We start from the raw sequence: 245,265 nt of genomic DNA, 5'->3' as shown, positions 1-245,265 counted from the left end.
TAGAAAATGCTTTTGTGATCTGCCTTAGGCAGCGCAGCAGGTGAGATTACCTCAAAATCACTATTCATGCCTGCTCAACCTGATGCAAATTCTGGAAAGTACAAAAAGAATCAGGTGGCACTGTGTAATGTGCTATGAAGGTAACAATTAATTACCCTAAAGCCTTAGGAATTTTTTCTCTCCATCCCCATTTCTCTACCATAGAAAAAGCATTGCACAATTTGTAGCCCTCCTGAGGAAGTTTCCCAGCTTCTGTTGAGAAGTTCCAATAATGGAACCATAGATGGCAACTACGTTTTGCACTGCTACACAGTGTCATATGCAAGATTGTTTTCCCGCTCTGCTGCACTGAAGTTCATGGGAGCAAGCACTAGTGCTGCCCACGCATGCAGAGTGACCTGAACTCAGACACCAGGTTTAATGCTGGGAGCTGAAGACTCTGCATCAGAAAAGACCCCAGACACTCAAATTGCACTCAGTGCCACAAAGACTGCTCTTCAGATTTGCTTTCAGATTTTTAGAATCACCGTGAAGAAAGGTACTTTTTTAAGAGATGTTTGTTTGGATGGCCAAGAAGGCCAACAGCATCCTGGCTTGTATAAGAAGCAGTGTGACCAGCAGGGCTAGGGAGGTGATCGTCCCCCTGTACTCGGCTCTGGTGAGGCCGCACCTCGAGTACTGTGTTCAGTTTTGGGCCCCTCGCTACAAGAAGGACATCGAGGTGCTTGAGCGGGTGCAGAGAAGGGCGACGAAGCTGGTGAGGGGCCTGGAGAACAAGTCCTACGAGGAGCGGCTGAGGGAGCTGGGCTTGTTCAGCCTGGAGAAAAGGAGGCTCAGGGGCGACCTTATCGCTCTCTACAGGTACCTCAAGGGAGGCTGTAGCGAGGTGGGGGTTGGTCTGTTCTCCCACGTGCCTGGTGACAGGACAAGGGGGAATGGGCTTAAGTTGAGCCAGGGGAGTTTTAGGTTGGATGTTAGGAAGAACTTCTTTACTGAAAGGGTTGTGAGGCATTGGAACAGGCTGCCCAGGGAAGTGGTGGAGTCACCATCCCTGGAGGTCTTTAAAAGACGTTTAGATGTAGAGCTTAGGGATATGGTTTAGTGGGGACTGTTAGTGTTAGGTCAGAGGATGGACTCGATGATCTTGAGGTCTCTTCCAACCTAGAAATTCTGTGATTCTGTGGATTTTTGCTTTTGGTTGGGATTTTTTTGGTAGTATTGGACAAAGGTAATACTGCAACTGAAGACTGTACCTTCCCAGGTGTTTTATGACTAAGCAAACAGTACAAAGTCAGGTAAACCTGAGCAGGAATGTGCCTTCTGGCAACAGCAACAGGACCCTGGTGTGCTCATAGCTGGTTCCTTGCAGTTTTCCGCTGAGGTTTGGTGAGCGCTGGCTGAGAGGCGGATGTGTGTGGGTGTCCATCTGGGCGCTCTCTGAAATGCTCAGCTATCTGTCATGTCCTTTTTTATCCAAGGATAGTGCTTAAATGAGTAATGAGGAATTTAGTAATCATGTAACACTGATAACAGACTTGCTCTTATATAAAGACAAACAGGAGCAGGGGGGCTGGAGCAAGCTGCATTTCCTGCAGTTATCAGTGTCGCAGCTCTGTTTGCTCGGCTTCCCCTGGAGGCTGCAGTGACACCATGCGTGCAGGCAGTTTGTATTTATAGGGAGAGCTAACATGCATCCATGCTAAATTTAAACCAACTTTGTGTTTTTGTGTGTTGTGTGCCTATGTAGCAGGCTATGCATTTCTTGCAAAGGCATAAAGCAGTGCTAAATATAGGCATTCTAAACTGGTGGGGGGTTTGTACATTTAAAAATAAAAAACAGAAAAAGAAAACACCTGCAGTAAAAGTTCTGTTGGGTGGCATCTTACATGGAAAAAAAAATAGACAAAAGGCATTTAAAGCACGGAGATTCTTATAATGCATTTTAAGCGAGGGAAGTACACATCTTCAGATGGTGGTAGAGGAACAGAGCAAATTGGCAGGAAAAAAAGCAATAAGAAATGTCCCCGAGTCATAGCTTCCTTTCAGATTTGCTATGACAACGTAACGCCAAATTACAGATAACCAACCACTAAAGGTGGAGGTGGGAGATAGTGTGGGTACGATCTTGGTGGTTCCTTGGGTAGCCTCTGCATGCTGAGGAGCTACTGGGAGAGGTTCAAATTGTTGCTGGAGTTATTCTCTCCAAACATGTGCTTGTGAATTTCCCTACAAAAATCCACTTCCAAGCTGCAATGCAGGAAGGAATGTTCCCTACACACTATCACAGGGACACCACCTGCCCAATGCTGCTAAAGCACGATTATTTCCAACTTCCTTGAAGCTGACTGCAGTTTTGTGGTGCTGCTGCTGAAACTTGGTTCACATGGAGGGTGGTTGTGCAGAGCTGGAGCTTTAGACTATTTTGGGATCAGCCAAGATTTGTCTTTGCATCCCTCCTGCTGCAGGACTGTATTGGCAGCCAGAGACAGGCAGGCGATGCCGCATCTGCTTTGCTGCCAGCACTTTGTGGGACAACAGCCATCAGAGGCTGTTTTAATCTGGAGTTGTTTGCCTGATGGGCTTCTCGTGACTTCCCATGGGCTTGTCCTTGCAAGCAGTGCTGGGCAGGCCAGCAAGTGCCACGGGACACACCTTGGGGCTCCTTGGCTGTATCTCCCCTTTCAGAAAGCTTGGGCACTGTGCCTGCCCTTTGGGTACGCTGGGTTCCCGATGGCTCGTAGCAGCTCTGCCCATAACTCAGATCCCTTTGGTGCAGCTCCCTTGTAGGGCCTTGCAGAGGCTGGCATCACCCCATCGCAGAAGGGATGGTTGTGCCACAGGGACCGCCTGGTTTGGAGCAAGGCAGTGTTGCTGCAACTGGTTACACCGGGCTAGGTAATGCAGTGTGGTGCTCTAGAAGAAGGGCAACTTGTCTTTAACTTCCCCAGGAGGTATTTCCTGGGGCAGACCCTCCAGAGCTGGAGCAGGAGAACAGTGACAGCCTCATCACTGGCTCCCCTCCTGCACAGTGGGACATGTTGGCAACCCTACCTCTGCCCTCTGCCAACCCATCCAGCTCTCAGCTCCCTGTCTTCAACCCACACCCCTCCTTTGACCCTTCTGAAATGAGGGAAGTGGCCTGCAGCTGGCAAAGGTGCCTGGGCTTGGCCTTTGACACCACCACCAAGGTGCCTGTAGAAGATAAAGCAGTGGGAATGACCCAGTAGGTGGGAAAATCCACTTCTCTCGACTGAAGGGGCGCAGTGACTCTCACTCATGCAAAGTGAGCTCCAGGGCTTCCCAAAGCTCCCTGCACCCAGGCTGCTGGTCTGGGGGCTTTCCTGCCACCCCACAGCACTTGGCTGCTTTCTGCCCGCAGCAGCCAGGCATGTCAAGGAGTAAGCGAGCAGGTGAGCTCAGTGCACCTCAGCACCAATTAACGCTGCTGCTGCTATTTATACAGGGGAAAAAAACATCCACCATATACTCTGTGTTCTGACAGAAACGCAGAGCTCTGGTGGGCAGGCTGCCAGGTGCAAAAAGCATGTAGCAGCTTTGTGCTGGCTCCTGTGAGCACTGTTTGCTCCGTGCTGTCTCGCCACTGCCTCTGCAGCTGTTGCGGAGGGATGCTGGAGGTGCCTGGCGTCAGCTGCCTGCTCCCTCCCCTAAATGCTGCTGCCCCTCACTGTGGTGGCACCTGCCAAAGTGCCTGGTCCCTGCAGTAACACGTGACAGGGGCTGCTCACAGTTTTTTTCTTGTAGGGTATTTGGGGGCTCAGGGCTGTAGCCACTCTAACCAAGGGAGGTCTGGGTTCCTAACTGTGTGCCACGAGGCAGTTCCCATAGCCTGAGAAAACACACAGGCTTCAGCCTCTTGGAAGTATACACATTACACATCAACACCCTTGCAAAGGGGCAAAATGCTGCTTCCTCGTGCTTTCCTGGCAGCATGGGGCTGGGCAGCAAGCTGGGCCAGCACCTGAAGCTCCCAGACATTGGGTCAACCAGGAACTGAAGCCATGAGCAAGGAACACAGGCTCCTTGTGGGCTTCATGCAAGGCTATAGGCTCAGTTTCACCAGTGCTTAAAGGAGCTTTGTTCTCTGTGCTGGTTAGAGGCCAATTTCCCAGTATCTTAAACAGAAATCTTGTTTTTAGCCTCAAGAAAAAGCTTTTTAATTTACAAAGGCATGGCATTTTTCTTTCTTCCTCCTCCCCCTCCCTGCCATTGCTAATATTCCTTGGACAATGCTGCTCTTTGCTGGCTTCTGTTCTCAAGCTTGTGTTTCTGTAGTGCTGCTGAAATCAGAACTTTCCACAGCCAGTTCTTCGCTTCCCGCACCACCACTGCACTGGTGGGCTGCCAAGTGCTACACTGCACCTCCGTGGGGAGCCCCCAGCCCCAGGCATGCCTTGGGACACAGATCTCAGGCTCCTCATAACAAGTGGGCTGCAGCATTGTGGGATCTTTTTCTTGACAGTGTCCCCTTCTGCCACTCTGGTTTAGGGCCAGTCCTTTCAGCACTTTCAACTTCCAGGTTCCCCAGCCTCCATTAGCGGGGTTGGAGGCGTTTGTGCACCTCTGCTGGGGTAGGCAGGGACCTCACACCTCGGTAAGGTGCTCCAGTTGCATCCCAGAAAGGTTGGTTTAAGGTGCTGCAGTCTCCCCAGGCAGCAGGAGAGAGGGCTGAGATGAGGACCAGCACTGGCTAAGGCCATCCCACGGCCCATGGATCCATCCCTGCCTGAGCCAAGGTGCAGGGCAGCATCCCAGTCCCTGAGCCCCTTTCCTGGTGCCATCGTCCTCATCGGGGGGCTGCTGGAAGGCAGGAAGCCCCTCACTGGTGGGAAGGACGGGGAGGCCAGTCTCGCAGGACACAGAGGCCTAGGCGGGCTGGCTGCAGTCTTTCGGGCTTCCCTGAGCAACCCGCACCCCTGCTGGCAGCAGCCGAGCCCCGGGCCCCGCGCACCTGCACGGGCCCCGCGGCCTCGCTCAGCCCCTCTGCGTGCATCCGGGCCGTGCAAATTGCGAGGCTGAGGCTTAAGGCTGCGGGCGGGGGCGCTGCGGATGCGGGGCCTCCCGGTGCCCGCACGGAAACGGCGGCGCCGAACCGAGCCCAACGGCCCCGCGGCCCCCGCCGCTCCAACGGGGCCGGGGCCGGGGCCGGGGCCCGAGCCGGGCCCCGCAGCGCCCCCCGCGGAGCCCCGCCCGCTCTCCCCCTCCCCAAAACCCGCGCGCGCCAAGGGCGCGTGAGCCGGTGGCGGACGGCGATTGGCTGCCGGCAGCACCCCGGGGGCCGCCGGGCCGCGGCCGCCCGCCGAGCGCCATTCACGGCGCTGCCCGCCTGCACGCGCCGAGGCTCATTCATAAAAAAAAAAAAAAACTTCATTCATAAAAGCCGCGGCGGCTCCGCGCTGCGGAGCTGCTGCCTCGGGCGGGCCGGGCCGGGCCAGGACAGCACGGGCCAGGACAGGACAGGACAGCGATGGTCCCGGCGCCGGTCCCTGCGCTCCGGATTCCGGCGCTGAAGGGCTTTGGAGCAAGAATTAACGAGGGCGATGCTGAGAAGCGCTGCCGCTGCTCACACCAGTGCCTCCCTTGAAATACACCCGGCTTGGTGCTTGCCTGCCGGGCAGGAGCGATGCAGCACACGGATGCTTGCTTTTTTTTTTTTTTTTTTTTTTTTTTTTTTTTTTCATTGGGGCAGCCGAAGTTGAAGATGCCAAGAACTGGGTACCTTCTGGGGTTCTTGCTGGTCTGAAAATGTGTCTGAGCTTGTAGCCTTGCCCTGCTTTGTGTGGAATATGCTTGGGCTTTTTCTGCAGCCAGGACTCCGCGATCAATGATGCTACAACTGTGAGTCTCCAGAGCTGGCTGTGTTTTAGTGTCCGGCTTGAGGTGGGAACGAAGGCAGGTTGGGGTAGCAGCACTTTGGCCTAAGCAGCTGTACCACCGATGTGCTTTCCTGTACACTGCTTTTATTCCTGCTTACAGAATACCAGATGTCCGTGCAATTTTAAGCCTCACGCATTGAGGAAAATAAGCCACTCAGAACAGAGTCAGCAAAAATATCCAATAGGTTTCTGTTTTTAAAATCGGTTGACTTGTCTAATTTTCATATAATTTATCTACAAGAGCAATTTATGCCAAAGTATCCAGTTACAGAACTGTCAAGGCTATGAGAGAACGCAGCCAGCAGAGCCTCAGTGGACACGTCCTGTATGTAGGGTTGTTCAGACATCCAGGAATGCTGCACAGGGCTAAGTACAGCCGATTCAGGAATGATTCAATAACATCTCTAGATGAAGGTCCACAAAATACATCTTTAAACATCAAAGGTTCTTCCTCCTCTTCCCATTCCTCATCACCTAACTTGCTGGCAGAAGATGGCCCTCTGGGGCCGCAGGACACCTGCACCACCCTGTGCACGCTGATCCCCCGCATGGCGAACATTAAACTCGCCAACCCCTCCAGCCTGCCTGTGCTGAAAAGCTTCTGCTTGGGAATGAAAGAGGTGCCAAGGATTAAGCTCACGGAGTGCGTTACCATCCCCAGCAGCCCCACCTCACCTGAGATCAGCTGCCTCTCAGCATCGTACCCACAGCCTGACCTGGACAAGCTGCACCCGAACCCAAAGCCTGTGGGGGACTGTGCCGGGCGGGGAGCGGAGGAGGCCACTCCTGCGGGCAGGCAGGATGGGGCCCTCGTGCGCAGCAGTGAGAGCGCGGGGGAGCCAGGTGCGATGTATGGCGTGCGGGTGAGTACTTGGCATGAGGTTGCTATTCTCTGGGGCAAACGGGGCAGGAGGCTGCGCTGTGACCTCTGTGTTCCCACATCTGCAGCCCCAAGCCACTGCCCCATCCCTTGTATCTCCTGTTTCCTGATGGATGTAGGGCTGTGTATTTGACCTGAGGGAGTTAAAAGGAGCGGCCACCCCCAGAGCTAACACAGCATCCATTTCCAAAAGAATATCCGCAGACTCTTTGAGGAACACAGCCAAGCTGCAGCTCGAACAGGGGTTGTTCTGTCATAAAATGCATGTTGGAGTGGAAAGGACCACAGCGAGGGCTTCCCAGCCCTCCCAGCAGCCCCGAGGCATCAGATCGGTGCTGGCGGGCAGCACTGAAATGTTTGTCAGGGTGGGTTCGAGGACCTGTGCTGCTCCCTGCAGCACCTTCCCAGGGTGCAGGGTGCCCCAGCTGCCCGTCTCCTTTGGTGCTGTAGGGCTGTGTGTGATTCTCCAGGTATGGAAAACCCTGCCTGTTCCTTCATGAGACACCCTGGAATAGACTTCTGGGTATTTCTCACACTGTGTGCTGGCACTGGTATGTGCCACCTTCTGAGCAGCAGTGGCTGGCCGAGAGGGGACCAGGTGGCCTGAATGAGTGCCTGGGCTCAGGGTTTCACTCCCTCTGCCTGTGCCGCACTCAGGAGCTTTCTTGTTTTCTTCTCACTGGGCTTTATGTTTCTGCATTCAGAACTGGCCATTTGGAAAACCACTGCCCATACTCTGTGTTCGGAACTTCTGACCCTGCACACCTCGGTGCTTGTGTCTCATCTGACAAAGGCACTGCCAGGTGAAAACTGCCCGCTGCTCACATGGGGGAACCAGAGCCAGTGCAGCGCAGAGAGTGTAGTCTGAAGACTACAGTGTAATGGCTGGGCAGGCCAAAGGCTCCTGTCACTCTGGCTTGCGTTAGTTGTGAGACTGGCACCAGCAGAAAACCAGCCATGGGAAATGGCAACAAGTGCTGTTTGCATTTGTCTTCTTGTTAAAGACAGAAGTAGGAGAGGGCCTGCGCTTGGGGGGAGTCTCTCACAAACTGAACTATCATTGTGGTTGTCCTCTTGTGTTTATTTTTCTTTAAAGTCCAGTACTTGACTTGATAGCATAAGTGCCAAATGTGGCTCCTGGTGCTGGGCTTTTGCTCAGCTGACTGAAGTGGTGACACGGTGTCGTGTCATGGTGTCTCGGTGTCACGATGCACAGGCTTGTGGCACCTGCCTGTTCGTGGTACGGATATTACAGCGCCCACATCTGAGGCTTTGAAGTAGCTGCAGGGATTCAGATGATGAGGTGCTACTGGCACAGGCGCACCTACAGAAGGAGGTTTCTGGCACAGGGAGGAGAAGGTAATGTGCAGGGGGATTTCCCAGGTCTCTGTGGTGGCCCAGACCCGAGAGCAGAGGTAGCGAAGTGTTACCCTCCAGAGACCATGCAAACAATCGCAGAAGGAGAAGCAAAACCAGAGCCCAGCTTGACAGGAAGGTCAAGAGATGTGGGGAAGGGGTCGTCCCCTCCTGCTGCTCCCCAGGCTGCAGGTCCAGTATGTTTTTCTGCTGGTCTTTCCGGGGTCACGATGTTTCATGGGGAAATCTCTCTGAAAGGGTTTTGCTGGCAGGGACCTCCCAGGACAGCAGGGAAATGTTTTCCTGCTACTCTGCTGCACCTTGCTGCTGCTGCTGCTGGCGGGGTGGTGCGGGGCTGCATGAGCCAGCCCAGGAGAGCTGCGGGAGCGCTGCTAATGTGAGTCAAAATGCATAGTGGCAAAACACTGTGGTTTTTAAAACAGCCCCTTTAATGACAAGCAGGTAGGTAAGGAAGAAGCTTGGGGGCTTCAGAGCCTTATCATCACAGCAAGGGATACTAAACTCCTTTCCCCAAGCTTCCTTTCTCCAGAGATCTTTGGCTTTACAATCTTGAGTGGAGTCTGAAGAGGATTTGATGCTTACATGGAGAGCATCTGTAGGTATCTTGGAAAAACAATGATCTGCTGAATAAAAAGATCAAAAGCTGTCACCTACAGACTAGAGCAAGGCAGAAATCATCTTTCTGGGGCTGGTTTTGAGGAGTGGCATCTCCAGGTGGAGATGGCCACTGGTGTCTTGGCCCCTTGTCTCTCAGCCACGTCACCTGGGCTCTGTCAAGGATGTCGAGACCCCTGACTGTGCCTGCTCCCCTGAACCGCTTGTGTGAATAATAAAGAGCCCAAATATCGGTATTTTAACAGAGCCAGTGCAGTTATCCCCGTGCAGTTATCTTTAAAAACAGATCTTGGACTTGTGGTTGTGCTCCTCTTGAAGGAAGGAGATCAGCTCTGGTGGCTCATGGCTTCAGGGCAGCAGCCATGAATCATGAACCATAGGCTTGGGGTGCTGGGATGGCAATGCTGGGCTAGGCTGGGGGCTCAGGGGTGCAGCACTTGCTGGGGCACCCCTTGTCCCACAGCCATAATGGCTTCCGAGACCGATGCTCTTCTCTGGGTAATCATCCCTTAACACCAAACAGCACCTTCATGGCCCACACTCATTTGCTGGGTCAGGTTCCTTTTGAGCCATGTCTGCCACAGCCTGGCCCCAGTGCAGGAAGTGCTTTAGTGCTTTTTCAGCACAAAACTAAAAAGAAAGGGAAAATGTATGTGTGTATATATTAAAAAAAAAAAAGTGTGTGCATACATTTAAAATGTGTATATATGTATATATGTGCACACTCACACACATACATACACTCATTAAAATTCCCCTGTTTTTTTCTCAACATTTATTTAAAAATTGAAAACCCTTGAATGGAAGGGTCAAATTCTCCAGCAAATTTTCTGTTTAGCAAAAGCCACTCTTTGATACAAAAGCTGCAGCTTGCTGCCCCTGAAGAAGGAGTGCCACATGGCCAGGAGGAGTGGGACAGACCTGTCTGTCCATGTGCTGCTAGCAGGAAGAAGATGAGCACAGGACAGGCACGCAAGGAGGGCCTTCAGCACTCACCAGCCCCAGAAACTTCTGCAGTGCAGAAGCTTAAGCCAACACTGACAAACCGGTTGTGGCTTTTGATATGTTTAATGGGCTTTTATGAGCTTTTTTCTCCTGTGACATTGTCCAGGCTGTTAGCCATCTCTTTCTGCTAGAGTTTTTGTGCTCTCTGGTCCAGAGGGTACCAATGCCCTGCTGTGCATGGCTGCTGCCCTGGGCTGCCTTTGCCTCTCTGCTGGTTTCAGGAGGGATGGAAGAGCAGAGTTTGCTCCCAGCGTGGGGAGGGGCTGCTGCCTGCTGGGGGAAGGCAGCATGCTTGATGCTGAGGAGCGAGGTGCTTGTCTGCAGCAATTTGTGTTGCTCCCTGGCTGGTAGCTGGCCCCTCCACGACCTGGGGCACCCTATCAGAAAGAAAGGAAAGGGAGCCAGAAATGTGGTGGGATTCGCACCAGCAGCAAGTGCTAAAGCGAACCAAGCATGCCACACTCTTACTGTTAGAGGCATGGGCTGTTTCTCCTTGGTGTGAGAGGTAGAGGCCAGTCTCAATTCCAGCACCACGCTCCTGCCATGTGCTGCTGGCTGCTGCTCATTTATGCCCAGTTTCCCTTCCTGCCGGATCCATCACAAGCTCGGTGAGTTGCCCAAAACCATCACAGCAGAACACAGCCCCAGCCCTGAGAAGCAGAGAGCCCCTGCCCAGGGGCACACCCAGGTGCTCCCCACCTGGCAGCCCTCACCCTGCAAGGGAAAAGGGGGGTAGGTGGCTCAGAAATCCTGTCCCATTACTTCAGAAATGCCTTGTTAAAGCAGTGCTGGGAAAATAAATGTCTGGATGGGAGCAGTATTCCCGCCATGCTCATTTGCACACAATGCTGCTGCTCGAGATGGGTTTCTGCCCTGGCATCTGTACTGTTTTTAGGGAATTTGAGTGCAGCCTAACCTACATTTGGGCAGAGGCTGTTTAGCAGCAGTGTGTTACCTCGTTGCCTCTGCTAGCCAAACTTGTCACCTGGATTCCTCATTAGATGGCTCTAGGGTCTGTAGTACTTGCTCTAGGCATTACTTATGAATTAGCGCCTGCTAACTAGTAAGTCCAATTGCACGGCTACAGCCGCGTTGTTTAATCAGGAGCTCCATCAGCTGCTGCTGGTATTGTTGGTGCCGGTGAATCACTGGCTGACATTTAGGCTGGAGCTGGAGCCACTGTGTTATGGAAAGGAATGAAACGAGACATGGGGCTCTATTAGAGGGCGCCTCAAAAGCTTATTCATGCAAGCCCTGCCCGGTGCATTCACATCTCCTCCCACACAGCCATCATCCTGCCTGCAGTCGTTCTCCATCATTTCTTGCAAAGAGATGTGAGAAGATGTGCATCTCCAGGAACCACCCTGCTTTCCCCCCAACGCTGCAGCATGATGAAACAGAAACATACCCAGATCATCATCCCCTTCAAACCCTGAGAGATGAAGCTCCCCCAGTGCAGATGCTCTCTTCAGCCCCAGCAGGGAGATGGGGAACAGAGCTTGGCACATGTTGCCATTAGAGGAGCTGTTCCCTTGCCAGCAGGGACCAGTGAGTGTCTCCTCTCTCTCCTGAGAGCCATTGCTCATCCTGGCAAGACCTCTTGATCCCACTGCTGTCAGATCTGTGGGCTTTGGAAGGCAAAATGCCTTGCTTGGACACCACACCTCATGTGCTCAGGAGCCCAGGCACAAGTCGCCTTTCCCTCCCCTCTCAAACCATGGTTGAACCCTCGATACCACTGTCCCTATGTTACAAAAACGCCTTGCAGGTAGCTGTAGCCCCTTATGGGGCGGACGGCTCTCGTGCGGCTGAGTGCTGCTGCAGCTGCCTGCCACACTCTGGTACGTTGGTTGTGTTGCTGGTCTCTGCAGGGTCTTCTGTGGCGGGGTTAATCTTGTCCATCTGTGTTTTTTAATTCTTGTTTCTTCCTCAGAGATGTCTTTTGTTTTCTTTAATAGGCTTCCAGTATCCCATTGTCTTTTCTAAGCACTCCCCAGGCTTCTCCCCAGCTCTGTGAGCCTGTTTTCCCCCTGCCCAGGGCTCTGTGGTTCTGCTGTACTCCTTCTGCTGGGATGGGGAGGTTTGGCTGTTACTGGCTGTGCTGGTTTAGATAGTCAGTGGCAACAAAAACAAATGAGAGATGCAGTGACGTGCCATGGTAATGCACTCCCCTGCTTAGGCTTTTAAGGGGAAAAAAAAGGTCTTTTGTGAATCATTGATAAGTTCAGCTTCACTCAGGGTCACTTATGCAAAAAACCAATATTGATTTTACATCTTTGCTTAGAGTAGCTTCCCACGCATCTGCTCAGGATGCAGTGGGGACTCACTTATCAGCATATGACTCACCTAATCCTCTAAATATTTCTGTTCTCAATGAGCACCCAAACAGCTTACAGGATGCTTGACCTTATCCTATAGGATCAGAGGTCTCTGCCATGCTATAAGCTGAGGCTCTAGACATATTTTCTGTGTTTGCTTTGTTCCCGTTAAGCAGGAATACCTTTAACAAGTAAGATAGCTCTCCGAGTCCTTTACAAAGTCATTTAATGTTCATTAGGGAAGCAGTTCTGCAAACCCTTCAGATTCTTATCGATGTCCTTCCAGGGCTCTGACCTAATTCTGGAGTTCTCCCAAGGGTTGCATTGCTATTTGGAAAGAAACCAAAACAGGGATAATACCATTGTTGTGGAATCCCTGCTTGACTGCAGACATACGTTCTCTTTTTAACACAGTCATTTCTGAAAATCTACAAAGCTGAAACAGATACCTAAATCCAACCCCGCCTGAACGTCCCAGCAGAAGAATCAATTCACGGGCAGCCTGGTGCAGAGGAGGTAAATACAGGGCCTTTCTATGGGCAGACAGTGCTTCCTCTGTCCATTCAGAACAAGAGGACAGAGTGTGCACGTCTGCTTGGGATTTCCAGTCTCTCCGATGTATCCCAGAAGCTTTGACTCTCTGCAGGAGAGGTCTGCAGGGGTGGGCTGTTGCTGCAGCCCATGGTCAGATTGGGATGCTCCCAAAAGCTCCATTCCCAGGCAAATATTTCATAATGGAGCAGGGGATGCCAACTGGGAAGCACAGACCTATGCCGACCCTGTGGAATGGAGATATCTGAGCACTTTAATAACAGAGATGGCTATCAACAAAAATGCTGAAGGAACTAGTAAGCTGTGTTTTAGTAGAGGTAAACTCAGCAGATAGATTTAGCCTGGTGCACTTCATTGAGATGAAAATGTTCCACAGGTTTGTGCATAATGTCAAAGGAGTCTGTGGGCTCACACACCGTCACAATGTTTCTGAAAATTTGTCCTATGCAAATCCCAAATGAGTACAGAAAGAGCCCCCAGCTGTGCCCCATGCAAGAGAAGTGTGAGACTCAACCTCTAATTCAAAGCAGGTTGGTTTATAGTGCAGGCTCTTAAGAGCTGTTGCTATGATCTTGAATTGCAACCCTACCTCCTTCATCTTCTGCAGAGGTTATTTGTCATCAGACCTGCAGCAGCATGGAGCCAGTGGTTTTCCTCATGCCTAGTAATGCCTCTCACTGCCCAAGGGGATGTTCAGCTCTTCTGCACAGGGGCTGAGTGCAGTGATCCTGCAGACACCCAGACATCCTCTGCTCGTGGGAGAATTTCACTCCAGTATTCCTCCCAGCTCAATGACTCAGGCTAATCAGTGAGAATAACCTGAATTAGGAAAAAGGAAGGATTGAATTTTGTGTCTCCAGAGTGCTTTACTTCTTTTTTGTGCTCTGTTGTGGAAGTTCTGTTCTGTACACTTTTCAGTAAAACTAGATACATTATGAAGTTGCTTTAGAATGGCTGATTTGATTTTCTGTTTAGACTCTGATTCTGCATATATTCAGTGGACTGAAATCACATTTGCTTTCTTCTGTGACCCTTCCTCTTGCCTGTTTTGCAGATATAAACACAGTCATCATTTCTCTCTGTCTCTTTGTTTTCCCTAGTACATGGGCTGCATTGAAGTGCTGCAGTCAATGAGGTCCCTGGACTTTGGCACACGAACGCAAGTCACCAGGTAGGCACTGTCAAACTGAAATTCAGCACAAGAATTAAAAGCCTGAGTGCTGATTTCTGTATAAAGCCACAGGCTCATGCCAAGCTCATAGACTCTTTTGAATAGGAGTTTGCATGCTTTATTTTTCTTTTCCCCAAGTGATGACTTGAAATATTTGATCATTACAATAGGCTATTTGCACTGGGGACTGAATTGTTTCAGCCACAGACCTCATTTCTCTCCCAGTTCTTGCTTTGGATATGGAGAGAATGCCCCTGCAGTCGCAGCATGGTACAGACATACCCAGCAACTTGGGTTCTGGCAGCAGCCAGGCCGTGAGTGTGGGCTCAGCACTGCCACTTGGCTCACCCGGGGTGCAGGGTGAATTTGTGGGTGCTGCCACAGCCTGGTGCTGCTGCGGGTGGCCAAGACACCGAGCCTGGGTGCTCACAGGCATCTCTGCTGCTGCCTTCTCTCTGCTTCACACCTGATGCAGAGTGGCTAATGATTTTTTGTCAGATATGACATTGCTTGGCCCTGTTTGCACCAAGGCCAGATTCAGTTGGAAGTGGAGACACAGGGAAAACATGCTGAAATGCAGTAATTTCCAGAAGTACTTTGAGCCTAAGCTTCCAGGCTGCAAATCAGAAAAAGATGAATATTTTGGTCTCAGATACACTGGAAATTAGTTTAAACATGAAATATTTTGGTGGTCTTTCAAGAAGCTTGCAACTTCTGCAGCTTGCATCGCTGCCAGTCACTGGGTATAGACTATCAAGGTATGTATGTGTGGGGTTCTTGAAATGTCCTGTCAGGAACAGAGCAGCCCAGCTTTATTTTTACTCATATAGTCCCTGTGTCCGTAAGTGCATGCAGGAGTACTTTTCCAAATAAACACCTTTTTCCCAGCTCAGAGCTGCATGCCACTGGGGTGCACTCATGGTCCTGCAGTATGACTCCCAGCACCCTGGCCCCTGTGCCTCCAAATGCTTCTTGGAGGGCTGGCTGCATGCAGAGTATTTTTGCACTGCCTTGTACATGTTCCCTCCTCCCCTCAGCCATTCTTCTGGCATGGCTCATGCTGAGGATGCCAGAAGTGTGGTTTAGGCTTCCTGTGTCTGCCCAGCTCTTCCTTCCTGCTGGCAGATGATTTACAGATGCCCTTTTGCTTCCTGAAGTGTTCATATCAAACGGTCTGGAGACAGGAAAGGAGCATGAAGAACTATGTGTTAAACTTCTACCTATTGGCTCCCAGAGTTATCAGCTAAAAGGAAGAAACTGAAAAACTGGAGTCCTTAAATGCCTATATATTGCACTCAATCAGCAGTTGTTGACAATTACAATCAGCACAAGCACACACTGACCCAGTTCCTGCACATGTGTATGAAGAAGTGCCTGAGATACAAATATAGTTCCCTCACCCTAATTGTTTACTGACCAAAACCAGAAATGTGGTAGTTTTTTGCCCAGAGTAATCAGGCTGGCATGTTCAGACCCACTCATATTCATCAACAGCATAAGCCAGAAAGTGAGGTTATCTCCTGTTTGTAAGATATGGACTGTGTGTATTGCTACACTTAGAAAACAGAGATTTGGACGATTTGTCTGGAAAATAATGAATATGAATTACTGCCTAAAGAGAAGTTGCCAACTTAAATTTGGCCCAAATAGTAAGGTTTTGTTAAACAGGGCTATGTGAAAACTTAACAATGGAAATATTTCCATCACCTACAAAAAATGCCACTGCTGACCTTAAGAGGCTCTTTTGTGTATGAGAAATTCAAAATTAAACTGTTTGCAAACCGAATGTTGAAGTGCTGAGCTCATGCATGTGAACTTTAAAGTTTGATCGATTACAAACTAAGTGACAATAGCATTGATTATTCTATTGTTCTCCCAGGCGAGTAACTTTATAGATGGCCTGCTCAATACAACAACCAAAGTCTTACTGGAAATGGTTCAATTTTAATAATTTGTGTTATTTGTACTGGTAAAACCGTATTTTTCTCTGATGGCATTTCAGTAAACAAAGGGCCATGCTCTGTTTTAAAGTAATGCAGACAAGGTCTCTAATTATGTCTCTTCCCTGCCTTGCTGCATGTCTATTTGCATTCTTAGTCTCCTGATCTCTAAAATTAAAGCTATTTTTTACCTACCTAACACGCATGTTGGAAAAATCAACAAACTGATGTTTGTTGAAGTGCTGTGAGGAGTCAAAGGAGTTGAACGTGAAGGATTTACTTTCCAGTTTATTGCCATACTTGCACTTTCAGAGTCACTTACCAGAGATGGTAAGAACTGGGACTTCCAAAATACGTTCTGTCTGGGCACATAAGTGTGATGTTTCTGGGCAGCATGCAGACCTACCTTCGGACCTGGCACAGGGCGAGGGAAGGTGAAAGTGGCCTCCCCAGTGATGTGAATGACTAGTGAGACCGTGGGGGCCTTCAGGCTGAATGACTGCAGTGCAGCAAGGGAAGAGCCAGGCACTGGGATGCTCTTTACCCTTGGCCCTGGCAGCTGTGTGGTGAGGAGCTTGGCAGAGGAGGTTTCGCTGCAGCAGTTTTCTCTTCTAGCTTTCTGACAGTCTGCAACCCAAATTAGCAGGCTAATGCAGTACTGAGATGCTGCCCTCACCCATGGTGAGAGCTGCAGTCTGGGCTGGTGACTTCTAGCAGAAAAGGCTGGTCCAAGCACTGGGGTGACAACATCCTGAAGTCCTGCAGCTAAAGCTCACAGAACTCACCCGCCAGTGCTGCAAGACGTAATGACAAGGGTGGGTGGCTCTGAATCATCTCACTGTGATTTATACCTCACTGTTGTCCATTGTGGGAAAATATACTCCAGATTTAGATGAATTTAAGAAAATCCTTGTTCCCTTCCACACCAGTTGGATCAGCTGGTTTTAAATCCAGTCTGTAGTAAACTCAGGGTCATTTGCATTCAGCTGAAGCCTTGCTGGGATGGGCTAGACCCACATGTAGCACTGCTGAGTGCTGTGCAGGGAGACGCCATGTCAAACCCAGCCACGAGTTGTGTGCCTGGCTCCCAGGGCTACAATGTGAGGCTGATGCTGTCAATTTTCCAGGTCAGCCCTGCCCAGGCGGTTTCGCTGTGCCACACATCTTTGTTTAACTGAGGGTGGGAGACTCATCATAGCATTCTCTTGCTCTTATTACGTCCCTTCTGTTTCTCAAAAACGTGCGAACCCAAGTTACATGGAGATGACAAGAGCAGTGCCAACAAATAACAATAAGGGTAGCAGGCTCCTCTGCTCGAGAGGCTTTTTATTTTTAAGGGTGGTCACTGTGAGCACGCCGTGCTTTCTGCTGACAGCACAAGGCACTGGGGCTGGAGCCCCTGTGCTGTGGAGGTGGCAGCTCTGCCTGTCCCACACCTAAGCCGGACCCTGACTTGCCCTCCCCTTGTCCAGCTTTTTTCCTTTAATGCATCTTCCAGTTCTGTTAAATCAAGCTTGGTATCTGGACATTTATGGGAAAGGGGATTCTGTATCCCAGGTCAGGGCACTGACTTGCAATCTTGGAAGTAGTCAGGCAGTGAGGCTGGGGTGAGGGGTGGCTGAAACAGGCTGGTGGGGCAACCGGTCAAAGAAGGCTGACTTTGTTTGGGAGATTAATTTCAACTTTGTTGAGACACACAATCCCTTTCTGTTAGATAGTGTAGGCAGAGCCCTTGATGCTTAAAAGCAAATCTTAAGCAGCATGCTTACTTGCTTACATCAGCCCTTCACTCTTCTTTTGCTCTCATTTGGGGAAATAATCAACAAAGCGGCTCTCTGTCAGCACTGTGCTTCCCCTCCTGCACGCACGCTCGAAGGAGCGTCTGTGGTGGGGCTTACTCCAGAGGTGCAGCCCCAGAGTAGAAGTCTGGATTTGACTGTACAGCTGAGCTGATTTAAAGGTTACGAGTGCCAAAAATGGGAGTGACAAGGGCTGCAGAGCCCTTGGGCCTGGGTGAGCAACCACAAGTCCACTCTGTCCCCGGCTTCTGCAGCGCCCACTGGCTGTAAGGGGTTGTGGTGCTGGCCCAGCTCGGCCCCGGAGCTGTGGAGCTGACCATGGTTGCTCGCTCAGGAGCTGACCCAAATCTCTCCCTTTCATTATGAAAAGCAAAAACTTTCTGTGCAAATTACCAGTGGTTGATTTATTGTTTTTGCATGGGCACCACAAGACTGACAGACAGTGATGCCACTCCACATGGCAAGAGATGCCCAAGTTGTCGAGGAGCAAGGTTTTCTTTGCCTTAGCCTAGAAGAACGATTTAAATTCCTCACAGCTCTCCTGATTTCATTCTGTGGTTCCCGGGTCAAGAGGAATTGCCACAGAGTATGTCAGTGGAGTTATCACATTCAGTGTGATTTAAAAGAAAAACAAACGCAAAGTGCTTTGCTTTGGGATGAGTGACAAGGAGGAGAGAAAGGAAAAGCAGCAACATGACTGGAATAACAAGGCCACATCTGCTGCTGCTGTCTCCGATTTGGCAAGTGTAAAATGGACAAGCAAATGCCTGAACGCATGAAGCTGCACATTCGTCTGAGAACAACTACAAGGCCTACACAGGTGTATGCCATCTGGCAGATCTAAAAGGAGAGACTTGCCCAAGCAAGTGACTGAAAACAAACAGCTGTATGAAGGAATTAATAGCAGGTTTCCAGGAAGAAGGCACAGAAAATCCTATTTCAGTTTATCACGGTTATTTCCAGAATTTCTTTTCTTCCTAGTGTGCAGTGTCCAGGTCAGGCCTGCCTGCCCCATGGGAGTGACTGAAATGGAGAGGTATTCAGTTATAGCAGCAAGGTGTGTCGTGGTTTAACCTGGCCGGCAGCTAAACACGACAGCCGTTCGCTCACCCTCCCCCCTCCCTCTCTGGGACGGGGGAGAGAAATGGAAAGTGAAGCCCGTGAGTTGAGATAAAGACAGTTTAATAAGACAGGAAAATAATAATAACAATAATAATAATAACAACAATGATAATAACAATAATAATAATAATGCAATGATGATAATAATACAATGATGATAATAGTACCACTACTACTAATGTGTACAAACAAGTGGTGCACAATGCAATTGCTCACCACCTGCTGACCGATGCCCAGCCTAACCCCGAGCAGTCCGGCCCCCCCTCCCCTGGCTAGCCACCCCTATATATTGTTTAGCCTGACGTCAGATGCTATGGAATACCCCTTTGGCTAGTTTGGGTCACCTGTCCTGGGTCTGTCCCCTCCCAGCTCTTGCTGCACCCCCAGCCTGCCTGTTGGCAGGACAGAGCAAGAAGCTGAGATGTCCTTGGCTCAGTATAAGCACTGCTCTGCAACAATTAAAACATTGGGGTGTTATCAGCACTCTTCTCATCCTAAGCCAAAACATAGCATTCTACCAGCTACTAGGAAGAAAATTAACTCTGTTCTAACTGAAACCAGGACAAGGTGTTATCAAATGGCCGCTTCTCACATCTTTAAAATAATATTTGAGGTTTGTTAGATCATCTGGAAAACCATCCACAGATAAACAGCAAGGAATAGCTGTGAGAGGATGACTTCCTCTACTGTGATTCTGTAAAGAGAGAAAATAGAAACTATTAAGTAGAAATGATTTGCCTACATTTTTGTTCCTGTTTTCTGGACAATTGCTTCAGAGCAGGGTGAAGTGGGCAGTGACAAGATGTTCTTGTAGCAGAATGGGATCAGCTGTGGACAGCTTTGCCTGCAACTCCTTATTCTGCACAGGCTGCTTGAAGCATGCAGGAACTCATTTGTCACCAAAATAGAAGACTTCCCTGTTTTTCCAATTTGTTCAGTATCTGGTTTTCTTTCTAGGTGGAGCTAGACTTGAAGGCTCCAATGCCTTAATGTCTTGGCTCTGATTTTAATTTCCTTTAATATTGAATGAGAAGATGAGCTCTCATTTTCCAAACGGATCATTGGAATCTGCAAGATCATCCTGCAGGATGCTGTTCCCATTTTGTTTAGCTTTGGCCTTTCTATGGGTAACACTGAAATAAAAAAGGAACAAAATGAGAGGGATGCCAGGATTTCACTTCAAAAGCATATTTTTGGTTGTGTAGGGGGAAATGCTTTGCTTTAAAAGGGTAAAAAAAAAAGTCTGTGTTTGTAAACTGAATCTGAAACATCTTGTGTAGCCCACTACAATGCTCATCTTTGCTGCTGGTTTCACTCAGAACATATTCACTACATTTTTGTTACTTTGCCCTTGGTGAAGTCTGCAGGTTCTCAGGACTTCATCTGACGGGAAGACTCCATTTAATATCAGCAATCTCCAGTGCTTTATGCTCACATAATTCAGCTACATCTGTGGGGCGCCGTGCTGGGGCCAGCAGAGATGCCAGGGGTCAGCGGCACCATGCTGGGTGCTTGCGGCCCACCCCTGCTCCTCAGGCCCAGCACAGGCCTCAGGCTGACTGTGCTGCTTGGGATGTACCTGGCAATTTTTAGCCTTTCTGAAAGGAAGCTTTCTCTGGAAAAGCCCAGCAGCATGTTCCACCCATGCACCCGCCAGTATCTGAAAATAGATGGACTTTCTTAACTAGCTTGTTTCCTAATTAGCTTGTTGGGTAATAACGCAGTAAAATAAACAAAAAAAAATTAAACAAACTAATTCCTTTCCCCTCAAGCATGAAATGAAATCCAAACCTGTGAAAGCCCAAGTTTGAACTCGGGCCAAGGCAGCCCATACAGGAGGTACAGTGTGAAGCGCTGGCTGCAGGACGGGGCTGTGGGATGCCCTCCACAACCTTGGCACAGGTTCTGGGTGGCCAGAAGGGTCACGGGCTGCAGGTCAGACCCATCAAGGTGGCTTTGTGCTGTTAGCAGTGTCTTTGGCTCCCCAGACATTGTCCAAGGCTGACACATGGAAAATTTGCACCAGTAACACCTGCGATTCCTGGATTATCAAGATAAGGCTATTGGGTTGGATCCTGGAATTTGTGGCATGCTGCAGCAGACCCAGCCTTTCCTTGTCTCCAGGATGTCCAGGAAAGTTAAGGAAATCTGCTAAGCACATCCCAACCCAGTCAGTCACCATTTTTCCATTGGCTTCAAAACAATAAGTGTCAGTCCAGGAAAAGTCTATGGCTGCCAATAAAAGATTTTTTCCCCAGCTGCCATGCTAACCTCCATCAGGACTGTCAAGTGTTCTATATGTGGAAGCCAGTCGCCTGATTGATTGTGTATCAGAACTTGCTTTCATGAAACATGGGAAATAGATGCAGCACAACACTTAGATATATTGAGTAATTTAGCTGTCTCTGGTACAGACCACTGGTACTTTATGCCTTACGCTTATGCTTCCTAAGAAGCACCACAGAGATGACTGTGTGTCTGGGAAAGGACATCTGATTTGGGAAATACCTGCTAGAGATGGAAAGATATGAAACTGAGACCTCAGATTTGGAACAGAAGTTGCAAAGCTGATTACAGCACCAAATTTCTCCCCCTGAACCATGACTTTTCAAAACACTATCATAAAACCCCTTGCCTTGGAGAAGTGGCCTTGAAATCTAGCTTCAGCTGAGCAAACCATGCACCTGCACCTTAAAAAGGGAAAGATTTATGCAGTATTCCCCAAGAAAAGTCTTCTGCGTGGAGGGATATAGAACTGTTGACAGCAACACTCAAAGACACTCTTATTTTTGGTGTGCATGTATATATCTAACCAGTGGTTTGGCCAAGAATGTCACAGTTTGACAAAGAGATGTGTTATCAGCAGCCCAGGTACCAAATCCTGGAATGACTGTCACACCTAGCAAGGGCAGTGCTGGGAAATGTTCATGCATAACTCCCAAACAGGGTAGGCTGGGAAGCAAGAATGTTCCTGTGAGAGAAAAGTGTGGGAAATTGGCTGAAGTGCAGATGAAATATTTCTTTTTTTTTTTAAAGAGAAACCCCAAACACCAGGAAGCCCATAAGAGCACCCAGCTGGGCTCACTCAGCACACCCGTGGTGCTCTAAATCAAATGGATTAAGGCAGGCAGGAGCCCTCCCTGACAATAAGAGCTCTGCCTTACTGAGAAAACCTTACTGAGAAAAAGGACTTGAAGGCATGAGGTCCTTGGAGTTTCATTGTGGTTAGCTGTTTTTTGTTGTTGTTGTTTTTTTTTTTTTAACAAAGAATTTTCATTAGGTGACACTGGTACATTTTGTGAAGAAAAAGAATCAACCCAAAGCAGGCTGTTGAATTACTGTGTTTCATTAAATACTGTAATACTTTTTTTTTTTTTTTTTTAACCCTGGGGTAAAGAAGGAAAAACAACTGTGAAAGGCTTTCCGGAAGATTTAAGTGTTTCTAAGTGGAATTATAACAATAAATCACAAGGTTGCTGGCCCTGTTACAGCTGATGCATGTTAAATGATCCAACAGTTTATGCTGCATTTTTCTATTTGTAGGGAAGCAATAAGTCGACTGTGTGAAGCCGTATCAGGTACAAATGGAGCGATAAAGAAGCGGAAGGTAAATACAGTTTTAGCTGAATGATTACTTTTCTGTATCTGCTTCTGATAAGCCTGATACATGATACCCCAACAAGATTCAGCCCATGGTGGAGTGCATGTTAATTCATGTGAGCTTGGTATAACATGGAAGTGTTTGTAGCAGGATGCTTAGCCTGCTTTTTCTGGGTGCTGAGGTTGTGCTGGACCTCTTCTCACCAGGGTTAGTGCTCTGCCTGGAGCTCCTGCTTCTACCAGCCTTTGCAGGGCTCAGTGCTTAGCAAATCCTAGGCTCTGGCAGGTAAAATGTAGGAGCTCTTTTGGACAGTGAAAGGGAGCTCCTTCACTAGAGGATTACCCGATTTTTATTTATATTGAAAAAATAAGCACAATGAGAAAGGCAGTGTTTAATGGGCCTGTCATTTATTTAATAGCTAGCATGCAGGGGGAGTCAGTGCAAGTGGCTGCTGTGGGGCAGTGTTCACGGGAGGTTATTGGTTTCCTCCTGTAACCGTGGAGCTAAGGGTGAACCAACATGTTCCTGAAAAATGAATGCATGAGAGAATTTCTTGATTTACTCCGAAACACTTCATCCTCAGGAAATGAGGCTGAGTTTGGTGGGAAAATTACACATTCTGAACTCCTGAGCCAGCTATAACATTTAGCTCCCTGTTTTTTTGTTTCTTTAAAACTTTTCCCGATTATTGACATAATAAACATGTACACGAGTCATACTCAAAGCTGATATTTGTTAGAAAGTCTACTTGTGTTTGACCATGACATTATCCCTGTTCCCTTTAAATTCTCAATAAAATGCTGTAAAATCTACTTGACTCAGATATACTTCTGTCCCGACAAACCCAGTTGACAGTCTCTTTCTTTTGTTTGTATTCAAAGCCTCCAGTTAAGTTTCTGTCTTCTGTACTTGGCAAAAGTAATCTTCAGTTTTCTGGCGTGAATATAAAGCTGACCATTTCAACAAACAGCCTCACATTGATTAATGTTGACACACAGCAGGTAGGATACATGTAAATCAGTGTCCTTCTCTCTGTGCTACTATATTCTCCTCTTTTTGTGATGTCTGTAAGAAGGGCTGGGTGCTTGAGTGGAAAGCAGCACCCTCTAGTCTTCCCATGCATGCCTGATGAAGCTGAACCGTGTGATTCCTCTGAATTTAAAAATGAGAGTATTTTGGGGGAATTCAAGATATGGCACATGCTCTTTTTGTTTGTGTTAGTGTCCTTTGTGTCCAGGGATCTCTAAGCACTTGGCAAACTGTTTCTCTCAATGTGTCACTGTCTGTACTGTGCCTAATAAACAAGGCACTAGTCCTTCCTGGAATTTCTGACAAATCCTAGGGGAAAGAAAAAATTGACATAAATAATGAGTCAGAGCTTGGCTTTGCAGTCGTTCAAAGCTATTTTACAGCTGGGCAATATATGTGCATAATCAGTTTTGCTATACAGATTCCCTGGGCTCCATTGAGGCATGGTCCTGAGAGACTGGGTCTGCCCTGGGACTGTGGGACTGGGGCGTGCACCCCCCGTGGCAGATGCAGCTGGGAGCTTTGTCTTGCCCACCTAATTCCTCCTTCAGTTGCTGGCTTCAGCTCCCAGCATGATCTCACCCAGGGCCAGCAGCGGGTTTTCTTCCAAGTTGGAGCAGGGGAGCATCGGGGAGGTAGTTTTGATTCACTGACTCTAAGGACCTGTTGTACTGCCCTGAGGCCAGGCTGAGCACTTGGGGCTCTCCTGTGCTAGGAGGAGCAAGGGTCCGTGGCCTGAGGCTTCCCCTCCTTTCAGCTACAGCAGCAAAGGGCTTCCCTATGCCAGACGAAGCACTGGGGTTTGGCAGCTAAAGTATGGCCCTCTAAGCTGTTCCTGTTTGATACAGGACTAAGCCGGACAGACAGATCTCTTTGCAAAGGCACTCATGTGCCCTGTTACCACAGATGTGGGTGTTCGGGGGACTGTCTTGGAGCTCTTTCTGGATCTTCTCTTGCTATGCCTTTGCAAATTGGAAATCCTGTTTATTCCATTCCTGTGCTGCTGCCACACTTCACTGTGTTCCCACTTGTGTAATCTTGTGCACTTGATTTTATAATAAATTGCGGTTTGTCTCCAGAGATGAGGTAGTGTTTGAAATGTAGAAAAGTTGATGCATGATCTGGCCACCAACATTTCTACCAGATAACAGCTTGGTACCAGTGCCGAGAGACAACGTGATCAGAGTATCAGTGTTTGTACTGTTACTGTTCGTAAAAATGCAACTGTTATATACTCCATGCATTTAAACAAAATTTTTGGTCATTTTAAACTAAATTAATTTCTCAAGAATTTGTACAAGCATCCAGTGTTTCCAGTTTTCTCCTGTAAGAGACTCATGTAGCTTTATACAGACCAGGTTAGAAGCTGTTGGCTGAATTCATTCTGAAAACGCTTTAAGGAAGTTTGATCAGACGTTTCCAAGCGTGAACAGGATGTCTCTAAAAATACTCCTATTTTTAGTTTCTTCATTCACAAATAATGTGTCCATGTATTAATAGACTGGGTTGTGATGAACTTTTTTGCTTGCTCTGCTGTTTTCCAAATGTGTGGCACATGAGCATGTTTAACTACTTTGTCATGCTTTTCAGATTATTGCCAACCATCACATGCAGTCCATCTCATTTGCTTCTGGAGGTGACCCAGTAAGTATTGATTTATAAGATATATTTCCACAGGTATAATGAAATTATTATGAGAACAGAAGTACCTGCAAATACTTTATTTCATCCTGTCCTATCCACAAGCACTAACAGTATGCCATGCTTCTGCATCATGACCAGGATAACAATAAAACAGTGGGCCTGAGATGGAAAAGGACACATGGAATAGAGATTCAGTGGTTGTTTGATAGCTAGGTAGAGTTGCTTCTTTCACTGTCCATCAGTGAGCCTCAGTTCACTCAGAAGTCCCCAGACTTGGGGCCCTAAATGTAAGAACACACAAACATAGGAATTATATCAGTTCTATGTTGAGTCACAAAAGTGGTCAGCACCAGTGCCTGTAAATTTTAAACAAATTTCAAGTCAGTCAAAACTCCTACAAGACAAACGTGGCATTATTTTGCTTGCAGACATGCGGTTTTCTCCTAGTATTATAGTCATGAACTCATTGATGTTGTCACACGAGAAGTTTTCTATCCTCTTCCAAATCCTTTATTGGAAATGATTGTAAGTGAAGAATTTGTCATCCATAAACATGACCTGTTCCTTCCTCCAATGTCAGCAAGTTCCTAGCTCTGCCAGTGTTCTGAATTTCACACTCCATGCTCTGTGAAAACAGTATTTTTTTAATCAGTTTTGAATTTTCTGCCCTTCAGTTTTGTTAAATGTCTCCTTGTTCTTGTGTTATGAAACAGGGAAAATAGAAGGCTCTGGGTCATGTTCTTGATAACGTGGGGGCTGAAGCCAGGTCTAGCTTTGACTGGAAAATACCAAATCTGCCCCTCTGGATTTGGGACCAAGCAAGGGAAAATAGCTGGGAACCAGCCCTGTGTGATTGATGGATCTTCTCTGGAGGGCCATCGTGGTGATGTAAGGAGCCCTCTGAGAGGTTTTGCCCAAAGTTGCCTGAAAACAGGAGCTTTCTGGAGCTGGGGTGGGAAGTGAGGAGGGAGCATGTGTGTAGTCACTTAATCTGTCTTGCCTCTGAAGTATGTACTATGTCCTAGATGCTGGCTGTCTAAATAGATTGTCTTTATATACCATCTCCACTTTGGAAAATTCAGGGATACATTTTCAGACTTATGCTTAGTGACTTACGTGCAGTGGGCTGGATGGGTAATTCTACAGGGCTTGTTTACCTTTTTATAGTGGTGGTGTTTTTATTACTATTATTGTTATCATTATCCTGCACTGGTCCTACATAGTGATCCCATCAGATCTCACAGGATACACAAGGGCTGGGTCAGCGCTTAAGTGGTAGGACCTCCAAGGAATGTGCTATCACAGCAATGTGCTACAGGCTCTTGGTGGTGCAGCTGAGAGAATGTGTAAAACAGAGGTCTTGGTATGGGAGGGAACTATGTGTGGCACTTCGCACAGGGCAATTCTGGTGGCTTGTTGAGCTTTTTTCAGAAACTCCCCTTATATGTGCTAGCTATGGTTTCCATAGGACATGTCTCTCCACCCGTCTCCACATTCACGGCCTGAACACAGCTCACTGTTGCTCTTCACTGTTAAGGAATGGCAGTATTCTGCTCTAGAGGGGGCTTTATTTTAAAGCAAAGCCATCCATGCAAGTACTTAAACATTGTAAAGATAATAAAATAGCAGGTACTGCTGTAGTTGCTTTAGTTTTTGAGTTGCTCTCAAGATCTAATTTATTTTGAGAGTGTATGCTAAAATATTTATGAGCCTTAAGAAAACCCTGAGAGGAAAAGGAAGGAAATTGTGTTCAATAAATGCATGAGAAATATTTAGCTTTCTTTGCTTTAATGATATTAAGTTTGGAGATTTTTTTTTTTTTTTTTTTTTTGCTTTTAATGATCTAGGGCAAGATCTGCTGACCCTGAGATCTGCCTCCTGTGTCATTCATTGTGAATTATTAAATGATTGTTCTTGTGCATATTGCAAATGGGGGCCTTTGTTTCCTGCCAGCTGATTGCATCTTCCCTCAAGAGAGCCATGCCTTTAAGCTTCGAATTGCACTTTCCCCATTCGGCCTTAAAGATCCAAAATAACAAAATGCATCTTTAATTATTAAAAGAATGTTATTCATTACCTCACCATTTTTACTATAACACTAAATCATCAAGTGACTCTTTGCTTTTGCAATATGACCAGAAATTTTAATTTTTCCATGCCAGTTCCCTTTTCAGTTTCACAAGAAAAAGTGATTATTATTTCAGTGCTGACTGGAAAAAGAAATCTGAAACAGACAACTGATTATACTGAGGTTGTCTGATCTCAGCGGCAGCCTTGAGGTCCAGGGTAATTTAACCTGATGTTAGCCAGCCTAAAATCTAAAATCAGGCAGCAGTGATTGAGATCAGATCTGCATCGTGTTCTGCAATTTTTTAAAGATCAACTTTTTCTCTAAGATGCCTTTGAAAGTCAATCTTCAGGCTACAAATTGGGAAAATTCTAACTTGCCCTTTGCAGTATTTTTGCACTTTTTAATATTCCACAGATATTGATAAGGATTGTCCCAGCTAAAAGATGTGACTGGGGGTCACGCAGCTCTGATGCTTTCCACAGAAGAGGCTTTGAGCTTTGTGGGAGCAGCAGAAGAGAGCAGTGTTGTCTGCTGATGAGGCACCAGCTGAGTTTCTTCTGTTGCAGAGTTTGGAACTAAAAGCACAGTTTATTGGAAACCCAAAGAATGCAAAATGGTCTACTGCATTTATTACAAGAAAAACATTCCTGCACAATGACTGTGTGATCCACCAGTGTATCACTAATCCTTAGCCCCCTTTGCTAGAACCTCTAGTTTTTCCTGAATGAAGTATTTTTTGAAAGCTGAAAATCTCTCCGTGTATACTCAGTTGCTTTGTTATGGTGGTAGCTGAACAATCCTTACTGTCCATGATGATAATTTTAAAGTACTTGTGTTCTTCTTTCCTAAAGGATACGACAGACTATGTTGCATATGTAGCAAAAGATCCCGTTAATCAGAGAGGTATGGAAACAATTTCCAGATTATCATGCATGTTTTTGCAATTGCTTTATCTGTACCAAGGAATTCCTTGAGTTTCAAAATCAGAACTACTGAATAGCCCAATAGTCTATACAATTTCCATCTTCCATGTATGGATGGGAGTGATGGTATGCAGACTGTGGCTTTAGATGTCATATTCTTTGTGCAATTAAGTGAGGATCCATGGGTTGGACTACACCTGTGCCAGGTGCTGACCCTGTGCTGGGGCAGGATTCTTCCCCAGGCAGCCAAAGATCAGGGCTCTGCCTTGCTTGGGGAGGAAGGTGCAGGAGCACTCCATGAAGAAACCATAAATGGAGAGTTTCTTTTATTGAAGTGTAAGTTGGTATTATGATTAAGATACCCCCAGTGCAACTTCCTAAGTGCATAATGTCCTAAAGTTATCCAGATGCATCATTTCATGCTCAGCTTTTCTGCTGTAGGCATTACAGCTTGGCTCTATTTTCTGGTATAAAGTGCGTTTACCTAGTTAAAGCAAGGTGTCTCTTTGCAGCATGCCACATACTGGAATGTCCCAATGGGATGGCGCAGGAAGTAATAAACACCATAGGGCAGGCTTTTGAGCTCCGGTTTAAGCAGTACCTGAAGAATCCCTCCAGCCTGGTTACATCTAATGAAAGGTCAGCATATTCTCAGTCACTTCACTGGCAGTTTTCTTCTCTTACTACTTTTCAAGAAAACAGTACACTCCATATATAAGATGCTTTGGATATGCATTCTGGACATACGCTAATTGTAAGATATGCTGCATGTACAGAGTATAATAGATGAAAATTAGCTTATTCCAGTAAATGTCACTGATTCCACTGACATTTGTACAGGTGCATAACAAGACAGAATTCAGCTGTATTGTTTCTTAGCTGGAACAGCCTTATTTCAAATGATGCAAGTAAACTGAGCAAATGTTCAAATTATTCTGCCCAAGCAAGGGCAGAGTAAATGAAGTGGAGAAGTTCTGCTCTATAAATATGATGCACACACACTGAGCTCAGTCCCAAGCCATGCCAAGTTTAAGCTCACTGCAGCTGTGGAAAGTATGTGGTGGGGGGAAAAAAGCAGTTGTAGTTCACCATTGTGCTGTTCTGCTTGTGTCCTGGCAGGGGCCTACAGTTCCACCTGGTATGACTTGAATCAGCATCATATACTGAAATAAGCCCAGCTACTACTTGGCATTTTAAAGTATGCAGTTCTGTCCTCTGCACATTGTTCAAATTACAGGACCCAGATTAAATTTCAGACTGCAATTCCCCATTTCAGCTACCCTTTTCCCATTGCACTGGACACACAATTCTTGCTTTGACTTATGGCTCTCCTCACAGGTTAGCCACGTCTATTTTTCTCAGGCTTTTCTTTAGTGAATTGGATCCCTTGCTACCTCCTGCAAACAGGTAAACCTGTAAAACTGCTTAGCTGCTTCCTGAAACCCTGGAGTTAGTGTGCAGGTGATGTCACTGCTACAGTACCTAACACTGCAACAAAACTGGTTTTATTCCATGACAGCAGTACCACCTCCAGGTTATATTTATCTCGTTATATAGTGTTTCTAGCCATTCAACTGCTAATACTAGTCTGTTTACCCTGGAGACAATAGCCAGAGGAAGAGTCTGTGCTATGAAACTCTGCTAGGTTATGCCACAAGTAAATTGCAGAAAGGAGAAATGGAAGATGCTAATTAAATTCCCTCCTTGAGCCAAAACCACAGCCATTCTTCGAGAATGGTCCTCAGACAGAGAACTCAGATATTGCTGTGCGAATGAGTCACCCACCTCCAAACTACTATGAATCACATAATCAAATACTTGCACTGCATATCACATAATCAACTACTTGAACTTTATCTCTTTCCTGCTCAAGGCCTTTTATCCAATTATGTTCTTGTTAAACAGAGAAGTAAGATTTGAGATGAGCTTTTTATTTCAGGACCGGAGACAATACAGGAAGCGCCTAGTTATTTTGCAGTGTATCAGCTGTACATTTAAGCTATCATCATTCTATTTTAGCTCAAGAAAAACTTCGGCCACCATCCTTCATGTCATTCAGTGTTTTCTTCAAGCAGAAACAGAATAGTTGTATGGATTCTGATTATTAAAATCAGAGTGCATTCCACCTGGGAAAACGACTTTTTTTTTTTTTTTGTAGCAATGTTTGGTTTTCTAAAACAGTGTCAGCCTTGTCTGCCTAAATGCATGAGGTTTTAATTTTCTTTTGCAAGTCATGTCTCTCTCCCGTCCCCCGCCCCAAAGTCCCTAGATTTATACAGGTGAGATAAGAAGCCAGAGGAATCAATTTTATGGTCAACAATTTGGATACCTTAACGAACAACACATTGGCATCTCAGGGATCTGGGCTGTCTGGTGCTAAGATCATCTCCTGGCAGCCTGATCTATGGTGACTCCATTTTTAATCTGGAGAGACGTACCTGGAAAAATAAACAACTCTAAAAGTTTAGACCCAAACCCCTTTATAGACTGTATGGCTAATGTGTGTATTGTGTGATGCACAAACACTTGGGACGTTTGCCTGCATTAGAAAGCAGATGGTAACAGTAGTAGTTTCTTTTTTTTTTTTTCCATATTTTTGCAGTGAGGCAGCAAATACTAATGGATCAGCTGGGAATTTACAGGAGAGGGAGGACCATGAATATTACAATGAAATTCCAGGGAAAGAGCCTCCCACTGGTGGAACATTAGACATGCGAATGAAAGTGCAAACAGGCCAAAGGGCTTGCTGTCTTATACAGTGCAGAAAGCAGCCTTGCTCAGTAAGTACATCATCTTCTGGAATAACTATTCACTACATATTATGGGAATGAATAATAAGGTGTTATTGTGGTATAAAGCATGGTGTTAACATCAGAACCAGGTCCTGATTATCCTGGGAAAGTTCTTTTTAGGCAAGATTTAATGATGCTTAGTACATAATTAAATCCCAAAGCACTTTCTGAAGATTAACTAGTTTGTCTTTAGAGTTCTTTTAGGAGACCATGTAATATTCCCTTGTTCACTTTTTAGTTGTGAGAAGGAAATAGATACAGACTTGAATAGCTTGTCTAACAGAACATTTATAAAATCTGGGACTTCCTGGCTCCAAATTCTGTGATCTGATAAGTATTCCATCTTGTCCATTATGTTCTACAATCTATACATACAGCATTAACTGATTGCAATGTATATGCAACATCAATTACATTTGGAATGTTTGAAGAGATTCTGTCAAATCAGCCTCAGCTTTCAAGGGCAGCAATAATGCAAATATCCATGGTTTTTGCCTGGGATAGTCACAAATTAAAAAATAAATAAATCAGGAAACACCGTCATTTCCTCATTCAGGGAAGCAGGCAGGCACTATCACTTTGCTAAGAGGGTGCATACTTGGCCATGCCTGCTGGCAGCAAGTTAGTGCCGCTTCAGAAGTTGCTGCTCCCAGTGGTGGTTTGTCTCTGGCAGCAACCGCTCCATCAATTTTCCAGTATGTTAACTTAAACCATAGTCCACATGTCCGCTGTGGGCCTGATAGACTCCATCCCTGGCCCCCAAACAATTCTCTAAATGGTATGTGTCTCTATCCTGAGTTTGCATTCAAAGCTCTCCAGGGTTGCAAGGAATTACCCTGCAACATGTAATTGCAATTGCCTTCTTTCCATGGGGTGTTAATTTTTTCTTCTCAGTTCCCTTCAGTTCTTTCAGTGCTGCTTAGACAACTTGGTGACTGTTTCACTCACTCCAGGTTGTCTGTAGTTTTTCTTCCTTGTTTTTTTTTTTTTTTATTGCAAGGAACAGTTATAGGGAAATAGGAACTTTACCTAGGAGTTAATCTGTTCCTGCTGCATGTTCTTTATACGTCACCATCATATTTCAGTTTATGACTTCAAAACTATCTCCCTTGAAACTGTTACTTTTGTGACTTTGATTAAAAAAAAGTTCCTCCAGCTCAATCAGACCTGGTATCAGAGCAAGTCAGAGTTCACCCTCATGATAACATCTGTAGAAATGACAGTGAAAAAAGTAGTTATCCATCAAAGAAGAATTAGGACTCAGTTCAGCTGCTGAAACCTACACCTGGTGCATCTGCACAGGACCGACAGTTAGGGCATAGGATTTAGGTACATTAAGCCTTAGGTACATTACTGGGCAGTTAACAGTCTCAGTGGGGGTTGGAGTATGTCCAGATGTGATATCCTGGAGAAAGTATCATCATGAAATATTGAGGAGATAGGATTTTTTTTGTGAAGATTTGTTAAGTTACCTGGATCACAGTTAACTAGTGCATGGGTGTTATAGTTATCGGAGGTTTCCAAGGGACTATTGTATGTGACTCTTTTTATGATTTCTGTGCAGACAGGCAGCCCGACATTCATCAATTTATATGAAAATTGCCCAGAAGGAAACAAAACTGTGGGTATGTACTCTTTTTTGATTTTCCTTCACTTCTGTATGCATAAAATAACCAAGGCAATCTGACTGGAAGGGCTGTGCCTTTGCTTTCCATACAATGGTGAAAAGTGTCCTGCTTAGTGGGTCATTTTTGATTCCCTAGATGAAGGGCAGACAACAAAGCCTTACAGCTTTTCAAAAGGGCACTAATCTGTCTTCATGTCTTTTGGCAGACTTATTCATTTTACTTGTCATGATACTGTACAGTAGCTCTTTGTTGTTTTATTCTTTCCTACTCTTTGAAGAAGAAAGATATTTCTCTGCTTTAACAGTCTCTGAAAATACCCCTACACCCTACAAATACATTAGGAGACCCAGCTGTCAACATTGGGTTGCTGTTCCAGTGGAGTCTATGGCCTTGATTCCAGTGTCAGTAGTTTCTGCGTTTAACTGTGTCCTTCCCTTCCCTTGGGGAGCTTTGTGCCCCCAATCCTGCTTTAGCAAAATCTGCTCTCTGGGTCCCCAAGGGATTACCACCCTACATCCCTTTCTGGACTTTGCCTGCCACAGCTGATGCCCTAAGGACGTTTCCTCAGCTCATCTCTTTCACTGAAAAATGACATCCTTTTTGAATTCCCACTTCCACTATTATAAGGAGATCAATTACTGTCTACAGGGGATACTGCAATTTCTTATGTTATTTCTGATTTAAGGAAAGGAAAAATCAAATGGTTTCTACAAAGAGAGGGTGAAAAAATAATGAATGAATGAATAGATCTATGACTAAAATGTTTGCTAAAGAGCAAAAGTATGTGTGTATTTGGCTAGCTGAAGCGGCATTATTTTCATACCCTGCAGGGGATATTCTGTTAGCCTCTTCCTAGGCTTGGATCCTAACCTGACAGATGTGGTTCTGGCTCTGTAGACAGAGCCACAAAGCACCAAACTCCTCCATCTCCATGCTCCACCAGAACAGCAAGGGAGAGAATTGTTCAGCTTCCCACAAAGCTTGTGGTGCAGAGGAGAAGGAAGGGGTTTTGCAACAAACAATGCATACAGCTTGTGTTTCTGTAGAGTCATATGTAGTAATTTATTTTCAATCAGTGGGGGTTTTACTGCTGACATTAAATGAAGCAGGACTGAACCAGTGTGGCACATTTTTGAAAACATTTTAACTGATTCTGAATAGTGTACCTTGTGCCTTGTAGCCATAAGGGGGGAAAAAAGGAAAGAAAAAAAGTTCATCCGCCAATTTCTGTTTTCCTTCTGAGTGATTTTAATAGGATATACAAGAACAACAATATTTGTATTTTAGCTTTTGCAGTTATTTTAACTTGAGTTTTTTTCTTTAAACAAAAATAAAAATAATGATCTATGCATACTGTTTATTAATTGCAGGCCATTGTGGTGAAAGATCACAGAAGACAAAGAGAGATGTGACATTATTGAAGCCTGCCTACAAAACAGATCTTTTTGATGATCCATGTTACATCAACACACAGGCCCTGCAGTCTGCAGCCTGTACAGCCCGTGCTACAGCAGCAGCACAGGGTCACGGCAGCCCACTGCATCATGCAAGTAGGTGCTTGTTGCTATATGGTATCTTCCTATGCTTTGAAAAGAGGGGACTTCTCAGCCATGGGCAAAGAGAAAGCTTTTGGTTTCCCCATAAGAAATACAGAGTTTGTGTGTGTTTTCAAATTCAAGAACGATTTTCAAATTCAAGACAAAGATGAAAAGTGCTGACAGTGAGTGTGAGCACATAGAGTAACCTTTCATCTTCTGTAGTTGCTTGATGACAACAAATAGTGTCCCGTATTCCACAGGTGGTAATAAGCAAGTATTTAAGATATTATGGAAGCTTAGGACTGCACTTTGCTTTAAGGAAGAGGGCTCTCCTCTGTGCTTATCTCACTTGTAAGCTAGAAATGACCTCAGATTCTTTTGTTTCCCAGGCAATAGCATGCAAGGTCAACATGGGATCGTTATGAACACTTTCTCATTTCTTGCATAAGTGACCATTGAATCTCAACCAATAACTTCTAAATCAAATTGTTTGATCAATGGTATCTATTAAATATATGTCCAATTAAGTCTTGATTAAAAGACTCCAAGTGGTGGATATCCATGACTATACAGTTGCTACTGATTTTTCTTATTACTGAAAACACTTTATGAAAGAGCTTTACCTTTTATAGTTTCCCACTGAGTGTTTTCTCTGTCAGAGTTGGCTCCATACAAAACAGTGGGCTAAGGACTGGATAGATCTTTCTACAGCAAAGGAAATCTGTGACCATTGAGGCATTTCCAACCCAGGGCTGTATTATGCTCTAAAAGGAACTGGCTATATCCTGAGGAGCCTTATGTTGCACAATTTCATTGAAGAAGTGGTATCCTCTTATTTTTCTTAGAAAAATCCTGCCTGTGAATCATTTGCAGTCTGACTGGCTATATCCCAAACCACCCAGTTGCTAGTACATTCAGTAATTGTTTGTTTTTTCACAGCAGATGCATCATGCTGTAATCCTTCCCTTCTGGCTACACTGGCCATGTTGTCTTACATTCCTGCACATAGCTGGAGCCACTCAACACGACTCTCCCAACAAGACGTGACAATCTCTTCAGAGCTTGTTAAGGAAAAAGGAAAAACTAGATCTTAGAGGCTAAAAACAACAGCAGTCTTTTTTTCTTTTCTTTTTTTTTTTTTAATGGGGAAGATTTGACTTTTTAATTAAACCAAAGAAATACAAAACAAAAGCATGAGAGCATCAGAAAAAAAAATCCAGTTTCCAATCCCTGTTGCCTAGCAACACAAGGTTTACCCATATAAGGTACGGGAGGAGATCTCATGATAACATTACCTAATGCTCTGGAGGGTTATGAGCATTCATGTATGCATGTTATTACAGGCTGTAAGGTTAGCCTGATCATAGCCTCAAGACTGAATTATTTGAATTTTTAAAAGCCATAGAACGACCCTCTTACTTCCTTTTAGAGTGAAGTTCTAGGTGAAGTATCCAGTATGTTCCCTTTCATTTCAGAGTTACCAGAAGCTGTTCAGCAGAGTGCCACAAGCAACACAGCTGGTGTCTGTGTTCTGCCACAAATAAAAAAACAGCTAAAGAATGAAGATTGTTACCATGGCAAATTAAACAGGAAAGCAGCAGAGAGTCTCTTAGTCAACGATGGGGATTTTTTGGTGCGAGAGAGTGCAACATCACCTGGGCAGTACGTCCTCAGTGGGCTTCAGGGAGGGCAAGCAAAGCATCTTCTCTTGGTGGATCCTGAGGGCAAGGTATGAACATTTCATACATGGAAATTTCAAGGCTGCTCAGGTATTTCAGTCAGAATGCACGGATGCATTCCTGGACGTGGAAATGATCTGATTCCCTTCAGGTTAATTTAAATTGAGCCAGTGACTAAAGTAGGTTTAAAAGTTCAGTTCAGGAACTTACAAGCACCTAAACACCATGGAAATAGAAGTGAGGTGCTTAAATATAATTGTTAGTCCAGGTGCTGATAATTAGTGTACAAACTTAATACATCCTTTGATTCATTATTAAATTTCTGGAAAAATAGCCCTAATGCTAAATAATGAAGTTGATTTACTAACATGCTTCTGGATACAGAAAAGGTAGAGGTGGTTTGATGTCGGTTCTATTCTACCTGCTTCTGCTCAGGACTAGAAGAGTGCTCTGAAGTGACATTTCTCAGAGGAGACACTAAATCAGAAAGCAAAATTCTTAGTAGGATTTAGGAAAAAATATCTCTCTTCTGTGGAGGAAGAAAAAAAAAAGATTTTGTTTCCTTTAACTCAGTCCTCCAATTTTCACGTCAGTTAATGGTAAGTCAAAGGATAAATCTGAATTCCTGCTATAGCCTAATGATCCTGCTCCATTGAATTCAGTAGCTTAAATGTTTTTTTGACTTCAGTGGGCTAGGGTCATGTTTAACCACTTACAAGCACAATATAATCTTAAATTCTTTTGCTTCTTTCATTAGGTGAGAACCAAAGACCATATATTTGATAGTGTGAGTCATCTTATTCAGTATCACATGGAAAATAATTTGCCAATCATCTCTTCTGGAAGTGAAGTGAGCTTGAAACAGCCTGTAAGGAAAGAGAATAACGTGGGACACATGCAATATCACATATGATCCCCTTGGATTTCACAAATCCCAAGACAATTTGTATCTGAAAATTGCATTGACTATTATAAAACTTTATATTATGAAGCCAATTCAAAAAGTATAGACTGCACTTTTTGCTGCTGTTCCAGAAGATATTCTTTTGTGTATGTATGTATGAATATATGTATATGTGTATATCTATGTAGATCTATAGAGATCAATAAGCATAGTTATGTAGATATATATAATCTTAGCAAAATTACACCTTCAGAGTGTGAGATTCATTTGTGAGAAGGTTTTTTAGACATGCACAAATGTCACTTTCAAGGTCATACTGAATCAGTAACGTTTTAAAAGCACAATTAAACCTCTACATGCAAAAGCTCACTTGAATGAACTACTGGAACATTAGTATGTGCCTTTTCGCATAGAATTATTGGAAACCAATATTATTTATACTGAATTAATTTTAGGTGGTTAAACAAACATGTCAAAGCTTTTAACTGTTTGCCAAAACAAATACAATTTGAATATTACTAAAATGTCATCTGCTTTCAATAGACACTAACAATTTCACTTTGCTTGTAACAGCACTTTACTAGCAAGTAATATTTGAAATGAATGGCATTCACAATACAGAAAGGTTTGTCTGGTTTCTTAATTGTTTTTTTTATCACTGTCTGACTACTCAAAAAATTGAGATTATGCAACATTTACAAAGTTGAAATTAATATATGTAATATAATTTTGGAATAGAACTTGTTACAAGGACAGGCATGCTAGATCCTAATATTTTTGTCTCGCATATGATTTTAGTATTACTACTAATCAATACTGGAGACATCCCTTTTTAAAGGTAGGCTAAAATATATTTTCATTGCTTAAATAGTTGTTTACAAACTAGAAAAGCTGAACAAAACTAATGATACATTTTGAGAGAGAGCTATTTAAAGGACTGTTTGAATTTTGCATGTGCCCTTATTCAGTGTTCTTTCCAAAACAATATATGATTTTACTTGTAATCATGTGGAGTCCATTTGTTCCCAAAAAGCCTTTTAAAGGAAACATATGAATTGTTTGGTCACAATAAATACTCTCAATATGAACAATCCTATATTCAGAGTTAACAGAGGTTTCTTGGGTTTCCTGTTGAAGAAACAGTGATTTAGTAAGCAGCTTAAGAAAGGGAAGGAGAATCTAGAGAATGAGACTGGTAGCCTGGGTGATACCCTGAGAAAGTTATCGCAATAAATGATGTCTTCTGGCACCAGCGGGGACATTCTCTCTGTCTCCCAGCCCACCAACTTAGTTCACAGAATCACAGAATCACAGAATATCTAGGTTGGAAGAGACCTCAAGATCATCGAGTCCAACCTCTGACCTAACGCTAACAGTCCCCACTAAACCATATCCCTAAGCTCTACATCTAAACGTCTTTTGAAGACTTCCAGGGATGGTGACTCCACCACTTCCCTGGAGAGCCTGTTCCAATGCCTCACAACCCTTTCAGTAAAGAAGTTCTTCCTAAGATCCAACCTAAAACTCCCCTGGTGCAACTTAAGCCCATTCCCCCTCGTCCTGTCACCAGGCACGTGGGAGAACAGACCAACCCCCACCTCGCTACAGCCTCCCTTGAAATAAGGCAGACAATAAGGCAGACAATTGTGTCTGCCATAAGGCAGACAATTGTGGATAGTCACCAATTGCTGGAAGAAAAGATTTGACTATAAAAGAATAAATTCTGTTATTTTGCCTGTGTTCATGTTATATGGGATAGTATAGTAAGAGCTCTTTCCTCTGGAAAACAAAAGGGGTCATACAGATAAAATAAAATAATTTAAGACACACTTTCTTAGAGGGGAGAATATGATGTAAAGAGCCACATTTAGAGCAGTCTAAAACCAGCTTTATTCCATTCCTCAGCTAGTAGGCACAAAATATATTTCATTCTTTGATAACAATGTGATTAAAAAAAATTATTTGCATATACTGAAGTGGTGAGAAGCTTTAAAATGTTGGTAACTCATTTCTTTGATAATAGTCTGGCATTACTGATATTTCAAGGCTTTAGAACATATCAAGTTTATGCCTGTTCCATCATGTCCAAGGTTCCCACCTGCAAAAAAGGCCCCTATAGCAATTCATGTTCAAATTTTGTGCCACAGCAAGGACAGGTGGCAAGAAACTGTGAGTGGGATACAGAGTTAAACTGTGAGTGGGATACAGAGTTCCTGCATAGTATACATTTTCATACATCTTACCAAACTAGTGTACAATGCTTGACATGACTTCATTGAGCAAACTACAAAACAAAGATAGCTATTTCTGTGGCATGTCATGAGAAGAGAATGACTTGCGTAAGGTAATTTTGATATTTTTCATCAAAGCTGAATTTTATGACAGGTCATAGAAAGCAAATGTGTGAAGCTCCATCTCTATTTTTAGTATAAATCAAAGCTACTGACAACTAGAAAAATAGTGTTTGCATTTCACCATTTTCAGTTTACCAATGGGCAAAAACAGCCACAGCGATTATATGATGTTTGGATCACAGTACAATACAGTCCAAGTCTCTCTCTTTGAATATCACTAACTTTAACAGAAGCAAGACAGGAATCTTTGTTTTGTTCCCAATTCTTTTGTATGTGAAATAAAACTCTGAAGGAAAAAGGGAAGAAAAATTAATTAACTGGGTGCTAATGTAATAATGTGGTGATTTAACTGATAGGCAGCTAAACACCATCTTGCTGCTCTCTCACTCCTCCTCAACAGAATGAGGGAAAAATCAACGGAAAAAAAAGCTCATGGATTGAGATAAGGAGAGGGAAATTGCTCACCAATTATTGTCATGGGCAAAACAGACTCAACATAAGGGAGATTAATGTAATTTATTGCCTGTTTATAACAGGCTACAGCAGTGAGAACTAAAAGCAAACTAAAAATGCCTTCCTTCCATCTGCCCTTTCCTACATCCCTGACTGATGTTGGGAAATGGTGGTTACAGTCAGTCCATAACACTTTGTCTGTGCTGCTCCTTTGTGGTCACTCTTGGCACCTGTTCCAGCATGAACTTCCTCCCATGGGATGCTGTCCTTCATGAACTAATCCTACGGAGGCTTCCCACAGGCAGCAGCTCTTCAAGAGCTGCTCCCACATGGGTCCACACCACAGGGTCCATCCTTCGGGAGCAAACTGCTCCGGCATGACTCCCCCATGGACTGCAACTCCCCCCAGCTTCCCTGCCTGTGTGTGGGCTCTTCTCCACGGGCTGCAGCTATGACCTGGGGCCTGCTCCTACAGAGGCTCTGCATGGGCCGCAACCTCCTCCAGGCCACATCCACCTGCTACACCGGGGGCTCCTCCACAGGCTGCAGCATGGAGATCTGCTTCATGTGAGACCCATGGGCTGCAGGGGGACTTCTGCTTCAACATCTGCAGCACCTCCTGCCCTCCTTGGTGACTGCAGGGTTGTTTCTCTACAGTTTCTGACTCCTCTCTCCTAGCTGCTGTTGCACAGTGCCATTTCCCTTTCTTAAATCTGCTCTCACAGAGGCGTAAACAGCAATGCTCATAGGCTCAACTTTGGCTAGTGGTGGGGTCCCTTTTGGAGCCGGCTGTAGCTGGCTCTGATCTGACATGGGGCAGCTTCTGGACTCTTCTCACGGAGGCAACCTGTGCAGCCTCCTGCTACCAGAACCTTACCACATAAACCCAATACAAATAAACAAGTAACTCAAAATCTCTTGATGCAAAACAGAGAAAACAAAAAATCAAAACAAATACAGGCATTCTCCTAGAATGAATTCCATCCATATTTTTTTTTCTGGAATGGAACTAGAAACTTGATTCAGAGTTCCTAACTTTTATGTGCCTTTGATTTGCTGAAGAACTCTACAACTCAAAGCAAATGAGTTATAAAGTAGATATGTGGTTTGTTTCAGCGCTGGGTACATGCGGGATAGCTCCCAAAGACACGCACACCCTAACGCGGCAACTTGCGTTGGTTACATGCAGTAAAGAGTTACATATCCATGAAGTTTCCCAATACGCCTATACATATGCATAACCTATCCCTGCTTTGTATTAAAATTAGCTCCAACAAGTAATTTCCATAAAGTCCTCCCATCTGCGCTTGGTGGTGGTCGTCAGAGGGTTGTGGGAATGAAGGCTGATAATGCTTCTTCATCACCACTAGCTGACCCCCTGCCAGACTCAACTGCTCCTAGCTCTTGTCCAAACTACAAGGTCGATCTCAGCTGATTTTGAGACAGTTTCCCCATTTTTGTCAGGAAACATCCTCTGTGAGGAGCCCTGTGACTCCTTGTTTTGGTTAATTTGCACAGTAGTAAGCAAAGACACTCAGCAACATCTATTTTAATGTGATTAAGCAAGCCCCCATTCTTCCACTCCTGGCTTTCATAATAACAATTCTCTTATTTATAAATCATTAATGTGGTTAAACAAGCCCCCATTCTTCTATTGCTGGCTTCACCTTTACTCAGCTTCTTCTCCATGGACCAGACATCTCATGTAAACTACACTATCTCCCATGTAGAAGTCTTAGAATTAATTATGCTATATTAAAATAATTTGATTTCTGGAAAGTTTAAAAAAGTATTGGTTTTGAAAAGGTTAATATAACCTCCAGGCACATGCAGTCTTCTTTTAAAAACAACTTAATTTAAACTTCATTTAAAAATGCTTGTGAAGATGTTGAGGAAATAGTAAGAACTGGTTAATCTCTGTTGTAATGGTTACTAGTACACCCTGAGAATAATAACTAGTTTCACAGAATCACAAAATCATCTAGGTTGGAAGAGACCTTCGAGATCACCTAGTCCAACCTCTGACCTAACTCTAACCAGTCCTCCACTAAACCGTATCACTAAGCTCTACATCTAAACATCTTTTAAAGACCTCCAGGGATGGTGACTCCACCACTTCCCTGGGCAGCCCGTTCCAATGTCTAACAACCCTTTCAGTAAAGAAGTTCTTCCTAATATCCAACCTAAAACTCCCCTGGCGCAACTTTAGCTCATTCCCCCTCATCCTGTCACCAGGCACGTGGGAGAACAGAACAACCTCCACCTCGCTACAGCCTCCTTTAAGGTACCTGTAGAGAGCGATAAGGTCACCCCTGAGCCTCCTTTTCTCCAGGCTGAACAATCCCAGCTCCCTCAGCCGCTCCTCGTAGGACTTGTTCTCCAGACCCCTCACCAGCTTTGTTGCCCTTCTCTATTCTCTCTCAAGCACTTCCATGTCCTTCTTGTAGCGAGGGGCCCAAAACTGAACACAGTACTTGAGGTGCGGCCTCACCAGAGCCGAGTACAGGGGGACGATCACTTCCCTAGCCCTGCTGGCCACACTGCTTCTTATACAAGCCAGGGTGCTGTTGGCTTTCTTGGCCACCTGAGCACACTGCTGGCTCATATTCAGCCGACTATCAACCAATACTCCCAGGTCCTTCTCTGCCTGGCAGCTTTCCAACCACTCATCTCCCAGCCTGTAGCTCTGCTTGGGGTTGTTGTGCCCCAGGGGCAGGACCCAGCACTTGGCCTTGTTGAACCTCATACAGTTGGCCTCAGCCCATCGGTGCAGCCTATCCAGATCCTCCTGCAGAGCCTTCCTACCCTTGAGCAGATCGACACACGCACCTAACTTGGTGTCATCTGCAAACTTACTGAGGGTGCACTTGATGCCCTCACCCATATTGTTGATAAAGATGTTAACGAGGACTGGCCCCAGTACTGAGCCCTGGGGGACTCCACTAGTGACTGGCCTCCAACTGGATTTGACTCCATTCACCACAACTCTTTGGGCCCAGCTACCCAGCCAGTTTCTAACCCAACAAAGTGCACACCAGTCCATGCCAAGAGCAGCCAGTTTCTTGAGGAGAATGCTGTGGGAAAATTTGCCTTAGCATATTAATTCTTTTACAAGGGGTCTATACATTTCACTGAAACACATTAACATACATATCTGTTTGCTCCCATTAATAAAAACATTATAACAAATGATTCAATCACTAGGGCAGGAAGCACTTTTGCAGCTGAGGGTGTCACCAGATGGAGATGTTATATATCTTCTTAATCATTGAACACTCATTGAGAAACCTTCCTGATTTTTTTTTTTTTTTGGAACGTTTGCTACAGGCTATTCTGTGGAAGGAGTTTGGGAGTCCAGAAGCTTTACTTTTATTATTATTATTATTTATTTTTATTGTATTTAAGCAGATTACAATACTGGGAGACCTGGGAGCCCACACAGGCCCTCCCGGCTGGAGCTTGGCGGGGCAGAGGCTACCTCCCCCTGCCCGGCGCCGCCGCCATCTTGTGCCAGCCGCGCTCTGTGGGCGCGGGCACGGCCAGCGGACGAGGGGCGGCGGCTTTGGCACACCCGTCGGAGGAGCGGGACGACGACAGGCCCTCCAGATCCCCCCTTAGGGCTGCGCTGCCAGCTGCCGTCACGACATAAGTCGCGACAGCGAGCCGCCGCCCCGTTGGGCCTGCCTGGAAGCCCCGGGAGCTGCGCTCCGGCGACGCCATGGCGCGTTGCCTGGCAACCGCCCCGGCTTGCTGCGAGATGGCGCCCGGCCCCCTCCCGCCAAGCTCCGCACCGCGCGCGTGCGCAGTGCAGAATCCCCGCCCCCTCCGCAAACCGCACACGAGCCATTGGCCGACTGCTTAGCCAATCGGCGCGCCGTCCTCCTTCCCGCCTCCTTCCGCGCCTGCTTTCGAACGGGCGGGACGGGAGCTCTGCGGCGCAGCCCAACTCTACTGGGGGCGGGAGCGCGTGCCCGTCATCCCGCCTCCTTCCCGCGCAGCCCGGCGGTGATTGGCCCTCTCGCCTGTCAGTCGAGGCGGCGGGCGCAGGGTCGGTTGTCACACGGAAAAGCGGCGGTGCCGGCGGAGGCTGCGGCTGCGGGGCCCGGCGGGTATCGGCGGCGGGGCCGCGCTGAGGGCACGGGCTTGAGGCTGCCGCCGCCCCGCGCTGCTCCCGGTGCCGTGAGGAGGGCGCTGCCGGCGAGTCCCCGGGCGGCCGAGGCTCGTCGTCACGCAGCTCGGTGGGGAGCCGGCCCGGCGGCTGTGTGCTCACAGCTCCGTGCGGGGCGGGGCGGGGCAGGGCGGGAAGGGGCCGTGGTCGTCACCGCAGGGCTTCTGTAGCGCAGCGTCAGGGCACCGAGCGAGGCACCGCGCCGCACGCGGTTTGGGGTCGTTTCATGGCGTCACCTAGGAGGTGCTCAGAAACGAAAAATACCCCTCTCACCTAGAAACAAAAAGCCACTCAAGCGAGCCACGCAGATAACTTGCAGTGTTTGTGCCAAAAATATTTGTGTTTGGATCCTTAATTTAGGAGGGGAGTGTGGTACTTTTCAGTATATAACTTTTTCCTCCCTACTTTTTTTACTCGTGTATGATATTGTTTTGTCTTGTGATAGGCTTTGCTGGATACCCAAAGACACTGCTAGACCACGATGTCCCTTGACTTTGATAGTGGAGCTCTACAAACTCAACATGATGATGAAGACTATGACCAAGAGGACTACGCAAGAGAACAAGAGGTTTCAAAAAAAAGTTTATGTGATGGTTTTCATAACGAGCCGTTTTGGTTTAGATTTATATTCTCTTTGATATGAGCAAAATACAGGGTACAGACTTTTGCAAAAGGGGCATATAAAGTATGAGATAACGAGATGGTGCATCTTAAGCAATGGCATATGTGGAGACTGGAAGGCTGTAATCTGTTGCTGAGGCAGTAGATAGAGCGCTAAAAGGTGCAGTTGTTCTACTTTTTCTGGTCTCTTTTTTTTTTTTTTCCACAGATTTTATGCTTACTGTAATTACTTATGAAAGAAAAGTGTTGCTCTCTGTGAAAATCTACTTAGCCCAGAAAAAAACGAGTAACCACTTTTATAAGCTACTGATTATAAATTAGATCCTCCAATACCTAGAAAAATATATTCTTTTTTTTTATTTAGTGGAAATATTTTAGGTGTTTCTATTCTGTTTGTTTCATAAAGGAAATTAGCAAAAATATGCATTTGATATGAATGTGAAGTGGTTTTGTATGGGTTGGTAAACCATGTTCACATGAGGTAGCTTCCCTGAGATGGTGTCCCGTTCTTTAGCATAGGTAATGTAAAGACAAATTCACAAAAACATGTACAAGAACAATAGATGCATGACTTCTAAAGATGTTACTGCAAACATGGTAGAGAACCTTACTTCAGACCCAAAACTTTCTACTCTGATAAAGAATATTGTTCAGGGAGTTGAGAGAAGCAGCTCTCCTACAAGGAAATGCTGGGAGCAGAGTCTGTTCAGCCTGGAGAGGAGAAAGTTTGGGGGTGATCTTATTGTACATAAATATCTGAAGGGAAGGTGTAAAGAAGACATAGCTGCGCTCTTAGTGCTGCCCAGAGATAGAACAAGAGGCAATGAGCACAAACTGAAACATAGGAGTTTCTAAGAGTAAGGAAACACTTTTTTACACATGTATTTCTCTCAGTAAGAGCAGGTTTTGAATGTCTAGTACCTCTTACCCGGCGTAAAGGGAGGAGATATCTCAGCATGATCACTAACAGATTATCCTAGGACACATCTCTCTGGTAGCCTCTCCCTTAACTGTTCTGGGTGTGATTCTTTTTGTCACAGGACTTTGCCAGAAAAATTTCTAGGTTGGTAACTGTAGTCTCTTAAGCATTGTGTGGTGCAAATCTCTGTGAATTCCAGTGTTGTCAAAGAATGATGTCCTTTTCAATGGAGGAAGAAAGTCAGGGTTTTGTGCAAGTGGCCTCTTTCATCTGTGTATGCCTGTCTTTTCATGAAGTCGTATATGATCTTTTGAAATGCATATGGTTTGTTCTGCTTCAGCTGCAACAACTCTTGACAGACCTTCCCCATGATATGCTGGAGGACAGTGGAGACCAGCTCTCCAGCTATTCAGACAGTAGCACTCATGAGAGTGAGGAGCAGTAAGTCCCTTTGTACTTGATTTTTGTTATTCTTAAGTTGTGCTTTTAAGAGCAGAACCAAGTCTCAGCTGATGGGGTAAATGAGAGCACTGCACGTAAAAGGAGTGCTGTAGTGCAGTATGGCAGGGGCTCTTTGAGAAATAAAGTAGATGCCATTTACTTTAATGAAGTAGTTTTTTGTTTGTTTGTTTTGCTTCATTGAGGTTGTGAGTACCCTAGGTAAGTGTCTTGTCTTTCTCTAGGTCAGTTGAGCCTCAGAAGCCTGATGGACGGTGGAATGATCATCCATTGGTCGTTGATCCTCAAAATGTAAGTTTGTCTAAGCAGAGATGTAATGAGTAGGAACTGCTTGTTAGTAGTAACACACTAAATATTCTCTAAATTCACTAGAGGAGTTCTTCTTGTGTTGGTGGCTTACTTTGCTATTTATCTGAAGTATTTTGACCTTGAGGGCTGGTAACTCCACAAAGAAAAATCTGAGTTTTCAGAGAGCAAATTCTAAACCTCTTATCCATTTATAGAATTATGAGGAAGGACAAAATCTGTATCCTGAAAAATATCTGTGTGACCAGCAAGATGATCATGCTGAAAAACATGCCAAGAATTGGAATGGCCTACATAATGAAGAGAAAAAATGTTTATATGATGCTAAAGAAGATTACTGTAACCAGAACATTCAAGAGGATCCAGATAATGTCTTTCTTGGTAGAGATGGATTTAATGGTCCAAGGTGCTACCAACAGAACAATTTGTATCATCTTCCTGAAAACTTTAGACCATATACAAATGGCCATATACCAGAGTTTAACTGTCAACAAAGTAAAATAATAAACTTCCCAGATGCTTCAAAGGAACATCTTAAGGTATTTCAGAATCTTACGTATTTTTCTGTCCTTGTGAAAATTTTCATAGGTCTTTAGCTGCTGGTAAGTAATATTTCCAAATGTTTTCAGTCTGTTATTACCAGGTAGAACAGCAATGGGAGGCTTCTGTGATCAGTTTTGTGTATGAAAACAAGAAAGCATTAGATATCTAGATTTTTGCATGTGTGTGTTATTTATTTCTTGCTCTTTTAGGCTAGCTAAAAGTCCATGAGGTAGAATGAATGTGATGCACATAAACGTGTGATGACTTTGAAGTTGATGCCTCACCAATCTGCTAAAGCAGAAACCTTCATTGAAATTTCCATCTCAGTTAAATGATGTGTGCTGAATTTCCTTTCTGTAAAGCAGAAAGGAAAAATATTTTAATTGATGGAAAACTACAGTTGTAGCTTTCATTTATTTGTTCTTATATATTGTCAAAACAGCAGTTTGTTGCATCTGAAGTTGTTAGTGGCCAGTCAGTGGAAACTTACAAAGTGACATATAAACCATACCAAAATGGAGTTCACCAAAAAATTCCAGTAACCCCAGAAGGAATGAGAAGAAATGAAATGTTTGAAGATTTGCAGAATGAATTCTTGGGCAATGATGAAAGTAAGTGCTTCTTATTTAGACTTGAAATAAGATTGTGTGAAAAGTCCATTGGAAATCATCAACAGAAAACCTATTGGTTTCAGTAAGTTTTAGAGAACAGTTAACAGTATTTTGAGATATGTGTGTATATATGATCTTTTATTTTGTTCTGAACTTATATTGGGATAGCCTATTTTTATTTGATTTTTTTCTCTTTATTTAGAAATCAGCTTTTCTTTGGGGTATTTGAATTTCAGACTACTTAAATGTAGTATTGACTGGTGAGACTGAACAACAAGAACAAAAAAACCCCAACACATTTTATCCTTCTGATGGCTTGATCTCAAGTTGTGCTGGTGCTCTATGTCTCGATAATACTGGAAAATAATAAGGTGTTGTACTGGATGAGTCATGCGCTGATCGATGCCAGATTGAGGCTTTTCTGTTAAGTCCACTTAAAATGACAGAACTGCTTTGCTCGTTGGCCATCTTGAAAATTTACAGTTGCCACTAAACTGGGCCTGAATTCACGTCATGCAAATATTTCTCTGGGTTTGTTATTATTGATGGCTGGAGAATTGAGGTGCTAACAATGAAATTCAAACCTAACAGAGCAATTCAGGTGATGTGAATCAAACATGGATAAAACATCATATACTGCTGTGGATTAATATTGAATTTGGCACTATGTGGAAGAAATGCCTTGGGGCAGTAATTACTTACGAGCCAACCAAGTTGTGACCATTGACTGTGCTGACTTGTCAGAATACTGTATTTGAAATTTGGCAGATTCTTCAGAGAATATTCAGATTCTTCAGCTTCAAGCTCTAAATAAAGCAAGAGAAAGACAACTGGAAGAATTTAATGAAAAGCTAGAAAAGAGTGCGCAGCAGATTAGGTATCTGAGTCATCAGCTTTCAATTGTCAAAGGTAAAATATTATACTGATCTCTGATTTTTAGATTTTATCCATATCTAGCAACTTTTTTATAGCAAACTTATTTATAATATCTAGCAACTATGATTTATGTAGTGTCTCTGCAAGTATCGATCATGTTTACAAGCTCAACTCAGGATTATGGAGATCTAACCCTCTCTCACAACACTATTTTAAAGAAAATTCCCTTCATTAGTGCTTGGCTGCATAACTGTCTGAACTTACAATGCGTTGTTTCTCAAGACTACCATTGTATTTCAGGGTTCCCATGTGTTTGGCATCAGAAATGCTCAGAAAAATGAGAAGTTTTCAAAAGTAGTGTGCTTAAAGTACAAACAACAAAGAACAGGAGAAATGTGCCTTCCAAAGTGATCAGAGCTGTAGTGGAGATTAGTGGTTGTCTTGTTTTCTTACAGAAACATGCTAAGAACTTACAGAATTAAGAATGTAATTTTTAGAGTGTTGGAGAGAGAAGACTTTGTCAACCACTTTGTCTTGACTGTTTCTGTGGGGGAATTACTTTATTTCTCCCTTAAGAAGTGTTAAGGGATGATGATAGTTCTGAGTGCTAACAGGATGGTTTCCACCTGACTTCTGAGGGTACAACATAGAGTGCTTCCAGCTGTCAGAGGAAGAAAGTGTTTGCCAGATGGAGACTAACTGAACTTCTTTGTTCTGAATTCTGCTTGTTACCTGTAGTGTCAGATGGAGGGCTCACAGAATAGTTCTGTAGAGCTAGGGTACTGAACAGCCACATTCCGTGTTGTGGCTGCGCTTCTCATGCAATTACTATGTTTCTCTCTTCAGATGAAAAGGATGGTTTGGCTGTTAGCCTTCATGAATCTCAAAAACTCTATCAGAATGGAAAAGAACGGGAAGTGCATCTTGAAGGTCAAATAAAGGCACTTGAAACTCAAATTCAGACTCTTACTGCCAAGGAAGAGCAGGTACTATAAATATTTTTAAACTGTTTATTGTAGAAGATCTATACAGGATATTTGTAGTGCATTTGCATTAAATACATATATAATTGCTGATCTCACAGCACGCTGTTCATAATCCTTGCAGAAGCATGAATATATGGTGAATGAATGGAATGTATTGGTGGAAAAATAACTTGTATTAAAATCTAGGCAATATCTGAGGATTTTCAGCAACTCTTGCATGAAAAACTGATTTGACATACAGAATATTGGAGCAAAAGTAAAATAAATGTAATTGGGAGCTACTCTAATACTCTTCCTACAGATAGTGAAGCAATCCAAAGTGGCAGAGGTAGCCATGGAAAGCATGCAGAAGCAGCTGCTAGAACTTCAGCGGTCAGATGCCCTTCAACGAGCCAGAGAACAGCATGATGCTATTATTTCAGCACTCAAGCAGAAGCATGAAAATCAAGTATTGTCCTTAGAGCAGAACCTTGATGCTACAAAATCTGCACTCCGAGAGCAGGTGAGAAATTATTATAGGATGCTGAGTGCTTTGCGGCAGAAGCTGCAGAACTCCACATCTCCAAAACCGCACTTCTTGGCCTATAATCCAAACATCTCCTTATGGAAGGTGTTTGCTGAATGGGAAGAAGATTCTGTGTAAGTCTCAATATTATGAAGCCTGTGTGGTATGTGTTTGTAAACATTTCCAGGCAGTTGTAATTTGAAACTGTTAGTAGCAGATGCAGAAGAGGCTCTGTTTTACTGGGGGAAGCAAGAATTCAGTCTCTTAGTGTCCCTCTTGAGCTTTCATTCTGTGAGCAATCTTTTCTTAAATTGACTACCTAGGAATCTATCCGGGAAAGAAAAGAATTAACCTTGTGTCACATAGTTATACAACTTACTCTACCTCTTATGTCATAAGAGTCCATCATGCTATTTAATATATTCAAACAATGTACTGTGAGCAGACCTTGATAAATTGTCATCTTCTTTCCCATGAAAGAAGGCCTTTCTTTCCCCTTAGGACTGATATTTTTTTCCAATGTCTTTTATGTGTTACCTCTTTTTTTTTCTGTATCTGGAGCTGTCCTGGATTGGTAGATGTTTAACATGAATAAAAATAATATTTTTTCCTAGAAAGAACTCTGCAAAAATCTAGGAGAGCATGTTAACCAACTGGAGAAAATACTTGAAGAAACCAAATGTGAAAAAACTGAAATAATAAATAGATTGACAAGAAGTCTAGAAGAAAGTCAAAAGCAGTGTGCAAACTTACTGCAAACAGGTCAGCCTTGTACTCATACCTTATCTTTTCTTGCAGATACGACTCAAATTTTCTGAAGTATGAAACTGCAAATCTGCGTTCCTATTGAAATGGAATCAACAACTTAAATACAGCAGTAGCAGAATTAAAGCTCCTAATTTTGAGAAGTTTCAGTATAAACAGACAAAGTGGTTTTCAACAGATAAGTCTTTGAGAAGCAAAGATTTGCTGTTTTCTTGTACAGTAAAAGAACAACCCTGAATTGCCATTCAAAATTCAAATCTGAGAGATTTTAATTTGAAAATAATTGTTTTTGTAGTTGGAGGCTGGTTCTTGAGAATTTCTATTAGTAGCAATAGTGTGTGGGATTTTTTGCTGATTTTGTGTGTGACTTGTGCCTACCTTTAGACACTGAAGTCTTCTAATAATTAGGTATGTCCTTTCTTAGGATCCAAACATCTTAAGTAAATAAAATGTCTTTCTTAATGGATTACCACAGAATCATAGAGTATCCTGAGTTGGAAGGGACCCACAAGGATCACTGAGCCCAACTCCTGGCTCCACACAGGACCACCCAAAAAAGAAATCCTATGTCTGAAAGTACTGTCCAAATATTTAATAAACTCCAGCATGTTCTGCTTGAGAACTGTGTTAGTCTAGAAGAAAAGTCTCTAGAGAGAGCCTGGTAGTGAGGATGGAGGGGAAAAAACATATTAGATCTGTACTATGTAGCATAAGTAATACATATGATAATTGGCCAGTCACCATGACTTTTCTCCATGCTATGTTTATCAAATGCCTTAGACCAATAATAAATTTGCAAGCTCATAAAGCTAAACTCCTTGCCTGTGGAGGAGGTGAAAGAGGCCTGTTTTCTAAGATGGTCCTGTTTTTGCTAACTTCTGGCACAGCAAATATTTGGCAAATCTTGTTCCTGATGTCATTAATTTTAAAGTGACTATAAAATTTTTGAAAAAAACAGTCACCATAGTTCCCAAAGTTTAAAACAAATTGCTATTTAAATTGGAGAACTGTAGTAATGCAAGTTCACCTGTTTGATATAGTGAGAGGTATTCTTGCCTTTGTTCTTTGTGTTTTGTATTAGCAAGCTCAGGGAAAGAGAAAGAGTAACACTTATTACCAGAGTCAACATGGCTATTTTTAACAGTGATCTTTTTTCAGATTGCATGATCTTTCTTGCAAGTTTTTGATTTACCTTTTCTCTCCTTTTTTTTTTTTTTTTTTTTTCCCCCCCTTGCAATAGGCTCAATACAGGAGACAAATCAGTTACGGTTTCAGTTGCAACAAGCTCAGTCTGCACATATGATGAGCAATAAAATGAACAAGGCTTTGCAGGTTAATTTATTTTATAAAATATCTAATGTTTAGTTTGATTTTAATTTGGTTTGGATTTTAAAGGGAAGGGCATTATAGCTAACAGGTTGGTGGTTGAAATTCTTACTCATTTGTTGGGGAAGCTAGCACTCCCTACTACTACTTTATCTTCCAGTATTGTGTCTGGAACTTTATTTTTTATTTTTGTAATTAAAACCATGGTGGGGGAGTATAACAGCACAAATCATATCATACATCTGTCTAACTTGCTTCTGAAAAAAGAATGTAAATTCAGTGCCCTGATATAGGGGGCCTATAAGGATGTTTGGAGGTATTATCTTCTGAAACTTACCTTTTGCCAACAAGAGGGAATGCTAAGGAGTCCTCTAAAATATCAATGCAAATCTGTTTTTCCAGTTCAGCTCAGGTATTTGACATCTCTAAACCTATCATCTTGAAGTAATGAATCCTAGTAGGTGCTAGAGTAATACATGTAAGCTTAATAGTCTTAATGTTTACTTGTAGTTTCTTTGAGTATTATTTTTTCTGTCTCTTACTTTAAGGAAGAATTAATGGAACTGAAAGAAGAAATAACTTTGTATGAATCTGCTGCCAAATTTGGAGTATTCTTGAATGATGCAGATGGAGAGCAGCATACAAACCTCAGTGATTCCTATGTAGATTTGGGAATTAAAAAAATCACCCAGAAAAACTCAGGGTTCTGCAGGTATTAAATGATTCTTACTGAAAGAAAAATCTAAAATCCCCAAGAAATTATACAAGTAACGTGAAATTCTGTGTTTTTGGTACTGTTAGTTGTTCTTCTGCTAGCACTACCTTTCAGGTAAGTGTGTTTTGTCTTTTAAATGCTGATCTGGTTATGTCTTCCCTAACAGTATAATACAGACCAGAGGCATGGATGAAGAACTCTCTAAAGATGAAATTATTGTAAAATTAAAAGCTGAATTGGAACGCTTATTGAGCAGTAATAAAATGAAGAGAAACCAGATTACTCAATTACAAAATGATCTTAAGGATTGCCAGAAGACATTAGAGGAACTCAAACAGTTGTTGAAAGCAGAAAAAGCATCAAAAGAGTCAGAGGTTTGTTCTTTTTACATGTTTTTAAGTCCTTGTAAAGATGTACTGGGTTTTAGCAAGCCAAATCATTTAAACTTACTATGAAAACAGGTCAAAGAATTTAATGAGAGTTATGGTCACAGCAATTAAGCAAATCTGTCTTTGATCTTAAGGAAAATAGTCATTTTCATGATTACTTCTTTTGTATCTTTGAAAAAGAAACGAATTGAATAGCAGAACTTCAGCAGAATATATCTTATTAGGTCAGTTCTGATATGATGGATTACTTGCTTGGTAACACTTAATAACCACTTTGCTTTTCGAGAAGAACTTTATTTCACTGGAGAAAGTAGGTTTTCTTTATCTCAAAAGACTTGTAAATTCTGTGAGAAAGCTGATGGTATCGTTGATGAGACATTAAATAGATTGCCTTCTCATTGCATTCACTCTGTAATTTGATCAGTCGTATTCTGGGCTGCATAAAAAGTGTGGCTAGCAGGTCCCAGGAGGTGATTCTTCCCCTCTGTTCCACTACTGTATGAAGTACTGCATCCAGCTTTGGGGCCCGCAGCATGAGAAAGATGCAAACCTGTTAGAATGGGCCACAAAAATGCTCAGAGGGCTGGAGCACTTCTCCTATGAAGAAGGGCTGAGAAAGCTGGCGATTCCTAGCCCAGAGCAGAGAAGGCTCCAGGGAAGCCTTACTGGAGCCTTCCAAATATGTAAAAGGGAGCTCATAAGAAAGATAGAGAGACTTTTTACAAGGGTATGTAGTGATAAGACAAGGGGTAACTGTTTTGAATTGGAAAGAGGGTCGATTGAGGTTAGATGTAATGAAGAAATTCTCTGTTTATGAAGGTGTAGAGGTACGGGAACAGCTTGCCCCAGAAAGTTGTGGATGTCTCATCCTTGCAAGTCATAGAATCATAGAATATCCTGAGTTGGAAGGGACCCACAAGGATCATGAAATCCAACTCTGAACAAGTCCATCCCAAAATCAAACTATATGTCTGAGAGTGCTGTGATTTGAGCAGCCTGGTCTAATGGAAGATGTCCCTGCTTGTGGCAGCGGGTTGGACTAGATGATTTTAAAGGTCCCTTCTAATGCAAACCATTCTGTGATCCGTGAAAAATCACTGATACTATGCCTCTCTTGACTGCTTAATTAACTTCCAACTATATGATTGGATTTATAATTTCTGCTTTTGTAATCTGTACATTGTGACCGGGATGTGGGACAGGAATATAGTATGTATGCTTCATAAGCATACTCTCTTGATCGGATAGTAACACTTGTTAAACTCAATGTTGAGTACATGCTTTTTAAAAAATTTGTACTGCTCTTTCTCAAGGATAACAGTGATATTGCAGTGATGCACTGCAATAATTTACTTCGGGCTTTTTGTTTTTTAGTTTCTATAAGTAAAATATTCAACATATTCAACAGCTGTAACTGTTTTTAAAGTATCGGTTTTCATAGCATATAAATCTTGAAAGTTATCATAAATTATTATTTTCTTTTTATTTGTAGGCAGTGAAGAATATAAATGATCCTTTGGTGGCCAATCTGTTAGTTCCTGATAATCTTAAAGAAGAAGTTCGGAGACTCAGAAAGGAAAATGAAACTTTGCTGCAAGAAGTTCAGGTGAGACAAAAATGTTGTGTATTTCATTTAAATAAAAAAAAAGTGCCAAAGCCTGCATTATAAAAGGTTCCTTAAAACTGGCCTGTTACTTGACTTCTCTTTGTCCAGAAACATACTTTGACTATTGAAGAACTGAAAGAAAATGAGGAAAAACTGAAAAACTCAAACCAGGATCTCTGCTGTCAGATGAGAAAGATGGTTCAAGATTTTGATGAGGATAAGCAAGAAGCGCTTGACAGGTAGGTCTGTTAACTCTGTCTTGTTTTTTTTTGTGATATTTTTATCCTGCATGTGTGTACCAGCTGTTTGTGTGGAGGGGTCTGCACTGGAAATCTATTTTCTTAAAGAAGAAACCTTTCTTCTGCTTTCTTAAAGAAGAGCAGAACTCCATTTACAAGGGGGACTAAAGAGTGTTTTCCTTTCCTTTCCTGGAACTGTAGGTGTGAAAGAACTTATCAGCGACATCATGAGGATATGAAAGCCCAGTTTGAGAAAGAGTTGACCGAGAAGTATGCTGCAGAAAAACAGCAGCTTCTACGAAGTCACGAAGAGAGGGTCTCGCAGCTGAAGTAAGGCTTTTCTTTCCCCTCTTCTTTATTGTCATTGTTCCCGAAGCATTCCCACTCCTGTCTGGCCCTTGGTGATAGTTAAACTTCTTATAAAACAGACTGAGTGTCCTGTGAGTGTAAAGACTGTTTGCTAATGAGTAATCTGTGCTGTGAAGGGCTACCATAGAGGAGCTGAACAGAGAGATGACTGCGGTGAAGGAATGTTACATAGCAGTCTGTGGTGAGAAGGACACCTTGGAAGCTACTTTAAGGCAGAAATTTGAGCAAGAGCAGCAGCTGAAAGAAGAGAAGGTACTACTGGACATACCTACACACCACTCTCAGTTCATCCTGTTTTAAAAATGTAATGTGCAGGAGTGGCTTGAACTTTGTTTGGAGCGGAGCCTTGGAAGAGATGCAGCCATATCAGCAAGATAAGCAGTGTGACCTATTGGTTGTTAAGTTAGCCTACTGCTGTGTTGTGTGGTTTAACATACAGTGGCAGTAACCCTTTCCAGTGGCAATGCCTTTTCCCGCAGGTGTCCTTCTTATAAAGTGGACTCCTGGACACCATTCAGCCAGCAGCGTGAGCTACTGCAATCTCGAGCTTGTTTCCAAAAGACCTTAGTGACAGTGCAAGTTTTCTTCTCTGTGTAGAAACGTGATGTGCAAATGCTGTGGGTTTTTCTTTCTTTGTAAGTAATAGCGAATGGAGTCTGCAGCATTGGTTAAGAGTGTTGCTTTCCTGAAGCTATGAGTGCAGAATGACTGAAGGGAGGCCAGCTGTCTTGCTTGTCCAGCATAGCAAAGAGATGCAGCTGAAGAAGTGCTGAAAGATGCAGATGCTAGATAAGAGAATATTGCTTTAGAGCAATAGCCTGTAGTAACCTCTGATCTTGTGCCTTACTATACCTCTTTCTGAGAGCTGCCAGATCTCCTGTCCTAGGGGTTGTTGCTAAAGTCAGGCTCTAGAGAGTGTATAGTGCATCTCATGCATTCTCATTGCCTTGTACCAGAGCAATTTGGCAATTTGCTATATGTTGGAGAATGCTTCATCTGTGGTGTGTTTTTATTATTTATTGCCTTTTTTTTTTTTTTTTGGCCAAGCTCAAGAAACATCTTCTAGAAGAAAAAGAAGAGTCTCTTAGCCTTCTGAGAAGCAAGCTTGAAGAGAAATACAGTGATTCTATGAGAGCAGCAAAGCAGCAGTGGCTGAAAGAAAAAGGAGAGCAGGTTGAAAAGGAGGTTGCGTTAGCCAAAGCCCACTGGGAGAAGGAAGAAAAAAAGGTGTGGAGCTTTTACCTGGGGATTTCAAATGAACCAAATGAAGCAACCAATTTATTTTGAGAAGGAGGACTTGTATGTATGTACGCTAGACTTACTCATTGTGCTTCTGCCATTTGAGGTGGGTGTTAAGGGTCTGCTGTTTCAGGTGCTTCTGATGAAGTCAGTAGGTATGATGTATGCTTTGCAGAATTAGACCTTGTAAAGCAGCACGCAGACCATAATCACAACTATAACATGCTGGAGTTTTCCACACTAATTGGGTGATGAATGTTTATGCTTTGTATTCTGTTTGATTTGGTTATCCTGAGAAAGTGCTTTTTTGTCTCCTTCCCCACAGAATAAAGCTGGGAGGAGGAAGAAAAATCATCTCCTTTACCAAACAGATAGTGGGAAGTGTGTATTTGGAGGGCACAGGGGAGTGGGAGAGCGTGATGGGACCCACTGACTAAGAAGCACCACAAAGCGTTAGGTTTTGATGCTTTTCAGATTTTTCAGAAATATAGAGACATGGCTTGGAAGAACCTCGGTGCTCTCAGAGCATGGTTTTGGTGTTCCACTGTCAGGGAAGCTTACTAGTGTAAGCTGACTGTTGCTTGTTAAATGCCAGTGTAGGTGTGTTTATATTTGAATAATGGGCAGATTGTCTTAAAAATATGTTTTGTTTTCTTTGTTTTTTTCCTTAGATTATAGAACAAGTCATTGGAGAGATAGAAGGAAAATGGCAAAATAAGCTGGAAGAAGTGAGAAGAACTGTAGCTGACTGCAATGATTGTGGCAGTCAAACTGACAGAGTGACAGTAGTGGATGATGCTTCATTTAAAGAGTTAGCAAGGATCATTGCAGATCAGAAGCTGCAGATCAAGAAGGTTCTGAAAGAAAATATGTCCTCTGAAGAGCCCTTAAGAGAACTTGAAATAGAATTGGAAAATAAATACTGTAAACACCTTGCCATCCAGGTAACAAAAAAATAATAATTAAATTTGCCTGGATCCTTTGTAACTGCCATGCACAACTTTCACTGCTGTGTGCAAGTAATAATAAAAACGTTCCTGGAGTGGTGACTGAAGCAGGCTCTTTACCCGCTTACAGGTAGAGGAAGCTTTAACCCAAGCTCATGACAAGTGGCTGCAAGTATTAAGAGACCTCAGAGAGTACAAAGTAAATCTGAAGACAGAACAAGAAAAGTGTGAAAAGGAACACAAAGGGACTGCAGCAAAGCAGGTAGCTGAAAACACTTTCACATGGGTGATGATATTCAGCTATTCCTTTACTTGAGGTACACTTAATAATTTACTCAGTTATGCTTTGATATGAATGCTGTGCTTGTTGATTGGGTCTGTTTTATGTGTTGATCAGTTAGCCCTGATTCTCTCAGCTGCCGAAGAGAAGTGGAAGAAAGAACACGAGAATACAGAGAGATCTGGAGCAAGAATGAAAGAACTGGAGGAAAAGGTGGTTTCTCTCAGGAAGGAGCTGGAGCTAAAGAAAGAAGAAATGCCTGTGGCTATCAAAGCAGAACTAGCCAGAGCCCGTGCTCAGTGGAACAAAGAAAAGCAAGAAGAAATCTTGCAGATACAAGAGCAGAATGAGAGAGACTATCGTTTGTTCTTGGATGACCACAGAAACAAGATTAAAGAGGTACTTGCCACTGCAAAGGAGGATCTTGCAAAGCAGAAGAACAATCTCTCCGCTCAGAAAGAGGCGGAAATTAAGATGATACTGGACAAGAAGCAGCGGGAGTGGGAAGCTCAGGAAACAAAGAGACTTCAGGATGAGCTCAGTCGTTGTGAGGAGAAGATTCTGATTGAGCTTGAGCACTTATTGCAAGAAGTCCATGAAGAGCTAGTTGAGTGCGCAGCTAGTAAGTGTTCCTGGGAGGACAGGTGTTCTGATGCTCCTGATCAATTAAATAATCAGTGCAAAGGCAAACTGAAGGCATGCTTACAGAAGGCCTACAGAAGAACAGTTCACACAATTCTGGAAAAGGACAAGCGAGAATGGAAAGAGGTAATTTTTCTGTAAGTGAGAAGTGCCACCCAGAAGAGGGTTTTGAGAAGTCAGATGACTTGTACCTACGTTTACTGGTAGGAAGAGTCCCTTAGACCTGTGAGGGAGGGCTAAGGCATGGCTAGCAAGTGAAAAGGAAGAGGCTAAGCATATCTGTTAACACTCTCAATGTTTGAAGAAGAGGAATAGTAGGTTAGGAGCATTCCTTTTTAGTACTGAGACAGATAAATTAAGGAGGTGCACGTGCCATCTTAAGTCTGGGAGCCTGTTCAAAACTCATGTCCTGATCTGAGCTGCTGTCTTCAGTTCTTCTGCAGGGCTAAAGCATCAAGGATGCAATTATTTGGTCTACTGGTCTCCTTTGGATTGCTTGCTTTTATTCCTGTTAAGTTAAAGCAATTAAGCAGTATGCTGTAGCACACCTTTAGTTCTTCTTTGTGTGGCTCTGTGCTGGGTTTTCAAAGAGTGTTTTTCAATTGCAGAAACATGGAGAGCTACTGAGTAATGTCAGTAAAAATGCATACCCTAGCATGCCCCGAGGCACAGGAGAAACTGGAGACCTGGTGACACCTCCTTTGTATGGCATTGGTCAGCAAGCAGAAACGCAAAGAAAGCTGAGAAGATGTCTGCCCCTGCAGAGGACTGGAACAGATGGAGGTATTGGGCTTGTTTTCGCTCTGGCAGACTATGCCATCCAACTAAGCGTGTTAGTAGCAGTCTTGGCTGGTGAGCCACTGGCTGGTAGAGGGAATGGTAGCTGTTCTGACTAACATTATAGATGGAGGAATGCGACTACCTTTGGTGTGTGACAGTTCTGTAAGCAAGCAGGTGTTGAGCCTGCTGAGCAGGGTATGGTCTAGATGCTGTTTTGAAATGAGTAAGTACTCAGCAAGAGCTTTGAAGACCAAATCGTACTTCTTGATGCTGCTGCTGTTAGACAAGACAGGGAATTCTGCTGTCATGTCAAGGACATGGTTGTATTGGGAATGGTACTTCACCTGGCCTGGTAGTTTTTCCATGTGTTTTGATGAAGAGTTTAGTTGAGGAAATGTGACTCCCCTGGGCAATGCTTCTCCCTTTCACCTTCTCCTGTTCCCTCCTCTTTTGTAATCTGTGCATGGTTGAGCGTTGTAGCTGTTCCCAAAGCTGTCACATGTGCTACGGCTAAGCCAGAGAGTGTGTAGCTGTGGCAAAACTTCATGGGAGGCATGCAAATCTCTCTTGGGCTTTCTGCTTAGCTTGAGTTCTTGTGCAACCAAAAAGCATAGAGTGAGAAAGCCCGAGAGCCTTTGGCTTTATGCCTGTAATGTGGCTTGAAATTCCTTCAACACCAAAATAACAAACCATCTATTAAACACCAAACAATGCAAGCAGTGCAGCCCTTCTGTCTCTTGAGCTCCCTGTCCTGGCTATGGAAAGCAGCCGTTGCTCTCCTGGAAGAGGCCCAGTCTTTGTGAGTTTCTTAACTTAAGTCAGCCGCATGTGAGTCTTCCCAGCTGGGAGAGTTTCCTCCAGCTGACTCCAGAAGCCCCTGTTTGGATGTTGGTTTGGAAAATAAATAAATAAGTGAACAGTTGAGAATTCAGCCTAGGAGTCTCCTGCTGCTGCCTGTTTGGAGACCTCTGTGAAGACTCAGATGATCATGGACAGGAGTTTGCTGAGACTGCGAGGGCTCAGTGACTCGATCGGTGCTGCCACCCCATTCTGTAATGGGGTTCCAGCCTCATGTGTTTATTTTAATTAGCCGAAGACAGTGCGTGCATGCTTTCTCATCAAAAGGAGATTGCAGTAGAGCTCTGGAAGTAGCCGGGTTGGGTTAGATTCATTTTGGGCACGTTTAGGAATTGCTGTTGAAGATCAGCACGGTGCAAAGGTTCGCACTGGGAGTCAGCTAAGGGAAGTTCAGAACGGCTTGGCAATGCTGGCTGTGTGCTGAGGGCCAGTGACAATTAGTCTGAGATGATTTTTGTATTGAGGCTTTACTAAAATGTGTGATGTTTGATTTCTGCATGGTAGTTACTGCCACAGCTGAATGTTGTCTGGTGAAGCTTTGTGACCTGGAGCTCTTCTACCAGAGGCAGCAGTTTTTGTGATGTCTGATGTTGAACTTGACTGGAGTGTAGGCAAGTACAGTGTTTTATGGTTTGTTACTTGCTTTTTTAGGAAACGAGAAGTTTCTTGAAGCTCTGACTGCCGAAAACTGTGAGGTGAAGGCTAAACTGAGAGACCTGGGAACACCGCCAAGGTCTTTAAAAAAAGATCTTTTTAGAAGATTTAATAGCTGATGTTCACCAGGTCTAAGCTACTTTTTGAATGCTGTGTGACTTGTATGCTTTTCAGGTCACTGTCAGATGGAGGTGTCTCAAAACCCTGTACGTCCTGCTGCTCTGTGAAAGGGCTGGAAGAAATGCGTGCTCTGTACATTACAACTGTGAGCAAGATTAAGAGTAAGTCCTGGAGTCTTACTTAACTAAAATGGTAGGAGAGCAAAATAACTCCCTCAGTTGCCTCCTTGTCCTTGAGCCAGCTTGCACAGGAGTCTGACAGCCAAGTCACCTAAGAACTACTGTCTGCTTTCTTGTTGGAGTGAATGTAAGAAATGAAGTTGTTGGCATGATGCTGGGCAAGCTTCATTTTGAGGGGCAAAGCCTCGTTATGCCTTCATTTCTTTGCACTACATTATGTCTTGTTAAATGGTAAAGGCAATTTGGAGTGCTGATCTTTTTTCTCTCGCAAAGCAGCTGCCAGCCCAGCAACTTGTTGTGAGGGGGCATCTGCTTTTCTCTGGTTCTGTGTCCTGCTTTCTGGCCCTTCTGGCTTAGTCAGCAGGCATCTGGCTGAGGAGAGGGTTCAAGTGCAGCCCCAAGCCTTACTGGAGGACAATGGGTCCCTGAGTGCCAGCTGTACCTCTGTGGAAGAATACCTGGTGCTGGATATGCCAGCCAACATTCTTCTCTGGTCCCTGCCCCTTCTGCTGGCGAAATTGTGCTGAAGATGCAGAGCGAGCCAATTTAATTTCTGTGTCTGATATTTGGTACTGGTTGGCTTTGGGTCTTCCAGTGGCATAGAGCCAATCAATGGCAGTAGGTGCAGAGACTTGGGAAGAAGGTTGGCAGGTAAATGTGGGCCATTGCTGCCTTGCTCCAAGTGTGCTCGAAAATCCTTCTGTTTGCTTTTTGTTCTCCTCCCCATCCCAGTTAAAACTAGCGCTAATCAAGTATGTTTGTGTAGGTGATATGCTTAATTATATCCGTGGAAGTAAGGAGAGGGCTGCTGCTATGATTAGAGCAGAGGTTTTAAGAGAGCGCCAAGAGACGGCACGGAAAATGCGGAAATACTATTTGACATGTCTTCAGCAACTTCTTACTGATAACGGAAACTATGAAAGGTAAGCTCAAGCATGCTTGGAAATTTATATTTGAAAGAGCTACGTAAATTTTAGCTTAGCATTGTTTGTCTGCTGGCAGTTCAGGCTGTGTTGGAGCAACAGTGGTGCAGCCTGAAGTGCTGCCAGTCTGATAAGGCTGTCACGGGGTCACTGCCGAGCTTGATGCCTGAGTATTGCTGAGCAGTCAGACATTGTCTTCTCAGTGTTTGTTGGCTCTTGCTAGCAATACTTTCAAGTACAATCTGAAAGGAATTGTTTTTTAATTTTTTCTCATGTTCTGTGGTTCTTGTCAGAGCTGAGAAGAAAATAATGAATGCTGCCATCAAGCTTGTTACAATGGCTAAAGGGCTTGAAACCCCTCTTCGACACACGTCCCAGTGCAAAACTACCCACTCAGGTTAGTTGTGTTTTATAGCTGTTTTCTTCTTAGCAATACAGATTTAATGGATGCAGTAATGAAAAGGCAGGCGTATGGTGATGTACTAGTTCTTGATAAGTTCTGAACAGATATGTAAATATACGCTGCTCATTCTGACAGTGCTAATATTGACAAATTTTTATTTAAAAAGGCATACAAACAAATAACCCCCTGCCCTTTTCTTCTTCCAGTGTTAACATTTCCTTCTATTAATCTGTTTCCTTCCCTGGCCTTGTAGCTTTGCTGCTAAATTCTGATCTGCCAACCGGAGGAGAGTACTCAAAAAGTGATGGCCTATCTCAAAGTCGGCTAAACTACATGGAAAGCAAATCTTGTGGCGAAAGTATTACTGAAAAAGTTAATGATAGAGTTGTTCATAAGTGTGTTCCACGTGACTTGAGACAGCAATTTGATGCAACGCAGACTGAAACACAACATATGCTTCCTGAAACAGATGCTTCAAATATTCAGAATGGGAATAATACCAAAAATCTGGTTGACTTTACTAGAGATCATCTGTTAGAATTCTATCCAAATGAAGATGGAAGAAGAGAAAAATACAGCCCTATCATAAATGTGAATAAACCACTCCTGTGTGCAACTAGTAATTTGGGACATCAGAATGCCTCTCCATCTGCCTTTTGTGTCAAGTTAGATAATATGCATGCACTCAGCCTTACAGATGGCCTTGGTGTCTCAGAGCCATCTCATCAAGTGCTGAAGAATCAAAATGAAAGATTAGTTTTGAAAGAAGATGAATGTATACCACTGTGTGGAAACTGGAAAACTACAACTGGAAGAACAAAAAACTCAGATTTTCACAAAATCCCTAGAAGGGATGAAAGTAGCTGCAGTGAATGGAATTCTGTGAATGGAAGTCAGTGTCTGGGTAGTAGTAATATGCCTGTGGTGCATCCTGAACAAAAACCCAATGCAAACATCCAGGCAAAGTTTGTATCCTGTGAAGAATCTTTTTCCACTGCCGATGAAAGTGTTGGTGGTACTTGGAGAGAACTCACCACTGGCCATGTCAAGAATCTCAAAGTGAAAAACAGTAGTAAGTTTTACAGTAGAGGCCAGATGAAAACAAATCCAGAGTGTACTTCATTCCTCAGATCTGACAAATCAAACTCTGCTGTCACACAGCTCAGTGCGTTGCCAAACTCAAATGCACAAAAATGCTGCGAGAAAGACTTGGAAAAGAATGTCATGGGATCCCCAGTCTCTTCAGTAAGATAGTGGTTTTGATTTTTTTTTTTTTTTAACTTGAACCAATAACAATGATTCCTCATTTGAAGGAAAAAATATATATGTAAGTGTGAGGAGAGGGGAAAAAAACTGTTTCGTGATCAATGTTACAGAATTTGTGTTGCATGAACTAATTCTATGTAATTGCTTGAAATACAAATGCAGACTTCTGTTTACTCTTGGAATAACACTTTCACAGCTGTTTATAGTGTATTATGTATGTTTATTAAATAGAATTTATTTTTTATATTAAGTGTGCAGTGTTTATTTAAAACAAAGCTACTTTAACTTGTGGTAAACTTTTTAAATGCTTGTGAAAATTCCTTCAGAGCTCAATGAGAAATGTTTGAAACAAGTTTTTCAATTGAGCTGAATGAAATTGAAATGAAATTTCTATTTCATTTTAGAGAACCCCCCCTTATTTCCTCTGTATGTGTCTTCATAATAAAAGTGTAAATACTTACCTTAATTATTAAAACAAATCAACCATCAAGTCAACTATCATGTAATCTTCTCTTGGATACAACAAAAACAAAGCTTCTACTGGATGAAAGAAAGTATAGGTTAAATTAACCACAAGCAGGTGTTTCTTAAATAGCTATCACTTTAAACTGAAAATGTAGTAATTTTTCTTTTGATGGTTTCAAAACTTCCCTTTAAAAGCCTGTTCATAGTTGAAAGAAATATATGTTTTAGATGTTTCGCCTGTGTCTAATACTATTTTAATATTTTTCTTGGAGTGGGATTTCATTTCTAGGGATACAGTAATGAAAACAAACATTTTTCTGCTTTCTTTATTGACTCCATCTGTGTTGCGTGTGCAAGGTGTGGTTAATGCTTGTTGCAATTAATTAGATGATTATGGCTCAGCAACTCATATTGCTGGTAATAAAAAAACACAGACAAAAAAACAAAAACACAAAACAACATCCTGCTATTTTGGCCTGTTATGCTTGTGTGTTATTAGAAGAAACAAAACCAAGGTTAAATATTCTCCTCTATGGTACATAAGCATTTTATGTGCGACAACACTCATCTCTTACAAGGCTGGTCTGTCGCAGTCAAACAGCAACACTTAATCAGAGAATCTCCTCAGTGTTTAAGAGGAAAACAGAACAAGACTGAGGAGAGATCATATGGAGAAAAACGTATTTAACTTCCTTTACCAAACTGCCTTGCCTATTTATATTTCAGGCCAGCTGGCAAGGCAGAATGTGTTACAGCTCTTGGTCTTCAAGACTGGTTTGTGTCTGGAGACTGAGGTGATCAAGTGAGAAAGCTCTGCATTTCTTGGTGGCCTTTAATGTTGCCCATAAATGCAACCCCACTTCCTCTTTAGTGAAGGTTTGGGGTTTGTCATTGTCAGTGGAAGCAAAACAAGGCCACGAGAGACTGCTCGTGCCTAAAGAAACACGAGCAGTGGTTAAGTTCAAGGGCCTTATTCCTAGCTCTAAACTGAGGAAATAGCTGTGGCCTTGTGTGCAGGGGAAAGCTTTTGCTGGTTGTCCTCTAATCCCTGAGTGGAGGCTTCTTTTTCCAACGTGGAGTGGCTTTTCTGGTTTGCTCAAGCATTTTCCTGAGTAAGGAAAAGAGATGTATTTATTGCTGTTTGAGGTGCTTGAACAGGTGCTTGAACCAACTGATCAGACAGACTCATTCCTTGGCCTTGTCCAGAAACCTTTGCCGGGTGAAGAAAGCTTACAGAAGAAACCATGCAGCCATCCTGTCGGACATCACCGATGGCTCAGATAGAGCAGCTGAGGCCCCCAGATCTCTCAAGTGTGTACAGAGCACACTTTTCCATGTAATCTTTCATTCCGGACAGGTTCTGTAGCTTCTCTGTAGCTGCTCTGCAGTGCTGGGTCCTCCACCTGGGATGGGGCAACCCTGGCTTTATGTACAGACTGGGTGACGAGACACTGGAGAGCAGCCCCGCAGAGAGGGATCTGGGGGTTGTGGTTGGCAGCAAGTTGAATATGAGCCAGCAGTGTGCCCTGGCAGCCAGGAGGGTCAACCACATCCTGGGGTGCATCAAGCACGGCATCGCTTGTTGGTCGAGGGAGGTGATTGTCCCGCTCTACTCTGCGCTGGTGCAGCCTCACCTTGAGGACTGTGTGCAGTTCTGGGCACCACAAGTACAAGGACATTGACCTGTTGGAGAGTGTCCAGAGGAGGGTGACAAAGATGGTGAAGAGCCTAGACGGGAAGACACATGAGCAGCGTCTGAGGTCACTTGGCCCGTTCAGCCTGGAAAAGAGGAGGCTGAGGGGAGACCTCATTGCAGTCTACAACTTCCTCGCGAGGCGGAGTGGAGAGGCAGGTGACCTGTTCTCCTTAATCACCAGTGATAGGACCCGAGGGAATGGTGTCAAGCTGAGGCAGGGGAGGTTTAGGCTGGACATCAGGAATACGTTCTTCACCGAGAGGGTGATCACACACTGGAACAGGCTCCCCAGTGAAGTAGTCACTGCACCAAGCCTGTCTGAATTTAAGAAGCGATGGGACTCTTACTTAGTCACATGGTCTAAACTTTTGGGTAGACCTGTGCGGTACCAGGAGTTGGACTTGATGATCCTTATGGGTCCCTTCCAACTTGGGATATTCTATGATTCCATGATTCTGTGCTCCGAAATGTGCCGAGCTTTGTGCCTATACATGAACTGCTCTTAAAATTTTTCTGGAATGTAACCTTTTACGGCACGTTTTCCTTCATATGTTTTCCTTCTGTTGTGTTGCTCAGCGTTCTTTGTAAGTGTAACTTTATTTTGTTGTTTCTCTGTAGCTTTTAAAAAACTTGCTGGGTTTGCACTCCCTTTCTCTCCTGTGGGACAGGTAGAAGATGTTAAACAGACAGGTGAAGGAGGGAGGAGGGGTGGAGTCTTTCCAATCCCACCTAGTAAAAGGGATAATATTTAAATCTAGACACTTGCTGTTTTATTTGTATCACAACACAGTACCAGACAACATCAGTGACCAGTGCTTCAATGCATGTGAGAATGTGAATGTAGATTGCAAAAAACAGTTAAATCCTTGCTCACCTAATATTTATTGTGTGTCTGTGGAGAGCTCTGAAGTTGCAGAGGGAATTTCAAAATGAAAATCATCTCCAGATGCCTGATGGGAAGATCCATACCCAAATTTTGTCAGTCTTTCTCTGGTGAGTTAAGTTTTAGCTACTTAGCCCAAGAATCAACAACTTGGTCAACAGCATTTCTCAACCCTCCTTCTTCTAACATCAGCAGGAGAGAATGGAGCTAGGACAAGGTAGCATAAAGGGTGGCAACTCCTGAAATCGGAGAGCTGACATTAGGAATGGGGGATGTGTACTGTCACAATCTATGTGGTTGGACTTGTGTAGTTGACCCAGGACTGTAACATAGCCACTAAATAAATTTTTTAAAATAAATTTGCCATTTATTTTCACAAACTCAGTCATACTCTAAAAGAACTTACCTGTTTTGTTCAAGAATTCATCACATACTATTATGACTTTTTCATTCAGATGGTTCCTTGTTTTAATATTGTATTTATGCTGCATTAGCTTGAATTCTGTTTTTATTCTAATGATGTTGCAGTTTAATACCATTTTACTCAAGTTTTAACACCCCCATACGTGCACAACTGAAACCTTGTCTCCTACCACAGCAAGTTTCTGTGTACAAGAGTAGTTATGAGTAGGACCTGAGGCCAGGAGAAATTAGTTAGCTTGTTCAGAAAGTTAGGAAGCCTGAACAGGGAATTAAAAACAGGTATTTTAAATTGTAGGTTAGTGCTTTAACCACTAAATTACCTTCATTTTTTAATTTCTTCAACACTTTACTATGCTTTTATATTTCTTTGATTCATATTCTATTCTATTTGAGTTTATCTTCTTTACTTTTTATTAATTCTTAGACTTTAATTCTGCCGTTTTTATTTAGCTCTTTTTCTTACCCTCATTTTTTTTTTTTTCCTAGTTTTAATCTTAGCCTGTGTTCGGCTTTGTATGGACTCTTTTTTTTTTTTTTTTTAAGTTTGCTTGAACGTCGTATAATTTCTGAAATTCCTTGCCCCCTGCTTCTCCTCCCCTGACCCCCTCCTCATCCCCTTGTTCCACCTTCTGTTGTGGGAAATACATTTATCATTATAAACTTCTTCACCAGAGTGATAGATACCATTTTTTCTTGTCTTAAATGATTCGTGATTTGTCATATTCATGAATTACTGTTACATATCACAGATTTCTACCTTTAGCATTCTGAAAGAGTTGTCCAGTCCTTTTTCCTGCCACAATACTTAATCAGCTGTTATTATGTTGGTCCTAATGGATGTTTGTCCAATATGGTGTTCTAGTTTTCCAGTAACGGAGACTCTACAACTGCCCTGACAAATGCTTTTCAGTATCTTGTTTTCCTTAATGCTGGAAGGCTGCCTCTGCTTCCCCTTTCCCTTTGTGTCTTACCTGAGCTCTTACACTGCAGTTTAAGCCTGTTACTACTTCTGCAATGTACCAAGTACGTGGAATAGGGATTTCTTTTATCTGTCAGTATGTCATGTGTTTAAAAACTGCTGTTACTCTCCTCAGTTTTCTTTCACTTAAGTAACACCAATCTTTCTTGCATAAGTCAGCTTTTAAGATGTATTATAGGTCTATTGTTGCATGCAAATGTGGAAAGAGTCCAAATGACAGCAAATAGTAGATGGAAAAAAAATAGACCCAACAGTATTGATCCAGCCATGATTGATAATTTTCAGACTGGTTCAACTGATGGTCAGTTCTTCTGCAGAATTACTACAATGTTAGAAAAACAACCATCTGTGATGATGAAAGTCTTTCAAGATTGCTATGATTAAATCAAGGTTCAGTAAGTATTATCTGTGGGTATGTGACTAAGGAGAACTCCAGCTTGCATTTACAGGCTTTTCTTTGCACCTTTGGAATTTTGTATCTCATTGCCCCCTCATCTCTTATTTTACCTTTTTATTGATAAGTTGGTACTTTCCAGTGAAGTTTGGAGATCTACTTACTGCCATATAGCATCTCTTTTCCCATAAAAATCTCAAGCTGGGTATACTTCCCAGCAGTAGTAAGATACACAGTCACATATATATATATTTCAGTCATTCATGCTTAAAATTTGCTGTCAAAGCCATTCTTCTGCTTTTGGAACTCTGTTCTCATGTTTCACTTTGTTCTGTGGCAGTTGCTAAGATTTCTCATTGACATTTATTTTAAACATTTGCTCTTTTGTGCAGATTCACTGCACAGTCTTTTCTCCCATGGTGTAGATGGGTTACAATGGAGACAGACTATGGTAACCTGGCAGTGATACAGGAGCACATTACTTGCAGCTGCAGTGAGATTTCATCCAGCATTCTGATGCAGAATACTTCACACTTCAAAATTAATCATGCTTCTCTCTCTGTTCCTTTTGCTCGGGCAAATATTTCAGTGTTGTGTAGATTTGGGGCAGTGATCAATGTGAGAACCAAGGTTCTTGTTTTCCTGCCTCTTGTACATGCTTACCTACCAAGACAGCTTTTAAGCCCAGTGCCTTTTTAACACTTGATAAATATGAGTCTGTTTCCATCATGTAATGATGCTCCTTTGTAAATCTGAATACAAATAAAGAAATTCATGTCTACTGCCAAATGTTCTGGCTCAATGCCATCCCTGGTGTTTTGGCTTCATCCAGATGATGAATGTTCCCTGTCAGCCCGCAGCCTAGTGAGAAGGGACAAAGGTACAGAAATACTGTATTTATCTAATCAACTTTGCTTTAAAATGTTAAGCAAATGCAATTCTTTAATACCCTGGTTTTACTATAGCTGTTAATTAACATGCAAATGCAGTTTATACAACAAAACCGAGTAGAGGAAATACTCACTTTTAAGTTACTTTACTCCCCTCTAGTGGTCTTTTGCCATATGTACTTTTATATAACACATCACAATAGATTTAAGGATGGTGGTAATAATCTGTTAAGGAAAAAAAAAAAAAGTCTTCTGGTAACTTCTTCCTTCTACTCATCTTCTCTTCCAATAGAGAAACCAGTTCATAGTGACTGGATTTCTTGCCACTGTAAATCACTGTTCTTTATATGTTGACTTTAGTTAAAGGCCAAACTATACCCACAGCCTTTTTTTCTGTGCCCTGAAACCTGGTCCAAAGGAGTGTTCGTGTCCATGTTAGTTACTCAAACTGCAGCCAAGGATTTACATCAGCTGAAACTAATCGCATGTGTAGTGCTATATGGTTGTTCTGAGGGACATGACAGTTCTGTGGTGCACTCAATACTGTTTGGGCCTATGCAAGTTGTGGGACATATAGAGGCTGTTGAAGGAGTGGGATCTGCCTTCACAGAATCACAGAATCGTCTAGGTTGGAAGAGACCTTAAAGATCACCTAGTCCAACCTCTGACCTAACTCTAACCAATTCTCCACTAAACCATATCACTAAGCTCTACATCTAAACATCTTTTAAAGACCTCCAGGGATGGTGACTCAACCACTTCCCTGGGCAGCCCATTCCAATGCCTAACAACCCTTTCAGTAAAGATCTTCCTAATATCCAACCTAAAACTCCCCTGGCGCAACTTAAGCCCATTCCCCCTTGTCCTGTCACCAGGCATGTGGGAGAACAGACCAACCTCCACCTCGCTACAGCCTCCTTTAAGGTACCTGTAGAGAGCAATAAGGTCACCCCTGAGCCTCCTTTTCTCCAGGCTGAACAATCCCAGCTCCCTCAGCCGCTCCTCGTAGGACTTGTTCTCCAGGCCCCTCACCAGCTTTGTTGCCCTTCTCTATTCTCTCTCAAGCACTTCCATGTCCTTCTTGTAGTGAGGGGCACAAAACTGAACACAGTACTTGAGGTGCGGCCTCACCAGAGCCGAGTACAGGGGGACGATCACTTCCCTAGCCCTGCTGGTCACACTGCTTCTTATACAAGCCAGGATGCTGTTGGCTTTCTTGACCACCTGAGCACACTGCTGGCTCATATTCAGCCGACTATCAACCAATACTCCCAGGTCCTTCTCTGCATGGCAGCTTTCCAACCACTCATCTCCCAGCCTGTAGCTCTGCTTGGGGTTGTTGTGCCCCAGGTGCAGGCCCCAGCACTTGGCCTTGTTGAACCTCATACAGTTGGCCTCAGCCCATCGGTCCAGCCTGTCCAGATCCTCCTGCAGAGCCTTCTTACCCTTGAGCAGATCGACACACGCACCTAACTTGGTGTCATCTGCAAACTTACTGAGGGTGCACTTGATGCCCTCACCCATATTGTTGATAAAGATGTTAACGAGGACTGGCCCCAGTACTGAGCCCTGGGGGACTCCACTAGTGACTGGCCTCCAACTGGATTTGACTCCATTCACCATGACTCATGGTGGATCTGGCTATCCAGCCAGTTTTTAACCCAATGAAGCGTACACCAAATGAAGCGCCGGTATAGGCGGGAGTAACTGACTCTCTTCATGTAGCCAAATGCCTCGTCATCTAATTAGTGATGTGCATGAATGGATGAACAAGATTCCCACTGTCCCTACCTACCATCCAGGAAAACCACAGCCAAGGGAATGGGCTTGGCAGAATCAGTGGGGAAAGATCACCCTGTTGAGTTTATCTCTAGTCTGGCGTTGTGAAGAAACATGAGAGGTGTAGGATAAGTGGGAGGCTCTGTGCTCACATGACTGCACCGCGGCTCTGGCTGGCAGTGAAATACCACTACTCTGATCATGTTTTCACTTACCTGGTGAGGTGGGGGGGTGAGCCCCGAGGGGCTCTCGCTTCTGGCGCCAAGTGTCCAGCACATGCCGGGCACAACCCGCTCCGGGGACAGCATCATGTGGGGAGTTTGACTGGGGTGGTACACCTGTCAGAGTGTAACGTAGGTGTCCTAAGGTGAGCTCAGGTAGGCCAGAAACCTCTCGTGGAGCAGAAGGGCAAAAGCTCGCTTGATCTTGATTTTCAGTATGAATACAGACTGTGAAAGCGGGGCCTCGTGATCCTTCTGACTTTTGGGGTTTTAAGCAGGAGCTGTCAGAAAAGTTACCACAGGGATAACTGGCTTGTGGTGGCCACATGTTCATAGCGACATCGCTTTTTGATCCTTCAATGTCAGCTCTTTCTATCATTGTGAAGCAGAATTCACCAAGCATTGAATTGTTCACCCATTAATAGGGAACATGAGCTGGGATTAGACTGTCCGTCGTGAGACAGGTTAGTTTTTATCTGCCTTTAAGCTAGCCAATAGCCATTTTCATGTAGGATGTCGCTTCTACTAGCTAGGAAACAGCTGAGATCAGAATGGAAACTGCTGCTCTTTGTTCAAGTTGTTGAGGTTGTAATCAACACAATGGAGTTGTTCAGCACAGACTTAATTAAGCAATAGTTAATGGTTAAGTGCTTTGCATTCTAGGGTCTGTTTTTAAAGGCTTTGAAATGGCTTGCTATTACAGGATAGGTTATATCATTAAACATTTGTCTCTTTTCTCCTTTTTCTGATCAGGAATATACTAAAAATGTATGTAGAGGATTTGGTTTTCAGAAGCTAGCTGCTCTTTTCAAACTATTCGGAACTTTTTTCAAACATTTGGAACTTTTCCATTTTTTTTTTTTTCTAGAATGTCTTGAACTATTTGGAAGAAAATATGGGGGAATTAAAAGGGCATTGTGTCAATAAAGAAAATGTTGTCAATTTACTAATAGAAAATACAGTTCTCTTAAAATACTTCACAAAATTGTTTGTCTTCATATTTAGTTATGGAAAAAATAGAAACATTCCAAGTATCAAAACATTTTAACGTGATCTGAGTGAAACCTTTTGTTTTAAAATGAGTCGCAACTTGTAAACCTTTGCAAATTTAAAAAAGTAAAAATTGAAATGAGTCAGTTTAAGAGACCCACAGCCGTCTTCTTTTCCTTCATGATTTTTCTTTTGTGGAAAACTTAAATACCTCAGTTTCCTTCCAAGCTGGAAGGAAATCAAATGTAGAAAGTAAAATTCGTCATAAAACATAACTTCTGTCTTCCTGCCCTGCTCTTGCAAGAGATGTTTTGCCTATCAGTGATGTATGTTATAATGACCAATAGCTGGTGAAGCTATTTCCTACATTTCTCAACATTGTTGCCTTTAGGTCATTAGCAGATAGTACTCATAAACATCAGCTTAGCCAGTAAAGGCTTTGACTCTATTTATTATTGTGGATGCCTGAGCAGTCTCTGGGGGAAGTTGTGACCAATTCATCAGCCAGGGACTTTAACTTGTTCTCAACTCTTCTTCAAACAAAACAAAAATCATTCACGTTTGCAAGTGGAAAGGAGGTAAGATATTCCTAGAGCTTCTGGAATATGAACAACCCTATAAATTAAATCTCCACATTGCCTGCTAAATGTTTTCTTGCGGAAGTGCTGGCAACTGTGGAATGTATTTTGCTGATCACCTGAAGAACAGCAATTTACACACCTGGCAACTGTTTTTCTTGAAACAAGGCTATTTGCTGATGGCTTAGCGGTAGGGTTGAACAAAGCAGACTCAACAGGTTTATAGCTGGGATTTGCAGATTAACACATTGTTGCACTTCCTAGCATCTTCCTGGGCTAAATCTCACATGTACATGTATTTGTGTGTCGATTTGCTTGAGGGTACGAAACCTCTGCAGGAGGATCTGGATAGGCTGCACCGATGGGCTGAGGTCAACTGCATGAAGTTTAACAAGGCCAAGTGCCGGGTCCTGCACCTGGGGTGCAATAACCCCAAGCAGAGCTACAGGCTGGGAGATGAGTGGTTGGAGAGCTGCCAGGCAGAGAAGGACCTGGGAGTGATGGTTGATAGTCGGCTGGATATGAGCCAGCAGTGTGCTCAGGTGGCCAAGAAGGCCAACAGCATCCTGGCTTGTATAAGAAGCAGTGTGACCAGCAGGGCTAGGGAAGTGATCGTCCCCCTGTACTCGGCTCTGGTGAGGCTGCACCTCGAGTACTGTGTTCAGTTTTGGGCCCCTCGCTACAAGAAGGACATTGAGGTGCTTGAGCGGGTGCAGAGAAGGGCGACGAAGCTGGTGAGGGGCCTGGAGAACAAGTCCTACGAGGAGCGGCTGAGGGAGCTGGGCTTGTTCAGCCTGGAGAAAAGGAGGCTCAGGGGCGACCTTATTGCTCTCTACAGGTACCTTAAAGGAGGCTGTAGCGAGGTGGGGGTTGTTCTGTTCTCCCACGTGCCTGGTGACAGGACGAGGGGGAATGGGCTTAAGTTGCGCCAGGGGAGTTTTAGGTTGGATATTAGGAAGATCTTTACTGAAAGGGTTGTTAGGCATTGGAATGGGCTGCCCAGGGAAGTGGTGGAGTCACCATCCCTGGAAGTCTTTAAAAGATGTTTAGATGATAGGGATATGGTTTATTGGGGACTGTTAGTGTCAGGTCAGAGGTTGGACTCAATGATCTTGAGGTCTCTTCCAACCTAGAAATTCTGTGATTCTGTGATTTGTTGCTATTTTGCTATTAGTGACAAAAAGTCAGGTAGGTAAAGAGTCTCATCTGTAGACCAAAGAATGTAGAAAAGGAAGAAAGATTTTGTAGCCAATTGTGTGAAGGGAATTTTTTCCAGTTCTCCATAATGCATCAGAATCCATGTAATGCTGTTTTCAGAAACTTCACTGCTGTATTTTAGCTTAACTGGATGGAATGGCATTCACCACACTGAAGTCAGAGCATGCTCTGTAGACCACTGAAATAAATGGAGGGAAAAAAATGATCTCAGGCTTTGGACTAGGTTTATACTGTCAACGGAAGTTTCTCCAGATCATTGCAGTGCAGGGAAACTGTTTTCCCAATAGTTTATCATAAAATGCGTCCAGACTGGAGCCTCTGAAAGATTTTCTTATCTTGAAAAGGCAGCACGAATCTCTTTATTTACATCACCTACTGTTTCATCCATAAAATTAGACTTCCTTCCTCTTACTGATGAACGGGAGTGGGAAAAGTCAGCCTTACTATATATCCATATATCTCTAGATAGATAGATATAGATACCATTTTTTCCTAACCATCTCCTGGCTATGAGTATTTTTCCTTGTCTCTCCCTTATGGGTGTCAGATGACATTTCCTCTACTTGACTGTGTGCCTGTTCAACCTCTGTTCTTATTTGTCCGTAGCTGTGTGGATTTTTTTTTTGTGTGTGTGTGTGGAAAGGAGTTCACACAGCTAAAAATGGTTTTCAACATTTTTATTTAAAATTTGTAGTGTCAAAAGCTTGTATCTTATTAAAAAAAAAAAAAAAAGTAGCAAAGCAATCTTTTCTGAACTCCACCCCATTCACCACAGTAACAACAATTTTGGGTGGACTGGTGTTGATAACTTGCAAACAAACAAAAGAAGCTTTAAAGATTTTTTTTTTTTTAATATTAGAATTTCTTCCCCCTTTTAAACTGTAGTCTATTGTAATTGATACTAGAAACACAAGTAAACATTCACATTTCAAGTGTTGTAAATAATGAATTTTAAGCTATCCTTCTATCTTAATCCTCCTTGTAGGGAAGAAAAAAATTATTTCAAAAACATATAGAGCTTTCCTCCTGTCCCTTCTTGTTTCCAATTTGAGCTGCAGTATTTGGAATTTATTGCAATTTCCTACTCAAATGGCTTCCTTAACTTCTTTGGTTACTTGTAAAATGGTTTTGGGTTAACTGAAATTATTATTTCCTGTGTTTCCTTACAAAGAAAGGCAACTAGATTATTTGTATTATTTAAGTGCTTTATAGCTGCTTGCTTAGGACATGATCAGCTTGTTGCCCACTGAGTCAGTACATAAATGAGAAGGGGCTTATAATGAAACAATTTAAAAGGTAATAGGACATTTCCTATTGACTTTTGTGAGCTGAATATACCCAAGTAATAGTGCTGGAACTGTGGCATGCAGTATATTAAAGAAGTATACACTAATAAATGGATTGTGTTCTATACAGTGTGGTGTATAAAAGACTTTACAGCTGATGGGCATTTTGAAGCAATGAAGACTGGCTGCTGATAGTAGTGAGCCTGATAAAGCAGCCCCCTCAGTGATTCTCAGTAAGTAAATCTTAGTACTTTGAACAGACGGGGTGGAAAAAAAAGGAATTCCTGAATGATATTATACCCTGTAAGGAGTCACAGACTCCAGATGAGGTTGTCTCATTTAGTTTACTGGTATCTAGAAAACCTGAGGAAATGAAGTCAGCCTTTTGGAAAGTTATTGAATAAAGGAAAGTGCAGAGCAGAGCTGTACTGAACTTTTCACTGGCTGGAGTCACTCATACATGAGTCAGCAGTGTGCCCTTGCAGTGAAGAAGGCCAACTGCAGACAGGGCTGTGTTAGTGCGAACATAACCAGGTGGTGGAGAGAATTGATTCTTCCACTCCTTTGGCTTTTGGGAAACCGTATCTGCAGTAGTGCACTCAGTGCTGGGCACCCCAATAGTACAAAACAAAGCAACAGCATTGGCACCTGAAGTGAGCCTTGCAGAGGGCCACCAGGATGTTTAGGAGCTAAAGCAAGGACCTCTTAGGGGAGGGCCCATTCAATATTAAGAAGCGAAGGTTAAAAAGGATCTTAGTGACGCCTTTAGAGGAGACAGAGCCTGACTGCTGGGTGATTGTGAGCAGTGATAGAATGAGAGGCAACAGGCACAAGTTATAATGAGGGAAATTCATCACGATAAGAGCTGTCAAACACTGTAATAGGTTCTGCCAGAGGGGCTGTGGAGTCTCCATCCTTGGAAATGCTCAGAACTTGGCTGGATTGGGCCTGAATGGCCTGCTCTTTGCAGGGATCTGGACCAGGTAACCTCCACAAGTCACTACCATCTAAATTCATATTTGGTTCTACGAGAAGTCCATAAGTGATGCTACGATAGTGTTATTTCTCAATGGAAGGGCTTTGTAAATGGAATGTGGTGGGTTAAGTCTAATCCCTGGTCTCTTATTACCTATTTTATTATTTCAACTGCATCATGGGGGAACTCCCTATCAACTGAGACATCTCATAGCTAGAGGAACACTGGGATGGAAAACAGAGGCAGAGCCACCCAATCCCTTGCTGACACAATGTCTGAAGGAATGTAGGGCCTGATTCAGCTGTCTTTGTTCAAGTCAGTAGGGAGTTGTGCATAAATGAGAACTACAAGAAGAGGCTCCTAGTTACTGATTTCCACCCACTTGGAATGTACTAATTCTCATAAAAAGTTGTATCCGTTTTGCTTAATGTCTTGGCCCCAGAATACACCCAGCAGTTGGCATTTCATGCTAAACCATGAAATTTCTTCCACTTTGCTTCTGAGTTTACAGGTGGGATTTAAAAGGTCATTAGGGACAAACGTAAGATTGAAGAAACTAGTCTTGCAATCATTACTCTCTGGCAGAATTCCCATTAAATTTGACAGGATTATAGCTGACAGAACAAGAATGTGTATTTCCTTTTCTTGCAGAGTTGGATTTTTTTTTTTTTGGTTTTTAATATTTAAATCAAAGAAAAAATGCTATTTTAAACTGAAAAATTTCGAGCTGTATGTATAGAATTAAATATAAGTCATGTATGTATTGTATTACGCTGGTATTTTTATTTTATTAAAAATTTCCATTCCATTTTAATTTAGTTGTATTGCTATTCAGCACTAGTCTTACAAAAATAAGTTGTGCTTCCCCTTCCTGGAGGACAGAATAGAAGCCACAGGTTTTCTTATAGTTAACTTAGCTGTTTGTATGTGTCCTAAAGAAAAGATACATGTTAATATTATCTCATATACTTTTAGCAAATGGAGATATAGTGTAAAAGGGTCACTCATATGAGATATTAAGATTGATTTAAAATAAAATACAGTTCTAGAAAAGAAAAGAGCTATGAGTATGGTACAGAACTATCCTTAAGTTAGTACTAAGAAAGGGGTGTCTGAGTTAGGGCATCTCTACGGATTCCTTGTGATTTCTTTGTCACTAATACTTAAAAATCTAGGTGTTTTAGAGAATTAAGAACATTCCTTTCATTCAGACCTCATGGAGGACAAATCCAGTTATTGTTTGAATCATTCTCCAAACTAGTGGGGTTATACCAAAATTTTGCTTTATTCTTATAGATTACAGGAATTGTCTTGTTTAAGGTGACAAATTCTGTACTAAAACTGTTCTATGCTTGCATAAATCGGAGAGAGATGTACCGAATATATATGAAATGAGTAGCTTTCTGGTCATCTAGGATGCAACTGCGATAAAATGCTGGAATTTCCCCAGGAGCACATAGGCCCCTAGTGGCTGAGCCAAAAGAGTCTTTCATTTAATTCTTATTGTATTACAGAAATATTACCCCAACACTGCACACAGTCTCACAAATTATGGATTTACATTCTAATGTAGATTAGATTTCTTCCTCCTCCCTTACATGTATAAACTCAGTTTACAGAGTAAATATATTTCATTTATAAAAATAAAATAAAAGTCTTAAGTGAAATTTGTCCCCCAAAATCTATCATTAATAGATTTTGTAGCTAGCTATCACAGCTTATCTGACCAAACAGCATTTAAAAAAAAAAAAAAAAAGTGATAGTTTGTTTTGTTACTTTTTTTTTTTTTTTTTTTAAATATATTTAAACCAGCTAATTGGTCTCAGCTTTTGTCTGGATGCAATTACTGTTTGTGCTTGTAAGGTACTTAAAAAAATACGCACGCCAAAATTTTCCCACACTATTTCTTTTCATTGGCATAATTAAGACTTTATTAAGAAAAATGTAAGATGGGCATATTTTTTCCTCACGTGGGTTGGAGTAAATTTACAGATCTAAAAATTACAATTACTGCAAAAGTTCATATAATTGAAATAAACTCTAATTGAAATAAACTCCCAGCTCTATCTTAGTACTTCATTATGGTAAGATATTTTGTTTGCAAAAGTTCAAAACAATTTAAATGTCTAATGAATATGAAAATTCTGATCAGCATCCTACAGAACAAGAGGGAGGAGTATTTGCCTAACAGAAAAAGGATCAGGTTGGTAAAAGCCAGGAAAAGGTAAGAACCGTCATATCACTGCTACTGAACATAGAGCATCAGCATTGAAAACTTCAGTTCTGTGGTTTTATGAAAATCAAACAGCAGGATAAACAGGTATTCCTCTGAAAATCAATTAAATTGTAATAATTCCCATATTGTATACAATTAACTAACATATTTGTCTTTAATGTTGATAAGCACAGGGCGGTGCTCTATGGCATGGCTAGCTATACAAGCCTGCTTTCTGGACTTGTCTTTTATTAGAGGAATGTACCTGATTTGTTTTAAAGGGTATGTGCACCTATGGAAAATCTTAGGATCATTGCTTCCAAGTTGATACCCAACTGCAAAAAGTGGTCTGTCTATGTTTGCTAATGTAATTCATTGAACTGTAATTAGCTTCCACTGATTTTGGGCCTTGCCACCCTGCCATACCATTCATATCTTCCAAGATATGCCATACCATACATATCTTCTTACTCTTCAAATAAAATCCTCTGGGACTCTCACTGAAAACAGTTGCTTTTATGTTATGTCAAACTCCTCTAGGCACATAAATGAAGAATATAACATTATTGCTTCAGTATCTTTTATTTCTGGATTTGATTCCCGATATTTGACCAAGGAGCTATAATATCACTGAACTTCTGATTCTCAGTTAATCCAAGAGTTCAGCTTTTTCTCATTAGAAATGGTTATCAACAGGATGAAAAGAATTACTCTTTTGTCTTCTTGAATGAAACTTCTGAATGGCTGACCAATCTTTTGGAGGCCATATAGGAATCTGTTTGTCCAGATGTTTTTCAGAGTCCAAACATTTGAAAACACTCGAGTGCCTGTGGGAACTTTTGTGGATGACCCTTAGTAGTAGTTCTGTTTAGCAGCAGAGAGCAGAAGTTTTAAATCCTTTGCTTGTGACAGTATATTTTTAGTGGTTTGAGAACCCAGGTGGGCATATTTTAAAGATGTGAACAATTTAAATACTTCTAGTATATAAACATGTTCTTTAGAATGACACACCAGAAGTCGATGAAGTGCTGCATAGTTCACTAGATTAATTAGTGGACAGCCCACATATGATGTAGCATTACTTCACATAGTGTAATCCATATTTCTGCAACCATGCAAGATACCAAATAATACATCATAAAATGTCCTAGAAGATATGAGAAAATCACCCTATTAACCTGTTACATAGAGTGGATATTTTTTTCTGGTACTTTATCTAGAAAATTCAAGCAATTGAAAAAGAAAATGTTGAAAACAAAAGAATGTTTAAATAAATAGTAGACGAGAATTCCCTTCATAACTTACACTTACTTACAGGTAAATTCTATAATTCTATTTTGCATGCAAAATCACAGAATCAACTTTAATTCCATTGTTTCCTTTTGTACAAGCTACAAAACAGGGGTATAAGTTTTGGGTTGCTACTGGCTTGGGCCTTGTTCACATGAACTGAAGAGCCACACTCTGAATCCCATTACTTATTTCTTTTGTCAATATCCCATATTATTTCACTGTGTATCTACATTTTACCTGTATTGTCACATTAAAATGTTAAGTGGTGACACTGGAATGGCCAAAATCAAATAACCATTTTACAATTTACAGCATCTGCCAATTTTCTTGATGATAAAAATCAGCCTAAATACTCAGAATGGGTCGAGTGTCGGGTTGTCTGGGTCGAGTATACACGTTGCATTTCCTGTGCTAGCTTAAATACTATGTACATTTATATAGATAGATAGATAGATATGCGTTATCCTTTTAAAACAAAAAATTGCTAAAAAAAGAGATTTAAACTACTTATTTCAAATAGCATCAAAATCTGGCACACTGTATATACTCTCCATTTCCCTTTGGCAAGTGCTTTGGCAGCTGCTGTGGGTGAATGGTCAGCTACCCTGTAAATCATACAGCTAAGCTTTTGCAACATCGGCTCACTAATACAGAACCATTCACAATCAATACCTACCTGAAATTAACAAAAGCTGAAAATACATGTAAGTTAAGAAATCCAGCATTTCTGCCAAAATACTTCTAAGTGAAGAGTAGCTGAATGCATAAATATAATTTACTGTCAGCCCACAATGCTTGCTTTCCTTGTTTTGTATTTTCTGTATACATTGAAATAGGATAATTCTCATATGTGTCTACCCGTAGGTAGACTACTACCCGTGTAGGTAGTCTGGGATTGAATTCTATTAACCACTCACTAATTTCAATATTACAGTTTTTTGTTTCCAGGGTCATAGTGGGGTTTGTTCTTCAGAATTTCAAAAAACACCACAAAAGTACAAGTAAAAACTGCATGATGTTTTTCTTTTCTTTTCTTTTCTTTTCTTTTCTTTTCTTTTCTTTTCTTTTCTTTTCTTTTCTTTTCTTTTCTTTTCTTTTCTTTTCTTTTCTTTTCTTTTCTTTTCTTTTCTTTTCTTTTCTTTTCTTTTCTTTTCTTTTTCGTTTCTTTTCTCTTTCCTTTCCTTTCCTTTCCTTTCCTTTCCTTTCCTTTCCTTTCCTTTCCTTTCCTTTCCTTTCCTTTCCTTTCCTTTCCTTTCCTTTCCTTTCCTTTCCTTTCCTTTCCTTTCCTTTCCTTTCCTTTCCTTTCCTTTCCTTTCCTTTCAGGATGAGACATGCAGTTGTTCTGGAACTGGCTGCATAGAATTAGGTGCATGTACAGGCTCTCCATGAGAATGCTACCAATCTGTTATTTATTAAGGCTGGATTATGGCTCAAGCTTCCTTAGTCCTGTAAGAATTGATCTGAAGTCCAGTGAGTTTGAGGAGAGTTTTTCATTGACTTAAGTAAGTTTTGGTCTAGAAGATGATGTTAGCAACAGGCAAGTTATTAGCTATGTTATCATGAATTTTGTGTACTTTTGTAGTTTTGAAAGCAGAAAAGCACCTCCTGCTGAAATCTGGAAGTTGATTCCTGGAGCTTCCTTGTACCCCTACCATCTAGCAGGTATTTTAGTTTCAACTGGGTATTCCTTGGTGTAGATCTTGTCGTTCCACTGGATTTCCGCTAACAGTTTGGACTTATTTGTGTTGATTCTAGAAGTATCCCCATTTACTGTTTTTGTTTTTCTGTAATGAAGGATGAGCTGTTATCCTAGTGACTGAATTTCCCTTGCAAGGGGTGGAGTGCATAACTTCCACTCCACACAGGATTTACAATTTCTTGTCAATGACAAAGAGTTCCCAGAGATCAAAAAAAAAAAAAAGAAAAAAAGAAAAAAAAGAGAGAGAGAGAGAGAGAAATTCAGAATTGTAATACACAAAGCAGCAATTATTCACAAAATATTCATTATGCCTCTTTTACTCCAAAATCAGTTTCCTTGTGATAGGGGCTAACAAAGAATAATCTATCAAATCTATGGTTATGCTGCTTCCTAGAGTGGGATAAAGCAATAATGGAACTATGAAATTAAGGGCTTCCAGTTAATAACTGAATTCTCCCCTTTAAATGAGGCCTCTTTCTTAGCCCACCACTGCAGGCGTTGCAAGTTTGGTCTGTCACTGCTTCCAGGCTCAGGTCTTGCCCTAGGGTTTTTGAATCCCTGCAGCGGTCGCTGCCCTGCTAATTGCTAGAAAGCATATTATTCCTCCTGCAGCAGCCTTTAAGGTGAAGCTAGCATCGCTGCAATTTTTCCTTATAAGGGAAACCGAGATGTTCTGCATTACTTTTTTAAAGCCGCTAAGTCGCCGCAGCTATGCTGTAGCTCTCTGACGCCTACAGAGGTTCAGATGGAGGACTCCGTCCCTGTCCCTGCGCTTTGGGGGTACACCCTGAGCTGCTGCCCCCTGCTCCAAGCCCGGGGGCTCCCCGGGAGCCCGGGCAGGCACCGGAGGTCTGGGGGGTCCGGGCAGAGCCCCCGGCCCAGGGGTAGCGGGGCGGCTGGCCGCAGGTGCCCTGCCCGAATCACTCCCACCTCGGGGAAGGGGAAGCCCCTCCGGCCCCAGCCCCGGAGCCCCCCGGGGTGGCGTTTTGGGGGTGGGGGGGGGAACATTTTCTGTCACCTCTCTCGCGAGAAAGCGGTGCGCGGGCGGTCCTTGAAGAGGACGGGGAGGGGGGGGGGGGAGTGAGAGGAGGGGAAAAAGGAGGAGGAGGACGAGGAGGAGGAGGGAGGGGGCAGCTGGAGCCGCAGCTGGAACCGCGGTGGGTGCAGCGGCCGCAGCTGGAACAGCAGCGGGAACGGCGGCCGGCGGCGGCTCCAGCGGGTGCGGGCGCCGAGCGGGGCGGGCGGGCTGGCCGGGAGGCTCCTGCCCGCGGGGCTCCCCCCCGGGCTGCCGGCGAGCCCCGGCGCTCCCAGCCGCCGGTACCCGCTCGGCGGAGCCGGGAAAAGGAAAGGGGTCGCGGCCGGGGGAGGCTCCCAGCGGGTCCCGGTGGCAGGGAGGTGGAAGCAGCGCCGGCGGGCGCGGGGCGGCCGTGCCCGCTCTCGCCCTGCCCCTGACGCCCCTTCCTCCCTTCTCTCTCACAGCTCGCCTCGCAGACGTTTCTGCGGAGGCAGGGCGGCGGGCATCGGCGGACTTCGGCGGCGGCGGAGAGAAGAAGGAGAAGGAGGAGGAGAAGGAGGAGGAGGAAGAGGAGGAGGAGGCGACGGCCGCTCGCAGCCCGAGGGCTCGGGGGACGCGATGTGGCGGGGGCGGCTGCTGGGGATCGCCCTGGGAGTTGCCGTGCTGTGGGCGTCCCAGGGGGGCGCCGCCGCCGCCGGGCACGCCGAGGGGGCGAGCGGCAAGGAGCTGCGGGCCAGCAGGGCCAAGAGGCGAGGGCAGGGCGGCGGCGGGCACGACGCGCTCAAAGGGTAGGTGCGGGCCGGGCCCCCCGGGGCACCGCGGAGGTGGCTGAGAGAAGGGGAGAAAGGGGAGGCCCCCAGGAGGCTCGGGTATGCCCCCAACACAGGGCCGGGGCACCGCCCGCAGCATCACCGGGGAGCCGTGCTTCGTGCGGGGGGATGAGGGCTTCGCTGGGCTGCGGCTGGGCTTTGCTCGGGTGGCTCGAGGGAAGGGCGCAGATAAAGGCTCGCTGCAGGCTCCTGCATTCCTCGCGCGTCCCCTCTGCAGAAAGCAGGGCAGCGGGGAGGCCCGCTGCTTGCTGCCGGCTCTCGTCACCCCCTAAACCTTGTGCGCTGCGCCTCTGCTTTCTGGACTTGTGCTGCTTCTCCGCTGCTGCTCCTGGCCCCGGCACTGCTGCTTGTGTCAGAGCTATCCGGTACCTAGAGCGAGCGAGCGAGCAATGCATACAAGAGTGAAAACTCATGATCGGGCATCATGGCACACGCTTAGCAGGGTGGTTTTTTTGAGGGGCAAATCCGATCCGGCAAAATGCTTTCCAAATCCTAATAGAACACCTTTCCTGAGCAAAAATAATTGTTAAGACAGCTGAAAGGCATTGCATGTGTGCGCAGTTGGAAGCATAGTTCACGGTAAAGGTGAAAGGTTGCAACGTTGGAAGGAAAAAGGAGGTTTCCTTCCTGAGGGGTTCCGGTGCCCTGTTTCAGCCCATAGCAAGATTTTTTCACTCATCAGGCAGAGAGCAAATGTAGCAAAAATTACACAGAGATAGTTACGTTTCAGTAAGGGATGCAAGACTTTTTCTCTGTTTTCCTGACTTCCCCAAGAGGAGCTATTACAGCTTTATTTTTAGAGGCCTTGATGGATATGCTTTAATTTCTTGCTAACTTCCTCACACTTACGTAGTACATTTTATTTATATACAGATTGGAAATCTTGGCCTTTTTAATATTTGCCTAATTGGAGAAGGTTTAAGTTTTAGGGTCCTTGTTCTGCAAAAATGGATGCAAGCTGTCAGTATTGTTTTTCAAGGATCTGATTTTGTAGGGTCAGACTCTCTTATTTCATTTCCTCAAACCTTGTCACCAGAGGAACAATTGGACAGAGTAGGTCTTTTCTTTGACAAAAGCTGTTCTTGAAGTCAGGGGCTATTGGGGTTGTTGGGTTGTGCTAGTTGGGGACTAATTGTAAGTAATAAAAAATTATAAGGAAAAGTATTTTCTAGAATGAACCTTTTTTTTCTTCATGATGTTTTGAAAAACTTTCTCATTTTAGAACTCTGAGTAAACATCAGGCTGAAAAGCATCACTTTCTGATCAATGGGATAAAGTATGCCACCTAGAACATGTGTGCTGCCTTGATGGACTTAGTGGGAGTTAGAGGCAAGCAGCTGAGGATAAAATTTCTTTGTTGAATATGACTGTGCTGTTTAGATAGTAATAGTACTGCTTCATAGATGGTATTTCAATTTTAATAATTTTTGAAGTCCAGGATGGGTTAGGATAAGTATTCAGTCTTATGGGTTGATTTGTATATTTAACTGAAACCTTCAGCTTGTGTACTTTGCAGTGATTCATTCCCATCCTTTTATTGTATATTATCTGTGAGTTCTATATCAACTTAGTGATCTGAAAATCTACAGTTAATGCTAATATCAGTTTTAGGTATTTTATGTCTTGGTCAAATATTTGGAATTTTAGAGTTCTGAATGAGTGCCCTTGGAGGGCAAGTTCTTAAATAAAATATGATTGCCAGATGTTCTGAGATACAGTAAATACAAAACAAACCATTAGTTCGATTGATAACTTTTTTTGTAACTCTCATTCGAGGCTTAGAGTAGAGTGCATAAGCTGCTTGGAGGAGATGGAAATCCCTTTGTTAACATCCAGTCATCTTTATCTTTGTTGGGAGAACCCTGCAGGACATTTCCAATTCAGAAATTGCAAGTGCTTCCTTAGGTGTGGTAGTGTACTGTACAGTATGAATAAAAAGAATTGTCATTTTATCAGACAAGGTTGGAACTAATTCTTTGGAAACCCAGATGGAAAATGTATTTTGAATGTACAGGAACTGTACACATGTTAGACAGGGAAAATTCATTGCTATTGAATGGACTAAAACACTAAAAATATGATTTTACAAGTTTTTTTTTTATTTTTTTTTAACTTGTTCATCAGTACAAATACACTTGGGAATCTGAGAGTTGTAATGCAAATCATAACAGATGCTGGGAAACTTTATTTTGATGTTATTGTAGTTGACTAAGACTGCTTTTCTTTTTCTTCTTTTTTTGAAATGAACTCTTGCCCTGATTGTAGGAGCATGGAGTTACATTTTTAGACAAATTCTTTTAAGTTTAGACTTTTTATTTGCTTGATTGTAATTACTGTTGAAAGGGTCTTAGCATTTTAATATATCAGGGAAAGCCTGTATGTGAATACTGGTCTTTTATGTAAAAATGAAGAAGTCTAAGATCTGATTTGATTCTGGTGATTTTTCACACTTAACATTTTTTACTGCAAGCTGTTGATTACAGGAGATGTTTGCTTTCTTCCCTGTGACCTTTGCCTCATTGTTTATACTTGTTAGCTGTCTGAGCACATAATATGGTTCTATAAGTATTTTTAGCTTTAATAATTATGAATTATGTGGGAAAGCCTTTTATGTACTCATTTTAAGGCTTGGAGCTTGCTGCTTCTGTAGTTAGAACTGATCCAACTATGAAGGCATTAGCACTGAAGTCTTTGTAGTGCCCGGTACATTTGGTCTAAGGCAGTGTGTGTTTATGTGCGGGTACCTGCTGCCTCTAAGTGAACAGAAAGCAATCAAAAGAAGGCAGTAATTAATTTCAGCATGTAACTAGATATATCATTTGCATATTCCCCATTCACAGAAATGTTGCTGGAATCTGGTGTGGTTCAGCAAGTTAAAATAATAAGCATCTTATTGAGACATTTTTATCCACAGAACCCCCAAGGCTTTAACACAAACATTAATGTGGCATCAAACTGTTATCCCCCTATTCCTTAAACACCGAAAAATATAGCATCAATTTTTGAAGAAATAAAAACTACAAAACTGGGCCATGAATGGGAAGTTCTTTCTAAGCAATACATTCTTGAAGTAAACCACTTATATACATTTCAATCATTTGAATATAAACCAAAAGTAATTTACTGGTGATTTGATTGATGCTTTACTGCATACAAGAAATATTGTGCTTGAATATCTTAGAATTAATTAGGATTTCCCTTTTTCTGATGACACTAGACAAAGACCTCAAATTTAATGATGATCAATCAGTTCTTAATAATATTTTAAGCACATTCATCTGCCTTTTTATCTGTATAATGACCAAAGAAAGCAATTATTTGTCTAACAGATAGCTCAGCAGAAATTTTGAGAGACCTAAAATTTCTTCAAGATATCCAAATTTTGGCACGACTCTAATTAAGACACCATTAAATACATATGTGTAAAAGTGATTTAATTTAATTGTTTTGAAGTTGAAATGATAGTGAATATTGCAGAACATAATAGTTGGCTTCAGTGAGATTCATAACACACTTGGATTAAAGCTATTCAACAGGGGATTGGGCTTTTGGAACAATTTCTGTTGGTTGTACTCACAAAACAAAGTTCACAGGTTTACTGATAGGCTTGCTTGAGTAAACTCGGTTGGATTTGATCCTTTTCATGCATGACTGCTCCCTGAAATAAAATAAATCTTCTAAATCTATAATATAATTCCAGTATTCAACTATATAATTAAGGCTTCTGGTTTTCGTTTTAAACCAATATTTACCACTAAAAGCTTGCTGAAGAAAAGCAGACTTTCCATACCGGTAAATATTGGTTTATACTGAAAAACCTCAAACATTTTTTCTTGCCACTCTGACTGGCTGCTGGTGCCACACCTTGTCCGTGTCATGCGGGAGCAGGAGGGAACCTGGATACTTGGGGATAAAAAGTAATTAAAAATGCACTAGAAACAGAGCCCTTTGGATTGCCACCTGCCAGCCCTGTGAATTTTCAGATATAAAAGCAATGCCAATAACTTTTAATATAGGGCAATTAAGAATACATGTAAATTACTGTAATAGCTGGCTTCCAGGTGGAATGGCAGACTTCCTTCCAGTTTTCGGCACCTTACGGCATAAAGCCTCTGTGGAGGTCTTCTTGGCAGCTACACGCAGCGTAAGGTTCTGCACCTTTCTGGTTTATTTTCCAATGGCCATGATTTTATTTTTTTATCATTATTGTTACATTATCCTGTACATAAATGGAAATCTAATTCAAAAGTTAAATGAGTTCATAGATCTTGGCATTGTGTCTCGTGTACATGTTTCCTGTCTCCCAGTAGGACCATATGATGTGATTTGATGTAGGTGTGACTTTCTCTGGGGAGTGGGATGTATGGACTAGGACTAGCAAGAAGCCAGCACACAATTTATTCTGCAGGTGGTACTAGCTGTTATCAATGCTTGCTGAAGGGCTAATGCTTAAAGAAGGAATAATGTATGATTTTCAATTCTGGTTGTATAGATAGATGTCTTCCTGAATGCCATGATGTGTTTTAATTGTTTTTAAATATACTAGTTTAACCACTACATGTAAATTTTTATTTACATTTGATACTTTTAATGAAAGCTGTCTGGCAGTAGTCATCAGAAAAGTACTTTTGATGTACTCAGTATTTATTTCCCATTTGATGATAGCAAGTCCCTGCTAGAGCAGACAGTGGAAAAGGCTACAGTAAATGATATAGCAATGTTCTTGACATGCTGTATAAAACATGGTTGTGTTGGAACATGGTTTGTGTTGTAAAATTGGCTTAGGGGGCTCGGATGAAACAAGTTTCCTGTCACCAAGCCCCACTTTGCCAAGACGACATGTTGGAAATCGGGAGTTGGATATAGTTCTTTTCCTTTCTTTCCTTCTTTTATTTATTTATGTATTTATTTAGATATTTTGGCCTGCATAGTCCTTAGCTATACCAGCTTAGCCTGATACACCACCCAGGTGCTGCAGGGTAAGTCACAGCTGGGGTGTAATCGGTTTGTACTTTGTGTCCAGAGGGGAGAAGAATTTCCCATTGGGTTTGCCACTTTGTGTCTCATCATAGGAGGGTACATTGCTGTTCTCCATTCTGGAGATGTCCAGTGCAAGGCTGTTTGTGGCTATGACTACCTGGCTGGCCAGTTAGAAGGAGATTTATGCTACAGCTCTTACTCAGAAAACAAGAGATGCTGTGGATAGCACAGTTTCTTCCCACATGTTCCAGGTAATCATTTTCTTCCACAGTTATAAGATGGGATTATCTAACATTTTGTGTGGTGTTATCTGTCTGGAGCTTTTGGAGCCTCTCAGTTTGTAGTTGTTCTGTTGAACTTATGTTGAGGGAGACAGGTGGTATTCACTCTTTAGAAACCGGATACTTAAAGGACTGGGGGGAAGAAGAGCTCCTGCAGAGAGCGCACCTGATTGCAGCACAGTGCAGAGAAGTAATCCTCAGGTTGCAGCACAGGTTTCCAAAAAGAATTGTTTGGAGGAGACCAAAGAAGCCAAGCTGTGGCCCTGAAAATACTTTCTTCAGTAAAGGGCCAGTTTAAGGCTTGCAAAACTAAACTTCTTGTTAGCCAACACAAGATACATTTTGTGTTCAGTGGCAGTTCTGCAAGTTGTTCGCCAGGTTCAGTCTGATCTGGGTGTGTTTGCCGTGTTACCTGGATAAGCTCCTCTACGTGCAACTGCACAGTACTGCAGTGACAGAACATTTGGGACTGTGCTGGGCTTGACAATGCAGACTTTGAAGCAGGCACAGGGCTTCTCTCAGTTCTTTGGGAGCAATGGGAGGATCACTTGGTTAGGGTTTGGCAGGGACAGTCTATCTGTCTGCTTCGTTTACAGTGATTCTTATTGAATAAAATTGCAGCTTCTGTTTTCCTGGATGCCTGTTTTCCTTTCCTGCAATGTGTCGTTCAGCGGTGCTGCTCACTTAGGACAGTCTTATTTATTGTCATTCATCTTCCATCCTGCAAATGTTGACTTTGAAGCCTCTGACTATTAGAATAGTAGTACCCAAGACCTACACGATTTAGCTACATGGATCACCAGAAAAACTTCCTCTTGATAGATGCGTAATAGACAATGGCTCACTGGAGGCTCTCTCTCCTTAAACAAAGCTTGGGAGCAAGGGATCTTTGCCTGTGTATGTATGGAAATAGTAAGCGATTAATCATTAGTTTTTTTGCTTGCAGTAAGATCACCTTCCATCTCGTTCCTCTTCTTTATCTCCCTCCTGATCCTTAAAGATGAACAGGACATAGATGCATGTGTGTCACTTTGGTCTTTCTCCCCAGACTCAGTAAATATTTTTGTAAAATGAAACAATTGTGGCCTGGAGTGTTTCTGATTATCCATCACACTGGGCTGGAAAATATGTTTGTATCTCTTCAGTCTTGTATTGTGGACGTCTCTTTTGATTGTTTTCACATCAATTCTGACTATCCCATTTCAGTGTTGTTTTATTATTTTTAGGATTTCAGACCTGCAGAACAACCACATTCATGTTAAGGCTGATATGTAAATAGAGACATGAGAAGAATCATTTTCTGGTTTTGTGACAGTTCTGTAATATTTGGGCTCTTCTCTGGAAGGTACATTGGAAGGTAAAACGAAGCCTGTTAAATCAAAACCCATGCCTTCTCTTTTTGCACGTATATCTTCACTGAGGTATGAAGTAGTTCTAGCTTTTATCTGGAACAATACTTTGAATGTTGACTTGCTGGAGAATCTGTTGTTTTCCTTTCTACTTCTCATTTTGTGAAATGATTCATGACCATTAAAGCCTCAGAAATACCAAATAAAAGCCACAGTTCTTTTGTCTACAGTCTTAATCATTTTCATCCCCTTTTTCAAGCTTCCCTCTCATGTTTTGCTGGAGGACATCAGAGTATCCAGTGATGTTCAGCTGGGGTTTCAAAATAAGATTTATTTCCTTTCAGGAACATTTTTTTTCCTGTCTCTTTTCTCCTTCTTTGTTTTTTCTCTCTGATGCTTCATCTTTTTCTCTTCCCTGTATACAGAGTAAATTACGAGTGACTGCTAGGGACAAGGTGAGCTATAACAGTGGGATCAGTTTTCCTGTTGCATGACAGCAGACATACAGTTAACTGACCTTTTGAAATAACAGCGTTGCTGTCCAGGCAAGGAAAGAGTCAGAGGGTAGGAGACAGAATGATGTGGAGGGAGGAGGAGGAACACTTCTGTCTTAGCTAAAATAAATCTTCCAATAGCCTAAAGGAGAGCATTTTAAAAGACAAGTTAGAGGCATTGCTTAACACCTGAGGATATTTGCTGACAAGCACTGATACAGCTGTCGGGTTCATGAGACTCTCAATAAGTGCTGGGATGTGCTCCAAGGTGGGGATTGCGGGTAGCACAGTAGAGTACCTGCTGGATCCCTCCTGCTGACTAGCCATCCTTGTCTGGCCCAGCAGATAGTTTTTATGGTGGTGTACTCATGCCTTATACTTGTTGTCTTACGCAGCCATGTGAATTGGGTGTCAAACTGGACCCACTGACATTCTCATGCAGAACAAGGAGGGAGTACGTGCCAGAAGCACGTCTGTCACTGGCTATGATTGAGAACAATGCCTGGCTGTCAAGTTAGATGGGTCTTTCCCTGGAAAAGACACAGGCAGATCTTCAGAGCAAGTGCAGAAGAATTCACTTAATGTCAAATATTGTTGTCAGGTTGTGACAGTTTTAAAATGCTGTATTTAGCTGTCACAGTGTGATGGAAGTTAGGGTTAGAAAAGCGCTCAGTGTTGCTGCAGAAAACTTGCATGTCATTCTGAACTCTTGACATGCACATAGGCCAGAGCCAAAGACACTCGTAGAGCTCCTCAGCATGTTATTTTTTTAGTTGAACTGAGCCAGGATTCTGGGACAGCGGTATCCTGTCTGTCAGAGTAAGAAATAGTTATCATATTAGGCTCTCTGCGTGGCACAAACATCCAGCCTCATTTATTGCATGGCAAAAATGCAATCAGAAGCAATCCCTTCTATATAAAAAGCATATTTTGCTTAAAAATGTGTACTTATCCTTTGTAGGATAAAAGGAATGATTTTTTTTGGTTTGTTTACTCTGAGTCTTGCATTGTTTCCTAGAGTTTCCTTTTAGGCAGATGAAATAAGTAGCTTCCAGACTCCTCCTCCTAGCAGTCAGGCAGCAAGAAGATTTCTAATTTGTGCACCAAATATCTGGCTTCTAGGTTGTTTAGGTGCGATTGGACCTCTGAAGGTTGTGCAGTTCAACCCTTGCTCAGGGCAGGTGAACTTAGGCTGGGTCAAGTCAAGGACATCTCTAAGGACTTGACTGGACACTTAACTCTGTCCAGTCAAGGACATCTCTAAGGATGGAAATTCTTGAGTCTTGTGTTAGCTCCAGTGGAGTCAACGGAGTGGGGCCATTTTGTGCTGTCAGCATTTTCTCTGAAGTGCTGAGGAGTTTAGGGAGGTATGGAAAGCTGCTTTATGACAAAAGGTATAGATCTGATGGTTTCTCTGGAAAAAAGCTTGTGAAAGTTACTCCTTTTCACATTCTGGAGCCTTAGCTACTATTTCTTGGTATGTTGGTTATCTCCAGACTTAGAGGACCACGTTTTTCAGACTACACTACCATTTCTTCAGGTACTGTTTCTCATTCTTCTGAACTCCTGGTCCAAGCTTGGAAACACCACCCAAATTCTAGGTGGGAATCATCAGCAAATAGTTCTGGGTACAGTTGTAGCCACATAAGAAGAAAAGTAGGCAAAGCCTTTGAAAATAACAGATGGCTGATGATATTGCTTTAAATTGTCTATGTCATGACAGAAAACTGTGACCCTATGTTATGTTAAACATAGGCCAGCTGCTGCAGCCAAGGAGTTAACTGAAGTCCTTCATTAGGAATTTTCTTGCAGTGAAGAATCCCTGCATGTTTCTACAGGGAGAGGAAAAGTGGGCTGAGGGAGTGATGAGAAACCTTCCTCTGTGTCCCTGCACCTCAACTCAGCTGTATCTGGAGATCAGCTGTCTCCTGCCCACGCTGTCTCCTCTCTCCGCCTAATTCGAGACCCATGCTTTGGGTTTGTTTCAGCCTGGGTTACGCCAGCGTTGGTCAGTACATGGCAGTGCTGCTGACGGAATTTTGGCCTGAAACCTCGCTCGCAGCAATGCTGGAAACTCTTCCTGCCGTGGGAGCAGCTGGGGGGTGATGCTTTCTTCAGGAGTGGGTTGTCATTTCTTCGAGAGGTCACAGGCAGGGTGAAGAGGGATGCACAGCATTAGCACAGCCCCAGGCAGGCTACAGCTTGGACTCTGGCTGTGTGTCTGTCGGGGCCTTGCAGAGGACAGCCGTGATGGTGGAGGTGTCCCCGCTGCTCCTGTGCTGGGTGGTTTCTTCTTAACAGGGGTAGAGGTTCCCTGTAGTAGTTCCTGAAGAAATCTACTTTGATGCATGCAGATGCTGTCAGCCAAACCTGTCATTCTCAAGCATTAATTACTGGAATTTCTGGATGAATGTTTTTCTTTTCACTGTTGCAGTCATCTTCTAGTTGATGACTAACATCCTTTGATAATTATTTAACTCATTTTGCTACTGAATTTGTACTTGCATGTCATCAAAGATATAATATCTTGTTTATTTTGGATGCCTTTGATGAAACTGGATCAGTCAGTGTCTCTCAGCACTGTACCATTACAGAAATCCTTTATGGTTTACAACTTCAGAAGTGACTCCAAAATAAAGGGAAAGCCTTCCTCCTTTCCCTCTCCCTACCTCAACCTACCCCCACCCCCAAAAAAAAAAAAAAAAAAAAAAAAAAAATTGAGAGCATGTTGAACCTGTATTTTTCAGTGTTTTGTCTCCTTGTCTCCTAAAACTTCTGCAATGGTCAGGACCCCATGAGCTTTAATAAACACCCAGTGAGACATAGTGAATTTGCTCCCCCTTGCCATCCCTGTCTCCATGACGGGCACCATGTTGAGAGCTCGCTGTGTTATGGGAAATGTGTTCTACTCTGCAAGAGGAGCGAGGCTGGGGTTTAGGAAGTGGGTGTAGGGCTGCTGCCTCCTTTGGTCCTGAGAGGATCTCAGGATCCCTCAGCTCTCCTCATCCCTCTTCTGGCTTGGGAGTGACAGGAAGTGCTGTGGGTGCATTTTTACCTATTTTACCATTACAAATCAGGTTTTATTTTATTACTGAGCTCAGTAGTGCTGTTCAGGAAATCAGTTTTATAACAATATAAAATGCTTCTTTTTTATTCATAGCCTATAATATCAGCAGGAAAATATGTTCTATTAAACCCAGTGGTGGTTAACTGTTTAAATTAAATACTATGATAGAACCTTTTGAAATATGATTGGTAGTGTCCATGATTTTACATGAGGTAAATTGTTATCCTTTCAAATACTTTATTTACAGGCTTTTATTGCTATAGTGTTTGATCACCTCAGAAATATCAATGAATTTAACCTTCAAACTTAATTCCTTTTGAAGACATTTTACAAGTAGACACAAGTAAAGAACAACCCTTTCCTTCTCAAAGGAGCCTACAGTAGAGCTTAGAATTTAATACAGGTTTCTTTTATGAGCTAGACAGCAGCTTTCTGACGAAAAACTGTTCCACTGGAAAATGCACTTGTCAGACTCAAACTGTTCCATGGAAGTACAGTTTGATGACTTTTTTTCTTCCCTTTTTTTTTTTTTTTTTTTTTTTCATTTTCTTTTTTGAAAGCTAAGCAGGCTGCCCCAGAGTTGGAGCTTTTGGGATATATGGTGTAGTCTACCATGTGGACAGCCTCAAGGCTCTCAGGGTCTCTGACTTCACGGTTGCTGGCACATCTAGGTTTTCCAGAACCCCATTTTGGAAACAGATTTTAAAAGTTGTGTTTCTTCATGGCACAGATGTCTGCTCCTGATTCTTAACTTGGTCCAGATGGTCCCCAAAACCATGTGCTTGCTGAGACAGAAATTTGACAGAGTGTCTGTGTATCATTTTATGGTCAGCTGGTTATAGATTATTACCAACTTGTATCAGAAATGGGTGGTTTATACCTGTGGTTGTAACAGGTAGCAACAAACCCATTCTGTCTGTCTTAGTAAGTTCCATTATTTCTTCTGACCGGAGAAGGTGAAAAGCAATCTCACTTGTCTGCTTGCCAGTCTTACTTGGCAGATGATCATGGAGCAACATTTGGCATTGATGAACAGGGAACTCTAGGAAAGTTACATGGTTATAGCCCTGCAGGGAAGTAGCTGACATTACTAAAACTGAATACATTGGAATAATATGAATAAGAAGAGTGCAGGAAGGAAAAAGGGCCCTGCAACATGCCCAGTTGTGTTGCTCACGGCCTCAGTTACCACTTAGCTATTATAAAAATCTCGTGAAAGATAATGGTAGTTTGCTTTGACTTGAGTAGTTTCTGGCCAAGCACTTAATGAGAGGACTAGGTGTCACTGAAGTTGCTGTAATCAGAATACCTGAAATTAGATTAACAATGCAAATCCCTAAATAAATACAGTATAAAAATCTTGTTATTTAGAAAATGTGCATAAATAAATGTTTGTGTACACTAAGACTGTTTTTCTTAAGTTGCCTCACCATATGAGGTAACTGTTGTTTACTTAGCAGTTGCAATACTAGGGATGAAAAACTTTCTGAACGACCAAGGACAAAACAATAATAAAACTCCTTCCTAAAACAATAAACACTTTAAATCTGTCTCTAATCTGTGTATAATATTTTAATAAAGCAGTTTCTAGGAAGTACTAGTTTATAGATAGCTTTAGTTGCATTAATCTACTGAGTAATTGCTCACAATAGTAATATATTGTAAAATTTTCATCTGATAAGATTGAGACATACAACAAAAGGAGGCGTATTTTTTCATTTTTTGTAGCTATGCCTTACTAGCTTTACATGCGTGGATGCGTTTTATGCATTAAGTAAATGGGACAACTTACATTAAAAAAAAATTATTAGTGAGGGGCATAGAACAGTTTAAACTTTTCTATTTTTACCAATGAAATCATAGGAATACTGCCACATCCTTTCAGCTTTTGTTGTAAACTCTTTTTGTATACTTTTAAAAAAAGGAAATATGGGTGAGAGGGATGGGATGGAAAGAAAAATTCCTATGGATCCATAATTTAAGAACTGCAAGAAATACTCATTGCAGTAGCCCTTCATTTTTATTTCATGTGGCACTATCTGTCTACATACACCCACATCCTTGATTTTTTTTTGACAGTAAGTCAGTTTTGCTAACGAAGCGTTTGCATATTTTGGCTCATTTGGCTAATGTCATGATTGGCATGTCTCACTCATACATAGACATGTAGTTTTGCTCAGGGATAAAACAGGAAACAGTGACAGTGCTTTAGACTAAAGCAGAGAAGACAACAATAAGCTTAAAAGTTATTGTTCAAAAGGCACTGGATTTCTCTGTATTCATTAATGATGATGGTTATGATCCCTCATTTTGTATTTAAGTGGGTGTTTTGCTAGAAAACTCTGAGTTACTTTTTCAGATATGGATTGATAGGAGGCAAGTTTTGTCCATTCTGTTCCTGTTGTTCAGTTGTTACTGATTTGATTTCATGCTTTATAATGTCATCTTCAATTTGTAACAGTGTGTCACATAAAAAAAGCACAACAATCTAAGGCATACAGTCCTGCTAAAAACAATGCTTTTAATTATTGAAATGTATATTACAATGATTTACTTTTTCCATGTTTATAACTCTACTACAGAGCATACTTCTGTGTAAAAATAAGTTATATATATTTTTTTTTTTTCCAGACCAAATGTGTGTGGATCACGTTACAATGCTTACTGTTGCCCTGGATGGAAAACTTTACCTGGTGGGAACCAATGCATAGTCCGTAAGTTAATCTAGTTATATGTTATGACTGAGGGTTTATCTTTGTCCCTGTGTATCAGGATATTTTTTAATTGTATACTAGAATGGAAATGTGTTTCTGTATGGTTTCAATAACAGCTGCACATCATTTCTTTACCATTTCAAATATATTAAACTAATATACAGAGTTCTGTGGGCTACAATATAGTGATGTGATACCAATATTTCACAAAGGATTAATGTCATCCACATGTTCTGTTTAAGTCTGTGGTAGAGGGATTCAAGGGGTGTGTGGACTCTCAGGAGTGAGTAGCTGTGGAATACGTTAATCTATTTAAGTAAATGGAAGGAGGCAACAGCACTGGGCCAGCAAGTAGATTTGCTCTGCTTGTTTGGACCATATCCCTGAAATATATATGTAGAAACGTAAGTGTATACATACGTACATCATGTTGCTGTATACATATCACTTGTAATATTACACTGTCCCAGGGATAATTCCATAAGCCTGATAAGACCCTCTCAAGAGATACTGAGGCAATGTGCTCTCAGATGGTAATTATTACACTGCTGTGTCTGTGGTGCAGCAATAAAGAGAGCATTGTAATGCTGCATAAGAGCCATCCTTCCTCCAGGAGTCATTTGGTAAAATGGACCACGGTTTTCCTTTTCCAAGGAAATCTCCCTACATATCTAGCACAGCCTGTGGCATGTTCCCAGGCTTTTTCATAAGAGACTGGATGTTTAAATTTTAGTTGTTTTAGAGTTGGAGATGAATGGCAGGAACGCTTTTGGATTCTGTTGTACACAATTTAATGAGTTTATAACTGGGTGTCATGGGACTGAATGAATATTTTCTATGAGTTTTTTTTTTTTTTTTTTTTTTTTAATGTGTCTGGGCTTTTTTTAAGCATGTTTTAAAGGCATATATGTTTTGTTTATAGCGATTTGCAGACATTCCTGTGGGGATGGATTTTGCTCTAGACCAAACATGTGCACGTGCCCAAATGGTCAGATAGCCCCCTCCTGTGGTTCAAAATCTAGTAAGTATTTCTTCTGTGTCTTTGATACTGTTTTGTGTCTGTGAAACTAGTAAGGTATGTAAGATAGTTCAGTGCTCAATATTTAGGACAAATTACTTCTGAGTTACCCGATGTACTTGATCACAGGAAAGAAAGTATAGCCTCCTATGACGAAACTGAATAATGACTCGGAAACTAGCTATTGGAGATGCTCTTCTTTGCCAAATTAGTTTTATTAGATGTTATATTTTTTTGCCATTTTGTAACACTAATTCCAGTCTTTGTTTGCTTTCTGGAAAATCTCTTATCTTTATTCAACACTAGATATGCATAGATACACCATTTAGAAGTTGTAATAATAGAGAGGTCACTGTTGGCAATTGGCTAAATTTATCTTGCTTTGTAATTCTTCTATAATTTTGGGGGTTACTAAGCCAGACACTATGCCGTCTTTTACAGACATAGGCCTACTAATTTGCAATGAATTAATCGAGTATTATAGCATTTCCTTGCCAGGCTCAGTATGCATCTTCTGAATCTAATGTTGCTGAACTTACTGAAGTGATGGTTTTGTAGATGCTGGAGGTACAGAACTGGGCAAAGTTTTTGAGTGGAACAACTTTTCATTGGCAAAAAAAACAGATACGTTGAAAATGAGAATTTTCAGAGGTGACTTTGTCTAGAAGTGTTTGAATTTCAGTTTTTCAAGGAAGGTTTCCTAGATCCATAATAAAATAAGTTAAATGCAATTAATACAATGAAACAAAGAGCTCAATGGTTAATCATGGGTAGAGTATCTGATATGAAGTAGGATCTTGGTTGGGATAGTGTCTCAGTTTGTATCTGAGATGCCAGCTGTAATCTCAATTGTATTCTCATATAAATATGGTGTTTATCTGTTAGATATAGAAGTCTTTGATCTTTGTACAAACTAGGTAGTTTTGAGGATGAAAAGTGAGGGAAATTTTTTTGGTGCAAATGTCCATAAGTATCTGAACAAGATATTGACTAAAGTCAGTGAGGAATGCACTCAACTGACATCTGTAATATTATGAAAAGCTGTCATCCTTTTCATTTTGAATATCTTTTCAGACTCAGTGTGTAGTCTGCTTTGTCCCCATATTTTACTTTGCCATTTTTCTGCTTTCCTGGTTGAAAAGCTTTCCTATATAACTGACCACTTCAGTTTGAGGCTTTAGCATCCTTTTCATGCAGTTAACAGTGGAAAAACTATAACAATTGTGGAATGTAATGGAATGGCATGTACTAAAATGGTAAATATTGTTCATAGTTCAACCCCTTTCTCATGCTCCTGTGATGTGTGTTAGTAAGAGGTGGCATGAGGAGGGTATGGAGCTGTGAAGCTCCCATAGAGTACTGGAAGGAGAAAGAGTACAAAATGCTGAAGAAATGTCTATGTTGTTCATTCCTGCCTGGGTTTGCAGCTACTGTTTTACCAGGTGCACAATCCTTAGGTCTGTAATCTAGTAAAGGAAAGCATGACTTTCTCCCAAGTCCCATTCAGAGTACAGAAGAGATATATCCCTATTACTATGTTTATTTTGTGTTTTGGCACCTTTGTAAAAGGTTGGAATAAGTGGGCCTTAGTATTACCTCATTTTGTTTTAGGTCACAATGAAGTATTTTATGAGTCAAGACTTAAAAAGAAAAATAGAGTATGAGTAAAGATAAAGTTGTTCTTGTGGTTCTTCTTCTGGCTTATTCTACCATTGACTTCTTTAGTTTTAGCTTTTATTGGAGTTGCGTGCATAGATAAATGGTCCCAAAATGACTTCACTACAGTTCTTAATGAAGCAGCTTCTAAAGATTATACCTGTTAGCTATTTCGGTAATTGTTAATTACTTCTAAGTATAGATGTTCTACCAATGAAATGCTTTAATCAGTGCTAAGATCATCTTCCTTATACTGCTGCCTAGGTCTATAAGGCCTACATTAAGATGTTGCTTTTCTGTACACTATACCAATACATTCAGCAGTTGGTGTAAAAAATTTTTTATTTCTCATTTATATATGCAATAGCTTAAGATATTTTTGTGTGTGTGGTCACATCCTTTATTTAGTAAAGCAAACCAATTCTAAAAAGAAAAGTGTCTTCAGTTGTTGTAGACAGAAATGACTGTACTGCCTCTGTGCACTATTGTGTAATAACTTTTATTACCCAACACCTCATTAGGACTTACAGAACGTACACTTTTTGAAAGTCATTTGCTCTGTTGGCACTGTAGACAAAACCCATGAATACATATTTACACAACAGACCACAATGGCTTAGATATGGTATTAGGAAACAAAAGAAACATAAACATAAAAAAATTCTGTTTGACATCAAAGGGTTACTGTCAGCTTGCATTGGCCACAACTCATATTTTGTCAGAATATGCATTCATAAACCAATTTATTAATTATGTTTTAACAAATGGGAAAAAGTTCTTCTAAAGTAATACAAAAAAATTAAAGTGAATGATACCAAATATGTTAGTGTGATTACCAGATTGAATGAATCACGTCAAATGATCTATCAGTTCCTTTTATCCAGCATAAAAATCTGGGTAGTGCCATAGATACTTTTTCTTTTTCTTTCAGACCTGAAGGTGACACTATGGAAAGAGTGCTGTTACATGTGTTGTCCTGAATACTGGCAGATAGATGAATGCCAATTGTCTTTTTCTGTGTGCAGACATTACATTACAGCTCAGGTTTCAACAAGTTTGTTACATTTAAAATAGAAATAACAGGTACAAGTGAAAATAATGGGACTTGACACAATTAAAAATAATGGGTCCTGATAGGTGAGACGTGTTTGAGTCTTCTTTTGGATATTTTAAGCTACGTCTGTGTTCATTAATTAAGGAATTAGTAATGGTCACAGGTTTTAAATTGTATACAATTGCAAGCAGACACCAGATGCACGATAGCTCTGACAGCCTGCTGAACTCAAATAATTAATGCAGACTGGAAAGCAAAACATAGCCTCCAACTTTGATGCCTACACAGGTCAACTGTTGGGACTTCCCTGTTACTAATCAGCTTTAGGAATTTGATTAATGGTTGAAAAGATCAATGCATGGTTTTCTCAGCATAGATTTTCATGACATCAGTGAACTTGCTGGCTGGGCAGTGGTTATCTCTGGGTAATTCTTGATATTTTGGGTATGTTTACAGTAGGCATGGAGATAAAATTGCCATGTGTAGAGGCATCCCCCAACCTGATGTGTGTGGCACTGATGCGGCAGTGATGGAGGAAGTCATCTGCCCTGTTTGGTGCTGGCTCTGTGATGGATACTACTGTCTCCCAAACCACCCAGGGCGTGGCTGCTTTGGCACCTCCTTGTGCTGCAGACACATGCCAAGATCCTGCCGTGTTGTTAGAGTAGTTGCTCTGTTCCTGTGGAAGCTGGGGGGGGGGGGGGGGGAGGGGAGAAGTGAGGAACAGAATGGTCTCTCCTTTGGCTGCAGGCCTTCTGCTGCTCACAGGGTTATGGGTCAGGTCAGACTGGTCTTGCTTCCAAATGTATTCCAAGTTAGAATGGCCTGGGTTGGCCAAGGCAGAGCAGACTTTTGCTGACACGGCTGCCTCGGAAGGTGGAAGCCATGGCAGAGGCAGTGAGGGCTGCAGTGGACACTGAGGGTAGCAGCTGAGGGGAGCTGCCTCCTGTCAGGCCAGTTACACCGCTTGAATGTAAAATGGGGCCTGCCCCGCTCCCCCTGCCAGTGGCTTCAGAGGCACCAGCTGAGAACAGAGCCAATTTGGGTGGTCAGTCCATGAGCGCTGGTGGAGCCATAGTACTGAGGTTTTCCTCAGAAAATGCCTGCTGTGAATGGGAATGCCCAGCATTTCTGGGGGCCCCAAGCCCAGGCCATAAGGTTTGTACCCCCAGGAGGCCACTCTCTGGGATGGGATGTAAGACATCTGATCAAAACCCCAGAGTGCAGCCCCTTCACTTATACTGCTGCTCTCAGAGGTGGTAAAAGGTCTTGAATTTTGAACATTTCCAGAGTTTTCAAGACTGCTGTGGGTTTACACAGCCCCCTGGGCAGTGAGGCAGCTGCTGTCTCACAGGGACGCAGCCCAGCATCCCAGCCTGCTGCTAGCTGCCATCTCCTGAGTCAGTTACTTGACAGGGAAAGCACGCTGAGCATCTGGGATGTGATGAGGCCATCATTCCTTGTTTACAGCTCCTGGCAGGCAAAGCTCTGTGTCATGCACGACCAGACTTGGGAGCATTTCCTCTTCAGTGGCACAGAGAGACAAGTGGCGGCCGCTCCTGCCAGTACCCTCTGCTGCAGAGTGCCCTGGGCCCCAGGTGCCAGAGTGCTGCTCCATTATGTTTCTTCATGTCATGATCACAGACCCTTGTATTTTTTAGTTTGGGACTGCTGAGCTGACAGTGTGCAGCTTACCTGTTGGCTGCTTAGTGAGCTCATGAATGTTTCATGAGTGGTTGTCATGTGGTACATTTCGTATGATGAAGTTTTTACTCAATTTTGCTGAGAATTTACTAAGAAAGTCAGAAACCGTTATGTTTAAGTGTGCAGCTTGTAGTTTGTTTCACTTTGGATAGTCAGTACAAACATCGCCCACACACCAAGTGTATGTGTATGTTAGATCTTGCTGGATCTTTTTGCAGGTTTATAAAGTTACATTCCTGCAGTTACCTTTGTTTTGACTTCAGAAATTTCCAGTGCAGGCTGTTTACAAGTTGGACCTGAAAGAGAACGAAAATTTATTAAGAGCAATAATGTATTAATGTTTTTAATATTTCCTATATGTGCAAAGCTGTATGAATTGACTTACCAGCCTTATGGTGATTCCTGTGATTTTTCCTTGAGTCTCGGTCAATGTGATACCTTGGAATAGGTTATTTCATTTAATGGAATATCTCCACTGCCATTAATGGAGTTGTTCATATAACTGAGAATAGACTTTGCACCTGCATTCATATGATACTTGTCAAAAATGCAATCTTAAAATCCTCATCTAAGCTCCAGACAGCCTTCGCATGTGTTTCTATAAACTTCTGGAAGGCTAATATTTCAGAATAGTCAGTATGATTTTGGAAATACTATTTTCAACATTCCCATGAAAGAGGACAGAAAATAAATAGCTTACTGATTTTATGTCACTGATTTTATTACATAGTTATAAGGTAGAAAGCTCACTGATTTGAATGGTTCATTTTAATAATTATGATTGGGTATCCCAGCAATCTCCCATAATGATTTTAGTTTAAAAAGGAGGAAGAAATATTTTACCTTGGAAAAATTCCTTTGAGAAGCAGTAAGACAAATTATGGAAACGTGTGTGTGTGTTATGTGCAAAACCTTTCCTTATCCCAAAATGGGGAAATATACTTTACTGTTACTTGAACAAATAATATGAAAATCATCATATAAGCTACTGTTAACCTTTTTATCTCAAATGTAGTTCAAAGTATTTAAATGGCTTTGGTCTTCATGTGGGAATGGAAATTAGCTCTTGGCATAGCTTGCTCTAATTGAAATCAGTTTGTGGTTTTCAAGTTCCTTCCCTGCTTCACAGATGATATCATTTCCTATGCTTTTTGTAATCCCCTCTGTTTTTCTAAGATTGTATAAAGCTAAGTTGAACTACACATTTTAAAGTAACTATATACCTTTTTCTGACCTACTTAGGACATTGTCCAAAAATCTTCACCAGATACTTACTCTGTATTTGCAGACAATTCTACTTTTTTTTAAGGAATGTTAGCACATTTTTGTTTCCTGAAGTACATCCAAAGCAGAACAAAGGTGTATCATAAATATGAGACACATAAGAAATGATAGTCTTACTTTTATAACTGAAGAATCAAGTGTACTAGTGTTTTAAATGCTAGAGATTATTTAAAATCATTTCTACAATTGCATGTTCATGTTATATTTTGTGGATTCATATTGCTATAGATGGCAATACTGCTAAAATTATTAATTCTGCTTAAAAATTAAAATTAAATTCCATGCACGTACTTTTGAACTGTAAAAAGCCAAATGATGCTTAAGGGCTTTGTGCAACAGGAAAAATTCAGTGGCTGGCACAGCACCTGTTAACAACAGGCTCTGGCAGTACATGTGATTTGTATTTTTCAGTCCTGAACATTTCAGACAGCATGGTGTAGGTATCCAGCACTCCATCACAACCTACCAAAATGCCGATCTGCCTGTAATCCTGTCTGGGGAGGAGCCTTTCATGTGGTTCCTGTTAAGAGGGAAACCATTTCCCAGCTGTGTACTGAGTGTCTGCCCCTGTTAGCAGCTGTGTCAGGCAGCGGGAGCTGTGAGGAGGACTTCATCAGGAGACCTGTGTGTTTCTCTGTGCCTGATGAAAAGTCTGACATACTTTAAGTTGTTCCTGACCTCCGGTTGAAAAATATGTTTGTCCTTGTTATTAGAAAAACACAGCACGTGCTTTTATGTTTTATTGGCTTGGGACTTGGGCTGTTTGTTAATCATAACAAACGGTGGGGCTGCTGCTGAGGAGAGTGAGCTGTGTCGCACCCTGGTCTCTCCTCTTTGCAGGAAGGACTTAGGGGAAGCGCTATCTGCAAGCTCCTCAGGCCACGGGCACTGACCTAGTGGCAGCATTATGTGGTGATGGGGTAAGCCCACAGAAAGAAAGTGCCCTGTTACTTTTCCTTTCTGTGCAAGAAGTCCTACCTGGGCAGATCCATTTCTTGTGTTATGTGTCCTGGCAGAGCCAGGCTGTCCTCAGGAGCTTTCTTATTTCCTTCCCTTTAATGCTTCCTTTTTCCATTGCTCAGATGATAAGTTTCTCTGCTTGGTGGTATCTGCCAGAAGTTTAATACTTTCCCCTTGCTGATGGTCTTTTTTTTACCATTGCAAACTAGAAGATGAGTTCTGTGCATCTATGCTCATATGAAATGCTGCTGACTTCAATGGATAAGGGTGGTTTCAAATTCTTGCACAATGACCTGTATTCCTGAGGAACTGTAAATTCGTATTGTTTTCTGTACTGCCATTTTAAATATCTGTTTTAAAATATGCATCTTCTGTTTCTAGCACTGCTTTCTAGTTCATATAATCAATCCCTAAAAATCCTTTAGCAGATAGTTAAGTGTTTCTTCCTGTCTTGGCTTAACTGAGGAAAATCTCTTTTCCTTTCAAGTACAACACTGTAACATCCGGTGCATGAATGGAGGTAGCTGCAGTGATGACCATTGCCTCTGTCAGAAGGGATATACAGGAACACACTGTGGACAGCGTAAGTATATTTTATTTGTATAGATACTTCATACAGTTAAATAATTTAGGGATGTGTGAACTGGGCACCCTTTAACGCTAAATTTCAACTGATGTTGAGCTTGTTTTTGATCGGGTGCAGTGGAATTTTACAGGAAAACACATGACTTTGTAATGAGTGCCGAGTGAATTCTTTCTGATCAGGACTATTAAAATAAACATCATTTGAATTCATAATAATGGGATATAACTTGATCCTATAGTTCTCACTCTACATTAATTCCCATTGATCTACAGGGCCTTACATTCTCTAGGGCAATAGGCCATGAATAAAGAATTTATATAGGATTCAGTTTTTGTCTTATAGACAAAATTGAGCTCCTTAATACAAATCCTTGTTTTTGTTTCAAGGGTTTGCCTCAGAGTTAGCTATTACATTTTAGGAATCTTGCTTATTTTGATGTTATCTTGATGGAGTTATCAAGACTCTCAAATTGATCTACTTCGTCAATGAATCCTGAGCCAAGAGCATTCTTGGATCCATTGCATAAACCCTCTACCAGCCTGATTCTGGTAGTGTTGTTCTTCTTGGCTGGAATGCTGTGAAGAAATTCAAATAAGGATGCAGGCGCTGCTTTTAACCAAGGCTGTCATGTTGCTATCTAGTGCACTATTGGTCTGACAGGGAAAATGTGTTTAGCCTATTTAATGAAAACCTTTTGTGCTCTGCTCTGTCAAAGTCAATGGCACACTTAAAATGAACTTCACTGAGACCATGAATTTACGCTAATAATCTGGAAGAGGATCACATGGTGAAAGGATTAAGAATTGTATTTCTGCCTTCTCTGTGAAATATCAAGTGGATAAAAGAGGACAAATGGAAACGTTCTTTCTACTAAAGTGAAATGTGAAATGGAACAAAGAATAACATTACTCAAAGAGCATCAAATTGTATTAAAAAACCCTTTTTTCATGTGAATGTTCCTTTTTCTGATTATCTTTGAGAGCAATTGCTTTTGAAGTTCATTATGAGAAAAAATTGTACTTTATCACAGTGTAGTACAAGGAAGAATATCTTGGATTAACTAAATCAAAATAGATATTGTTTTGCAGTTGTAGTTGATATCATGAATTATTAAGCATCAGCAACAAGCCTTTTAACACTGGATTGTTATTTTTTTTTATTATGGTAGAGGAGCAAATACATTTTTTTAATCACAGAATCACAGAATTTCTAGGTTGGAAGAGACCTCAAGATCATTGAGTCCAACCTCTGACCTAACGCTAACAATCCCCACTAAACCATATCCCTAAGCTCTACATCTAAACGTCTTTTAAAGACTTCCAGGGATGGTGACTCCACCACTTCCCTGGGCAGCCTGTTCCAGTGTCTAACAACCCTTTCAGTAAAGAAGTTCTTCCTAACATCCAACCTAAAACTCCCCTGGCGCAACTTAAGCCCATTCCCCCTCATCCTGTCACCAGGCACGTGGGAGAACAGGCCAACCCCCACCTCACTACAGCCTCCTTTAAGGTATCTGTAGAGAGCAATAAGGTCGCCCCTGAGCCTCCTTTTCTCCAGGCTGAACAAGCCCAGCTCCCTCAGCCGCTCCTCGCAGGACTTGTTCTCCAGGCCCCTCACCAGCTTCATCGCCCTTCTCTTAATGTGTTTGAATAGGCAACAATTTAGAGGATTCAGAAATTCAGTTCCTATCTGCAATCTCTACATTTTCAGTGTTGTTTCATTGAAAGTTTGAAAGATGTTATTTTGCAGTTACGGTATTGTCTAGTCATCAAAGAGGCTCTGAGAGGTTGGAGAAGCTGTGCTTGTTAGTATGTTTATGTTATGCTCCCTTGAAAAGATGAATTCATTATACTAATGAGACCAGGAAATAGCAAAAGATCAGAAGCAGATTCTGGAAAAAATGTATCCTGGCCTGTTATGTTTACAGTGTTTGCTAGTTTACCTGAGCTGGTCAAGTATGTAGTTTCCTGTCTTTCTGGAAATAACTCAATAAAGACTACTCTTACCTCCCCTCTGATACAGCTGTCTGTGAAAGTGGATGTCTAAATGGAGGGAGATGTGTGGCTCCGAACCGATGTGCTTGCACCTATGGCTTTACAGGACCCCAGTGTGAAAGAGGTATGTGCCCTAAAACAGTGGAAAAAAATTTTGATTTTCAAACTTGCTTAATAATAGTTTGAAAATACCAGTGCCACCACACATTTAGGTAGTAATGTTGTATTGCTGTCTATCAGTAAGGTAAAATAGGACTGGCATTCTTGTAGAATGTGAAGTACAGATGTAATACACTGGGATGAAACAAACATGCTACTGCTTAGGGTCTTTGTTTTGTTTATTTTTTGCTATGAAAACATTTCAGTGGGAGAGTTGTGAAATAAATATAAATATATATATATATATATATATATTGATATTTTTTTTTTTTTACAAACTTTGAATAATTTTTAAGTCATCAGAAAAGCTCATATCTCTCTGATACATTTACTTACCAGTGGTAAGCAGCATGTTGCCTCTGTGTTTGGCATGTCTTTTGGCAGAGTTCATTCAATCCTTATTTCCATCTTGTACAGTTTTATTGTTATTGTTGTTGGTTTTTTTTTTTTTGTGTGTATGTATCCATAGTGATAACAGCTGACAGATATACCAACTACCTCACCTGGTATATTGTTTTCTTTTTTTTTTTTTTTTTTTTTTTTTCCATGGAATTAAAACCAATTTAAGGGATCATTTGAGAGAGATACAGCAATCAAGGTTTAGGTATAAGCTTTCTGTTGAGTTTTGCAATCTTAAAAATAACACTTAATTTGATAGAGTTATTGATTGATTTGTTTCTTTGGAAATTCATACATACTACCCATACAAGAGGTTGTGTTACATATCTGCAAACCTGGGACAGTATGGGTAGTACTGACCTGATTTTGGGCTTGCATGTACAGGATGCGTTTAGCACACAAAGTTTTTGGCAGTGAGTATGCCAGGTGCTCACTGCTGTTGGTACTGCAGCTGGAGTGATGGCTGGCATTTCTAAAAGGGCAGCGTAGGTGGTGATGCAGAATAACAAATAGTGGGGGACAAAAATGTTTCGCTCTGAGCTGGAGCAGACAGTAGGATGAAGCAGGTATTTGCTGCACTCCCTACAGCAGATAAAATTGTTTTGTTGGCATTGTTTGAAGTCTTGCCAGTTGTCCACTCAGATGTTGTAGTAGTTCGAAGTAATGCTGAAGTTTTTCTGGAGACCGAGGAGCAGCTGTGTTCTGAGCCTCGTGATCTCATCAGTGGAGAGAGGAGTAAGAGGAATGGAAAATGTTGTGTCTTTGGTTAGAAGTCTGAAATTTGCATAGAATAAAATCTTTATAGGTAATGATTGTACTGAATATTATTGCAAAGGCTTTGAAATTCAAGCAGTGAGTGCTTGTTTGTTCTCCGTGGGTGAAGGGTTTGAGCCTTCAGTCTGGTGAGGAGCTACAGTGCGCAAGTTCTAAAAAGGATTGTTTAAAGCTGCTTTTACATTGCCTGAATTCGGGCTGATTTCACTCAACCCGCTTAGGGCAAGTTTCAAGGCTGAAGCCTGCTATCAGCTTCAGTCCTGTCCCTCAGGGCTCCTGCTTTGTGTCAGGTGGAACAAGAAACTGATGGCACAAAGCAATTTGAGCCAAATCATACCGCCATGGAATGAGGTGGAAATCTGTATTTTAAATGCGTCATCCATAAGCAGATTTTACTTAGAACACATTTTTTTATTCTATATTTTCTCTTTTACTGATAACTAGGCATTAATGAGCTGTAGTATTTCTGGTTAAAGCTCATTGCAGTATTGAAGCCAAATGATAGTAAACCTCTTTGCCTTCTTCGTGTATGATGGCATCACCAGCTGGGTTGATGAGGGAAGAGCAGTGGATGTCACCTACTTTGACTTTAGCAAGGCTTTCGATACTGTCTCCTGTGACATCCTGCTAGCAAAGGTGAGAAAGTGTGGGATAGAGGAGTGGACAGTAAGGTGGGTTGAGAATTGGCTGACTGGCTGAGCTCAGAGGGTGGTGATTGGTGGTGCAGAGTCCAGCTGGAGACCTGTGACTAGCGGTGTTCCCCAGGAGTCGGTGCTGGGTCCGGTCTTGTTCAACATCTTCATCAATGACCTTGATAAGGGAATAGTGTCTGCCCTCAGCAAGCAGGCTGATGACACAAAGCTGGGAGGAGTGGCTGACATGCCAGAAGGCTGTAATGCCATTCAGTGAGTCCTCGACAGGCTGCAGAGATGGGCAGGAGGAAACCAAATGAGGTTTAATTAGAGCAAGTGTAGAGTCCTGCACCTGGGAAGGATCAACCACATGTATCAGTACAGGCTGGGGGATGACCTGCTGGAGAGGAGCTCTGAGGAGAAGGACCTGGGGGTCCTGGTGGACGACAGGTTGACCATGAGCCAGCAGTGTGCCCTGGTGGCCAACAGGGCCAATGGGATCCTGGCGTGCATTAAAAGGAGTGTGGCCAGCAGGTCAAGGGAGGTGATCCTCCCCCTCTACTCTGGCCCTGGTCAGGCCTCACCTGGAGTACTGTGTTCAGTTCTGGGCTCCCCGGTACAAGAAAGACAGGGATCTCCTGGAAAGAGTCCAGCGGAGGGCCACAAAGATGATATGGGGCCTGGAGCATCTTCCCTATGAGGAAAGGCTGAGAGACCTGGGTCTGTTCAGCCTGGAGAAAGGAAGACTGAGAGGGGATCTCATCAATGTGTATAAATACCCGAGGTGTGGAGACAGAGGGATTTGGCCAACCTCTGTTCAGTGGTTTGCGGGGACAGAACAAGGGGTAATGGCCACAAGATAGAGCACAGGAAGTTCCGCACCAGCATGTGAAAGAACTTCTTCATGGTGAGGGTGATGGAGCACTGGGACAGGCTGCCCAGGGAGGTTGTGGAGTCTCCTTCTCTGGAGATATTCAAGGCCCATCTGGACGCCTACCTGGGCAGCCTGCTCTAAGGAACCTACTTTGGCAGGGGGGTTGGACCCAATGATCTTCCGAGGTCCCTTCCAACCCCTACAATTCTGTGATTCTGTGATATCTTCCCAGAAAACCTCTGAAAGTTGGCTTCTTTCACAGAGATTTCCTCCGGCCTCTCTACCTAGCTGAGCTAATATGTTCCCCTCCTCTAAAAAGGGTGTGGTGGTTTTTGGTTGCAGAATCACATTATGCCATCAGAAAAATGTTTTCTGAAGATAACTTCAAGTATAAACTAATGTTGATTTTAGTAGGAATAACTTGCATTGTTAAGCACATGCACCTGTGTAGTCATTAGGGCTTTGTCTGGCTGCGTATGATTTTACACATCTGTCAGCTAAAAAAGAGGTCCATATTTTGAATCTAGCTCTGGAATGTTATGTGGATTTGTGACATTCCCTAGTGGGCTTCTGATGTATGTGTATATGGATGTTATCCAGTAAATAGATAATAGAAAAAAAGTAACAAAACAAAACTAAAGCTTCTCTGAATGTGGAGCGGGGAAAAAATAGAAAATAAATAAAAGAATTAGTCTCTTAAGTTATCCCATTTCTGGGAGAAGTAGGAGAGGCAGATTATTGTGAAAATACCATTTCTGGATATAAATGTAATGTGAAGTGATACGCTTTTGTGGCATACACATTCCCCATGTGTTTGGCTGTGGTTTGACTTCTAGGCTGTGCCATGCCACATGCTAACAGTGATGTAAGTAATTTACTACTGCATATCACGCAGTGCTTTTCTCTGTGAACATTGACTAATAGTAACAGTCACAGGGTGTTTGTGGCACGTATGTCACAGACCAAGGAATATTCCAGCCGTTGCTGCATGTGTCATAGCTTAGAACTGTCTTGAATAAAACAATGTTGAGACAACCAAATTCATAGGAATTATTCTAATAATCCAATACAGAAAACAATGAAAATGTTCCAGTTGCTTGTATCAAAGTTTGAGCCAGCTTCTTAAGTCCAGCAGCATGTTGCAGTGTTCTGTCTACTGTTTTAACTAGTTTTTCCATATGTTTGGCCCATATTTGTAATACAAATTAGCTTAATTGGTATTACCTCAGTAAATGCTGACCATATGGTTGTTGATGAAGATTTGCAGGACTTCTGTGTAGGTCAGTAGCTTCAAATACATGTGTAATGAAAGAGCTTATCTGGTAAAAGACCTGCTTCTTTCACAGTGCTGCGAGTGACATCAAATCTGTGGCCTGAGTACTTTTATGTATCTATTCAGTCATTCTTTCAGAGGGTAGCATGGTACAATTTCAGCGTACAAATTACTTTTTGTGTGGCTTAGAAGTGTTAATGATGGCATAAAACACTATTTACATGAGCAAAATGAATATTTAGAGTCGTTAGTATCAGTGGAACTCCTCTTCAAGTTCTGGGAGACTGCGTACTGTGTTACCAGTGATACATGGTCTCAGAGCTGGATCCCTAGCTGCGCTATTGTCAAGTCTTACACATGTATCAGTAATTCCTACACTGTCACGAATGGTGTTTGGTGCCTTTCCAGAGTAGGGGAAGCTTCTTGGGCATACCATCAAGTATGTGCAGGCATATTATAAATACAATAGACCTTTTTTTTTTTTCTTTTTTTTTTTCTTTTTTTTTTCTTTTTTTCTGTGGGATAGTGTTCATCAAAAAGGTGAACTTGATGTAAACTATACAGTAAGAATATAGTGGAGTTGGAAATGCTTCCTACAGCAATTTAAGACACATTTAATATGCCTAGTACAGAAAGGAAAATATTTCATGGATATTGACTCAGTTAAAATTTGAACTTCAACTATTCATTCTGGAAGGTGCTGAGTTCTCTGGCTGTGATCCAATGACGGGCTTTGACATGCATTTAAATGCAAAACTGAGATGTCAGTATTCTTAAAATAACGCAAATGCTTAAGGGTCTTGATGGCTTTTGGCCAAAGCTTTCAGAGTCAGTTAAATTCCAAGAGGTGCACTCAGGTTTAAGCATATCATTTAGTCATATTGTTAATGAAAAGAAATCAGGTAATAGAAAAACTAAGATGCAAGCAAAGCACAATTTCTTCTGCTGGTTAAAAAAAAAAAAAAAAGGATGTCTTCTTTACACCATTTGTCTTTTAACACAGAATAACATGCGTTACTTATGGATTTTGCAGTCCCTTTTAGAGTCTCTGAAGAGAATGAGGGCAGAGGCTTAGCTTAGGTTCCCATGAGGATAATTCAGAACATTGACAGCACTTTTTATTGTCTGTAAAAAGAGTCTGGGGGATTTTGCTAGCCATATTCAAATGACCCCAAAGTGGGCATCTAAAACATCGCTATATCATGCATTTGATAAAAGTCCAGAGGCAGAATTGATATTACCAACCTCAGAGAGATCAGAAATCCCTATTGGATTTGATAGAACAATGTCTTTCAAATGAGTGCATAAAAACTTGACTTCTTCAAATCTGTTTTTCTTTGGGCATTTGGATAATTATACTATAATAGGGTCACTTCCATAGAATATAAAATTGTATATTGTTGTTGTTCTGGTATTGAAAAAATGCAATGAAATGTGCTTTTCTTTTTCTGTCTGGATCCAGTTAGAGGAACACAGTGGAAGCTTAGAATGTGTTGCAGCCCTGTTTGTTTATCTGAATGCTTGTGACAACATCAGGGGCTCAATCCTGCTGCATTTTGGAGTTTTGCCACTCGCTTCACATAGGAGTTGAATTGGGCCTGATGTAGTTCAAATATTAAAAATGTACCACGTGTGTTTTGTTTTTTTTCTGGACTCAGAATATGAGCAAATGATTGCTTTTTCTTCAAACAGAGTTGTTTCTGTACTGCTCTCTCCATGGCAGGAATTTTTGCCTAATTTTTAATTATATTTGGCCATTATTAAAAGTTCCCAGAATTAATGCCATATGTAAAAATATCTTTCCCAGAGCCTCACTATGAAAGTGCAGCCGCTGAAAGTGGTCGAGAGCAGTGTAGAGCCGTGTATATTTTTTTTCTTTCTAAATACTACAACGGGTAGAATGTTTTTACAAAGAGGACACTGCACCCCTTAGTGTGCCCCGTCTCTGGTATTTAGTCTAAATGGAAAGTAAATAACAAAGTGTAGATAGCAGTAAAAGTATGTTCCCAAAGCCTTATGTTGCATTTAAAGTAGTATTGCAGCATATGGTAGCTGGCAAACATTTGAATAAACTTGATTTTTGTAGATGTCTTCCAAGAAACACATCTGTTGACACAGACATGTAGTTTCTGCAGCCCTGTAACATGAATACAGTGTGTACAGTATTATAACAGCAAACTAAAAGATGCGTAAGCTTGAAGGCCTGGAATAAGTATTCTTGCACACTATTTTCACCCTGATTTTATAACCTGATTATGAAACATGGCTTCAGGCTGAAGTTAAATATGTTTAGTCACAGTCATGTTTTACTTTCTTTAACACAATTTTTATACATGTTGCCACCCTTGATATCTTTGAGTTTTAAAACAAAAAAGTCAGTATCAGCACCTAGGATTATCTTTCCTATAAAAGAAGTCGAGTTAAATGGATGAGGAGTTTTTCTTCATCTTAAAACTGAAGCTGCAGCTTAATGCTGTGGAAGTCGGTCTTTACAGAATTACTGCGTGTGATTTAAGGACGCTTATAATGCTTAGCAATATAATCAATAGATCTTTGGATCAGAACTCAGTGCTAAGCTCAGTCTGTTATTTAAGACCAAAAAGCATTTTTAGGGTCTTTTGTATGTGAAGGCTTTTATTCATTGTTCTGCTCCTTGTAAATACACTATCTAACCAGCTGTATGTTATGATCCTTTGTGCATCTGAAAATACCACATAGCATGTTTTAAAACGTTCCTTTGGATATATGCTTAAAACTTAATCAAGATCCATAAATGATTCAGTACATATGGGCTTAGGTCTCTTGTGAGACGTAAGGACTCCAACTTTTGTACACGAAGCTGAACATTTACATTTTGTTCCAAATTGAGTTTTGATTTTAGTCAAACAAATCCAAATCCAAAGTTTTCATTCAACTATTTGGCAGCCCTCTCTGTATTTCCATGCCTTCTTGATTGGCTGCTAAGGGCACTGACCTTTAGATGTGCAGTAAGGTATTACTTGGACTTTGTGTTTTGTTTTGATTTGATTTTAGCTGTAACAATGGAGATGCATACAAATTTAATGACAAATTGAGGAGCCCATGCTTTGGTTGAGGTAGAACTAAAAGCGTTTTTCAAGTAGTAATGGCATATGTTAATACAAACACTGCATATCTAACACTGCAAATGCTTGATTGAAATAGTTGCATTGTTTTAATCTGTGAGATGTGAGTCTTGCGTGTAGGTCCTGAAGGGACTCACATGAGAATCACTGAGATCATTCTCCCGGTCCTGTAGACAGCTGGGTTGCTGCAACCAACGCCTACCTCCAGGTGTGCTGGCAGCCTGCGGGCACATGTTTGCTGCACAAGAAATTCAGTTCTGCTTCCTGCAGTCAGAGATAGAACCTTGCATTGGCTTTGCTCATGCATGGTGCTTGCAAGCTGCCTTGTGGTGTCTTAAGAAATAAAGAGTGGAGGCCCGTGCTTTTATCAGAAGGCTTTGTTGAAGTTACATACACAAAGAGATGTCTATGTTTGTTTGATTATGGGATGTTACACTAATACATATATGACTTTTATATACACAGTGTAGGCAGTTGAAAGATGTAACTTCCCTGAATGGCCTGCACTGCCAGATTTGCACTCTGCAGAGCTCCAAGGAGAAATGGGAAGAATCTGTCTGATGTATCATGAAAGTGAGATTTTTTTTCTGTGCTGAAAGACTGAGTCAGCTTTTATTGATTTTAGTTATCATTGCTGCATAATGTTGCATTTAAAGCCTTCAGAACAAGTGTCTTCAAACCATTCTTGATCTTAGTGCCATTGAAGCATTCCCATTTTTCAAATTTCAGCCATTTCCCAATTTGTGGGTGTCCTGGTTTCAGTTAGGACAGAGTTAATTTTCTTCCTAGTAGCTGGTAGAATGCTATGTTTTGGCTTAGGATGAGAAGAGTGCTGATAACATGCTGATGTTTTAATTGTTGCAGAGCAGTGCTCACACCAAGCCAAGGACGTTTCAGCTTCTTGCTCTGTCCTGCCAATGGGCAGGCTGGGGGTGCAGCAAGAGCTGGGAGGGGACAGACCCAGAGCAGCCGACCCAAACTGGCCAAAGGGGTATTCCATCCCATCCAATGTCATGCTAAACAATAGGGTGGCTAGCCGGGGGAGGAGGGCCGGACTGCATCGGTCAGTGGGTGGTGAGCAATTGCATTGTGCATCACTTGTTTTGTACACATTATTAGTAGTAGTACTATTATCATCATTATCGTTATTATTATTGTTATTATTATTTTCCTGTCTTATTAAACTGTCTTTATCTCAACTCTTTCTTATCTTTCTTATCTCTTTCCCATTTCTCTCCCCCATCCAAGAGAGGGAGGGGTGAGGGTGAGCGAATGGCTGTGTGGTGTTTAGCTGCCAGCCAGGTTAAACCACAACAGTGGGTCACTACAAAACTTTTAGAACATAAAGTAGTGAGCACAAACAATTTCTCATGGAGCTTTCGATAGAGGAGGTACTGCCTAAATGGTGACCCTGGAGCTGAACATGATACAAAGAATGAGTAAATGAAGTTGAGAACTCATTCTAACAGTGCCGACTTAGCCATTTATGGAGAAAAGTGTTCCTTTTTGTCTGGACCACAATATATTTTGATACAAGAAAGCAGAGCTAGCTAAAATTCTTTGATTTGTTAAAGTGAAAACAAATGTTTTCCTTGTGAATCACCCTGAAAATTTCTATGAATATTTTCCATTCATACCCTTTTTCAGCTGGTAAGCTGAAAAAATTTGTTACAATTGCAACAGCAAAAATGAAATATCAATACATAGGATTCCTTAAGTCAAGTTTGTGTTGGGAGTTTGTTTTTCCTCTGTTTGTTTTTAAGCCTTCATGATGCTCAGTGCTAAAGCCTTCATGATGCTCAGTGCTAACAAAGAAAAGAAAACTTCTTCTAAAACATCATAGATCATACATAATGTAAGGATAAACTGACAGGGGCATTTCCAAGAAAAACAATTCTTTTATGTAGGTCAGGTACAAAATGCTAATGAAAATACATCTTAAGCAGAGGTGCTCAAAATGGTCAGTGTAACTGTTTTGTCACACATACTTTTTCTTGCAACGTGTTCTTAACAGAATTGTTGAAATTTCTGTTACATTTATAAAGGTATCTTATATTCTATCTCAGCATGAAAGTGGCAAAAAGTTATAGGAAATAACTACCTAAGAGCAGTTGTAAGGACAGTCACATTCACGCTTCCAATTGGCCTTAAGAAGTTCAGGAATAATGACTGAGTGGTTTTCATAATTTTTTTTCTGTGACAGCTTGTACGGTTTGGCACTCTGGAGAAACGCTGTAGGAAAAGAAAAGAGGCCTAAATAAGGTTTGAAAAGAAAGGAGCCTTAAGAGAAAGAATCACTTTCCAAACTCTGCTCTGCTGTAAAACGGAGTCTAGCTTTGCACTCCTTATCCAGAAAATCTCTTTTGGAAAAGGGGGGAATTTCTTTATGTAAGAAACAAAGATTCAACATTTCTCTTTGTAAAAAAAGATATGTAAAGGCTATGGAGAAGCATTTTTTTAAAAAGCATGAAAGTTATTAAAAGTGTGTGGGTATATATACACATATACGTACTTATATATTCAGGTATGTTAAGAACAGAAATATGAAACCTGTGGGCACCTGGTTTTTGGTTGTGATCTTACACATTTACTATGTGTCTGTTGCTGGTATTAACCATGCTATACTAGCACAGGTAGGTTAACATAACTGCAGCCTCACCTTCACTTTGCTCTGCCATAGTCTTAATTTTCTTTCATGGCGATGTAATTCAGGTCCCATTAAGAAGGAGGAGCCTCGCACTGCTTTTCTGAATGTTTAATTTAGTGAGTGACTTTTTAAAGAGCATTTCACTCGAGTAGGCCTGCCTTACTGAATGGTGCTGCTCTTGTTTTATAATGGCCCTGTCTTCATCACTTAAGTTTTGCCAAGTTTACCTGGTGATCCCCAGGAGTTTCAGTACTGCTGTTATTTCCTCCTTACTCCATGGGCTGGATGGAGAAGAATTACTAAGAAGTACTGGAGACAGAAGGGATAATTTCTAAGATTTTTTCACCTTACTGATTCACTTTAGGGTGGAAGGGACCTCTTGAGATCACCCCTGCTCGAGTAGGATCAGCTAGAGCAGGTTGCCTAGGCCTATATCCAATCACCTTGTGGAAAATGTGTTAAAATGTGTGTTAAGCTGTGATTTGTAGCACCTCCAATTGTGTCATTCAAACCTGTTAGCCATTTAGAATCATAGAATCATAGAATATCCCGAGTTGGAAGGGACCTATAAGGATCATCAAGTCCAACTCCTGGTACCACACAGGTCTGCTCAAAATTTAGACTGTGTGACTAAGTGCACAGTCCAATCGCTTCTTATATTTAGACAGGCTTGGTGCAGTGACTACCTCACTGGGGAGCCTGTTCCGGTGTGTGATCACCTTCTCGGTGAAGAACCTATTCCTGATGTCCAGCCTAAACTTCCCCTGCCTCAGCTTAACACCATTCCCGTGGGTCCTATCACTGATGTTTACAGAGAACAGGTCACCTGCCTCTCCGCTCCCCCTCGCAAGGAAGTTGTAGACTGCAATGAGGTCCCCCCTCAGCCTCCTCTTCTCTAGGCTGAACAGGCCAAGTGACCTCAGACGCTCCTCGTGTGTCTTCCCCTCTAGGCCCTTCACCATCTTTGTCACCCTCCTCTGGACACTCTCCAACAGTTTAATGTCCTTGTACTTGTGGTGCCCAGAACTGCACACAGTCCTCAAGGTGAGGCCACACCAGAGCAGAGTAGAGCGGGATAATCACCTCCCTCGACTGACTAGCGATGCTGTGCTTGATGCACCCCAGGATGTGGTTGGCCTCCTGGCTGCCAGGGATTTAAGGAAGATCCAGGGCTAACAGCGTCAAAGCACTCATAATCCTGGATCTTTTGCATGTTTTGTTTGTTTCTGTTTGTCTGTTTTATTTATTTGTGCTTTCTGCTGTCTGGAAGTGTTTGTCCTGTGGCAATGATTAACTGAGAGCTATCAAATGAAAGCACATGTTACGCTGATAATTTCTAGTGGACTTGCCTACTAAAATTCTAAAAATGGAACAGTTTATTTAAAAATATAAGCTGACAAAATTGCACTGGTTTATGGGGTGTGGGATAGGGAATGGTTTTAATTTCTAGTAGCATTAGTAACTACAGAGAAACTAGCAGGGGGATTTTCCTCTTTTCATTTGACACTCGCTATACTTCTGTCACTTAGAAGATGGGAAGATTCTAGAGTCCAATCTAGAATCAAACCTATGTAAGACTTCATACTGACGCTGCTGCAATCTAGTCATATATGCTTAAAGAATAATTTCTTTTGTGCTTTAGACACTTCCAAAAAACTTCTTCATGTTTATTCTCTTCAAAAATGAGAGGAGAATAAGGAAAATAAAGTCTTCTGTCCAACGTTTTTTTCAGTGATTTTAGATCTGTTATGCTAACTCAGTGGTGCTTTGTAAGAGCTTTGATGTTACTTCCGGTCCTAGCCCTAAGAATAGAGAGACCAAACCTAATTCACAGGCCTTTAGTAGTGCACTACCTTTGCCTGTTACACAAGAAAACCTATCACAAATCAGAAAAGATGAAATGTTGCACAAAGGAATATGACTAGTTACTTTCTTCAGCTTTTCTCAAGTTCTAAAGAAGTTAAAATTAGAAGCCAACAAGAAAGTGAGGAAAATATTCTTTGTTCTTGCTTATTGATTGACTTGTTTGATTAGTTGAAATCCCCAGAGGTAATTTACTCAGTCATAATTCTTCATGCTTGTCATGTTATGCCTACTGCGCTTGCAGTATTACATTGTTAATGCTGCATTTAAATAATTCACCATCATGATTTCTTTTTCACTATAAGGTTTTAATTAGAAATCTTATATGTTGTAACTGATACAGCTAAATAACATGCAAATAAGCAGAACCAAAGATATGCTTTGAGACTTTTTCCCAACTTCACTGACAATTTCATTGGATTTAGGGGGAAACTGGGTCCCTTAGTAAGAGGGGATTTTAAGATCTCAAAACCTCCTTTGTCTGTGTAACTTTCTGAGAACTAGGACAAAAAATGAAGTGGTAAACATTTGCTGTGAAGAGCACACTAAAATTTATTTAAAGTGCAATTAAAATGGATCTTAAAGTGAGACACCTTCTTCAACGGTGTTCAAATGAGAACTGCTTCTTCAAGGGCCATATTCCAGTCTCTTCTGGAATAGTATGTCCAGACATCTTAGTTCAGCTGAGCAGTACAGTGACAGAGTCCTACTTGAGCTTGAAATGTTTATAAGAGGTAACAGTAAAACCAGCAAGCAATGCATTATAATTGTCCTGCTGGGATATGATGAAAGCCTTTATGAGAACCTCCACATCCCGGTGGGACAGTATGGGTGGTAACTTGGAGAGATTCACAAAATGGTAGTGTGACAGCTTTACAGTCGGATTAATACAGGCTTCAAAAGAAACCACAGGGTCAAAAATGACTTCCAGACTGCAGGCTTTAAAGGCAAAAAGACCTACCATTGAAATGGTCAGTTAAAAAAGAGAGAACTGATATGTAGCTGTGAAAGGAGAGTCAATGTTAGATCACTTTCACTCCAGTAACCTTTAAGGTATAATTTAATGATGCAGATATTGTGTCTGGAATTGAATTGCACCACGCAGTGTGAACTATCCCAGTTACTTGTTCCTTGAGGTGAAAAGAAAAGGAATAATAAGAGGACAATTTATTGTGAGCTTTTTGAGGGGCTGAAATAAGAAGAGGTATTTCTTAATACATAAATTTATGAGGAGTTACAAAGAAAAACAAGAGAAGCAGGTGAGGGAAGAAGATAGGAGAGAGGAAGGTGGCAGAGGGGGTCCAGCCCCTCTGCCACCTCAAATGCTTTCACTCAGGAAGAGAGCATTGAAGGCAGGTTGAGAAGTGTAGACTGCTTCTTAGGCAGGGGAAACCCAGCAGAGATGTGCATTCCATTCATCTGAATGGCTTTTCTAGTAAAAACATTGCTAGACGCAAGCACAGTCCAGGAATGGCAAATGATGAATGACTTAGCAAGCTACCTTGCTGGGTATTTAATCTGTGTGGTTATCTAAATAATTTGAAATGCTTCTCTTGGCTTGAGCCAGGCTGGGCAAAATGAAGTGCCATGCATTAAACCTTTTGCTATTTCAGCTCTCAGGTCCCAGCAGGAACCCAACAAGATATGGCTTCATGAAAGGTGATACTATATTAAACTAACAGTACAAGTTGTATCAGACTCAGTTCCAAATTCAATACAAAAAGTCATGTTTTTAGAAGACATTTTAAATCTAGCACTAGCACTTAAGTCATTTGCTGATGCCAGTATTAAAAAATTTCTTTGTACAGCTGCTGACTCCAAGGAAGATGAGAGGTTAAATTGGGTTAGCGGAAAGGAAAGACGTGCAGTGGAATAAGTATTGGTATTAGAATGTTTATGGAATTTGTCATTAAGTAACAAGTGTTTAAATTGGAGGGCTAATTTAAAGCATTCCTCTTTTTTTTTTTAAGAAGCTTTTTTTTAAAAAAAAAAAAAATTAAAATTATTTACTAGGGTATATAAGAAAACATTAATTTCTTTCCCAATTTCAAAAAAATAAAAAGATTGGAAATCAATCTTAGTCTCTCACTGTTCAAGCCTTCCTCAGCTAGGGCCTGAGCCACCAATGTGTATTAGAATAATTCTGCTATTCTTACTACAGTTGATTACAGTTCTCTGTTATAAAGGGTGGAGGCACTTGGTTGTTCTCCAAAGAAAGTGAGTAATAATTGACCTAATGTACAGAGCACATGAATAACATATTATTTTGCTAAGAAATTTATGTTTTACAGGGTGTGCTAGAGTTCACATCCCTTTTTCACATCTTCCAAAAGATTTTAAAATACTCAGCTGCTCTATTAAATTTCTAATTCAACAAATACTCAAATACAAAGTATGCATTAGATAAAGCTCTTGAGTTGAATCCAAACATTGAAAAATCTTTTAATTTGTCTTGAAAACAGCTGTTTAGAATTTTGAATAGAAATAACAACTTCCTTCAGCTTATATCGTTGATGTCTGGTTCAGTCTCAAGCTGGGAGGAATTTCTTTTTGTTACTCCTATGCAAAGTCTTGCTGCTGTTCCAATGATTCAACTAACCTTGAAATATACCAGGAGTGTGCCAGTCCTGTTGAAATCAGTGGAAACACTTCCTTTGAATTCAATGTGATGGAGGACAGATTTAGGACAGATTTAGAAGACTGAAGATAGTTTTGATTTGTTACTTACAGTTGCCTAGAGGGTGGTTGCAGGAGCCATTATTGACATCTGCCGCTGCTGAGAGACTGCCATTGTTCTTTGTGTTTGTCTTCTGAAGGAAGTCTTGACATGAGACTAGTGCTTTTTAGTGTCTGAGATCATCCAAACAAACAGGATGTTTGTTGTGCATACGCATGTGTGACTTTTGTTCCCTGTTCATAATTACTTGGGTAATCTTATAAAATGTTATGTAATGACTCTGCATTAAAGAGCACAAAAAAAATTTCTATGAAACTGCCATTGCATCCAAAAAATATCAGCAGAGGTCAAGATGGTTAACCTCACAGGGAATGTCAAAACCAGTAATGATTTGCCACTTACTGTAAAATGTTGCCAAAACCCTGCAGGCGATGCATTTATTACATTTATTCCACAACTTTGCATTTTGTTATGACCAGAGGGTAGATTATGCATGTATTTCACATATAACAACAATAACAAGAAAAGCATATTGGTTTTACATTCAAATATATGGGCAGTATTTTAGATTCGGGGGTGAAAATTTTATATTGTTCAGGGAAGCAAAGCCTGGATTAAACTTCTCAGTAACTATGGAAGTGATCCAAACCCTACTGAAGTCAAAGAAAGGGACACCCAAAGACTTGGGTGGGTGTCTTGGTTTTGGCTGGGATAGAGTTAATATTCTTTCTAGTAGCTGGTATGGTGCTGTGTTTTGCATTTAGGACAAGAATAATGCTGAGAACACACCAATGCTCTGGTTGTTGCTGGGCAGTGCTTACACTGAGTCAAGGACTCAGCTTCTTGTGCTGCCCTTGCTAGTGAGGAGGCTGGGGGTGCTTCACAAGGAGCTGGGAGGGGACACAACCAGGACAGCTGACCCACACTGGCCACAGGGATGTTCCATACTGTATGGCGTCCTGCTGAACAATAAAACTGGTGGGGGGTTGCCACTGCTCAGGGTCTGGCTGGGCATCAGCCAGCGGGTAGTGAGCGGTTGCATTGTGCATCACTTTGTGTATTCATTTATCATTCTTCTTTTTCTCTTCCTTTTCCTCAGAATTGACACAGGCAGGCTTTTTTCAGACAGGTTTCAAGAGAGAGCAAGAGGTTTTTGAGAAAGTGGCTAGCTCTGTGCTGTAGTACCATGCATTACTATCAATCAGTAATTTTGGATAGAAGTGCTCAAAGACATAAGCCACAAATATGAACAAGGTCTAGCAAAGAAGGCTATTATCTCTGGCTGTAGGGTACAGAAATACTGTTATTTGGAATAGTATTTATTTAACAGCAATTTTGAATTTCAAGGTGATGAATATGGGAGGTTCTAATAGAGTAAGAAACAAAATATATTATGTCTCTATATTTAAAAATGCAGTGTGCCTAAGTTGGGCTTATGTGCTGTATGCACAATCTTTCTTTGATATTCTCATTTCTACAATGTTTCTTGAATGCAAGATGTGTCAATATACATTGGTTAATGCATGGATAAATACATGTGTACATGTCCTCCAATAGCCTCTTTCAAATCCAAAGGGGCTCTTCATTTGCTTCAGCTGGGTTTAGGTTGTACCCAAATTTGAGTAGATGGGGAAGAGTTTTGGGCCATCCTTTCTTTTTCCATGGAATGACATCCTGTGCAGATGGAGTGCACAGGATGCCAGCAGCTCTCTGCACCTCGTTCTAAGCAGAATCAGATCCCAGGTGGGCAGCAGGCACTCTGCCCTGCAGGGCATTAGCTTGATGCTCGTGTGAAAAAATGAACAATATCGCTTTTATGAACAGGGCTTTTAATCAGCTGTTTAAAAGATGCGGATCCAATTTGCAGTTCTTAATTAAATGAGATGGAGGAAAGTAGGAGACCAGTGTGCTGCCAGGCAAGAGTTCCTTCCAGTGGTTATCTCATTTGAAATATGAGGGCTACCTCACATTATCTTTATAATTTGGGTTTATAGTATATTCACACACTAATAAAACATTCATGTGTAAGGCAGCTTAACCACTACAGTCTTATTTTATTTTATAAGACTAAACTATTTGGTGCTTTAAAAACATTTTTTTAATTCAAATTTTATTTATTGTAAGTGTAGCTGAAACTTGAAGCTTAATTATTAAAACAAATATTTCCTTACAAGGGTGATGTGGATGAAAGACATTATTTCTGGAAACAATCTTACTTACCTTTTGGATATAGTGCACAATACCTCTGATAATTGTGAGGAAGTTTTCACTCCCACTAACGTGTCTTAAATTATGAGCTTTCTACTGTTTTATGGGAATTTTTTTAAAGCCACCTAAAAGTTTTCCACAATTCTGGTTTGCAAGCAGCTGAAGCTTTAGTCACCTCTCAGAACAGTTTGCTGTTCCTTTAACATTGCTGGGAGTGATGCTTATGTGTATCTGTGACAACCTAGATTTTTAAATACACCCATTCTATCAAATATTAAAAGAAAATATTTCCTATATTTTTAGGTACAGCTTTAAATTGGCACTGGAATTGCTAAACCGTGCAGTTCAGATAGATGCAGGAGCTCCCACAGAGGAACTTCAAACTGCATTGTGCTGTACTGTGTATGCTTGCCCATCTTAACTCCCAGCAGCAGACAGGAGGTCCATCCTGCTTCCCTTCTTCTCTCCCCTCTTAGCAGTTGAGGGAAACCCTGAGGTGCTCTCCATTATGTACTGTTCTCTTCTCCCAAGGAGAAGGTGACTGTTGGTTTGAAATATGAGTTTTAAAACGTATGATTAGGTCTTGCCATGGTTTATTCAGCTCCAACTCAGTTATACAATTATTCTTTCGGTATAAAAATGTTTCAGAAAACAGCACAAGTATTGGCAATCCATTAGCTACAGCTTTTAATTTTGCCTCAATATTATTCTTTGAGATGGATACATAAGAGCTGCCTAATTTAACAGCTAAGCAGTATGTTGTCAGTGCAGCTGGATTAGGCCATCCTTGACATGGTTTCTAACCTTTTTTAAATCTAATATCCTCATTTATCACTGGCCTGGTATTTGTTTTGCTTGATCTAGGGTTATGACATTGATGTATATAAATAATGTCGGGGTACATACTTCTTACCTTAGCAGCTTGAAAATATCAAAGCAAAAAAGAATATGGAAATCAATTGGAAATATGGAATATGAAAAAGATGCAGGGAGAAAAAGCCATTTGGGAAAAAAAATGAGGATAATATCTGTAATTTATGTAATCATTGTTTATTCATGTAGTCACCTAGTGGTAGCTAATACATAATATTTCAGAGTTTATTGCCAGATGGGAGGCTGTTGTGTACTGCATCAGCGGTACTCTTATCACACAGCTATGAAATTCCCAGGCATCTTTTTGCATCTCAGAGTGTGAAGGTGAGCGCCGCTCACACCTGCCGCTCCCTGCAAGTCACGGTGCTGGTGGCAGGTTGCCCACATCCTGGGTGGAGCCGGGACTGCTCCCATCCTACTCGATAGACATTGCTCTCCTGGATGTCTTTGCCTGGCTGGCTGCTCTTTACTAGTTGGCTCCCTGGACCTCCTTTTTAACTAGTTAGTTGGCTGGCCTGTCCTGGCAAACCTCCCTCTCCTGGTTGGCTGATGAAACTCTCTGCCGGCCGGCCTTTTCCCTCCCTTCCTTTCCAACCCTTTTCACACATGGTGTCTGCTGATTCCCACTGTTTATCTCTCTGTGTCTCTGTGCCTCCCACTCATGTGTTAGATTTGCTTTATTCCATCCTGTCTTTGCTGCCTTCCTGTTTTTCTTCCCTCTTCTCTTTTTGCTGTTTTGATTTGCTGGATCCTTGTTCCCTTCACACTTGTTCCCTAAAAGTTTTCTGCACTGGCTCTCCCTTTCCTACTGGCAGTGTGCATCTTTTCCAGAGCTTGCTGTTTCTTATTCTTGTCCACTTGTCTGATGTAGGAGCCGCTTCATTTGAAACAGAGGACATTGTAGAGTCACTAACTGAAAACTGATTAGTGTTACAGTTTGGAGAGATGGTTAGGGTTATTGCTTTTTATTTGCTATAGGATATTTAAGTTCATTTATAAACCTGGTGCATGTTTACACAGAAATGCCCATGATAAAACCATGATTGATGTGTCTTGCTGCGCTTCTGTGCCACCTTTCCTATAATTATGGATTACCAAGTATATGTGTATAACTTACGTTGTTTCCTTTAGGACTCTAGAAATACCACAACTCACATTTCTAACCCAGACTTCACAGTTATAACTGTAGTCTCACGCTTTATTCTGTTAGTGGGGAAGAAGTATTTTGGGGTAATCACAATGATGGGAGAAGCAGTGCAGGAGAAACACACAGCAGTTAAAATTTTGCTGCTGAAGACCCTGTGAGAAAAGACATAAAATTCTGTGGCCACTCTTCTTCAACTTGTTTCAGACTTTGTTCTGCAGTCCTTATTCAGACACAGTTCCTGCTGATGTTAATTGAAGGTTTGTCTGCATTAGGACTGGATAAACAGATCTCTGTTGTTAGATGCTGTAGCCTCATGTCATCTCAGCTTAAAAATCCCATAAACATCCATACATTTTGTCCCTGTTGTATTTAGACATATTTTCTAAGCACATCTTTTGCTTTTTCTTTCCACGTGGCCAGTGTTTTCATTCTCCCTACTTATGGGGTACATAACATCATAAATCATTCTAAGTAGTGATTAACAAGTCAGTCTGTAATGCTAAATACACAACCTTGTCAATTGGAAAATACTGTTATTCCCCGTATGTGTTTTCTCCTCTCATGTCAGAAATATGAATCCCATGTGAGAGGGCATTGTTACCTTCAAGCGAATAGCATCTATCCTTCTCCTCTAAGATTTTAAAAGTTTTTGGATTGATTTTACATGTGTGTCCCGTAAAGACATATTTCTGCATAAAAAATAGTTCATAGCATCTATTGAGTTGGAAAATTAATTAGACGACCTAATTGATTGTGCATGAGTTCCTCTGTGGAATTTGTTCTGCTGCTGTTGCGCTTGCCCAGCACAGAAAATCTCAGGAGCTAATTCCTCTGGTCTTTTACTATAAACAGACAATTAATTTTATATATATATATATATACATAAAATAACTTGAAGGGTCATAGTACAAAAAACGTTATGTGAAAAATCTTTTCTCATCTTATTACAGTAATGCCAAGAGGCCTGAACTTGGCTTGAGGCTCCCTTTATCATTCACAAAACACACAGTCTGTGTCCCAAAGGCTGTGTAGTCTGAAGAGGAAAAAACCCAACAGCGTCCAGAAGTATTGGCAGCCCCATGTTACATGTGGGGAGCTAATATACAGGGAGATTAAGTCACTTGTGTAAGGGTATACAGGGAGTCTGTAGCAGAGTCTGAAACTGAACCCAGGTCATCTCAATCCCAGCCAAGTGTCTCAACCACAAGACTATCCCTCCTCTTCTGTATGTCAGTGTAGAAAGTAGGCCAAAAAGCAATTTCCATCCTTTTATACACAGCATTTTGTAAGGCTGTGAGGTATTATGTACTAGACAGGCATCTGGATCAACAGCAGTTTCTACAGATACTTTTATCTGTAAACAGAAGCAAAGCCTGTAAGGGCTTTGTAAATTTAACATAAATTATTATTTTATCTATAAATTGCGTAGTTAAATCTGTAAATAGTATCCTTAATTACAAGGCATTTCAGTGATTTTTAAGAATGAGAAACATATTTAAAGGACTTCTGCATTCCTTGGCTCTCTTAATTTTCATATGTTTTAGGTTCTGGTCCTACTCGTTTATCACGACGTGTTGGCAGTGATGTGCAGCGCCAGGCTGTGGGGTGTTACACCGTGCAGCGTAAACTGAGAGGGGGGGGTACAGGGGCATAACAGGCTAACGCACCCCTGTTCCTCAGAAGTTAAGGACTCCTGTGTTGGGAGCTGGTGAGGCTAGCAGTTAGCTGACCTACATCTGGGAGATTCCTATTATATTGAGTATATTCTTATCTTTTGGAGAATCTCTGTGTAGCCAGAGTATTATAAAACTTCTTTTGTACCTCAGATGGAAGTGCAAGTATGTGAGGGGGCAACTCCATGGACATGCATCATCCTTATCATCCTTATTCAACAGGGATATTCCTCCCACCCTCTTCTTTTTTTTTTTTTTTTTTTTTTAATGAAATCAGCAGTGCTCTGCTGAAGCACACAAAGAAGAGGCCAGAGCTGTTCATTCCCCTATGTGCCATAATTAGGTATTCACAGACACCTGGTTTATTTGCTGAACCCCTGATTCCTTTCTCCCATAGCACCCAAATAAAAATTACTTATCTGATTCTCACTGACATATGTTCTGGAGCACCACTGTTATGCACTCAGATAATTGAAACTATTAATTCCAGATGTTCTGTGCATTTATATTGATAAATTTCAGTGACTGTCAAGTCAAAAAATAAAAATCACTGGGATTTATGCAGAATGGAGGTGAGAGAAACCTTGTTTTTCAACACAATCTCTAAAATAAGTAGTGAGAAATCACCCCAAATGGAACAATGATTGGTTCGGTGCAAACTGAAGTTTCCAAGAGTTTGATGCTATTCCCTGTGAGCATATTGTTAGTGAAATACAACTGGAGTGTGTCACTTTTGGTTGAGCCAGTATGGACTAGCTTTTGGAAAGAGGCCTTTGATGCTGGGTGGATCTCTCTCTTACTGTCACCTCCCAGTGATGGCTGTTTTCCGTGTGTGGGTTTGCATGTGCAATCACAGGCAATGGGATTCCCCACAGAGTTGCAAGATTGTTTAAGTTGGAAGGAATCTCTGGAGGTCATCTTGCCCAAAACCCTGCTGAAGCAGGGACAGCTAGAGCAGGTTGACCATCTCCAGACAGCTTTTGAAGATTTCCAAGGAGTGAGACTCCACATCCTCTCTGGGCAGTCTGTGCCAGTGCTCCATTACCTGGACAGTACAGAAGAGGTTCCTGATGCTCAGACTTCCAGCTTGTGCTCACCACCTTTTGTCCTGGCACCGGGCCCCACTGAAAACAGCCTGGCTCTGTATTCTTTGCACCCTCCCTTCAGGTATTTATGCACATTGATAAGATCGCCCCTGAGCCTCCTCTTCTCCAAGCTGAACATGTCAGCCTTTCCTGATAGGAGAGGTACTTCAGTCCCTTGATCATCTTGGTGTCCCTCTGCTAGGCTCTTTCCAGAATTGTCAGTCTCACCAAAGTCAGTGAGTCTAACCATTTACTTGTATTTGAGACCTGGACTTCCTTCTGGATGTCCACATTTGGGTACCTACAAAGCCATCATGTCCTTTCTAATAGGGAGGAAACAGAAACCTGGATTTAAGGATTTAAGCTTTCAGAGCTTGAATGTTAAATGTTCAAGACCACTGGCTGTTTCCCAAGTTTTCATGCTATGCCACATATTGGAGGGCAAATGAAATCTTAGTCAGTAAAGACCTTTTGCTCTTCCTACCTGCAGCATACATGCAAGAAGAAAATCTGACCCTAAGTGTGCTAATGGTCTATTTCTTTTTTATTTCTCTCCTCTAGGATACTTAATTATAATTAGCATTGTATTTTGTTACTTCTTGGGAAAAACAGACTTTTGATATGGTTTTGGCAAAGGCTATTTAATGGAGAATTGCCATAAATAGTTTTTCTGATCTTTAGATTAAAAACGTAGTATATGCAGAAAGTCCTCAGTCATTTGAGGCCAGTCATTCATTGACTGGAGGCGATATTCACCTCCTAGTTAGTGCCATGCAAGAACACTTCTCCAACCAAGCTGTCAATGAAGAAGGGAATGACTTTACTTCTTTTCATTAAATACTAGTATAACTGATGTTCATTGTCTCTTTCCAATAAATATAGAAGCCTATAAGCTGTCTGAATATATTAGATTTTCTGCAGTTCATTCACAGATAGCAACTATTTAATGCTTTAGTAGATAATACAGGAAAGCAGTAAAGAAGAGAGAACCATAGGCTCTCTGAAAACCTGATAAATCAAAAGACCAGAAGAATGGCAACTGAGAAGTAGAGTTCATAGTGATATCTACAGGATTATACAAAAAAAAAATAAAATGTATTTTGGTAGGTGTTATAGATAGATAGATAGATATGTATACACACACACCCATTTACATACACACAAACTCCTAAAATTATACTTGCATAGCTGAAAATACTTGTCAGTCAAGATTAGATCATTTGCCTTCTTGGAGAGCAACGCTTTCTACTTCTAGAAATAGGTATTAAGTACATGTGATAATTGCAGAGTTATGGCATGTACTCTATAACATTTCAACAGAGATACTATTAGACTTACTCAGAGTTAACTAGTGCATGCTATTACCGTGTTTATTTTTGGAACCATGGTCTTAATGTGAATCCCATATATGTGGTTATGCAAAATGAGACAGATTCTTGTCATGATTATATTGGTGTAAACACAGAGTGATGCCACAGTTTAATTGAGGAAGGAATCAGATCCTTTAACACAAAGGGTTGCATGGTATTTCAATTAAGTAGTTGATGTGTTTCGCTGCAGAGTTCGAGGTGAGTCATTCGTGTCTGAAGTTATTTTGGTAATTATCAGTTTAAATTTGTAACACTTTATGAGATTTGAGGGGAGTATAGTGCAATGATGAAAGAAAATCATAGTTAAAATATTTCTGTGAAAATCAAAGTACTGTATATTATCACTGTTCTTCAGATACTTCAAATGCTTTAAGCTGGTTATTTACAATATAAAACTCCATATTATAAACTTATTCAAAAAAGAAAAGTGCAAGTTATTTGAAAGTCTTCAGACTAGTAAAATAAATAAATCAATATTTACATTATATCAAATCTGTCATAACTAAAATCATAACTCTAAAACTACACTTACCCAAGAAGTACTGAAAATACAAAAAGCCAGGCCAGTGGCTGCCTGAAGACCCTTTGGTCAGGGAGCTGGCAGCCATTTGGAGACGAGTATCTTCACAAGAACATGATCCTTGCTTGTGTTGGGTGGAAGCTTTTCCACTGCCATAATTTCTCAGGAGTGCTGGTCCCTTTCAGTTATGGAAAAGAGAGAGCTTTCTTAGGACAAGCTAGATGATTCCTGGCAGCTGTTACAACCAAGTCAGAAGAAATTGTCGATTGCTCTAATTACCTCGTTAAAGAGCTGCCAGGACTCTAGAAGTTCTGCATTCTGTTAGGACCACAAACATTTGTCCATGTGTCATTATGATAATATATACTTACTGACACCCAAAACACCATTATTACATTTACTGCTTTCCCTTTAAGTTATCCACACTGAAACAGAGTCGACTTCTTGCCATTCCTGCTGTATGTTTACTCTTTGTATTTCACTTAGCTTGAACAGTGAAATTGGCTCTCTTCCTTCCTCTCACCTCCCCTTTTTATTTATAACCCGTCTTCGGTCCTGGACTGAGTTTCATTCCAGTGCTCTGCAATTGTATTTTGTTTCATGACACTGCAGAGAAACATTTACATTAAAAAAAAACACACACACAGTTATTCCTAATATATTGTACCACTCCTTGTTTTAAAATATGAGCAGTATGTCTTTAAATGCTGCATGTTGCATTGTCTGAAAGCATTTGCCCTGTCTTTGGATGTCACTCTATTTAATATACTATAACTCATTAGCATCTATTTTTCTTACGCAGTTTGCTCTACTTTTGGATAGTCTTAGTTATTTTATAGTCAGTGTCTTCTGGAACCAAAGAGAAAAAATTTACAGAGCCCATCTACTAGCTTTGTCCTTACCTTGTTATTTAATGGTTAATACTTTGTGGTATGTTAAGACTGTTATTATAACGTGGCACTTCTTAAGAGCTCTACTTTTAAAAAAGTAGTAATAAACTTCAGCCAACTTGTGCTTTTTAAGTGAAACTTCCAGAGTTCTTCAATTGAATCCATTCTCCTTAATAATCATCCGGTCTTGACAATAAATATGTCACCAACGTTAGTTACTTTTTTGCAAAAAGAGAGATGGAAATCAATTCAGAATTTTATTTCATTTTTGTTAGCCTGTGAAAGAAATTGGAAAAATTAAAATCTGTGAAGAAATGTTCCTTTGTAGCTTACATAGCAAAGTAGGGTGGGTAAGAGTTTGTCAGGTAACTGATTATTCAGAAATGAGAAGTTATTCTGCATTTAGCTGCATTGCTTACTGTTTTCTTCATCATGGAGAAGAATAAAATGTGGTAACAATTTTCTGTATTTGGACTGCTGCCGCACATAATTGGGAACAACAGAGCTAAAGCCTTGATTTTGGTGAAATGCTTAGTCTGCGTGTTGGATTAAAACGTGTGCAACAAATCACTCCAATTCTATAATATTTTTTTGAACATTATTATTTTTTATTTTATTACTGTAATGTTATTACTTTTCAGTCACAGACTTCAAGAACTGGGTCAGTTGCAAGAACAAAATTGGCATGAAAAAGTTGTATATTTGTTCTTGAAAATGAATTGCCAAAATACTTTTTTAAATGGCCAGCCTGAATGGTTCTTTACATCCAGTGCAACTGATAATGTTAGTCTGATGTGGTTAGCAAACTGTTATTTAAAAGTCCCGTTCTTTAACCAGTATCCTAGGAAGACTAGATAATATTTGCTAGATAGACATGTTAAACAGATTATCTGTGCAGAAAGTGATTTGTGAAGAAGCTTACGGAATGGAAAATAAATTTGGGCTGAAGTGTGCCAGCAAGTCAATATATGAGAACAATTTGCAACAACCAAAGGTGAGGAAGACATGCAGAAATGGGGTCATCAGATTCATGAATGAGGGGATAGTATTCCTAGGTCTGGAATATATGAGGCTGGAACTAACTTTTGTGGTTGACTAATACAGAATAAAGAGTTATGATACCAGTGGAAGTTATTTATTGCAAGTGTTGGATATGCCTCCATGGATGTTTTTTACTCTCGTTAAAATAATGAGAGGCAACTTGGAGCACTGATCTGTCCACAGCACAGCTGTGGTATTTTGAGCCCTTTCTGCTGCCAGATTTATACCCCTGCCAGACACAGTGCTGACTGAGTGCACTCTGAGTCCCCAGATCCAGTGACATTGCAGCACTAACCAGTGTTAAATCTCAGCAGTTCAAGTTCTGGGCTGGACTGTGCACTGAAGCAACCAAGAAACAGTCTTGTTAATATGTGAAACCACCTCTGGCACTGGAAAGCAGCAGACAGAAGTGACATGGTGATAATTTCTTCACATACCACAGCTAAATCCACCAAGCCTCATTAGTAAGAAGTTTTGGACATTGTAGGAAGTAGTGTTTAAAATGTTTACAAAATTTTGTTTTCTTTCCTTCTGAACACCCTCAGATATCTTTGCCATGTACTTTCCAGTGATGACACATTGTGATCTGACTGGGATGAGTAATAGTGTCTGACTGGAGGGAGGAGGGGACAGGGGAGAGCTTAACAGTGAGTAATTATTTGAGGAAATGGCCCATGTGGAAAAAAAGTGTTGGGATTGAATGCATTTATCAACTGGCATTTCCGTCTCACCTGTGAACTGAGACTTACAGTGTCTGAGTTTTTAAATGGTTGGAAGTCAGTGCATCAAGCTAACATGGGAACGTGATGCTGTATGTCTGGTCTCAATTCAGTCTGTGAAGCGAGATATGTGGCCTGTCCCCTATTAAGAAAAATAGAGGTAAATAATTGTTATCCCATGGGTTCCTGACAGTGGTCATTCACTTTTCTGCCTGGTGCTTAAAAGCCATGAAATCCTGTATAAATGCAAAACGTGATTTCATGATAGCCTACACACAATGGAAAGGGAACGTTGGACAAGTGCAAATAGAGTCCAAGCACATTGGCCTTTCCTATGCCTCTGGTAAAGTGGCACACGTGAGTTTGCATTAGCGTCTTGGGAGTCGTATGTGTATAAAGCAGTCTGTTTATTCCCTCTGTCCTTATGAGGAGATTTTTGCATAGAAATACTAGAATCCCTTGGAAGGACGTTTGGAAATTGAGCCTGAAATGCTGAACCTCTGTTTTCAGTAACTCCCTGTGCTATGGTGGTGCTGACTGCTGCAGTGAGCGTGGCCTTGTTGTGGTCTGGTGCCACTTTGGAGTCTCCCTGTAATTCTTGGAACTTTACTGCAAAAAAACCTCATTTTGGGCACAATGCATCCTGCCTCCTGAGATGAGGCAGAATGTGTGATATTTTTCCCCATCATCTTTAACTGCATTTCACACTCTGAAGAGTGTGAAACGATGGAAGTACATTGAAACATACAGTGAATGAAGCACGGTTTTTTTTTTGTTTGTTTGTTTGTTTGTTTCTTTCTTTTCTTTAACTGTCAGCAGTGTAGTTGTTAGTGTACTGAAGTGGAGGTATTGTATGGTTTCTGATCCTGTCAAGGAACATGGCTTCCTCAAAGAACTAAGACTTTCAGATTTGGTGCTTCTCATTATATCCCTTCTGCTGTGAGGTCACCATTTATTTCAAATTTTATATCAGAGTAGCAGACATACATTTATTCAATTCCTAGCTTTTAGACTTGGGAAAATGATAGGAGCTCTGTTTGTGCAAGCACAGCTGGATCAGCCTAGAATCTCTGATGCGGGTAAATAAGATTATGTGTGCATACTTTTAGGATTCATTTAAGATTCTTCATTCATGGTTCAGTGAAAGCTAATTTTATAAAATACTGTCTTTATGTCTCAAAAACATAATTTCCTTGATGTGATTTTCATACCTTTCTTACTGGTGACGCTAGAGTTGATGCATTCAGAGTTCCTTTCTCCCCCATTAATTTTTGCTATATGCAAGTGTCCCGTCATGGGACATTTTTGGAAACTCCTTTGGAACTCCCATCATCTGTTTTCCTGATCCTAATTTTTGTTAATCTGAAATTTGTGCTTCCCTCTTGTACTTTAGGAATGCCATTGAGAAACAGAATCACTGTAAAATTCATTTTCCCCATTAGAAATATGTGTTTTGTACAACTGAAATAAAATAAAGTTGAAATTTACCTCTTAAATAGTTGAAGACGCTCCCTTCAGTTGTTTTTTTCCTTTCACCTTCTTCTGTCTTTTCTGTTCAGTCTGTTACATTTTACAGAGCTTTTGGTGACACCATTACATGGGAGTCTATAAGTGTGGTATCTTCCTTACTGAATTGGATAATGATAGAAAACTCGCGGTCCAGGTTACAAAAGGTGTTGTTAAATAAATCGTAATGTAGACCTGCATTTCCTTCTGAAAAAAATTGGTTGATGATCTGGTGAGCAGTTGCTTTTGGCCAGTCTTACAATTAAGTGACCTGTTTCGCTTCTGCTTCAATTTTTCTTTCTTTTTCTTCCTTGCAATACAGCACTAGGCAGGTTATGTGGTGCAGTCTCCTCTGTCTATCTTGTTTCTCAATAGACCATAGTAAACCCTTTCTTGTAGTCTCTCCATTCAGTTAGACTGGTGTATTTAGTTTCATTTGCTACTAAAATATGAAGATAATTTTCCAAATACCTTCTTGGGTGTAGAAGCACAAACTTGTATCATGGTATCCATAACTCTGGAGATACCTGAAACTTTATTTACCTGTGAAGTTGTGTACTGTCGAAAGGATTCTGCTACTTGAAAATCAGACTGGCAATCTTTTAGCTAGCATTATTCTTTGGTTGTTTGAAATCAGGTTCCAAATGAGCATCACAGTAAGGTAAATGCTGACTTGCATTTCCGATCCGATCCTGCTCTCTCTGCACTTACTCAGTTGCAGTTCATTCTAACAGGGCTGGAAGAGTCTGTCAACCTCTACAATAGGTGGTTATCAGTTTGTGAAATCAGCCTGTTAATTTAACCATCAAGAACTCTTTCTAGGATGTTTCTATGGAATGAATATTGAGGAGAGAGTGACCATAATTTCATCCAGCATCCTTGCACTATCATAATTCTTTAATCTGTATTCCCTTAGTTCAAAATTATATTTAAACTGTATCTTAACATTAAAAAATGTATTGTTCTTGAAAACAGGGGTTAGCGGGAGCTGAAGGTTTAAGGGTTTTCTGAGTTGAGGACTTAAGAAGCGTGCATGCTGTAGAAAGTCTTGCACTGACCAAGTGTTTGAGTCTCCTTGGTGCTGTCCAGCATTACTTGGAACAATTACCATTATTTATTGCTGTACTTGGTTTTGATCAAAGCCTTCCTGTGCTACATATTTCAGCAGCCTCTCTGATGGATTTAGGAATATAAGGGATCTTTTGAAAGGATAACTAAAATTATCCAATCATTATTGCTAAAACAGGAACAAGTTGCGGATCAAAATGCACCTTGCTTCTTTCCCGTGGACTTGATAAACAGGATTGTATGTGGTATACACCAGCTTCATTCCATTGCCCTTGTTTTCTTTTTGACGTATATGAACTTCAAGTGCTTTCAGTTTGTGCTGTTTTCTCAGTTGTCTGAGGACCCCTGAGGAATTATTCCTTGTAGAAATGGCTAAAAAGTATGTGAAGAAGCAGATAAAATTGTTAGATAACCGTGATTAATGTCTTATTGAAGGCTGCTTGCACATGCTGAAAATTGCATTAGAAATTATGTGGAACATTGGAACCATCAGTTACACATCTTTAAAAAATAATTTTACTAAATTAATTTCAAACCTCAACTTTTTTTTTAGTTAAAGTAAAATTACTCTAGAAAAGTGCAAATTTTTCTGGTAGTATCCATGCCTCTTTTTTCAGCTCCTTACTGATCACTTGGAATCTTGATTGAGCTTTACTCATAAAGTAGTTTGAGTAATCATGAATGCATAAGGGAATGTTATTGTAACAAAATAGAAACGATTTTTTAAGCTCATATTCCACATCAGTGCTTTGTAACATAGGCCTTCTGGGTTACAGTGTCTTCTAAAATCAACATAATTCATAAATCCGAACAGTTTTAAAGAAGATGGTGTAAATCCAAGGGTACCTCATTACTAGCTATACTATTATATTTTTATTCTGCCATCATTTTAACGGAAACACATTTCCTTGTTGTATGCCTTATTCTTTTAATATGTAAAAGATATTAAACACAACATTAGGAATACTTTAATTTTAGAGCTCTTTTGATCGGATAATAACAAATAGGAGATGGATTTGCTTGGTTTTGAGTCCATATTTGTCCTACTTCTTGTTACTCAAACCTCAGGGAAATTTGCATGATTATGAAGTGATCTTCATTGGGTTCACAATATTTCTAAGTCATTTTAGCCACTGATAAGCCATTTATAATTTGAAATTAAACAATTGTAAATGCTGATCCATTCATAACATAAAATACAAGATGGGCTGTCTGACGTTTGCTTCCCACTGTGACAGAGAACAAAATGCCTCCTTTTTTAACTGTCTATATTTAAACTGTATAGGGGTAATCTACAATAAGGGATTTCATTCTTAGGAGGTGTGCTGGAGGTTTCATGTTGCCAACACAAAACTGTGGTGTTTCTAAATAAATTGTCATCTCTTGTTTTAATATTAGGAGTTCTAGTATCAGAAGTTTTGCATACAGTAAAGTAGATTACCTGTCGTAGACCTTGGTTTGTGTTAGGTTGAAGGAATGATCTCAGAACTAAAATTTTTTGATTGGTTAGGTGTAATTTGTTCTGACTCACTTGTATTCATTGTGGGCTGAAGAAATATGATAAAGCTAGTAATACTGTGTGATTCCAAAGCTTCATGTCTACTATGAGAAATGAGAAAGAAAGCTGTGTTAGTTTTGACAAACGCAAAACAAAGCCATCTAACTAGGAAAATGAAGGTAGCTACAAAAATGCTTAAAAACAGGAAGAGAACTGGAGAGAAGTTGTAGAGCAGAAAAATATGGGAATTGAAGGGGTAGAAAGAGAAATGCCAACCCAAAAAAAACTTAGGGTGATGAAATGGAATTTAGTAATCAGAGGTAAGAGAGATTCTGACCCATTTCAAGATGAGTCTTACAGAATTGCTGGGGAAGGCGATGGAGAAGTGTTCAATAAATGTAGCCGCACTGTTTGGAGGGGATAGGACAGAAATTTTGTGTTAGCAATCCAATAGCATATAAGGATGACATTAAATCAGTGTCTCCCCTAATATAAAGTCAGGCAGGCAACTCAGGAGGACTCTAGAGCTGTTGGCAAGCTGTGCAGTTACAGAATCGTAAAGGCCAAAGCTCAGGAGCTCCATTTGGCTAGTGCAGTGAAAGACGATGAAAAATGCTTTTATAAATACACCAAGAGCAAAATGAAGATTAAGGAGGATCTCCATCCTTTACTGAATGTGAGGTCACTGATAGTGAGTGGCATTTAGTACAAGTTTATCAGAAATAATTCTTTCAGATTAATTTGCTATCCTTCCTGAGAGGATCATGTTTAATTGTTGAAGATAGCAGTAGTAATACAGCACTATTTTATGGCATATAGGACTTGTGGTCAGTTTCAAGGTGCACCTGGTTCGGGGAGCAATCCTGGAGTACTTGTCTGACAAGAGTACTGGGGGGCAGAGGGAAAAAGTGTCCATTCTTACTTCTGCCCTATTTAACACTTTTTATCAGTGGTTTAATGGAAACATCTTACTGTTAACGACGTTTGGAAGTGGCATGAAAATTGAAGGCATTTATAATGTCATCTCTACAAGGCAGTGTGGATTGCTTAGTGACCTTGGCTTATGCAGCTGGTAACTATTTCAGTACAGATGAGCGTCAGGCTTAGAATTTGCTGGCTGTGCTTACAGGATGATGGACTCTGTCCTGGTGCACCATAACAGAAAAGCATTTTAGGGTCACTTGTGAAGAATTAGCTGGAGTGTGCACCCCGGATGTGCAGGAGACAGCTGAATTGGCAGTACCACTGTTTGGTTGTTGCCCTTGGAGAAAGGAACAAAATAAAGTCTACCAGTATTTTATTAACATCTTAGTTTAATTCTTTCTGTTGGATAAGTGGCCTGTCCTACCATAAACAAATCAAAGCAGATGTGTTCCACATGCCCTCCATTCAGCTGTAGGCAAAGCTTACCCATGTATCTGGTACGGCATATGCCTCAATAACAGTGAAAGCTGTCCTTGAAAAACTTCCTGCAGTCTGTATTCTTGTCCCTTGAGACTCATTTGAGAATAACACTTGTGGAAATAAACATATCCTAACTTTTTATCAGTTTTATTTTAATTAATGTGTTGAATATTTAAAACAAAGTAGTGTAAAGACCTCCCAAATAGTGTTACTAGAGATTAAACCAAGCTGCAAAGGGGATGTGGAGAATCTTAAATATATAATACCCCTGGTAAAATAGTCACAGTGTATTTGTGGAGCTGCGTATTTTCCTTGGATTTGAATAAGAAGTAAATCTGAGAAAAACCTGTAGCAGAGCACTGCTAAGTGAAATCATTGGGGTAGTAGGGAATTTATGTGCAGAAGTCTTGCTTAAATCTTGTTGCTTTATTGTAAGTTATTATAAGTTTTGTTATGTATTTTTACTGTGATGCTGATTACGTTTCCTGTCTTTGGCACAGATTACAGGACCGGCCCTTGCTTCACTTTGGTAACCAACCAGATGTGCCAGGGACAGCTCAGTGGAATAGTCTGCACAAAAACCCTTTGCTGTGCAACTGTTGGAAGAGCGTGGGGCCACCCCTGTGAAATGTGTCCTGCCCAGCCGCATCCCTGTCGCCGAGGCTTCATTCCAAACATTCGAACGGGGGCCTGTCAAGGTAAGTTAGCAGCAAAGCTTACCCAAAAGCTGCTGAAATTGTTACTGGATTAATCTTAATTGAGTTGCACTGCTGTGAATAACCTGTCCTAAGTCATTCTCGGCTATATGTGTGAAGTATGGAAAAACGTTGTCAAATGCATTACTTCATGATTCAGTGAGTGTCTGATGTTCAAGTGAGTACATTAGTAACTTAGGTCATGTGAGAGCAGCTAGCATCTTAATGAATTTCTCACTGCCAGGAGCCCTTTCCCTTGGTTCTGTAGCATGTTTCTCAGAGTATACCACTCAGCCATTCCACAGAGGATTTTATTGTGTTTCAAGAAGTGCTCAAAACATGCATCAATCTGTGGTGATACTGTTCCATTTATCTGGTGTGGGATTTTTTTAGGTAAAATTTGTTGGGTTTGGATTCATCTTAGGTGTCTTATCTCTTGAGCTACACTGCTTCAACCTGGAGAAAAGTGCACATCATGACATTTTCAAATGCCTTATTATACTTATTGTAAATTTTATACAATTTTGGAAATGCATTTGCATTTGTTTCAAATCGTAAAATCCACCCAGATGTTGCTTACTTCTTTCTAAGCATGCCTTACCATAGAAAGTCCTTACTCTGCTTTTGGCTTTTATTCTAGTACTTCCAGCTGTATAAATTCTTTTATTGTCTGGATGTCTGGCAGGAAACAGGAGAAAGTTAACAGGGGCAGCTATGTATTAAACTGATGTGGATTATAAATTCCCAGGGCCGTATCTTTGGGACTAGTTTATTTCGATCTGTCTAACATTTTCTAATAAGTTACAGTATTTTTTAAAATAGGGAAGATAAAGATTATAAATCTACAAGTAATTTTATTTAATCATCAAATTCTTGTGAAGGACTTCAAGACATTCCATTGTATTAAAAAATGTAGATATCTGTCACAGGCTAAGTCCTGGTTGGTGCCTGCAGACAGGCATGGTGAACTTCAACATGGGCATGTTTGCGTATGCTGCATAACGTGTACATATTCTGACCTCAGCCAATCTGTTCTCCTCTCACTGTTAAAAGTCAGAACTAAATTGTGCAGAAATCTGTAAATTAACGTTCTGGACAGTTCTGAGATTTTATGTGCATAAATATGTGGCCCACACCCCTGACCTCATGCCACACCTAGTTATATCCCGCTTGTTTGTGTCATGGAAAAGTTGCGGTGACCTCTCTGATGGTTTTGTGCAGTTCACAATAAGGCTACCTCCGCTTGCTGCACATTTCTTTGCATGCAGCTACATTTATGCTAATCCGTATGCAGTGCCAGCACAGTTTTGGCCATGTATATTTGACCTGTACTTTCCAGTTTTCTTTTCTCTTGTAATGTGTTCATAATTTCAACAGATCTGCTATGGAACCACATATTAGCTTTATTTTTCATACAATTGTACTAAATCCAATCCTTTTGAAATCAGATAACATCCATTCAGACTGAAGACATTTCAGGGCTTTCACATCCATATTCAATCTAAGTAAATAAAAGCAGGTTAAATAAAATCCAGGTTCTCTGAAGAGAAAAGAAACCATTATTATTGTGTGGAGAAATCAGAAGAAATAAAATGGAGGGGAGGACAAGTTTATTTAAAAAAATAAATAGAATATCACTGCCTACAGTTTGACTTTGTCTGACTAAAAGTTAAATTAGTATTACAGATGAGATTTCTTAAAGATACAAACTATGAAAATGAAAGCCAAAACATGGGATTTTGAAACAGACATTGTGACTCAGGAGCATAAGTTCTATTTTTTTATTTTAAATTCAGGGCAATGCCATGAAGTCTGGCTTGACTGTTGTTACTGTAGCGCAGCATTTGGGTTTAGCTCAGGTTCCAGCAGCAGTATGACAGTGTCAGTGGGTGCTGTGCTGGTTGTCTGTGCCTCCTAGCACCTGGGTTAGCTCAGGCATAGCACTGCTGTGGCTCTGCTGTGGCACTCTGTGACCCAGTTCATCACTGGGGGATCTTTACATAATGCTCTGCAATGTGGTACAGATATGCCCCATGGCGTTGCTGAAACTTCCTACTTGTGGCTCCCAGGGAAATTGCCTCTTGGCCTTTTGTACAGACATAATACTTTGCTTTTCAGACTGCAAGACACATTGCAGCTGACTCTCTGGGATTTATACAGGGAGATTTGAAGGCGTCATCTCCTTCAGCCTGTGGTCCTGTGTAGAAACTGATCCTAGCTTGAAGCCCAAGATTTCAAGAAATGGGGTTTTGCCAGCAGCAGCTAGTACCCCTTGGGAAGCTGTGTGTAAGCACAGGTGTTTGGGGTGCAGAGTGGTGACTGCTCTGCTTGCTCCCAAAGGACTAGGGAGCCACAGACACAGGGCAGCCCTCAGGGGACTGGGAGCCAGACCTCCCTTGTCTCCTATGGCAACGTTAGTCCTCCTCCTTTAATCTCTTTTCTCTAGCTATTACTAAGCCATTGCAATACTTCTGCAGCTTAGTGATGACACACGTTGTTGTGCTAAAATAGCTGTCAGGCCAGAAAGTGGGGCTTCTTGAAAATGTTTGTCTTGTGTTTCCTACCTACCCTGTGGTACTATCTTTGTCATTTTTTTCTTAAGTGACAAATTAAAAGGAAGAGAAAAGTAAAGGAAAAAGCTATAAAGAAAGAAAGAAACAACAAAAAATAGACAAAGCTATGAATGTCTAAGTAGGTGATTAATAATGCCTCTGGAGACATTAATTATGGCTATGGAACTCCTTGAGTCAAATCCTAACCACAGCTTAAGGTCATTGATGCTGAACTTACTGGAGTGTGAGGAGTTAATCATTTCCACCAATAATGACCATGCAATTCCCTCTGTAAGGCCTCTCCATGCACATCACACACTGCTCCTCCACTGATTTGGGGCTCCTGCATCTCAGCACTCAGGTATATGCTATATGGAGTTGCCAAGTTTTTCAAAGTTGCAAGTGATTTTGGGTGCCCAGCTTCAGACACGCAAAGGAACCTGGGTTGTGGCAGGCTGTGTTCTCTGCATCACCATTCCCCAGATGTTTTGGAAAAACAAAGCAATAACAGTTAGATGTTTAATGTCTGTAACAATAATAACCATGTAATTTCTTGCAGAAAATATTTAGATTACTGTACTTAATCATACTTTGCATAGAGTAATTACAAAATTAGTGTCTGACTTCACAAGCAAGTATCATAATATTATCATGGGTGAATGATGGATGTAGGCATATTTACTTTAATTTCTATCTAGACAAATTATTATGGCTATTCTTGAGAAATGAATTTAAAGTGGGTGTTTTTTCCTTTTTTATATGATAGACGTGGATGAATGCCAAGCCATCCCTGGGATCTGTCAAGGGGGAAATTGCATTAATACTGTTGGATCTTTTGAGTGCAAATGCCCAGCTGGACACAAGTTTAATGAAGTGACACAAAAATGTGATGGTAAGAACTTTCAGAACTTTCTTCTGCAACTAAAGGGGGGAAGTCTTCTTTTTGGGGCCAACTTTGTTTAGGAGTTTGTTACAAACTTTCCAGTCTCTTCTGCCATGAACATGCAAACAGCATTCTTCACAGCAAATATGAATAACAGTCATTTCTCCTTCTAAAACAGAGAATCTTAAATATTGGCCCTGCAGCTTTTTCCAGCCTTTTATTCATGTAACATTTTGCAGACTTAAAGGTACATCTGAAACGAGTTAAACATTAAAGCTGAAAATGTTTTTAACTGATATGTTACTTTAAAGATGCTTGAGGCACATGTCTCTCTGTGGATCTTTTAACCAAAAAGTATATATGACTGGAAGGTTCAACACATCCCCACCTACTCAGTTAAACTGTATGTGACATTAATGAGAGTTTTACACTGCTGAGTGAAGACCACAGGACTATGGTCTAAACTCATCCTTATGGTTGCAGATATTAAAGAAGGGCAAACATTTTGTCTTTCCTTATTGGCAATCCTAATTTGGAAGTTTAGCAGGTGCTAGATATTAGCATTGAGATTTGCACTGCATGATTATTGAATCTTGAGAATTTTTAACTGTGATTTGATAATGGTTTTTCTTCTCTGTAGCATAATAATCAGGCATAGATACTGCAATTCTAGTTTTTGAAGGGAAAATCTGAGTATTAATCACTGGCTTCTTTACTGTTCCACTGACTTTGGCGGCAGAGGGTCTGTCCCCAGAGTATTTTCTGAATGTCCTGCTTTTCTGTTACTTGACAAGCATTTAGCACCTTGCAGATTAAGCCTTCAGAAAGATGAAATGATGAAGAATGACCACTACAGCTTAAGGTGATTGTGTAAGGGAGGTGTGCATCCACCACCCTTTCTTATGTCAGGTGCCTTTAAGGAAGTACTCAAAATTTTGTAGTCATTTTGGAAGAATTATGACAGTCTTTCAAAAGGAAAATCCGTATTTCAAGAAAAAAATCATAATTCTATTACGTGTTAGGGAAAGCAATTTCAGAAGAGTGTGTACATAGCATGGCTTTCATATTGACTGCCAATGGTTTTGGCAGAAAGTAGCCCAGCTTCATGGTAGAACAACATTACAAGTATTTCCTTCAGTGGATGAAGTATCGAGAACAGGACGAATAGGAAAGACTGAACATGTGCCTTGTTAAGTATTAATACTGAGTTCTTTTACATCTAGTGTTAATACTGTTAAGTATTAAAACTGAGAACCTCAGGCTTGCTGCATTGTATAAACATTGCTATGGTGTTTTTTGATTGTGAAATCATATTTAAAAAAAAAATAAAAAGAAAAGAACACCTTCAGAGCCTGCAGTTCTTCTAACAGTTGAGAATGATTGACTATCCCAAGAACCTGGGATAACTTGGTTCATTTCCAAGCCTTGCCACAAATTTTGTGCACAAATTATGTGAAATCTCTTTGTGAAATTTCTTAGCTGCAAAGATGGGATAGACTTTCTTTTATTTTATACCTGTGCATTGTTGAACTTCAGCAGACAGAGATTTACCTCCAGTACATTTTCATATAAAATGTACCATGCAATTTTCGTGAAAGCCTTGTAGGTATTAATAAAATTGAAAGAATTGAAAGTAGCAGCCCTATACCAGCAGCATGAAATAGGACAGTGATTCGATAGTTAAGAACATAGTCATGTAACAGCTGAATATCCATTCTGCTTTCCTGAATTATCCCTTTAAGTTGAAATTTCCACTATAAGACAAGGTGTTTGGCTTATTGCAATTAATTATAATTAATTCTATCACATAATAATAAACATATGATCATGTACTTGGTTTAACTTCTTGTCCAGCAGATAGGATTTCTGGCAGGTGTAACATCTCCTTGGTCCCTGGTTTCATAGACCTGGGAGCTACCTGCTGAATTACTAGCACCATTTTATTGTGGGTCCCAGCTCAAGTAAGATCATGACAGAAATCATAAGGTATAGTGAGACATCAGAGCAAGATGGGAAAAAGAGAAGTGTCAGACAAAGTCCTCTTTATTATCAAAGCTGGTGGAAAATTAGATTTTAGGTGTTATGTTATTTCACTGCTTCAAATCAGTATTCCTCTTGCAGTAGTTGCATTAAAGCTGAGATAGATATATTTTTGTGGCGATTGGAGGGAGTAATTTTTCCTAGAGTGACATTCATGTCTGTGAGTACATTGAGTATACCTACCTTGCATGCTTAATAATGACAATATTGCTTATATGAATGTCAACACTAATATAAATAGTGAAATACTGTTTGGATTAGGCTCAACCCTAAAATAAAGAGTGGTGATTTTGCTTTTAAAAAGGTCAGACTCTATATAAACAGTGGCAACACTGACTTTTAGATAAACATTGGTGAATTTGAGTCAGAAGATGCTTGAATCTGATCCATTTACAACTGCATTTTTCTCTGTTAATTAAGGGCTCTATTCAGACCGAAATTCAATTTCCACATTTTTTGTCACTGAGACTTTTGGGACTCCTGCAGAGTATAATCCTGGATCAGAAGCCAGAAGTCTCTTAGCAGTGCTCCCAGGGCAGTAAGGCTGGAGGCTCTGGCAACACCCTTGAAGTAGCACTGAACAAAAAGTCACACCCCTCTCACACACCCAAGCAAGGAATGTGACCCACATCATGACAGCTAGCAAGATGCTAGGGAGGAATGTGTGCACAGGGGGTCCAGGGCCCCGCATAGTTTGGGATGGGACAATCTGCAAAGTTTGGCCATCTGTATGCCACCCCAGTCCCTTTACTCCTTTCCCGGAAAGGCAAGGGGCCACAAAGATAGCAGACCATCCAATTCTTTACCTAGGGAAAAAAGAATTGATCATTTTTATATTACTATCTTCCCAGGAAAAGGAAAAGAGAAATCCTCTCTACTTGATACAAAGCACATTAATGGGCCTGTGGGACTTCGGGTGTTCCCCCATCTGTTGGGGCCAAATTCCAATTTAGGCGTTACATTTAAATTCTTCAAATCATTTATAATGACTACAATATTATTCATTCCTTGCCTTGGTGTGTTGGGTGGTGTTGCAGTATTTCATCTCAGAAATTTTTGTGGTTGGTGAAATCATTATTTTAGCCATGTGTCTATCTGTTTGTACATCTCTGGAGAAGAGGTTGTATAGAGAGAGTCCTGTGATACCATGATTTCTGGCAGGATTCTCCCTTTCAGGAGAGCTAGCTGCTCAGTGATCTTAGATGGCTGTGACAGCGAGTTGTCACTCTAAAAGTAACCTGCCTTTCTGGTTTGCTTTACTGATTCTTCTTGTAGGTACCAGAGAAAAAAGGGAGTTATTTTCAAGCTCAGCTGGACTCCAGGTTCCTAGATGAGAGCAGTGCTAAGTAGATACAGCTGCAATGTTAAGACAGTCACTGAAAACCAGGGGGGAAGTAACAACACAGCACAGGCGGGCTATTGATGGTAATTAAGGAGCAGCTGAGACTGGCATAGGCTGTTTTTTGCAGGACTGTAAATAACATGAACTCCTAAGCATGGAAGAAACCTTCCCTCTGTTCATGTATGCAGCAATGATCAGGTATAAGATGTGTGTTATTTTCTCCAACAGAAATTGAAAAAATTTCTGCGTTAGATATATGCTGATGATTTAGTATATGGTTTAAAATTTGTTAGTGATGGTACGATATGGTTGTTTTTGTTTTTGTTTTTTTTAATTACTGACAAAATCTGGAGAGAAAAAAATCTGACGTGCTTTCTGTGGTAGATATTTCAGTTTCTAGAAATCTGTAGTGTCAAGCAATTTGTTGAAATTTCAGTACATTCACTTAGTGGCTTTTTATTGCCAGAGAAACAGGTGAGGAACAGAAAGGTAGTTTTTGTTGCTTGTAGTCATTGTGCTTTGTGCTACAATCCTGTTGGATTGCATTAGTTAACTAGTACCTGTCTGGTCAGTTTTGTATGGGGGATTTTTAAGGAAAAAACAAATACAGTAAGGGTAGGCAATTTAGTAGGTGCCACAGATCCCTTTAAATCAGGGTTGCCTGTCTGGTGCCAGAAGATGCTGTGCTGCTGGAGATACCAAAAGACGTAACAGTTATGTTCCTGATCACTACCAATTTTCTTAATCCTAGTGTGCAGAATTCAAATTGGCAGTTATTGCTTACTTACAGTTAGTAAATCCTTTCTGCAGCTTTAGATTTTCATTCATCATTATTAAGCAGCAAAACAAACTGACCTTTTGCAGTTTATAGATATAATATGACCTTAGATTCTGTGTCACTTGCATTTATAAGATAGCTAACAAAAGATCCTGATCCTGGTTTGAAACTGCTGATTGTGTCCCTAGTACATAAGTTGAGAGGGGTATCAGACTTGAATTTGATCATCAATGATCAATTTGATCATGAATTTGATCATTAATGTTAATTATAAAACAACTTTTCTCATGCCTAATACAGCTAATCTGACCCTGCTTCTCTTTTTTGCTTTAAGATATTGATGAATGCAGCACCATTCCTGGAATCTGTGATGGAGGAGAGTGTTCAAACACAGTCAGCAGTTATTTCTGCAAGTGTCCTCCAGGGTTTTATACAGCTCCTGATGGCTTAAAATGCATAGGTGAGTAAAATACTGTAAATCATAATACAGTAGGTGTCATGAGCATTCATGAATCTCAGAAATGGGTAACATTGTACCAGAAATATATTTCACCTTGTGATCTTTAAATCCTTCTTTTATATAAAAGTACATAATGTGCCTATATTTGTATTCCAAAATGAGGCTTTCATTTACAAGATGTTTCCTCTTTCCTTCTTTGTTGTGACCTTCTGTTTAATTTTTTGTATTAGAATTTTTCTGTCATGTCACATTTGTTCTCTTTAAGTAGGCAGAACATATTTAACAATTATACTTGATATTCTTGCTCTTGTGTTTGTACTTGGTTTAGTCCATTTAGTTATATTAGAGTGAGTCCAGAATGGGCAGAGGATTATCCAGAGGATTATCTAAGGGCTGGAGCACCTCTCCTGTGAAACCAGGCTGAGGGAGCTGGGGTAGTTCAGCCTGGAGAAGAGAAGGCTTCAGGGAGACCTTATAGTGGCCTTCCAGTACCTAAAAGGGGGCTAGAGAAAGGCTGGGGAGGGACTCTGTCAGGGAGTGTAGTGATAGGACAAGAAGTAGTGGCTTGATACTCAAAAAGGGTAATTTAGATTAGATATTCAGAAGAAATTCTTTACTATGAGGGTGGTGAGGCATTGGAACAGGTTGAGCTCTTTGTTGTTTAGTACCTTTGGTATATAATGATTTGGGAAAAATTTGAACAAAAATAACTTCACAGAGAAAAGTACCAAATGATATTAATTTTCCCAAGAGTTCTGGAAGTAGTTTGGGTTATGATTCATTTTGAATCATTCTATGTGAATGCCATTCTATTTCTGCAGGTTGTGAGAAATAGACTGTTTCTTGCATTATCAAGAACAGAATTTTAGTAGATTAGACGTGTACTATATACGCTTAAAATGCTGGTTGAGCATTACTCATTGGTTCAGATGAATAGCTCCTAAATGACAATCATTAAATCATTGATTACCATTTGTAGTTAATATTTATGAAGGATATTTTTGCACTTTTATGTAGCAAAAAACTTCTGTGGGGATGCTCAACTGCTATTTGCGTTTTACTTTTTATATTCATTGCTCAGTCAGGTTTACCCAACATTCCCTTCCATTCCCGCAGTTTTCCAGCCTTTTTTACCCACTGTATTTGCAGTCTGAAATAGTTTAGCTAAAGAATGGGGTACTTAAATGATGACAGGCTATGTTAAGTAATATGCCAGACCATGAACCATCATTGAAATTTTGGCTTCGTGTCCAAGGCAAAACGTGCTAAATGGGAAGCATTGTTAATTAGCTGCAGATATTTTGGATTTTGTCTAATACGCAGACTGTTTACTTGCTATATTAACAGGGATGGAACCCAAATCTGTATTAGAGATGGGCAAAACATGTAATCTTGATTTAATTACAACATGCCTGTCTTAAGTGAAAAGTGTTAGCTGAACGTGTCTATTCTGTTAGAGATGAGGAAATGCTTCTGAGAAATGTATCCCTTATGGGACTCAAATGGAGCAGCACTGAAGCCAAATATCCAAAGGGAGAACTGGGAGTTCCATTATGACAAATCTTAAAAATTAGAATAGATGAAGCAAATGGAGCTGGAGAGTAGAAATAAAAGCGAAACATCTCAACCAAAGTACATCGAGAGTGCTATTAAGAAAGCTTATAAACCTGGTTCTGGCTTTCATAAATTTATTTGCTCTGTGTTACTTTTAGATTACTTTTTTTTTTTCCTTCCAAAAATTCCTGAAAGCTATATTCAGTGATTATTTTTTTTTTTAAATTTCGAAATAGTTTTTAGTGAAAAATATTATAATTGTTAAATCTGAAAATGTATTTGTGAATAGAAAAATGTTTTTCCCTCTATTTTTGGCCTTACGCGTGTTTTCCCTTTTGCAACAGAAAATAAAAGAGAAAAAAGAACTAAATAAGGAAAGAATTATGGAAATTTAATATTAATATTGATATAATATTATAAATTTAATATTAATATTAATAAATTTATTATTTCCATAATTCAGAATTATTTCCAGAATATGGAAAATACTCCTAATAAGTAAAAACTCACAAATTTACCTTCATTTTCTGAAAGTGTTGTAGCTTTTGGATAAGCTCGTATGCCTGTAGGCAGACAAAGATGTTTGCTCTTTGTTTATCTTTGTTTATCTTTTTATGGCACGTTGCGTGCTTGCACAGAACCCACATAGACACTTTTCCCACTTCTGCCCATTACTGCATTCACTTGTTTCAGAACTTCGTACTGACCAAAACTGATAAGACTGAATTACAGGGGTTAGGGGTGGTTACAGTCCTCCCTTCCTGCCCATGCACCCCACCATCACGCCAAACATCTGAATGTACCTCTCCTTTGTGTGAAGAGGAGACTGTGTAACAAATGCAGTGGAGAACAGTTTGCATCAGAGCTTTCTTTGATTTCAAAATGGTAGATCAAGGACTACGTGTGCTTGGCAGTTCAGTTGGGTACCAGGAGGCCAGTAACAGAACTGAATAGAATTTTTTTTTTTTTTTCTATTTCAGAATTCCATTGTATCATAACAAGAGTAAACTGAAGTTTGAAAACAAAGACCAACTGTTTTTGTTTTTGTTTTAGGTGTACTGCCAGTAATATCCGTGTTCATGGTTCCAGCTAATAAAACAAAGAACCATCACAGGCTCTCCCAACATATCACTATATATCAATTTCCTCAAAATAATAAGAAACTTCCCTGCTTCTTTTTTATTTATTTATTTATTTTTTTTACTTGTCCACTAGAATATCTAGTAAACTCTGGAAAGCACTGGTTAGACAGATGAATACCTTGCCTTGTATAACTGAGATACTGTTTCTTTTGTGCATGGTGTCTGCTGTTGTAAGATTTTATCTGTAACTTTTTCCACTACATTTTGACAGCAAATGTTTGTGCATTTTAAAAACAAACTTGATCTGGTTTATCATGCAGCATCAAATCACTCTACAGTTTTTATTGAATTTGACGTGGTATGACGTATTGTGAAACAATTGCTCGGAGCTTTGTATTTATCACAAGATTACTTTATTCTATTTTTTTGCTCCCATATACATTTTCTTTCCCATTTCTAAGGTAGGGTATCTTCTGTACAATGTTGTTAGAGCTGAGTGTACGAAATCTGGGTATGGGATGTTCATTGTACAGCACATGCTTACCCTTTTCAGATAAGAAGACAGTATGTTTCCCTAAACAATGTGACGGTACTAGTTAAAGCTGTGCTGCTCTCTCTTGCCTGCAAGCCTATATCTTGTCAAATCACTACCTACTTCAGCTGGGGAAGGCGTGACAAATGAAATATAAATTACTCCTTTGAGATCTGCAATGCTGTGAATTTTTGCTATGTATCAGTGGCTTTGAAATAAAGCTTAAACTGAACTGATCTAGTACTATCTATCTATCTATATATAGTACTAACTATAGAGTTGACACTGGAATTTTTCTTTGGAGGCCCTGCATATTTTGTATACTGAATACCCATTTCCATTCTGTTTTTCCTCCTCTAATTCATTGCTACCACGTTTCACTTTGGCTTTCACACAGGAGGTATTTCACCTGTGTTGAATCCCACATAGACCAAATTTTATCCAGATTTTTGTGGGTTTCTGCCTTTGGTTTTCTTTTTCTTTTTTAATGTTGAAAACGCTGTATCATTGATCATGTAATCAAAGAAGAAAAATGGGACCTGTCTTTTTTGTTAAAGTCACATTCCTCATTGAACTGATGATTATGTATCCATTTTTTTCTCTTGGTAGATGTGCGTCCTGGATACTGCTTCTCTTCCCTGACGAATGGGCGCTGCAGCAATCAGCTCCCCCAGCCTTTGTCCAAAATGCAGTGTTGCTGTGACAGTGGCCGATGCTGGTCTTCTGGTGCAGCTGGTGCTCCTGAAATGTGTCCGATCAGATCCACTGGTATGAATCCACCTGTATTCTGAGTGTGATTGAACATTGAATTAGGCAGCCATTTTATTTCATCAGTAATATTTTTGTCACAGGATCACACACAACAGTTGAGGCTAGAAGACACATTGAGAGATGGTTTTATCCAGCCCCGCTGCTCAGAGCATGGTCTCCTATGGCAGGAATGCCAATAGGCTAGGGCATGCAAACATTATCAGAGGATTTTATCAGTAGCTAGTTGATGTTTTGTAGCCTGGATATTCTGACCCTACCTGACTGAGGTGTTGTTTTCAACATCCTCTTTAGGCTCAAGTTAGTCCAGAGCTTTCTAATAGATCCATCTACAATTTCATTCTCATTGGAAAACTGGTTTTCTTTCTCGTATGTCTAGCTGTTCGAGGTGCCATTCTCGAATTTGACACAGAACATGGTTTCTGTCTGACACCAAAACGTGTTGTGCTTTAGTGCCTCACTGCTTATTGAGATCCCCAGATAACATGAATCTGGAATTTACAGAAGATGGTGAGCAGATTGTGAAACTAAGTGTGAGGGGGTAGAGGAAAGATGTTTTGAGTTTGTTCAGGAGTGGAGACTTAATGAAATGCTTTAGAAATGAAGAACACAAGAAGCTTAAGGATTGCTAGGAGGAGCTCAAGGGAGGTGCAGGGTTTAGGGAGAATTTGGGGTCATAACACTACTGCAGTATAACTGAAGAAATTGTCAAAGAATACATATGGGAGTGCTTATTCTTGTTTTTAACCCTTTGACTGAAACTGTAATACTGAAGCAGAGAGATAAGATCAAAACTGTGGGAGGTATCTTCCTGGTTCTGTCACTATCTCGTTAATAATATTTAAACATCTTAAATATCCACGATTGACTAGAATAATGCTAAGAACATAGTATAATCTATCGACGATCACCTGAAATTGGAAGAGGATGAGACAACTCTCAATCTTAACATAGTCCCTGTTTTCTTTACATACTTTCTAATTATTCATATCTAACTGCTGAATAAGCTGGGTGGAAAAGTGAAGTAATTTGGCACAGGCCACAGACTGAGACATATCGTGGAAAAAGAGCTAGAACTCAGACTTCCTGATACAACAATCCATACAAGGTCTCCCAAGATCATGGCTATATTCCACTTTTTTCTTCTAACTTGGGATATAGATTGAGACTGAACTTTCTCTTTTCAAAGATGCTTTGAAATATTTGAAAAGCCTTACCTGTATGCAAGGTATTGCTGTCATTATTTAATCATGTTCATTTATTCCTCAATATAGCCTGAGAAAGCAAGATGCAGAATTTAGAGCTATCAGCGAAGAGTACCAATGGCCCAAAGTCTCTCTAATTCTGAAATGGAAGCACACAGCGATATGAAGTGGAGTACTGGTTGCATAATGTAACCAAGTAGCTGCATTTTCAATGTGGGCAGCAGACCAGATGGTACTATAAAATAGGCTGTTTATTGCTGGAAATTATACATGGAGATTAAAGTTGCAATAAAAAAGGCTTGCACTGTATTTCTTTGCATAACACAGCAATAATTGTTTATATGGAGTGACACTTCGCATTGACACTGCAAATAATTCAAAAGTGGTGTGTCAGGCACCCAGCCACATGTGTGTTCAGTTCTCACCTAAACCATTTGCTCATGTGTGCTGATTGCATTCGTGGGCAGCCCCAATGCTGTGACTTCTTTTTGTGTGGAAATTCTCAGCTCTTGGTCAATTGCCTTTGGGTACTTGAGCGTTACCAATCTGGAGTGAAAAAGAAATAAAGTATTTCCTTTCACAGAAACTAATCACTAGGTTGTAGAAAACGGATGATTAGAAAATTGACTATTAAAACTACTGTTGTTAGAAAGAAATTGCACGCTGTTGTTTGTGAACGTACTTAAGTGGACACTTCCTTCTGAATGTCTCTGTGTCTGTTATATCACAGATCACTGACAGAATGGATTCAGCTTACTTATGAATAGGCAAAATAGAAAACTAGAACAAAACAAGCAAAATACAATACAATCTTACGAATGATTTAAAGATTAAGTCACACTAAGAAACAGTAGAGGGGAATGCAGTGATGTATGAAACAAACTGATCACCTAAGAGTATGAAAATAAACACAAAGACAAAACACAAACACAATCAGGAAAAGCAGAATTTGGGGCTACCGTATTTATTTAACAAAACCTCCGTGATTCAGGAAGAATTTCTAATATGTTTTACAGGTGAAAATAAAAGCAGGATGAAAGTGTTGAAGGCTGAAATACTCAACCTAGATCTTCCAACACTGGATTTGTTTTTCAGTTCTCATTTTTTTATATTGGTTCAGAAATTCATGCATCATTAGCATTTTGTTTTCATTATATAATTCCTCCCTCCAGTTCTGCCATAAACTCTACAATTTTGAAGTTCAAATACACTGGCTGCACAAGTAATTATTTGTGTACACATGAATTGTGGGTGTGAATCAGGTCAGCTGGAAATGTGGTCTTTAATTGTGCGCATTTTTTGCAACACATCTTCCAAACCCACACTTCCCAAGGACAAAAGGGCTGGGGGCACAAGGAAAAGTGAGTCAGTAGGGCAGATGCCACTAATAAAGATAAACAATAGAAGAATGTGTAACGCTCAGTATAGATAACGTTTACAGCAAAACAAATCATTTTCCCCTTAAGGGAAGGATGAATTCGGTGTGGATCTGACTCAGTTTCTCTTTGACTACATTCCTTAGATTGCACCTCATTTGATTTCTGCTTTTAAGGGCAAACTTCGTTTTCACAATGAAATAGCGCTAGTGTATTCATTCTCTAATTGCTTTTGCCTCATGGTTTATGTTTATATTTCTTTGTTTTAGGGGACTAACTTTTAAGAAATACAGTAGAAACTGTTGTTTGTTTGTTTGTTTTTTCCCAGTGCAGTATTATTCTAGCTTTATGGGAGGTTTTGTGTTAAATTAACTTGGGATCAAGTCTAAAAGTCCTTCTTTTGGTAAATTTTTCACTGAGTTCATCAAAGATTTGATGATTGAAATCAGATTAAGATGAAATTAAGATCAGGTCCCAGTTTGACCATTCAATTTCATATCCAGAAAGTCAGTTATGTTAGCTTTGTACGAGCAGTCTTTTGACAAGCAGCATTAATACCCTCCTTTGGATTAATGACGTGATTCACAGAACAAAGCTTGTTGTTATGAAGAAAATTGTAGGCTCAGAATTTCCAAATTATTTAGAGTTTGGTATTATTAATCTGACATGCTGTGAAAAGGGGGGAGTTGGATTAAATGGAAAAGCTACAAGAGTCTAAAACAGCAGTCGTGTTTTTCACATTTTAGATGAGTATCGCAAACTGTGCACAGTAGCCGCCCTGCTGCCAGCAAGACCTGACATTCCTCCGGGTCGTCCTGAAGTCATGCCTCCACCAATCCCTCCTGGTGTTTATCCTCCTCTGGTCCCTCAACAGCCAGAAATTGTCTATCCATCTCGGGCTCCACCACCTCATGGTAAGAAGGAAGTATTGACTTTTTCCTATACCATTTGCATTTAGTTTATATACAAACATGCATTTCTGAGGAGCAGTTTGTTCTCTTCAGCTGTTATCACTTATTTTATGTGGCCATATAGTTTCTAGATATCCTTCTAATTGTAGCCTGGTTAACATGTATCTTACAGCAAGTGTACCTCATTGGTAGTGTCTTCCTCCTTTCTATAGGATTCCAACATCATATCTTTACTGTCTGTACTGAGATGTATGTATTATAATAGTTACATTACTGTCATTTTAAGGCTATTGTGAGCTTTGCTGCATGTCAACATCATGTAACATGAATAGCTTTTGAACTAAGTTGTGATAGTTACTTTAAAGAGTTTGTCTATGAGAAAGCAGCTTCTTTCAGGTTGTGTTCCTCGCTCTCACTTGGCCAGGTGATATACAGGTAAAAATACTAGTCTGGTGGGCACTGAGGCTGACCCAATGTAAAGAAAGAACTGTTCCAGTGATACACATGAGATAGGTACGGTTTCACTAGAACAACATAGAAGCCAGAGCTGAATAATGACATATTCCTTATTCTGCCCTTTCTCAGGGAATTTACTGAATACCCAGATAGTTTGCAGTAGGCATGTACCACCTAAAATCACTTGGCCTAACCACATTTTCTTTTGCAAGTAAACACAAGTTCGTTTGACCCATGCTCTGTGCAGATGCAGGCAGGCTCCCTCTGCACTTACACCAGCTGAAACTATTTAGTCTTGGTTCAGCACCAAGCTGAGCTAATAAGCCTAAGAGGCAAAGTATACTAACTCAGGCCTGACACTGCACTGATGTAGCTGCACAGCTTCTGGTCAGCTGGGAGCATGGATAGAACCCGCTCATGTCTGTCTGCCAAAGTCCGTATAGGCATACCTTCCAAGGTTATTCCTGCCCTCTGTCATTGTGCTGTGTTTGAAAATGAAGATAACTGAACCAGTCTTCCTGCTCCTTGTTACAGCTGGCCTTTGATAGAGTCCCTGCAATTCCACACACCTGCTTTTCCCCTGGGTCCAAGCAGTTTTAGGCCATTTTTGTCCTGCAAAAGAGGAAAACTGTATCAGATTTGCCACAATGAAAAAGGCAGTGGTTGTTAGCTGGTTTCAGACAGATCTCTTAGAGACAAAGTGCTGTCTTCTCTCTTCCAGTGCTGATTGTACTATGTAATTCATGTTGTGATGGAAGGTAAATGTTTATTTTTAACGGAAAATGCTGTCCAAGTTGCAGATTACCAAAAATGATTATGATGAGCTATTAAAATATTTTTCCAACTTTTTTCAGTGATCTTGCCGGTGAACTTCACTGACTATTGCCAGTTGTTCCGACATCTCTGCCTTAATGGGCGCTGTATTCCCACTCCTGGGAGCTACCGCTGCGAGTGCAACAAAGGATTCCAATTGGATGTTAGAGGGGAATGCATTGGTATGTGATTTTTTTTTGCTGTAAATCACAGAAGGGAATTTTATTAAACTTTTTTTCTTTTCTAGACAATGTAATAACTCTGAGTTCTTATATAAAATAACCCCCTGCCAAACAAACAAACAACAACAACACACCAAAATAACTTCATATTTAAAAAGACAGCAAAACTTCTTTCAACAGCAGAGTTACTTTTACAGCAGTTTTGTCCTTAAGACAGCATATAACAAATCTTGTAACTTGTCACAAAAATATACCAAATTAAGGATTTCTTATTAATCTGTGATTGTAATGTGTTTCTTAGTGATTTAAAATGACACCTTTAAAAAGTTACGATCTCTTTGAGTATGCAAAAGAATTATTGTAAACAAATAAATGAAATAAAATAAAATAAATAAAAGCAGACATGATCTTAAACTCAGTGAAATTAACAAGTCCTCTTTCAGCTGATCAGGAGTACCTTGTTGGACTCTTGAGGCCTTTGATTTTGGAACTCAGCCGGAGTTAGATGAAAGGAGCAAGGATTAGCTGTCTTACAAGATTTTGCTTCTGTCAAAATCCGTCATGTGGTGCTGGGAATACAGACATGTGGGATAAAGAACTCTACCACAATATCTTATCTTGAGTACTCCAGTTTCCCAGGTCCTGCTTAGCTTAGAACATGGGATCCTGTTAGTGGGAATTCAGTGGTATCCCCTCTCATTTTAGATTGCAGCACACTGTTTCTCCAACTACAAAACAGTAAAATAACCCTATGGACCTGAATGTCTTTCAACCAATGTCTTAATACAAATATACTGTCTGTGTCTTGCAGATGTTGATGAATGTGAGAAGAATCCATGTATCAGTGGAGACTGTGTGAACACCCAGGGATCCTACATATGCCAGTGTCGTATAGGATATCAGAGCACACCAACGAGAACAGAGTGCCGAGGTAAATCACAGTTTTACAGACATATCTGTTTTATTGTATACGTACCAGGAGGGAAAACAGTTTTTAAGCAACATTTAACACTTGTTATGTATGATTTAAAAAAATCTAAAAGAAAATAAATACAGCAGTAAAAAGAGCTCTTCCAAAATGATTAACCTGCCTTCCTCAGACAGGGTTATGAAAACAGACGTTTTGTCCTGTGCTGAAAGTATATTGGCACCATTTGTGGCTTTGAATTGGAAGACTTTTTTAAAAAATAAAAACAAAACAAAACAACAACAACAACAAAAAAAACGTGTTCAGCTGTTTCTTCTTTTGCTCCATCTCAAGGATCTCAAGGACAAATAAACGTACCTTATTTGAAACAGCACTTTACCTACTGCTAAAAGACTAACACAGGTAGGAGATAAAATAAGCACTGACAGAGGAAGAAATCAGCATAAATTTCAGCTCACTAAGGTGTGAAGAAGTGGCAGAGCATACAAAAGGCTAGGTGGGGAAGCTGTAGAATCCCCATTTGTGTTTTTGAAGAACAAGGGCAACAAAAGTCCTGATGGTCTTCACCCTGTCTTCAGAAGTGGGGAAGGTGTAGCTCCTCAGTTTTCAGCCCTCTGTCAAGGCTCTGTGACTTCCAAACTGCCCTGAGGTGGTAATTAGGCAACACAGGTGGATGCAGTCCTTTATGGTTAAGTCAAAATGAGAGACTTTGGGCAGGAGAATTAATGACTACTTTGATATTCCACAAGAAAGGAGGTATCTAAATGGAGTAGGATAAATTTGAATGCTCGAAGTCCTAGCTTGTTATAATATTTTGCTTTCTGGAGTAAAAGAAGGATTCCCTGAACATGCAGTCATCATGAAGCAGAGTTTCTTAAAGAGCCAGAAGAAAGCTATCTATATTAATGTGTGATTTTTATTTATTTTTTCCTTTGTGAATCTGAAAGGTATTTGTGGTACAGAAGCTTATTCCAATCCAGGAGGACATGCAGAGCCAGCACCTCTGCTGCATGTTGCCGGGAATATTTGACTTAGTTGCTGCCAAACAGCCAAGTTGTGGAAGCATCTTCATAGTTCAGCTGACTAGTGGTGAAGGAGTGCTGAAGTGGAGTCTCAGTGGTGATGAATTCACTCATGAGTCATTTTTGTCACACGCTTTTAATATGACTGATTCATTACACAAACACATGGTTGTCAGAAGCCCAGTAGCTTAATGGCATTAACGTGTGGTCACTTAGCAGTTCCTTTGCAGTCTATGGGAACTGTACTTGCTTGACAGACAGTTCATGAAGTGCTAAGATATGCAGAATCTTTGTTTTCTGAAGGAATTTTTAGGACCAGTCTAGGGAAAAGAAAAGGGCTAGTGGGGTACATTTGGCAAAATATGCATATAGCACTGGAGCCTGCCAAAATCAGCATTTACTGTAGAATTACTTTGTGTGACTACTTTGTAAATTGTTCTATTTTTTGCGTATACAAATGTGTCTGTGGTGATACACTTTTGCAAATGTATTCCTTACATCCGTTCTTGAAAAATGAAACCTCTTTAATGACCAGATGTTTATCTATTCCTTGCTCTGAGGTTCCATGGAAGGTTTTCTGCATGATAAGTTTGATAGGTGTCTGATTAAACATTGCTGTCCGTAACACAAGCTACTAATATAAATGCTAATAGCATTCCTTTTAATTTTAGTAGGAGTTCCACTAAATGAATATGTTAATTGGGAACTTAGATAAATAAGGCTACTAGAGCTATGATTAATGATCAAAATGAACAATGCTTTCCAATTGCAGAAGAGTAGATGTAAAATAGACCTCCATAAAAATGAAATTTTATGGTGATTAACTATGAATTTTCAGGAATCAAAGCTTTAATAGCTAAGTGCTTTTTATAATCTACCTGATATTTTCAAGAGGAAGAGATCATACCTCACACAGAGGTGGCAGCAATTTCAGGCATTTCAGTGAGAGGGGAACTTTGAGTTTTAGAAGTTTCCCTGAGGAAAAAGAAAAATCCATAATGATATTTTGCAACTTGAAAATTCTAAAGGTAACAGAAACAAGTGATGGGTCTCCAGTCAGCTTTCTGAATGTAAAGAACACCAAAATTCTGTGTTAATTTCCTGTACCATGATTTAGATGGAAACATAGAAAGGTTTGGATCAGAAGGGAGCTTTAAAATCATCTAGTTCCAATTCCCCTGCCATGGGCAGGGACACCTCCCACCAGACCAGGGCACCCAAAGCTCCATCCAAAACTGGCCTTGAACACTTGCAGGGAATGGGGCATCCACAGCTTCTCTGGGCAACCTGCTCCAGTGTTCATTACCCTCACAGTAAAGAAATTTTTCTTACTGTCTAACCCATACCTACTACCTACTCTCTTTTAGTGTAAAACTGTTACCTTATCAGATCCATGAAGGTAGAGATCCTAACAAACTCTAAAAACTAAAAGGCCAGAAAAATCTTGATTTAACATTCAGCCTACCCCGAAGAAGAAAGCTGGCAGAGTAACTAAAGTCAGGCTCAGGTACAACTGAGTGCCACAAAAGTGGGGAAAAGGGACTGAGCACAGAGAAAACTTGCTTTCTGCATTACTGATCAATGATGCTTGTTTATCAATTGCGAAGAGGTTTATCAAGCCTGTACGCTTTTGCTGGTTGTCAAGAGGGATGCTAGCTGCCACTGCCACTTAAGCAGCTCTTGCCTCTGCTGGCCTGGTTGCATGCTGGCAAAACAGGTATTTTAAGGGCTTTCTTATTAGCTTCCTAGAAGTACCATGCTGCTGGGAAGGCAAATCTAGGTTCACAATTTCATGAGACATAAGTTTCCCCTCAGATACCTGTCTAGAGAGCAGGGGCACTGTTCAGGAGGACTCCTTGTCCTCTGTTCCTTCTTCAAGCACAGCAATGTTCTTCTGTGGAGAGGGCTTGGGGAAGGGCACCTCCAGAATATTTGGGAAGATGATGTGATTGTACTATAGATGCATTTGCATAGGCTGGTTGAAATCTCTGTGAACAGAGTCCCCTGTGTGCAGGAATCTCTGGGAGATGGTCCAGGCCTTGATGGAGAACACTGAGCAATCTGAAAAATGTCTAGACAGTCTGTCTCAGCATCTCCTCTCCCCTCGTTTGGAGGCAAGGGAGAGCTGCCAGCCTTGTGTGATATCACTGTTCAGGTCCTCCAAAGCACTTGCCAAGCACCTCCTGAAGAGAGAGGGAAATGAGGAGCTGATGTTTCAAATATAAAGTAAGCATGAGAAATACCTTCTGAGGTGGAAAAGTCTCAAACTCTCCACTTACTTTACAAAGCAGCATCAAAAAACAAACTTTCCCTGTCTTTCCTTCAGTAGTTAGCTATTCTTAAGTTAAATTTCAGTAAAAGCATTTTAATGATGAATGAAAATGGAAAAACAAACAAACAAACAAAACAGACAAACAAAACCAAACAACAACAGTTAAATGGGTCTGATTCTTGTTTGAGCAAGCTGCTGGGTAATGTTCACTGAAATTCTTTCACAGCAACTTAAAATTTCAAGCTGACAGAATATTTTCCATACCTATAGCATTTGGTTGTGGAAATCAAATTAAATTATTTCTCAGGTGAATATTGTTTCCATGTAGGGTTAAAAATCTTGGGGGAAGGAAAATGGGAAAAAATCCTCTTGAGTATAAAACAGAAAAGTCCTAAAACGTTATTTTTCTTTTTGTTTGGCTTTCAGACATTGATGAATGTTTACAGAATGGTCGTATCTGCAATAATGGACGATGCATAAATACAGATGGCAGTTTTCACTGTGTGTGCAATGCTGGATTTCAAGTGGCAGCTGATGGGAAAAACTGTGAAGGTAAGATTTTTCTGAAAGTTACTCCATATTAGTTGCAATAATATACAGTTGCAAGAGGTTATTCACATCAATAAAAAAGAAAAAAACCTTTGATGAGAGGGAAAGGAAAGGAGCAAGGAATCAAATTTCTATATACCTTTTGCTGTATCTGGGAGGGCAAGTAAACTGTCTTTTGCAGCCAGTTCTGGAGCCTTGGCTTGGCAATCCTCAACAGAATGTCTGTCCAGCAGGAGAAATAGCACATACCACTATGGCAAAATGCAGTTTCTTTGATGGGAGTGGTACATTTTAAAATGGAGTACAAGTCACATGCTGCCTAATTTTACTGTATGTTTAACAGCATACTTTATGGGATCTAACTGGGTGACTAGCAGTGTGTTTTATGCAGATGCAATCTGGGCTGACCCATAAAGTCTGTTTTTAAGAAAAATTTGTAAACATAATTGATGTGTTCCTACCTCCCAGACCTTTAGCAAAGTTGGGGGGGGGAGGAGGAAAATGTTCTTTATCATGCTTCTCAAGGTCCTTGGGAGGGTTCCCAATGATCTATTCATACATTAAAGGAATTTCAAGCACTGTTCTTAGAAACATTTTTGGCAGAATATTATCTCAGTGATTCAGCTCAAAGACTTAATGCCAAAATTCCTGGTTGGGATAGATACATGATTTTTTTTTTTTTTTTAATCATAAATTATTTTTGTCTGACTTAGCCTGTAAGTAAAAAGAAAACACGCCATGTCTAGAAGTGTAATTTCTGTCCAAGACAGCTGCAATATTAAGGAAAATAGCACGATTCCGAATATATTGTAATGTCATTATGATCCAGTGATTTTATGTGCTTGTAGTGATTCTGTTAATCCTTGGTAGAGACAGACATTTTAAGACTGTTTTACCTGACTCTTTTTTTAGACACAGTTTAGCACTATAGGTTAGTTTTTAAATATCTAATTATGGATCTGTATCGACTAAAGGTACTTGAAAATGAATATATTTTGGAAAAAAAAACAAACACTTGATTCTGATTTCTTCCTTTCCCACCAAATACCATGTGCTAATAGTAATAAGAACCAGGACATCGGCAGTCTGGTAAAACATTTTTAATTCCATTGCACATGTTGCCAGAATGTCTGTTGCATCCGCTTATGAAACAGTTTCATCTCTGGCATTGTAATGCATTGAGTTTTGTTCTTAGGAATACGTACGCCCACACTTACCGGTAAAGACCGTGTGCCATCCCTCCATGTAACTGTGTATAGTCCTTTATATGAAATTGCTAAGTAGTACTGATTTTCTTGTATGCGATGTCCAAAATTTATTTCATTTGCACCAGCATGAATTAAAGACTAAGAGCACATAATATATTACTCAAATCAAGCACAGAAATTTCTTGTCTTTGCATGAGAGAGAGACTGACTGACTGTGCAGGGTTCAGAATAGCAGTATATGCTATTCTTATTTGAATTCTTATTCTATGCCATTAGGTCAGAGAGTGAATAATACCAGCATGAAGCTAGTAAGTACCTCTACTATGTGACCTGTCATGCCAAATCCAGGAAGGTGCGAGTTTTATTTTAAATGGAAATTGGTGATGAAAATGCAGCAGAGTTCAATGTGCTTCTGCATGTTTGAATGCAGTGGTGGGAAGTCTCCCACACTGGAAATCTTAAACTCATCAAACAGAGGTTACAGAAGTTTTTACTTCTAACACAGGTATCCACTCCTGCCCATTCAGGTGTTCTTAGTAATATAAAAATATGTTTGCCATTCCAAATGCAATCTGCTTCTAACCTAGCTTCCGTTTTCATCAAGATTGCAGTCTCTCTTCAATTGCATCCCACCCCACCCCCTTTTTTTCTAAAAAATCTTTTAAAAGTTTTTACCAACAGGCAGTTCTCAAACTGTTCAGTCTCTCATCTATTTTGTCATTCTCTTTACTTCTTTTGTATGCATACCTTTGTATGCTAACTATTCATTATGAAAAACTGGAGTTACTGCTTTCATGAATAACCTAAGGCAGCGCACTGTGTCCCACTGTATGTTCCCATTTATCATGTACTCCTGACAACCAAGAAGGAAATTAAGGTTTACCTTTTGGATATAATTAGTAGGAGTTCTTTTACGTAAACAGGATAAGGATTACATCTGTTATGTGCATTTTCAGATATGGATGAATGCAGCATAAGAAATATGTGCCTGAATGGGATGTGCATCAATGAGGACGGCAGTTTTAAATGCATTTGTAAACCAGGGTTCCAGTTAGCATCTGATGGACGTTATTGCAGAGGTAAGCACTATAAGTAATGGATTCCCAAAGCATGAGAGTTATATTCCTCTTGTAGCTTCAATTTCCTTACAGTGATCCTTGGCGACAAGAAACACGGGGCAGAGTTCTCATCAGATATGCTTTTTTAATTAGCTAGAATGATTTGTTATTGTGGAAGACAGCACTCAGTCTTCTTCAAACTGCTGAGCAGCAGCCCTGACCAACCAGCGGGAAATATTTTTTGATCAACAACTGTGTGATCTGACCTAGTTCAACTCTTTTTTTTTTTTTTTTTTTTTTTTTTTTTTTTTTTTTGCCTATGAGGTCTTCTGCAGTTTGGCTCCAGCACTTCAGCACTTCTTGTGCTTGGCATTTTCAAGTTTTCTGCCTTTGACCACCCAAACACCCTGGCTCACTGCCTTCCTGGGGTCTGTCTCCCATTCCTGACTGGGTGTCTCCAGTCAATACAGTATCTCCAAGGAGTGTGCAGTACCCCTTGTGACCGAGATGCAGACATGAGCACCACAGCGAGATTGTCTTTCCTGTTTGCTGCACTAGCTCAGCAAAAGCTCCCGTGGGAGACACTGCAGTCTTCTTGTTGCTAGTTATGTCATTGGAGTTCCTGTTCTGTCCCGTCAGGAACTGCAAGTTTTGTGTGTATAAATCTTTGTGTTTCAGTGCATTTTACAGGCGCAAACCAGAAGTTGAAATAAGGAACAAACAAGTGCTGTGCCAACTTACTTACAGAAGCTGAAATAAGGAATAAGCAAATGCTGTGCCAAGTTACATAGGATTTTTCTTTTGAAAAATTTAAAATCTTTCAGCTGAACTGAAAGTTTTTACGCTTCAGTAAATTAAAAAACAAACAAACAAAAAACAAAACCAAAAAAAGAACACTGCATTATACATCAGCGTCTTGTGGACCAGTTACAAAATTAAATGTTTGAATTAATTTGTTTTTGAGAGTTACTGACATTAAAGGTGAATTTCTCTGGATCCTTTTGCTTCTTGAACACTGTATGGGTCTTAGATCTGAGCTGCATGGTACCTAGACTTAGACTTTGGATCCAAACTAGGACAATGATTTATTGGTAAAACATCCAGAAATTTTCTTGCATTTGTTACCTTTTGCACTAAATGTGCAAGCCAGGGCTACCCAGCTTTCAGGCAGGGGATTCATATACTATAGCAAGAGGAGACCCCATTCTTGCTTCATAATAGGATAGTTTTGATTGGGAGAATAAGTTGTCTTTTAATTTCTCAGACAAACAAATGCATGGATCTGTACATGTGTCCAATTAGTTTACGAGCTACTGTCTGCATTGGCAGCAACTTTCACACACTTAACAGCAATCAGCTGTATTTACATTCTTACCTGTTTTCCAAATAGTGGGTGTATGTCTGCGCTTTGCCAAGGCTTATTTTCAAGCTGATCTGTGTGTGGGAAGGCAATGAGACTTGGCCTCAGACTTGGCAGGGAAGAGTTCAATGCCTATCAGGCCTTGGCACATCAGACAGTCTTGTTCCCAAAGACCACTCACTGGCTGCTCTCTGTGTTGTTAGCAGGGATGTGACTAACTCATGAAAACTCAGCCGAAAACCTTGTTTTGTGCCTTTATCACCTTTTGGTATGGCCTTTTGTTGTTATTGATGGGTTGTGTTTGTTGGTTGGTTTTATTTTATTTTATTTTTTATTTTTTTACATCAGTCTGTTCACTGAAATGCCATCCAAGAAACTGGTACATAAATTGCTTCGTCTCTTTCAAAATCAAACTTGGGATACTTGACTTCATAGCCTCTCTTACATGCCTCCTGGCCAAACAGGACTATGGATACAGCCAAAAAGGGGTTTCTGGCCCTAGAGAAATGTTACTTCTGTGCTTCAAAGGGAGAATATTTGAAAGTTATCCAAAATTGCAGGCAACTCAACTGATTTCTACTGGAAGTTGGAACAGATGTTATAGTAAAATAAAGGATTTCTCCCACTGCTTTTCAACACTTACAGTAAGCCTTGTTCTCTATGAACGAGCATGCAAACATTCATTAAGTATGAAATTGCTATTGGGTGAAAATCAAACCAGATTTTGAGACATTGACACCCAAAGTGCACATATTCCCAAATTCCCATATGTGCCTCCTTCTTCCACTCGCCCAAAGCATCATGAAATTCCCAGGAGAAAGTACTGGCTAGAATGAGCACAACTCTCTGGTAAATGTCTCTAGTCACATTAATAAAAGTTTAAAATTGATCCTTAATAATGTTTTTTCCTTTTACATTTTAGTGTTTCTCCCTGTAGAGTCCTCTCTGTATATACCGCATGTGCAGAGTAAATAATTCCTGTCTTACAGAACATTTAGGTTCTGAAACACTCATCTTTCACACTGTGTATCCTGAATTTGTTTGTGAAGTGAATGCATTAAGATCTTACACAAGCTTAAACATGCAGTTAGTGCTCACGCATTTTGGGAACATGTGTATGCACAAACTGACGTTTCTGCAACAAATTGGCTACCTGCCTGAGCAATTTTGATATGGAATTGACAAGTATTTTTGCCAAATTCTTCAGGAGATCAACAAAAGAATGCAAGAATTGCAGCGTGAAACATGTTACTCATATAAACATCTCATTTGATGCACTGTAAGCTGAATTTGGAAATGTTAAGAATTTCTAACTCAAAGTTAGGAATACTGTAATTGACAGTTCCATAAAACTGGAATTTAAGTACAGGGCATATGCTTGGCTGTCTGGTAAAAATTCCACTCAGTCTTTATGAAGTAACATGCCAAAAAAGAATGTTACACCACAGTCTTGTGTATTCCCTGTAATACAAGACGTATTAAACTTTTTCACCATTAGGTTCTTCCACTGATGATTTGCTGAAGCTTTTTCAGAAATACTTATATCAGGCAGGCAGAGGTTTAAAGCATTATTGAAAGCTCTTGCAAGGCAACTGGAAGTGGGAGCTTTAGTAGTCTGAGTAAATTTTTCCTGGTTAAAATTAGAGGACTTAGTGTACCCAGCTGGCACTACTGAGCAAGCTAAGCAGAAAAGGCAAAAACTGATTGGACATGGAGAATTAATATATTAGGTTGTTTTCCAGAACTAGGTTGAGGTACACTGGCAAAAGTCAGAAAAGTGAGTATTTCTGAAGTTGTCAAAATGGTGGCTTTTACCACAGAGGACGGTGGACCCTTGTCAGGGTTAGAAATTTGGACTTTATGCCTGCATGTGCAGTTGACTTACTGGGTGGAATCCAGGCCCTGGTAAAAGCAGAGGATTTTTGCCTCTTTTTCACTGGAGCCAGGATTTCAGCTACCTCTGCAATGCTGAGTGACCAAGTGTATATTTCTATAAAACACCAATGATGGTATTTTAGACACATTTCTAAATGAGTATAAAACAAAACACATTGACGTTTCATCCCTTACTACTTTACAGTGTATCTGTCCAAGGAGTTCATTATTGTTTAGCAAAAACTGTCTGCACCTTTAAATAATATGGACATACTTTGAGTTCCTGACTCAGTTTTACTTAGACTGAATAAAGACTACATTTGAAGAGGGAAAAGCATTTAAAATTTGCCTGAAACAGAACGAAAGATTGCAGGATGAAGTTGAAATGAATTGAGCCCATATACTCAACTATAACTTCTATTTTAAAATGCAGTTTGAAAAAGGAATCTTGGATCATACAAGTCATGTTTTATGCCAAACAACACAAACTAAGTAAAACATAGAGGTGTTTCACTCTCAGTTTGCCCTTTTAAGGTCAGAAAAAAGGAAATTGTCACACACACACTGTCTTTTGTATGTGTTATGGAGAGTTGTTATGAAGTGATTATTTTATAAAGGTTATACATACTTCCAAACAATATTTTAAACACTCCTTTTCTTAATCACCTATAAAATAATGCCATGATCTCTGTGTCTAGAGAATGATCTTACTATTAGGACAGGAAGCCTATAATTTTTTTTTTGCTAATTTGACATCCCTTTGTGATAGTCCAATATTGTGAGGTTTTACTTTTATATTTCACTGCTAAGGGCCTTATTGTTTAGTGTACTGTTGTTGGGCAAAGATGATAGCTTGTACTTGGCAATTGCTTGGTGCTCAGATCATTAGGAAATTCCTTTCAAGACTGGAGTATAGTCCACCCATTAAAAGTTTATAAAATGGGCTGTAATGAGCATCTGATAGGAAAAAGTAATTGTCATGCAGATAACCAGAGAGATGCTGTGTGCAGGAAGGGTCTGCCTGTGAACATTCATATGAGCTTGCAAAAACTGAACCCACAGCAGGAGGAAGGGAAATTCTTTGGTGTCCCTATGAAGGCATTCCTGATAGAGGGGAGCACAGTGATGGTGTGAGAGATCCAATTTGCAATCTGGGCTGATTTCTTACGGTGCAAACCAACTGTTAACACAGAAAGGGAATATGCAGTTGCACACTACAGAAGTCCTTTGTCTTAGCAGTCACAGTTTCCTCATTTCTCTGTTATGTTTTTGCTTGAATGACCCTTATTTTGGAATATGTACCCCTTGGGAACAAGTTGGGAAAGTGTAGACCTCTGAGCAGCAGAAAAATCCTAAGAGAGTCAAATTGTTCTGGTTTGTTGTCATTTCTCCTGAATTTTAAATTTTCTTCTTTTATTTTACAGAATTAATTAATCGATAATCTTAATAAGACCTTTATTTGAACTAGTTTCCATTTTCATTTGATATTTTTCTATAAGATGCATTGAAAGCAGCTGTGAATGCGTTTCAGCTGAAAATAGGCTGCACAAATGCAAGTTTCAGCCAAGCATTGAACTCTATGTAACTTAGTTTCTAATAAAGCTCATTCTATTCTCTAACAGACATCGATGAGTGTGAGACAGCTGGAATATGCATGAACGGGCGCTGTGTGAACACTGATGGCTCTTTCAGATGTGAATGCTTCCCTGGCCTTGCAGTAGGACTGGATGGACGTGTGTGTGTTGGTAAGACAAGCTCAATGTGAGGCGAGTCACAACCAATGTTAAGGCATTAAAGTTAAAGTGATAGATTGGAATTTGAACGTAGAATTTACTGTATTTTCATGGATTAGTGGTTTCTGGAATATTTATGTTGATGACCCATTTTACTTTTTTTTCTTTCTGTTTGTGTTTAAAGGTAAAAAATGTATGGGCCAAATTACAAGATCAGGTAGACTATATAGAATAGTGCTGTTGGGGATGAAAATTGTATCAGTTTTGAGCAGGTGAGAATCTGCCCCGTTTTTGTCAGTCTAGATTACTTCATTTTTTCACCAAGCTTAAAGATTTAGTTAGGCTTTCATCTCTTAAAGTTGGACATATCAATTTTCCTACTTTCATCTATTTCTTATTAAATGAAGGAGGTTTGAGATCTTTGATTTTAAAATTATAATACATGTATGTCTGATGGCCATTATCAGCCAGTTTTTAAAAAGTGAGAAATGTCAACCATGATCCTGAAAAGGTAAACAACAACAGAAAACTAATGGTACACTCAGAAATTGTAAGGTTTCATCTCTGAGTATTCTGAAAGGCAGTAATGCAAAAAATGCAGAAAAATAAGGTGTTCTGATATTTTAATATTTGCCCCCAGTCCCTCAGTCTACAACTTGCCTTTAAAAAGCCATCTCGGTAATGTGCCACAAGTATTCTCATTAGGGAAACCTCTTTTGACATTCAGAAGCCATGAAAATATGGATTTTTCACTAAATTTTGCTCAGATATGTAGTTGATTTATCCCGGTTGACAGAGTAGCTGTGGTCAGCAGAGCTATAGTAATTGTTTCTTTACTTTTGTTGCAAAGGAAGTGGGAATTTAAAATGCATTATAGGGTCAATAAAAGAGTTCTAAGCTAATGCATTACACATTTGCATTTTCTGCATGTTAGAGCCCATAGTAACAGTTTCTGTAGTTCATTTGTTAAGTCATTAAATGTGGTAACTAGTTTGTGTGTCTGAACTCGAAGGAGCATGAGGAAGAAGAATTTCCTGTCCTGAGTATAGTAAGGGTATAGGTGGTTGAGAAACATAGGGAAATGGTGAAAAATATTTTGTTTTGACAGCTTTGACACTATTTATGACAACCAAGCCATATTTAATAGCTGTTGTAATTTACGGCACTATAGTTGATAATGATAGGATTAAGAGGGATTTCTTTCTTCAGATACACATATGCGAAGCACGTGCTATGGTGGCTACAAGAGAGGGCAATGTGTAAGACCATTAACCGGTGCAGTTACAAAATCGGAATGTTGTTGTGCCAGCACTGACTATGCCTTTGGGGAGCCTTGCCAACCCTGTCCAGCACAAAATTCAGGTATGGAATATTAACTGGTACTTACTCTAATGTAAGCTTTATGTCAATAAGCTGTTTTTAGGAAGGTAAAATACAGCTTTGTGTTTACATCGCATCTAAAAACTGGAGAATTATGTTGTCATACAACATGTTAAGTATTTTGAGCAATCTGCTATTTTGAGTATTGGAATAGCATAGGAGAGAATTTTTTGAGGTAACAGTAAATGCCAATATCTGATTGAAAGTCATTACACACATGAAAACAGATTGTCACATACAAAACTCTACTTTGGTAGATGTGGATTACTAAAAGTATAATTTTGATCTCAAATTATTAATGGAACCATGTTGAGTAATTCATGCATTCATGCAAATCCTTTTGTACACCTGTCAGTCACATGTTGGCTGTCTGAATTCTGTATCACCCCAGTGTTCTGAAATTGTTAATACAGTAAGTAGACTTTGGATAGTCAGTGCAAAACAAAAGCCCGATTAAGACAGTTGAGAATATTTGAGTCTCTCACCAAAATCCCCACCAAGCAATATCTGGAACATAGTTGCACTTTGGCAAAACAGCAATCCTAATCATTCTCATGGGCAGAATCTGCTTTTAGGCAAGCACTTCTTCCAAGAAGAATATGTTGATGCAGTCCTTGTCCTGAAGCCAATAAATAAAGAGACGCTGGTTTTGTGGAGGTGACTGCAGGGGGATAGTTTGAAGCACAACTTTGTCAAGTGATTCTTTGCACTCAGCAAATTTGTTGTTGCATATGAACCAAATAAGCCATTTGATAAGTAGTTCTAAACCATCTCACACTAACTTGGTACCTGCTTTGTAGGCCAAAAATGTATTTTAAATCTCAGTTTTAACTGATAGCTTTATGAAAAGCATTAGAGACACGAGCAATTGGAACAGATTAGGCTTGTTGAGCTGATTAGAGCTCTTCAGCAAGAGCTTGCTGCCACCATTTTATAATGTGCCATGTTATTTAGAATAGCAAAACACCACGGAAATGTTAGCAGAATAGGAAAGAGCCTTTCCAACAGCCTCTGTTCATATCAATAGGCCCTTCTTTCTGTACAGTAGAGTTGAAATCTTTGAATCTAAATGTTGGAGTCTGTATCATTGACTTCTGTTTTTTATTTTAATTACTTTAACAGAACATTTACACATGTGGAAGCTATTTTTTTTGTGTTGTTTTGCCCACCTTCTCAGCTGTTTAAAATGAAAAAAAATCCATCTCACAAAGGGTGAAGTGCAGCATTTCTTTGGGAATTGACTTGGAGAGGAAAGGAGAAAATTTTTTACAGAGGAGCATTGCATCAGAGAAATTTAAAAGAATTCCTGAAAGGAAGACGCTTGTTGCTCTGTTCTCCTCAGAAACTCTCTGCAGAAGTTCCTACTGAGTATGAGAATAATAGTTTTGCTGATGCATGTCTAGAGCAGGTCTGCTTTCACATAAGTTGGCAGTGATTAATTGATTCAAGTAGCACTATGTGCTCTGTGTGTGTATCTACATGGATATTGAATCACTTTGGGCACAATGTAGACATATATGGTTTGCCCTGGTTTAGGTCCTTTCTCTTGAAAAGTCCTGTTGTAAACTGTATAATGCAGAATATATTTGTAACAGATGATTTTGGGTCAATTGATTCCACTTATCTGTTTGTTTTACAAGTCAGAAAATCTGTTAAGTGTACAGCCTTCTGAATTCGTATTAACCTGCTGATTATGATAAGACTGGGAGGTGTTTTGCATATGATTTTCTTGACGAGAAAACAGCTGTTCAATAAATATATTTTTAACAGTAGTGTAATTATTTTACAAGGAGTAATGTTTTTAAACTAAAAGAGGGTAGATTTAGATTAGATAGAAGAAATTCCTTACTATGAGGGTGGTGAGGCACTGGAACAGGTTGCCCAGGGACACTGTGGATTCCCCATCCCTGGGAAGTGTTTAAGACCAGGTTGGTTGTGGCTTTGAGCAACCTGGTCTAGTGGGAGGTGTCCCCTCCCATGGCAGGGGAGTTGGAATTAGATGATCTTTAAGGTCCCTTCCAACCCAAACCATTCTATGATTCTAAGATTCTATTTTGACTGTTCATAAAGTGCAACTGTATTGAAAAACACTGACCTATCTGTTTACAGGTAGTCCTGATGTAGATGTGATTGTTCAGCTTACTCTGTCAAATGGTCTGAACTCAAAAGGACTTGAACCCACCATTCACTGAAACATTTGAGAAAATTTGATATTTTATTTTTATTTTTTTTTAAGGATAGCAGATTCTTGATTTGCAGACACTCCTACTAAATGGAGTTAAATATGGCCTAGATTTATGGAAAACTTTTTCTGTTTTTCAATCACTTTGAGTGTGCACTTCAAGCAAGGACTGGGACATATGAATACTGGAGGATTTTGCAGTGAAGATGTTATGATTTATTTATGTAGGAAGGCCATGATGAAGCCCATGCCTATTCCTGAATGCTTTGGTTCAGCATTTGAAGTTTTTACTCATTCATCTTCATCAGCAGATGAATGCTAAAATGTTTCACAGATTCAGAACATTGGGAGAATATTCGTGTGTTTGGAATTGAAAGGCATGTTATTTAATTGGAGTAATTAATTAGCATGTTGTAAATGAAGCTGAAAGCAATGAACTGAGAAAGAGTATGCCAGTAAGTATTTTCATATTTTTTCCAGCTGAATATCAGGCTCTGTGCAGTAGTGGAACTGGCATGACAGCAGGAGGAAATGGTAAGATCACCTTATGTAGTTTCAAACTGTGGAAGTTCTGGCTGAAAGCATGACCTTGATATCCTTAATTAGTTAGACATGCTGGATGGGATGATGGCTGGAAAGAGTGGGAGGAAGGCTTATCTAGGTGGGTGTTTGCAACAGAAGAATAGATGAATTTAGGATAAAATAAGTGGAGCATGCTATTTCATCAGTGTGCCCTCTCTTTTTATGCCATTCAATGTATGTGAGTGCTGTTATAGAATAGTGGCAAATCTGTGAATAGTGTCATTACCTACGTGACCTAGAAATCTTATCTGTAAGTCGTATTTACATTTTTTAATTGAAATTGACCTGAAGAATAAAGCCATGTTGAACACTGAGCTTGCTCGTGTATTTTCATCTCAGTCACAAGTACCTGGCTAACAGAGCTTGGTTGATAATTACAAAGAAGGAACAAATGATTACAATAAAAGCTTTGTAGTTGTACAACTGAAATTGCAAACCTTAAGTAAGTCAATACTCACTAATAGAATTGCTGCCAGTAGAGAGGGAAGAGCATTCAGAAAGGAAGGATGTTCATGCTCTTGGGAGTGATAACATCTGGAAATGCTGTGAATCAGAGCAAATGAATACGGGGTGCTATTAGTACCTGTGCATCTATAAACATAAGAGCCCAGTTTAATATCCCAGTTTGTATCTACAGTTGCAAGTTTTTTAAATGTTTGTGGGCTAGAAATGGTCTTAAATCAGTGTGAAAAGGATATATTTTGTCTTGAATGTGAATATTTAGGTGTGAATTTGCTAATCAGAACTACATAATTAAAAATATGGAATGTCCAATGTTAGTGATATTGAAAATATATCTTATTCTAGTTTGGAGAATGAAAAGGGGGAACCCCCACAGCTCTCAACAATTGACTTTTGTTTTTATTTATTTATTTAACATTTATGTAGATATTAATGAGTGCTTACTGGATACTGATCTCTGTCCCAATGGAAGGTGTGAGAATCTGCATGGAACATACAAATGTATTTGTAACCCTGGGTATGAAGTGGATTCAACTGGAAAAAACTGCATTGGTATGAAATGTCCTATTTTTCATTTTGAAGTTTGCTCGTGTTTATCCTCCTTTGCCATTTTCTTCAGTGTTTCATCAGATCCAGTAGTTCCTCTTCTGGATGTTTTTGCTAAATTTTATTGGTTTAATTTTGGTGATTTACATTGCTTATAAAGTCCTCCAGCGTAAGAGTGTAAGTGACCATTGCTACCAATGACCTGAATCGCTGGCAGTTCAGATAAGTCCCCTAAATATGTGCTCCATGGCATCACTGTTTCTCCAAATAAGAAACAGCCAGATCCTGCTATTGCAGTGCACCATGGGAGAGATCTAGGATCACCAGCGTGGTAAGTACCTCCAGGAGGGACTTTATGTAAAAAAATGTATTTATGTAAAACATATAATAGATCCTAAGAAGATGAGTATACCCTATACTACAGAAAACTTCTGTGATTTCCACCAGTTCTGACTTTAGGGAAAATTCCTTTTCAACTTTCTGACAGGGCTAAGTTTACTGGTCAGATGTAGGAAAATTGATGAAAGCACTAGCAGACTCTGCCTGTATGCTCTCTCTAGCTATGGCTTATTTCCTGTGCTGTACAAGTGAAAAAAAAAAAAAAAAAAGCCAATTTTTTTCATCACAGAAAAAGTGAAATAAATTGGTCACTTCTAGAGGAACAACAAGAGAAGCACTGCACTTTTTAAAAGAATTAGATTAAAAGAATTGAAATAAGTAGTAGTTCAGCTTCTTCTCATCCTGTCAAGGATGTTTAAAAAAAAAAAAAAAAAAGCTCAGATATCTACAGACTCCTATTAGAAATTTTAGTTCTGGTAATTCTCTTGTTCCACTTAACAGAACCATCAAAAGCACATTACTTAAACACTTTCAAAAAGCACATTACTTAAAAACTTTCAAATTCCTTTCTTCCATTACTGCATTGGCTCATGTTTCCAGTATGTCTTTATACAATTGGTTACAAATTTCTTCTAGTTTCCTGTTAAAATTTGTGACCATTTTATGACCAGTTGATGTTGTACTAATATTATCATTTGACATAGCACCATGTCAGCACTTATCCCCAAAGTATTTCTATAAGAATCTTTGTATCCTTTCTCAAACTCTGTTGCCTAAGTGACTATCCAAATTAATGATTTTGGTAGTTTCATAAAAGCAAAGGCTACAGCTTTGTATTGCATACAACTGATCCAACCATTATGTGGTCTTCTGATGAGGTCCAACCAGTGTCTTAAACAGTGGTGCCAGCACTTCTCCATCGCCCCTATAAAAGTCCTGCCTGAACTTATTTTGGAGTGAATTACTCTTTTCTCAAATACATTATACTTGGGGATTAAAGTCAGCCTCTAACTGGGAGGTACACTCAGAGCTCTCTCTCCTCTATTGCCTTCAATTTATGTGTTCTGTTTTAAAGCATGTTATTGTTACTTGCCCCTAAGTTTTCAAACATTGGTGATTGTGTTTTATTTTTCTTACTCACATTGTCAAGCTTAATTGAATTGCACAATTGAAAGAATTGCATGATTGTCTGTGTTAGCAATAACTTCCAGTGTAGTGTTGTCCATAATTTTTGATGCAATTCATTTTTTATTTCTATATGGCAATGAATAGAACCATGACTTATCCTTGAAAAACATTGCTAATATCATCTCTCCTATGTGATGACTCTCTTTTTTAATGTAACCTACTGTAATCTCTCCTTCAGCCAGATCTGAATCTACCTTAAAGTTCATAAGTTCCTTCCTGTTATCTTCAGCTTACATAATAATTTTATTTTGGTTCTGTATTCTCTATTTAAATCTAAATAGCTTAAGTCATCTGTGTTATTCCAGTCTAAACTATCCACTATCTTGTTAAAAATGAAAAGTCTGAGTTGATCTTTGATAAAAGTCATGATGTAATTCATCCCATTTTCCCATTTGCTTCTTTGGCTTTGATTATCCACGTCCCATTTCAGAGTCTGCCTCTAGCTTATGGCATCCCTTCTCTTCTCCCCATCCATCTGTGACTTTTCCAGCTGCTCCCCAGCCCACCCTGCTGCAGCCCACATCCATGCTCTATCACAGCTGTTTCCCATTCCTCTATAATGTTCTACCTGGCCCTCTCTCAATTTTTCTGAACTCCTGTGAAGCTTCCCACATGGTCTGATTTATTCTGCAAATCTCCCTGCTTTTCCTAGCACTTCTGCTGTTCCCAGCTGCTGAGCTGACCCTCTGAGTTTTCCCAACTTCTCTCAACACTTTCTGAGGCCTCTCTGACTTAGCCAATTGTTCTTGTCTGCTCTTGAAGTCTCTCCTGATCTTCACCTGCCATTCATGGCCCATTGCCACCTTCTTGCAACTTCTCTCTCATGACCACAGCTCTTCCAAAGATTTCCTAAGGGCTCCTGAAATTTCGCACTGGCATTTCTATTGAAAATTTTCAACTCTGAAACAAACGTAGACTCACATTGGCCTTATTAACCATAACATCTAAGACAGTCAGAGCAGATTTGGAAAAATGGTGATTTAAGGACCAGGATGACCAGCAAATCTTTCCAAACCAATCATCTATTTTTTTTTTTTCCCATGAGTGAGGGCTGTTGTTCAGGGAATCAGAGACTGCATAGAGCTATTCTACAATAAAGGCAAGACAAAAGTGTGATTCCCAGCTTTATTTTAAACAGTGCTGTGGCTGCCACATATTGTGAATTCATGTAGAAGGAAAGTATGAGCACTTACAAATGCAAAATAGCCTCCTAAATAGTAAAGCACGGGAAAAGATGAACAAATATTTTTGGGGCATTTTCCCCATTTAAAAGCAAAACAAAGCCATTAATTTTTCTCCAGGTAATATTTGTGTGATTTGAATTCATATAACTTATTGTTTCCACTATGTTAACAAGTTTTCATGAAGAAGGAAGATGAAGGAAGTGGGGTCTTAAGTATTGGAGTGGTCATTTCCATTTGAAATAATTCCAAGTCTGTTGTTTACTAAAAAGTCTAGAAATCTATTTAGTGTTTTTGGAAAGCAGTGCAAGGCATGTGTATGAGTATTCTCTGTCTCCCTTTTATTTCCTTGTCTCACATACGCAAAATGTAATAAAATGTGGCTGTGAGGAGGGGAATTTTGTCTTGGCTTCTAGTCCAGGAATGTTTCCTTTCTTAAAAAAAATGTTAATTTTCATTACAGACATTGATGAATGTGCACTGAACATGCTGCTTTGTGACAACGGGCAATGCAGAAATACGCCTGGGAGTTTCACCTGCACTTGTCCCAAAGGATTTGTATACACTCCAGACCTAAAAACATGTGAAGGTAATTGTGAAGACACTTCATTTTATTTTAGTTTGATTCACAGAGATTGTTTTGGGGTTGTGTCAGAAATACTTTGAATCTTGATAAGGATATAACATGTAGAACTTGAGAGGAAAAAAAATGCAAAAAAAACACACAAAACAATCATAGGGAAATAATATGGGAAAGTTGGGGAAAGAGGAGAGACAAAACCAAAGTTTTATGTAACCTTGTGGAATAGCTTATATCAGGTCTGCACTAGCATTCTCCTTATTGGCTACCACCAGTGGGCCTGCACTGTGCCAGGAGTGAAAAAATTGTGAAAACTGACAGGTTTTACAAATCTTTTCTCTCACGTGGAGAACAAAAAGCTAGATGGGTCCTTGTGTGAATCCTTTTTGAGCCGCAGACAGTGTATCAAATCACTTAATCAACACAGTCTACCAACTCAAAACAGGATAGTAGCTGGATGTCACAGAAAAATTAGATGTTTCTGCTGAGTTCAGTGTTTTAATGCTCTCATGTGTTAGTGTGTCCTTAGGGCACATGCATCATTAGCCTGCTGTGAAGAACTATATAACTGTAACACAGAATATGAGGAAAACCTATCATGAGGAAAGCTGCTTCCATTTTTACCCACGCTGCAAAAGGCTATGTGTATTTTTGTTAATGTCTCCTGGCACTAACAGCAGTGTGTTTCTCTTCTAGATATTGACGAGTGTGAATCTAACCCCTGCGTTAATGGGGTATGCAAAAACACACCAGGCTCTTTTGCTTGTGAATGTTCTCCTGAAAGTACTTTGGATACAACAAGAACTATCTGCATAGGTATTTATTTTTCTGAAAAATTTATGTTTGCTGGTAGAAAATGTCCAATGACATAAAAGCAGTGTACACCAAGTATCGAAAAAAACTCTAAAATTACTTTTGTAGATATGTTTAGTAGAAAATATTCCAGAAACAACATTAAAGTATTTGTTTTCACCATTACTATGGGTACATAAAGTGTGACTAGCATGTAGTAGCATGGTATGCTTTCATGTCAAATTTGAAGGAGATGAAAATTTTTCTAACATATATGGGAATGATCAGACTGGTTCTTCAGGACTGTGCTCACCCACTTCAACCTTCCTGCAAGATCTAAAAATCTTCTCCTTAAGATCTTCTCTCTAGAAAGGCCCCTTTTTGATTTGAGATGGAGCATAGGTCTAATATAGTCTAGACTAACTCTAGAGCAGACACAGACAATGCTGTGACTCATATACTATGTGGGCTCATAATTTATCCCTGAGTTGTTCTGGAGTGACAATAATTTATAGCTGTTGCCTAGTCAGCAAGGAAAATTATGGAGCTATGGTTCTGGGTGGTCCTCAGCTGTCTCCTGTCACTTCCTAGATGGGAGGGTCAGATATCCAGACTGGAGTATCTTAGAGATTAATGGAGGATCTAGAAGAGGTTCATATCTACCCCATTCTACATGTGCCTCAGATCTGAATCATAAAAAAAATGATGGCGACTCAGGTCTTGAATGGTGTTGAGATATTCCCTGTTAAGGTTAATAAGCATAAATTAGGACTTGCAAGGGCTCTTTGCTGGGATGATTACAGGCTGTACTTCAGCACAGAGAAGGATAAATTAAGATCTTTTAATCTAAATTCAGATCTGATGTGGTGAGTTAGAATGAAAGGACGATTCTTTTTCATGGTTAAATTGAGATGTATTTTCAAATATATTCATGTATAATTCTAAACAATCTGCATGACAATACCTTGTTTTCTTCCTAACAGAAACTGTTAAGGGTACCTGTTGGCAGAACATAGTTGATGGAAGATGTGAAATAAATATCAATGGAGCAACTCTAAAGTCCCAGTGCTGTTCCTCACTAGGTGCTGCTTGGGGTAGTCCATGTACACCGTGTGAACGAGGTAACACTCTTCATTTATTCTCTTAAAATTCCCATTCAAAGCTCTTGTACCTCACAGCTGTGACATTACAAGAGCCTTCCCATCTTACTTGAATTCATGAATAAAGTAACATTCCAAGCAAGGGAAAAAGCTTAAAAAGGCAAGCTTGTTTAAACCATTTAGCTATGAAATCCTTGGCATAACCCTTTAGTGCCTAGAACAAGGATGATGGCCATCTAGGCACCGGTGCCACATTAAATAAATAAATAAAATAAGGTAGTAAGACTGGTTTTATTCTCAATCGATCCATAAAGTTTTAGAACACAGGGAAACTGTTCTTTGTCTTCTATAGCCTTGCTTTATTTTGAGAAGGTGGCATAGTGTAACAAATGGTATGTATCCTCAGGAACCTTGGATTTTTCCTTGTTCTGAGGCTGGTCCACATTATTGTCACAGAACTTTGACCACAGGCCAGATAAATAAGTTTACTGTTTCTCTTGTACAACACTCATTCCTTATTCAGTCTGAAAAAAAGATGACTTAATATTGAGAGGTGGCATGTAACTATAGAAAGCTCTGACATTGGCTTTTATAGTAAACATTTTACAAAATTAAATTCTGAAAGGAAGGGACCACACCTACAGTCTGTAACTTGCTTACTTTAGCATGGTTTGTCATAATAAGTGATCTAAAGTTCTTAACGATGTAGCAATTGATGCACGTTCCCCAGAGCTTCCAAGAAAATGTTTGCAACAAATGGATCTTTGGTGTGGTAATGGAGGGAGGAGAGGGAGTAGCCCTTGTTATTATACTCTGTAGATTAACTGACAATCTAGAGAATCATATGGTTGATCAAGCAGTGAGTTGAGGTGCCTGCGTATTCACTTCATCACAATTTGCCTGACTGAACCGTGGAATGAGCTGGGAACCTAAGGATGAGATGATGACTGCACAAATGTGTATGGGTTGATACTTACACACACTGAAAGCTGCTAGTTTGCTCAAGTCATCAATTAATTCATCCTTTATAACTCAGCAGAATTCATCCTCATCTGTCAGTGATAAATAGAGCTGTAATATGCTGAGACCAGATTAAATGAATTAATTGATTTGAATAAAGCAGGAATAATATAACCACTTTGTGGTTAGCTAGCTAAGACGCGTTGGAGGTAAAAGAGGACAATGGCTGACACTTTACACAGTTTATGTAGTAGCCCCATCTTGTCTCCTTATTTTTCAGAAAATACTGAGATGTTGTCTATGTACTCAGACCTCTCACAGCAATAAACTCGAGATAATATTTCACATGATCATTTTTGCACAAGAGGTTAACAGTGAGTTTTGTACTGTACCATTCTAAAATTTCTTTTTTGTTTGTTTTACAGACCCAATATGCCAAAAGGGATATTCAAGAATAAGAGGAACATTATGTGAAGGTATTTATTGTTGCCTTAACATAAATCAGAGCTTGAATGAAAAAAACGCCAGTGTTTTGAGTTAAGCAGTTAATTTAGCATAGAGGAACATTATGCCAAATTCTTACCTCGTATGATTCCATTAACTTCATTAAATTTATGTCAGGAATGAATTTTTATATATATATTTTTTTAACATTCCTACATATAGTTTATCTCAAAGTACACACTTGAAAATACAGTATCTATGAGTATAAGAAGATGGTTCTCTCCTCAAATACTATTAACTGAGTAACCTATTCAGGCAAAATATGCCATAAAGCATGGCATTATTGATACAATGGTATGCAAAGCCATTACCATGCTGTAGAATAAGAATGTTTAAAGACTGTATTTGAAATGAAAGCTTTTTTTCTTAACTTTGACTTTCTTCCATGTAACATATTAAATCAGAAATGTTCCAAAGCATAGTTATTGTCTTATAAAAAATGGGCATCAGGACACAGTTAAACTTTGGTTAAAGAACAGGCTGAACATTTTTTAAATGTGTAGCTTTTTGCTCAGTATGAGATGACTCTATACTATTCTGTGAGAATTGAAGGTCCCACCCTATTTCATCTTCATCTGAATTGATTTGAACCCCTGGCAAAGTACTGCATATTTCCATAATATGCAGAAGCTCAGAGAGTCTCAAACCGCTGTGGGTCATCCTGACTGACAACATCTGACATGACACTGCAGTTAAAATATTTTTTAAAAATTACTCCCATATGTAGCTTCCATAAAGAAATATTTTTTTCCTTAACAAAAAAGAAAATAAAACAACAACAAAAAGGGAAGAGGAACACCCTCACACATATTCTTCGCTTTCCAAATGATGACTGAATACTTTGGCACGTCCGTGCTGCAGACCCACTGTACATAACTTATCTGACCTCAGCAACACTTTTTGGAGTGTGTAAGTGAAAGAAAAGGGGAAGAAAAAAAAAAAAAAAAAGCAGCCCCACCTTTCTCTATTCACAAGGAAAGTCTTAGAACATTTTCAACACTGCTGGGATGGAAAGTTTATCCTTCCAAGATGTAGACATAACTGTTTTCAGCATTTCCTTTACCAGCACTTTGGATTACATCTACTACATGCTTTAATCTTTCTGATTTCAATGGGACCTGGATGGTCCCAGATTCTTCTGAGTGCTTTCCCCTGGTTTTAAAATACTAAAGTGGTATTTGGGTTTCAACCAATGTAAGCATTTTTCAAGACAGGGGAAGAGCTCAGGGAAATTTACTGGCAAGTGAGAGACAGGGAAAGAGAGTAAGTTTTGTTCATAAAAGGTGATACTCAGTTCTCCCATACATAGTCCATGTAAAATTAGTAACGGGCCTTGTGCAAGGAAATAAGCAAACTAAATTAGCAGTGTTCCTCGAGTTTATGGGTGAGCCCTGGAGTTGTCAGCTGAAATATGGTTCACAGGCTGTGATCTGTGTTTCAGTGGTTACAGATAGTCTGTTGGCTTTACTTCATGCCTCCTAGTCGATGTGGGCTTTTTATCTATAATATCTAGTCAAGGGCAGATGCCACTGATGCCCCTTACACATGCATCCTCTACCCTGCGCTATGCAGTCAGAGTGTTGCACAGACTCTGTTCACACTAGATTTGTCTGGAAGATGAATGAGTCCAACCCATCCACTTCTTGATTACACTCTGTACATGAATGTTGAGCTATAGACCAGTCATTCCTTTCTGATTCCTTGTTCTTATCCCCTACTGTCTTAAAAATTGTTATACTTCATCTTGGGTCATCTTTAACGTTGGAGGCTTTTTTATAGAGGTAGTTGTGTAGCATGTGGTTTTCACAAAGGACACAGGTGGGAGGACCCCATGCTTAGATTGCTAAACATTTGTTTGTGCTCAGGCCATGGTAACGCAGATAATAAAATTATCCTTTCCAGAAAGTGCCAAATAACAATAGATATGAAAATTAGTAATATTTGAAAATATTTTTCTTCTTTTTTGGAAATTTTGTATGTTTTTTAGTTATTTTAGAATTGGATTTCAGTATTCATAGGAACAACAAATAACAACATGTAATATTCCTAATCATCAACATTTGTCTGTAATTAATTGATTCTGGCTGACTTGCATAGGAAATCCTAAATATTTGCGGTTTTGTCAGGCCATATAAACTGTTGTGGCTTTGTATTTTATCCTAAAACACAAACATTAGAATGTTAGTATTTTTTCTGACCTGTTAATGCTTAGCATGCTAGTGATTACATTTATTCACACTTTCATTGGAAATAGATGTAAATGAATGTGAGGTGTTCCCTGGAGTCTGTACCAATGGGCAGTGTGTCAATACCTTGGGATCGTTTGTTTGCCAGTGCCCCAGTGGAATGACTTTAGATGCTTCTGGACGGACGTGTCTTGGTAAGTATTAATTCCATTTACAGGTCTACTAGGGAATAGCAAATCTATGTAATGAGAAAATAGATTTGTGCTGCATGTTTTCTTACAAATAAGGAAAATTATTTTTGTCCACATGTGTTATTTTCAGGTGGAATCAATCAAGGACATAAACTCTGTTCAACTGGAATATGAACAGATTCCAGTGGTAGTGTCTAAAGCCCATCACCATCTGCTGGCTGGTGAATGGCATAGATTTGGTTCCAAATTGTTCATCTGACAAATCCCTACAGCTCATCCATGCCCTCAGTACTCTTCATCATCAGTCCCACCGAGGTTGGAAGGGTGGTGTTGGGACCACTGTTGCCAGGACCAAGGCTTCTGATGAGAGCTGTGGTGTTGGTAGCCACAGTGTACGCATTAATGGGGAGTGCAACAGAATATCAAAGTTCTGTATGCAGTTCATACAAAGCACCTTCGTCCCTTTATAACAGTAAATGCCTAAGATTTGTCTCAGAATGAGGAATAGCTTGTATTGATTAAAGGTTTACCATACCTTACATAAGCTGAAATGCTTAAAACCCTTTTCTGAGCCTAAATGTATTTCAAGTGTTGAGCATCATTTTAGAGAAAACATTTAAACTTTATTCAGTTGTTAATTTTCAAATTTAATGTTCATATTTTGCTGTTAGGAGCTGTGCAGTGGGGTTGGTATGCCCCATGAATCCTCAAAAGCACAGAGCAAACTGTCTTGAGAAGGGATTCTGGAGATTCCTCTGCAGTGAACTAAATTTTCTTTTTCTCTCTCAACATATTGTTCAATTGGCCAACAGACATTCGCTTGGAGAGTTGCTACCTGCAGCATGAAGATGAGCAATGCACTTTACAAATACCAGGCCGACACCGAATGGATGCTTGCTGCTGTTCTGTGGGGGCAGCATGGGGCTTTGAGTGTGAGGAATGTCCTCTGAAGGGATCACCAGAATTTGAAGCTCTTTGTCCCAGAGGATCTGGATTCTCTACAAAGATAGAGATTACTGGGAAACCTTTTTCTAAAGGTATCTGATGTTCTTTGCTACCAAGTTCTGCTGCCTTTTCCTTTTTCTCTTGGTCAGTTCCTGGGGGTTTGAAAATTTCAGTGGTGGTTAGGCACTTCAGTTGCCTTAAGGCACATTTGCAAATCCCATTAGATTTCATGGAAAGTAAGGCCAGAATAAAACATAAGATCGTTTAGTCTGTGTCACAGACCATTAAATACTATATTATACTGCAGCCTCAAAATACTAAATCCCTGTCTCTACTAGAGAAGTTAAATTGTGCATGACCGTGCCTCCTGTGATGCATCTAATGGCATCTCTGGCTGATGGAATAGTTTTGAAAACTTGGCACCTCATAATACAAGAAACCAGAACTAACGGCGCAGTTAGCTTTGGACATATTCTAAGAGCAGAGTCTTTCTTACCTGCACAGGGTATGGGAACTTCAATTTTACAGTGGAGCAAGCAAGGGAGGATGAAAAATTTTGGTAATTTCTTGTGGACCCACTAGAAATTGAGAAAAATGTTTCCAGCATGATAACTTAAGTGAGCAGAATTGAATTTACTGTAAACTTAGTCTTGTTATGACTGTGCTTGGTAAACTACCAGCATTAGTGGGCATCACACAGTGACACCCTGGTGTCATGTGTTGAAAGCCATCTTTGCAGGGTTACCAGTGGGATTAAGCTAGATAATATCAGAAGCACAACTGAACGTGAATTTGTTTTTTAAAAGCCAGTTACCAAAACCTAAATATTTTGAAGTTTTAAAGGATAGGGAAATATATATGAATGATAATTGTTGTAAATAGTTTCAGTCTTAGCTTTATAAACATTTGCTAAGCCATTAATTATCCATAAAGAAGTGAGACATGCTGTTATTTATGCTCATATTTTCTGTGACTCATTAAAGACACATTTTTTCTCAGAAACTAGCAGATAGAACCACTAGCACTGGTTCTTTTGGAAGCTTCCTTTGCCCTTGTAGGTTTGATCCTCCATCCATTCAAATCAATGTCTCCTTCAGTGAGCTGCAATTAGATCCTGTAGGACAAAGGAAGGATAAGACAATACCCTTTTATGGCAAAAAGTGCTGTATGCAGTTCCACTACATAGTGTCTGTATTGGTGGTTAGGTGGAAGGCACTATCGGTTTATGTAGTGTGGCCAAGTTTCCCAAAAGGAGAGTTAATTATCACATGAAAGAATGATCTCTGAAGTCAATGTTGTTCTTTTGTGTGCAGTTCTTGTATGAAGGGATAATATCATATATCCTTATCATTAAATCCATACACAGGGAGCTAAGAAGAGTGAGAAATGTGGCTTTTTAAAGAGAATATATCATCAAGATCTTGCATGACCTGTCCCCTCTTTCTTGAGGACAAGAAGCATGAAGTCTATGCAGTGCTTGAATACCTTTGCACTGAACAGAGGTCTTCCTTAGCACCTTAGTTACACTCTAGATTCTGTGAAATAAAGGATACTTACCTCTCTGTAAAACTCTTCCAAAGTCTGTGTTAAAGATAATATATTTGCTTATGAATGCTTGTTATTACATTGAGGGAAGTGATGAAAGTTTGCGTGTATAAATTGCGGTTGGCTTCTTATTGCAGAATTTACATTTTTACTAATCTGTCCTTCTTGAAGTTTTTGGATGTTCTGCTAGCTCACTTGACAATCAAATGCCTAATCTGTTTCATTTTTAGATATCAATGAATGTAAAATGGTCCCCAGCCTTTGTACCCATGGAAAATGCAGAAACACCATTGGCAGTTTCAAGTGTAGATGTGATAGTGGATTTGCCCTTGATTCTGAAGAGAGGAACTGCACAGGTAAACTGCGTAGACATCTCTCATAACTTTGATTTGGAAAAGGAAAAGCTGGACTACTTTGAAAATACTGTGAATGTTTTTTTCTGTTACAGATATCGATGAATGCCGCATCTCTCCTGATCTTTGTGGTCAAGGGATCTGTGTCAATACTCCTGGGGACTTCGAATGTGAATGTTTTGAAGGCTATGAAAGTGGATTTATGATGATGAAAAACTGCATGGGTATGTTTTTAAATACCATAGATGTGCAGTAGTATTTTACATATGTTTTATTTTTGTGAAGCAATCAGGTTATTTTAAAGGCCTGATTGTGCCTTGATTTAGATCTCTCTCATTTTTGAGTCTTATTAAAGCTTGCTTTAATTTGGTTTCCACCACAAACATTAATTTCCTATTTCTGTAGGATGCCAAAGCATAAATGTGCAAGGGTCAGGATTTTAGGAGGTTAAATTTATCCCCACAATCTGTTGAGAGGGATACAATCCTCAACTCTGAAGTTAAAGCAGTTTTAAGGAATGACTAGCTGTAGCAAAGGCTCCAGCATCAATCTGGGCTGATGGAACTGGGAGTGGGAGAAGACTAAGGGGACAGATGGACTCGGTCAGGACAGAGGAAAGTTTCTTGGTCTGCAGTGATCACTTCCCCTGGTACGCATGTCAGTGAGGGGAGTAGGATGTGGCATACAGGGGCTGTGTGAGTACGGTGTGTGGAGCAGTCCCGTGCCTTGTTTTAACACGTGTTTTGGAACCCTGGGGAGAGTAGCATGGTCAGCACCTGGAAAGGCATTGGATGAGGAGATGCATAGGTATGCTCATGAGAGGAACAGTGCTGGGGCATTGTTAGGGCTGCTGCTGGGGCATTGCCAGGGCTGGTGCTTTGGCAGTGCTGATCCTGGTGGTGATGTTGTGTTGGGTCTGTCTGAGCTGGAGTCACCTTTTCCCTGCAGCAGCCCACACAGTGCTGTGCTCTGCACTTGTAGCTGGAACAGCACTGATATCACTCAAGTGTTGTGTCTATTGCTGCATAGTGCTGGCACGGCATCAGGACTCCTTCCAAGCCCCCAAGAGCCAGCAGGCTGGGGGTGGGCAAGTGATGGGGAGGGGACATTGCCAGGGCAGCTGACCTAAACCAACCAAAGGGATATTCCATAACACCTGATGCCACACTCACCAATAAAAAGGGGGGCTCTCGTGGGGGAGGGGGCTGTTCCTCCTGAACAACCACTACACGTTTTGAGGCCCTGCTTCCCAGTACGTGGCCGAACATTGCTTGTTGATGGGAAGTAGAGAATTTTTTTTTTTTTTCCCCTCTCCCTGTGCTTCCACACGGACTTATTGTTTCTTTTGTTTCTTTTTTTTTCTCCCCATTCCCTTTCCCTTTAATTAAACCTTTCTCATCTCAGACCTCGAGTTCTCTGTGTTGTATTTTCTCCCCCTACCTCTTTGAGGAGAAGGGGAGTGAGAGAGCGGTTGTGGTGGAGCTCGGCTGCCCGCCTGAGTAAAACCACCACAGATGTGCTTTCCCTTCTTCTCACAGACATCGATGAGTGTCAGCGCAACCCCCTTCTCTGCCGAGGTGGAACCTGCCTCAACACAGAGGGAAGTTTTCGGTGTGATTGTCCTCCAGGCCATCAGATATCACCAAATATTTCTGCATGTATAGGTGAGATATGGAGATAAAATTGATACTGTGCACAGATCTTTATACTAATCTTTTACTGTGCTAGCATGTATTATGTTTGCAATAGTTTCATTTCCATACAGACATAAAAATGTGTTTGTCTTTTTCTTTTGCAACAGACATTAATGAATGTGATCTAAGCACCAACTTGTGCCGAAACGGACATTGTGTCAACCTGATTGGAAAGTATCAGTGTTCTTGTAACCCTGGATATCAGTCTACACCTGACAAGTTACACTGTGTTGGTAAGGACAAAGCCTACACAAGATGCCTAGTGAGTAGGGAAGATTCTTTTCCTTCCTGGTTTGCCTGACATTCTTCCTAATGCCTGTATTTGCAAACGCTTGTATCTTCGAGGAGCATGCAAAAGCAAGTGTAGAGGCTGGATTGATGCTGTTCTGGAAAACTAACTCCAAGTATGTCTGTGAAATGTGTTTTAAAGTAAAAGATACTGTGGGTATTAACTGTAATTTTCTCCATTTTAGATATTGACGAGTGCAGCATAATGAATGGTGGCTGTGAGAACTTCTGTACAAACTCCGAGGGCAGCTATGAATGTAGCTGTAAACAAGGCTTTGCACTCATGCCAGACCACAGGACGTGTACTGGTAAGGGAGATTTTTGGAACTCTTCAGCTGAAATGGTTGATTTCAGTATTTTAAAAATGTAACTTCTTCTTAATATTAATATTTGGTAGCAAAAGGCAGTGATATTTTAGTAGCAGATAAATTTTCTCCCTTAAGGTATAATAGGTCCAAATCCAAAATGTGTTGAAGTTAATGGAAAGAATCATCATAAACATATGTCAGAATGCCATACGTGTATACCATATGATTATATTGGAGAACAAATAGAGATGCAGTGTTGTCTGCTTTTAAACAACCAAAAAAAAATAAATAATCCTATTTTTAGTTCTTCGTTTAGTGAAATGCAAGTGTCCTGCATTCATTCAAAACGGAATGACTTTCAGCCAAACTGAAATTTGAATAGTGCAAATCTTTCTTAGGAAACATTGCTCTTGCACTCTAAACAGAGTTTGTGAGAAAATTGTCATCAGATCTCTGTAATGGTTGGGTGTTCTCCTTTGGGATTCTGGTAGTCATAATCCCAGTATGTGGATTGTACTCAGTGATTTCCACATAGGTTAGTGGAAAGATAATTATTCTCTGCTCTTTTCTTATTTCTTCCTGCACAACCACTGAACTGCTGAGGCATGTGAATATTTGCCAGCTGTTTGCCAATTCCATCCAAGAACTTGAAGAGCATCAGAAATATAGCAGGGTTAATCCCTTGGAATAGAATTGCCTTTATAGTAGAACAAATTGAGAGTTTTCTATGCTAAATTAGTAGAGAGGACTCACATTTAGAATTGGTAAATATTTATGGACCTCTGAACAAGATCTCATTTACCCTGAGGCCATTCACTACCATTCCAAAGGATAAAAGAGCCTTAAAGCATGGTTCAATTCAGCTTGCCCCCCATTGAAAGATTACACTGTCACAATGCTGTGAAGTAGCCAATCTTCATCAAGCATCTGACCCTTTTACAAAGACAGAAGTCAACTAGAAAAGTGCAAATTTGACCCTGAAATTAAATATTTCAAAACCTCAAATACTTAAATTAGAAATGTTTTACTTTAGTGAGCAGGGATAGGTCAAGTTTCTTGTGAAGGCAAGTACATGCAAAAACTTGCCAACAGTGCTGTTTTGGGCACTTTTTGAATGCAAAAATAAAAACCATTTGATCAAAATTGTGACTCAACCAGAATCTAAACCTGACAGGATTAGCAGATACATGAGAGGGAGGGGAGGAGCAGGGGGTCTGTTGTCCACTTTTGTGTTTTCATCTTGGCTTGACTTGGGTACAAATAACACAAGTGCATATTCAGGCAGTCTTAGGGATTTCAAGTCTGATGGCTAGCAACAGTTCTCCTCTGTTTTAGCCCTTCTTGCCCTTAGCCAGAGGAATCTCTAAAACCAAGAACAGAGCGGATTGTTTAGAGCATCTTCCTGCCTATTAAACAAAAACCTTTGGAATAGAAAACTATCATCTTTCCCTTCTCAGGTTTAAAAAGGGAAGGAGCAATTGTCCTTGCTGTGTGGAGGGCATGGGTTCTCAATGTCTTTGACCACTCAAGCATAAAAAAGTCCTTAGAGGTTTGTAGTCAGATCTGGGTGAGGAACCATCTGATCTTAGTTAATTTTTGCATATTTATATCCAGCCTTGACTCTGAAAAATAAAATTTCATTTACAGGACAGCCATTAATTTCATTACAGGACAGCTAGCTATTCATTTTCATATTCTCCCCTAAGAAAGACTTGGATGCAATAACTAATGTGTAAGGAGGTTTCCATAAGTATGCTGATTTCTCTAGGCCTATCCATGTACTTAACACAAAATACCATACTGAATAGATGCCTCACACTCCAACAAATGACTGCAGCTTTGGGGAGCTACTGATGTCATGCTAGAACAGGTTGCTATCCCAAATCTAAAAGATAATTTATATCCTCACTTCAAAAACCATTTGATATTATTATAATTCTATGTTTATAGAGGAACTCTGGTATTTCCTGCATCTGTATTAGTTTTTTTTTAAATATAAAATATGAGAATGAATGTAATTCCATTAAGGAATATTGCCAATAGGTGGGATTTGAAGGATGACATACCAGATTTTTGTTATTATTACAGATCTATGTGAGCATATCCAGGAAAGATTGTAGATACAATTAATTGTGAACACAAATAACAGTGATCAAATTTTAGTCGGATGCTTTTTCCTACAGTCTGTGTAGAAAGATATCAGCTATGTCTGCACATGTGTCATGTACAGATAGCAGAAATACTAGAGACTTTTGGATATCTAGTCAAACTCTACCCAAGAAAATACCCAGACCACCTTCACCATGCTTTTAGTATCTGAAAATGCTGCATTCTTCTTATGAAGTTAATTACATATATAAGTGTATGGTGAATATTCAAAGTCTGCATGCTGAAATTTTGACTTCTACCCAAACTTAGTGACAAATAAGAAAAAAATTTTTTTTTTGCAACATATTCTACTTTTTGCACATAATGACTGATTGTACTGTGTTGTATGTTTGTGCAAGGTACATGATTTAGTAGCATTTTGACCTAAGTATGTGAAACACCTATTTTACATTTTCAGTTTGCTCTCTGTGTGAACATGTCTTTTAATTTTAACATCATACAGAGCTAGAAGCTATTATGGAATATATTTCTTGATAATTGAGCTATTGAGAATGCTGTTCAGTTCAGTAGTAGGTCAGATTTGAATTGGTGAGGTTATGCATAAATAATCAGCTCAGTTAGGAGAAACAACAGGTTCTTTGTCAGATGATTTTCCCCCAACTGTGAAATCAGTACAGTGACAGGTTAATAAATAAAGCTCTTCATTTCTGTCATTATCCCAATTTATAGAGCTTAATTTTGCATGTTAATTCAAATTTCATTCCAAATTAACATTTCCAGGCTAATGTCCATGCCAATGTTATTTGCTCATTAAGATGAACAAGGGTGAGTCAGCCTTCTTCCTTGCAGAAGCTGTGTGTATCCACACAAACATTCGCTGCTAGAAATACAGAAGAATAATGAACATAATATTTTTAGTTAAAGTGCGTTCATTTTCTGCAGCTGCATAATTACTGCAATCCACAATAGACCAGTCTGATAATGAGTTACACCCTTGTTCTCAGAAGGGGGTTCCTGAATCTTGTCCTTTTTGTGCTGACTTTTTTCCCATGGAATCACTAAGCAGAGTTTCTGATTTTTATCCTTGCTGGTCTATGTTGGTGCTGATACAGGGAAATTCTAGGGATTTTTACAAGAAACAATAACGTAACCCCAGGGAATTTGAAAGATTCCAGACCTTAGCATGGCTGCAATAATATAATAAAGTGTCCGCTTCTGCAGTTGCCCCAAATCGGTGATGGCCGATTCATGAATTGAAAAAGCATCTTATATGCTGGAGAATGTAAGTATGTGTCTGAGTTAGCCAGTCTGCTGAAATGCTAAAACAAACAAACAAAAAAACAAACCAGCCCACAAAAAAACCCACCCCACCCAAAAACCACCATAAAATCTCTTAGTGACATAAATGTATGTGCTATAATTATTCACATCATGAGCTTGACTGGATCAAGTCACTGTATTTGAATTTGGAGCTTCCATTGACTTCAACAATGATGGATGGTATCTAAAAAGATACAATTATATGTGGCCATGCGGTGTGACAAAGGTTCTGTATTTTTTTCTTAGTGACTTTTTTTACCTACAAAGCTGGTTCCTGCTCCTGTTGGAGCAAGAGTGGAATGTTTTCCACAGACTTTACCAGGAGATGGCGAGTTTAATCATCAAGACAGTTTTGCAATATACTGTTCAAGGATTCAATCTTGAGTGTGATTACCAATGTTTGCTTGCTGTGGTTACGGTTAGTTCCACTGCATATAGATAACATATCTAAAGCATATGATTTTTCCCTGTAGATATTGACGAGTGTGAAGACAATCCTAACATCTGTGATGGAGGCCAGTGCACAAACATCCCAGGAGAATACAGGTGTCTTTGCTATGATGGATTCATGGCATCAGAGGACATGAAGACTTGTGTAGGTAAGTGAAAATATATCTTTTCCTTTTTGCTTTAACTAAGGAAAAAAATATTCATTAAGGCACTATTTCCAAGTAGGTAGACAATGGTATTTAAAAGGTATTGCTCTTATGCTGCAATTTTGGCCACCTGACCACAGGAATAGTCCTAGTGCACAAGCTATGTTTACCAAACGCAGATGTAATTTCTGTGTGTTCCAGTATACCCCCAGATCAAGTTGGGATGCAGACGTGGTGATCTATAATAGTGTATCTCTGGGTCCTCTTCCAATAAGCTCTTATGCAGCTCAGATCAAAGAGGGCTTATAGAAAGGAACTGCTGATGGGTGACACTGGAAAATTTCTGGCCAGGTAAATCATCAGTGCTGATTAAACTTGTCACTAAACCAAACTGTGTGCAAGTACTGTGCTTTGGTAGAACAAAGTCAGGAAACAGTTTGAATCCGGAACAAATTTTCACATGTAAATTAAAAATCTGGAGAATATTTGAGAACTGTTTGAGCAAAACTAGATAGTGTCTGTGTGTGTATGCATATATAACTATACAGACACATGCATACATATACATAGAAAGCTTCAATAAATAGTCATAGTCATTCTTTGGACAATACTGCTGGTTTTGAGTCTTTAAGGAACCATATCTCAGAGATTTTGCTAGTTACTTTCTAAGAATTTTATTTAATAAATCTTAAATTATGTGGTGGTTGTTTGTTTTTTTTTAGATGTTAATGAGTGTGATCTGCATCCAAACATTTGTCTGAGTGGAACCTGTGAGAACACAAAAGGCTCATTTATCTGTCATTGTGATATGGGATATTCAGGCAAGAAAGGCACAACTGGTTGCACAGGTATGTTACAAAGTTAATAGTTAATCTTCAGTTGAACTTGTGATTCTGTATGCCTTTTTAGTTTTTCTAGTGTTCAAAACCTCCTCACTGTGATTCTTTTCACTCGTGTTAAATATTGTAATCCTTACCCAAACTTGCTTCCATTCTGTGGCACAACCTTCAGCTTAATGCAGCTTCTGCTGAAATGAGTGATAAAATATGCACTGGGAGCAAAATTGGGCTTACTGTATCGTTGTTAGTCTAAGAGAACAGAAAATGCCATTGGCTGTAATCTGACAGACTGTTGAGGGCCACAGTGGTTTAGGATTAGTTAATTGTATGCTGTGCATGCAAATAACGGGTCTTGTTTCCAAGTGTTATTTTGGCAAACATAATGGCTTGAAATATGTGCTAAAATATATTCTCAGTTCTTGCAAAGTGGCAACAATACACCTACCCAACTACATTATATCAGCAAAATCAGAATTTGCATTAGTTCATATATTGCAAGCTAACAGAAATGAGGTTCAAATATACAGACTTAAAGGGCATGATCCTAATGCTGTTGTCTCAAGCCAAGGTGTTGAGAATCTTAGGCTTTGCCCAAAATATGAAAGCAAACATATGTTTAATATAATTTTTGATGTAGACTTAAGGTAAACACATTTTTGGCAATGTTTTTGAGACTTTTATTCTTTGTCTGCTCTTATTGTACTGAGTTATTAATATACTGTAAGTGCCCCAAATATATGAGGCTGGTTTTTAACAGCTCTCATAGAACAATCTGAGAACTTAAGTTGTACTTTGCATATTGGATTGCGGACGAATAGTTATGCATTAGTAACAGCTGCCTTTGACTTACATATGAACTGATCTAAATCCAAGAAAACTCTAATTGTACCCTGTAGACCAATATTTCATTGTTCTTTGTTTCTGTCCTAAATTATGTAAATATCTTCAGTTCTCTAGACCTGAAATCCCTCATGCTGATCAGTTAGACATGGTACAGCTATCACACCGTGTAATGAGTGACAGTAAGGAGCTGTCAGGGAAGATGAAACGACTAGTAGAAGGGAAAAGGCAGAGAAAGGTCCTGGAGGCAAGGGAGGAATCTGAGGTATGGCTTCTGGGGAAGTGCCTGGAAACAGACACCATTTTGGCAGCATGTGACACAAGGTAGTGGCAATTGTCCCAATAAATACTCTTTTGTTAACAGAGGCGGGGAAATCCCTGCCTCCTGGTTCCAGCCAAGCCCAGCCCTCTGGATGGATGCTATCTGCCATGTAGGCTCTTCTCACCGCCTCAAATGTACTTACCTTTCTCTCAGCCTGTTCTTTCTTTATCCTGGCTATGTGTCAGTGTCCCAGGGAGGACGCTACTCACCAGGACACCTAACTTACAGCAGATGCTATAGAAACCCTCTGTGATTTGAAAGAGGCCAGTGGCCTAAGGAACAAAATGATGTAGTATCAGTTGTGCTGGTACAGCTGTGATGGGACCATACTCAACTCACCAAAATTGTTTGGATTTAAGTAAGTCTTCGGGGAAGGGAGAAAGCAGAGCAGGACCTTCATAGCCTGGTTTCATGATGAGGAGACTGTTTGTAGGAACCAAAGCATAGGAAACAGGTCCCATTGTGCAGATTCTCACATTCTGACAGAAAAAGTCTGATTTACTGGTGGAGTCTTTTGAATTCCACACCTCATGCTTGCATAGCCTAAGTGCCAGAGCTGAATTTTCTAGACCCAGGTACTAAAACCCATGAGAGCATCTTTCAAGACTTCTTCAGTAGGGACCCTACTAACAGCACCTTGACACAAGGGCCCGATTCTTGTCATGCAGACAGTTCAAAAGCATTCACAGTAATTAGGAACTCCCGTGGAAAAAAATTACAAAAATGTGTACAATACTTTGAATGGGAGGTTCTTTGTTTCATGAGAACAATTAAATAACGTCCTCTGGGTTCCATTACAGTTTTGTCTAAATATTTCAGCTCCCTTGTCATTACTGATTGTTTCCATTTTAACAAATAAACATGTATTTCACCAATCATGTAACAGTATTCAGAATCCACCCACTGACTTGCATTCCCATCCCACACAGATGTTAGCCTCCCCTTCCCCTCCTCCCCCCTGCCTTGGTTCTCAGTAGAATGTGTACAGAGCTTAGTAACAAAAATAAAATTAAAAATGTTTTATACACAAATATACACTGTGAATGCAGGTTTCTGAGGCAAAATGTTACAAATGATGTAATTTCCATTCACAAAGCAAACTGTGGCAAGACTGACCAAGAGCAGTTCATTTTAGATTTTTCTAGGCAAGTAGTGGTTCATAGCCACTAGAGGAAAGATTGCAAAGCTTTCCCCTATCTCTGTTCCAGATTGCTGAGCTTTATAACAAATTTATCTGCTTTTTCTCTCAATAAAGTATTCATGTATTTGCGCAGAGATGGAATCCTGTATTGGCACTTGCATTTGGAGATTCATCGGTGCTTTGGATGCAGTATTTCACTGTTGATGCAGAGCCTCAGCTTTACTTGCTCTGATACCTTCTTAGAGGAACAAATTCTTCTCTGACTCTCTTACACCCATCCTGGCTAGTTATGGCTGTGTGCTCCTGGTGAAGCTGTGCTTGGACAGGGTTAGGCTTCTCTTCACAAAGTCAAACTGCGTGAGGTGACCCTGGGGCAGAAGTCACCTGAGATGGTCAGCAGATAAAAAGTAGTGCTCAAATGGTCTAGGCTTCTCCACAGCAAGCTTGGGGAATTGGAGGACTGGGGCCAGTTTCTGCTTGCTGACTTTGTGAGGGCCACTCTGTTTGGAGAAAGGCTGGTGGAAGGTGTTCAGCCATGGCCTTTGGGCGAGATTAGAGGGTTTGGTCCTGAATGCTACTTGCTGTCACTCAGTAGTGATGATATTAACAGCTAAAGGAGAAGTGTGTGCATGCTGTTAAATACTTGCATGGCTGAGAATAACACAGCTAGAAAGAGAAAGACAACTGATACTGTGAAAGGAAGAGGTGAGCCTTGTCATTTGCCCTCAGAAGTAGGTCCATAACACTTTGTGGCGTGTACAATCTGTTTTGACTTTCTCTCCCCTGCCTTTGGCTTCTGGCCATTAATAATACATTGTGCTTCAGTCTGATGGCACAAGAGAATTGTGGTATCAGTGAAACAAATACATTTCCCGTTATGAATTTGGGAGCTGGCTGTGTCAGGCCAAATACCAAAAGATAATAATATTATGAGGTTACCCGCCAAATGGGAGTATTACAGAAGGAGTGCATTGTGAGTAGGTGCCTGTCCATCAACAACATGCTGTACCCCGGGCTGATGATGTAAGGATCAATAGCAGGCTAGACCTGGCCCATGGGAAAAAACTCCAGGAGGGGCTTACACTGCAGTATGCGAAACAGAATCCGAGAGTGAATCCCAAAGAAGAAAACAGTTACACCAAGTACAGAGCTCAGACTAAGGGAATTTTTCCATATATATTTCCACTCATATGTTGAAACGAGTGCTAAGTTGAAATAGAAGACAGAAGTCACTGTCTTCTCCCTTCTGAGAAGCATTCCTTCTTAATAGCTCCTTTTCCTCACCTGATTACATGGGCAGCATCCCAGGAGGAGGAAATGCCTTGTGACTTCCACCAGACGACCGGTCTGGTGGGAATCAGTGCCAGGCTCGAAATACCAGTGGAACGTCAGTGCAATAAAATGCACAAATTATATATATATATATATATATATATTTATATATATATATAAAAAGTGCCAAAAATTAAAAAAAAAAAAAGTCAGAAAATGCTTGAGGGATTTGCATTATTCTTGAAAAACTGTACTAATTTATAGGTGAAGACTGAATTAAATTCACGCTTTGCTAAGAGTCTTTATAGACTATTGAATCCCCAGCGAAACTTAACAGTAAATGTACATGGCATACTTTGATGCTTTCATGCCCTGTGATGGATATATGAATTGTCATGGGTTAGTGTTTCTTTGTTCAAATGCAGAGATTCCTCTGCATTTGGATGTTTCCAGAGTATAGGCAAGAATAAAGTGACTTCTCCCTGTGCTTCTCTCTGGCTGATTTTTAATGATGCACTTATAAACTGCGTGGTGACTCTGTGCAGGTGCTGGCTAGCTGTTTCTTGCATTTGGCTGACATGTTTGCAGGCATAGTGCCAACACAACAGGTATATGTGAGGCATATATTTTTGCTGTACATTCACAGCCCTAAATACTTGTGTCTCTTTGATCAGTGAGAGAGATGCTTTATTAATTGCCAAGGACTTGAGGGAAAAAAAACATTGGTCCAGAGAACTGAAAGAGCCAACAAAATAGGGTGACTGACTTTTTTTTTTCCCCATAGTGCTTGGGATTGTTATGATGTCAGATCTGCATTTTATTTATCATGCATATTCTCATCTGTTGTAGCAGACAACTCCCTTAGTATTAATGGGAGTTGTGCAATTACAGAGCTGAGAGCATGTGTACAGCAGGACTGGGACACAGTGGGACCAGCTGAGGATGCAGTGTCAGTCTTGGATTGGAATGTCTTTATTTTCCTTGGCTTGTCACAGACTCATACTGGAGGCAGAAAGAGAAGGTTGATATAAATCAGTGACTCACTCCTTTACTCTTTAATGAAAATCCCACTGAAGTCAATGGGAATAGGCCATCATTCTGTGAAACATTGACTTGAGCAGCATTCTCCTGTGTGCTCTTTGGGTCGTGATACCTTTACTCAGTCTGAGTAATGCCTTGCTCTTCAAACAATTGCATGAAAATAGTTGGAGCTATTTGAAGAGTGTAGTACTGTTTGTACTGCCATGCAGACAGCACAATCTGGACTCTTTTATTAAAGATATTTATGTTGAATTAATTTTCCCCTACAGAGCTCAACTTCTCCTTTTTGATTCATTCTGTGAAGTCATAATTCAGTACTTATGGTAACATAAATCCATGTTAAGCTCCAGTATAAGCAGGCATAAATTCCATTGATTTCACTGCCCCATTTACACAGGACCCTGTTTGGTCTGAGATCTCTGCCTTGGAAATAATTGCAGTGCAATAAATTTAGGCTTATACCTCAGCTGTGCAGTGAAAGGAGAGAATAGGGATTACAACAAAGCAATGTGTAAGTTAAATGCAGATAGCTTTGAAAATAAGTACAATTTGGGAAGAAGCTGGTAAAGGAATTTTATACGCCTCAATGAGCTTTCATCTAAGTATGTGAAAGCTTTTCCATGCATCAATGAAATAAGCCCAGCAACATCACTGTGAAGGTAGATGGCATTAGAAAATGTATTTTGCATTCCCTATTTGATATTTACCCAGGTAAAAAGTAGTGAAATCTATTATTTATTTGTTTATTTATTGGTGGATAAAAGCTGAAAAGGATTTTAAGATTTTGATCAAAGCAAGTAGAATGGCATTTTGGTGGATGATATCTGATAAAGTTGATCCCATTATGAATACCCCTGTTTGGATATAGATTTGTGCTCACAACTTTCATCCTGCAGAAGATTCCAATCTCTTTAGTGTTTGTGGCAAATAGCTGATGGGGGAACAGGATGGCTGGCACCGGGGAAGGTGCTCAGCTCACAAGCTGTGAGAAAGTGCAGCAATTGCTTTCTCTTCCACTGGGAGATACTAATGGGGTGCAAACTCTTAGTGGGCCAGCACAAAATGAGATGGAGTCCACAGTCAGTTTATGCAGAACTAAAAATTGCTTTTAGATTGCCTTAAAATTGAGCCTGAACATGACTTCATTGCGGTGGAGCTGTTGCATGCAAGTTTCTGTTTGTGTTTGCTGGTGGTTTAGAAGAATTCTTGGCAGAAATATCTCAACTGATGATGGTCTTTGTGTTGTTTTGTTGTGCTCCAGAGGGTATAAGGAAGATATTGGTTGTTTCAAAGCATCAAATAATCAAATACAGGACAATCTTAATGCTGGCTAAAGTCTAACAGTTTGGTTTTAAAAAATCACATGAAGGTTAAAATATAGAGTGTTTGCCTCAGCTTTTTTATGTCAATGTATACTGTAACTGACCTCTAGAAATTCCTTTTAGTCTTTCCCTTCAGTCCAAGCCAAAATTAGTTTGTTTGTTTTTTGTTTGTTTTTTTTTTTTGTTGTTTTTTTTTTTTTTCCTGACCACCCTTAAGATTTTTAACAGACACTAGTTTCCTGTTTAGGGTGATGTTATCTTCACATGAGTTTCTGCACATACTGAAGGCAAATATTCTTTGAGATCATCTGCACCCTTCCCCTCCCTCCCCTCCCCCCCCCCCTTAAGTTCTAAAAAGTAAGTGTCCATTTGCATGTTTTCAGGCTTTTGTGGTGCCGTCTGCCTTCATTAACAGTAAATTCCAGCTGCCAGACTTAGATCTGTATCTGGACTTCAGTATTTAGATTGTGAGGATACTCACGTCTGGAGTTTTGATTCAGAGCAATGCCTCATTTAGAAAAACTCAGAAAAACAAGACTGGATGCAATTTCACTACAGAGTTATAAAAAAAAAATAATAATCTTGAGTCAAGAATTTAGTTGTAGGATGCAAGACATTTGTTATCTACTTCTCAGAGTTGCCTGTAGCCTTTGTGAAAAGGCAGGGTATATGTACAGGTTATACAGAAAGGACGTAGAGCCTTATGCCTAAAGAAGGGTGGGCAGAAAACCTAAGAAATGTTTATAAAGGAAATGGTGAAGGTCTTACCTGGACACTCTCCCCGGTGGCTCCACTCTTTTGCTCTCTTGAAAGAGGTAGTTGCTTTTAGGTACAATGGTAGATGAGGTCTGAGGGTTTGGGGCTGAGAACCCCACTGACTGTTAACTGGTTGATGGATAATACCTTCTCTTAATCATCTTCTCAAAAGGGGTCTGAGGTGGGTTTTTGTGTATGGAATCATGTGGAGTTCATGAGCTTGATTTCCATTTCCATCAGCTTTTAGCAGGATGGCATGATTTGACTTATTGCAACAGCAAAAAGTATCTGGGAGGGTGAAAAAAAGGATATAAATATTAAGTGGTTTGATATGAAGTCAAAATAATTTACATCCTATGTGGATGTAAAGCACAGTTAGAGAGAGCTTGATTACAGAAAGCAATGTAAAATCCATAGCTCAGATGTGTAAGAAAATTGCTGACCACTTTGTTTTAGTTACCAGTAGTAATTCCTAAGAACTTTGTCTTCAAGCTTACACATTCTCCAAGTACTTATATGGAGTATTAATATTGTTTTGTGATGAGTCAGAATGAAGTTCAGTTGTTTGTTTTTTTTTAATGTCTATACTTTTCAACATTGCTGGAGAACACCCGGGAATCAAAATAAGGTGAAAATAGAAAATATTGAAATAGAATGTGCTGGCATGAATGCATATGTTAAAGTTTGGATGACTTGCTGCCTGGTATCTCCAAGGATGCTGACTTTTTCCATTCTGATAGGTTTCCTGAGCTCCTATTAAACTGCATGCCTGATGAGCTTTGGGTCCATCAGCTGTCCCATTATATGCAGTTTTACAGCCCATCCTTCACCTCCCACCGTCTCTGGCAAAGCAGAACCTGGCTTCATTAACTGCCTGGGGATAATGCTAGGAGGAGTTTGCAGGTGGTACCGTACCCAGTTGGTGTTCATCAGCATCCTTGCAGATACTGTGGGGGATGTGCTGCATTCCAAGAGTCCATGGGCAGCAGAGACTCCTCTGATCTTTTAGCAAACCATGCAGTGCAGAGCCACCCGAGTACCTTCAGGATGGGCAGACGGGGAAGCTGTCATCTTTCCCTCACTTATGTTAAGGTACACTCCGGATATGCCAATAGATTGTAGTGGTGTCTTGTAGCTGTGAAGGCAGCACAGGTCCACATGTCACGTCTTAGTCACTAGATTTGAACCACAACCTATTTGAAAGCCGCTTGACAGGCATATATCCCAGGATGCTGAACACCTGCAGTGTTACCACTCTTTATGGGCTCTAGTCCTCTTCCCAAGGGCTGTGTCCTCACGTTCTTTGTGAATGTACCGGATAGCAAAAGAAGAAGAACCTCAGTTACTGGTTTCCTCCTTAGTTATAAAAAGATTTTGGAGTGGACTGCAGAAGTACTGCTTTATATGTCTCCCAGAAAAACAGGTAGTAGGCCAGCATGTTTGAAATATTCTACATGCTTCTCTGCTTTTCTTTGCTTTTATTTCTTTTCTGTGTCATTTTAAAATCTCATGTTGTAAAGAAATGCTGACTTGCTTTCATGTTCACATTGTCTGTCTTGAAAAATTCCTATATCAGTAGGCTGACTCTGAGAAAGTTTGATCCATGAGCTCTTCAAATGTCTCTGTTTTTACAGATATCAACGAGTGTGAAATTGGAGCCCATAACTGTGATAGGCATGCCATATGTACGAACACAGCAGGAAGTTTCAAATGTAGCTGCAGCCCTGGCTGGGTTGGGAATGGTATCAAGTGCACAGGTGAGTGTTGTATGCATTTATTTGTAAGGTCTGATCAACACGGGGTCTGTGTGACCCTGGAAAAAACAATACCACACCTACAAATAGAGAAGACAAATGTTTATCATCCTCATTAGGTCAATTTGACACTATCCATTGGAGAGTGAATTCTCTGCCATGGTAACTGTGAAATCGGCATTATCTCATATTTGGTGAGTGAGATGATGGAAGTGAACTGGACCATGGAGAGAGACTGTGTACTTCAGGAAAGTTTGTGGCTCATGGGAGACAGTGAGAGGTCTCTCAGTACTCCTTGTGAAAACAAGATATATCCTAGAAGATCTTAGCCTGGAGGGTGCCCTGCAGCCTCCTCATTCACAATTACCTTGTCACCATTCTTTGTTGGGCTGTAAATAAGCTGTGACTACTTTTCCCGTCAGATGACCACATATGTGGGGGTTTTATTACAGAAGATTATTTGAAGTAGAGGTTTGGTCATGTCATATACTGCCTAAAGTGTGTATTCATGTTTGTTTGGTTGTTGTTTTTTTTTTTTTATTAAAAAAAAAAATCTTTTTCTTCTTATTATTTTAAAGATCTGGATGAGTGCTCAAATGGAACCCACATGTGCAGTCCACATGCTGACTGCAAGAACACAATGGGTTCTTATCGTTGCCTGTGTAAAGAAGGTTATACTGGGGATGGCTTCACTTGTACAGGTAAGCTTTCTTAAGAATGAGACAAGTACCATGCTTGCATACTCACCTGGCATTTAGGCTTATTAGTGTTATAATTTAAATACAAATACTCAGAATCCCATTCAACTAGAATATAAAGTGTGGATCAGCTACAGGATTGTGTTACGTTAGGTCTGGTGCTCCCCAAATTAGGTTGCTGATTCAGCAGATAGCACTTAAGCTCTGCAGCAGATGTCAAAAGATATTGTAAGATCTCCATCTTTGGAATTACTAAGAACTCAGCTGGGTAAGGCTGTGAATAACCTGATATAATTTTGAAATTAGCCTTGTGTATAGCAGAGGCTGGACAAGATGATCTCCAGTGATGTCTTGCAACCTAAGTTAGTCTGTGATTCAATACAGAAAAAAAAAGCTTTTAAAGATTTGAAGTTATTCTCGAATGTCATCTTCCATTGTTTTCTACTTCATTTAAGTTGTGACAACTTTAAAGATACTGTGTATTATACCTAAAGCAGTCGATTTTTTCTTTTGATAAAATGTAAGTTTTCATTGAGCTTTTCTTGTTAGTAGGAGTGGGTGGCAAACTTACTAAAACAATGTTTCATCATATAATTTATCCAATTAGTAACCCAATCCACTGGCTGCCAACATTAATATTTAAATAGTAGGGTACGTTATTAAAATTGTTTTATAAAACTACCAAAAAATGTTTTTGTTTTGTTTTTTTCACAACCTTGCTATTACGTTAAGGAATTCAGCATTACTGATAATGCAGGGGGATCATGTTGAGGATAAAGCAATGGGAAGACAGTTGGTGGGCCAGATTTTCAGCTGCTGCAGATTAGTAGTGCTTTATCAACAACAGTAGTTTTCATTGCATCTGAGAATCTGGCTCAGCAGGTTTAAGGCAGAATTTGAATCATTCCAATTTATAAATGAGCCCTGGGATTCCATTTAATGGAGTGTGTATAATTTAGTCTTGAATCTGATTCAGCTTCCTTAGTGGCCTTCATAACCTGCAGGGCTTTTTGTTAATTTCCTAGATGATGATTTCTAGGAGTCTATAAACTACATCTTTCAGAGCACTTAGAGAGATTCTGTGTTCAGTTGAACACCTTAAAAAAAAAAAAAAAAAAAAAAGGAAAGCTTACTGTTCGTGGATGCAAGAGGTGGCTGGGGCTCCAACTAGGGTATGCAAATATTCTGTAAGCTCTCTTCCAAAATATACAGCATTCACCCTGATAGGTACTACCTTTGCTTTGCCAGCCACGGACTTGCAACAAACTCACACTGACAGCTAGACTCTGTTGCAGCAAGTAGGCTCTTTTGTTAATGTATAAAATGTCAGCTAGAAAATAGGGGCCACAATCTATCTGAAGGGCAGCGTAGCCCAGTAGCAAGGCCGTTTTTCTTATCAGCTGTTAAACTGCAGTTTGGTTTTGATCGAGTTATTTTCACTTCAGTGCCACTTTTGTTAGTGTTTTCTATTTGGCATGGAGACCGTCTATTACCATATGTTTGCTCATTACACAGTAAACCTCTTATTTCAATTGCTGTATCTAGGCTTTGCTGTAATAGAAATGATAACGATAACAAGATTCATGTTCTTATTCTGAGTTTAAATTTGACTGTGTGTATGGCTTCCAACCATTGTTAGCTGTAGCTACTTTAGCAGCCTGTACCTGTTGCTAATTTTTCTTTTGATTATAAGTAGGGTGTAGTTTCTTCTGCAAGTGTTCAGAGCTAAGAGAATAGTTAAAATCCTTGGAACACTGCATAGTTAGCTGAAATAAATGTTGTTGAGAAAACCATGTTTACTGTAAACCTCCAATTTCTTTTCCTTTTACAGACCTAGATGAATGCTCAGAAAACTTAAATCTCTGTGAAAATGGGCAGTGCCTCAATGCCCCGGGAGGATATCGCTGTGAATGTGATATGGGATTTTTGCCAAGTCCGGATGGGAAAGCATGTGAAGGTAATTCTCTGTAAGCTTTAAACAACACTCAACAAATTCAGCCTTAATAATAATTTATGTTTGAAAAGTCTTACAATTGGTTGCAGTTGCGGTTTTATTGAGAACTGCATGAAAACTGTCAATAGTTGTTTTTTTTTTTTCTGTTTATGTGCTTGGATGCTAGTATTTATTATGGACCTCCGGGTCTTCATTTACCTATTGTATAGAGAAAGGACAGCTTTTTGGAAACTGTTTTTCCACGTATTATTAGTAGACATGATTGCTGATCCAAATGGCATTGTCAACTGCCATTTCATCTTGGTCAGTATGCACACAGTTCTTCATTTTATTTGTAACAGTTAAACAGAAACAGTTACTTTGCCTTAGTGCATATGAAGCTGAAAAACACTGGTTTGGTAGCTAATATAGCCTGCTTTGAGGGTTTCTGCCAAATGCTAAATCAGAGATTGAAGCCTTACAGAAAATTTATATGACCATGGAAAAATAAAAATTAAAAAAATAAAAAATCCCGAGAGTATTTGTTCTTTTTGATCTGGTTACCACTCTTCAGTAAGAGCTTTTTATATGAAAAGATTTACAAAACCCAAGGAATACCTATTTTACCAATGTGTGTAAGGGCATATATTTGGTAATGATATATGAAAGCCAGTTTGTATAGCATTTATCACTTCAGTCAGTCCAGAAGCAGCAGCTGTATCATCTGACATACTAATGACTCCTAAGAACTAGTATGTGAGGGAGTTCATAATTACATCACTATAAATAGGATTTTTCCCCTGAAAAGTATTCTGTGTATTTTTTTTTAGTAATCTACCAAGAGAATTAATTTACGAGAGTGAATTTGTGCATAAACTAAAAGAATATTACATTTCATAATGTTTCATGCGATAATTTACTTTGAGACCTTTTAGCTAACTTTAAATATCTTACATAGAGCTTAGCTTCCGTTGTGAAAACAGACTTCCCTTGATGTCTCGGATGTGTACACAAAACACAGTATTTTAAGGTCCTTTGTAAACACACACTTTTTTTTATTTTTTCATTTAGTTGTTCCTTGTCTAATACATAAAGCATTCAGTAAATAATGAATCAGATACAATGATTTAGACAAACAGCACATAGAAGTGAGCTTAAGGTGCTAACCTCAAGATCTGTCAAGTGCAGAAACCTGAAGATGAGCATCAAATTCACCTCTGTGCACAAGCATGGGGGGGGGGGGTTGCCTATTATTATTATTAATTTATTTTTCTGAAGTTCAGCTTTCTGGAGATGGCTGCTGATTTAGGATGAACTTCATTTTTAAAGCATATTTCCTGCCATGTTTAATTTTGCTACTTGTCAGGTTAGCCCATGAGTAAGTTCAGATTGTTTCTATATGGTCTCTAGTGACATTGGAAAGAGTATTTTGCATTAAAAAAAAAAAAAAAAAGGCCATAGATTAGATTAGTTAGGCTTCAAGCGTAAATCTTGCATGTTATTCTTGTCTGGTCTCATATAGTGCACAGGAGCAGTCGGTTTCCAGATTCATGTTTTCTGAACTTTTTTGTAGTTTTCTGTATCTATATTAAAAAAGATAAAGAAACCTTATATTTTTCCATTCCTCTTTCTCTATCAGATATTGATGAGTGCTCCCTTCCTAACATCTGTGTCTACGGTACTTGTCATAACCTTCCTGGACTTTTCCGATGTGAGTGCGAAGTGGGCTATGAACTGGACAGAAGTGGCGGTAACTGCACAGGTAAAGATGATTTCAAACAACACGCTTTTTAATTTTCTATTAGTGTTATAATCTGCTCCTTAGGAAATTATTTTAAAATGCTATACAAATCAGTCTGAATATAAAGAAAATCTGCTGAATAACACAGAGAGAAATGTCAGTGGAAATTATACTCAAATGGAGACTGGCAGCCTTCTCCACACTCCTCTTTCACCTTTTTTGTCAACTTCTGATTTCCCAGTGGCTTCAGAGAAGAAAGGGAGAAATACAGCAGAGATAACATCTTTGTCTACATCTTCAAGGCAGAGATGTGTTGCACCCTGTAGTTTCCATTCACAGTACTGGATGGCAAGCTGATGTCATGTATTTTTCCCTTAAGTATTTTTGAATATTTTATGTGAATTGATAGATTGGTTTTCTAGGGAAAATACTTTTTTCCTAGTGCAATGATGAATTAATCTCAGGCTAGTGTTCTACTTCTAAGACGTGTATTTACTTTGAGAACTTCCTGGAGATCAGTACTTGGTAACTAATGGATTTGTGGTGGTCAGCATATTATACCTGATATATCTATGGTATGCACTGTCCTGGAGTATTTGCTTACCACCTGCTGGTTTTTTTTGCAGATGTTAATGAATGTGCAGATCCCACAACCTGCATCAGTGGCACATGTGTCAATACTGCTGGTAGTTACACCTGTGAGTGCCCTCCAGATTTTGAGCTGAATCCTACCCGTGTTGGCTGTGTTGGTAAGGGAACACTCATATTTATTTACAAGTGAAGTTGCACAGAGGCTGCAAGGCTAACCGTTTAGAACCTGATCTCCTTCTAAGACAAAGTGATGTGCTTGGTGGATGAGGGAAAGGCTGTGGATGTGGTCTACCTTGACTTCAGTAAGGCTTTTGACACCATTTCCCACAGCATTCTCCTCAAGAAACTGGCTGCTCTTGGCTTGGACTGGTGTACACTTTGTTGGGTTACAAACTGGCTGGATAGCCAGGACCAAAGAGTTGTGGTGAATGGAGTCAAATCCAGTTGGAGGCCGGTCACTAGGGGCATCCCCCAGGGCTCGGTACTGGGGCCAGTTCTCTTTAATATCTTTATTGATTATCTGGATGAGGGTATCAAGTGCACCCTCAGTAAGTTTGCAGATGACACCAAGTTAGGTGCGTGTGTCGATCTGCTCGAGGGTGAGAAGGCTTTGCAGGAGGATCTGGATAGGCTGGACCGATGGGCTGAGGCCAACTGTATGAGGTTCAACAAGGCCAAGTGCCGGGACCTGCACCTGGGGCACAAAAACCCCAAGAAGGGGGTTGAAGCCATCAAGGTGCTTGAGTGAGTCCAGAGAAGGGCAATGAAGTTGGTGAGGGGTCTGGAGAACAAGTCTTATGAGGAGCGGCTGAGGGAGCTGGGATTGTTCAGTCTAGAAAAGAGGAGGCTCAGGGGCGACCTTATCACACTCTACAAGTACCTTAAAGGAGGCTGTAGCAAGATGGGGGTTGGTCTGTTCTCCCACATACCTGGTGACAGGACAAGGGGGAATGAGCTAAAGTTGCACCAGGGGAGTTTTAGGTTGGATGTTAGGAAGAACTTCTTTACCGAAAGAGTTGTTAGGCATTGGAATAGGCTGCCCAGGGAAGTGGTAGATATCCCTGAAGGTCTTTAAAAGATGTTTAGGTGTAGAGCTTAGTGATATGGTTTAGTGGAGGACTTGTTAGTGTTAGGTCATCTGTGTGATTCTGTGAAAGTCCTAGGTCATGGAAGAGGGCTGGAACAGACTCACCAACTCCCAGCCCACTGCCCCTGGCCTGTTTTAATAGTTTTGCAACTTGTAATAGTGCAGTGAGAACACGCCTGAAGTGATGCAGCATGCCAGCAATGCCCTGCTGCCAGAACCAAGCCCTTGGGGCTTGTTAGAGCTGTCCACAATTTACAGCAGGCATGAGATGATTTTAAATTTCAGCAAGCTTAAACCAACATCCAGCTTGCCCCAAGATGGCAGGCGAATGAAGTTATGGCATAAAGCCACCTTACACTCTTTGAGCAATTGAGTGCAGCTTGGATAGGTACAGCTTTCATGACCAATGGAAATGCTGTTTTATTAGGCTCTGACTACTCGTTACTCTGATGTTTTTTTGCTTTTGTTTGTTTAAGAGGGCATAGGGATGCTCCTCAAATTCAAATGTATTTGAAAATCCTAACAAGTAGATGCTTTCATGCATGTTAATCTCATAGAGAGGAGAAAGCAGTGTATTTCTGAAATTGGAAGGGTGTACAAATGTGGATGACAATGTAAATCAAAATGAGAAAAGGCCTGGCTGAAGAGATGTGGCACCACTGTCCTACCCATGCAGGAAGAGATGGGTTCTCTTGGACAACACAAGTCACTTTCTTTAGCTGTTACACAAGAAATTAGAGTTGTCTGAGGCTATCCCTCATCCTGAGATATTGTTTGTGATTTCTTTTCCCCTCTCCTAAAATGTTTGTTGCTAATGTGTGTTCTGAATAGATACACGATCTGGCAACTGTTACTTGGACATTAAAACACGTGGAGATAATGGTGGCACCTTCTGCAGCAATGAGATTGGAGTGGGTGTTTCTAAGGCCTCCTGTTGCTGCTCTCTGGGCAGAGCTTGGGGAGTTCCCTGTGAACAGTGCCCACCTGTGAACACAAGTAAGTCAGCTTTCCTGGGTTAGACACAACAATACAATGTGATCATTTACTGGATACCTGCAGGAAAGAGGTCTTTGAAGAACCTCATCAGTCTTAATCAAAAACTTTAATAGTCTTTCAGTTATCTAGACAGAATATTATCACTTTTGAGCAAGTTTGCTGTTACACAAAAAAATTAACATTATGAAATGAAATAGCAGTTGATGTTATAGAGTAAAATTTAATGTTGATATTTGGTTACTTTACATTTATATTATCTGTAACAATTTGACTAATTTTCAAAGATAATTGTGCTGAAAATGTTTCTACTATCTTAAGTTCATAAATCTATTTTGTTTTCAGCTGAATATAAGGTTCTTTGCCCTGGAGGAGAAGGATTCCGACCAAACCCTATTACAGTTATATTAGAGGGTAATATTTACATTTTCCTATTTTTACATGCCTAAAATTATTAAACTCTTGAGTGAGCGTTGTTTTTAATAGAAAAGTGTAAATGAGATAATGTCTCTGAATTTGTTTGAACAGATATTGATGAATGTCAAGAACTGCCTGGGCTCTGCCAAGGAGGAAAATGTATTAATACATTTGGTAGCTTCCAGTGTCAGTGTCCATCAGGGTACTATTTGAATGAAGAGACTCGAGTATGTGATGGTACGTAGCCTTCAGCTTTTATTGATATAAAATGACGACAAATCAACATGTAGCAGAACTGATCTGTCTTTGAAAATGAAAATAAGCAGACCAATGCAGCTTTACAGTGGAAAGTTGAAACAGATTGAAGTCTTACATTGAGAGAGAGAATTCTTTCTTGACCATGTTGAAATATATGCAAATTTATATTCAAAATAATAATATTTTTGTCAAAGAAAAAGCAACCATTTATATGTAAAACATAGTTTAATAACCAGTTATAAAAAAAAATAGCTGTCCTTTAATGGGTAATAGAATGGTTTATGGGTAGCCAGATAAAGAGCTAACTTGCCCCTTGGTTTCCTAGTTTGGTTACAATGTCTTTGTGCTTTTTATCCACTGCTTGTTTTTGCTCCTATTGATTTCAATGTCCAACTGAAAATATTTGTTGGACTGCACAACATTTTTCTTCCCCCAGCACTGTCCGTAGTATATATTCATCACATTGCTTGAAACTATCAGGTTTTACTGGATACAAAACTTCAGGCAACCTCTTAAATCCTTAAATTTCCCAAAGCCCACGCTGTCTTCAGCCTTCAGACTGTTAATAATGTTAATACAGTACTTATGATATTCCAGGGACTGCAGAAGTATAAAAGGTTCAGGTTCTAAATTAAGTCTGAAGCAAAGTGCTTCATGCATATTGTGCTTATGTAGCTCAACAAATGGTTTCCTGTTGAAAAGGAGATCTACCTTTTTATTTTTCCTTAGTGATGTGTCAAAGATTGTTTAAAATGTTAAGGTTAGTGAACTACTGTTGAATTTTTAGGAACCAAGTTGGACTTTTTCTGTTGTTATTTTAGCAAATGTTGATGAAATCTACGTGATGATGAATCACGTGAGATGTCATGTGATCTTGATCTCTTGATGAAATTAAGGTGACATCTTGAGTTGGGAAAGTTACTCACTTTTCCCAGTCAAAACAGACTTGAACCCTCCAATCAGTCTGTTTTAGCATCATTACTTACTGAGATGGGCACTCCACAGTAAACAGCTTTGGTTCTTGTCTGGATTTGGGAATTCGGAATGAATGAGATCTTTAAATGCAACTTTTGTGTGGCAATTGCAGAAACCAAATTACTGTCTTTGAGCTGCCTAGACACATTAGAGTCCCCATCTTCACACCACAGCTGGACTCTCTGTGGCCACATGTGCCACAAACTCCTCCACTGTGTGGGCCTTGCTCCACCATGATCTTGTTCAGCGATCCTTCAGCTGTCCTCTGTTAGTACCTTCCAACCTCAGGTGTTACTGAGACATTTTTGTTCTTGAAAGCACAATGAGAAAACTGCTATGGCCACTCACTGCCTTTTTATTCTCTTCTAGATGTGAATGAGTGTGATACACCTGGCATATGTGGACCTGGCACATGTTACAATACTGTTGGGAACTACACCTGCATCTGTCCTCCTGATTACATGCAAGTCAATGGAGGGAACAACTGTATGGGTATGTGTTGTGGGTTTTTTTAAGCTTTATATTCATGCTTTGGGCCAGGGCTTTAGCTGGCACAAATCAGAATTATTCCTCTAAATTTAGTTAAACAAGAGTTAACTAAATAAAAGATCTACCTTCTTTTATTCATCTTATTACATAAACCAAGGTAGAACACTTTTAATACAGACTTTTTAGTATCTCATCAGAATTTCTATTTTGATTTGATAATTTGTGTGTTCATCCTTTCCAGTTATCCTTTCAGCTTTTCATTTAAAAGCTTCTGCAGGTGATACGCTACTAAAATGACTCAGGCTTCACAGAATGAAATCACAACCTGTGCACAGTTTTTAGGAGGAACCACAAACAAACTCGTGTTTTTCAATTTTAGGCAAAACGCCAATACTGAATCCCTTAATGATTCTGATCAGTGTTACAGCAGTGTTTATGACTCTTAAATGTTTGTATTGCAGACAAGTTTTCATACTTTTAAAGTAATCTTGTAGGGATAAATTTTTATGTAGTATTCTACAGTACCACAACATCTACTAGACTGGGATCTAAAAAGTATGTATGTGAAGAATAGTTCTTAAACCCTTCAGGTTCACCATCTTTTGTAAGAGTTGCTGATGTGTTGGCCTTTTTTTCTTCATTTTCACAGATATGAGAAGAAGTCTGTGCTACAGAAATTACTATGCTGATAACCAAACCTGTGATGGCGAGCTACTCTTTAATATGACCAAGAAAATGTGCTGCTGTTCCTACAACATTGGACGTGCATGGAATAAGCCTTGTGAACAGTGTCCTATACCTAGCACCGGTACTTTTTTGAATTGGGAAGCAATTTGAAAGCCTTGGTAACAGGAATACTATTAGCAGGTGTAACATTGTTAGAGAAAGAGATGCTATGACTTTGTCTGCTCTTGTGTATCTAAAATGAAGAGATCACTTACCTCTTTTGGCCTGGCTGTGATCAGTCCTAGTCACAATGAAAGCATATGTTTAAATCCTTTTGGAGTGGTATGTGTACAGACTGCTGGGCCATGCCTCTTTTGTGACAGTTTCATTTTCTGGGAGACTTCATGCTGTATAATTTGATCCATCTCTTGGCAAATGCCTATTATTGATCAAGTACTGAGGCACTGACCGGATTTTTATTGCCATTGCTTCAACAAATGTGTGTGCTGTGCTGTGCCTTGACTGCTGAGGTACCTTTGTCTCTTCTGAGAACGATCCATGTCAAGCAGCTACAATAAGATGTAGCAGTTTCTGGGCTAATTGTATGGGCATACAGGAAGCCTCCACATTGACTTAAGACTCTGCAAAGTTGAGCCCAGGATATCCCACTCTGGTTTGAGGTGGTTAGCTATAAGAATAAACTTCCTAGACAATTATTTGGATAACTTCCAACTTATGGTTCAGACTTTTTTAAATTCAGATCTGGACTTGTGTGCAGAAACTGTAATGCACAGAGATAAACATATGCACAGCAAAGCCAGGATGTGAGCCCAAACCTTCCTCATCTTTTTATGTGCTAATTTCAGTGGTCTTTGAATGAGAACCCAAGTACATACTAAGCACGTCACACAGTGAGCCTTAGGGAAGCATCTGCATACTTCTACATACCCTGCAGATGTTGAAAGGGTAAAAGTAGAAATTTCTTTGGGCAAAGGATGTAGTGAATTTGTGACTGTTGATTAATTCAAAATACTGTAATTGCTGCTTTGGTCTCCTATTGTAGATGAATTCTCTACGCTCTGTGGAAGTCAGAGGCCTGGCTTCTTCATTGATATATATACAGGACTACCAGTTGGTGAGTTGTGATTTCTGTTTTGAACTAAATTCCATACTACCTCTGTCCAAGGAAGGGAGGATGTTTCTTTTCCCTATTATTTCTTTTATGGGAGGAAGAAAAGCCAAACAGTGTAATGGAGATCAACCTTCTGTTGAATTTTGAGCCTGCAAGCTTTCCGTATAGCTCCTCCTAGCTAGCAGCAATGTTTATTGCTGCTTGTTATTAAGGCAATATAAAGCTCTAAATAAATTATCATCAGTCCTGCATGAGCAGGGCACAGATACCAAGCCTACAAAGTCTGGGAGTAAGGCCAATCAGCATTTGTTCTGAGTAGAATCAGGAGTCTTTCCTTGGGACTAAACCAGAGATTTATTCTGACATTTCATACCAGTTCCCCTGTGTATTGGTTTGACAGAAAAATCCTTTTTTCTGTTCAACTAGAATATTTCTCACATATGTTATTGTGTATAACTTTTGAATGGTGAGTAACGAATTGCAAAACAAAAAGAGGGAGAGAATGAGAAATTCAAAGACTGAAGTCTGAGTAAACCCTACTGGGACTCTATTTTGTTTTTATTCACACAAGAATGCAAATAAGAAGCAGATAATGTGCCATGTAACAAACGGAGGCAGTATACGGGCAGTAATCAGGTGCTTTAGGATTAATCTGTTGCTCTGATGCAGTGTTTGGCTAGTTAAATCGTAATATTTCTAGTGAAGTGGGGAATATCATTTTCAAAGCAGTTAAACTCTCTCCATTTGGCTCTTCCAAATAACTTCATTGTAACACTCAGAATGACAAGCAGGTTCGCCAGTGCTATGGATGGGAGAAATGAGGAGGGGTGTGTGCTGCGCTCTGCCTTCCCATGTGGCAGGATATGTCTTCGCTACAGAGAAGAGTCAGGATCTGAGGAAACAGGAAACATTTACATTTTCATAGTTTGGAACGACTTGCAATCTATTGCAGTTGGAAAAGTTCTGATGATCACATGCGCTTGATGATTCTATTAAGGATAAATGCAAGAGGACATGTTCTTCAGCAGAGGATTTTATGAAGTGCTGTTTACAAGAATTAAAAAAAAAAAAATCTTCTTGCAGATATTGATGAATGCAGAGAGATTCCTGGAGTGTGTGAAAATGGCATCTGTATAAACATGGTTGGCAGCTTCCGATGCGAGTGTCCTGTGGGTTTCTTCTACAATGACAAGCTACTGATCTGCGAAGGTAGAGTGTTGATATCATTCAGAGAAATGGTATTTCACCAGCTGACAATTCAGACAGTGGCAAATTTGAGATACTTGCAAGTCATTCTTAGCAAAGGAAATTACTGGTGTCAGTGTAGTAAGTCTGTGTTAATTAAGACTTTTATAATATTTTTTTTGCATAGAAAATACCAGATTTTCTATCAGACGTCTTAGGCTTTGGAGGAGCATGAGTCAGCAGTCATGGGAAGAAACATTGTTTTTCACATTTGACAGAAAAGCCAAGACAAGAGTAGTCATCCTGAGTCAAATCACAATAATATTTTTTTCTTCCAAGATATTTTTTCTTATGGGACAAAGATTTCTGTTTTTTTTTTTTGTTTGTTTGTTTTGTTTTGTTTTGTTTTGTTTTGTTTTCCTGGGGGGGGGGGGGGGGGGGGGGAGGGCAATTTAAACATTTCCTAATGTTTTATTAGTCATTTTTATGGTGAAACCAAAGACAGTAGTATGAGTTGCTTCATTCCCTGGTGTGGTTTGTGACTGCTGACAAAAAGGATACTAAAAGCAAGGTATTGAGGAGCTTCAAGTACAAGCATGTTCTGTAGGCAGCTTCTATTTGAAATGTTACATTTCTAGGGAAATAATGTTCTCTGTTAGCAGCAGCTTTGAGAAACCCAAGTGACAATGAGGGTTGTGTTGACTTTGACCCAAGCTTGAATGGATTCAGAGGATAGCCTCTGCTCTGCCATCCAGTGCTGTGAATGCTGTTTAATGAGAATAAAATTGCATTTAAGTGCCCTGCTTCTCTCCCCGCTCACCTGCCTTTTTTTTTTCCAGAATAATATTGATTTATTATAGTCAATATCTATTGTTAGAACATGATTGTGAGAATCACCTCTCTTAGACTGTGTATTTCTCTAAGAGGGCTATTATACATCTATCTCTTGGTTATACCATCTAACCTATAAAACAGCTCTCTCCCTTCCATATTCTGAGAACGAGGGGGCTAGCAGCAATCCATTCACAGTAAAATTCTACTTCTGTGATTCCATCTTCAAAGCTTAAAAAACATAATCAAATCCAGTGCTAATGCTTTATTTTCACACCTCGTTGCCTCTGACCATGAATTTAACTTGTTCTGTCAGATTCTTACTCATACTGTCTTAGTCTGGGTAACTAGTAAATGATTCTATGACTATGTTTCTCAGATTTAGAATGGCGCATGTATTTATGTCATTGCACTGGTCTCTGAGGTGCTGCTGCTGGTAGAAATTGCATGTGGTAGTACAGCTCTCCCAAGTGAGTGTGCTGCCTTCAATATGCAGCCATCCACAGGAAATAATCCAAAACTGATCTTCCCAAATTGTAAGTACAGACGAATATCACAAAAGAAAAAATTGTCATTTATGTCCATCTACTTTTCACATCCTTAAATAAGGAAAACTGTTTTTTTTCCTTGCCTGAAGTTTTATGTTGCTGTTTATATTTATATTGTAAGCTGCTAACGTCCAACATGGATCTTGTTTCTGTGTTACGACTGGGGGGATGCTTATAATTTCCACCTGCAGATCTACGTGGGCATAGCAACTTCCTTATTCTGATCACAGTCTGACAGAAGTCCATCCAAGTGGAAGGTTGCAACAGTCCTTTCCTGTGCACTCCAATAGTTTCAGAAAACCATTATATCAGTCTTCTAAGCAGGAATAAGTTTTACAAATGGAACATACAGATTAGGGACCATTTCAAGGAGACATCTAAATTTAACCAAGTACCTAATTTAATGAGTATATTGATGTTTTCAGAATTAAAAGAAATACCTATACTTAATAAAACAGTACTCCTTTACACTAAAAACAATGTGGTTTTCTTATCTTTCTAGTACCAATTTACCATAACAGTCAAATTCCTTCTTGTATAACAGATATTGATGAATGCCAAAATGGACCAGTATGTCAGCAAAATGCTGAGTGTGTCAACACAGCTGGTAGCTACCGTTGTGACTGTAAACCTGGCTATAGATTCACATCAACCGGACGCTGCACTGGTGAGTATTTCTGCCTTGCATGAATGAATGTCTGCAGAAAGTAGTACCTTTTAAAAGAAGTTTAAAAAAGCATATCTCCTTTTCAGTAAGATGTATTTTTTATACTAGGAGGTGATCTAGGCTCCAAGAACCCTCCTCTTAAAGACTTTTAGGAAATCCCATAAACATTCTGCTAATTCCCGGAAGAGTAATGGGCCCATCCTGCAAAGGCATAAATGATAGTTAATCACCTGAGTAGGTATTTGACCTCCACTTTATACCACCAACTGCAAAGATCTGCTGTTAGTGTTAGGTCAGAGGTTGGACTCAATGATCTTGAGGTCTCTTCCAGCCTAGAAATTCTGTGATTCTGTGTGTGATTCTTTAATCCATGTCATGTCTGGCTTCACTACTTTGTGACTAGCTGTTTTCTGACACTAAAAATTTAGTTGCTGACAGAGAATGTGATATTTTCCCCTTCATCTGAATAAAGTCATTTATTTTTATTTTCTGGATGTGTTTTAGCACTTTTTTTGCCACATGTGTTTTCACGAATAAATCACTGCTTGCTGGGATCTCTGCTGATAAGGTGGACTTACCTAAGCCATATGCAACAACTAACTTAAAAAGCTTTCTGTTAAACTTCCTAACTTTTCTGTGGGTTTAAACTGGCCCCTGAACATTATTTTTAGATACTCCCTGACTGGGACTGTAGTTCTCTAATCTAGTTGGTCTTTCTTCTAATATCATAGTCCAGAGAGGCATTGGTGTTATCTTGATTACTTGAAGAATTGCAGAGATTTTAGAGTGCTATGAGCTAAAGAGCTGTAAATATTATATACGTTTCTGAACAATATAATAATTACAAAGGAAATTGGTAACATTTTCCTTCTGTTTGCGCTTCTGAGTACTTGAGTTTTTAGGAAGTGCACTTTTTCCTGCAGTGCAGTTTTTCATTGTTTCATGAGACCCTTGAGGGAAAAGGGTGTAGGGGCAACCTGAACTCTACTATGAGAACTAAAACTTTGTTTTGTAAAGCTATGCAGTGGCATATGTAAATATGCAATACATTACCAATGTAATTGTTGTTTTTACGTGTTCGACCATAGTACAGGAAGAGCCAGGGAAGGTTCTGATACGGGTTACAATAACCCAGCATGAATTGGCACAAAAGTAATACTTCCCTGTATTTTGCTCTTATTTTATACTTAGTGAAAATAAAGTTTAACAATTAGAGTCAAAGGTGGTTGATAAAATACTTGATCCAGCAAAGAAAGGAAAATCCTAACTGCTCTGCTGAGAGCATAGTGATAAGCACCTTGCAATGCTGGATCAGTCATGCTTCTGCATTAAATAGTATTACACCCCAGTAGCTTGTATGTTATTGTACATAACTAGGTTGTATCGTGGTCAACAATACTATGACTATTTAATTTATCTTATAAAAATAGCACTCTTCTGGTGCTATCTATCGTGGTATAATGAGTATTTTTTCTTATAAACAATTAAGACAATTCTGCCTCCCAGTTTTTAAACAATTCTAATGTTCTTTACTGTGAGGGTGGTCAAACACTGGAAAAGGCTTCTTAGAGTGATAGTTGATGCCCATGCCTGTGAGTGTTAAAGAGTCAATTGGATAATGCCCTCATTAATCTGCTTTATCTTCTGGTTCATCCTGAAGTGCTCAGGCAGTTGGACTAGATGACCTTTGAAAGGTCCCTTCCAACTGAACTATTCCATTCTGTTCTGTTCTATTGTCTGTTTATCCCAAAAGAAGTGATTTTTCCCTGGGACTTTGAATTCACTGTTCACGGAGCACTAAAGAGAGTCATAGTTTTTCTTTCCCCTCTACATTTCTGAGATGAGAAAATTAGGAATTCTTATATCAGCATGCTATCCAGCATTGGTTTCCTTTCTCCTTCCTTAGATTCTAGTTAGCAGCAGTATCCTTAATAGCATTGGCAGAGCTTAGTAGTCAGTAAATGTTCATCCAAAGTTACTAATGGAGCTGATTGATGTACAGTAATCCTAGGGATGAGAGCTATCAGGATGGTCTGTGTGCTTAGCAGAGTGTGGAGAACAGACAAAGGAAAACAAGATTTAGTACACGCAATTCTTTGCAGTTAGGAACAATTTCACTCTTGCACTTTTGCAATGCAGTTTGTTATGAAACTGCATCTTAGATGTTTTGCTTAGATTGTATTTGAAATAAAATTACAGAACACTAAAATCAACTAGACTCCAATACAGGCTAATGGGAGCATATCAGTTGCAGTATTTTGGAGATGCAGCAGACAAAATGCCAGGAAGCATACTGAATCAAACCAGCTTTTGTTGGTGGATGAGGTCAACAAAAAGACCTCATTTTATTCATGTTTCTGATTTGTTATGGAAAAAGTCTGCTAGACAGCAAACATTTTGTTCTTTGACATTTTGTTTCGCTTACTATTGATAAAACCCTGCATTCTGCCTGGAAGTATTCATAACAAGAGTAGCAGGAAACGGGTAGCTGTTGAACTAGTGTAATAGATGCCCTGCTATTGTAAGGCAGCAAATCCCATGCTAGCAGGATAGTTTTCCCCATCTCTTTCTGCAGAACTATACAGGTGATTGTATGCTTCTGTTGGCAAAATATTTTCTGGCTACATACAGCATAACTCTTCTTGCTGTTTGAGCTTTTGTTGTGATTTATCCCGACAGGCAGCTAAGCACCATGCAGCCATTTGCTCACTCCCTGCCCTTGGACAGATGGGGGAGAGAATTGGAAGAAAAAAAAAAAGAGGGGGGGGAGGAGGAACAGGGAGACTTACAGGTTGAGATACAGGCCGTTTAATGTGACAGAAAAATAACAATGATAAAAAAAATGTACAAAGCAAGTGATGCACAATGTAATTGCTCACCACCCACTGACTGATGCCCAGCCAGACCCTGAGCAGTGGCCTCCCCACTCCCACTCCTGCTTCCCCCAGCCAACCCCCCACCAGTTTTATTGTTCAGCAGGATGCCATACAGTATGGAATATCCCTGTGGCCACTTTGGGTCAGCTGTCCTGGTTGTGTCCCCTCCCAGCTCCTTGTGAGGCACCCCCAGCCTCTCTCCTGGCAAAGGCAGTGTAAGAACTTGAGTCCTTGACTCAGTGTAAGCACTGCTCAGCAACAACCAGAGCATTGGCATGTTCTCAGCATTATTCTCATCCTAAATCCAAAACACAGCACCATACCAGCTACTAGGAAGAATATTAACTCTGTTCCAGCTGAATCCAGGACAGCTTATCATGCCTTGTTTGTCTGATTTTCAGGACCATCACATTGCATAAGACACAGGTGCTACTTGTGCTCATTTTATCTCTGCAGAGTGCCTAATATTTTAATGCATTTTTATCTTTTTGTAAGCTCAGTGAAAAGAGCGTAGGATTTATTTCAATCTCAGTTTTGTATGATTTCAGTAAGTCAGTTAAGCAGCATTGCGCTTAACACGGCTAAAAGCAATAAGCTGCTTTCACGAGAAGGATACAAACTGTGATATAAATATATATATGTGAGGCTTTCACATCTGCTGTGAAATCAATGTAGAACACTCAGAAATCTCCTGACACAATTTCATGTCATTAAATCTGCTTTTCAAATCCAGTGATTTGAAAATCACAATTTAGTGACATGATTCCCTTTCAGCAAGAATTTGTGTTTCAGCAATATCATTTTTACACTAGACTTTTTCTAGCTCCACAAATGTTGTAAAGGTAGTTTACAAGCAAATTACCCATTTCCAGAGATTTATTTAGTAATGTTTCTCTTATTAATAAATTAAAAATACTACTTTAAATTAGAGACCTGCACTGAATTCTAAATATCATGGTTGATGCTAATACATCTTTCTAGCCTTGTAGTTTAGAGGCCTTAACTTTCAATGTGCCTCTTTGTTTTCAGATCGGAATGAATGTCAAGAAATTCCCAATATCTGCAGCCATGGGCAGTGTATTGACACTGTCGGAAGTTTTTACTGTATTTGTCACAACGGATTCAAGACCAACGATGACAGAACAATGTGTATAGGCAAGTATATCCAATTAAGTTGTACTTAGACTAATGACTATCTTAATGGAAGCCGATCCTCTGTATCACAAGGAGTGGCCCTTTAAGAACTGATTGTGAGCCATCTACCACTGGCAATGGTGTGAAAACACCATACCTGGTAAATGGAGATGATAAGCTGATAATGAAAGAAGAACATCTCGTTACTGTAGATAGAACCTTTAAAAATATATATCCTGTCTAATGAACTGTTGATGCTTTCATTCCTCAGGAAAATATTCCTTCCTTGTTAGAATTTTCTGAAGCATTTTGTCTCATTTATTCCTTAGACAAGAAATCTAATAGATGAATATTGCAATACAGAAATTGTATACAGCCTACTCGTTAATAGAATAAGCGAAGGGTAGATTTCCTGCCAGAAAAGTGCCCTTTTCAGAAACAGAGGCATCTTCATAAAGAAGGAAATTCTGTACTTAACCCATTTGTAGCTGTTAGTTTAGATCTGTTGTGGATAGGATGAGATTTCAGGATGTTTATGATCAAAGATAAATTAGAAATCCCTTGGGGAGGGTGAGATAGATACAAAATAGATTTAGGAGAATAAATTATCATTGGACACTTGATCTATTTTTACATATGTTGCTATCAAATACATAAACCCATGTAAAATCTTCCTTTTGGAAGACAGGAAAATCTTTTTTACTTCTATTTGCTCTGTGTTGGCAGTAGATTATTTCTCATGCCAGTGGGATAGCTCCAGGCCTTCCTTTCCCCATTAGAGATTAAAATTCTTGCTGCTTGTTTTTTCTCCTCTGTAGATATCAATGAGTGTGAGAGAGATGCCTGTGGCAATGGAACCTGCAGAAACACCATTGGCTCTTTCAATTGCCGCTGCAATTTGGGGTTCATCCTCTCACATAACAATGACTGTATAGGTAAGGAGTGCTGAGACCAGTTAAGTGTTTCTAAGACTTTCTGCTTCTAATAAAATTAACATTAGTACCATCATTTCTATGGTGTTAAAATTGCACTTTGAATGGTCTATGTGATTAAAGACAAAAAGCTATTTCTTTGGTCTGAAAAGGCTTCTGATTGTAAACTTCTTGCTTTTCTATAAGCACTTAAATGTTTTCTTGTGAAATATGCCATTCTCTTTTTAACTCTCACTTTGACAATTTTATAACGTAGACCAATAGGAGTATTTTTCCCTCACTTGCATTTGAAACAAGGGTTTATTGATGAATTCTCAGTTACTGTGCGATGTAGTGTAAACAGAAATCTTATCTATGCAATTGTACTTGGTGCAAGTATTTCTCATGTATCTTTCAATGTTATTTTAGATGTGGATGAATGTGCAAGTGGAAATGGGATGCTCTGCAGGAATGGTCAGTGTGTGAACACGATTGGATCTTTCCAGTGTCTTTGCAATGATGGCTATGAGGTGGCTCTGGATGGAAGGACTTGTGTTGGTAAGTACTTTCTTTTAGGGTCAAAAAAAGAAAGTGCAACAAACCTTGAAATGACAGTGTTGAGTGAAAAGTGAAGGAGGTCAGAGAGAACTGTCAAACTGATGTCATTATAGCTAGCTGAAGAAAAGCAAGTGGATGAAGACACTTCTGCTCCTGGAAAGTTCCACCGTTAGTTTGATGGAATCAAAAGTAAAGCATCCTCTACAGCAGATTTGTGGAGATAACATATTTGAAATAATTGCTGTTGTCTCTCTTTTCTTTCAGATGTGAATGAGTGTGCACTGGATCCTGGAAAATGCTCACCGGGCACGTGCCAGAACTTGGATGGGTCATTCAGATGCATTTGTCCTCCTGGATATGTCCTGCAAAATGACAAATGTGAAGGTGTGTATAGACCAATCCTTCATCTGTTTGTTTTTCTAGCTACTCACTGTTGTTACCACTGTTCTCTGCATCTAAACATAGGTAATGTTTATTCTTTTGTGGCAGTATGCAGTTCTGAACTGTAGCAACTGATAAGTCACTTGCTTCTCAGAAAATCTCACACAGTTTTATTTGAACCTGAGCTACCCTATCAGATCCCAAGAAAAATCTGATCCCAGGCTGTTTGGCTGATGGTACATTGCTGAGGCGTGCCCACCACATGAGGTTTTGAAAACTAACTGTAGATTTTGTGCCTGGATTTCTCATCCCTCTTTCTGTCTGTTCTTCTATTGGCATTAGTGTTTTCAAATCTGTTAGATATCACTGTTGATGTAAGGTTGTATTTTATGTTGTACATCTGCCAGTGCAGACATTTTTATTTCTCATCTCTGTAATTACTTTTCTTACAGATATTGATGAGTGTGTAGAACAGCCAGAAATTTGTGCCCTGGGCACATGCAGCAACACACCAGGCAGTTTCAAATGCTTGTGTCCAGAAGGTTTTGTGTTGTCTTCCACAGGAAGGCGATGCCAAGGTAATTTTATTCTTTTTTTTTGGCATTTCAGAATTTGTTTTCTGTTTTATAAAAGCCTTGTTAGCTGCCTGTTTCTAATATAATAAGGAGACTCTGGACTCAAACAATGTTTTTCACAAGAAAAATATGGTAATTCTTCAGCTGTGGCCAGGTTCTGTCTTGCTCTAACATCTGTTTGTCATCAAAGAGAACATTTCAATAAAAGAGGTGAAGATTATGTTAAATGCACCAGGTTAAGTGAGAAAATTATGTTGCCCTGTAGCCCTTTCTTGCACCCCTGGAAGAAATGTTGAGGCTACCTAGATTCTGTATAGACTGTGACATGTTTGACATGGTGTAGAAGCATGAACATGGGAGACTACTGCAGTGCAGTGCTACAAACAGCATTTCCAGGAATAAGGCTGTTCTTAGCACTTATCAAATTCTATATAGCATTTGTTATACACTATTCCTCTACGCAAATGTGTGGATGGAAAAAAGATGGAAAACATTTGCAAGTGGTGTGGCATGGCTGATAAGCACCCATCTACTTAAAAAAGTCTGAAGCTCCTTTTGGCTTCAGGCATTAGTACATACACTGTTCAGAGGCACTGAGACAGGTCAAATGCTGAGAACTGAACATCTAGTAATGAAAAGCCACAGGTTAGTTTATTCTGTGGATAAAGAATAAGCACAGCAAATTAGGGAGTGAGTTATTTTAAATACTTTGGAAATTATTAAATAGATATATCATTAAATGTCCCATACACAGTGTGCACATCGGTAACTGCTGATGAGTAAGACCTCTATAAGGACCTCTGTAGTTATGCTTGGCACATAATGGTGATGCTTATTGACACCATAGTGAGTTCTTCACTTCACAATGGGCTAAATGAATCTGTGGAACCTGCAGTAAACATTCATCCAGGTCTCCAAACCACCATGCAGTTTGGCATAGTTACTTGCCTCAACTTCAAGAAAGTAGCATGGCTGTTTTAGCTGTGTTTTTGTAGCTTGTATAAATGAGATTTCTTTACCCTGAGGTTATTGTCCTCTCCAGGTAGGGAAAAACACTAAAAAACAAAAACACAACAAGAAACAAAATCACAAAAAAAGTATGCAGCTTTATCTTCTTCTTTATAAAAGCCAACCATTGTTTCACATGGAATATTAGAGGAAAATGCATACTTGTGTGAACAAACCTTAAGAACTGTGTTTTTCCCCATCCACTGAAGAAGACTGTTTTTTTCAAGTATCTCGGGCAAAACAAACTTTTGTTTAAAACTTCCCATTACCTAGGAGTTTTGTAAAGTCTGGACATTGCCCAGCATTGATGCTGCAGCCAGAAAACTGGATGAGCAGCTGCTTCCACAATTGGCCTGTTGCTGTTCCCCTGCCAAGCCAGGGAGCTGCCAGCTTTCTGCCTGCTGGATGCTTGTGGTCTCTGATCTCAGCCCTACTCCAGCATCCTTGTTACCCAGCTTAAAGCAGTAAAATGTAGTGCCACAGGGCCAGTTTTCTTTGTTCCATGTACCTATGGGAAGAATTATAACGGAAAGCACTATTGTACATTGCCCCTCAGTTTAATACTACACAGCATTATCATTGCAAGTTTACTCAAATCTTTTGACTTAAGTGATTCTTACTCATAATGAAATATAAATAAGTCAATGTTTGTTTTTTACAAAAAGGAGTGAAGATAGGAAGGGAGTACAGCCCTTTCATCTCTGCTGGAAATATGAGAAAATCTTTTCCTTTTCCCTGACTGAGATAGGACACTATCCCATAGCTTTCCTTTACTGGGATGGAAGGAGTCTCTCCCTCATCAGAGCGTTCCCATCAGAGCCTCTCCTGTCAGAGGCAATAATGGTCCTTTTTAAAATCAGATGGAATTTGGGTGCTTTGCTGGGGGGGCTGTAGGGAGACCTCATGTAATTTTGCAACTAACTTCTCTAAGTGAAAACTGCCAAAGTTAGACTAACAACTTTTTCTCTATGCAGATCTGAGAGTGAGTTACTGCTTTACCAAATTTGAAGATGGAAAATGTTCTGTACCGAAGTCCCGAAACCACTCCAAACAAGAGTGTTGCTGTGCCTTGAAAGGACAAGGGTGGGGAGATCCCTGTGAACTCTGCCCAGAGGAAGCAGATGGTGTGTTGTTGACTAGGTGACCTTAGTATCATGATAGCCTTTCAGAACTGAAAGAAGATTGTGATTCTTATAAGAAGGAATTAAGAAAAATATTTTTCCAGAGGTTGCCATTGCTATCTCTAAAGTAGATGCCTTTGAGGTCTCAAAAAGCATCTCTCAACCATATTCCATGTTTCCTTATAGGTTTGTTAGTATAATTAGTTGGTGAGTATTTTGCTCTGGAGGTGTCACATACTGCAGTAGGAAGGTAGGAGGCTGTATGTGGAAATACCTGCAAGATGCAAATGGAATTCATCTAATTACAAGTACAGGAAGGGGTGCCATAAAGATGAAATCTAAATTACAAACAAACAATACAAACAAACAAACAAAAAACACAATAGAATTAGCTCCTCATCTGAACCACCATGTTACATTTTGTGACTTCATGTTATTATTTAAAAAAAAAAAAAAAAATCTGTTTGGCAATCTTTTCAATGTGAATGACTTGCAAAAATAGCAGAGAATGACAAAACGGAGGCCCTTATGAAGGAAAGCCTTCCTGGACTGTTGCTAAAGAAATACTTTCTTTTGTGAGTATCCTCTGTAAGACTGTGAGTAACTAAGCGTCAAACAACTCAACAGGCCTTTGTACCATCGTAGCGCAATTTGCTGAACGCACTTTAATTCATACTGACAAATGCGGTTAACAGCATTACTGGTTTCAGGAATACATTAATACAGTTCATTTCATTAATATGTCATGTAGATGTTTTGCAGACAATCCACACAAAAACCAAGAGAAGAAAAGAGAAAACAAATGTGCCAGTTGCAATACTCCTTCTAGGCATAATGCCTGTGCAAATCTAATTCAGTTGCCCCAGGAGCATTTGAACCAGTCAGCTGGAAAAGCATGATATACATCACAACATTTCCTTGAAGTGTCAGCACATAACGTTTTTTGCAGTCCAGGCTGCTCTCAAATGATGAGATCAAGGGCATTTTTCTTATCTTTTGAAAGAGAAATGGTATTAACATATCAGAGTGAGGGAAATTTATGTCTTGACATATTGTGGACACTGGAATTAGTTGTGTTTCCATTGTTTTGTTTTGTTTTGTTTTTAAATAAGTACTTGGTTGTTATCTTTACGTGTTCTCCACTGCATGCCATCTTATACAGGCTAGTAAACTCAAGCATATAGACAAGTCTCTTTCTGAAGGCTTGGGCAGTAGGTGGGTTTTGAGTAGCACAGGGATAAGTTTCCCAATCAGAGAGCAGCAGCATGCCAGTCACTTTGTTATTTTCAGCGCAAGTGTGCTCAGCACAATTTTAGCTCAGTTTTGTTCAACCTCAGCAACAGTATGCTAATGTATTTCAACTAAAGAAAATATAACATCTGTTGTGGCTAAGATTGGATTTTACTGCTGAACTTTTTTTTTACTGCCTCTTTGCAGCCTACTGCAATTTCAAATAAAAGTTGTATCTTATGAAGAGTTCTGAGCATGGTTAGTAGTGAATAGATGCTCAGCAGTGTATTGAGATGATTTGAATTACAGGCATGTGTCCATCCATCTGCTGAAGATACAGTTTAGAGAAGAGAGGTAGAAAGTTAGTTTCAATTTGAAAGACTTGTTGTTTTTTTTTGTGTGTGTGCATGTCTGGCCCAAAAGTAGTTTATGAATCTGAAGAGCCTTTGTGATTACAAAATCCTCATTGTAATTTGGTCCAAAAGAGTGGAAATGTATGATTTCTTGTTTACTGTAAGGCCCAGAATATATTAGGCGATTTGCATAGGTAAGGAACTACATGCCATATGCAACAAAAAAATTGGGAACAACTCGTTCTCTAAAGATTTACATCATCTTTAAATCTTCAAAAACTGCACAGAAAACCTTGTGGATTTAGAAACTGGGTGGTAACTTCACTCTAAGCTGAACCCAGAAATTATACTCTTAGCCTACTTATAAAAAAGACTATTGCTACTAACTAGTGACTACAAATGAGATTGTATTTTGTTCAGAAAATGTAGGAAGTCTTCAATTTACAATAAAAATGAATGCAGTCACTGTTATTGATACTTTTAAAGTGGAAATATTGCGTTACTTTACTCCTTAAAGCAAGTTGAACGATGCTGATTATTCACAGAATTTTACATATATACATACTGGAGATCAGGTGGAATGTAAAGTAAGCATACAGTTTTCACATTAATATAAGACTAAAGTAAATTATGCATTTTAAATTGTACATACTAAATTTCTGGATCTGACCATGAGAAGGATGACTTGGTATGAGTGATTGCATAGCTTATGGCTAATGCTGATCTCCAAGACAGAATTTATTATGTGCTTTGAACTTTTTTTTTTTTTTCTTTCCATTGCACAGAGGCATTCAGACAGATTTGTCCATTTGGAATAGGCATCCTTGTTGGACCTGGTGATGCAAGACTGGGTAAGTGCCTGAACTGCTAATGCTGTTGTATCAATATGACATTTTATACCCCAAATCCGTTCTCAGCTTAAATTGAGAATAACATCTCTGCAACTATTTCCAAATACACAAATTTTGGAAAATTCTATAATTCTTCTCATTTATTTATACTAATTTTAAATTCAAGCCTGAATATGTCCTATGTCAGAAATTTAACTTTTAACTTTTTTTTTTTTTTTTTTAACTAGAGTTAAAAAAACCTTTGGCTTTTTAATTTAAGCTGAGCAAATTTACTAGGAAACTTCTGTGAATGATTCTAGATTCTGTGAATCTAGAGAATGGATCACATAGCATACCTGCCTTTTCTTAAAGAATATGGGTAGCCTGTTCAGAGGCCCCAGAAGTACAAACCACAGTTTCCCAAATGCCATCAGTACATTCTGTTCTCACCCAACACATTTCAGCCTCCCTGGCAAAAATTTTCATTTAAGGAGCAGTGGATGACCACTATTTTTCATATGTACTCCTCTCCCTATGCCTTTCCTCCCCAGACAAGTTTTTTATATGATGTTTAGAATGAATTTCTTTTTTGTACTCTGAAAGCCAGCCTGTAAGTTGAATTCTTTGCTCTCATCCTAGTAAATCAAAATTCAAGTATTTGTATTTTTGTTGTGATCTCAGGAATATTTCTTGCCAAAACAACATTGTTCTTTGGGAGGAGTCTAAAACCACATGAAGTAAACTGCTCTTAATGTGTTGTTTGTATTTCTGGTTCAGATGTGGATGAGTGCCTTGATCCAGATAACTGTAAATTTGGGCAGTGTATCAACACAGATGGGTCTTTCCGCTGTGAATGTCCATATGGTTACATCCTACAGGAAACTCAATGTGTGGGTAAGTACAGCTGGTTCATCTTCCATTTTAAAGAATCTGCTGAGTTGTTAAGCATTAAAGACATAACGGAGATACATTATTCTAACATAGAGTTTCCATCCCTGCTGATGTTCAAAACCTGACTAGGCAGGGGCTGTGCAACCTGTTCCAAGTAGGTCTTCCACTGGATGGGGGTTTGGCCAAGAAAACCTCCAGTGTTCTCAAATTATGACAGAATTCTGTGACTGTAATGCAGTAACTTAAGTGAGTTCTTGGATTTTGTATTATTTTTTTTTGGTTGCATATTGATGACATAGAGTTTTATACCTTATACTTGAGAATAACTGTGTATTCTTGCCTTGATTTAATTGCTTGCAGATACTGATGAATGTGCTGTTGGAAATCCGTGCGGAAATGGAACTTGCAGGAATGTAGTGGGAGGTTTTGAATGCACCTGTGTTGATGGATTTGAGCCTGGACCAATGATGACGTGTGAAGGTGAGACTCCTACATGTTAAGGACAGTCATTGCAGTTGTGTGCTGAAACAGTTTCCTGATTTCAGAAACAACTGACGAGAGTAAAGCAGCTTAAAAAGTAAAATACAGCCATTTGGAGCAATGTGTCTTTATCTGAAAAGGGAAAGCAAGTTCCTCCTTCCCGTACTCACCTTGAACTGAACCTTTTTCTTATTGGAGATTGGGTGAACAGGCTTTCAGGTGTTATCTACTAAACGACCGCCCAGAAGGGAGCATCTGGGAGTATGGTCTCTCCAGAACAGTCCCCAGAAATGCTGTTTACTGTTTCTATGGGTTTTGCTCACCTCCCAGATGGCCCTTGAGTAAAGAGAGACTGTCAGTGACTTCTGAAATGTTAAGCAAAGGTGAAAGTAGAAAATGGACTGCTTGTTTGTTGTTGTTTGTTTGTTTGTTTTATTTTGTTGTTGTTGTTTGTTTGTTTTTAAGGTAAGAAAGGGAGCAAACAGACAGTGTAAACACAGTACCATATAAAATTACTATGGTACCCCTACATTGAATATTTTTTGTACTTTGGTCTCTCATTTCAGACATAAAAAAGTGAAAGTGCACAAAGAAGGGAGGAATAAGGAAGATCAGGGTTATAGAAGGAGCACACAGAAAATTAGTTAGACTAGAATATTTCAGTGTGGTAAATATGATTAAATGATTTATATTTATAAAGCCACAACTGGTGAAGGTACCAGAACTAGAAGGAACATGTTAGACAAACCAAAGAAAACATTTTTGTATGCATAGTACTTATTTAAGTAGTGGAACTCTGCTGCAGAGCATTAGTGAAGCCTCAAGTATAAATTGATCCTGAAAGAGTTTGCACAAATTTGTGTGGTAATCCATCAATGGAAATTAAACTTGATAGTATGGATGTGGATTTTGGCTGTGGAAGTCCTTAAACTGGGAGGCTGTATCAGGGGAAAGATCTCTGCATACATGGTATGAGTTTTATTTTCAATACTCTTCCCCTCCCATTATAGTCAGAGAGAAGAATGTCCTAGGACATTCTGACACTGTCATCTGACCTGACACAGCTGTTCTTAAATTATCTGCCACAATCTAGTTGTTTGCAAGCTCATACAAAAGAACGCTTCTATCTTTATGTCAGCTCATGTTAGTTTTATATACAGTTAGAGCTTCATTCACTTCCCTGTGGAACTTGGTTCAAAGCTCAAATTGCAGAGGAGGAGTTAGCAAGTGCATAAACATTGTTATGTAGCAGTAATTAGTAGCCCAGAGCATATGTAAATGCACTTCAAAATCATGTTTCTAGTGAGAATATTGTTTTATGGAATTCAGTGTATGAAGAATTTGAAAATAACCAGTCATAAAAATTGAGCCTAGAAGCGGAAAAGATGCAATTTTAAGTTAGATGGTATTTTGGCAGCATAGATCTGGAAATTATTTCTATAGGCTGCTTGCTATTGAAGATATTGAAATTTCAGGTATCTTTTAAACATCCTAGCATGTCTGGTGCCTGCTTCTCTACAGAAATGAGTAGAAATGTGGGTCCTCAACAATTAAAATTTAGCCCTTGCTAAACGGAGTTCTGTGGTATTGCCGATAAATGAAGCCTACATGTTCAAGTCTGCTGCATATTGCAAAAGCATGTTTTCACTTCATGTGGCCTTTGCTGCTCTGAATCTAGATGTCAACGAGTGCATTCAGAACCCTCTGCTCTGTGCTTTCCGCTGTGTGAACACTTACGGATCCTATGAGTGCAAGTGCCCTGCGGGGTACGTTCTGCGAGAAGACCGGAGAATGTGCAGAGGTAAAACTCCTACCAGATTCTCACAGTTACAAGATAATGATTTTAAGTTCCTGCAGGGGTAGGGCCCTGACTCACTGCAGTAGTGGTACAGAGTTTTAATCTCAGGAACTAACTAAGTCAGAAGGAATTTGGGATGAAGTTCTATGGCTTGCAGTTTGCATTACACAGTTGATTGTATCAGCCCTATCCTGCCTGAAATCTTATACATCTACATAAAGTGAGGTCACTTCAGATGATATGGATTTGTCTTGCCCCAGTAAAAAGGGCATGTGGGAGAACTGAATTTGGTCTGTACTACATCTTGTATATAGTTTTGCATAATAAAAGTGTGTGTAGAATTTGATTAGAATTAAAATTCCAAAGTCAGCATTTACTATTGTGAATTTTCAGGAGCATCTATTTATACTATAATGTCTAAACCTTGTGTTTTAGATCAGGATGAGTGTGAAGAAGGCATTCACGACTGTGACTCAAAACAGATGGAGTGCAAAAACCTAATAGGTACCTATATGTGTATCTGTGGACCAGGTTATCAGCGCAGACCAGATGGGGAAGGCTGTGTAGGTAAGTGTGAAGCATTGAAGCTCTTGATACAGACAGTTCCTCAGCAGAGCAGATGATTTTGGATTTAACAAAGTATTAAAGAACCCAAGAGAAGAATTATGAAACTACTTGCGTAGTGGATCCACCAGTAGTGGATTGCGTAGTGGATCCACCAGTGCCATATGTGTCCCTTTACTGTTCAGGTGTTCACACATCTGGGCAGTAAGTAGGAAATTTGGATTTCCTACTTACTGCTGTGAGCTTGTTTATCTCTGTTAATGAGTGTAGATCCTGAATTAGTTTAAAACTTTGGATAGCATTAAGAAGTACAGCTATAACTGGGAACAGTTTTGAAAACCAGTGAGAAGTATGTTGCAGAGAAAATTTAGTAACAAAATATATAACGTTGTGAGCTGGTCAGCTCTTTTTCCTCTGAAAATTAAATAAAGAGAATTTTTATTTAAAAAAAAATATTTATGCAAGTTTAACAATGCAGAATGCCCAGCTTAAAAACTCCATGTAAACTTCTATAACCTGCTTCAATCCAGTAATAGACATGATTTTTCTCATATCATTTTGAAAACACAGATGAGAATGAATGTCAGACCAAACTTGGGATCTGTGAGAATGGCCGGTGTGTAAACACAGTGGGAGGTTACAGATGTGAATGCAATGAGGGATTCAGCGTCAGTGACAGCCAGAAAGAATGCCTTGGTAAGTCTAACAGTAACACCCTTATGAACAATCACTTCGATTGCAGAAATTCTGTTTTCTGGGAGTCACTTTATCTGTGGTTGTCAGGTGGTTTTTTTTGGCACTCAGAGGCGACCATTGGTTGAGGCTGTTTCACAGCTTAATGAGTTACTACATTTTGTGGAAGTACTCAGGAGCTTATACTTAGAAATGTAACAGTTAATAAACCTGTGTTTCAATTTACATTCCTTCTAGAAGGGGCCTTTTTAAGTAGGTGTCCTCTTGCAACTTCTTTGTTCACTTGCTAACTGCTTTGATTAGTCAGGTTGGGTTGGCTTGCTGTGCAAGCTGACTGTTCGGTGGTGTCAGTCAGCTTGGAATTGCTCTGCCTTTTCTTTAGTTCTGATTTTCAGCCAGCCCTTCTTGTCTGGGATCAAACTGAAGTGTATCTTTTTATGAGCATAATGTAACTTGTCTTCCACCTTTTGCTAAATTTCCTGTCTTCTTTGTTTCCCTTAGACATCGTGCTCTCTTTCTTACTGCTGGTAGTTTTTCACTCTCAGTTCCACAGTCCCAGGGTGAAGTATGCCCTTTCTTTTATATTTCTAACTAAATTCCTAATATCTCATGACCCTATGGAGGTCATCACCATTAGTATTCTCTGTGATGCATAATTTGTCTTCCAGACAACAGGGAAGGCTACTGCTTCACTGAAGTCTTACAAAGTATGTGTCAAATCGGATCAAGCAACAGGAACTCTGTCACCAAGTCTGAATGCTGCTGTGATGGTGGCCGAGGCTGGGGGCCAAACTGCGAGGTCTGCCCCTTCCCAGGCACTGTGGCCTTTAAGAAGCTTTGTCCTCATGGTCGAGGATATATGTCTAATGGAGCAGGTACCAATTTACCTATTAAACACCGTCTTATGCAATTTATTGAGTAGTATGTTAGAAAATCTTGCTTTTTGCATAGTTAAACATTGATTGACACACACTCAAATGGGAATTTGCATGCTCACATTTGTTTGTGCTGTAGGTACAGATTAAGAACTACTTGTGTACATGTAAGTAAAGTGATGTTTGATTTACGGAGGCTAATGTAGATCAATTCCAGTTGTTTTACTTACACTTAAAACTTGTTCATTGTGCTTGAAAGTTAGATTAATGATCCATTCCATATTTTTCTACTTAATATTTCTCCTTAATCTGGGCAATATTTCATTATTTTATGTGTTTTTTTTTTTTTTTTTTTTTTTTTAATGTAGGGACTTTTTAATGTCAGATTGCAAGAATCTACTAGAACTTTACAAACTTTACAAAATCAGCTCTTCATGGTGTTCTCTTGTGAACTAACCTTCATTTAACTGCAGATATTGATGAGTGCAAGGTTATTCATGATGTCTGCCGTAATGGGGAATGCATTAATGAAAGGGGATCTTACCGTTGTCATTGCAACCTGGGCTACACTACAGACATAACTGGCACTCTTTGCATAGGTGGGTTTTTCATTATGCGGTATGTATATAAAATTTATTATGCTGTATACATATAAAGTTTATATACAAGGCATGGCTTGTGGAAGGAAATACAAAAACTTGAAAAAATGAGGAAATTAAAATGTCTTTCCTTATGAGGTTTGGAGCATTTCAAAAAGCATCATGAATGTTGTTTGTCACAGTGGAGATATGTTTTTGCTTATTTTAGACCTGAATGAATGTAACGAGTCCCCCAAACCTTGCAATTTCATCTGCAAAAACACAGAGGGGAGCTTCCAGTGTTCATGTCCAAAAGGGTACATCCTTCAAGAAGATGGGAGAAGCTGCAAAGGTATATAAAAAAAAAAAAAAAAACAAACACAAAACCTGCAGAAATTCATACCAATCCAAAAACATTTAAATGGTGTAAATAGCTTGTGCAGAATGGAGCTGGTGTTTCAGGTACTTTTTGTTAACTTGGATGAACATTGGAACCACAGGCATTTTGCAGGTTGGTAGTAGTCAGTCTTTAAAGACTTCTGAACCAATGATATAAATGATTGGTCTTATGTTGGTAAGCATATTGATTTAAGCCATGTTTTTCAATGATAAATATATCTTTATGACTGCTAATTATAATAATTCTAATGATCTGCAGTTCAAAGATGGATGTGGTTTGCAGTGCATTGTCTAGCATCAACAGAGTTTTAACCAACCACCTCTGCAGCAGGCTGAATAGGGGACAATGTTGCAGGAGAGATTTTGAAATGCTCATTATATTTTAATTTATTTCTGTATCTTGTTACCAAAGCTCTGACTGAAACCACACAAGTTTGAGCAGCAATTCTAAACTTGGCGTGGGAAATGACAGTATACTTTGTCATTAGTATTTAAATATTTCTTTTGGAGTTATAGCAGGCTTCAGTGCAATACTTTTGTGCAATCATTTTGCAATCTGCCACTGCTTTTGATCAAGACTGTGACTTTGCATTTGTTGACTGTATCTAGAGCAGGCATTTAACATATAATAGCACCTTTCAGGCAGATGAGAGTGGTGTCTGTAGTCCTGCATTATCGCAAATATTAGCATAGCTCTGAAATCCCATCATAACATGTGGGGTTCCGCGTAAGAGGTACTGGAAGCCAGCTTGAAAAGTGAGGTGTGGATTCAAAAGCCTTTATTTGATACTTTATTTATTTGCAATCTCTTCTAAGTCCAACTGAACTGTCACATCCTTGCCAGGGAACATAAATGAAAGATATTTGCTTGTTTTTTAGATCTTGATGAATGTGCTACAAAGCAGCACAACTGCCAGTTCCTTTGTGTCAACACTATTGGGGGTTTTACTTGTAAATGTCCTCCTGGATTCACTCAGCACCATACAGCCTGCATTGGTAAGTAATGTGAGAATGTAGACACAGATTTGGGATTTCTTACTGTTTCTTATTCCAGAAGCAAAGTAGCAAGAAGACGAAATAAGCTTCCTGGGAAACCAAATGGAAACAGGCCAGATTCTGATCCCAGGCCCACAGAACAGAGGTGGAGGTCCTCCCTACCTTCCTTTGTTTTCTTAAACCATGTCTTTGAATTTTGCACTTGTGGGAGAACTAGACAGTAAGACCACTGATTTGTAATTTTTGCCTTACCCTTTCTTACCCAAGGAGCAATAAAAATTAAAAATCAGTTCTTTTCCTGTAGTTAATTGCAGGCCCACATTAGACATCACGTTGAGGCTCCTTTAAAAAATAAGCATGAAACATTTGTTTCTATAGTCCTCCTTTAAATAGTTACACATTAGGTCCGTGGAAATGCCTCATGTCAAAGTAACATTTAGGCTTTGTTTTCCTTCAGATAATAATGAATGTGCTACTGAAATCAACCTGTGTGGGGCGAAGGGTATTTGCCAGAATACACCAGGAAGTTTTGTTTGTGAATGTCAACGTGGCTTCTCACTAGATCAAACTGGGCTTAGCTGTGAAGGTAGGTACAACACATTTAACTTGATCTTGTCTTGTTTTCCTTCATCTTCTTTTATCCTACTATTATCCAAGGAGGGACATACAGAGTAAGCACCAAAACCTACAGGGTAAGCATGTGCAGACTGAAGAGAGGGTGGGGTATCCAAGTTTATAACAATTTCCCCTAATGGGCCTGAATAAATAGATATATTGCAGGATGCTAGAGAGCTGATATCTTCTGAGGAGACTTCAATTTAGTCTGGAATGTTTTAGTTTAAGAACCATAAGTTCAGTGAACTTCTGTTGAATCCTGCCTGGATTTCTGAGGGGCTCACCAAGGACAGGAAGTCTTGCATCTCCAAGGTGACCTGCTGAGAAGAGTTCAAGGGCTGGTGGCTATATTTCTCTGGGTCCCTCGAGCCTTTTACAGGAACAGGGTTTTGTTTGCTTTGAAAAAAGATATCCTGGGATTTCTGGGTTTGCTTAGGGAAAAGCAAGGAATTCTTTGCTGTGGAGATTAGGACCCTTAGGAAGGCCTTGTTGGTCTCACATACAAATGGCTTTCTTCTCTCTGCTCAACAGCAGAATGCAGTAGCTATGAAAATTGTGGCTGTATTTAATCTTTGGGTGGTTTTCTGCCCTAATTTACTTGATGTGGAGCTACAAACCCAAACCTGAAAGGCCTGAAGTGAGTTCGTGTGCTGGTCAGGGTTTTTGGAAGATCCTTGAATATACCTATACATACACACAATTATTTGTAACACACTTTTCAAATACAGAATAATTTGAGCTTTTCTCCCATAATTCAGAATGTATCTCACCTTTTTAGATGTTGATGAATGTGATGGAAACCACCGGTGTCAGCATGGCTGCCAAAATATAATTGGAGGATACAGGTGTAGCTGTCCGCAAGGATATCTCCAGCATTACCAATGGAACCAATGTGTTGGCAAGTCACTTTTTAAAATTCATACATAGAAATGCATGTTACCTTTGTTAGCAGCATGTGAAGGGCAGTAGGACATTGAATGGGCCTCATACAAGTTCATCTTATGTAGGTAGCTGGAGATGTGTTTGACCTCTTTGAGAACAAAGAGCTCTGTAACTCTTTGTTTGGCTTTCTTTGCTTTCAGAAACATAAAAATGCCGTAGCTTGTTAGCACTGTGGTGCTCTAGGGAGGTCTCTGCTTCTCATTATGCTTACCAAAATTCCTGACATTTTATGCAGCCCTTGCTGTGATGTTTGCTTGCTTGTGCTCCAGCACTTAATGCCTATTACATACAAAAGAACAAGCGGGGAGTACAAACATAGGGTGGCCTTGAATAATAATTAAATTAGCAGAGCTTAGGGTCAAATTAGAATCTAATAATTGTCATGAGAAAAAAAAATATCAAATAAGCCTGTAATAAAGAACCTGCATTTTTAGTACTACTGATTCTGACTGTTGGAGGACATTGTGGAATGTGAAAAAGTGCAGCTTTTTAGTTTTGCAAGTCATCTTTGCTGTTTCGACGTCTTCTTGGGTGACAGCATTTAACTACGTGTATTTCCAGCCTGGTTTCCAGACCAGGCCCACGCTTTTATTCTGTTTTTTGAGACTATTGACTACTGTTTAGATTTCATACAAGGATTATCGGTTTCAAAATGCAAAGACAGAAGGGCTTCAACCTTTGTGCAACAAATACTAATCACCAGACTTCACTAGGGAAAGTTAGGTTGGGTGCCACAAATGGGGACAGACTTGGCTAGTACTTCCACCTTCTTGGACACAGGGTAGTCCAGGCAGAAACCCAGCATTGTAGGGCAAGAGGTTTGGTTTCCTTGTGTGCTCATGGCACCTCTCCTTCCTGCTGGAGCTGAGCGTGACAGAGCTGCATGTGTTGGAGCACAGAGCACCAGAGAGGAAGGCTGGCACCTGATGGCACAGCTAGCACAGAGTCCAAGGCTCCTGTACTTTTTTTTTTTCCTTTTTACATGTTTTTTTTCTTCCACCGGTCACCCAAAATACTGGAACAAGAGTTGGTAGTGTCCACACTCCAGCTGTTGTAGAGTATGTCTTTTGGTGCAGCAACACTCTGTGGCACAAACAAGTGCTTATGGTGTGCTTCATTGCCATGGATTCAGCTGTGTTAGGTATGATATTGAGACATCACTCTACCTTAATGTCAAAGCTCCTCTGAGCTTTGGTGATACAGAATGCAGCCCCAGGTTGCAATATATTGAGTTTTCCACATGTTCAAATCATAACATCTGTAATTATATGTGCTTAAAATACTTATCAAGATCTCCTGCGCATATCACAGGGGAAAAATTCATGTAATAGGTTTTTCTGTGACACTTCTTTCCTATTACTTGGCAATCCCACTTCTGCAAACAGTTTGTGTCTTTTTAAATTTATTTAATAAAGTATTCAGGGACTTCTGATGTTGCTGCAACACAGACTTAGATAATCACTGAAGAATGCTTTGGTTCCTCCCATGCCTCGTGCTGTGTGTGACTGCATTCTCTGCTCAGGCAGTTCTGTAATCACACTGCAAAAAGTAAAGGCACTGCTTTTAAACAAAGAAAGAACAGCCACATTGTTTGGGAAGAGACAATGATGCTCTGAATTAGTACTTCCATCTCATGTGGATGCTCAGGTCAGAAATGCTGCTCTGGGCTTGATGTTTTTATCTATGCAGTGTCCAGATGACATTTCTTATGCATGTGTACACGCACACAAGCATGTGCAGTTGCTTTATCACAGAAAATGGAGAACAATAGCATTCAGAACATTTCAAAGTGATTTTGCCACATCAGAGAAAACATTCAGACCAACTGCATTTAACAAATCATCCATTTACAGTAAGCAAGCCTGAGCCGACCTCAAGCTCCTACAGTGCCACACTTGGAAAATTTGGAAAAGTGTTGTCTCACTGTGGCAGTCCTTTGTATCTTCAGCTGCTTTTATTTTTACTTTACTACTAGTTCCTGCACTTCACCTGTACTTAACTGCATGTAAGGAGGGATTTTCAGTGCCTGGAAAAGGTGTCAGAGCCCAATTCCCTACTCTTCCCTTTAATGCTGAATAGATTATCAGCATGTGATTACTAGACCAGAGTGTCACCTGTACAATGTTTTATCCTTCTCAATTGTTTCTGGAACAAAAAAGTTCCCTCCTCTGCTTCTCCACTCAGCACCAGCTGACGTGGCATGAAGCATCTAGAGCAGCCCAGCTGTTGGGTTGTGTGGCTGTAGTCAGGGTGAGGCCGAGCCCTGTCCTCCCTTCCTTTCTGCACATCTCACGGGGCAGCAGGTTTAGCAAGTCGAGCACAGCCTTTCTGAAGGGGTAGCTTGGGCTGGGCCTGAGAAACAGTTAACATAGTATGTTCTGCTTCCTTTCCAGATGAAAATGAATGTCTCAGTGCACACATTTGTGGAGGAGCATCTTGCCACAATACTTTGGGAAGCTATAAATGTATGTGCCCTACCGGATTTCAGTATGAACAGTTTAGTGGAGGTTGCCAAGATATCAATGAATGCGGTTCTGCACAAGCCCCATGCAGTTATGGTTGTTCAAATACTGAAGGTGGCTATGTCTGTGGATGTCCACCTGGTTACTTCAGAATAGGACAAGGGTAAGGGATTCTCATTTTAACCTAACAGACATAAAGGAGACATAACTCACTCCCTTCTCTGTGGTGTGGCGCAGCAGAACCAGCGGGTTGTCACCACTGAAAGGTCGACGGGGTCGTGGAGGTGTTCAGGAGACGGATCCACCTGCCTGTTTTAGAGATGGGGGAGGGGAGAGCTAACAGAGAGAAGGAAGCTGTATGGGTTTAGTGTTTAAGGAAATTTCTCACAATTACAAAGTTCAATAATCTCTTTTAAACTACTGTTTTCACCTCTCTCCTACGTAGCCCAGCAGCTAGACAAGCTACCTGAGCTTGCCCCTTGGAAGCTCACACCTCTCACCATGATTTGTGGTGTACACTTGTCTCTTTAAAAACAAACAAGCCCACCCCATCCCCCTCCAAATCCAAAGACAAATGATATTATACAGGAGGTTTCACCCACTGATTGGAACAACAATTTTGTGTGCTCTTATATTCCTGCATGTTCCATATTCTTATCTGTGTTCCATATTAATTATTTTTTAAATAAATGTTTCCCTTATCAAGGAAACCAATTTTCACTTGCCCCAGTGGGAGTGTTAGGGCTGTGCATCATGTAGGACCAAGCACTCAAATGCAGAAAGACTGTGGCTTAAATTTTAGAGGTGACTCAAAGTTCGGGATACTCAGTTGGCCTGGAAGACCCCAATTCTCAGATTTTTCAGCACTTTCTGAAAATTGGTCTGTTTTAATGTGTTTCAGGTTGGGTGACAGAAATAACTAAGAACTTCTCGGAGCCTAAACCTGAGTTTTTAAAACTGTTTAATATTGGCAGGTCTCTCTTAGGCAAAGCCTCTTGGAGACAGAGTCTTGAAATCAAAGAGGCAGTTGCACTGTGATTCATTGAGATTTTTGCCTGTTGAATTCAGCAGAAAATTTTTCTGGGAAATGAGTGCAACATAATTGCTTATTATTTGCATTCGCAGTCCCCAAATTTAGCTTTTGATAAGATATGTCTCTCACTATAATTAATTTTGGATTTCTTCCTTCCTCAGACACTGTGTTTCTGGAGTGGGGCTAGGCAAAGGTCAAGGACAAGAACTTTCACTCAGTGGAGAAGTAGATGACAACTCTCTCTCTCCAGAAGCTTGCTATGAATGTAAAATCAATGGCTATCCCAAGAGAGGAAGGAAGCGCAGAAGCACTAATGAAACTGCAAATGAAGCAGAGGTAATTGACCCTTTTCAGGGGGAAGGGGTTTGGTGTTATCTCGTGAAAAGCAATCTTAGAAGGACTTGGGCCAAGAAACAATCCCACAAGAAAAAAATATACCCCAAATTAGACCAAAGAGCTGGTTTTGGACTACAGGTGTCTGGGGGGGGAGGCTGTTCTGAAATTGTTCACTGTCACTAGACTAAGGTCATCTTCTGCAACCCTCATCTTTACCTGTCACGTCAAACAGTAAAACAACCCACCCAGCTATCTATAGAGGTTAATGCACTCCCCAGCAAAGCAGGCTCTTGATGTTAGAGGATGGCAGATAGGTAAAAAAAAAATAATAATAATAATAATAAAAAAATAAAAAAAATGTGTGTGACCTTGTGGCCAGGAAGGCAGCACTGTTGTTCAGGGTGAGGACCCCACCTAGCAGGACCTGTCACCACAGGCCTTCCTGGGGCTTGTCCACACCCTTGCAGTCACTCAGGCTGGGCTGCCAGCCCACGAATGAAGCTGTCAACGGGGTCACTCGTGGTGCTCACTGCTTGTCCCAGTGGAAAGACAGGAGGCTGAGCTTCAACTGCCATCACTAGGAAGTCCCTGGGGACAGTGGCAGTTTCCATTTGCCTCTGAGTGGGTAACTGTGTGTCAGTAAAATGCTTAAAATCTATTGTGCTCACCCAGCTGTACTCTTTCCTGTCTGTTTTCATTGTTTTTTTTTAGCAACCAAAAGTTAGTGAGTGGTTTCAATGCCCACATTTATATCTGGGTGAAAACTGGTCTGCTGTGTGACAAGTGACGTGTGTTGTCTTTATATGAAGAACAAGCACCCTTTTTCATTCATCCTGTATGGAGATATTTTTCTTTAGTTCTTAGAAAACATTTCTCAAAACGGGATTAAAGTAACTCCCCCAGCTGGGGTTTGTTCTGAATTGATCACAGCAGTGAAACAATATGGCGGAGGTGGTTGTAATGCTGTTTGTTCTTCAGCTGTGCTTGCGGCACAAGTGTCCAAAGTCTGCCTGCTCCCAGCACCACCCCTCCCACTGTGAGTGCAGAAGTTGTGGCAGAGGCATGGTCCTACAATGTGTCATGTTACTGTAATCTCTCTTGAGCAAAACTCCCTGCATTACCTAAGGAGTGCCACGTTGGCTTATTTTAACTTCTTGTAATATAAGGTCAGAAATTTCTGCTTGAGTCATACAGTGCAGTGTCCCACTCAGGTCACTAGACTTAAACCTTGTTCACACTAATTATACTTAGACTTTACAAACAGTAAACAGCTTGCAGAAGTGTTCACAGTCATTGGACGTCCCAGTTCTTCATCCTTTCTGTGGTGACAATGACGTTAAAGGTGATGGGACCTGCCCTGATCTGGCCAGAGAAGCAGCAGGTCATGGCAGGTCTTAACTGTGTAGGAAAAAGTATGTGTCTGTGTATGCAAATGCGTGCATTCCATTCAAAATATAACCAAGAGACTCTGCACACTCTTGTAAAATGATGTCACACCATCACTACCCTGAGCTGTTGTGTGTACTCTGTTCGTGTGTGTATGCCGAAGAGCATATTTTCCACATGTGAATACAGAGGATTTGGGAGCCAGCGAGCCATTTCCATTAAGTGCTCAGTGAGTGGCTCTCTGCTAACATGGGAAGGCAGGAGAGTGCTTTTGCCCTGAAGAGTGGATACGTGACTGTACTTTATTCTGACCACTCCTAAGACACCAAGAGTGGTTTAGACAGATGATGTTACAGAATGTCCTTTTAAAAGTTATTTCATTAGTAACAGATGCACTGGGCAAGAACTACGCACACAGGCACCTGTGAAACATTGACAAAGCCGACTAACATTGTTTGTTCTTGTGCAGGATCAGCAAGAGCCGGAGCCCCCGATCAGCCTTGCCAGCTGGGATATTGAGAAAGCAGCAGTCTTTTCTATCAACATCTCTGATCTCAGTAACAAAGATCGCATCCTGAAACTGCTTCCTGCCCTCACAACACTGACAAACCATAACCGATATTTAATTGACTCCGGAAATGAAGATGGTTTCTTTAGAATCAATAAGAAGGACGGGATAAGTTACCTTCATTTCACAAAGAAGAAGCCAGTGCCTGGAAACTATTCATTACAAATCACTAGTATTCCACTCTATAAAAAGAAGGAACTTAACCAGCTTGAAGAGAAACATGACAAAGACTACCTCAGTGGTGAGCTGGGAGATAATCTGAAAATGAAAATTCAGATATCGCTTCATTAATTCATCAACCAAAGACCAAATAATTAAACCAAAGATAGATAGGTAGGAATGAATATTCCTCCCAATCAGATTCTCCATATCATAGGTACATGAGTACATTTGTATGAATGAGCACTATTATATTATTACATAAACAAGGTACAGGATGAATACCCTAGCTCAAAACAACCACTTTCTCAGGCTTTTAACTGTAGCTGAGCTACCTTGATATGTTGAATCTTGAAAACTGGGACTTTAACCATTGGAAGTTGGCCACTGATGCTGAGACACATCATCATTTCAGCAGAGGTACAAGAATGTGCTTTCAACTGATGGACAGCTCTATTTTTGTAATTCTTAAACTTTGCTTCTCCAACTACAACTTACTAGGTCAGCCATTTATGATATCCATTTGGTGCTAGTAAATTTTCAACCTAGATTTATAAATGCACTGTAATATTTACACAACTTAGAAGCCAAAATTGCCATTATTCAGTCTAAATACTTCAATCAACCAAAGTTAGCTCAGTAGTTTATTTCAGTTATGCCTATAATACATTACATGTAAATTAAGTGTGTGTATACTGTAATCATGTTATTTTTATCAATGAAGCATTTGTAAACTAGATTAATAATACCCTTAATGTGAGGGTTTGTAATGGTGCTTATAAGACCAACTACTTGTTAACTGTATACACAAACCTGATGATAAAGTTTCTGTGACTTGCCAAAATGCACTGAGGTCAGTAGGGACCATTAAACATTCTCAAAAGTCAGATGACAATCAGTGCCATCCTACACCATGACATTATGTAATGTGTTAAGAGTACCCATAGTCATTCATATCAACAAGGGTTCAATGTCATAAATGTCACAATAAAACAGTTTTTTTTTTAGTTTATTCTGTGGCCTTGTGTTCTTGCTAAAAGTATGATAAACTGAGTTCTTATGTTTCAGACATTTTTGGTAGGGTTGGTTGTGTATCTGTGCACAGGTGATTTCTTCTTGAAGGCATGGTGCTGTCATTTGTTCATTCTTCATGCAAACGAAGAACTGAAGAAATACAGAAACCTTCACAAATCTAAGCAGCAGTGGAACTCTGTAAAATAATTGTGTGGCTCCAAAAAGTGCGTTAGAACACTTCCAATGACTTGATGTGAATAATCCTGTCAATCAGTAACTTGATTGCCAAAACGTGCAGAAGTGGATGTTAAATCATTATACAAAATAAAATAAAATAAATAAATAAATAAATAAAACAAAGTTGTTTGCTAAAACTGCTTTAACTTGTTTAAAATATTCCATTCTTTTACCCCCACTTCAACAGCTGTTGTCAAATGATCCAAGACTGATTGCAAAAGGGATAATCCAATACCAAAAGCAACCACTAGTTGTAGGTGGGCTTTAATAACAAAGGAATTTTTCAGTGATGCCCATGTTCTTGTATATGCAAGTGCTGTGATGCATCTTTTAACAGCAGCAGGATGTTCTACTGAGGTTTGATGCTACAAAATCTAGGGGGGGGAAATGAAGAAAGTGACTGGATAGCATTGTAGTTGACAGAGGGAACATACATTAAGCTATAACAACTTTGAAAGGGACATGTACTGTAACAATTTACCCTGAGTTGTATTATTTTCTGTAATTAGATTTCAGCTGCCTTGGATTTCTTCTATAACAGATATAACTATATGGAAAGGAGCTGGTGCACAGGGTTACTTTGATATTTGTAATGGACTATGTCTGGATTTTATTTGTTAGTGTGCCAAAATCTTGAACAGTGTACTTTTTCCAAATATTGCATAACTATGGCAAAGTATAACCAGAGCTTTACAGTTGTACATGCCACTTCAGTTTCAGCAGGTTGGGAGTGTTTTCTTATGCCAGTGGCAGTGTGCAAGATTGTATGGTTTCTGGTTAAGGTTTGGGTATTTTCTCTCCAGCCCATGAACATTAAGAGGAAGTGAGAAGAGTAGTTTTAGAAAGAACTGTCAGGACTGTGTCAAGCAGAGTTAGTTTGGCATTGAAGCTACTGTATAGCACCTTATTGTGCTGAAGCCTTCAGTTGTGTTGTGTTCCAGCAGTCCCAGTGTTGTCTGTGCAGTGGATCACCTTTGTTACGCTGCAGAAACAAGGGAGAATCGGAGTATCATTATTTTGTGCTCCAGGGAGGAGACCAATTTGAAGTAGTTCTATTTTTCTATCAACTAAAAGTCAATTTTCAAGTAATTCCAATATTGTGCTATAAAATATTGACAGCATCTCTTTTAGTGGTTTAAAAATGGAAGGCACACTCTTGCCTACCTGTTTTAGTTGTCATATATGTATAATTATTTACAATAGCTTGAATTTCTGCAGTTTTCTTAAATTCCCAGTGAAGCACAAAGCTTGCATGATAACATTGAGTGAGACCTGCAATTAAAAAGTGGTTTGTAAGCTACAAGTGTGATTTAAAATATTTTCTTGTATTTGATTTGGCAGTGGGATCCCGGAGAGACTCTAAGTACTAGGTAGACTAAAGCAGAGGTCTTTTCCAATGTGTATGCTTTTGCAATTAAAGGCTATTTTTCAACTTTGAGGAAATAAATATTTGAAATAACCATGTGCTCTGTTGCGATTGTGCATATGACTTGGCATGGATATATCCATGCATGAATGCATGGATAATAAATAGAGGTTTTGGTTAACTGTTTAACTAAGATGGTTTCTTACTGTACATATCAAATCATTCTTGTTGTGTATTGTAACTGTATCTTGTAAATTTGACAGCTAACGTGTATTTTGGCAGAACATGACTATTTCTACAGTCTCCCTTTTAACACTGACTTTCAAAGGACCCAAAGTGTTTGCTTTCTTACAGCAGGTCCCAGCGGGTCACACTCAGGTTTTCTCTGAGATAAATTATCTGCATGGTGATTCAAGTTCAGCTTTGTGCTTTGGAAGAGCTAATCTGGGCAAGACTCCTGAGCACAGACAGGTGTCAGCTGTTTGGGGAGCAAGGCACTACGACTGTCACCTAACAGCTGCCTACAACTCCTGGGACCCTGTTGGGGCACCTCTGGTCTCTGCCCGCAGCACTGCGACAGGTAAGTGCAGCACAAGGCAGCCTGCAGCTGCTCTAAACCAAGCTGGAGGGGGAGGCGTTGGCATTCTAAAAGCCTTCTCACCACCTTTAAAAATTCATGTTATCTGCGAAAGAATCATTAGGATTCCCCATTTAAACTAATCCTGTACTGGAATCATCAAAACCTCACAGTACTCTTATGGGTCTGATGGCTTCTGCCAAAATGAGTCTGATTATGAATGGTTATAAATGAGCAAGGTTAACAGCTTATGTTGCAGTGTGGTACTGCTACTTCCTGAGTAGGTATGGGAGGGGAAGGAGAAAGCTTCCCTCCTCTGAACTTCACCATTGTGACAAGATAATCCTGCATTTTGAGTTGCAAAGAGGAAGCCAGAGTTCAGCAGCTGTTGAGGCCGCGGCTGCCTGTGGAGCCACAGGAGCTGCGTACCCATTTTGCAGTGGTCCTGATGCTGACCTGCATAAGGTAGCACAGGAGGTAACAGGACAGACACACGTCTCAAAGCTGGGACGTCTGAGCCCAGGATCTTGCCTACTTCACCCTCTCTCTGGAGCAAGTCTTTAAGCTCAGTCTGCTTTGGTTGGCTTCATGCTTGTGGGAGTGGCCAGCAGCTAAGGCCAAGATAGAATGTACAGTGGGCTAATCCAGTAAATCCAGGTTGGCAGTGTCCTACTGGAACATTTGCCCAGAATAAACCCTCATTTTTTCATGATGTTGGAGGATAATGCTTAGCTAAAACCGTTCAGAAAAACCCCAGGGATTCTAATTGTTGACAGTGGCCTGTGTTGGATGGCTGCAGAAACCCATGCAGCCCCTCTGGGAACTCCTGCAGTTACACATTGTTGTGGAGGGGGCTCTGCCTACAAGCCTGTGTGTTGACATCACTGGTCTGGGCATCATGATTGATTCCAAGTGCCCACAGTCACACTTGCTCTGGGTGCTGTGAGAGCTAAAGAGGGAAACTTTCAGAGAGGGTGAGCGTACAGCTCTATTTGGGGGAAGAATATGGCATCACTTATGCTAATGTAAATAGCAAATGATTGCAGTGAGTGCAGTAGTAACAAGAGGGAGGAGAATGCAGCAGTTATTCAGTTGCCCAAAACACCCCAATGCACGTGGCTTTTGCTTCCCCCACAGACTGGACCTGTGCTGTCCCTGTTACCTTGGAGGTGTTCAGAGGCAGGACCTCACAGTGCTGCTGCTGTGTTCAGGGAATGCCTTGCTGAGACCCTGGTGCCCCCAGAGAGACCGAGAACAAAGGCTGGTCTCTCTCAAGTGGGTCATGCAATTTGGTTTGCCTAAAGATGAGACCATCTCTTTTGCAGCAAAATCTTGAAGACGTTGATGACTTCAGCTCTGACAAATTCCAGCCATCTACTTCTGCTGTCCTTAAAACTTGCCAAATACTTCACACCCTTGTAACAAATGCTTTTGAGGAATACTGTGCCCAAGCCAACTCCTCAGTTCAGAGCTTCCCCCAGAGTTCAGTGGAGCAGCATTTAGGCCGGAGAGGTCACTGCAGTGTTGTTTAATGTCAGGCTCCCCCTTCCATTTCTAACGGAGCAGAGGCTGAGGCTGCTCGGGCACTGGAGGCGTGCTGGTGAAGCTGGGTCAAAGCCTTGCACTGGTGCAGGCAGGCCCACTGGGTGCTCTTGCTGCTTGTTAGCACATAGCCAAGTCTTAAACCTGCTCAGACACATGCTTACAGGAGTATGTAAAAATGTGTATTTTTATTTCTAAAGAGTCTAGAGGGAAAACTTTCTCTCAGTGCTTCCAGTCTGAATTCACACTTGGGCTAACCTTTTGTTAAGTACCCAGGAAAGGGTTTTTCTCCTTCCCTCTCTTGGGCTGGACCCTTCCCTCCTGCGTGGCAGCAGCACGGGCCCAGCCCTCGCCCTGGCTTGGTGCTCACATCTGTGGGTTTGTTTGTTTATGAGCTTCTCTATGGCTCCCAAGGCTCTAGGATATGAGTGCCTCAGACATGCGTGTTGATCCTCACTACACTCTTGTGAGGTTAGGATGTGTTTGTCATCGTCTTTTACAGGGCAGAAACCAAGAACCAGATGTTTCAGTTTGGAAGAGCCTATAGGCCGTGGCTGTCCTGCCTGGAGCAGCTCTGAAGTGCTGGAGCGTCCTCAGAGCAGAGAACATGGAGCCACATGGGCTCATCTGCTGTGACAGCCCTGGCATGCATGAAGCCATGGGAACTGTCCAGCTGCAAAAAATGTCCCAGCACCAGTCCTCTGGGTTGGCCATTACCCCACAGAGCTCCACATGGGATGCTGCCATTGCAGGTGCTGCAGCACTGGTTAGAAAAATTCAGAATGGTGGTTCCTGGTAGTTTTCTGCTGGAAAAAGGATTCTGGGTGAGCATCCAGGTCATCAGAGTGCATAGAGGTAATCAGAAGTGACACTGTTGGTGAGCAGGGCCTGGCTCTGCCAGCTTCCCCTTTTCGTCGCTAAAGCTGCTGGACGAACCAGCCAGGAAAACAGGGCTA

At 40.4% G+C, this 245,265-nt stretch overlaps 3 protein-coding genes across 4 annotated transcripts; all 3 read left to right on the top strand.

The window, feature by feature from the left end:
• The first annotated feature begins 6,169 nt into the window (after positions 1 to 6,169).
• Positions 6,170 to 36,660, top strand: SHC4 (SHC adaptor protein 4). The gene is made up of 12 exons (XM_084293575.1): positions 6,170 to 6,757; positions 13,742 to 13,812; positions 22,217 to 22,280; positions 23,156 to 23,275; positions 24,894 to 24,947; positions 27,870 to 27,921; positions 28,454 to 28,580; positions 30,544 to 30,721; positions 32,298 to 32,358; positions 33,732 to 33,911; positions 35,375 to 35,628; positions 36,336 to 36,660. Exons 1-12 carry the CDS (start codon positions 6,179 to 6,181, stop codon positions 36,489 to 36,491), a joined length of 1,896 nt encoding a protein of 631 aa, XP_084149701.1. The 5' UTR covers positions 6,170 to 6,178; the 3' UTR covers positions 36,492 to 36,660.
• Positions 36,661 to 43,371: 6,711 nt separating this feature from the next.
• CEP152 (centrosomal protein 152) lies at positions 43,372 to 63,139 on the top strand. The gene is made up of 27 exons (XM_084293070.1): positions 43,372 to 43,527; positions 43,903 to 44,025; positions 45,338 to 45,438; positions 45,681 to 45,747; positions 45,960 to 46,301; positions 46,748 to 46,916; positions 47,685 to 47,825; positions 48,639 to 48,778; positions 49,080 to 49,280; positions 49,898 to 50,045; positions 51,289 to 51,380; positions 51,923 to 52,086; positions 52,256 to 52,463; positions 53,971 to 54,084; positions 54,193 to 54,323; positions 54,525 to 54,653; positions 54,809 to 54,944; positions 55,740 to 55,919; positions 56,603 to 56,875; positions 57,009 to 57,140; positions 57,276 to 57,926; positions 58,409 to 58,583; positions 60,090 to 60,171; positions 60,267 to 60,373; positions 61,158 to 61,314; positions 61,608 to 61,711; positions 61,971 to 63,139. The coding sequence occupies exons 2-27, from the start codon at positions 43,939 to 43,941 to the stop codon at positions 62,969 to 62,971; spliced, it is 5,232 nt and encodes a 1,743-aa protein (XP_084149196.1). The 5' UTR covers positions 43,372 to 43,527; positions 43,903 to 43,938; the 3' UTR covers positions 62,972 to 63,139.
• Positions 63,140 to 82,601: 19,462 nt separating this feature from the next.
• FBN1 (fibrillin 1) lies at positions 82,602 to 240,797 on the top strand (the record flags this gene model as incomplete). Of its 2 annotated transcripts, none has more annotated exons than XM_084293696.1 (65): positions 82,602 to 82,771; positions 95,616 to 95,698; positions 96,621 to 96,719; positions 103,862 to 103,957; positions 105,983 to 106,078; positions 137,859 to 138,056; positions 141,372 to 141,497; positions 145,983 to 146,108; positions 149,886 to 150,044; positions 153,372 to 153,539; positions 154,847 to 154,987; positions 155,799 to 155,918; positions 159,636 to 159,761; positions 161,923 to 162,045; positions 166,882 to 167,004; positions 168,202 to 168,354; positions 171,035 to 171,088; positions 172,025 to 172,150; positions 175,316 to 175,441; positions 176,129 to 176,248; positions 177,208 to 177,345; positions 178,710 to 178,760; positions 181,043 to 181,168; positions 181,978 to 182,202; positions 183,886 to 184,011; positions 184,104 to 184,232; positions 185,547 to 185,672; positions 185,810 to 185,935; positions 186,176 to 186,298; positions 190,201 to 190,326; positions 191,046 to 191,171; positions 199,491 to 199,613; positions 200,189 to 200,311; positions 202,140 to 202,265; positions 203,881 to 204,003; positions 204,609 to 204,731; positions 206,492 to 206,656; positions 206,999 to 207,067; positions 207,182 to 207,307; positions 208,673 to 208,795; positions 209,442 to 209,600; positions 210,522 to 210,593; positions 211,674 to 211,799; positions 213,699 to 213,821; positions 217,727 to 217,852; positions 218,650 to 218,766; positions 219,172 to 219,300; positions 219,565 to 219,684; positions 220,134 to 220,259; positions 222,239 to 222,388; positions 224,754 to 224,819; positions 225,576 to 225,692; positions 226,050 to 226,169; positions 227,848 to 227,970; positions 228,403 to 228,534; positions 229,102 to 229,227; positions 229,893 to 230,099; positions 230,573 to 230,698; positions 230,907 to 231,029; positions 231,956 to 232,072; positions 232,530 to 232,658; positions 233,466 to 233,585; positions 236,023 to 236,254; positions 237,286 to 237,460; positions 239,322 to 240,797. In XM_084293696.1, 65 exons carry the CDS (start codon positions 82,602 to 82,604, stop codon positions 239,703 to 239,705), a joined length of 8,601 nt encoding a protein of 2,866 aa, XP_084149822.1. In that variant the 3' UTR covers positions 239,706 to 240,797. The 2 variants fall into 2 exon arrangements, with proteins under 2 accessions (XP_084149822.1, XP_084149821.1); XM_084293695.1 differs by having other exon boundaries at positions 239,316 to 240,797.
• Positions 240,798 to 245,265: the final 4,468 nt, after the last annotated feature.

Source organism: Netta rufina (genome assembly GCF_964035555.1).
Source record: "Netta rufina genome assembly, chromosome: 11".
NCBI lineage: Eukaryota > Metazoa > Chordata > Aves > Anseriformes > Anatidae > Netta > Netta rufina.
This window is presented reverse-complemented; position numbering and strand designations above follow the sequence as displayed.

Coding starts and splice junctions, on each gene's coding strand:
- SHC4 (XM_084293575.1), top strand. CDS start 6,179: ATGAGAGAACGCAGCCAGCAGAGCCTCAGTGGACACGTCCTGTATGTA. Junction 23,276..24,893: donor TTAATGTTGACACACAGCAG/GTAGGATACATG, acceptor CATGCTTTTCAG/ATTATTGCCAACCATCACAT. Junction 33,912..35,374: donor CAGCCCACTGCATCATGCAA/GTAGGTGCTTGT, acceptor CTTTCATTTCAG/AGTTACCAGAAGCTGTTCAG.
- CEP152 (XM_084293070.1), top strand. CDS start 43,939: ATGTCCCTTGACTTTGATAGTGGAGCTCTACAAACTCAACATGATGAT. Junction 46,302..46,747: donor CTTCAAAGGAACATCTTAAG/GTATTTCAGAAT, acceptor TTGTCAAAACAG/CAGTTTGTTGCATCTGAAGT. Junction 54,324..54,524: donor AAGCAAGAAGCGCTTGACAG/GTAGGTCTGTTA, acceptor CTGGAACTGTAG/GTGTGAAAGAACTTATCAGC.